Below are 288358 nucleotides of genomic sequence, written 5' to 3'. Positions count from 1 at the left end.
TTTAGATTTTGTCTTTTTTTTTTTTTTTTCCCCAGGACTGGGCCATAGGGAAGAGATATTTTTCTTTGATTTTCTTACCCTCATTTCCTGGGCAGAGCCCAGGCGTCTGCAGTCTTTCTGACTTTTTTTCTCTGTCGGGGACTCCCGCATCCTCACCTCTCCCCGCCTTCCTTCTCTCCCCAAGGGAGTACTGGCCTCTGCATTCGGGGACAAACGTCCTGTCGGGGCCCCTGCATGGCTTCGGTCTTCCTTGTCCCCGTGGAGCCCAAAGTCGTCCGGGTCTGGAGCCCGGCTTCCGCCCTGGGGCTGTGGTCTGTCTGTCCGGAGCCACCTTTACACGTTGGATGCTCCCAAGGAAATCTGTCATGTTTGGCCTTGGGTTAGGGACGTTTGCACAGTTTCCCCTTATCTTCTCTATGCCATAAACTCTTGAACCGCCGGGTCTACTATTGTTATTTGTACTGACCTCTGCAGCCCTGCGCAGAGCCCATGTTCAGTAGCGAGTCCTAGGCCCTGACAGAGGCTTTCGAGGGGCACAGGCGTGCACGGGAGAAGGATGGCCCCCGGCCCCCCGACCGGACTCGCCTAACTCCCCTTTCCAAAGGGAACAACGAGCAAGCCAATCACAAAACTAAGTGAGATATAAAAGTGGAGTGTTTTTTTTCTTTTCTTTTCTTTTTTTTTTTTTTTAATGCCATTTGCTCTTTTCTTGCCCCTGACCCAATTATAATTGTTCTTACTTAAGACATTATAATCTAAAGTATAGGTCTGGGCAGTCCCACAGCGATATATGGCTTTCCTGAAATTCTGTATAAACTTAGTTAAAACTGTCTCAGCATTCATCCGTCTACAAGGCAACGTGGTAGCATTCTTTATATTTTTTTATTTTTAAGTTTTACTAAACAAATAATAAGAGCATCCTTTATCCCAGCTCCACCTCTCACCAGTAATATGATCTTGGGCATACAGGATTTCCTTGTGCCTCGGTTTCCTTATCTTTAAAACAGGGATAATAGGTGCACTTGGCTGGCTCAGTCTATAGAGCATGTGTCTCCTGTTCTGAGAGTTGTCAGTCTGAGCCCCACGTCGGGTATTTGGCTACTCGAAAATAAAAAAATAAATTTATTACAAACACATGCATAATAATTTTCTCTTCTTAAAAGATCTTTTGCAACATACTTTATATGGCATAAGAAAGTGCCATATAAATATTTGCTGTATGTACAGCTATTATTTTCAAAAATCATGAACAACAGAGATGCAAAATCAAACATATAAAAGTCACTTATAATTCATTCCCATGTATTCAGATTTCTTTGGAGAAACATTTTTTTGAGTGGCTATAACTTTTTTTTCTTCTTTCAGGGAATACATCCGTGTCAGGGACTAAACCAAGAATATTGTGAGGATTCATAAAATGTCAAAAAGGAGAGCTGGACCGGTATTCCTACACAGGTTCTCCCATTGGACTTATCTGACTGGAAATTAAAGGACACCTGGATGGTGTCGGGTGTAAGAATCCCTATTGGGAACTGGGAACCATAGACAGGAGGGCTTCTGCTTATGTTAAAATCGAGCAAATAACATGAAAATCAGATGCAAAATAAAACCCAGATTAGCATATAATCACATTAGCGGACTAATTGAGTCAGGGGCTCAGCACTTTGGGTAATAAGTTTGCACCCTTCAAAGGGAGAATAAGACAAAGTCCAAATTGTTTATCCATCCTTCTATTTCAATGTGGAGCAGAGGGTCCTGGGACCAGATGTGGCCAGGGTCCCTTGCAGGCCGCCGCGCAGCGTCCCTTACTCTAGGGGACCTATAAGAGGGGATTAGAGGTCATAGACGGCGCGGCAACCCCCTAAGGCCTGAAGGATTAGCATCTAATGCAGCCAGCTTTGCAGAAAATCGGGCTCAGATGAGGATCTAACCTCTTTTATTTATCTTTGCTTTACAAAAACTCTAAGAGTGAGGGGATTTCTTTTTCTTTTCATACAGTGATGTTTTTCCCATCCTCAGAATTGGGGGGTGGGGACAGGGACGCTGGATCTATAGGTATTTGGCAGCTCTGAAATCTAACTGTGTTTTCCTTCTATCCACCTCTCCTCTGCCCCTTCTGGGCTTTTGTTCTTTCTGCCCAGTTTCCTTTTATCCATCCTCTCCTCCGGGATGCCGCACCCCAAATATCTGCATTGGAACCTCCTAAATTCTGAAAGGAAACTGCAAAATGTGCCCTACAGTGTGGGACCCTGCGCGGGTGCTGGTTTGGGGCCAAGGTCGGCGGGGCCTTGGGCAGCTGTGCGCCCCGCGCTCCCCGCATGGGCTCAGGCACTGGTGGCCCCGCCAGGTCGCTGCGTGTCCTGGGGAAGGGGGGCCCCCTGCGCCCTCCGCAACCCCCCTGCACCCCTGCACCCCAGCGCTGCCAGGTCGGGGGAAGCCGCGCCTACAGGGCCGCGAGGGCCCTGCCATCCAGGCAGGTCACGAAGGTCACGAAGCCGGGCACCGGGTCATGCACCCTGACCCTGCTCTTTCCTTAGGCTCCCTACGCACAACTGGCGCCTTTTTCAGTTTCCTGCTACTATGTTTTTTGTAAACATCTTGTGGAGGCTGAGAAAATGAAGGTTGTTCCACCTTAAGTTCAGCGTTAGCACAAGTCCAGCCATCCCAGGCCCCTGGGAATAAGAGCTGAGATTTACATTACTTCAGTTACAGGAAGAAAACAGCTTGCAGCTTGACGTCCTAGAAAGCCCCATATTAGAATAAGAACTGAGCCCAAGCCAGTGGCCAGAAGCCCCTATTAGAATGAGAACAGAGCTCAATGCCCTTAAAGGCCCCATATCAAAACATAAACGAAACTTGAGGAATTGCTCCCCCCTCCTGGAGGTCCCCGAGACCAGCCCTTAAAACTAAGCTGAAACCCACTTGGGGGTCCAAGTCCCTGCTCCGCTGTGTCAGGTGCACTTGGATGCAAGCTCGAGCTGGTAAATCAACCCTCGTGTGTTTGCATCGGTGTCGGCTCCTCGGTGGTTTCTCAGATTTGCAATCTTGGGCACAACAATCTCATAAAGTTGAGGCGTAAAATGCTTCCATCTTATCTGCAGAAAACGAGTTTCATCTGAAAGCGGAACATTTTGTCCCCGTTTATGTCCCCCTCAAATTTACATCACACACTCCTCAAGCGGCCCGAAAATTCCGCAAAATGCTCTTATTTCTGACTCTGTGTCACAGGCGCCGGGAAACGCCGCAGCAGAAAGTAAGCCCCAGTGTCTGGGTTATGGGAGGCGGGGGGGCGGGGGGCAGTGCGCAGCCGGCCTCGGGGTGACCCGGCCACGGGGTGATGGGGCCTCTGGGTGACCCGGCCTCGGGGTGATGGCCTTGGGGGGCCTCTGGGTGACGCGGCCTTGGGGTGACCCGGCCTCAGGGTGACCCAGCCTCGGGGTGACCAGGCCTCGGGGTGACGGGCCTCGGGCTGACGGGTCTCGGGGTGACCGGCCTCCGGGGGGCCTGTGGGCGACCCGCCCCGCCCTGAGCCCACCAGCCCCCTGTGACCCGGGGCAGGCGGCCCCCAGAGGCGGCTCTGGGAGGAAAGGTGTGAGGCGGCGGCGGGGCAGGTGCGGCGGGGCAGGTGCTGCGGGGCAGGTGCGGCGGGGCAGGTGCTGCGGGGCAGGTGCTGCGGGGCAGGTGCGGCGGGGCTGCAGGCAGGTGTCCCCGAGGGCGGGCTCGCTGGGACCCAGTGCGGAGGAGCAGGGATCTCGGAGGGGGACGCAACGCACGTCATGCCCGGGGCCTCTGGACTCGGAGAAACCGTCAAAAATCCGAAAGTTTAAGTCCGCGGGTGGAAGTGCCGTTTCCCATCCTCGTGTAAGGAGCGTGGACGCGGCCTCCGCCTCCCGACGCGCGGGACGCGGAGCCGCAAGACAGACAGGGCAGGCCCCAGGGAGGCGGGGACCTGGGGGCCGCGGGGTCAGGACCACAGCCGCCCTCGGGGCCAGTGCGGGGAGCCCGCTGTGCATAGTCCCCCCACCGGCCCCCCGGAGGGCTGCGGGTGCACAGGGGGTCTTCCTGCCAGCCCCTGGGGACCCCGAGGAGGGAGTAGCCCCTGAGGAGGAGCAGCCCCCGAGGAGGAAGCAGCCCCCGAGGAGGAAGCAGCCTCCAAGGAGGAGCAGCCCCCAAGGGGAAGCAGCTCCTGAGGAGGACCAGCCCCTGAGGAGGAGCAGCCCCCGAGGAGGAAGCAGCCTCTGAGGAGGAGCAGCACCCGAGGAGGAGCAGCTCCCAAGGAGGAGCAGCCCCCGAGGAAGAGCAGCCCCTGAGGAGGACCAGCCCCCGAGGAAGGAGTAGCCCCTGAGGAGGAAGCAGCCCCCCAAAGAAGAGCAGCCCCTGAAGATGTTCTCGCCAGGCCCCCCTCAAACTGGGACATGGAAGGCCCCAGGCCCCTGCCCAGCTGTGCACCAAGGGCTGCGGGAGGCCCCTTGCCCTTGTCTCCCCACCCCCCTGTCAGGCCGCCCCTCCCACCCCTCTTGCCCCCTCCAGCCCCCTCCTGCCCTTCACCCCTCCTGCCCCCTCCTGCCCCCATCCTGCCTGTCCACTGACCCACGGGAAAGTTCCTCCAGGTGCCCACCTGCCAGTGTCTGGGGGACAGGCCTGCCCCCACATCACCTCTCTCCCCCTCGGCCTCCACACAGTCCCCGAGGCCCTCAGTACCGCAGAGCCGGGGACGCACCAGGTCCCCGTGGCTGACCCTCCAGGTCCCCAGGGTGCTGGGCTCCCCGTGGCAGGGAGGGTGTGGGGAGGGCACGGAGGGCCTCAGGGCCAGGAGGCCGAGGGGCGGCCCCACCACACAGGCCACCATCATTGGGTGTGCGGGCCCCTCGGGGTCCCAGACCCCGACCCCAGCAGAGCCTGGTCACCCCGGGGCCCCACCAGCAAAGCACAGGCCCCGCACTTGCAGGCCGTCCGTCTGTCCTTGTTCTCCTGGATGGAGCCGCATGAAATAGTCTTTTCCTTTAAGCTGGTCACACAGTGATGTTCAAAGAGCCAGAATGTGTCATGCAGGGAAAATCTGCAGGTTTGATCACTGTTTTCAGGCTGCATCGATTTGTTTCCAATGATCCCACGTTACTTTCAAACCAAACTGAAATGACTTGGTGATTATCCACGTGTATCTTTATCTGTATTTTCTGGACATCTTGTTATAGTCTCAAAATTTTTCTGGTTGTGCCCTGTCATTAGCCCTCACTTTTCACTTCCTCATCCCAGATTTTTGCAAAGAAAGCAAACATGAATTACTGTGTGACCGTTGTTTCCTTTAAAGCCAAAATTGACGTATTTATTAGGGGAAAAATTGATAATACAAAATCAGGGACACTCCTGCTAATCTGAGATACTTGTGTAAATTTGAGAGCGTGACAGGCCCAGGGCCCAGGTGTTCTCACCAAGGGGTGATATGGGCGATGAGGGGGGTTGGGAGTTGGTCAGGGGGTGAGGCATGGACAGACCCAGACGGCTGAGGTTCTTATTTGATTTGATGATTTGATTTGATTTGAGGAGCTCGACTCCTAGACAAAGAATAACCCTGTAGCTCCTCGAGTTTGCCTGGTGTTTATTTTTTGACATCTTTTTACAAATTATAAGGGGTGGTATGAACTTTGGTAGCGTTATGCCTCCCAACCTTAGATCCCTAGTCACATGCCACCTTAAAGGGGTCTGATTCAAGGATCAATAACATGGATTGGTTGATGGGCAGGGTTACAGCTCGACAGTCCCTCCTACCTCCTTCGTGAAGGGCCTCATCTCTTCTTGCTGGAGGATGGGAACTAGCCTTAAACTGAGCGCTTTGCCCACAGAACCTAACCCGTAAATACCTGAGTCATAAACAAGTATCTAGACTGTTCTTCGCTTTGTGAAGTTTGCTCTTCCCCGCCCTGGCCCCTCTCCGGTTAGCACAGCTCCTGCTGCGGGTGCAGTGTCCCGCCCTGGGCCCGGGCCCGGCTTTGGGAGAGGCTGGCACCCGTGGGTGCTGACAGGGGGCTCAGCAGCAGCAGCCGTAGGGGGAGGGAGGTCCCGAGGCAGGAAAACAGACCCACGGGATGCATGAATGCCGGGCGTTGGGCCATTTGCAGTGGGACTCGGAAGGGCGTGCGAGCGGGGATGCTTCTTCCTCGGGGGGAGGCTTGTCCTCTGCTCTGCTGCCTCCCTCCAGGTCTCTGCACAGGTCCCGCTGGGAAGGGGTCAGGACCCCCCACAGCCCCAGGGCTCGGCCCCACCTGCTGTGGGTCTGCTGTGCTCGCCCCACGCCGGCCTGTGGGCGAGCGATGAGGGCCCAGGCCCTGGTCTGTTGGCTCACGTGAGCCCTGGGGCTGGCCCTCCGTCTGCGGCCGCTGACTCTGGAAGGGCCACCTTCGAGGCCAGCTCGGCGGGGTGAGGCCACTCGGCCCAGTCGGGGAAAGAACAGGAAAGCGGGGTGCAGAGACCTGTGACCCCGGTCACCTGGCCCCCCGACCGCTGTCTCATGACCCGCTTCAGTCAGGCAACCTCTCGAAGGGCCAGTCATGTCACCCCCGTGGAAGGCCAACCCTTCTGTCTCACTCAACCCTGTGGGGATTGGCTTTAGCGTTTTTCTCTGAAAGGGTAGTCGAGTCAGTGAAGTGTGTGCTCAAGAACTTGGCCTTGAGTGTGACTTGGGCAAGTCGCTTAATGTTTCGAGCCTGTTTCCAGGTCAGGAAGACGAAGATATGTTCGGTTTTCCCTAATGACTGTAATTGCTGCTGAGTGCTTTTCAGTTCGTGACGGTGTGGCATGAACCACAGCTTACCCACGCGCGGTGCTGCGCCCGTGCTCAAGGGACAGCGCCAATATGAAAATGTAAGTCACATCGATAGGAACATCCATGTAATGAAGCGTGTTGATCCTCACGCGACTCTGAGGGAGACTTAAGGGGCTTCCACCCACTTCCCAGCGGGGAAACCCGAGGTTCAGGATGACAGATGACCGCAGGACGACTCCAGGTCTAAATGAAATCCGTCTCGGCGTAACTTACACCTCCAGGAAGTTTCCAGTGGGTCACACCATTTTTCCATCATTCAAACCGACCCTCACTTATCAAGTGAGAGTGTAACGCTTGTGTCTTGAACCTGAGCCCGAAGTGAGATTTCAGTTATCCTGGGACCTCAGAGAGGTAAACAGGTTATTCCTTCTGACCTTTCCCGTGCCCTCCACCAAGGGTGTTGTGTGGTTTTTAAAAGACCAGCTGTGCTAAGTCCTGAGGGAGATGACGGGGACAGAGACGTCACCGCACGTTACCTTGTGCCGGTCGCTGAGACAGCTGTGCGGTTCTTAACACCTGTCATCAAAGTTTTAAGCCCAATGACAATTCTACGAGAGAATGTAATGATAGAAACCCAATTCTATGATGATGGGAGGAGCTTTCTGATGTGAATCGTGCTAAGTGGAACTTACATGAATTTTCTTCCCAAACATTCTAGAACTTTTTTTTAAAAAAAATATTTTATTTATTTATTCATGACCGACACACAGAGAGAGAGGGAGAGACACAGGCAGAGGGAGAAGTAAGCTCCATGCAGACAGCTGGACTCGATCCTGGGACCCGGGGTCACACTTTGGGCCCAAGGCAGATGCTCAACCGCTGAGACCCCAGCTGCCCCCCAACCATTGTAGATCTTTAAGAGACAAACAAAACATATTTAGTGATAATTAGTGCCAAATATTTTGCAGATCCACTTAAAGCTCCCAGTGTGTGATGTAATAGTTGTGGTTGCGTCTTTTCCCAGGGGCCAACCTGCTGGGTCCTAGACAGAGAAGCAGGAGCGTATCTCTGTGGTCCCTGTGGCTGGTCCCCTGCACCAGGGCTCTGAGGGCCGGGAGCCCAGGCCTGGGACCCTCTCTGTCTTCAGGGCGCCGCGCCCCTCTGCCCACGCAGTGGCTGAGGCTGACCTGGATGCACCTGGATCAGAACGCAGGGAAGGTCGGATTCAGTTCCTCGGTCCCGGAGGCCACGTTGCGAGTGTGGACAGGCACACGAGGGCCCCTCTGCTGGAGCAGATGCAGAACCGCAGCGGGGGCACGAGGCCGGGGGTTCAGGCTGCAGACCGGCCTGTCCCGCAGTTAGGGGGCTCCGCAGGGTCCCCCCCAGGGCTCGGGCCACTGGCTGGGGCACAGGGCGATGAAGGGCCCCAATAACGGGATTGCATGGAGTCGGCATGCGCTTGGCAAAAGCAGGCTGTTAGCACACGCAGTTTTAAGAAAACGACTAGGTTTTATTTGAAAAAAAGATAAAAATGGTGCATACAGTTTCGAGTTACCGGGGTTACAAGGTCCTCCAGCTTGGGTACCGACTGCCCTGGAGCAGAGGCGCTGAAGTGTTGTTGGGGATCTTGCTGGTGCATCGGGTGCACCCTGCACTCACCCCGGGATCCTGGCTGAGCTCCCGGAGTCTCCTACGGCCTCATGCACTGGGCTGCCTGAGGGAGGGACAGTGGGAGGGGGGACTGTGTGGGGCCCACTGTGTAGACGGCAGGAGAGAGGAGGGACCATGCAGACCCACTGTCTCTAGGCCATCGCACTGTCCCTCCTTCCACAAAGCTGAGTCCAGGTTGAGGAGCGAAGGATGGACTTTACTGGTTTTCCTGGCACAGGACTTGCCCCGTGTGGAAGTAAAGGCCCGAGTTCTGGGTCTTTCAGCCCCTCAGGAGGGCCGGTGGCCACTCTGTCTTTAGCTTGAAGGAGGGTCTGGCTGTAGGGCCAATGCCAGGGTCACCCAAGGTCCTGCTTCAACCCCAGGAATAAGCCTTCCTCCTGTCGCGGATGGGAGCCAGGTTCCAGCCACCTGGGGAGGCCTCACTGATTCCAAACTCCCTGCTGGCAGCAAGGTGGGGAGGGGGGGACGGCAGTGGGTCAGGAACTGGGTCTGGGAGGGGATGGAGGTGGGTCAGGAACTGGGCCTAGGGGTGGGGACGGAGGTGGATCAGGAGCTGGGCCTGGGGGGAATGGAGATGGGTCAGGAACTGGGCCTGGGGGGGATGGAGGTTGGTCAGGAGCTGGGCCTTGGGGGGGATGGAGGTGGGTGAGGAACTGGTCCTGCGGGGGATGGAGGTGGGTCAGGAGAGGGGCCTGGCGGGGATGGAGGTGGGTCAGGAACTGGGCCTGGGGGGGATGGAGGTGGGTCAGGGAATGGGTTCCAGGGGGTACAGTGGGTCAGGGGCGGCCGCCCCGCAGTCTCTGCCCCTCCGTCCACGCAGCCTGGGCTGCACAGCATCTAGGGCTCTGTGGCAGGAGAAGAAGGAGGAGGCACCGAAGGCTGGATGTGGCGCCCTGAGGCCACAGGGCCCGGGTTCGGATCCCAGCGCTGGGTGGGCCTGGGCTCCTTCCCTTTATATTTTTTTTTAAATTTTTTATAAATTTATATTTTATTGGAGTTCAATTTGCCAAATATAGAATAACACCCAGTGCTCATCCCATCAAGTGCCCCCTCAGTGCCCGTCACCCAGTCCCCCCTACACCCCGCCCAATTCCCCTTCCCCCACCCCTAGTTCGTTTCCCAGAGTTAGGAGTCTTCCATGTTCTATCTCCCTTTCTGGCTCTCCCTTTGGATGGACGCCGTCATGGTCCGGAAGGCGCTGTCCCCGTTGGAAGAGGACGGGGGAAGACGCGAGATGGACCGGCTGGCGCTGGGATCCGCGGCCTGGGGCTGGAGGCTCGGCGGCCCGGGGTTGGAGGCTCGGCGGCCTGGGGCTGGAGGCTCGGCGGCCTGGGGCTGGAGGCTGGGCGGCCTGGGGGCTAGAGGCTGGGCGGCCCCGTGGGTTGGAGGCTCGGCGGCCGGGGGCTGGAGGCTCGGCGGCACGAGCATCGCCCGGCGGGCGGGGGGCGGGGGGGGGGGGGGGCGGGGGCGGGCCGCGCAGGCGGGTTGCTGCTGCCCCCGGCTGGTGCTCCGCGGCGTCGCAGGCTCGGTCGCGCGGTCGGGCTGCGTGTTTCCCTCCAGGAACCGTTCGCTGGACGTGCAGGAGCTTCAGGCCTCCGGGTACTAGAGCTCCTTCTACTGGGTGGCCCCGTAAGCGAGCACACACCCCGTCTGCATACAATTTTTTTTTTTTAATTAACAAAGATGAATGTATTTCATGAACTTATAAGATTTAGAGCCTATTATTTCTTAAAAAAACATTTTATTTATTCATGAGACACACAGAAAGGGAGAGAGAGAGGCAGAGACACAGGTAGAGGGAGAAACAGGCTCCACGCAGGGAGCCCGACGCGGGACTCGAACCCAGGACCCCGGGGTCACGCCCTGGGCCCAGGGCAGGTGCTCCACCGCTGAGCCCCCAGGCGCCCCTGAAGCCTATTATTTCTTAAACAGTGACTGCAGAAGGTTTATGTCACATGCATAAACCATTGCCCCTGACTGGTTTTAGGAAATACATTGTTCAAAGCATGTAGACCCAGTCCGCTCCCCGTTTCTCCGCAGCCCGGCCTATATTGCTAGGAAGCAGTGGATCCGCACCCACTGCGGGAACAATAACGAACAGAACTCACCTGTGCTGAGCGCCTTTTACGTGATGGGCACTTATTTAGGTACAGAGCAAATATTACTGTAGAAATAGAGATAATGAAGTGTATGTCTAAGTCCTTTAGACGTGTATCTAGGGGTCTATTTGCTCATATCAGTTTTGTCCCATATCTCTCTTCTTCCCTTCTTCCAAGTCAAACAAAGCTGAAGTGGGGTCTGGAAAAGAAAGAACCGTGTAGCTGTCCCCCGCCCCCACCCCAGGCTTGGTCTTGGTCCTTGGAGCCCCAGTGACCTCGGTCAGAGGAAAAATATACTTGCCACTAGTTTGCTCTGTACGAAGCCACCGTGCCCTAAGAAGCCCTGCATCTCGGGCAAAACTGGCTGTTTTCCATCAGTAACAATCCAGTGATGTGTGTGGGGAGGTGTTTGGGTTTGCACGGCTGCTGCCCACCTGATGGCTCATCCGAGAATGTGGTCAATCACTCCAAACTGTGACACATAGGAGACGTAGATGGTGAGCTAGACTGTGGGATTAAGTCAGCGGGCAAAATTTGGGACGGGCTGGTGTGGCTTTATTGTGACTGGCAGGGCACACGAGACAGGTGGGTTTCTCGTGACATTCAAGGGCGGGGGAGTGAAGACAAAGACTAAGCCCATACCCATTAGTTTTTGCTAAGACAACTTCTTATCTTGCTTTTAATTCTTAAAATAAGAACACTTCAGCGCTATGGAAAGTACTGGAAAGAGTGAAACATGTGGCATCTATGAACTACCTCAATTCAACAGGTTTAACTTTTTCCATATTTGCTCCAAGCTCTCTCTTTTTAAAATTAAACAAGAAATTGATACTTTCATCACTAAAATCTTATGTCTCTATCATTTTATCCTCTCTTCCATGCATAGATTTTTACTTCTGCTACTTATATTTAGACACACAGATAATACATATATATTCAGTATATTAACAATTTATGAAAACTATGTCCTTCCATATATTTTATTTAATTTCTTTCCATCATTCATTATCATTGTTTGCAAGATGTACACATCCTAATATGCATAAATAGATGTATATGCACATGCATAAAAACTGTAACATTTAGATCAATACATTGCTTATTGAATATCACATTGGTTAGAATTTTGTTTTCATTTTTCTTGAAAAATACTTCCACATATATGTCTGTTGTGCACTTACCCGAGAGCTTGTTGGGGTATATGCCTGGAATTGGAATTGCTGGGTTATGCAATATACGTATTTTCTATTTTCTTAGGTATTCATCAGTGGCTTTCCAAGTGGGTTGTACCAATTTACAAATGAAATATAAGAACCTCCATTTTTCTTGATTCTCATGTGCCAGTTTGGCAGGTGTGAAAAAATAAGGATTCTAATGCCTACTTGATTGTTAGTGGTATTGAGTGCAATTTAAAATTCTTAAGTTTCCCCTTATATGAATTGCCTATTATCCTTAACCCACTGTCCATTAATTGTTTTTTTCTTAAAAATTTATTTGAAATAATTATGTATACTGGATATTAATCCTTTGATGTTGTGGTCACTGCATGCATTTTCTCTGAGCTTGTAGGTTATTTTAAAAATATTGTTTATGGTCTGTTTTGTCATACAGATGTTCAAAAAATTTAAAAGTAGTCAAATTTATTCACCTTTAAGTATGACCTTAAAGATAGAAACCTTATTCTGACTTTGAAAGCACATTTACTAGGTAAAGGAACTCATGGCTAGAGAGTTTCAAAGTAATAATCAAATTATTCTTTCTGGCTGGGCTTTAAGAAGATCCTTTTAATGTGTAGATATCTCCAGGACTTTGTTTGATTTTGTTTTGTTTTTTAACTAAGAAGAATTTGGCTATGGCTCAGCCAGCAGAAAAGAGAAAGAAAACATCTGCAGGCTTTCTTTGATGAAGTTAGAAAACCTTGGGAGCAACTTCTTGCTAGACAAGTCTCCAAAGACAAGGGAAACAGAAGCTTCGATGACTTCTAAGCAGTCTCATTTTTTTTGTTTTTAGATCACGTGTTCAAATCACTCTTTCCCATCTTTCTTTCCAGTCATATGTGCTGAATCAAATATGAGGCATTCGGCACCGAGTTAACTAAAGACTCACTGAAGGTAGCTGGAAGCTCATGGGGTCTATTCGTAGAACAAGGTTGCTGGAGATGCCTGGGTTCCAGGGTGGGTTCAGCCGCACAAGGACCACAACAGGGACACAGGTCTCTCCCTATCTTCAGTCCTGCCATCCTCCGCAGGTCAGCCACGACATTATTGGATGGCTGTGGTAGTACCAGGGACCAATGTATTATTTTATAATAAGTAAGAAGGAAGAAATTGATAATTATCTTGAAGGCCTTTAAAAAAACAGGTCCTTTTTAAAAAGGATTTTATTTATTTATTCATGAGAGACAGAGAGGCAGAGACCCAGGCAGAGGGAGAAGCAGGCTCCATGCAGGGAGCACAATGCAAGACTCGATCCCGGGACCCCAGGATCACGCCCTGGGCCGAAGGAAGGTGCCAAACTGCTGACCCACCCAGGAATTCCTGTGTGTCAGTTTTCTTTTAGAATCAAGAACAGTTGAGCACTTTTTTCCCACAATACTGATTGGTTGTAGAGATCAGGCTTATTTTTGTGTAAAATGATCCGTGTGAATTTGTCTTATTGTTTCATTGAGGTGATACTTAACTTTTTTTCTGCTTTTTGTATTTTTTGCAAACTGGAAATTAGACCTAAAGTCTCAATTCAATTTAAACTTTTTTGGCAGGAATACCTCAGACACATATTCTTGTTATATCATATTACAGATACATCATGTTAAGTTGTACCCCACTAGTGATGAAGAATTTTACCCCTGGATTAAGGTGATTTCAGCTGATCTTGTTGATTTAAAATTATGTGGAGAATTTTTTTCCCATTTACAATAGCAAATAATTTATGTGTGATTCTTTAATGCCATGTGAATACCTAATTCTATTTCATTCTTTCGGCTAATGGCCGAAAAAACTGTAAAAAACTGATGATTCTTGAGCAAGTTATTCCTTAATGGCCTCTACATTTATTGGCTGCCATTTTTTGATAGGACAGTTTTTTTTTTTTCCCGAAATAGAATTCCTATTCTATTTCCAAAAAAAAGGATAAATGTTTCAGAAAAGAGAGGATAAATGTTTAATGCTTTTTCCTTTAATTGTTAATTTTCAGCATAATAGTATGACATACACATATTTTTTGGGTGTAAGTGACAGATTCAGTGATAGTGTAATAAAATCCTCATGCATTTGTAATTTGCATAGAGGGATTATTTACCAAGGAATATTTTCTAGGGTTAATAGTTATGATCAAAGTAGGTAATTTTGACTTAGTAAATGCTAAATGACCATCTACTAGACATCCAATACTGAGTCCTATGAGATGGACTATTTAATAGCCCATTTTCGCTCACTATTCTTTATATAGATGAATTAATTTATTTTTCCTCCTCTTTCTTATCTTCACTCTAGCTGTTCTGGAGCCTGTTTCTATTCATCCCAAATTAGATGTTTAAAAATGCTGAAATGGTAAGGTGTTTGATCATGCTTTTTTTCTTGTTGTTGTTCAAAAATAATTTAATGCTAACGTATTAAAAGATTATTTCCAATGGCTTATGTGAACAATATATTGACAGAATAAAACGTCCTGTATATCTCATGGTTGGATAACTGGTTCTCTTTTTAAGTGACTGGTTTTATTCTGAAAGTTAATACAAAATAATAACATTGGTAGTGACAGAAAAAAATCACAAATCTGGATATGTTTACATGACAGTAAGACAAAAGGATTAAAAAAATTTACTTTAGAATTAATTAATTTAAATTTCATTAAAAAGTAATTACTAACCCCACATAACTTGGGTGTAATAAATCCCAATGGGAAGGCTCTTGGCTTGTTTGGTAGGGATGGTTTCATTGTGAATGCAGTGTGGATTACCTCTTTTCAACTTCTTAAACAGTGCTCTGATTTGTGGGCCATAATATTATATATATATTTTTTTCTTTAGTAATGAGTTTTCAGCTAAGATTTCTTTATGATCCATTCAACATATATAATAATCCCCAACTGAAAAAATGAAAAGAAGTTTTAGCTTTTGATATTTAAAAATCCATTAACTTCAGCTTCTAGTCAGGATAAGGTAACAAGAGCCTCTCACCTGAAACAGCCAAAGTACTCAGACAAAAGCTTTGAAACAATACTTTTTAATGTAAAAGGCAGGGAGCCCGACATGGCACTCCATCCCGGGTCCCCAGGATCACGCCCTGGGCCAAAGGCAGGTGCTAAACCACTGGGCCACCCAGGCTGCTCGTCTTTAAAGTTATTTATGAAAAACTCTTCTTCAATTATACGATGAAATATTATAGCTCAGAACTGGAACAGTACAAACAAAATACTCAATATCTTCATACCATGAATAACTGAAAAAGTGCTACCCATAAGTATGATACACAATTCTAGGTAGCATCTTGCCTACTTGTATTAAAAAAATTATGGGAGGAAAGAATAACATACTTATTAATTTATTGACTTGTAGGTCAGTGCAAAGAAGGACATTTTATTGAAAATGTAATGGTAGTCTTATCCATGCAGATTCCCCACTGTGCTGGAACTGTACAGACTCTAAAATCAAATACAATTCCAAGGTTGTGTAACAGAAGAAGAAAGACACAGAGGCAGAGAGACAGAAGGAAAGATAGATTTGCTAATTTGAAAGCAAATCAATGAGCTATAACTGAGGGAAGAGTGCAGTCAATCTTTGGCTCCTTTAACACATTGGTTACCAATCAATAGTACAGATACATCACAGTTTTATGAGGGAATCTTCAGTCTGTTAAGAAGGCTTCTTTTTTTTTTTTTTTTTTTTTTTTTTTTACTAATACAAAGATTTTATTTAAATTGTACTGAGTTTTTACAGCATATTGCATGTTTGTAACAATGCAACTGCACAATTTGGATTTTTGGCCACATCATGTAACTGACACAAGAGTTCTGAAAGGAGTATTTGATGAATTTATCTGAGCTGACAGCCCAGAGTCTCTCTCCAAGGCCATGCAATATGTTCACTGAAGGAACAGTCCCTCACACCGCCACTCAGAGTAACAGGTATAGTCTCCTCAAATGTCCAATCTTACTCCCCTTGAAAATGGACAGAGTGAAATGCAATGCAAGTAAATCAGAAAGCCACTCCAACTGGCAGTACATTTTATTTTTATTTTTTTAAGCATTTTACTTGTTTATTCACGAGAGACACACAGAGAGAGAGAGGCAGAGACACAGGCAGAGGGAGAAGCAGGCTCCATGCAGGGAGCCCGATGTGGGACTTGATTCCAGGTCTCCAGGATCGCGCCATGGGCCAAAGGCAGACGCTCAATTGCTGAGCCAACCAGGCATCCCTAGCAGTACATTTTAATGGTTGAGAAAATGCTCAGAAGAATTTTACATATCACAGGCAAGGAATAGTTTGTTACTTTTTCAATGATTTCAGGAATTTCCCAGACACAAAAATCTCCATTATTCAACTCCACTTAAACAAACAAATAAAAAGTTGAGCATTTCCTTCTTATTTCATTATGAATACATGCGTGTATGTTAATGCAACATTAGATGTATTGACTTTCTACCAATACATATATATGTACTATATACATATAAGTACTAACTTTTATTATTATTATTGTTTTCCAGTGTTGTTGTGATATGTCTGACATATAGCACTGAATACATTTAAGGTGTACAAAATGATTGTTTGATACTTGTATAGACTATGTAAAGATTACCACAATAAAGTTAAGTTAACACATCCGTTTCTTCACATAGATACTTAAATTTTGTGTGTGTGTGGTGAGGACATTTACGATCTATTCTATTAGCAATTTTCAGGTATATAGTACAATTAATTATAGGCAGCACACTGTACAGTAAGACCCTGGAACTTACTCGTAACTAGAAGTTTGTACCTTTGACTACCCTTGACCGTTTCCTTCACCTTTCAGCCTCTGGAAATCATCATTCTACTCTTTTTATGAGTTTGACTAAGTGAAATAAGTGAGACAGAGAAAGACAAGTACTGAATGATCTCACTTACGTGTGGAATTTTAAAAAGTCAAACTCCTAGAAACAGAGTATAATGATAGATAAATATCAAATCATTCTGAACACTCAGGAAATCGATCTGAGGAATGAGAGAACAAGTTGCACAATCTGAGGGAGGAAATAGGCCAGATTGGAATAGGTAGGAGATGAGGAGACAGTATTTGGGAGAGAAAAGAATCTCTGGTGCTCCTGAAGTGAAGGATCCCTGATCAGGGAGGGAGAAAAAAAAGAGAGTGGCAGGGAGAGAGAGAGAGAGAAAGAGAGAGAGAAGCACAGGGTATTGCATGAGGAAAACACTTCCTCAAAACCATTGACAAGGAAAATAAGAGGGCTTGATTATTGCAAGTTTTTACAAGTAGTAGAGCTCAAAGACTTAAGTTTTAGAAGTCTGTGCCATCATCAGGTGGATGCTGCAGTGCTCCTGTGGAGAAAGATGTCAGGGGTCTGGTGATGTGGGAAACAAAGGAAAAAGAGAAATTATTAAAATTCCTTACTACCTACAGCTCATTGACAAGTCCTTGACATTCCTCTAGGAACTCAGCTGCCTCGATGTTAATACTCTGCTAAGGGCAAAAGGCAATCCTAGCCTGACCTCCAGGATGCTCTAAGTCTACTTTAACATATATAAATTCCTCTAGAAATTTTCTTTATCTCTAAATCTCCCAAGATACATGTTGGCAGTCATCCCCCAAGCACATGCCCACCAATATACATCTGAAAGGTCTCATGACTCAAGTTTTATTAGATGGTAATAAATGAACTTTCCCAACAATAGCTAGCCTATTCAAGGTCCTGGAAACTACTTCAAAATTCTTTAGAGACTCATGATATCCCTAGCCCCCTTCCTACCTGAAAATATGTAATGGGCCACTTGTCATGACCCCAGTGCAGCTCTTTCTGCCCCGAGATTCTGTTCTTGTGCTTTAATAAAATCATCTTTTTGCATCAAAGACATCTCAAGAATTCTCTCTTGGCCATTGGCTTTGAACCCTAATGTCTTTCTTATATCACTGGGAGCAGACAGCAACATCTGAGGATCCCCCGGATCACAGTGGGAGATATAGCTTCCCTTCTTGGAGTGCATTTGGGAAAGGTGGCACTGCCTCTCTGGGGACAAACGAGCCTGCAGGTGCCAAAGAGCTTCCTTGTTCATTAGCATAGGAGCAGAGATGCTGAGAGCAGCTAACCTAGATGGACACTGGCTTTTTGCATGACACAATGGATCAGATGGACTTCACAGATATATTCAGAAGATTTCATCCTAAAGCAGAATATACATTCTTTCCAGTGTACATGGAACATTCTGCAGAAGAGATCACACAAATAAGGCTTCAACAAGCACAAAAAGACTGAGATCATACCATGCATGTTTTCAGGGCACATCACTATAAAACTTGAAGTCAAACACACACAAACATTTGGAAAGACCACAAAAAACATGGAGGTTAAAGAACATCCTACTAAAGAATGAAAAGGTTAACCAGGAAATCAAAGAAGAAATAGAAAAATGCATGGAAACAAATGAAAGCAGAAACACAACAGTTCAAAACCTTTGAGATGCATCTGGGTGGCTCCATTGGTTAAGGATATAACTGTTGATTTTGGCTCAGGTCTTGATCTCAAGAGTCGTGAGTTCAAGCCCTATACTGGGCTCCACACTGAGCATGGAGTCTATGTAAAAAACAAAAAAAAAGTAAAAAATAAACCCTACCCTAGGGTCCAGCGATTGCACTAATGGGTATTTACCAAAGGACACAAACACACTGATGTAAAGAGTTACATGCATGTTTATTAAAGCATGATCAACAGTCGCCAAAGTATGGAAGGAGCTAAAACGTCCATTGGCTTCTGAGTGGATAAAGAAGAGGTGGTGTATATACACAAAGGAATATTACTCAGCCATCAAAAAGAATGAAATCTTGCCAATTGCAATGTGACAGATAGAGGTAGAGTGTATTATGCTAAGCAAAACAAATCCATTAAAGAAAGACAAATACCATATAATTTCACTCATATGTGGAGTTTAAGAACAAAACAGATGAACGTAGGGAAACAGAAGAAAAAGAAAGAGAGGCAAATCATAACTCTGAGAACAAACTTGGGTTGATAGAAGGGAAGTGGGCAAGGGAATAGGCTAAATGGGTGATGGGTATGAAGGAGGGCACTTGTGATGTCACTGGGTGTTATATGTAGGAGAGGAATCACTAGATTCTATTCCTGAAACCCATATTACACTATATGTTAACTAACTAGACTTTAAATAAAACTTGAAAAAAAATAAAAGCATAAGGCAAAAATAAAGAATAGATTTGAATCTGATATAAACCTAGCTGGTTGGGCTAGTTAGATTTATAAGTCGTTTACAGCTCACATGTCCGTCAACTGATGAATGGATAAAGAGGATGTGGTGTATATATATTTATATACATATAGATGCATAAGTGTACATATATATAATGGAATATTAACTATAAAAATAATCAAATCTTGCCATTTGCAATGATGTGGATGGAGTCAGAGTATTCTGCTAAGCAAAAATAAATCAGTCTGAGAAAGACAAATACTGTCTGGTTTCACTCGTATGTGGATTTAAGAAATAGAACAGCTGAGCAAATTGGGAAAAAAACCCAGAGATATAGTGGCAAACCAAGAAAGAGTCTTTTAACTACAGAGAACAAATTGCTGGTTACTGCAGTGGAGGTGGGGGGATGCGTGAAATAAATGATGGGGATCCAGGGGGGGCGCTTGTGATGAGCAATGAGTGATGTATGGAAGTGTCGAATCACTGTAGTGCACACCTGACACTAGTATTACACTGTATGTTAACTAACCAATTTATTTTTTTTTTTTTAACTAACCAATTTAAATAAAGGTTTAAAAATCCCAGAAAAGATAAAAAAAGAAGAAAGGAGTGACATGATTAAAATAATATTTATTTTTAAATTTTTTTAGATTTTATCTATTTGAGAGAGGGAGAGAGTGAATGAGAGAGCACAAGACACAAACAGCGGGGTGTGGGGGGGTGACGCCAGGGGAGAAGCCGACTCCCTGCTCAGAGGCTCCATCCCAGAACCCCAGGATCACGACCTGAGCCAAAGGCAGATGCCTGACTCAGACACCCAGGTGCTCTTAAAATAACATTTTAGGAAGATAAATCTGGAAAGTTAAATAAGGAGAAGATGGTAATTATGTGGGTTTGTTTTTTGTTTTTTTGGGCCATATTCAAGCTGAGGTGAGGTGTTCCAAATTTGGATAATCACCGCAGCACTGCAAATTTTTAATAGAATGAACTTGGTGATTATTTTAAGTACTGAATTAAAAATATTTTCTTATATAATAGAAAATATTGTGTTATTACTTACAGTAACTTAATAACTAGGATAGAACTCATTAAAAGTTTTCACCACTAGCTAACGCAAGTGTGTGTAGCTGTGCGGGGGTGAGGGAGGCAGAGAATGGGGGCACAGGCCCGAGTGTTGGGTGGTTGAGAGTGTGAGCAAGAGAGTAACATATTTTTGTCTCTTGCACAGATTTACTACCTCATCTCTGATATTTCCATCAAGATCAGTTCTTAATTTTACTCTATACAACCTAAATTTTTTTCATGAGTTTCTCAATGGTCATCATGTCACTATGATGCCTTAAATGGATGAAAATCCATTAGTTGGGGGGAAGCAATTGTTCTTTTTCTTCCTCTCTTTCATATACATCTCAATGCCATGAAATCAAGATTAAAGGTGGGTTGTCACGATGTTGTTTGAAATGCTAATAGAACATCTAAATAGACCCCTGGGTTTGAAACTCTATGTAATGAAATTCACATTAAGGTGACTTTTGTTTTTTGCAACTAGAGTGTCCTTTTATTTTTTCAACTCTAATCTTTAAATCCAGATACAAAGCTTATTATCCTGTGTCAGTATTTTTAAAAATTTTTAAATATATTTTATTTCTTCTTGTATATTTTTTTATTGGAGTTCGATTTGCCAACATATAGAATAACACCGAGTGCTCATCCCGTCAAGTGCCCCCTCAGTGCCCGTCACCCAGTCACCCCAACCCCCCCCACCTCCCCTTCTACTACCCCCTGTTCGTTTCCCAGAGTTAGGAGTCTCTCATGTGCTGTTACCCTCTCTGATTTTTCTCATTCGTTTTCTCTCCTTTCCCCTTTAATCCCTTTCACTATTTTTTATATTCTTAAGGTGACATTTTAAGATATAGTGGTAAGTAAATACACGATGGTAAGAGTTTAGGGTTATCGATGATGATATTATTAAGGAATTCCAATACAGAAGTGAAAATAAAAAGGTAAGAAAGATATTCAGGTCAATAAAATAGGTATGAATAACAGTAGGGAGTCATGAAACTCTAAAATTTATTCAGGCAGTGGGAATAGTATAAATTGGAGATAAATTGAAAGAGTTGAAGGAGTAGGACTTGAAGCTGGAAATATCTGTTATGGAGCCAGATTACAAGAAGCTTATATTGGCCTAGATTACAAAGCTCATTGAATCCTCTGGATTCTCTGCTCTGTGAATTAGGAACACAAAATTTAGCTCACACACATGAGCAGTTTCTGAGATGACAATTTGGTCTATCCGTAGACAAAATAACTAATACGCAGAAAGTTATTTTACATATTAATTTTGTAGTTATGTATACATATCATAAGGGTTGATATATATTGGTTGGGTATTTCCCCTGATATCTTCTTAGATATTTTTAAAATTTTTATTTATTTATTTATTTATTTATTTATTTATTTATTTATTTATTATTTATTTGAGAGAGAGAGAGAGAGAGAGAAAGTGAGCAGGAGGGGGAGCAGAGGGACAGGGACAAGCAGACTCTGTGACTCTGTGCTGGGCGTGACTCCCTAAATGGGGCTCCATCCAGGACCCTGAGATCATGACCTGAGTCGAAATCAAGAGTCCAATGCTTAACCAACTGAGCCACCCAAGCACTGCTCTTCTTAGATTTTATAAAGTTGTTTGGTAAGTCCAGAATCAGGAAAAGTTGAACTGAAACCCTTTCCAGAATAAAGTAATTCCTGTAGTGGTATTCAGAAGACTGTCATATAATGTATCTTTATTTGAATGAGCTATTTTATTAGAGTCTTTGTGAAAAAGGCTGGGTTTATACTGATTTAGCAAGTATATATTTCTTTTTCTTTTCTTTCTTTTTTTTTTTTTTTTTTTTTTGATTTTATGTATTTTTTTGAGAGGGAGCTACCAGAAGCTGGGGTGAGGGGCAGAGGGACAGGGAAAAGCAGACTCCCCACTGAGCAGGGAGCTGGTTCCAGGGCTTGACCCCAGGACTCTGGGATCATGACCTAAACTGAAGGCAGATGCTTAACAGACTGAGCCACCCAGGCTCCTGCAAGTGTACGTTTCTTATACTGAATAACAAATCTTCATAAACCTGTAGGGAGGCTTTCTCAAGCAATTTTGAATTATTTCTGTCCCAAAACTAAGCCCATGAAGATTTAGTTTTGCTTCAGAAAGCTCAACTTTGGGTAGACGCTCTGAAAAGTAGGTAGAAATTACAAAGAAGAGAACAATCAGGTGCGTTGATGTTACAGAGAAGCAAACTGTAGCTTAATATAAGAAAAAAACTTTCTAACAAGGAGCCTTGTCCAAAATAACTTTGTAATTGTCCCGAGAGTGTTCAACAAGTGCTCCTCACACAGTTCCCAGGGGATGGCCCTGGAGTTTGCCCTTGTTACAAAATTATAATTGACTTATTTCAGTCCTCTCTCAGAGGGACTTCTCCCTCCAAAAACTTTATTCTACAAACTTTATGCTGCAATTCTCTGAAATAGTTTCATGGGTTTGGAAAAAAAAAACTTTAACTACCATGGTTTCTGGCTGCTGCTATTTTTGTAGGTCGTCAGAGAGTCGGGAGTCTGGTTATTGGTCTTAAATTTCCAGGTTGTGCCCATCTTCACTCTGAGGCTTGCAGAACATGTCAGCATGGAGGCAGACATCTTCATGCCACTTAATTTCACAGCTTCATTGACTCTTATTTCAATTTTGGTAGAGAAATACCCATAATTCATTAAGAAAAAGATTCCTAGTCCATCCTCTTCATCTGGTGTTCAGGAAGACAGATACAGCAGGTTTTTGAACAAAATCATATTAAAGAAAGAGCAAACTTTAATAATAGGTAATGGCAAGTTATGGACCTGGAGGCAATGCCCCTAACCAAGAGCACGGTCATGCCAGGCTTAAGGAGGCTCTTACTTTATTGGGGATTAAGCATTATTGGAGATGTTTAATTTTGGCAACCTCATTGATAGTTTTGCTTTTAAAATACATCTTTCCTAGGCTGAAAAGAAAAAAGGATTTGAGTCTCTGCAGTTTCACATGAACAAGTTCCCAAGATAGGAAAGAAATATAAGTTCAGGTAAGAATAATTGCAAAGCAATTGTATCTACTTTAGTCACTTACTAAGATAGCCATGGACATTTTCTGTGTGCTTAAAAGATGGTTTTTGAGTATCAGAATGTAGTATGCCATAAATATAAGGTTCTCAAGGTAGAAATAAATCTCAGTGATTTATATTCTATGGCTTGAAGAAAGATCATAACTAAATCAGACTGGGAGTATGATAACTGGTGTCTAAAACACAGTCTTAGTGACATATATCCTATCTCTCTGGTCCGTTGCTTTGAAGACTTCACAACCATAAAAATCCTCTATCATTGCTGTTTTGATTATTTCATACCTAATATTGACTATTTATCATTCATTTATGAATGGAAGTGACTCATCATCCATATTCTATAATTTTGTTTAAAAGTGATAAACAATATTACTTTACTATATTTTATTGCTCGAGGTTAGATCCACCATCTTCTCCTTTCAGGTACACTGACATTCTCTGAACCAAAACTTGTGACATAAGATGGTCAGAACATAAGATGAGACATTTGACATCAGGATTGCTCTCAAAGCCTGCCTATACTAAGGTTGCTGTGGTCATATAATTTCATGGCTAAAAGTTTTATTATCCACAGTTTAATATTTTAAAAGTATGTTCTTAAAAAACTAGTAGGGAATTTACTTGTTGATTACTAGACATATAGCGATGCCTTAAGTATATTTATAATATTGTAATAAATATTTCATATCCAGGATCATATCAAGCCATAAGCTTTTATAGTTTTCAGTTCTTTTTTGTCTTCGTATTCAGTGCCAAGCACAATGCTTGACATAGACTAGATACTCAAAAATACTGAATAAACACATTAATCGGTAATCAGATAGACAAAAATGTGTATCCTTGGAATAATAATGTGTTACTTTCATTGATATAGTGTCAAAAAAATAACATTTGGTTCGGTATAAGAACTTAAGATTTTTTTTCCTCCTCCTCCTTCTTTTTAAAAAAGACCAAAGGACAAGACCTCCTAAGCTTGTGCTCTTTGCAGAAAGAAGAGTTTTGAGTGAAAAAAAAAAATGTCAGCATGTCTTAAAAGGGCATCCTGTTTCCTTTAGCCACCCTCTTTTTTCCATCTCAAACCAGTAAATGATGGCTTTGGAAATGCTCTGTTCAGCTTTATGCCTAAAAAAAAAAAAAAAAAAAAAAAAAAAAAAGCTTCATTTTATCAGTTCTAGAATAAAATACCATCATCCTCATATATGTTAACCTGTAAACCTAATGCACCCTCCCTGCTCCTAATAAAACCAAATTCCTAAGCAATTGCTCGAATGGATTCCAAATATGTTGTGGAGCAGCGGGTTGAGGACTGAGGATGGTGATATATTTCATTCCCCCACCCCCTGGTTTGGTTCTATATGAACCCATTTCATGTCCTTCTTTGACAGAGTTTTGGAAGATCCAAAAAATGGAAGAGGCAAAGAAACTCACAAAGGTTTTAGAATCTGGGGGATTTTTGTAGACAGTCAAAAAACAAAAAACAAAAAAAACAAAAAAAAAAAAAGGTAAACTTCTTACAGTTGAGGGAGGAGAGAGTCAAGGAGAAACTCTGAATACTCCCTAATTTTGTTTGCTGCTATGTCACTCATTTCAAGTTTTGTAAAGACTTTTCTTGGATCACTTGCTTGTTTTTATTATTCATACCTCTCCTGGAAATCCTAAATGACACTTGGTTTAAATGCCACCAGTGATGAAAAAATGTGTGAGGTAAGCCTTAGCTGACAGTGAATGTGTTGTTTCATGAAAAAATAACAAAAATATTTCACATTTACTAACGTTGCTTTGGTTGCTTAGAAGGTGACCCCAAACCAAATAGGTTCATTTAGGTGCTTTTAGAAAATCAAAATTTATTTTTTTTAAACTACTGAGCTTTAACCATTAGGTTACAAGCTTAGTAAAACTTGCTCTTTAATCTAATATATTCATTTACACGGTCAGCATTTTGATTTGTTCCTCACTTTGAAGTTTCTAATTTTTTCTCAAGCTCAGAAGTTGGAGATGGCCTAGATTTCCTGATTTATATAGACAAAAACAGTGTCAACAAACTTTACAGGGTAAAAATTATAAAGGCATCAGTCACATTTTAGTTTTGAACTTAAATAAAATTATGCTTTTTCCAGAAGTTTGTCTGATTTTATTTTTAAAGATGTCAAAGACAGCTCTTTTTTTTTTTTTTTTTACTTGCTGTTGTAAGAGCTCTTTTTGGCAGGAAGCTCATATTATCTTGAAATGAACTTTAATCTTCCTTTCCTAGATTATTTTTATTACTGTGTTGAAGGAAAGCATTAATAAAAAAAATGAATACAAAATGATAAATGAAACTTAAAGAAGTGTCTTTGGTAGTATGAAGAGTTAGACTTTTGTTCTTGGAAATCACAAATGATGTCTCACAAACCATCCGTGTGACAAGTTACATATAAGGAAGCATCAACTTTTGTTGTGTTGAAATTAGCAATAAATTTGAGTACAAAATATTTCACCTTGAGTTCAAATTCTAGAGGGAACCTTAACTACTTGTGTTACCTTAACCAGTGGTGTTACCTTAGGCACATCAAGTATCTCTCACTTTTAATTTGCTCATGTGTGTGAACATCATGGGACTCAACTTGAAAGCATTCCATCAACTACAAGGTCTTTTTAAATGTGAAAAGTGTTATATGTGATAGTAGAGAAATAGTGGCAACTTTGCTGACCTTCTGTTATGCTTTTAAGCAGAAATTTGCCATGGGTGACAAGGGAGGAGACAACCACTCAGAAGTGACTGACTTCATTCTTGTAGGCATCAGGGTCCGTCCAGAGCTCCACAGTCTCCTCTTCCTACTATTCCTGGTTGTTTATGGGATGGTCCTCCTGGGGAACCTTAGCATGATTGGCATCATTGTGACCGACCCCCGGCTGAACACACCAATGTATTTCTTCCTAGGCAATCTTTCCATCATTGACCTCTCCTACTCCACTGTTATTGTACCCAAAGCCATGGTCAACATCCTGTCTCAGAAAAAGACCATCTCCTTTGCAGGCTGTGTGGCTCAGCTATTTCTTTACGCGCTTTTCATGGTCACAGAGGCCTTTGTCCTGGCAGCCATGGCCTATGACCGCTTCATCGCCATCTGCAACCCGCTCCTCTACACTATCCGCATGTCAAGAAGCCTCTGTATCCAGTTGGTGGCTGGCTCCTATCTCTGCGGCTGGGTCAGCTCCATCCTTCAAATCAGTGTAACCTTCTCAATGTCTTTCTGTGCTTCCCGAGTCATTGATCACTTCTACTGTGATTCAAACCCAATTGAGAAGATCTCCTGTTCCAATATCTTTATGAATAAGATGGTGTCATTTAGTCTGGCTGTCCTCATTATTTTGCCCACGATAGTTGTTATTGTGGTATCGTATATGTATATTGTGTCTGCAGTTTTAAAAATCCGCTCTAGTGAAGGGAGGAAGAAAGCCTTCTCCACCTGCAGCTCCCACCTGGGGGTTGTAAGTTTGCTCTATGGGACAGTCTCCTTTGTCTATCTCACACCCCCAAGTAACCCTGAACTTCGTAAAGTGGCTTCAGTATGTTACATTTTGTTCACACCTATGCTGAACCCTTTAATCTACTCTCTAAGAAATAAGGATGTTAAAGATGCCATGAAAAAAGTCCTATGGAAGAAAAAAGTTTTACTTTAAATCTGTTTTTACTTGTTTTACTGTTTCTTGTACCAATTTGTTTACCTGATCTTCTAGATTCAGGCATTCTAAAGCACAGGTTTATTTAAAAAATAATTCTGTTCCATTGATCTATTTGTCTGTTTTTCTGCCAGGATCATACTGTCTTGATGATCACAGTTTTGTAGTACAGTTTGAAATCCGGCATTGTGATGCCCCCCGCTCTGGTTTTCTTTTTCAATATTCTCCCTGGCTATTTGGGGTGTTTTCTGATTCCGCACAAATCTTAAGATGATTTGTTCCAACTCTCTGAAGAAAGTCCATGGTATTTTGATAGGGATTGCATTAAATATGTAAATTGCCCTGGGTAGCATTGACATTTTCACAATATTAATTCTTCCAATCTATGAGCATGGAATATTTTTCCATCTCTTTGTGTCTTCCTCAATTTCTTTCAGAAGTGTTCTGTAGTGTTTAGGGTATAGATCCTTTACCTCTTGGTTAGATTTACTCCTAGGTATCTGATACTTTTGGATGCAATTGTAAATGGGATTGACCCCTTAATTTCTCTTTCTTCAGTTTCATTGTTAGGGTATAGAAATGCCACTGATTTCTGGGCATTGATTTTGTATCCTGCCACACTGCCGGATTGCTGTATGAGTTGTAGCAATCTTGGGGTGGAGTCTTTTGGGTTCTCTATGTACAGTATCATGTCATCTGCAAAGAGGGAGAGTTTGACTTCTTCTTTGCCAATTTGAATGCCTTTTATTTCTTTTTGTTGCCTGATTGCTGAGGCTAGGACTCCTAGGACTATGTTGAATAGCAGTGGTGAGAGTGGACATCCCTGTCTTGTTCCTGATCTTAGGGGAAAGGCTCCCAGTGTTTCCCCATTGAGAATTATATTTGCTGTGGGCTTTTCATAGATGGCTTTTGAGGTGCTGGGGAATGTTCCCTCTATCCCTACACTCTGGAGAGTTTTGATCAGGAATGGATGCTGTATTTTGTCAAATTCTTTCTCTGCATCTATTGAGAAGATCTTATGGTTCTTGTTTTTTCTCTTGTTGATATGATCTATCACGTTGATTGCTTTACAAGTGTTGAACCAGCCTTGCATCCCAGGGATAAATCCCACTTGGTCATGGTGAATAATCTTCTTAATGTACTGTTGAATCCTATTGGCTAGTATCTTGTTGAGAATTTTTGCATCTGTGTTCATCATGGATATTGATGTATAATTCTCCTTTTTGGTGGGTTTTGGAATTAAGGTGATGCTGGCTTCATAAAATGAAACTTCATAAAACTCATAAAATGAGTTTAGAAGTATCCTGTCCCTTTGTATCTTTCTGAACAGCTTTAGTAGAATAGGTATTGTTTCTTTAAAAGTTTGATAGAATTCCCCTGGGAAGTCATCTGGCCCTGGAATTTGGTGTCTTGGGAGGTTTTTGATGACTGTTTAATTTCCTCCCTGGTTATTGGCCTGTTCAGGTTAGAGAACCCAGAAATGGGCCCTCAACTCTATGGTCAACTAATATTCGACAAAGCAGGAAAGACTATCCACTGGAAAAAGGACAATAAATGGTGCTGGGAAAATTGGACATCCATATGCAGAAGAATGAAACTAGACCATTCTCTTATGCCAGACACCAAGACAAACTCAAAATGGATGAACGATCTAAATATGAGACAAGATTCCATCAAATTCCTAGAGGAGAACACAGGCAACACCCTTTCTGAACTTGGCCACTGTAACTTCTTGCAAGATACATCCATGAAGGCAAGAGAAACAAAAGCAAAAATAAACTATTGAGACTTCATCAAGATAAGAAGCTTCTGCACAGCAAAAGAAACAGTCAACAGAACTAGAAGACAACCTACAAAATGGGAAAAGATATTTGCAAATGAGCTATCAGAAAAAGGGCTAGTATCCAAGATCTATAAAGAACTTATTAAACTCAATAGCAAAGAAACAAACAATCCAATCATGAAATGGGCAGAAGACATGAACAGAAATCTCACAGAGGAAGACGCAGACATGGCCAACAAGCACATGAGAAAATGCTCCGCGTTACGGGCCATCAGGGAAATACAAATCAAAACCACCATGAGATCCCACCTCACACCAGTGAGAATGGGGAAAATTAACAAGGCAGGAAACAGCAAATGTTGGAGAGGATGTGGAGAAAGGGGAACCCTCTTACACTGTTGGTGGGAATGTGAACTGGTGCAGCCACTCTGGAAAACTGTGGAGGTTCCTCAAAGAGTTAAAGTAGATCTGTGCTACAACCCAGCAATTGCACTGCTGGGGATTTACCCCAAAGATACAGATGCAGTGAAACGCCAGGACACCTGCACCCCGATGTTTCTAGCAGCAATGTCCACAATAGCTCAACTGTGGAAGGAGCCTCGGTGTCCATCGACAGATGATGGACAAAGAAGCTGTGGTCTATGTATTCAATGGAATATTCCTCAGCCATTAGAAACATTGAATACCCACCATTTGCTTTGAAGTGGACTGAACTGGAGGGTATTATGCTGAGTGAAGTGAGTAAATCAGAGAAGGACAAACATCATATGGTCTCATTCATTTGGGGAATATAAAAAATAGTGAAAGGGAATAAAGGGGAAAGGAGAGAAAATGAATGGGAAATATCAGTGAGGGTGACAGCACATGAGAGACTCCTAACTCTGGGAAATGAACAAGGGATAGTGGAAGGGGAGGTGGGCGGGGGGTTGGGGTGACTGGGTGATGGGCACTGACAGGGGCACTTGATGGGATGAGCACTGGGTGTTATGCTATATGTTGGCAAATCGAACTCCAATAATAATATACAGAAAAATCCCGCCCCCTCCCAAAGAAAAACCCACCTTAACTGTTTTATTCCACAGCATTATGAACATCATATAATGAAAGCTCCAAATAACATATTCACTTTTTCTCAAGGCAATGTTAAATCTGAAAGTTCTGAACACCATGAAAATTTGCTGCAATTCTACAAAGAGTTATGTTTTCTCACTCTCCAGGTAATAATATGTTATGCAAATGGAGAAGTACAGAATTTTATAGTTTTTCTTCCCGGCATGCCTAAGTGAAATAGAGGTACAGACAATACCTAGTATGATGATTAACTTAGAAACTGTGTGACCCAATGGTCTACACACCAATGATACTCCATATAAATGCTAGTGTTGTGTGCTTTGCTTTTGATGTCATGCAAAGGATAAGACAGCGTGTGCTTATAATGAGGAGGAAATGGAAAGATAGAATAACCAGGGATCTTTGTTGAATTAAAGTGGCCAAAGAAGCAGAAACATGGGAAGATTGCATTAGTTTTGAGAGTGAAATAGGAATCCCAATCAGCTTGGGAAAGTGATCATTGGCACTGATTATCATCAGCCTGGAAAACACTCTTTTTAGGGTTAGGTTTTACATCTGGATGTCTACCAGCATTAGAATGTCCCTCTGTTGTAGATCTAACAGGTGCGGGTTCCTAAGGACTGCTGGGAGGAGGTAATGGAATGCTGAATACAGCCTAAATTCCTTTGCTTTAGTTTTTAGTCTGGTTGACTTGTATTTCCTGTTTTGTAGCCAGAACAGAAAACAGTATTCCAGGGCATAACCTCGTAAGTGGCATTGCTGGAACCACTTGAAGCGTTTGTGGGAATCTAGGGAAGTTGAAAACCAAGGCAGAACACTTTCAGAGGTGCTAAATCAGGTCTATAATTCTCTTTTAATTGCCATAAACACTTTCCTTGGTGGTCTTCTATGAAAAGTAGTGACTGATTTATATCTTTCTTGTTCCTTGTGCCATTAAGATGCCAGCAGAACACCCCAGTGTCTTACCAACCTTATGTTGGTTCTCATTGACAAAGTCGTTTTTGTCTAATGACGTATGGATTGTTTATGAAACACTGCTATATCCAAGAGACGTTGGAGACTACATTCTGCGACATAGATATAATAAGTTGTTATTTACAGCTGACTTTAAAATTGTACACAAAAGTCCACATGGAGAAATCTTTTCATAGTGGTATCATCTTGAGAGGCTGAAGAGTGAATTCAATATCTCATACGCTATTAACTTATGTGTACGACATGATTCGTCTTTCTGGATTACAAGTCTTTGAACGTGTACATATATTCATTGTCCTGTAACGTCATGTATTGCATTTTGTCTTTGAATTTTATATAATGTTGACATTTACCTACTATTTAGTGTAACGATGCAGAACTTTGGTGAGGGCGTTTATAATAATATTTTTCATTTTCAGATGCTACCATTCTCTGACTTCGATAGTTGCAAATGGTAATCAAGCACTGATTCACTAACACAAGTTAAAATGACTGCATTAAGCATCTATGGACAAGCACCCAGAGCTTGCTTCATTGTCTTCCCTTAGGATAGTTTCGACTCCTTATTGTGTTATGTTCAGCCTGGAGAAGCTGAACCCATTAGATATTGTAAAATGTTGTAATGTTGAATTGATATTGGACTGTTATTCTTACTCTTGTATGTTGAATATGAGATGTCACTTTGCCCAATCCCTTGAAAGCAGCATAGGTCATAAATTTAATAAAATTTTGAATGTGGGTAAGCTATTATCTAGAGATCTTGGTGAGGACAAAGCTATTTACTTGTGAAGCCTGGTGAGGGAGGGGAAGAGGGAAGAGATAGGATAAGAAAAAACAAACAAACAAACAACTGTATCTTGGAGGTGAAAACATGAAAAAAGGAAGGAGTTTCAAAGTAATTTCTTAATTATTTCAATTTGGTATTTTTTGTATATTTTTATTGAAGTTCGATTTGCCAACATATAGCATAACACCCAGTGCTCATCCCATCAAGTGCCCCCCTCAGTGCCCGTCACCCAGTCCCCTACCCCCTGCCCTCCTCCCCTTCTACCACCCCTTGTTCATTTCCCAGAGTTAGGAGTCTTCATGTTCTGTCTCCCTCTCTGACATTTCCCACTCATTTTCTCTCCTTTTCCCCTTTATTCCCTTTCACTGTTTTTTTTTTATATTCCCAAAATGAATGAGACGATATAATGTTTGTCCTTCTCTGATTGACTTACTTCACTCAGCATAATACCCTCCAGTTCCATCCATGTTGAAGAAAATGGTGGGTATTCATCGTTTCTAATGGCTGAGGAATATTCCATTGTATGTATAGACCACAGCTTCTTTGTCCATCATCTGTCGATGGACACTGAGGCTCCTTCCACAGTGTGGCTATTGTGGACATCGCTGCTATAAACACTGGGGGACATGGGTCCCAGCTTTTCACTGCATCTGTATCTTTGGGGTAAATTTTCTAAACAAAAACAAGAACTTTTAAAAATATATTTTATTTATTTATTTGACAGAGGGAGAGCACTAGCAGGGCGAGTGGCAGGCAGATGGAGAAGGAGAAGTAGGCAGATCAGGGAGCCCGAAGGAAGTGAGACTCTATCCAAGGACACCGGGATCATGACCTGAGCTGAAGGCAGACACTTAACCGACAGCCACCCAGGCACCCCCCAAACAAGAATTTTAACCAAAGATGGATTTTCCTATTTGTTCCTTTTATGAAATATGGTTTCTAGACTTTAGAAATAGTCTTCTTCCCTTACTAATGTTTAATAATCGTCCATTTATTCACATTGTTTGGCATTGTGCTGAGTGGCATCAGTTTCTTCAGTTGAATATCTTGTACTTAGGTTTCTTGTGTGGCAACTTACATAAATTAACTTTGGATGACTTAGGTAAAAACTAAATAATTAGGCAGATAAATTTTGTTTGTATCTGGCCAAACTGTGGAAAGAGCTGAGATGTCCATCGACAGATGATGGACAAAGAAGCTGTGGTCTATGTATACAATGGAATATTACTCAGCCATCAGAAAGGATGAATACCCACCATTTACACTGATGTGGGTGGAACTGGAGGGGATTATGTTGAGTGAAGTAGGTCAGTCAGAGAAAGACATATATAGTTTCACTCATATATGGAATATAAGAAACAATATAGAGGATCACAGGGTAAGGGAAGGAAAACTGAACGGAAAGTCATAAGAGAGGAAGAAAAACCATGAGAGACTCTTACCTACAGGAAACAAATAGAAGGTTCCTGGAAGGGATGGAGGTGGGGGGTGGGGGTGGGTTAAGTGTGTGACGGGCATTAAAAAGGGCCACGTGATGTGATGAGAACTGGGTGTTAAAGGCAACTGATAAATTGATAAACACTTAATCTGAAACTAATGATGTACTAAATGTTGGCTAATTGAATTTAAATTAAAAAAAAGAAAGTAGAAAAGAGACAAAAATTTTCTAAACAGGATCCACACTTGTCTCATGCCACACTATTGGAAATATTTACTTCACAAGAATTCAGCTCTTTGTCTCTCTGTTGATTAATTTTGACACAGGATCTAAATATTTTTTAAAGTCCAAAAAATGTTGAGTATATACTTTTCTTCAGTGTTTGATCACCCAAGAATTAGTTACTGAACTATTTTATAACAGCTGATTAGGAGGATTTCAGTTCACATCTTTAGAGAATATCAAGGCTTTTCCGTGTTCTGGTGGCTCTGTGTAAAGCAACTCAGGTCTAGGAATTGGAGAACTGATGTGATCTGAGTCATGGTGGCTCAAGTCAGGTCTCTCTCTGTCTCCGTCTCTCAGAAGGGGGCCCACTGATCTTATTCCTAGACATCTCATGATTAACTAATCTTAGGTGGAGATTGCTGGACCACATCCATCTACTTTGACTAATAAGCCAGAGCTACTACTATCATGTTATCCAAACCTTCCTTTGCTCCCTCAGTCAAATGTCACAGTTTGAGCTTGGTCACTGCACTATTCCCATTGATATTGGGGGGCCATCTAACTTTAATGTCTCCCACCAACATCCTAAGAGAGAAACATTGCAGATGCTTTGGAAGTTGCTGCTTGCTCCCTCTGTTACTGTGAAGGGAAGATTTTCTAACATCTCAGGGGCACCTAACCAGGGCATATGAGACCAGAACATCTATGGTTAACCCTCCTCAGCATGACTGTCTCCTCCAAAGATTGAATTTAAGATTTCTCAAAGTGTTTCTAGTGTCTCAACTTCTTTAGACCCATCCATTATTAATTCATAGTTTGCACTAATCAATCCAGCAAACTATTAGACTATTTGCATGAACCAGCACATTAATTTTCAAGTCTCTGGTTAGTACAAATTCTACCCACTTTCTCCCTCACCTCCGGTGAAAGAGCCCTCAAAATTCATTCATACCAACATACTTTGCATTTTGCCAGTACATATCCAAAAAAATACTCAAATTTTTAAGTCAGTCTTCCATAAATTCTGCATCCACTTTGGAGCAGTATTTCTCTCTCAGCATGCTGGGTTCTGATTCTAGTAACTGCACTCATGAAAATTAGAAGCAGTATATAAAGGGAATTTAGCTTCCTCCTTCATGAAATGTCCTTAGGAGTCATGGTATTTTAAAACAAGTAGGAAAGAATTCTATCAGGGAAATGAGTGGATTTGTTTCCAATGCAAAGGTGTTTGGGGGAAAAGTGTCGAAAATATCAGGATATTGACATTGTTGTAAGTAACCTAACATGCCCAGATGCCCAGAGTTTATTTGTGTAAAAGATGTCAGAGGTATGAATTGACCGGTTTTGTAGTCAATGAACCAAAAAAGAAAAAAAAAATCATACTCTGAGGTTCAGTTTTCTGCAGCTTCATCTCTCAGCTATAAAATATAAGGAGTTATCTTGTATGGTGGCAGAAATTTCCTATATAGAGGTGCAAATTAAAAAATATGAGCTGAATTTTTGTTTTAAGTTATTAAAAACACTCATACAGTGTTGCAATGTTTTAACCAATCATGCCATAATTTTATCTCATGATGGTGCCTGTATAGTCTTATCACATTCTTGCTTTCACATGATTCCATTTAGCCATTGAATCAATGTCATAAGTTAACAGACAATTCACAAATGATATGGACATCTGGGTTTTATTCCCAAGATAAAATGGAGTTTCTTTTTTTAAAAAGAAATATTTTGGGCTAATTTTACCTGATGTGGTTATATTTGTACTCTGAAACCAATTTTAATTTGATGTTCTTGCCTGGGATTTGAATTGGAGAGAATAATGGTAAGAAACCTTAGCAGTTTAAAATGAACACTGTTGGTGACAATGACAGGATCTAATAAATGAAGACCTTTTTGTATCACTGCTTGTGGTGACATTTCACTGTCCTGAAATATTGGTGATGGTGATAAAAGTGTGGTTCCCAATACTGAATAGCCTGGTGGTGGCATTTCTGGCTGTGAGTCTGGATGTCCAGAATTAGATTCTACTCACTTTCTGAGTCACGTTTTCTACCTTTCTATAAATTTTGTGAATTTCCCCTTATGTATTTATTTTTTTAAACAGCTTTGTTGAGGTGTAGTTGACATAAACACTGGACATATTTAATATATGTAATTTAATGAATTTGGAAATATCCATACACCGGTGAAGCCATCACTATCATCAAAGTAGTAAACATACCCACCACCTCCAACAGTTTCCTCCTGCCCCATTGTTTTTCTGTTCGGTTTGGTTTTGCTTTGATTGCTTGGTTGTTGTTGCTTTTTAAGATTTTATTTATTTATTTGAGGCAGAGAACACAGAACCAGTAGGGAGAGGGGCAGAGGGAGTGGGAGAAGCAGACTCCCCACTGACCAGGAGCCTCCCTCTGTCCCAGGACTCTAAGATCATGACCTGAGACAAAGGTAGACACAACCAACTGAGCCACCCAGGCCCCTGTTGGTTGTCTTAATGGTACGAACAGTTAACATGGGATCTACCGTTTACAAATTTTAAGTGTACCCTAAGAGTCGTAAACTATGGGCACTTGCTCAGTGAAGTAAGCCAGCCACAGAACAAATAACGATTCCACTTGTCGAGGTATCTCAAGCAGTTAGGCTTGCAGAAATAGAGTCAACTGGTGGTTGTTAGAGGCTTGGAGAAAAGCAAATGGTGAGTTGTTCACCAGGTATCGAGCATCAGTTACCCCAGATGAGTCAGTTCTAGAGATCTATACAGCATAACGCCTATAGCCACCGATTCTGTACTGTACGCTTAAAAAATTTAGTACGTCTGATGTTATATGTTCTCCTTACTTCCTTAACCATTCTTTTATTGTTGAGTATTCACTTTATGTTTTTACTACTAATAAATGTCTTTTTGCACACATCCTTATGCACGACCAGATTATTTTTCTATATGAAATACACTCCCCAAAGCAAGATTTAGAACCAAAGTTTTCTGCATTTCGATTTTAGTAGATGTTTCTTAACTATTTTCCATAAATAAATATGTATCATATTGTCATTAGCAATGCACACATTTCTTTGTTTTACATCACCACCAGCACCGGGTGCCGGCAATCTTAATTTTGTCAATCAGATGGGTGAAGAATGCATCGCCCACTGTACTGTTGCACTAGGACACTTGTAATACTTTTGCTCTTATTGTTCTAATATTTGAATGTGTAAATGGGAATCAGAGCATAGATGTACTGTTTTGTTAATTCGGCCAGAAGATATTTGCCATTGCAACACTTGATGGCGAGTTAACCAAGTTAAATTTATTGTAACACTGATTTTTGGACTTCTTTCTTTGAGCAGATTTTATGATTTCTTTTTTTTTTAAGATTTTATTTATTTATTAATGAGAGACACAGAGAGAGAGAGGTAGAGACAGAGGCAGAGGGAGAAGCAGGCTCCTCATGGGGACCCCAGGATCACGCCCTGAGCCAAAGGCAGGTGCTCAATTGCTGAGCCACCCAGGCATCCCAATTTCATGATTTCTGTTTCTGTGTGTCTTCCTTTTTCTTTTCTTTTTTTTTTTGAATTGGTTATTTTTAACAGATTATTTTTAGTATTATTCCTAGAAATCTCCACAGGCTCTTTTAACCTACCAAGGGCCAATTACTGATGTTACATAATACTATTCATTCAAATTTATCAATCTATTTAATCCTTTCTTAACTCAGCATTCTTGAGCCATCATATATGCTTTTGGGGAGCATATTCCTGTTTCTGAAATATGCCTTTAATTTTTGTCATAAATATTTTTGAAATATTATACATATTCATTTAAATTTAAGCTTGAGTGAAAGGTAAACATATTCTAAAATTGTTATGCTATGTTAATTCGGGGAAGGAATGAGATGGTAGAGATAATTAATTGCTGTATTTTTTCAGCAAAAATAATACAAAATATAATATCATTTTATTATTTTAATAGAAAATGTGTTTGGCTTTAAACTATGGTTCTCTAAGTATAGTCTAGAAACTCCTGGGAGAACTGAAAAATCAAAACTATTTTATGTTAATAACAAGATATTATATCCCCTTTTACTTTCACTCTTGTACAATGTATAGTAGGTCTTCTTCAGGCAACATAGTGCTTGATATTGCAGCCAACCGAGCGAAGGAGCAGGTGAGAGAATCCAATCTATTATACAGCCCCCCCCCATCTCCTTTATCTATCCATCAGTCAATGGCCAGTTGGGCTGTTTCCATAGTTTGGCTATTGTATATAATGTTACATAATCATCAGGGTGCCTCTATCCCTTTTTATTAGTATTTTTGTATTCTTTGGGTAAATACTCAGTAGCGCAACTGCTGGATCCTAGGATAGTTCTATTTTTAACTTTTTGAGGGACCTCCATACTGTTTTCCAGAGTGGCTGCACCAGCTTACATTTCCACCAACAATGCAGGAAGTTTCCTCTTTCTTCACATTCTTGCCAACACGTATTGTTTCTTTTGTTGATTTTAGTTAATTTATTTGTTATGCTGGGCGCCATTTGACACTTTAAGATTAGAACCTTTGGCACTGAGCCTTGTATCATGCCTGGATACATGCAAAATTTTTTTTAATTAAAAACAATTCTGTGTGTGATTTTTTGACATCTTAAGTAACTCTGCTGGCTGGGGAGACATCGTTCCTCCTAGGGCTAGCCAATGTCAGAGACAACCAGCCAGGCACATGCCTTTGATAGGCAAACAACCGATCGAAGCCATATGTCCTCCATCAGGCCCTTATCTCCCAAAGAAAATATTCCTCTGCCTTAATCATTCCAGGGCCAGGTACTTGGCAAGTAGGGACCACCATTATAGTTTAGAGCCAGCAGAAATTATGCAAACTAGCCAATCCTAAACCATTTACCCTGCCCTATATGTCTTTCTTATGGAAATGCCAATAAAAACTATGGTCTAAGCTCTCCACTCCTAAACTGATTTGAGGAGAGAGGATCACTGAAGTGATCTAGCAATGAGCCATAGCTGATGGGGTTTCCTGAGTTCCATCTTGGTGTCTTTCCCTGTGACCTCCGAGGCATACGTTAATCCCTACCCCTAACCCCCTCTTCCTGGTATCTGTGAGCAAAATACATCTTCTTCTAAGCTTCTTTGTTTCCTTTTGTGGCTGCACCAACTTTACCATATCCTATCCAACAGGCACATTCTTAGAACAATGAATCTACACAGTCAGCAATCTACACAGTCAGCAAAATATTCCTGGAAATCATTCCACCTAGGATAGCTGGCATTACCACATACACATGTGGCTGAAACATAAAATACACATCACTAAGAATTTTTAAGTGTATCTCAACTGAAAGTCCTGTTACCTGGATCCAAAAATCAATCACCTCTTCATTATCACCTGACACAAAAGGAAATATCAGAGAATGGAGCCCAGCAGTTTCAATCAATTGCAGGTGATGTATTTTGCAAAATTTAAAACACATGACTAGATAAACACATTGGTAGGCCCTCCCACCCCTTAAGTGACTTCAAAGGGGATCATGCAAGTTGGAGGCATTGAATTTGAGCTTCTTCAGCTTCATGATGAATCTGCCTCTGATCATGATAGACCTTCCACCTCATTCATATCTTATTTTATATCTTCTAACAACTTTTTATAGTGTTCTTTAAAAAGTCTTACACATATTTTTATATTTATTTCTATGTATAACACAATATTTATTATAAAAGGGATGTTTTCTCTATTACATTTTCTAATTGATTATTGGTATAAAGAAACATTATATTGATCATGTTGACCGAGCTCAGAGTCCTCACAACTTCATGCAAGTTTTAATTTTATTTTATAGAATGTGATTGTGGGCAATTATGCCGTGTTAATGGTTTTTAACCTCCCTCCAATCCTTATCTATTTTCCTTATTGCATTAGCCGTAACCTGCAGTGAAATGTTGAAAGGTAGTGTTGGTCAGACATCCTTAAGTTGTCATGACTAAGGGAAATATTTATGAACTTTTACTATGATTTTAGTATAATATTTTTGGAGAAAACCAGAAATTAAAGAACATTCATTCTATTCCAGTGTAGTAATGAATCATATTTCTATATCATCGAGGATAACCATAAGTTCTTGTCCTTTATCAAGTGGATATATCTCATGCTGAATCATCATTACATCTTTACAAAAGGTATGTCTCTTTTGCATAATGTAAGTTTTATAATTAAATGTCTCATTTCTTTAGTACTTTTTCTTTCCAGGCTATTGGTATAATTGGGACTTATTTGTTTTGTCTTTTTTATTACTTAGGGGATATTTTATTTATGAAATGAGTTAAGTATCATTTACTTATTTTCTATTCTCTGCAACTGTTTCTGTGAGATAGGAATGCCTTTATGCTAGGCCACCCTGCAAAACTTTCTGGATGTGAAGGTAAAGTGAGATCTTTTTAACATTTAAATTTCATCTTTACTAAATTTTGGTATTTTTTGTAGGAAGTTATTCCTTCTTTCCATGTAATATATTGTTCAACATTTTGTATAATAATTAAAATTATCTATTGATTTTGTATTGTTAACAATTTACTTCTTTTCTGAATTCATACTGTGAGAGAGTTGTAATAACTGTTTATGATTCAGATGATTATTTTATTATTTAGTTTCATTTTAGTATCATTAATTTTCATCAGGTTATTTTTTTCTTGTTATTTTCATTCCTAAACACTTCACAAGTTATATTTTTTTCCATTTTAATGTATAAACTATTTGGAGCTTTATTATTAGAAGAGCTCTCCTGCCTACATGAACAAAACTGCCTATTATATGCTTTTATGATATTAATTATATCAATACATTTGTTGTACTAAATATGAGGTTTTAGCATAGGTTTGTAGTCCCATGACTTTGGCTACACTAAAGTGATATATCTGGTATATTTGTCCCAACTATTTATTTTTAATTTTCTATAGTATTTTCTTCATAGAAAAATCTCCTGTCAGTAACATATAGTTGGATTTTGTTTTACATTTTTAGGTACTTTAAATCCAAATCAAAGTGTTTTAAAAATAATTCATATTTTATTTTACGGTGGTTGAAATTTAGCTTTTTATTTATTTACATTCTATTCTAAAATTTTTAATTATTAAATAGGTAATACGTTTTCTTATGTGACAGATATTTAAATATGGTATTGGATTTCATTTTTGTTTGTTACACTGCTCCAGTTTGCCTTTTTGTTGTCAACCAAAGAAAGGGCATCACAGACATTCTTCTTTAAAGAGCCCAACTTAATGAATTGTGTTAGTGAACATAGTTTTCAGAAAATAATACAAACGGACTTGGGGGTTAGCATTCTTTCCTTGATAAGCTCTGCTGCAACCAACCAATCCTAAATGGGTACAACAAGAACTGTTACATATCAATTGTTGGCTTTACTTGTGAGTCTGTTTTTGCTTTTGCCTTTTTAAGTCTTGTCTTTGTTTTCTGTGAGAGAAATTTTAAACTGTTCTCCCTCGTGTATTTACAAAAGTATGAGTAGATTCTCAGTGCATTAACTTGCCTTGACACATTCTTTGACAGTTAATATGATCATTCCCTGAAACATGCCTATATTCGCTTCTAAATTTTCATTTTGCCAGCCTCACAACACAACTTGGTTTAACATCATTTCTGGGTTCCTAGAATCTTGGCTCCATTTCCTTTGGCTAATCTGATGGTTGACTAGTCTCACTGGGCATCAGTGACCAGGAGCTTTCGCTTTCTCAGAGAATCTCATCCTTAGCCACGTCTAATTCCATTTCTTCCATTAAGGACAGAGACATTAGGAATCCCTTTCGTTAATCATTTGGCCATCTTGTCCTTACTGCAAACTTCAGGAAGCGTGGTTTTCTGTTTTATTTCTGTTTTCCTCCTGATCTGAATTAATATATATTTTAAAACTCTTTGTTACTTTTGTTTTTATAGATATCTGGACTTTTCTACTCTTTTGAAAATGCTGAAAGATTGAAATCTGCCCTCGTTCAGATGTCAGTCTGCAAGCTTCTAAGAATCCTTCAGGGACTGGAATGTTCACCTTTTCACAACCTGGTCATGCAAACTATTTATGAAGATTGTAGCCTGGTTATAACCATATGGTTGAGAGACTTTCCCTTTGTCACATCCTACTCCTCTGCTACTATTTTAGTTTATTTGTAGACAGAGTCCTTGTAGTACCTTGTCTGGTCTGTCTTCCTTGACCTGTGCTTGAAGCTGTGAAACTCTTGCTAACAGTTATCTGAGTTAATCTAAGACCAGGTTCTTTCCTCTTTAAGGAGGAATTTAATTAGATTTTTATATAACAACAACAACAAAAAGATTTTTATACGACAGACTGTATATTTACAGCCCAATATATACATATGGTCACTTTTTGTGGGGGTCACTCTTGGAAGTTAATTTCTTTTTTTTTTTTTTTAAGATTTACTTATTTTTTCATGAAAGAAACACAGGGAGAGAGGCAGAAACATAGGCAGAGGGAGAAGCAGGCTCCCTCTGGGCAACCTGATGTGAGACTTGATCCCTGGACCCTGGGATCACGACCTGAGCTGAAAGTAGATGCTCAACCACTGAGCCACCTAGGCACCCCGGGAGTTACTTTCTTCTTTTTTAAAAAAGAGTTTATTTATTTATTCATGAGAGACTCAGAGAGAGAGAGAGAGAGAGAGGGGCACAGACACAGGCAGAGGGAGAAGCAGGGTCCATGCAGGGAGCCCGATGTGGGACTTGATCCTGGGACCCCGGGGTCACACCCTGAGCCGAAGGCAGATGTTCAACCGCTGAGCCACCCAGGTGTCCCCAGAATTTAGTTTCTTATAGGAATCTGCCATATTTATCTAATGTAAGAACATCTAATTCAAATAGACTGACCTACATCAAAGAAAATAAGTATTTGTAAATATTTAATGAATTAAAGTTAATTCACTATGCTTGGGAGGACAACGAGATCTCCCTTTTATTCAAACCACTATAATTTATTTTCATTTAAGTTATAAAACTGAATTAATTCCTAGAGAGAGAGGGATAGAAAAACTTGCAATGTTTGTGAGAATGGTCCTTCTCTCCTGGAAGCTGCTACAATAAAACCACAAAACAATGAATGAACCAAACAACAAAAGCAGCAACAACACGGACTATGGCAATTATCTACCCTCTGCTTCTGGTAACCACAAGTCTGATCTCTTTTTTCTACATGTTTCTTTTTCTTTTTTTTAATATTTCACAGAAAGTGACATTATATGGTATTTGTTTTCATTGATTTATATCACTTGGCATAATGTCTTCAAGGTCCATTTATGTTGTTGCAAATGGTAGGATTTCCTCATTATTTTAGATGAATAGTATTGTATATATTGCATGGCTTCTTTATCCACCCACTTATCAATAGACACTTAGGTCGTTTACAATCACTTTCATTGTTTGCAAACAACACTACTATGTGTATGGGGCTGTAGAAATCTTTTTGAGTTAATATTTTCATTTCCTTTGGTTGTACTCCCAATGGAATTTCTGGATAATATGATAGTTCTATTTTTAATTTTTTGAGGATTCTTTATACTATTTTCCATAGTGGTTGTGACAATTGACAATGTCACCAACAGTACACAAGGGTTCCCTTTACTCCACATTCCACATCTACACTAGCATTTGTTATTTCTCTCTCTCTCTCTCTCTTTTTTTTTTTTTTTTTTTTTGGATAATGGGCATATAACAGGTGTGTGGTGATATCTCCTTGTGGTTTTAATTTGCATCATCCTAATGATCAATGATGTTGTGCATCTTTTCATGTACCTGTTTCCCTTTTGTATATCTTTTTTTGGGGGGGAAATGTCTTTCATCTGTCATCTATTTTAAAATTGGGTTATTTATTTTTGCTAACAAGTTGTTTGATTTCTTGACACATTTTGGATATTAATCTCTTATCAGATATATGGTTTGCAAATAATTTTTTTCCACTCTATTGGTTATCACTTCACTTTTTTGATGTTTCCTTTCGCTATGTAAAAGCTCTTTAGGTTATGTAATCCCACTAGTTTATTTTTGATGTTGTTGCTTGTGCTTTAGAGGCCATATCCAAAAATTATTACAAAGACCCTCGTTTAGAAGTTTATTCCTATGTTCTTCTGTATGTTTCAAGTCTTAAATTTAAGTCTTTAACCCATTTCAAGTTAATTTTTATGAGTGGTGTAAGTTATGGGACCAATTTCGGGGATCCCTGGGTGGCTCAGCGGTTTGGCGCCTGCCTTTGGCCCAGGGCGTGATCCTGGAGTCCCGGGATCAAGTTCCATGTCGGGCTCCCTGCATGGAGCCTGCTTCTCCCTCTGCCTGTGTCTCTGCCTCTCTCTCTATGTCTATCATGAATAAATAAAAAATAAAATAAAATCTTTAAAGAAAAAAATGGATATGGGACCAATTTCATTCTTTTATGTGTAAATATCCAATTATCATTTTTCTTTCTTTCTTTCTTTCTTTCTTTCTTTCTTTCTTTCTTTCTTTCTTTCTTTCTTTTCTTTCTTTCTCTCTTTCTTCTTTCTTTTTTTCTTTCTTTTTCTTTCTTTCTTTTTCCTTTCTTTTCTTCTTTCTTTCTTTCTTTCTTTCTTTCTTTCTTTCTTTCTTTCTTTCTTTCTTTTCTTCTTCTTTCTTCAACATAGCACAACTTATTAAACAAAGCATCTTTCTCCATTGAGTATATCTGGCTCTTTGGTCAATTATTAGTTGATTTGGATTTAAATCTGGGTCTTCAATTCTCTTCCATTGTTTTTGTTGTTGGTGGTGGTTTTTACAACAGCACCATACTGTATTCATAACAATAGCTTCATAGTGTATCTTGAAATCAGGAACTGGATACCTCTTTCCCACCTCCTTCAGGATTTCTTTGTTTTTCATGGTTCCATGTAAATTTTAAGTGTTTTTTCTGTTTCTGTAAAGCATGTCACTGAATCTTGATAGGGATTGCATTGAATCTATATGGTTTTTGATAGTATCAGTACCTTAATAATATTAATTCTTCCAATCCCTGAACATGGGTTAGCTTTCCATTTATTTGTGTCTTCTTTAATTTTTGAAATATATATCTTGTGGTTTTCAGCAGAGATCTTTTACCTCCTTAAATTTATTTCTAAATATTTGATTGTTTTTGATGTGTCATAAATTATACCAATTCTTTATTTCTTTTTTAGAAAATTATTTGCTAACACATAGAAATGCTATTGATTTTTGCATGTTAATTTTGTATTCTGCAACTTTACTGAATTGTTTAGATATAACAGGCTTTTGGTTGAAGCTTTTGGATTTTCTAAATATAAAATCATGTTTCCTGCAAATAGAAAAAGTGTTATCTTTTCCTTTCCAATTCTGATACCTTTTATTTATTTTTCTTGCCTTATCACTCTAGTGAGTACCATATTGAATAAGAATAGTGAGAGAGGACACTCTTGTGTTGTTACCAATCTTAGAGGAAAAGTTTTCAACCTTTTATCATTGATGATGATGTGGGTTTGTCATATATGGACTTTATTTTGTTGACATATGTTCCTTTGTGACTAATAGGGCAACAGTTTGTATCATGAATAGATGTTGAGTTTTGTCAAATGATTTTTCTGTGTCTATTAATATGATTATAGGATTATTTCTTTTGGTTAATGTACTGTATCACTTTGGTTGATTTGCATATGTTGAACCACTCGTGCATAAACAAAGATAAATCACTTGATCCTGATGAACAATCCTTTTAAAGTGCTGATGAATTGTATTTGCTAGCATTTTATTGAGAAGTTTTGCATCTATATTTATCATGGATATTGACCTATAGTTTTCTACTAGTGTACTTCTGTGGTTTTGGCATCAGGATAATCTCATCATTGTAAATAAGTTTGAGAGTGTTATTCCTTTTTGATTTTAATATTATATTTTTATCATATGTATTATATATAGCATTATAGCCAATGAAATAAGAAAATAAATACATAAGGGGGAAGGATAATTATTATTTTAAGTTAAAACTATCTTCTCAATAAGAAAATTGTGTATGCATTAAGATGGCTGAATCTTAATTTGATATTAATATTTGAAATGAATACCAAATTGGGTTTAAACTTCTAGTTTTTTTTTTTTTAAACTTCTAGTTTTATGTGGTGTTGAGTTATCCCCTGCAACATGAAAATATTATTTTGCCATATATTTATTACTTGTCTTTTTACGTATGTAATAGTTTTATGAAAATTAATTAAAATCTTGCATCAATCTTTGTACATGACCATGTTTCTACTGATCATGAATGTTACACAATCAATGAAATATAATTACATTAAATATATTTACCTGTACATAATTTTAGGAAGATTGAGCTTTTCTTTTTGACTTGACAATTAACTATATTGTGGACTTACAAACGAGGGCACTGAAATAACTGTGGTAAACTAATTAAACAGAGGGAGCACGGCAATCATAAATAATTATTTGTAGCATAATTTCACACTCATTACTACCATGTTATCATGAATTACAAAGAAAGGAAGCAACCATATTAAAAACTCAAAAAAAATTTAGAGTACAAAATACCCTATTAAGGGTATGTTTTAAAAAATTTTTAAAAAGATTTTTATCTATTTATTTGAGATGGAGAGACAAAGATAGAGTATGAACAGGGAGGAGAAGGAGAAGCAGACTCCCAGCCAAGCAGGGAGCCTGATGCAGGGAGAAAAAATAAATTGAGCCAGATTTATAGGTTGTGCTTCATGTGACACAAGCACTGGCTGGAAATGGACTACTATGGCAGCATCCTAGTCCAACTCAAAGTTATTTCCTAATGACACTTGTAAGGAAGATATTATTAACAGACATACCATTTCCACCTGCATAGTTATTTTCTTGTCTGGAATATAGTGTGGGACACATATTTACTCTGATTTAGGGCCAGTGGACTAGTGGTTTACGTCGATAACCAGGAACTTGAATGCAGCAAGAGTGAAGGATTACTGACCCCGTGGTCTGTTAGTAGATGAAAGGACTTCCCTGAATGATAAAAGGAATTGAGAATATTAATTTCTCACAAGACTACTGAGTAATTCATATCAAATATGGATCAGGTTATCAGTAACCTGGTAAAGGCAATGACCCATTATCTTCCAGATTCTTTACCATCTACTTTATCACGGGTTCTCAGCAATAATATAGTCATGGTAGTAGAGCTAGGGTTCACAACATGGATTGCTTAATGTGGTTGCCCTGGTAATTACCTTCAGTAAGTGCACAATTTCCTGATGATGGTCATCAAAAATATACGGAGAAAAACAAAATGTTCATTGATGGATGGAAGGACCATGTGACATATACATCCAGTGGAACATTATTTGGCATAAAAAATGCAGGAAATTCTGCCACAGTGACAACGTGGATGAACCTGGAGACCATTACAGTAAGTGAAAAATGCCAATCACAGCAAATACTCTATAATTCCAATTCTAGAAGGTATCTCAAGAAACCAAGCTCAAAGAAAAGACAAGAGGCCAAGCTCATAGAAGCAGAGAGTAGAATGGTGATTGCTTGGGGCTGAGAAGAGAAGAAAATGAGGAATTGCTATTCAAAGGGATTCAACCTATTTAAATTACTCAAGTTGAACATACTCTAGAGATGCTGTATAACACTGTGCAGAGCTACCATGCCCTATTGCACACAAAAATTCCTTGAAAGGGTAGGTCTCATGGTAAGTATTCTTCCTACAACAAAAAATGTAAATATCATAACCTGGGGCTACCAGCCAGTCATCATGCTTCAGTTTGAACACTGGTTTTTCCATCAAGGATGGGTAGTCATTTGCCCAGGCTCTGTTCTAGTTGTTATTTTGTACTTTTTGCCCAATTGCTTCTATTAATACCACTGTATCAGGACTCAACAAATGCCTTATTCACTATTATACCACATTGTAGGACAGCTTTAGGGCAATGCACTCACTTTACAAGAACAGAAGTTAGGCAGGGCATTCATTCTTATGGAATTCAGTGGAATCATCATGTGCCTCATCAAGCAGAATCAAGTGAACTTATGGAATGGTGGAATCACTTATAGGGGATTCAGTTGTTGGACCAACTGGCTCTTAGCACTTTATATAGTTGGGTTGTTGTCTCCAGGATATGATCTGTACTCTGTGTTAGCAAACAATATATGAGGCCATTTATGCCATAATCAGACTATTGGCCCAAGTACCTTGGGTCAAAAAAGCAGTATCAGCTACCACACTAAAACCTGCTTACTCACCCTTTTCCCCCCTTGCTGTTTCTTTGACATTATGCTTTTCTGAATTAGTATACTTACTGCTCAACAGAGAGAACATTTTACTGGGAGACATAGCAATTGCTCCTGTCCCCTGGGTATTCATTTCACTGAACCAACAGGTAAACAAAATGCTTTGTATTCTTTTGGGTAACTCTTAGTGATTTAGCAAAAGATATTAATGGAAAGGAGGGGGGGGAGTGTGTAGCAGTAACCCAGGGAATTTTCCAGGATGCCTCCTAACACCATCGTGTTTGATGGTAAATATTAATGAACAAGTAGAGCGGTTCAACATGGCAAGACCACAACGGTCCCATCAGTGGACTTCATCAGTGGACTTTGAAGGACCCCATCAGTAAGTAGCTTATGGATTCTGAGTTTATTGTTGAGAACAAGGAGAATATGGAAAGAAAATATCAACTATTGTCTTTGATAGGATGCATATGTGAGGATTTAGAAGCTACCATTATTTCCTTCCTCTTTACCATTACTATAGTACATAAAATGTATTTATGACAGTTACTCAATGATGTAATTTTTATCATACACAAATTAAGATTTTTTTGGACTGATATAGAACAATTTAAAAAATTATTTGAAATTTATACAGTGACTGTTGAGATATTACTTAGTACCTGACACCTCAACAAACAACTTTCAGGTAATTAAGATTACAAGGTGAAGCTAATGTAGATTAAGTTAATCATTATTTAACCTCTACTTTAAGTAATTAGAGGGCATTTGCAGGGTTAATTTATCCCATACGATCCCCATACTATTGTACTTAAAAAAATATATTTATTTATTTGACAGAATGAGAGAGAAAGAACACATGCAGGGAGAGGGGTAGAGGGAGAGGGAGAACGAGACTCCCTGTGAATCAGGAGGCAGACCTGGGGCTCCATCCCAGGAACCTGGGATCCTGAGCTGAGCCAAAGGCAGATGCTTGAATGACTGAGTCACCCTGGGGCCCCTTTTATTGTACTTCTAATTATCAATTATCATTGAAAAAATATAGCTAAAGGATAAATATGGAGAGTTTTAAGTGAAAATGAATGAATTTTATGACTAGGAATAAAAATTTCTCTAAAAATATGTCTCATAACATAATATTTTCTTTCATATCTGTGTCAGTTAGCCTACCACATGGTTTGCTGTAATAATAAATGGAAATGTTTCTTTTTCAGTGGAGAAATTAAGACTAAAAGATCATTTTGGTCCCTCTCAAAGGACTCACACAACAAGAAAAGTAAAAAAATAAACTGTTGTATTTTGACTCCTAGTAAGTTTAAGCTCTTCATTTTCCTTTCTTTTTCTTTCTCTTTCTCTTTCCTTTTCCCTTTCCTTTTCCTTTTTCCTTCCTTCCTTCCTTCCTTCCTTCCTTCCTTCCTTCCTTCCTTCCTTCCTTCCTTCCTTCCTTCCCTCCTTCCTTCTTTTCTTCCTTCCTATCCCCCCCCAATACTAGAGCCTCTGTGATCCTCAGGAGCTTGGCTTAGAGCCTGGGTACCTTAGTAACTTACTGATGCTTCCTTCTCTCCCAGAGGACTATGTCCCAGAAGGTAAGAGAAACCTCAATGCTGTAATTATTTCAAAAAGTTACACCATTATGGCAAAACCAAAGCCAGTATGGATGACTGCTGCTGATATTCTGGTGGATTCTCTGAGATTCCAGATGGCTCAGGACCTCTATCTCCATATCCAAGACAATCCACTTTACCTCTTTAAAAGCATTCAGCATCCAAGAATGCAGGACAAAGAATATCCTGCCGGTTGATTCCTCACGTTCCCTTTGTATACAATTCCTGGAACTGTTTCAGTATTAGCAAAGCACATTGGAAAAATTCACCTTGTGCCTCTTCCACAAAGGACTATATATCATTTTTCAAGAAATCAATTACCTAAGGAAAGTGTAGTTGTCTAAATAGAGCAACAGGGGAAATTAGTCCAGTTTCTCTATGGGAAGAACTAAAACTGGAATGATAAACATGGATTTGGAGTTTTTTTGGGGGGGAGGGATTCATTTTATCTTGACATAAAAGTTGTTTAGTACTTGTAGCATGGTCATTGATTGACTTTATGTTTGCCATCTCTAGAATTAAAACAATAAGAACAGGAAAACATTGGGATTCTGCTGCTTCATTTTCAGAATCTGACAAAATATCAATATAAGGTAAGAGTAAATCTTGAAACGTGAGTTTTACAAATAATTATTCATCAACTGACTATTTGTTTATTGGCTGCTTGCTCTAGGAGAGACTCTTTTCTAGGTATAAATGTCTTTGGGCATAAACTTTTTAACATTAGAACAAGTTTGATAAGAATAAATCTGGATAGTTAAAATGTTCTACAATCTTATCCCTGGAGGAGATTAGAAGAAGACAAATAGAATATACTTAAGAAACATTTCATGACTACCTCAGGGTGTCTTTTCACCTTCTGAGTAAGTATTTTATGCCTCTTCAGATGTCAAGTATTATCTATTTAAAATTTTGCTCTTTTATGTTACAATGATTTGTATATTTAAGTTTTTTTTTCTATATTTAAGTTTTGATGGAACTGGTGATTAATGAAAGTATAACAGTAAGACACCCTGCCACTTCTCTGTCAGCCATCTCTTTCTTGGGCAAGATATTACACTTCTCTCAGATTTCCTTATTCTTTTTAATCTTTTAACAATTTCTCTGATTTCTTCTCTCAACTTAGAATGGTTTATCCAAAAAATAATATCCCAATACTCATATTATTAATTTTCAACCAAATTGGTGCTTACTATTTTGGTGTGCATCATAGAGTGAGCACAGAAAGTTAAGATAAAAATAATAACAGTTAATATCTGCCAAGTACTTATCCTGTCATAAATGGTACTAAGTTATTTACATGCATTGTCTAAATATTTACCTCCAAGAAAACTTTGGGAGGTATATTGTTTTCATGCCTGGTTTATGTGAGGATACAGTGGTATAGTACCTCGCCAGAAGTTCCATCGGTAACTTAAGTACTGTAAGTAGGTTATATAGAGGATATAGGCAAGTTACATAAGTCACTTAGTCCGGGATCCCAGTTAGTAAGTGTGAAAAGTAGCCCTGGATGTTCCTATACTTATACCTAAAGCTCTGCTAACCATCTGAGTGTTTCCAAGTCTTCAAGTTTTTCTGATTTTGGTTGTTCGATTATATTCACCATATATATCTGTGTAATAGATGTTGATTAATTGCCTTCTGCCAGACACAGAAGGTTGTTGTGCTGGCATATATGAAGACAAGTTGAAATTTTGATCTTAAGGAAGAACTCATTCATATTTATTAGGAATATGAAAATATGATGATAATAGCTACTATCATTGGGAACATGATTATGCAGAAGTGTTTTAATCTAGGTTGAGAGATTGGAGAATTTATTTTGGGGATAAGAAACTTTAATTGAACTCAAGTACAAAAAGAGGTAAATCAGGTAAAGGAATCAGAACAGATTATTATAAAAGGCGGTAATCTGCAGTGATTAAGAATGCATGGATACTGGAGCCAGGTTTTCTTTCTTTTTTTTTTTTTTTTTTTTGTCTACAAAGGCCAATTCTGACCTTGTAGGTAGCTAATGAACAGACTTCATTTCTTTGTATCTTAGTTTCCCCACATGTAAACTAGGAAACTGAATAGTACACACCTCAGAGTATGGTTGTATGGATTAAAAGAGCTACTATAAATGCATTTAGAAAAGTGGCTGGCATATAAAAAGTGCTTTATTATTATTATTATTATTATTATTATTATTATTATTATTATTATTGCAGAACCATGCATATAGAGCCTGAGAGGACAGAGTGACCCTATTTTAACACAATCAGTTCAAATCCTTCCTTGAGCTGTCTAGGAAATGAGGTATGAATGTGTGAAAATCATATTCTGGACAAATAAGAATGTAATCAACAATCCTTCATGTATATTTTGTGTTAGTATCTCTTTCTTTCTTTCTTTCCTTCTTTCTTTCTTTCTTTCTTTCTTTCTTTCTTTCTCTTTCTTTCTTTTTCTTTCTTTCTTCTTTCTTTCTTTCTTCTTTCTTCTTTCCTTTCTTTCTTTCTTCTTTCTTTTTTCTTTCTTTCTTTCTTTCTTTCTTTCTTTCTTTCTTTCTTTCTTTCTTCTTCTTTCTCTCTCTTTCTTTCTTTCTTTCTTTCTTTCTTTCTTTCTTTCTTCTTTTTTCTCTTTCTTTCTCTTTCTTTTTTTCTCTTTCTTTTTTCTTCTTTCTTCTTTTCTTTCTTTATCTTATTTTTTCTTTCTTCTTATTTTTTTCTTTCTTCTTTCTCTTTCTGCTTTTCTCAGTATCTTTTCTAAAGTAACTCCTCCATCCAGACTACTTATAGACCTTTTTAAAAAAAACTATGAGCTTCAGGCTGCGGAAATGCAGGGAAATGATCATTATAAAGGGGTTTTAGAGGCCTACCTAGGAGAGAAATCCCAGCATTTGAACTGTAATAATGTTTGTGTTTATTTGTGCACAACTTTGATCTTAGTGAGTAAATAAAGTTACATCAAAATTCAAAATTTCCATTACCTACAAAAAGTAAGTATGTTTCTCTTAGGTCATTTTAAAATTCAGTCACTTTCTTTATATATGTTGGTATGTAATGTAGCTTAATGATTCAAAGTTAGGTTATCCTAAAACAGGCTACTGAATTCCCTATCTTCAGACACAGGTATTGTAATTCCTTCCCAAATGTCATCTGCTAAATTGTTTGTGCTCCCTTCTGATCACTTCTTCATGACAATGAATATATTGCAGAAATCATGAGTCAGAAACATACACAGAAGTAATACCTGCAGATATGAAAGGCATTTGGGTGGAAAGGAGTTGCATTAGATTCAGAGAACAAAATCTGATTCTCCTACTTATAGAGAGAGGGACATAAAGCTAACCTTTTGATTCATCATCAGTAGCAATGGCTTAAGTTTAAGTCACAGTAGTTTTATGAAGTTACAATGAGTGATGACTAGAATACATTCATAAGTCATAATTCTGTAATGAGTATTTGTAGCTGGCTCAAAGCCCAGGTTCATTTGTGTATTTCTCCCCGTGCATCTCGCAGGTTTTTGCCATGGGTGACAGGGGAACAAGCAATGGCTCAGAAGTGACTGACTTCATTCTTGTAGGCTTCAGGGTCCGCCCCGAGCTCTACATTCTCCTCTTCCTGCTCTTCCTGCTTGTGTATGCCATGATCCTGCTGGGGAATGTTGGAATGGTGGCCGTTATCCTGACTGATCCCAGGCTGAACACACCGATGTATTTCTTTCTGGGCAACCTCTCCTTCATTGACCTCTTCTACTCCTCTGTAATTGCCCCCAAGGCTATGATCAACTTCTGGTCTGAGAGCAAGTCCATCTCCTTTGCAGGCTGTGCGACCCAGCTCTTTCTCTTTGCCCTCTTCATTGTGGCTGAGGGGTTTCTCCTGGCTGCCATGGCTTATGACCGCTTCATTGCCATCTGCAACCCACTCCTCTACTCCGTCCAGATGTCAACGCGTCTCTGCATTCAGTTGGTGGCTGGTTCCTATTTTTGTGGCTGCATCAGCTCGGTTCTTCAGACAAGCTTGACATTTACTTTGTCTTTTTGTGCTTCCCGGGCCATTGACCACTTTTACTGTGACACTCGTCCACTTCAGAGGATATCTTGTTCTGATCTGTTCATCAACAGGATAATTTCTTTCTCCTTATCTGCCATCATTATTTTGCCTACTATCATAGTTATTCTTATTTCTTACTTGTATATTGTGTCCACAGTTCTAAAGATAAGATCCACTGAGGGACGTAAGAAAGTTTTCTCCACTTGCAGCTCTCACCTAGGAGTCGTGAGTGTCCTGTATGGTGCTGTCTTTTTTATGTATCTCACTCCTGACAGATTTCCTGAGCTGAGTAAAGTGGCTTCTTTATGTTATACGTTAGTCACTCCCATGTTGAATCCTTTGATTTACTCCCTGAGAAACAAAGATGTTAAAGAAGCTCTAAAAAAACTTCTTGAGAAGAAAAATACAATTGTTTGATTTTTCTTTCCCACTGTTGATTTTATGTCTATTTACTGTCATACTTCTTGTGGCTATTTTTGAAACTTATTCTCCTGAATATCATAGCAATGTTATCAGAACTTTTTCCAGGTGAGGTACCTAGAATATTGTTTATTCTAGTCATCCTGGATATTGGAGATGTCCAGGATATTAGAGAATCATTTTTCAATATGAACTTACACTATATCAAATATGATTTTGTTTCACCATTGTTAATTCTGAATGTCCTGGATATTGGAGATATCCTGGATATTTGGGAAACATTTTTGAAGTTGAATCTTCACACTATCTCACATATGATTTTGTTTCACAGAATTGATTTCTATTTATTTTCATGGCTTACTGCTGAACCTGACTTTTATATGTTATTATGCTGCATAAACAATATTTTGTGTTGTATTTGTCTTAGAATCACTCTTGGCACTATACACAATCACTAATAATTGAAAATCATGCCCCATTTCTTTTTTTTTTTTCTTCTTTTTATTTGAGGGGGAGAGAAAGAGAAAAAGTGAGAGTATGTTGGGTGGGAGGAGGGAGAAAATTTCGATCAGACTCCTCGCTGAGCACAGTGTGACATGTGGTTCGGTCACATGATGCATAATTCATGAGATCATGACCTAATCCAAATCCAAGCATGATATGTTTAACTGACTGAGCCACTCAGAGGACCCAATGCCCAACTTATTTTTTTTAAACAGTGTTTTCCAATTTGCTAAGTTTTCAGCATGTTGAATTGAATTTTCATTTTGTTTTTTTTAATAATAAATTTATTTTTTTTGGTGTTCAATTTGCCAACATACAGATTAACACCCAGTGCTCATCCCGTCAAGTGCCCCCCTCAGTGCCCATCACCCATTCACCCCCACCCCCCACCATCCTCCCCTTCTACCACCCCTAGTTCGTTTCCCAGAGTTAGGAGTCTTCATGTTCTGTCTCCCTTTCTGATATTTCCTACCTATTTCTTCTCCCTTCCCTTCTATTCCTTTTCACTATTATTTATATTCCCCACAAGTAGGATTTATTCCCAGGACACAAGGCTGGTTCAACACTCGTAAAACAATCAATGTGATTCATCATATCAGCAAGAAAAAAACCAGGAACCATATGAACCATATGATCCTCTCATTAGATGCAGAGAAAGCATTTGACATAATACAGCATCCATTCCTGATCAAAACTCTCCAGAGTGTAGGGATAGAGGGAACATTCCTCAGCATCTTTAAAACCATCTACAAAAAGCCCACAGCAAATACAATTCTCAATGGGGAAGCACTGGGAGCCTTTCCCCTAAGATCAGGAACAAGACAGGGATGTCCACTCTCACCACTGCTTTTCAACATAGTACTAGAAGTCCTAGCCTCAGCAATCAGACATCAAAAAGACATTAAAGGCATTCAAATTGGCAAAGAAGAAGTCAAACTCTCCCTCTTTGCCGATGACATGATACTCTACATAGAAAACCCAAAAGCCTCCACCCCAAGATTGCTAGAACTCATACAGCTATTTGGTAGCATTGCAGGATACAAAATCAATGCCCAGAAGTCAGGGGCATTTCTACACACTGACAATGAGACTGAAGAAAGAGAAATTAAGGAGTCAATCTCATTTACAATTGCACCCAAAAGCATAAGATACCTAGGAATAAACCTAACCAAAAAAGTAAAGGATCTATACCCTAAAAACTACAGAACACTTCTGAAAGAAATTGAGGAAGACACAAAGAGATGGAAAAATATTCCATGCTCATGGATTGGCAGAATTAATATTGTGAAAATGTCAACGTTACCCAGGGCAATTTACATGTTTAATGCAATCCTTATCAAAACACCATGGACTTTCTTCAGAGAGTTAGAACAAATTATTTTAAGGTTTGTGTGGAATCAGAAAAGACCCCGAATAGCCAGGGGAATTTTAAAAAAGAAAACGATAGCTGGGGGGCATCACAATGCCAGAGTTGAGGTTGTACTACAAAGCTGTGGTCATCAAGACAATGTGGTACTGGCACAAAAACAGATACATAGGTCAATGGAACAGAATAGAGAATCCAGAAGTGGACCCTCAACTTTATGGTCAACTAATATTCGACAAAGCAGGAAAGACTATCCACTGGAAGAAAGACAGTCTCTTCAATCAATGGTGCTGGGAAAATTGGACATCCACCTGCAAAAGAATGAAACTAGACCACTCTCTTACACCATACACAAAGATAAACTCAAAATGGATGAAAGATCTAAATGTGAGACAAGATTCCATCAAAATCCTAGAGCAGAACACAGGCAACACCCTTTTTGAACTCGGCCACAGTAACTTCTTGAATTTTCGTTTTGAATCAAAAATGTTATGTGTGTTTTATTGAGAGGAAGTAATAATAAAAAGAAACAAACAATTTTATAGCAAATATATAAGGCGTTGTAGATTGCTTTGAGACATTGCTAGTTGCTAAATCCTAATATAAAAAACCAAAGTGGTATATAGAGACCTGAAAACATTTTTGGGCAATCATTCCCTCAACTGGATTTTCATGCACTTTTTTCCTGTGCTAATTACTGTGAAAAACATTGAATAAAGTATAGAAGAAGTTAATCATTAAAATAATGTGAGGTCCAAAATTTTCTCATCTATGCTTCTGAATATTCATTTTTTGATAAATTTTATTGACTGTGTAGTATGTTTTGTGGTAGGTTCAGGTATAAATAACCTTATTCATTTGGGAACTTACCATTAAGTGTGAGAATTAAATCCTTACACAGATAACTCAAATCCACAGATATTTATACCAAAGAGAAACACACAGATTTCAATGTGTGGTGCCTGAAAGCAGGTACTGGTGGTCAGGGAAAGTCTTTAGGCTAAGTGGAAGATGTATTGGGCACTGAGGGGGACACTTGGCGGGATGAGCACTGGGTGTTATTCTGTATGTTGGTAAATTGAACACCAATAAAAAATTAATTTATTAAAAAAAATAAGACTGGAGTCAGTATACTGCTCCATCAGTTCAAGTTATTGATATAACTTGAAGCATACCAATGTAACTGAAAAAAAAGGCTGATTTGTAGGTTAGATACACAGAACTGATTAGCTGATTTGTTTGAGGGGAGTACACCAAGTCTCACCATTTTTGAGCCTGTATCACATTTCTGTGATGGTACCCACACATTAAAAGGAAAGGAACTCTTAGCAAAGCAGGAATAGAGGGGAATTTCCTCAACTTGAAAAAGAATATCCACAAAACCCTACAGCTAAGATTATGTTTAACGGTGATGAAATAGAAGCTTTCTATCTAAGATAAGAATCAGGCAGTGGGTGTGCCCCCTCTCCATAGCTCTTCAGCATTTGTTTGGAAGTCCTAGATGATGCAATAGGCAAAAAAGGAAAGAAAGGTATTATGAGCTGAATTTTATCTCCTTAAACTCATATGTTGAGGCCCTAACCCCCAGTATCTCAGTGTGTACTATATGTGGAGATAGAGCCTTCAAAATAAGGCAGATACAGTGGGTTTTTAAACAGTCTGGGTGGTACCTTTATAAGAAGAGATTAGGGCACACAGAGAGACATTGGATGTACATGTGCACTGTGGGATGACCATGTGAAGAGGAAAGAAGAAGGCAGACATCTGCAAGCCAGAGAGAAAATCCTCAGAATATTTATTTATGGCACACTGATTATGGTTTTCGAGTCTCCAGAACTGGAGGGGAAAAAAAGGTGGTTAAGGCACCAGTCTGTGGTATTTTGTTGTGTCAGCTGTAGCCAATTACTATAAAAAATGTGCAGAATGAAAGGAAGAATAACTCTATCTTTGTTCACAGGTGACATGGTTGTCTATGTAGAAAATCTGGAAGAATTGACAAAAACACCTTCCTGAAACTAATAGGAGATATAGGGGTGTTGCAGGATACATGGTTAATATGCAAAAGTTAGTTGGTTTCCATATACCAGCAATGAGCAAGTAGAATTTAAATTAAAAAACACAATATGTGATGTGATGAGCTCTGGATGTTATATGCAACTGATGAATTATTGAACACTGCATCTGAAACTAATGATATACTACTTTTTGACTAATTGAACTTAAATAAAAAACAAAAACAAAAACACCATACAATTTATATTATCACTTCTCCCAATAAAACACTTAGAAATGAATTTCACAAATGAAATCTCTGTATGTATGAGATCTCTGGGAGGAAAGGTATAATATTCTAATGGAAGAAGTCAAAGAATACCTAAATAAATCAGGAACTATTGAATGCTCATAGAGAGGAAGACTAATACTGTCAAGATGTGATTTCTTCCCAACTTGAGATATTCGTTCAATGAAATCTCAATGAAAACTCCAGCAAGTTATTATTTTTTTTGACAAACTTCAGACATGAAAGTGAAGTTTATATGAAAAAGCAAAAGACTGGAAAAGCCAGCAGTATATTGAAGGAGAAGAACAAAATCAGAGGATAGACGCTACACAATTTCAACTTTCCACAACTATACAGCTAAGATAATCAATATGATTGGTGAAAGAATAAATTAATAGAATAATGGGACAGAATTTAGAAGGTGAAAATAGAGCCACATGAATAGAGTCAACTGATCTTTGACAAAGAAGCAAAGATAATACAATGGAGAAAAGGTAGGCTGTTCAATAAAGAGTACTGGGATAACTGGACATCCACATGCAAAAATGAGAATATAGACAAAAACTCTACAGCATTTACAAAAATTAACTCAAGTGGTAAAGCACAAAATTGTAAAATTTCTAGGAGATTATATAGGAGCAATCCAGATGCCTTTGGGTTTGCTGATGTAACACCAGGACATGATCCCTGAAAACTACAATTGATAAGTTGAACTTCACTAAAATTAAGAATTTCTGCTCTGTGAAAGATATTGTCAGTGATTGAGAAGGAAAGACATAGGCTAGAGGGAAATATTTAGAAAATATATGTGATAAAGGATATCCAAAGTGTGCAAAGAATACTTAATACTCAACAATAAGAAAAACAACCCTATTAAAAAATGGACCAAAGAGTCTAATAGATACCTCACTAAAGTTGAGGGATCCCTGGGTGGTTTGGCGCCTGCCTTGGGCCCAGGGCGCGATCCTGGAGACCCGGGATCAAATCCCATGTCGGGCTCCCGGTGCATGGAGCCTGCTTCTCTCTCTGCCTCTCTCTCTCTCTCTCTCTCTCTCTCTCTGTGACTATCATAAATAAATAAAAATTTATTTAAAAAAAAGTTGATATACAGATGGCAAATAAACACATGAATAGGTGTTCCACATCATACATAATCAGGGAATATAATACAAAACAATGATGGGGTACCACTATGCACCTGTCAGAATCACCTAAATGCAGAGTACTGACAACATCGAATAATTACATGTGGAGCAACAGGAGCTCTTACACATTCCTAGTGGGTTTCACAAAATCGTACAGCTACCTGGGAAGGCAATTGGGCAGCTTCTTAGAAAACTAAACACAGTCTTACTGATCTATGATCTAGGAATTATGCTGCTTGGTATTTACCCAAAAAAGCTAAAACTGATGTTCACACTAAAACTGGCACATGAATATTTATGGAAGGTTTATTTATAATTGCCCAAATTTGGAAGTAACCAAGATTTCCTTCAGTAAGTGAGTGGATAAATAAAACCATGGTATATGCAGGGAATAAAATGCTATTTAGTGCTAAAAATGAAGCATCTAGCTGTGAAAAGACAAGGATGGATCTTAATTACATACTGCAGAGTCAAAGAAGCCCATCTGAACAGAGTACCTATTATGTGATTACCAGCATATGACATTCTGTAAAAGGCAAAAGTATAGAGGAAAAAGATGGGTGGTTGATAGGGGTTGTGGATAGGAAGAGATGAGCAGGAAAAAGGAAAAGGTTTTTAGGATGGTGAGGACACTTTTTTATGATGCCATCATTATGGATACCTGTATTTGTCCAAATCATAAAATACACAATAGCGAGGGTGAGCTCTTAAGTGACCTGTGGATCTTGGATGATGATAGATATAACTGTAGGCTCATTAATTGTGATAGACATACCAATCTGGTGGAGGATGTTGGCAATGGACAAAGATATGTGTGTAGGCGGAGGGGGAAAAAGCATATGATAAATCTCTGTACCTTAAACTCTTCTAAAAATTAACGTCTTAATTTAAAAAGAATAAAAAAAATGTTATACTACTACACTCTTATTGGGATAGCCAAAATCCAGATCACTGACTGTACTAAGTGTTGTCAAGGATGTGGAGGGACAGCAATCCTCACTCATTGCTATTGTGAATGCAAAGTGGCACAGCCATTTGGGAAGATAGCTTGTTGGTTTCATACAAATCTACACATACTCTTACTGTGTAATCCACCAATTGTGCTCCTTGATATTTATCCAAACAAGTTGAAAACTCACGTCCACACAAGAACCTGCACGTAAACGGTGAATGAATAATGAACTGTTGTATATCCAGACAATGGAATAAGATTCAGCACTAAAAAGAAATGAGCTGAATCTTTCAAACAGTGAAAGGATATTAGGGGATTGTAAATGCACATTATTGAGTGAAAGAAGCTAATCTGAAAAGGGTATGTACTGTATGATTCGTATTATATAATATTTTTCAAGTTATTATATCTTCAGAATATGTTTTTAAAATAATTTCTATATTTGTTTTTTTTTTACTATATTATTGAAAGTTTGTTCTGAGAAGCACTTTATGTTACCTCAGAGGCACAGCTTTAGGCTTCTGCATACTCTTGAATGTCACTGGTTTTATTGGGCTGGCTTTGGCTGTGTCCTCCCCTGATCGTTCTGTTGAGTGATTGCATCTATAGGTTTTCCACTCAGCAAAGAGACTCCACTGATTCTTCTTGTTCCATTGTTTTGAAACACTGTGGGACGTGTGTTTCTCACTGTCAGATCCAATTGTTTTGTTTCTGTCTGCAAGGAGAGTCCTTAAGTCTGGTCTTTGAGATTCGCTCCAACACTCAGAGGGCCTTCTTCACTGTCTCCTTCCCTGGTTCTCTCTGGCAAACTTCTAGTTGGTCTACAGTCAGCTTTTTGCTCTCATTGAGCTTCCAAATTCTCTTAACTGCTTATCACCAAATGTGTTATGTTTGAGAGTCCCTTATACTTATACTTGAACTTCCCACACTTCATTCCAAATGAAGTCAGTTCACTCGAGGAGAGCTTTGGAGCCCTCTATTATTATGGCCTGCCTTTCACTCTATGTAAAACCTGTGTTCAACTGTTCTGGAACTGGAATAGGAGCAGTGGCCCAGTTCTCTCAGAGTGACACCCTGGCTTTATGATATGGTTTCTGGGTGAGGTCAGTAGCTTATGGTCTTCTAAGCTTACCTCTCTTGGCAAAAAAAACCTTTATCCTTTGAACGGCAGCAACAGCAAGGGAATTAGAGCCCTATAGTTCTTCACCTATCATGCCTGGGGTAGAGCTTCTACTCTATGCATGGGCCCTAAGTAGAGGAAGAGATTTCTAGATATTTTAGCCACTCTTTTTTTTTATTTTTTTATTTATTTTTATTTACTTATGATAGGCACACAGTGAGAGAGAGAGGCAGAGACACAGGCAGAGGGAAAAGCAGGCTCCATGCACCGGGAGCCCGACGTGGGACTCGATCCCGGGTCTCCAGGATCGTGCCCTGGGCCAAAGGCAGGCGCCAAACCGCTGCGCCACCCAGGGATCCCTATTTTAGCCACTCTTGACTTAAATGGAGTTTCTGCAACATGGAGCTGGAAGAAATAAATGTTTTTAGCCTGTGACTCTCCAGGTGATATGGTAGCCATGACCGAGACCTAGGGTAAGAGGAGACTCTATGTTCTTATGTACACTTGCCTGTGTACTTTCTATCACACTAGGTTGAAAGGGGGAGGGAGGCAGCGGTAGATGTCTACAATGGGAAATGAAATGCTACTGAGTAATAAAAAGAATGAATTACTTACACACAGGACAAATTTGTGAACAAATTACAAATTCATTTTATTCAGTTAAAGAAGCCTGCCAGAAAAGACTGCATATCATATGCAGATTTAATAGATAGGTAGATAGATGATAGATGATAGACAGAATATGCAAAAAAAAAAAAAGATCACTGATTATCTGGGAATGGGGTTGGAAGGAGGCATAATCTAAATAAGGGCATGATAAGTCTTTTGGAGGTGATGGAAAAGTACTTTATCTTGGGGTGCCTGGATGCCTCAGTCAGAAGAGTGGGTGACCCTTGATTTTGAGATTGTGAATTCAAGCACCATGTTGGGTGTAGGGATTACTTAAATGAATATATATATATATATATATATATATATATATATATATAAATCTTAACAAAAAAAGTTCTGTATCTAATTGTGGTGAGAGTTTCATTGATGTACAAAACTGCCAAAACTCAGAATTGTATCCCCTGAATGAATATAGTTTATTTTTTCATCAATTATTTCTCGATACACTGGTTGAAAAAAGAATTGGATAGATCTTCTTTTTTAGATTAATTTAAAAGCAATGATTCAGAAATGTCTTTTTTTTATTCAAGATTTAATTTTGGCCTAAAAACAGGAAACTATTGAAGACATAGAAGATATTTATCATATAAAAAAGCTCAATCATAAAAGTAGGCTATAGCTTTTAATATAGTTATTAGTGTAGCAGTAGTTGAGTGAGGATTCACCACCACTATCATTTATTTTTTGTTTTTAAAATACTTTCATTTAAGTTAAGAAAACTTTACTAGTTGTTGACACAAAAATTGGCGATAATTATAAAGTCAATGGAAAGTCATTAGATGAGTTTGAAGAAGTTCCTGATGGGCAAGGGTAGTATTAAAATCATGTAATTGCAAAATCAAAATGCTATCTATATATTATTAAAATAACTTTGTACATGACCTTACTACAACTTTGATTCACTTATAAGCAGTCCTATAATGCATTTATATAAATTCAGAGAATTATATGTACATGTGTATGTATTTATGCATTTCTGTATTGATTAATTTATATTAACATTTTTATTTATTTTATTTTTATATATTAACATTTTTATATGTTATTACTCCTCTTCAATATATCCCTGTTTCCAGAACTTACACTGTAAAGGTCATGCATCCACCTTGAATCAAAGGAAAATGAGAGAAGTGATTTCCAAACAGGAGTGAGAACAGAGTATACCTGAATGCAATTCCTGTAATAATATAGAAATTTCTTGATGCTGCGGAAAAAAAGAAAAAAACTCAGCATTGAGAAATTACGGTACACATCTTCTAATGGTGAGGTCTATATATGAGGCCTGTTAGCTTCTACTTCAGCCTGAGGATTCTCTTCTGTGTTAACTGGATGACACTGGACATATATTGTTCTAGGGAACGAGATATCCAGTGATGTTTCTTGGTGTTCCTCTCAAAGATATCCTGATGTGTGTGTGTCTGTGTGCACACGCGTGTCGGGAGTGAAAGCAAGAAAGAGAACATGCTAATGTTTGCTTTTATGCGTGTGTGTATGTCTGGTGATGGTTGTGGGGGATGCAGCACACGGTGCATGTAGAAGAGCACTGTTCTCCCTTGCAGTCAACAGTATTGTTACAGTCGTTTTTCTCAGTTTGATGAAGAATTACTCATATCCAATAGACAAAATTTAAAGTTAGGAACCATTTCGTACTTATTCCATTATAAGCCTCAGGGTGTTGCCTGAGGGTATCTGCATTTTATTTCCAAGGGAGGATTAGTAAACTATGCCCCTTTCAACCTGACAGGTTTCTGCTTCATCTCAGGAGACAGACAGGCACAACCTTAGCACAGTGAGCAGGTATTTGAAAATCTTCAGGAAGTTTTTCCATTTAGTGAGTCCCCTATTTCTCCCAGAAATCTGTATTTATAAAAGGTTAATTAAAGAGATGGCATTTGTTAAAGTATAAGAGAGGGTTCTTAAGAGAAAGACATAAGTAGAGAGATGAATAAGTATCACATTTGATGATAAGATACTATTTTGCATTTAATTGGAGGTTCTGTTGCCTTTTTTGGTCATTTTACAATCTTTTCCATTAGTTCTCAGCAGAGAGAAAGGTAAAATTGAAATGACAGCGTAGTAGGCAGTTTCTCAAACTCTGCCTATGGAAATGAAAACGGATATGCTAGGAGACTTTGGGGATACTTCATGGCAGATAGTGAAGGGAAAAGGGCAGAGAAAGTTATAGTTTTCCTCTCTCAGACTTAACATCAATAGTGTTGAAAGCAGGAGGAAAGGGCAAATCTGGCAATTGTTAAATGTGGATTTAACAAATTTATAAGAAATTTATGTAATTTAATCATTCCAGTAACTCTGAGATGTAGATACCCTATTTTACATGAGGAAATAACAATGTGGAGATAGTATGTAACTTGCCTAAATTTACATTGGCAAAAACAGAATTTGAATGCTCAGTCTGACACCTGAGCTTATTTTCTTAACTCTTAAGTTAACCATAAACTGTTATTACCCTTATACTTTCTTCGTCATTTATGAGGAAGCATTGAGTCAGAGATGCTCAGAGAGGTCATTATTTTTCTACCTCATTCTCATTTTATCAACCATTGGTCAATATTCAGCAGACTTTAGCTACCGTTCTAAAGATAGTCTCTTCTTGACTAATAAGACTGCCTTTGGTAAAGCCATCATAACCTATTACTTGGACGACCAAACATTTCCTGGGATTACAATCTTCTCCTTGTGAACATTTATCTTCCACAAAGCTACCAGTATGATTTTTGTAAAATGCCAATTTGAACACAGTACTATCTTCCTTAAAATCTCCAATGCCTATAGCCTGTCTACAGAATAAAAGTCAGCTTTCTTGGCTTGACTTACAGGTCTCCATGATTTTCATAAGTTTCCTTTTAAGGCTCATTCCTCACCCTTTGTCTCGTGCATTACAAATCACTTATAAACTTCATGAAGTTCACATATGGTTTTCTCCCTTTGCTCAAAAACCTAACTATTTCATGTTGCTTAAAGCTATTTATTTTTAAAATGTGCTTACGAAGTGTTCCTTGACCATTAGGGCCACTTAAGAGGTTGCACTTTTTTGTGCTTTTATAAATGTCTTTTTCACTGGGTTTCCATATAGCATTTTAGTTCTCTAGTACCTGATTTCATGGTGAGCTAAGTACTGAAATTATTTATATGTAGGGAAAGTCATAGGGCAAAGGGTGCATCAAAATTCAATAATTATCAGTATGATGAATTAATTATCACTAAGTCATACATAATAAAAGAAAGAATTATCATTATTTTTGGTTCATTTTCATTACAATTTTCTTATGAAAAGGGAGGATTTACAAGAATAATTGATCTAAGTCAGAGAAACCATTAAATAAGTTTGTCAATCATTCAACTTCTGGATCATTGAGTGGCTCACATGTCACCTTTAGGACTCTGTAAGCTCTAGAGTATCCATTTCTCTCATCCAGTACTCAAAAAGATTTCTTCAGTAAATCTGATATTTGTTCTGTCTTATTATATCAGATTTTGTTACAGCTACCAGATATAGACACTATATAATATTTGTTACTGACTCAAAATAAACACTACATCCCAACATCACCCTTAGATTGCCAGCAAAACTTGGAATATATTTTCCCTGAAATCAAATTACATGGCAATCATAATCCTTACCCAAATGACGATGAAGTATGGAGAAAGCCGTTCCACTACAAAATCTATAGGCAGGCAAAATATAGACCAAATGTATTCTTCAGATGTAAGGCTATGGGATTCAATAAATAAACTTTTTGAGATTAAATATTTCAAAATCATCGAGTGCATTCTTTGCATTGTCATAATATAAATTTTGCAAATTGTCATAATATCCAGATCTTTCAGTTATATCACTGTTAAGATGGAATTAAATAAAAATATCTTTTTCCCCAGGATCTTTCTCAGAGCCTCTTTGACATCTTTGTTTCTCAGGGAGTAAATCAAAGGATTCAACATGGGAGTGACTAACGTATAACATAAAGAAGCCACTTTACTCAGCTCAGGGAATCTGTCAGGGATGAAATACATAAAAATGATGGCACCGTACAGGACGCTCACGACTCCTAGGTGAGAGCTGCAAGTGGAGAAGGCTTTCTTACGTCCCTCAGTGGATCTTATCTTTAGAACTGTGGACACAATATACATATAGGACACGAGAATGACAATGATGGTGGGCAAAATAATAATGCTGCATAAGAAAAAAGAAACTATCTTATGAAAGTAGAGATCAGAGCAAGAAATCCTTTGAAGTGGACGGTAATCACAGTAAAAGTGGTCGATGGCTCGGGAAGCACAAAAGGACAAAGTAAATGTCACACTGGTCAAAAGAATAGAACTGAAGCAGCCACAAAAATAGGAACCAGCCACCAACTGGATGCAGAGGCGTGTTGACATCTGGACGGAGTAGAGGAGTGGGTTGCAGATGGCAATGAAGCGGTCATAAGCCATGGCAGCCAGGAGAAACCCCTCAGCCACAATGAAGAGGGCAAAGAGAAAGAGCTGGGTCACACAGCCTGCAAAGGAGATGGACTTGCTCTCAGACCAGAAGTTGATCATAGCCTTGGGGGCAATTACGGAGGAGTAGAAGAGGTCAATGAAGGAGAGGTTGCCCAGGAAGAAATACATCGGTGTGTTCAGCCTGGGATCAGTCAGGATAACGGCCACCATCCCAACATTCCCCAGCAGGATCATGGCATACACAAGGAGGAAGAGCAGGAAGAGGAGAATGTAGAGCTCGGGGCGGACCCTGAAACCTACAAGAATGAAGTCAGTCACTTCTGAGCGATTGCTGGTTCCCCTGTCACCCATGGCAGAAACCTGCGAGAGGCACAGGGATCAATAAACCAATGACCTCTAGACTTTGTTTCCAGTGACTTAAATACTCTCTTAAATGTAGAATAAATAATTTACATGTTAATTAAATATTGCTTATAAAACTATGTCAATGTCAGGAATAATCAGGAACTTAGATTAGATAATACTAGATCCATGAGACTGTTACTCAATGAAGTGATGAAGGAAACTAATGCGTTATTGTATTTAAATAATTTTACTGAGTATTTACCAAGAAAGTAATTAATATATTGTCTAATTTTAGTCACATTTTGAATTTCTATTCCGAATACATTTATAGTTAAATAATCATCTTTATCCAAAATAAGAGTGTTACATATAACCTAAAATATGAGGAGTACATATAATCTATATGATAATAATAATAATGCTATAGCCATTATGATTGTCTTCAGTATTTGAATCATTAAATGACAGTTAGAAATATATTTAGAAATACTTTTACCTTTTACCTCCATCTATTTGCTTTCCATTATTACAACGCCATCTTTGAAAATAGAATAAAAAATGAGGTTATTATTATATTAAAATGAATAACATCCAAACAGTCACTAAGCCTAGATAATATTTTCTAAAGCTCTTTCCTCATTTCCTAATTTTCTAAAGCTCATTTCGTAAATGCTCATTATCTCAGGTCAAGGCTATTCCCCCCAAATAAATGCATTTTTATCTTCTCATTATCATTATATATATATATATATATATATATATATATATATATATATTCCTTAAGTGTACTTCCCTTCTAAAAAATGCAAGCTCTCAAACTGATGCAGTATTGATAAAAAGTCATTCATTGTCATGTAAGGATTGAAATGTTCATCAGCTTCTTTCTCTGTTTCAAAGAAAAGGTTTAACCAAATATGGAATATATTAAGGAATATATTAATATAATATATTATGGAATATATAAAGAAATATATTCCTTTCATGTATTCTATTATGCCTTATACATCTTAAATTAACGATAATGGAATAACCATGGATATTTAAGAACCGTAACAATCTTGGGTCTCCAGGTCGTTATCAGCAATAATTGTGATGGTCTTACTCATTTTACTTCTGAGAACTTTCTTCAGGATTTTTCAACATTGAGGTTTTGCTCACCATCTGTTATGAATTCCTCTGGGAGAGGAGTAATGATAAAGTCAATTATGGAGATAGAAGTGCAGGCTCAAGGGCGGTTGTCCATGAAGACCGCAGAAACCTCAGAAATAAGCAAATAATCTAGTAGTCCCAATACAAGGAACTTTCCTTCTCTGGTTGTGTGTATCCTTTGGGAAATTTCTCTGGACTTTATTTTCTTCACCGATAAAGAAAAACTTTCTGGTAATTATCATAGCACACATATTGGTGGGCATAAGGAAACAGCTTTAAACATTTGTGCTATGTGAGATAAGCTTTAGATGAATAAATATATTAGATCATGTAATAAATTACATTTGCTATGCTTTAAGAAAAAGGATAGAAATTAACTCCAAGTTATGAGTTACTTGTATTTCCTGATGTAGATGTATTTCATGATAGGACAAATGCCCTCTAAATCACAAAGTCAGATAAAGTTTTGCTACTTCTATGATTTCTTATGTTTAAATACTAAATAGAAAATATAATGGAAGAAATGGTAATATTCAAAAAATCATTTTAAAAATTTTTAGTAAGTATATAAAAGATAATGATTTGTATTTAAAAATCCTCAATAGCTATGTGTGCCTAAAAGTCTAGAGTAAAACCAGAGACATATTACTCTATTTAATGAAAATAATATTATAAGGATACCATTTTCCCCTAAATATTTCCATAATTTAACTGTAATTATATTTCTAAAAAATCTCCTTTTTAACTAAAAATTATTTCTAGAATATATCTGGATTCTTTTTTTTAGTGAGTAAATGGCAAAATATATGGAGTCAGAGCTTTTCCTTATTATAATGCAATATTAGTAAAAGTTTGGTAGGTGTAGGAAGAGTAAACAGGCCTGTCAAATTTAGAAAAGCTGAAGGAAGTTCTGGGTGATACTCATAATGACCCTTCGAGCAATATAGTAAATTCACAAAGAGGCTACTATACTTTTAAAAATACTGCACCTTAACTGTGGTCCAGGGGTCAGATACATGGAAGCAAAAAGATGTCACTCCTTCCTCATCCATCAAAATAGTTTCTCTAGGAGGTTGGGAAATCAATGATGCTGCAGAAAATAACACACACACAAACTTTTTGGTTTTTTTTTTTTTTTAAGATTTTATTTACTTATTCATGAGAGACACACACAGAGAGAGGCAGAGACAGAGGCAGAGGGAGAAGCAGGCTCCATGCAGGGAGCCCGACGTGGGACTCGATCCCAGGACCCCAGGGTCATGCCCTGAGCTGAAGGCAGACACTCAACCACTGAGCCACCCAGGCTTCCCTACACAACCTTCTTAAGATGACATTTCCTTGGTAGAAAATGTTGAAAGGAACAGGAAAATGATCCCCAACTCACTGTAGCCTTTCAAATTCTGAATTTGTGTGGATCTCATTGATAGAGCAAAATCTGTGCCAAGAACCCTAGTAGCAGGAGACGTTTGAACTTTCCAACAACTCCAATTAGAAAGCACATGGGGAGAAAAGGAGTGGGAAAAATCAGAGAGAGAGACAGAACATGAGAGACTCCTAACTTGGGAAATGAACAAAGGGTAGTGGAAGAGGAGGTGAGCGGGGTGATGGGGTGACTGGGTGTCGGGCAGGGCACTGAGGGGGGCACTTGATGGGATGAGCACTTGATGGGGCTGTTATACTATATATTGGCAAATCGAACTCCAATAAAAAAAAGTACAAAAAAAAAAGTACATGGAGTAAAGCTTGGCTATCCAATCTGTAATTGGCTATCCAACATGTAAAAATACATGTACTAGAATCCAATGTATTTTTTCTTATAATTACACTTTCCAGAATGGTGTTAGCAATAAAAATATACTAGTGCTTAAAATACAGAAGAACACTTACTCCTACTCAAAATAGATGGGACATAAAGAAATCTTCAACAGAATCAGTGATTGAAATTATTCAGCACATGTTCTTTGATAATGGTCAGCTTAATATAGAAAATCAATAACAACTAGTTAATTAATTGAGAAGACTCTATGGTGTGGACATTAAAAATACTTCCTAAAACTCAAAGGATCAGAAATAAATCAAATTAAATTTTGACTTAGCTTGAACTAAATAATAAATTATATCTGAACCTCTGCAATACAGAAAAATAAGTACTAAAAGGGATATATATATATACAAAGCATTGTAGATAAATATTATAAACAAGTAAAACAGGGACATCTACACTATTCTTCTATTTTAATATAGTGACAGAGAAAACAGCAAGTTAAAACAAAAAATAAAAGACAGTAATTAATATATATAAAAATTCATGAAATAGAAAAATATGGACTGCATAGGATATTTAAATGGCTTAACATTTTTTTCTAGTAGGCTTTCTAGTATTTTTATGAAGTCTTAAATTTTAATTCCAGTATAGTTCACTTACAGGGTTATATTCGTTTCAGATTAGTACCTATTTTAGTACAATATAGTGATTCCTCAATTGTATACCTTACTCAAAGCTTATCATGGATAACTGCATTCTTTAATCCCTATCCTTTATCTCTCCCATCCCCCCAGCCACCTCCCCTCAGTAAACATCAGTTTGTTCTCCATAGTAAGAGACAGTTTCTTAGTTTCTCTCTTCTCTCTCTCTTTTCCTTTGCCCCTTAGTTTTGTTTCTTAAATTTTATATATGAGTGAAATCATAGGGTATTTGTCTTTCTCTGACTGACTTGCTTCACTTAGCATTATACTCTAGCTTTATCCACATCATTGCAAATGACAAGTTTTCATTCTTTTTAAAATGACTGAGTAATATCCCATTGTATATATAGACCGTATCTTCTTTATCCATTCATCTATGATGGACACGCGGGCTGCTTCCATAATTTGGCTATTATAAATAATGCTGCAATAAACATAGGGGTGAGTGTATCCCTTTGAATTAGTGTTTTTGTATTTTTGGGGTAAATACCCAGTACTGCAATTACTGGATCATAAGGTAGTTCTATTTTTGACTTTTTGAGGAACCTCCATACCATTTTCCACAGTGGTCGCACCAGTTTGCATTCCCCCAACAGTGCAAGGGCATTCCTTTTTCCCCACATTCTCATCAATACTTGTTGTTACTAACTTTTTATTTCATTCATTCTGACAGGTGTGAGGTGATCACATAGCTTAACATTGATTCTTGGAAAGACTAGTAAGATGTATAAAACCCTAGCCGATAATGACAGTGGAAGAACAGCAAAATTAAATAACAAGTATCAGGAATGTAAAGGGGATAGATACTCCTGATATTTAAAGATATATATGCAGTTGACCCTTGAACAACACAGTTTTGACCTGCATGAGTCCACTTCAATGCAGATCCTTTTCAATAAATGTGGTATAGTGCTATAACTGTACTTCCTTCTCCGTATGATTTTCTTAATAATGTTTTCTTTTCTCTAGCTAATTTTAGTAAGATAACAGTATATAACACAAAAATATATGTTAATAAAATGTTTGTATTATCAGTAAGGCTTATAGTCGACAGGAAGCTATTAGTAGTTACATTTTAGGGGAATCGAGAGTTATATACAGATTTTCGACTAAATGTGATTTCTATGCTCCTAACCCCTGCTCAGGGGTTCAATTTTTATAATAAACAATATTCTTACCAAAAAATTGATGATTTTTTAAAATAAAAATATTTTAAATATATCAAGATGATGTATAAAGGAGAAATATAAATTTTAAAATGTCTACTATAAAAATTAAATTCTAATAATAATCTTTTAATGAAGAAAGATTCTTTTCCAATTGGCTTTAGTAGTGTTTACTGCCAAAGAAAGAAGCAAGACTGGATAATCTGGATGGCTCAGTTGGTTAAGAGTCTCTTAATGTCACCTCAGGTCATGATCTCAGGGTCATGAGATTGAGCCCTATGTTGGGCTCTGTGCTAAATGGGGAGTCTGCTTGAGATTCTCTCTCACCTGCTCCCTCTGCCCCTCCCCCCACTTACATGCTCTCACTCTGTAAAATAAATAAATCTTAAAAAAGGAAAGAAGCAAGATCATTCTTACATAAACAAGAATCATCACAAAGGCAGTATTTCCTAGCTATATTTAAGAGTCTGTCACAAGTCTCATATACAAATTAAAATAAAAATTATAGCTAAATCTGTTTCATAAATTTAACTCCCAAAGCATTAAACAGGATATTAACAAAATATGTTAATATATAAAGAATAATAAAATCTCTGAAACATATGTTTACCTTAAAAATGTAAATGTCATTTAATATTTCAAAAATAATGAATTTAAGATGTGCCGATATCTACTTATGAAAGAACAATTCCTAGAAGGTTTGCCTTCTGTGACCAAAAAACTAAACTCTGGAGAAACGAACCAACTATTTTCAGAGATTGTACAATACACAGGGAATGACTGTAATTGCTGAGGAAGGGAAACACATCAGGAGGAAAATATTTTCAACTTGAATACATAGCAAGAGAAACAAACCAAACCTAAGACTGAGTTCACGAGGAAAAATAATGGACAGGCATTCAGTGACAACTGAGAAGATAGAACTCATGTAACTGGAAGAAGAGGGGCCAGAAAAGTAGTGTAAGTATAATGGGCAAAAAATGGTTCATATCTGATGACAAATCTAATCACACAGATGCAAGGACAGGGGCAAAATCCCAAGCAGGATAAACAGAAAGAAAACCAAGTAAAGCACTTCAGAATAAACTCTGAAGAGCAGTAGAAAAAGGGACATTGTCAAAGTAGTTGGAGGGGAGAAGAGCCATTACATAGAAGCAAATAAAAGTTAAACGAACAAGGGGTGGTGGAAAGGGAGGTGGGCGGGGGGTTGGGGTGACTGGGTGATGGGCACTGAGGGGGGCACTTGATGGGATGAGCACTGGGTGTTATGCTATATGTTGGCAAATTGAACTCCAATAAAAAAAAAATAAAAATAAAATAAAAAAAGTTAAACATACACTTGACAGAAACAATTTATAGACAATGGAACAACGTCTTTAAAGCCCTTAGAGAGAGAGGAGGGGAGACGGAGCCAAGGTGCAGGTGCAGGATAAACAGGCTTCAGAATTGAAGGGAAAATAAGGAACTTTGAGATGAAGGAAAGCTAAAGGGATGTGTTCACGCCAAAGTTGTGCCATAGGAAATACCCGAAAAAGTTGTCCTAGCTCAAGGGCAACATCACCAGGAGTCAGTAGGAGGATCCCTAGGAACCTGGAGGTACTGCTTTCCCACAAGGGAAGGACTGAGGGTGTGAGGACAGGGAATTCCTTTCTCTTCCAGTGTGCCCTTGGGGCTCCTCTCCCTGGGTCTAGCCCAGGTGCCTAACCCCACCGTGGGCTCACTCTTGAAGCAATCCCCACACTTCTGGGACCCTTGGTGCCACTTCTTCTGGGCCTTGATTCATAGACGGAGGTACAATCGCCTGCTCTGCCAAGCTCTGTGTGACTTCAAGTCTCCCTGTTCCCCCAAGTCTTCAACAGACTGTTTAGATTATCCTCTGGGTCACGTTTCATTCGACTACAGCAGGATGCATTAACTGTAGAGATAAGGAACGAGTTGCTCAGAGTGGGGGGTTGTTATCTGCCCAGATGAAAAATAGTGAATTTCCCTCTGTGTAGGTCATCAAGTTGAACAAGGAGTCAAGAACTTCTCATCCAGATGTGCTTAATTATCATTATTATTTTGTTCACTAATGGAAGAATAGTTCTCGTATCCCCCAGAGAGCCCTTCTACCCAAGGCCTGGTGAGTCTCCTAGAGCATCACCCCTTCTCTCATTTTGCTTCTGCATTCGGATACAAAGGACGTTACTGGCGAGAGAGACCTTCGTGCCTGGGGGACACCTTGCAGAGGGAATGGCCACCACTCGGCTTCCCTCCTCAGGAGAGAATTTCTCTTAGGACCTATCCCAGGTCTGTTGGTGGTTTTAATCAGTGAGAAAGCTTAATAAACTAGAGAGAGAGAGAGACAGAGGGAGAGAGGGAGAGACAGAGAGAGACAGAGAGAGAGAAAGACAGAGAGACAGAGACAGAGAGACAGAGACAGAGAGAGACAAAGACAGAGAGACAGAGAGACAGAGAAAGAGAGAGACAGAGACAGAGAGAGACAGAGAGACAGAGAGAGACAAAGACAGAGAGACAGAGAGACAGAGACAGAGAGACAGAGAGACAAAGACAGAGAGATACAGAGACAGACAGAGAGAGACAGAGAAAGAGAGACAGAGAGAGAGACAGAGAGAGGAAGAGAAACTACAACTGTTGCTGGGACTTGCTCATCTTAGCAGCTGGAGTCTGATCTGAACAGGGAGACAATGTGATCCACGTGGCGGGAAGACTTTCTGTGAAACCAGGAGCGCTTTTCATACTCTTGTTTCTTCACGACTTCACATGTAGTAGAGGGCATACAAGGTAAGAAATGGGTTCCTTCTTACAATATCTTTTGTATTTAATTTGTTTATTCTCAGCACATTCCTTTTGAGATTGCTTTAATTACATCTTTCCTTTTTTTTCCTCAGATTTTCTGTTGAAACCAGAAACATTTTTATATAAAATTTAAGGTTTCCTTAAATTCAGTTTTTTAGGTGATAGGCCCTACCAGGGGTTACTTTGATGATTCCTTTGCCTTCTAAAATGAATCAGCCCATATTTCTGTTAACTTTTAATTTTTTAAAGAAACTACGTATCATAAATACTGGGCCAAACTGACTCTGATGTCCTTGCATAGACCCAGTCTGTCTTCAAAAAATGTCACAATTAGTGAAACCATAGCAATAACAACAATAAAGGTGATTTTCATTTATTATAATTTAAAAGACATTTCCATAGGATGTGAATCTTTGTTTTTTTTTGGGGGGGATTGCTAAATTTTTATTTATTTATTTTTTGGAGAATTTTGGAGTCTTACTTTTGAATTTTGGGAGTTCTTTTTATTTATTTATTTTTTATTTTTTATAAATTTATTTTTATTGGTGTTCAATTTGCCAACATATAGAATAACATCCAGTGCTCATCCCATCAAATGCCCCCCTCAGTGTCCATCACCCAGGGATGTGAATTTTTGAATTGTTTGCCAATTTTCTTTTATAGTTTATGATTATTGAATAGTAAACCACTCTGCTGCTCAATCTCATGACTCTAAAGGAACTTTTTTCTTCTGTTTTTGTCTGAATTTCTCCATACCCAAACTAAAATAAAAATTACTTCCTTTCTGTACCACCGTGTTTTAAAGACACTTTATTACTGTAATAGTAGATGCCTAAACACATACAACACAAGCTTTTTAAATACGTATTTCTTCTTTTTTCCATTCATAGCTATCTTTAAATTGTCCTGTGTGCCTTCTATCCTCCGTATGCACAGATCTTTGTATTCTTTATCGGATTTGTCAGTTTCTGAAAGGACAGAAAAATCTCTATCCAAGATGCTGGAATTCCTCATCTGCTTTCAAACTGCAAATTCTAAAGGTTGAGAGAGGGAAAGAAGGAAAGGAAAAAGAAAGAGAAAAAATAACTTTGAGGAAAACATGTTTAGAAAATATATAAAAGAGGGGGTGTCTGGGTGTCTCAGTTGGTTAGTGGCTGCTTTTGGCTCAGGTCATGATCTCAGGGTCCAGGGCTCCCTGCTCAGTGGGGAGCCTGCTTCTTCCTCTCTCTCCTCTACCCACATCCCCCCAAATCTCATGCTTTCACTCTCCCAAATAAATAAATAAAATCTTAAAAAAAGAAAATATACACAAGAATCACTTTTGTATTTTACAGATGAATAGTGCCACTAAGAGTGTATGTCACTTTAGGGACAAAAATAATGGAATAAATAAGAATATGTGGTTAACGTATATAAAGGATCATGCCTTTGTCAGAATTTGAATTTCTTCTCTTAATATAAGCAAGATGGATATAATGTTTGTATGTTACTTTTCTATCATAGAAGGGAAAATAAATGATTATTTAAAAAATTAAATGAGGCCATCAATATAGTGGATTTTCACTCCAAATGAAATTTTAGGTGGATTATAATGCCTGTGAGAAATATCTTCCACTAGAGGAGGCAACTGTCAATGGCAGTAACTGATAATAAGTCAAGAAGGGAAAAACAAACAACAAACTCTTGTTTCTGGACACTCAGTCCCCTAGAATCTCCAATTCTCCAAAGCATGCTTAGAGGGCAAATCTGCATTATTTACAAAAGAAGTGTATCTCAACCTGAAATCTGGCATTGTGATGTCCCTAGTTATGGTTTTCTTTTTTAAAATTCCCTTGGCTATTCGGGGTCTTTTCTGATTCCACACAAACCTTAAAATAATTTGTTCTAACTCTCTGAAGAAAGTCCATGGTATTTTGATGGCGATTGCATTAAACGTGTACATTGCCCTGGGTAACGTTGACATTTTCACAATATTAATTCTGCCAATCCATGAGCATGGAATGTTTTTTCCATCTCTTTGTGTCTTTCTCAATTTCTTTCAGAAGTGTTCTGTAGTTTTTAGGGTATAGATCCTTTACCTCTTTGGTTAGGTTTATTCCTAGGTATCTTATGCTTTTGGGTGCAATTGTCAATGGGATTGACTCCTTAATTTCTCTTTCTTCAGTCTCATTGTTAGTGTATAGAAATGCCCCTGACTTCTGGGCATGGATTTTGTATCCTGCCACACTGCCAAATTGCTGTGTGAGTTCTAGCAATCTTGGGGTGGAGTCTTTTGGGTTTTCTATGTAGAGTATCATGTCATCGGCAGGAGGGAGAGTTTGACTTCTTCTTTGCCAATTTGAATGCCTTTAATGTCTTTTTGTTGTCTGATTGCTGAGGCTAGGACTTCCAGTACTATGTTGAATAGCAGTGAGAGTGGACATCCCTGTCTTGTTCCTGATCTTAGGGGAAAGGCTCCCAGTGCTTCCCCATTGAGAATTATATTTGCTGTGGGCTTTTTGTAGATGGCTTTTAAGATGTTGAGAAATGTTCCCTCTATCCCTACACTCTGAAGAGTTTTGATCAGGAATGGATGCTGTATTTTGTCAAAACAATGCCAGATTTCAGGTTGTACTACAAAGCTGTGGTCATCAAGACAGTGTGGTACTGGCACAAAAACAGACACATAGATCAATGGAACAGAATAGAGAATCCAGAAGTGGACCCTGAACTTTATGGTCAACTAATATTCGACAAAGGAGGAAAGACTATCCATTGGAAGAAAGACAGTCTCTTCAATAAATGGTGTTGGGGAAATTGGACATCCACATGCAGAAGAATGAAACTAGACCACTCTCTTTCACCAGACACAAAGATAAACTCAAAATGGATGAAAGATCTAAATGTGAGACAAGATTCCATCAAAATCCTAGAGAAGAACACAGGCAACACCCTTTTTGAACTCGGCCACAGTAACTTCTTGCAAGATTCATCCACGAAGGCAAAAGAAACAAAAGCAAGAATGAACTATTGGGACTTCATCAAGATAAGAAGCTTTTGCACAGCAAAGGATACAGTCAACAAAACTCAAAGACAACCTACAGGATGGGAGAAGATATTTGCAAATGACGTATCAGATCAAGGGCTAGTTTCCAAGATCTATAAAGAACTTAATAAACTCAACACCCAGGAAACAAACAATCCAATCATGAAATGGGCAAAAGACATGAAGAGAAATCTCACAGACGAAGACATAGACATGGCCAACATGAACATGAGAAAATGCTCTGCATCACTTGCCATCAGGGAAATACAAATCAAAACCACAATGAGATCCCACCTCACACCAGTGAGAATGGTGAAAATGAACAAGGCAGGAAACCACAAATGTTGGAGAGGATGTGGAGAAAGGGGAAGCCTCCTGCACTGTTGGTGGGAATGTGAACTGGTGCAGCCACTGTGGAAAACTGTGTGGAGGTTCCTCAAAGACTTAAAAATAGACCTGCCCTATGACCCAGCAATTGCACTGTTGGGGATTTACCCCAAAGATCCAGATGCAATGAAACGCCGGGACACCTGCACCCCGATGTTTCTAGCAGCAATGTCCACAATAGCCAAACTGTGGAAGGAGCCTCGGTGTCCATCGAAAGATGATGGATAAAGAAGATGTGGTCTATGTATACAATGGAATATTCCTCAGCCATTAGAAACGACAAATACCCACCATTTGCTTCAACGTGAATGGAACTGGAGGATATTATGCTGAGTGAAGTAAGTCAATCGGAGAAGGACAAACATTGTATGTTCTCATTCATTTGGGGAATATAAATAATAGTGAAAGGGAATAGAAGGGAAGGGAGAAGAAATGGATAGGAAATATCAGAAAGGCAGACAGAACATAAAGACTCCTAACTCTGGGAAACGAACTAGGGGTGGTGGAAGGGGAGGTGGGCGGGGGGTGGGGGTGAATGGGTGACGGGCACTGAGGGGGGCATTTGATGGGTTGAGCACTGGGTGTTATTCTATATGTTGGCAAATTGAACACCAATAAAAAATAAATTTATTATTTAAAAAAAGAAGTGTATCTCAAAAGGGTGAACAATCAGATTAAATTCTTTACTAGAAGCCTTTTTTTTTAATAAATTTGTTTTTTATTGGTGTTCAATTTGCCAACATATAGAATAACACCCAGTGCTCATCCCATCAAATGCCCCCCTCAGTGCCCGTCACCCATTCACCCCCACCCCCCGCCCACCTCCCCTTCCACCACCCCTAGTTCGTTTAGAAAAACTTCTTAAAAAACACCAGTCTGTTTTTAAAAAACAGATATCGCTTTTTGTCATTTATTGGGGACAACATGATGAAATTTTTCACGCTGGTTTTAGTTAACTTTTTTACTAAAACAAGTATTCTGATCACTCATTTCTTTCATGTTTACCACCTCTCCAGTTCCCCCTGCATCTCAGCCATGAAGAGCGAGCTGAGCAGGAATTCCTCAGGAGTGACTGAGTTCATTCTGCTGGGCTTCAGAACAGCTCCAGACATACAGATCCTCTTATTCCTATTCTTCTTGCTGGTCTACGTGGTCACTGTGGTGGGAAATGTCAGCATGATAATTGTCATCAGGATGGACTCGAGGCTTCACACGCCTATGTATTTCTTCCTTAGACACTTGTCCTATGTAGATCTCTGCTACTCCACAGTCATTGCTCCCAAAACTTTAGCCAACTTCCTGTCTCATGAAAAGAAGATTTCCTACAATGGCTGTGCAGCCCAATTTTTCTTCTTTGCTCTGTTTGTCACAACTGAAAGCATTCTTTTGGCCGTCATGGCCTTTGATCGATTCTCAGCCATTTGCTCCCCTCTCCTTTACCCTGTGCACATGTCCCAGAAAGTGTGCGCTCAGCTGGTGACTGGCTCCTACATCTGTGGAGGCCTTAACTCCATGGTCCACACAGGATTCACCTTCAGCTTGCGTTTCTGTGGAGAAAACCACCTGGATCACTTCTTCTGTGACGTCTCAGCCCTGATCAAGATCTCATGTGTAGACACGTCTGTGAACGAGATGGTGCTGTTCATCCTCTCCGCCCTCATCATTGTCACCACCACGACTGTCATCCTGGTTTCCTATGCTTACATACTCTCCACTGTCCTGAAGATCCCCTCCACCCACGGCAGGGGTAAGACCTTCTCCACCTGTGGCTCCCACATGGCCACGGTGACTTTGTTCTATGGGACCGTGTTCTTCATGTACGCCCAGCCCGGGGCCATCTCCTCCCCAGGGCAAAACAAGGTCGTGGCTGTGCTCTACACACTCATCATCCCAATGCTAAACCCTCTGATATACAGTCTGAGAAACAGAGACGTGAAAGATGCTGTGAGAAGAGTGCTGCACAGGAAGTGATCCCTTCCTGCCCTGGGTCAGACCGTGATGCAGTGGCACAGTCACTTCCCAAGCGTCCCAGTTATCCTTGTACTTGGAGAATTAGCTTATCAAGGATATTTTTATATATGGCAACAGATGTTTTTCTAAGTGTTAAAAAATGGTGTTTCTGTGCTTAGAATATATAAAAGCATTATCTGTTTTTAATTTCTGATGTGATGATATCTTCATTTCAATCTTTAAGAAGTAAATAGTAAAAAAAAGTAAACATTAAGAGTTGCTATTTAACATTATTATTTAATAATAATAATTTCTGTTGGTTTATGAAGTTTAGTATTGTGCTCATATAGTCCATTTGAGGCAATCTAGATCATAATTCAAGGTATTTTTGTTCCACGGATTTGCTTGTTGATTTTATGCTGTTACCACATGCTTGTTGCCCAATAAGCTTTAATGCCTTGTAGGGTGACATAGTTTTAAAAAATATCTCAGCTAGTAATACTTTATATCAGTGAATTTCAGAAATATTTTGCATTTGAAAAATATTTCCTATTTTAGCAGGATTGCATTTAGTAAATAATTGATCTATTTACGATATTCATTTGTAAGAACAAGTTTATTATTATTGCTGATGATATCAGACAGCACAGGCTAAGTCCATGTCCTGTGACTGAACACAGGTGTTTGAAGGCCTTGGGTGGTTTAAAGACTGAATGGGAGCCATCAATTTATCTCCACTCCACAGATGTAAGATCACATAAAATACTATGACTCAAGCTTTTAGCACAAGAAAGTATAAATTAGTGGTATTGTGCAGTAGTATTTTTATTACCATCATCATTATCATCTTTTTTATATGTTTTAGCAATGTAATGGAATTTATATATTTGAGATCCACACATTTCTTAGTAAACATATTTTATGTATTAGTTGCTGTTGTGACAAAAGTCTTTATTAGCTTGTATTTTCTAACAGATAATTCTAGGACTTGGAGAACTTTTAAAATTACAATGTTTTTATTTTATATGAGTTCAAATTACTAAAATTTTTCTCAATGCTTAGAGTTTTTCCAATTAAATATTAGATTTAAAGTCTTACTTAGCAGTCAATTTTTGAAGACTTTTAATTAGTACTTTCTTTAAGAGTTGGTATTAAGGAAAAATACTAATTATGTCAGATGCTGTATAAAATATACATATGTTTTCTTACTCCTCACATCAGACTTATGGTGAAGGTGACATTATATGTATCAACTGTATAATCTGTAGTAATTATTCTCCAAGAATAGGAATTGTATCTCAGAAGAATTAAGTACTGTGTTCAAGTTCACATTGTCAGTAGCTAGCAATCAAGGCCAGGGCTGAAACAGAACTTTTTTTTTTTTTTTGAAACAGAACTTTCTGATTCTGAAGCCCTTAGAGGTAAAACTTATGTGACATTGGTTCAGTGAAAGTTTTAACCTACATGTTTTTTTAATATCATAAAGGTATTTGTTAACTCAAATGTATTAATAATGATGTTCAGCTGTCTCTATTTTCATTGATTTTTGTTTATATATTACAAACTGAATGTATTTAAGTATCATTTGTGGTTTTGGTCATTTTCTCCATTACAATACTTTTTGCTTTATTGTGTTATATAAAACATGACAATTAATTACATATTGCATTAATATAGATTCATTTCTTATTATATATACAAGTGCTTTATGCAGAATTTTACCTTATTTAATATCAAGATCACATATGACTTTTTAAAAAAATTTTATCTAGTGTATCTTGTTAACTTTGATATTTCTCTTTTTTATATGGCATTTTATATAAATGTGACATTTTATAAGTCAAGTTTCTCCTACCCCAATAGAAATGCAATTTTCTTAAGTTGTGGGTAGTATATCTCATTTACATTCATTATTATAGTCTATTATTTTTCTTCCTTTTTTATTGTAATATTTTCTTGTTTTATGTATATTTCTCTTTTTTATGTCCTTTTGAGAAAATAATATTTCAGCTATTTTTGTCTTTAAGCCTATATCACATCACTTTTGTCTATGTTTAGCAAATAAGTGTCACATTTTTATCTTTCAACTCTTAAGATACAACTAATTATTATAACTCATCTTTTGTGAATAGTAGGTTTGCAGGCTTGTGAAATTATAATTGCCCTGTAGTTGTTCTTATATTAGAAATGAATGATCTGAAATACAATAATTTTTTTCCAGAAAACATTATTTTATCATTTAACGTATAAGAAATATGAGATCACTGTAATTTTACAGATATTTAAAATTCTGTGTCCTATATACTCATATGTGGAAAATAGTTTATTATTTTATTTCTTAAAACTCAACTCACATTTATGAGAATCATATATTCCTCTATGCTTTCTAATCTTTTCTATTGCCCTTTAAAATATATCAAAAAAAATAAAATGTATCAATTTTATTTTTGTTTCTGGGAATAGCTAGTGAACATCTCCATACGTAGCAAAGACCATATTTTCTCCAGTGAGTCTTTCTAAAGCTTTCTTAGCGTCTCTTTGACTTATTAAATTTCCTTTCCTGTAAACACATTACAATTACTAAGAAAAACAGTTCTAGAGGCTCTTGGGTTTCTCAGTCAGTTGAGTGTCTGACTCCTGGTTTCAGCTCAGGTCATGGTCTCCTGGGTCATGGGCTCTGTGCTCAGTGGGGAGCCTGCTTGGGGATTTGCTCCCTCTGCCACAACCCCACTCGCTCTTGCTCTCTCTCTGAAATAAATAAATATTTAAAAGCAAAGAAAAAGAGTTTATAAAACATGAGCAAACAGATTGCAAAATAAAAAGAATGTTATGATCCAGGCAAAGATGTACAGAACTGCTTAGGATTTCTGGAGAGTTCTGGCTCCAGAAGCAAACCCTGGCTACAACCGCAGTTTGCTGCCATCTCGTGGGCGCTTCAGTTAAATCTAAAGAATGTGGGTCCTGTGATAGCATGAAACTTCTAGAACAATGGGTAATTGAGCAAAGTATTTTTCAGTTGCAGATTTACCCTCCTATCCAAAAGCAGAGCATTCTTATAAAACCTCTCCTAAGCCCAAATGGCATAAATCAAAGAAGCAATTAACATCAATTGATATGTAACATATATATATAATTTTTTACCATTCTCAGACCCAAAAAATAACCTCTCAGATTTTTCTAATACCTTGTGATACTTTATTTTGTGCATCTTGCTAACAGATGCACAAAATAAACTCAGATGAAGCACAGATGCTCACAGACAAGTTAAAGTTATGGTGGCTTGATGCTGAGATGCCGAGTGTAGTTCCCCGGGAAGGAGCTTGGCTGTGCCTCTAGAATGGTTTGCTGCAAAAGAAACACTGAATGCTATTTTCAGTTTTCACCTTTTTTTCATTAAAGGAAAATTCTTTTTGGATATATTTTGTTTAGTGTAGTGAAAACATTTGCTAATTCAGTTCCTTCATAAAAGCAAATTGGCTTAACAAAAACTTTCAAAAAGCACCAAATGTCTGTATTGATTGTTCTGAGTAAGGGAGATTGGTTGGAAATAACTGGAAATGGGCAAGGTCACCCTATACCTTGGTTAGAGTAAGTCCAGTTCTGTCTGTTTTATTTTCCTAGTCAAATTAAATTTCTTTTCAAATCTGCTTAAAAAGCAGGAAAGCAGTTATTTTAGGGCAGGTTTTTTGTTTTTGTTTGTTTGTTTGTTTTGTTTTGTTTTTTAATTATCACTTTACCTAAGGGTCTCCCTAGGTATGGTCAATTTTGCATATGCATTGCTTTTCATCAAACATTGAAGAGTCACTAATGGCAACAAAACCTAAATTTCCTACAGATAAAAATGATGAAGTGCCTGCACCAGCTGTATGATGTTTAGGGAAGAAAGTTATCATTTTCATTCTTTTTTCTTTCTTTTTTCTTTTTTTTTTTTTTTTAGAATAGCTTCATTCTCTGAAGGCCATATTCTGTTAGCAGTTGCTTCTCTTGGTTCTCAGCATTTTCTATTTCATCCATGAGAAAAAAACTTGACATATATATGACCAGTTAAATTGTGGCAACAGAACCAAGGTAATACAATGGGGAAAGGGCAGTCCTTTCAATAAATGGTGTTCGGGAAACTGGACTTCCACATGCAGAAGATTGAAATTGTGCCATTATTTTACACAATACAGAAAAACTAACTTGAACATAAGACCAGAAATTCTAAAGCTCCGAGAAGAAAACACATGCAGTAAGTTCCTTCGCATTGATCTCAGTGTTGATTTTCTGCATTTGAAAGCAAAGACGTGAAAAGCAGAAATAAACAAGTGGAACTGCAACAATCTAAAAAGCTTCTGCACAGCAAAAGAAGTCATTAACAAAATGAAAAGGCAACTTACTGATTGGAACAAAATATTTGCAGATCATCTATAAGATGCTCATATCCAAAATATGTAAAAGTAAAAGAACATACAGTTCAATAGTAAAAGAATAATTCAATTTAAAAAAATAGGAAGAGGATCTGAATACATAATTTCCAAAGATGGAAATACAGATGACCTACAGGTGCATGAAAAGTTGCACAATATTGCTAATCATCAGGGAGATGTAAATCAAAACCACAACGAGGGCACCTAGGTGGCTCAGTCTATTAAGCATCTGTCTTTGACTCAGGTTGTGATCCGGGTCTTGGGATTGAGCCCTGTGTCAGGTTCCCTGCTTGATGGAGAGTCTGCTTCTCCATCTCCTTCCACCTGCCACTCCCCTTGCTTGTGTTCTCTCTCTCTCTCTCCCTCTGTCAAATAAATAAATTAAATCTTAAAAAAAAAAAGCCAACACAACAAGATATTACCTCATACCTGTTAGAATGTTAAAGTGTCAATTACCAAACAGACAATAAATAATGTGTTGGCAGGCATGTGGAGCAAGGGAACTCTTGAGCACTGATGGTGAGAATGTAAATTGGTGCAGCCAGTATGAAAAACAGTATGGAGGTTCTTCAAAAAATCAAAAGTAGATTTTTCATATGATCTAGTAATTCCACTTCTGAATATTTATTTGAAGAATACAAAAACACTAACTTGAAAAAATATATACATCATCACGTACATTGTAGCATTATTTCCTATAGCCAAGATGTGGAAACAACCTAAGTGTCTTTCAATGGATGAATGGATAAGGAAAATTTGTATAAACATATGAAAATTTTACATATGTATAAATATATAAAAATATGTAAATATATTATATATATAATGGAATACTACTCAGTCATTTAAAAAATGGAATTTTGCCATTTGCAGCAACATGGTTGGACCTTGAGGGTATTACGCTAAGTGAAATAAGTCAGAGAAAGATAAATACCATATAATATCAATTACATGTGGAATCTTTAAAAAACAACTCAAAAATACACAGAAAAGATTGATGGTTGATAGAGGTGGGGTACAAGTAGTTGGCAAGATGGATGAAAATGGCTTAAACCTACAGAATTCCAGTTATATAATAAATAATTCCTGGGGATATAAGGCACAGCATATTGACTATAGTTAATAATATCGTATATTTGAAAGTTACCAAGAGAATGATCTTAACATTTCTCATCGCAAAAGAAAAAAATTTGTAATCCTCTATGTTGATGGAATTGAACTAGAGTTACTGTGGTGATCACTTTCTAATACATACACATTAAATTATTACATTGTGCACCTACAACTAATATAATGTACATAAATTATATTATAGTTAAAAATGTGATTACAAGAAATTTAAAAAAATCTGCAGTGATCAAAATCTCTATAATAATTCTGTGATTGAACTAAATACGATTTGCTCTGGAAGTCTTCAAGGTGGGAAAGTCTCTTGCAATGTAAGTAAAATAAGATCCCCCGTGTTAGATGTTGAATTAATTGATAAAATTATAGACAACCTAATGTCATGTTTTGTTTTGTCATACATTGGCATCCACAGAGTCCTCATGCTTTTTGGAAGAAATTTGAAAAAGTCCAAGTCAAATTAATTCATATTTTCAGTTAAAAGAAAATATTCACTCAATTCTTAATTTCCTTTTAACAAAATTATAAATATATGCATCTCTGTCGTTCCTTGGAGCAGTCTGAATGAACAGCCCCTCTCCCAGGTTCTGGGATCAACTGTGCAACTCTTTTGAACAATAAGATGTTCTCCACAGAGAGAACCAGCAGAGAATTCTGGGTCAAATGATTATCTCCCCAGAGACAAAGAGGTCTTCAATGACCGTGGATGATTTGACTGGATCAAGATTATAAGACTCTCCAAGACAGTGTTTGACTTTATTCATTATCTTTTGTTTCTGACAATTAAACATCACAGAGTATTTGTAAATAGGTGACAGTAGGGTTCCTAATGGGTGTAGCCTTCCTGGGCATATGGAGGAGAGGTTCCTCAAAAAAAGGTATTTCAACACTCCCTAAAGAAAACACGCCTCCTTTTTTTTTTTTTTTTTTTTTTTTTTTTTTTTTTTTTTTTTTGGTGAGCCATCTCTTTCATCTAATGCATCTCAGCAGAAAAGTTTACTTCAATACAATTGTACCATGTAGATAATGTACATAATGCAGTGCTGACTTTTTAGAGAGGGAAGACCTTTATTTTTATTTTTATTTTTATTTTTTTTTGAGGGAAGACCTTTAAATCTTGGCAAGTAAAAATGGGACATATTTACTTATTTTTACTTTTTTTTTAATTTTAATTCCAGTGTAGTTAACATACAGTATATATTAGTTTCCGATGTCCCATACAGTTATTCAACAGTTCCATATACTACTTAGTGCTTGTCAAGAAGAATGTACTATTAGTTCCTTTCACCTATTTCACCCATCCCTCTACCCACCACCCCTCTGGTAACCACCTATTTGTTCTCTCTAGTTAACTGTGCTTTTTGGTTTGTCTTTTTCCTCCTCTTTGGTTTGTTTGTTTTGTTTCTTAAATTCCATGTGTAAGTTAAATCATGTTATTTGTCTTTCTCTGACTGGCTCATTTCACTTAGCATAATACTCCCTACATCTGTCCATGTTGTTGCAAGTGGCAAGACTTCATTCTTTTTTATGGCTGAATAATATTCCATGGTATATAAATACCACATCTTCTTTATCCATTCATCTGTTCATAGACACTTGGGCTACTACCGTAATTTGGCCATTATAAATAATGCTGCAATAAACTTGGGGTGCATGTATCCCTTTGAATTAGTGTTTTTGTATTTTTTTTGGTAAATACCCACTAGTGCAATTATTGGATCATAGAGTAGTTATATTTTTTGAGGAAGCTCCATACTATCTTCTACAGTGACTGTACCAGTTTGCATTCCTGCAACAGTACACAAGGATTTCTTTTTCTCCACATCCTTGCCAACACTTGCTATTTTTTGCGTTTTTTTATTTTAGCCATTCTGTCAAGAGTGAGGTGATTTCTCATTGTGGTTTTGATTTGCATTGCCCTGATGATGAGTGATGTTGAGCATCTTTTTATGTGTCTGTTGGCCATTTGTATGTTCTATTTGGAGAAATGTCTGTCCACATCTTCTGCCCATTTTTAAATTGAATTATTTGGGGTTAATTTTGTTTGTGTGTGTTGAGTTTCATAAGTTCTTTATACTTTGAATATAATCCTTGATTGAATACATCATTTGCAAATATTTTCTCCCATGCAATACCCACTTTTAGTTTTGGTGGTTGTTTCCTTCACTGTGCAGAAGGTTTTTATTTTGATGTATATGAATAGTTTTTTGTTTGTTTGTTTGTTTTTGTTTGCCTTGCCTCAGGAGACATGACTAGAAGGATTTTGCTGTGACCAATATCAGAGAAATAAATACCTGTGTTCTCTTCTAGATTTTATTGGTTTCAAGTCTCACACTTTGGTTCTTAGTCTAGAAAGTGGGAAATACTTAAAAAGTAAAGATTTAAGAAAGTCTTAAAAATCAGCTAATTAATAATCTTAATTTCCTATACAAACCTCTTTTGCTATGTAATATAACATAACCATGGATGTGGCACTAGAGAGCAAAGTTTTGGGGGCCAAAATGCTTACTACAGTTCAGTTCTTGTACCAGAGAAGACATCATGTTTGACAGGTTTCCACACAAGCTTCTAGGAAGAGCGGGTAGCAGTGGCAGCGTAGTTATTGGATCTCTCTAAATATCCACACGAAAACAGAGAGATATCTAGAGAGAAAAACCAAATCTCATGGACAGTTTTACCACAAATTTAGATGAAAATGCACTACTACAAATCTCCAAGTACAAGAAAGTGAGAACAAACCACCAACAGTCTCAAGACCTGGATGTTATTAGCCACTGTGGAGGACAAAGCAAATCAACAATGGGGTTTCTAAATATACAACAGCAGAGAAAAAAATAAAAATATCCAGCAGATATCCATTAGAAAGTGTGGCAGACCAGTTTGAGAACAGGAGCTGAAACAGGGCGAAGTTCTCCCCATTAGAATGGGTAGTGTATACCAGGGACCTAGACCTACTTATTAGTACTCTTGATTATTGATATTAATTATGAATACACTGGTAACATCATCTGTAATGTATTTTATTCAGTTGGGAGTCATTTAGCAGAGAGTAAGATCTGATGAGAAAATAGGGACAATGAACCCAGACAATACAATACTATGAGCTGTCACGTAAAAGCATCAGTGGATAAATTCTGTGTGACTGAAAAAGGCAAAAATTAAACTGAGGAACGGAAATTATGTAAAATATATTATCTTAATTTTAAAACAAGTTTTTTTTCTAATAAGAATATATGAAAAGAGATCTAGAGTTAAGTCAAGGTGAGTAATAAGAGTAAATATAATCTATTCTTTTTGTCTCTTCTATGTGGGCCTCATGGGATGGAAGTGCAGCCTGCCATTGTTATCATCCCATAATTGACTTATTCTTACTTCTTTCTGAGGGACTCCTTTCTACCCAATCCATGCTGTAATTACCTGAAATGCTTGCAGTAGAGCTAACTAAGGGCACCAGGACTCCTCTGCCACGTTCCCCAGGCCATCAGGGACTCCTTTATTCACTGGTGATTTTGTCTTTGCCTTGCTTAAATTCTCATTCGCTGTCATCTGCCTCAGTCCAAGGACTGTGAGAAACCCTAGTGCAGGAGAGGCATGCTCATGCGGGGTGGCTCTACAGCTTCAGGGGCATTTTCTCTTCAGTTTCTACAGAGAAACATTCACTGGGCTGGAGGAGACCTCATTAGATCCCTCTTCCATCCTCTTGTCTCTCCAAAGGTACAAAATTACAGGGGATATTCAGGCAGAAACACTACTAAGGAGACAAAAAGATACCCTGAAGTGAAGAAAAGGGTATTATTAATCCACAAGCAGAACCTAAAACAGATTAAAATTGTGTATTTCAAAGCAAGATTTTATGTCTTGTGTGAAATATCAATTTTAAAAAATGTTAAATTTTGGTGTCGTCTTTAATTTTCTTTGTATGATTTTATGAATTTTTTTGCATTTCTAGAATTAAGCACGATAACTTTGGTATCCTTGCATCTACCATTAGAGAATTATCCAAGAAAAGTAAAGAAAGGCATATTCAGGTAAGAGATAAGATAAATTAATGTTTATTTTAGTCAAATAATTAGCCATTCATGAGTATGTCTGTGTGCCTTCATGCATAAAAATTATTTTCTGATTGGTGAAATTTATTTGTTACAAATTATAACAAGAAGTGAGTATGCACCTCAAAAAAAATCATATCCTTTTTCCTGAAGGGCAAATCATGACACACTGGTTATTTCACAATAAAAAGGTAAGCAAAGAAGAAAATGCAATGCACTCATACTCTGGGAAGAAAGTCCTTTCTGACAGTTGCGTATTCCCATATATTGGCTGGCGTACCGTAGGTGATCCGTAGTGTTCAGTGGCTTAATGAATGATTGAATGAATACACATTATTCTCAAAAATGATAATGATCTGGGGTATCCCTGGGTGGTTCAGCGGCTTAGCGCCTGCCTTCAGCCCAGGGCGTGATCCTGGGGACCTGAGATCAAGTCCCACGTCCAGCTCCCTGCATGGAGCCTGCTTCTCCCTTTGCCTTTGTCTCTGCCTCTCTGTCTCTGTGTGTCTTTCATGAATAAATAAATAAAATCTTTAAAAAATTGATAATGATCTCAAAACAATAATTTCCTGTCATGCCAACCGGCTGATATAGTTTCAGACAATATAATTGGTTAATAGCAATGGGAACTGTAAATAAAGCAGAGGAGATTTTCTGCTAAAATACTGCCAGATATCCAGTTGTATGATGTGAATGTGGTAGCTTTGACAAGGCTTCTTACTTTCTCTAAAATCTCTTTTTGTCTCTTCCATTACTTACCTAATATCTGATGTCTGATGCCTGAAACCCTCCCCCCCCCGTTAAATCTTTATTCCTTTAAACCTAGTTTTACAACAATACTTATAACAATATCCTTACACAAGTTAACATGGACACTTAGTGCTCATCTCAAAAATAGATTTAATTAAGATTATATCAGCGGATTGCGGTTTGTCACGGGAGCAGTGGCGTGAAAAAGAGGTCTAAGGATCCTTTTACTGCACCGTTGCCAGTTTTTTCTTCTTGTGCACTAAAGTGCTAACATTTTTAGGAAAGTTAATATGTGGTGAGGAGGAGGAAGATGGGCTGAGAGCAGTAGGAGCTGAGGGACTAGGGCAGGGGATGAGGAAGAGAGACACATGCCTGAGGGACAATGAGAGCAGAATATGGTGACTCTGTCATACGTGCCAAACCCAAAAGGAGTACTTTTTAGGTCCTTTGGTGCTTTGAGAAACCACACTAGCTGTCCCCTCTGTTGGATGATTTAAATCACAAATGATTTTAAAATCTGAAATACAGAAATAGCTGTCACTGCATTGAAGAAAACAGTTTTGAAAGTTATAGAAAAAATCAGACTATAAAACTCTGTGACAGATTCAAAATAATTGTTTTGAAAATTTTAATGTTTATGGATATCTCTCAAAATACAGACATTATAAAATAACTTTTCCACATCTATGTCAATACATTGCTTTGAACTTTCTTTTTCCATTTGCACAGACGTTTAAAATCAAATTGTCCCTTTGACAGATTTGTACAGAGACATGTAGAATTCATGGTAGCCTGTCGGAACTTTCTTTGTTGGACAAGGTGATGATGCGTTCTGTTTTTCAAGGTTTTTACTTTGGATACCAAACCAAATCTCTAGGTAACCTAAACTCTGACAGACTATTTAAATATTACCGTCTTTTGGGGTCTAATGCCTATTCATGGCATTTTAAATCAGTCTTTAATTAGAATTGGAAGCATTATCAAGAATAAAATGAATTTGAAATTATAAATTGAAGATGAGATTGAGTACTATTCACCTCTAAAACCTTCAGACATATTAAACTTACCCTGAAAATTGAGTGAAGAGCTAAACAGGTATAAGGGAATGATGCTTTATGCGAAGCTGTCACATGTGCTATAATGGGAAGGGCACTGGATTTGGGGAGTCACATTAGAAAACTATGGGTTAGGTAACTTACAGGTTATGTGCTGATGGGCAATCACAACATGCCCTAGATTTAGCTTCTATAAAGGGTATTGCAAGTCATACCCAACACAGTTGGACAGCAAGGTGCCAATAACAAATTCCAACTTCCAAATTCCAAGAGAAAAAGGATATTTTATGACACCAGGAAGTAGGTGAAAAGTTCAAATTTTAACCTTGTCTTGTACCTCTTAGCAGGTTCTTGTCATGAGCGACAAGGGAGCGGGCAACTACTCAGATGTAACTGACTTCACTCTTGTAGGCTTCAGGGTCCGTCCAGAGCTCCACATTCTCCTCTTCCTCCTATTCCTGCTGGTCTATAGCATGGTCCTTTTGGGGAACTTTAGTATGATTGGCATCATTGTGACTGACTCCCAGCTGAACACACCAATGTATTTCTTTCTAGGCAATCTCTCCTTCATTGACCTCTCCTACTCCACTATTATTGCCCCGAAAGCCATGGTCAACTTCCTGTCTGAGAAAAATACTGTCTCCTTTTTGGGGTGTGCTACCCAGCTCTTCTTTTTTACCTTCTTTATTGTAACAGAAGGTTTCATCCTGGCAGTCATGGCCTATGACCGCTTCATCGCCATCTGCAATCCTCTTCTTTATAGTATCCACATGTCAAGACACCTTTGCGCTCAGCTGGTGACTGGCTCCTATCTCTGTGGCTGGGTCAGTTCCATCATCCAAGTCAGCACAACATTCTCAGTGTCTTTCTGTGCTTCCCGAGTCATTGATCACTTCTACTGTGATTCTTACCAAATTGAGAAGATCTCCTGTTCCAATCTCTCTGTAAACAAGATGATATCTCTTTGTTTGGCTGCCTTCATCATTTTGCCTACGATAGTTGTTATTGTCGTGTCTTACATGTACATTGTGACCACAGTCCTGAGGATTCCCTCCAGTGAAGGGAGAAAGAAAGCCTTCTCCACCTGCAGCTCCCATTTGGGAGTGGTAAGTTTGCTGTACGGGACAGTCTCCTTTGTGTATCTCACACCTCCAAGCAATCCTGAACTTCGTAAAGTGGCTTCGGTGTTTTACATATTGGTCACGCCCATGTTAAACCCTCTGATCTACTCTCTAAGAAACAAAGATGTCAAACAAGCATTGGGGAAAATCCTGTGGAAGAAAACCACTTTATATTAATTCCATTTTCTTATGACTTTCCCATTAATGGGCTCATTGATAATTTCATCCTGATGTGCTTTTACCATGGTGTCAAGTTTGAGTCAGTGAAGGATCCTTTAAGTTGCCCATCCCACAGATGACTGAATGGTTTTCATGGAAGGAGTAGTAGCAATCCTTCACTCTTTCCTAAGAGCAGTGTTAGACCTTCAGCATCAATGAAATTTGAAGCCTTTCTATTAACACATTATAGTCTCCACTCGTTGTAGGTAAACTTTTTGATAGTGAGGATAGTAGGGAAAGGAGGATTAAATTTTATTATTATTTTCCTTTGGACCTAATTAAATGTTGGACAGAAAAATTGCTTTGGTAGGATGTTAATCTTAGAATATATAATTTCTTATGATTACAGGAAGTGTCATCCCAAAGCAGGATGATTTCTGAGTTGTAATAAATTATTTTTTTTATAAATCTGTTCACAGGGACCTAATTTGGGGCCCATAATTCTTGATTAGAAATGATGGTGGAAGAGGTTGTTTGTTTTTTATGCTGTCATGAATTTAGCTGAACAAATCATTGTTGTTTATATCCGATTGTATTTATTTTTAATATTGTTCTTTATGATCATATCAAAAAGTTGGAGAAAGACATTTCATATCCAATGTTCTAAAAACTGGGCACCCTAATCTAAAAAGAGAACATCTTTAGTACTGATATTCTATCTTGAGGAGACAAATATTGCATTGAATGCTTCAAATCACATTTGCCAGTTTGTACTGGATAATTTTCTTCTTTGTTAATTGCTGTTCACATGTACGAAGGTTTTATTTAGTTTGTATTTGATATATAATTATATGTGATCATTTTGTTTTCATAATATTTGTTGAATTGGTGTTGTAATTATAATGAAGTTATTTACATTTGGAGAGTAATATCTTTGTTGTCATGTAGCTATCTATAATTTTTAAATTTAGGTTGTGCTTTCAAATGTAAATTGTAGGTAATTCTAATCTCCAAATATGAAAAATCAACAGAAAAGTTTTCTGAAAACAAATAAGGGTTCACTCCTATGGTGTACCTTTCGTTTGTGTATTATGAGGTAAAAGTGTAATGTTGATGGGAAGATGCAGAAGGCGGAAGTGAAGGTTCTTGTAAAAGATGTGCTGTTTAACGTGAGTTGCCTACTTCTACAATCTCAAAATATATCAATATAGCAATCAATTCTGAAAAATCCCAATGATCTAATAGAGCACACAATTTGTGAGGTTGGAAAAGGAGGGGAGCAAAATATGCAGCAGGATGGGGAATGGTAGTCAAGTACTCTGGTATATAACCTACTATTAATCAAAATAAGTTTCTCTTTTAACTTCTTACAGAATCAACTTAGAAAAACTCCTTTAGCAAAGACTATTTTGATATTTTTCTTACAGGACAAAGTGTTTTTTGTACCATTCCAAATGTGGTCTAGAATTAAAAAAAATAGATTTTCTTTCCTCAATACCGATGTCTCAAATAAATTATTTCCTATATTTCACCATTTTCTGCACTCCAGCTCCAATCATTCCTCTTAATTTGTTTGAGTGTATAGTAGTCCCCTCCTTATTCATGGTTTCACTTTCCATGGTTTTGGATACCTGTGGTCGATTGTGGTCCAGAAGCAGATGATCCTCCTCCTAACACAGCACCAGAAGATGAGTAATAGCCTAGCATTATATCCCAATGCCTATGTCATTCACCTCACTTCCTTTCATCCCATGGGCATTTTATCACCTCACATCATTGCAAGAAGAAGGGTGAGTACAGGATAATAAATGGTTAGAGAGAGAGAGAGCACATTCATAAAACTTTTATTACACTATAACCTTTTTTAACTACAAAAAATAACTCTGAGGAGGGGATTTGATAGGATGAGCACTGGGTGTTAATTTATATGCGGGCAAATAGTATTTAAATGTATATATTATATATATACATATATATATTACAAAAAATGGAATGTTCAAAATGGATTGGTACACCTATAAAATACCTTAAATCCAAAAACTTGATAATACTAAATATTGGTGAGATTGTAGAGCAATAGGAACTCTCATTTATCACTCATGAGGATGGAAAAGAGTATAGCAGACACCCTGGCAGCACCTTATTAATTAAAGTAGACAAATTGTATAAATCAGCATTTGTGCTCCTTGGTATCTACCCAGCTGATTTGAAAACTTGTGTTCACATGAAATTCAAGGGATATTTGGTGGTGGAACTAATCTTAATAGTATTACTGTGGTGGATCCTTGGCACTATGCATCTGTCAGAGCCCGTAGACCTTCAAGACACAAATAATGAATACTCACATATTCACATTTTTAAAACTTAGGAAGTCAGGGGATACATGGAAGAAATGGAGGCTGTGGTCACAGAATCACACTGCATTACAAATATACGACATAATTTTAATGAAGAGAATGAAGAGAAAGCTGCTGGCCTAAGTAACTTTAAAAAACAGCTTTCTGGCTGGAAAATAGAAAAATAAATACACAAGGAACAGCGCATAGACACTGCACTCTGGTTGGTAATGTCGTTTCTCAGCGAGAGATAGGGTTACAGTCATGAAGCTTGAGTGGGTACATCCTGGAAGGAACAAGAAAATGCATGGCCAGTGGTGGCCACCGTCACATTTCTCACTGTTGAAATAGGAGGTTACAAACCAGCAAAGGAGACCGCGAGGATGAATCATGTGATACAGGATTAGAGTTGGGGACATTGGTATGAACTCATCTTTAGCATTGATGCAGATGAGCAGATGCAGAGATAATGACAGATTTTATGTAAACACACGTGTGTGGGGGTCGTTTGTTGAGAGTCTAGAGGCAATGACACCTCAGTAGCAACCAATACACCTAGCAACGTGATTCTGGTTTCTGATCACATTCTCCAGCCAAAGGAAGCAGGTTGATTGCACAAATGGCTGATGCTAGGGTTGCGCAGGGGACATTCAAGATGATTGTGAAGAATCTTCCAGTGTCAGACAGTAGGGGAGTCCTTAAAACATAAAGAAAAACATTGAGCATTTTGAAAGGACACAGGCATCAAATTGAAAGAGGTCCAATAACCCAAGGTGGAAGCATTTGAGCATAAAATAAAGAACATGGTATTCTATGATAACTCAAAATGTAAGATACATATCAAGTCCACCATACATAATAATTTGAGAAATAAAGAAATCAGAGGAGACAAATTTTCTGTACAGAATAATTCCCAATAATCTATGTAGATACCTTCCAACCTCAAGAGAGTGGGCTTAGCCGCCCGAGTCTGAGATGCCCTAGGTGAAGTGCTGGCAGAGGGTTACGGAAGCTATGAAGATACTTTGATAATGAAGGAACCTGGAAAACACTACCTTGGCCCGATGACCACAGTTTATGTCATCCTGTTGCATCCTGTTGATAGTATGAATTTGCTGGTATGGGGTGACAAAAAGGCCCCTTTTTCTCTGTGATTTTTCTTCTCAGAACCCACACTCCATTTAAGGACTTTATCCCTTGAGTTTCTTTGGTTTCTACCCAATTATACAGCTGCTTCTCTAGTCTTTTGATCCACTCAGTTTAGGGGGATAAAAGCATCAAAGGAAGCCAAATGGAAGGACATTCTGTCAAATACTTGATCAGGGTTCCTCAAAACATAAGGTCATCCAAACAAGACCATTGTGAGGAAATTGTCTGAGTCAAGAGATGCCTGGGAGAGATGAGAATTAATGCTGTATCCTGGATAGAATCCTGGAAGAGCAGAAGGACATGTAGAGGAAAAAATGTCTGTGAAATCTGAATTAAGTGTGGAGTTTAGTTAGTGGTAATATCCCATCCTCGCTTCCTTGGTTGTGGCAAATATACCGTAGGGATGCAGGGTGCTAACAATGTAGGAAGCTTGACAACGGATATGTAGTAGTGCTCTGTACTCTCTTTGTTGTTTTTTTCTGTAAATATAGAACTACCATAAAAGAAAAAGTTTATTTCAATAATGAGGGGCTCCTGTCTGGCTAAGTCAGTAGGCATGCAACTTGTGATTTGGGGGTTGTGAGTTCAAGCCCCAAATTCAGAATAGAGCTTATGGATTAGATAGAGAGATGATAGATAGATAAATGTAATAAACATATCCTTAGGAAGGGGAAATTAACACCAGGCATATTAGATTAAAAAAATATCAGTACAGCCCTCTACTTTGAGAGCCAACCCCAACATACCTCTTCTGAAGCATGTATTTCTGCTTCTGACACCCAGCAATCAATCTCGGGACTGTCAAAATCAAAAACAAAATAAAAACCCTCCAACTCTATCTTAAAAAGAGAAAAATATTATGCACTTCCTGCATTCAGAACGAAGTCAGAATTTTTGGATGATATCTACATGTTTCTGTAATTGCATTAGGCTCCTACCTTGACATATTAGCGTCTGTGGAATAGATGGTAAATTTAACTGCCATTTACAGATACGGTGAATAGAAGGAAAAATGAAGAGGAAAGAAGATATATGGCACAACAAATAATGAAAATTAGTAATTTAAAAAAAGATTTTATGTAGCTGAGAGAGAGAGAGAGAGAGAGCGCATGAATGGGGGGAAGGGCAGAGGGAGAGGGAGAAGCAGACTCCCCGCTGAGCAGGAAGCCTGACCTGGAGCTGGATCCCAGGACCCTGGGTCATGACCTGAGCCTAAGGCAGATGCTTATAGTTTTCCAGAGTTGGAACGATAGATTCAGTTTTCTAAGGAAGACCTGAAATGGTGATATTTAAACTTTCTCCATTCCTCATTTTAATTTTCATAATTAAAATTTTTTATTGGGATCCCTGGGTGACTCAGCGGATTAGCACCTGCCTTCGGCCCAAGGCCTGATCCTGGAGACCCGGAACTGAGTCCCAGGTCGGGCTTCCTGCATGGAGCCTACTTCTCCCTCTGCCTACGTCTGTGCCCCTCTCTGTCTCTCTGTCTCTCATGAATAAATAAATAAAATCTTTAAAAAACTTTTTTATTACTTGAAAATTACTACAAGATTCATCCTTTTTCCCTATTTTTTTTTTTTTTACTACTACATACACTAGCTATGCAAGTTTGAAGGCTCTCTCCCCCAAGTTAAATCCCATACGAGGTGGAAGCTTCATATCTATGATTCTGAACCAAATGAGCAGATGAGGTCGTATCCTACTATAAAGCTGAAGAACTTAATCAATATTTGTGCTTTGGGAAAAGCTTATTATATGTCTTCATGGGAGTCTGACTTCAGATATTTTCAGGAAAAACAGGTAGAATTTTTTTATTACTTTTGAATCCGTTACAGTCGTGTCATAGAAAATGAATGATAAAAAATAGTGTAACTAAAAGATAAAATTAATAAATAGTTAATAATTAAATTTGAAACCTGTCTCTGGGGGCATATGGATGGCTCCATCAGTCAAGCAGCCGACTTTTGTTTTCTGCTCAGGTCACGGCCTTGGGGTCATAATATTGAGCCCCACATTGGGCTCTGCACTTGGCATGGGGTCTGCTTAGGGTCTTTCCCTCTTCCTCTCCTTCCCCCTCTGCTCCTCACCCCACTCATGTGTGCCGTCTCTATTAAATAAATAATTAAATAAATAATCTTTAAAAACCTGTCTCTGATTATGTTACATAACTTCACTTCAAAGAAAAAATATTTATACAGATATTCGGAAACATTGTTTTAATGCAGACTCAATCTATAGTAGACATCAAGCAATCCAAGTTTTTCTTATAATGTCGTGACTTCTCTCAGCTTCTTAGGAGCATTCCCAGCATCACCAGCAGCACTTAATGTGCATTCCATGCACATATTTATTCGGGGTTTATGGTACTGCACCAAAAACCTTGAGAACTACTCAAGAACTGCAAGATTTCACTTTTTTGGGTGATAAGCAATTTCCAGGATAGACGAACAACTCCCACTGAGATATTAGGGTCCCATGGCCTTTTAAGCAGTTACAACTGGAGCTCAACACAATAGCAACAGGAGGTGGCAAGGAACGTTATCAGAGCCCAGTATGACGTACAGTGATATAGAGTATGATCCACAGTTCATCTTACACAATTGGGATTTAATACTACATCATTACATCTGCTTACATTCCCCTCCATTTTAAGTGGTGCCACTATAGTCTGCAAGTGTTTGTGTAAGTTTTGGTAAATTTTAACATTTTTAAAATGTTCTTATATAAATTCCAAGTTAATATGTAGTGTAATATTAGTTCCAGGTGTACAGTATAGTGTTTCAACACTTCCATACCTCACCCGGTGCTCATCACAACAAATACACTCCTTCATCTCCTATTTAATCACTTATTTAATCCATTCTCTACCCATCTCCATTCTAACTCAGTCAGAGAAAGACAAATACCAAATGATTTCACTCCTGTGGACAAAACAAATGAGCAAAGGGAAAAATTTTAACTTTTTACAGTATATCTGTGTATCTTTAACAATAGTAAATGATAGAATAGTGTCTACATATATTATATGCATTCATGACGTACCTAATGTTTTCTTTTTTTATATATTTATAAGCTACAGTATTTCTACATTATTGCAAATTATTGCAATTCTCCAAAATAATTTTCAATGTGTTTTTTTAAAAAAATCTGCATGTAAATGGAATTGTTCAGTTGAAACCCATGCTATCAAGGGTCAGCTGTATTCGTTTGGGGTACTTTACTGGTTTGCATAGTGCCCATCAAAAATTCATGTCCATTGGAAACCGATAGATAAACCTCATGTAGAAATGGGATATTTGCAGGTGTTATTAAAGAGCAGAGTGCACTACCAATAAGCATCTTTGGCATAAGGATTATTTTGAGCTGGATACTTTAGAAATGGCAGAAAACTCAGTAGAGTTCATCTTTCGTAAGACATTGACATTTATAAGGGAAATCTAGATTAGCGATGGTGTCTCTGTACCTCTCTGTACCAGGAAGTGGAGGATGACCAGAGCTCTACAAAAATTTTATCAAAGGAGAAGGTAGCAACTTCAGTCTGCATCACAACCATACCCTCTGCACTGTGCTTCTCCTTATAACTTCCTATAACTGGGTCCTCCCCATCCCACATCTTCCTATGACAGTAGCTGAAGAAGTTTTCTAAGATAGTGAGGTAGTGGCCTTGGGCCATTTTGGGGAGTTCCTCAGACTTCCTGGATCTCTTCCATGTACACAGGAGGTATACATGTTATTAAACTTATTTTTCTTTTGAGGGCGCCTCTTGTGGCTCAGGAGGTTAAACATCCCACCCTTGATTTCACCTCAGGTCATGATCTCAGGGTCTTGAGATCCAGCCGCATGTGGGGCTATAGCTGCATGCTGGGCATGGAGCCAGCTTGAGGTTCTCTCTCTCTCCCTGTCTCTGTGACCCTCCCTTCTGATCCCCGCATGCGTGCACACGAGCTTTTTAAAAAGCAACAACAACATAAACCCAAAAAACTTGTTTGTTTTTCTCTTGTTAATCTGTCTTTTATTATAGAAGATGGTCTCACTCAAAAAACCCAGAAAAGTAGAGGGAAAATTTTCTTTCCTTCTCTACATAATCAAATTAGGATGATGTCGGATACATTAAACCAATTTTTCCTGCATCTATGTTAAATAACAGGTTCACTGTAATGTATTATTTTAACTAATATTTTGGCCTACACACAAACATCAGATAAATAGAATTGCAAAAATGTTTGTAATGAAACATGAATATGTTTATGGCACCTTATTCAAATTATAGAGTTTTATCAGGAATAGATTAATACACTGTTAATTTAAAATAGCTGCTCTGTTTTAACAGTCTCCCTCTGCGACTCTGCATTAGGTTGTCATGTACCTTGAGAAACTTCATGACTCCCCCCAAAAAAACAGTAAAAATATCTCAAAATCTTTGTTCAGATAGTATCTATCATTTTCAGGTCATTAAATAATCCTAAATTTCATTTAATCTAATGTATTTATATGTCTTATGTAATTCCCTGATTAAGTAGCAACTAAATATAAGTCTCAAATAATGAATGTAAAAGGGTATAATACGTGTCATTTCAGATCAATGCAGTGAGAAATAAGATGATACAGATGGGAAGGGTGGGATATTGCTTCAGTTGGACATGAAATAAAGAATCTGCAATTTCAAAAATAAATCTCACATTTTTCTGCAAGTGAAAATCATGCAAAAAAATTGTCTTTATCATCTCTGTATTCTCAGAACCTGAGTTTGAACCCAACACATAACACGCACCTAAAAAGTAGTTAATATGGGACACGTGGGTGGCTTAGTGATTGAGCATCTGCCCTCAACTCAGGTCATAATCCCAGGATCCTTGGGGACCTTGGGAGAACCTCCACACAGGAAGCCTGCTTCTCCCTCTGCCTCTGTCTCTGCCTCTCTTTGTGTCTCTCATGAATAAAAAATAAAATCTTTTTTTAAGAAATATAAAAAATAAAGTGTACTTATTGAAGAAAATAAAATTTTTAAAAAATAAAGTAATTATTTTATGAATAATGGTAATAATTCTAATCATGATCAAGATTACTATATCATCATTCAGTAGAAAAATGTGAAACCATAAAGACAAGCCTCACATCTCTTATGGTGTAGAATGATGGAGACCTCAGCCTCAGTCTATATCAACACGGTGAATTCTTAATATTTTCCCTAAGATTGGAGAAACACCCACTGATCACAACTTGGTCTGTTGCCCTCAGAAATTGCTAACCCCTATTACCCCGTTACTAAGTTTCTTCTTGTGAATTTACAAAATATTAGAAAAGTGTAAATGCTTCTAGGAGAACTTGGGTGGCCAGTAGTTGAGCGTCTGCCTTCAGCCCAGGTCATGACCCCGGGTCCTGGATCGAGTCCCACTGGGTCCCCACAGGGAGCCTGCTTCTCCCTCTGCCTGTATCTCTGCCTCTCTCTGTGTCTCCCATGAATGAATAAGTAAAATCCCAAAAGAAAAAGTTTAAATGATTCTATATATTTTTCTGTTCTAATTTCAGGCCAATCTCACCTAAGTATTCTATTCTAAACTGTGTACTACTTTGGGCCGTAGTTTAGTGCCCGTGTCCTGAGAACACCAGTCACCATAGTACCTTCTGTTTATTCATTCATCTAATCCCCCTGAGTCCATTGTGAATGGAGCAGATAAAATTAGGCCTAGCCTGAATAACAGCACTAAGATCACATCATTCTGTCCACTAAACTTGGAAAGACAATATGTTAGCCTTGTTTCAACTATAGCTTATTTCATTTTAAGTATCAATATAATACTTTTTATAAATGACGGCAGCTAGGTTATGCTAGACCTCAGATCCTTAGAGAAATTTGGGCTGATGGACAGTAATGGGCTAATACCCCTTTTATAAGCACAATAGAGGAGCTCTTGGAATTATTTTTTATGATCAATATTTTGGGTATTTGGTTAGAAACATAAAATGACAGAAGAGAAACAGATTGCAAAGGCTTTTGAAATATCCCAAGCGATAATGTTTAAATAAATCAAGGAAACAACATTGACTAAACCAGGCATATTTACCATAAAAGTAAGTATGTCCTTAACAGTATCTTAGAGCAATATATTTTTTTGCTTTTATACTATATGTTTATGCTTTATATAAATATACACAATTGTGCACAATGCTAAATATGAATAAAATTGAACCACACAATTTATATGGAATATACAAATGAAGAAAAGATTTAAACTACTTCAATCTTTTTGACATTTCTGTTTTTAGACACAGATATTTTGTGATTGATAGAACCACATATTCATGATGTTTTGTTTTCATCTAGATATGCTTAGATACCTTTTAATAGTCATGTAAATATCAATTTCAGGACACAAACTGTATTATTTTTGTGCAAGATTCCAAACAATTTAATTCATATATCTTAACACTGAATAGATATTCTTTATACTTTCGTTTGACATGGTGTGACTTTATACTTAGTAAAGGTTAGCTTCCATCATGTAAAGGCAGAAGCCAAAAAGATCCTTATCTGATAGCCACAAAGAGGTAGACACAGATGATGGAAAGTAAGAATCATTCCTGTGGCACTGAGGCAGGTGAAAGATTTTAGTAAGTTCATTAACATCTTAAATTAATTGGCTAATCCTCAGAAAATATTATTCCTTATGAAAGCTGTGAAACTGCTGAAGGATAGAGAAAACAACGGAGACATTTCAGCCTGTCCAGGCTTTCTGGATAAAGTATGTTTAAAATGAGTGAAATGAGTCAATGGGAGAAGGACAAACATTATATGTTCTCATTCATTTGGGGAATATAAATAATAGTGAAAGGGAATAGAAGGGAAGGGAGAAGAAATGGGTAGGAAATATCAGAAAGGGAGACAGAACATAAAGACTCCTAATGAACTAGGGGTGGTGGAAGGGGAGGAAGGCAGGGGGTGGGGGTGAATGGGTGACCGGCACTGAGGGGGGCACTGGACGGGATGAGCACTGGGTGTTATTCTGTATGTTGGCAAATTGAACACCAATAAAAAATAAATTTATTATTTAAAAAAAAGGGAAAAATGGTCTTAGATGAGAGCACATCTAAAGCTTTTATGGAAAGTAATAACATTGAACAGGAAAAACAAACAAATCCTGAACAACACCCAGGGTTTTGTTAAAGCCAAACAGAAAATAAAAAATAATAGTACCTTTGGCCTCCCAAAACGTAGCCTGAATGTTGAACTATTCCCTTTTATCATCCCTCAAGAAAGAAAGGACAATGTGCGAAGAAGTACCTGAGTTATTTGAGAAATAAGGAAGAACATTAAGAGTTTACAAAAACAAAATTAGGACTTCAAATAAAAATACTGCTTTATATAGGAGAATGTCATGATAGGTAAAGAGATAAGTAAAAAAATACATAAGAAAAACATATTAACATCTTAGAAGAGACTATTAGAACAGCTTAGTCATGAACACTAGAACGTCTTAGGGTAGAGCCATGGAATTAGATTAACTGTGTCCGTATACTGTTATCAGGGACACTTTACCGGGTGCGCAAGTGAGTGGTCTCTGTAGATTGCAGAAGTTTGAATAGGGAAATAGAAAGAAATTTTTAGCCAAAGGAGAAAAAAAAATAAAAATCTGAAGAGGAAAGCAACAACAAAAAGTACCTTCAAAGAGTATGATGGGATGCTGGGAGCAAGCTCATGGTTTTATTAAAGGAGGTTTGGGTCTCAGAGGTTTTAATCTCCTTTTTCATGCTTTCAGGAATATCCTGAAATATTCAGAAGATAGATTTATAAAGAGATATGTGAAAATAAAACTAAAGAAATATAGAAACAATGAACCAACATATGATACCATAAATAAATTTAGAAGTATTTTGTCTCTTTTTAGTACAAAACCATTTTCCCTTAATGCAAAAGACAGCAATGGTTTTTGAAATGTGTGTGTGCACGCTTGTGTGTGTGCCAGTTTCTTTTCTGTCTCATTTTTTTGCATCTATTTTCAGCTAAAACAGAGAATAGCATCAGAAAGAAGGAAAATCATGAGAAATCACACAAAGGTAACAGAGTTTATTCTTCTCGGGTTGACCGATGACCCAAAGTGGCAGGTTGTACTTTTCATATTTCTCCTGGTCACCTACATGTGCAGTGTGACTGGGAACCTGGTCATTATCTTCCTCACCCTTACGGATCCCCACCTGAAGACTCCAATGTATTTCTTCCTTCGAAACTTCTCATTCCTAGAAATGTCATTCACGTCTGCCACAATTCCCAGATTCCTTGTCACTGTTGTGACGGGAGACAGAACCATTTCCTACAATGACTGTCTGGCTCAGGTATTTTTCGTCATCTTATTGGGGGTGACAGAGTTTTACCTCCTGACCGCCATGTCCTATGACCGCTACGTGGCCATCTGCAAACCTCTGCATTACATGACCATCATGAGCACCAGAGTCTGCATCCTCCTTGTCTTTAGCTCATGGCTTGCAGGATTCCTGGTCATCTTTCCACCTGTAATTCTGATGCTGAAGTTGGATTTCTGTGCCTCCAATATAATCGATCATTTTGTCTGTGACTCTTCACCAATTCTACAGCTTTCTTGCACAAACACTCACTTTCTAGAACTCATGGCATTTGTTTTAGCGGTGGTAACGCTTATGGTCACCTTAACCCTAGTTATGCTCTCCTACACACACATCATCCGCACAATTCTGAGAATTCCTTCCACGAGTCAAAGGAAAAAAGCCTTTTCCACGTGTTCCTCCCACATGATAGTAGTCTCCCTCTCTTATGGCAGCTGCATCTTCATGTACATCAAGCCTTCTGCAAAGGAAAGGGTGAGTTTAAACAAAGGCGTAGCTGTGATCATTACCTCAGTGACTCCCCTCCTCAATCCTTTCATATATACCTTAAGAAACCAGCAGGTGAAGCAAGCCTTCAAGAACATGGTCCACAGAATAGTCTTTTCTTCATATAAATGAATGTCATTATGCAAAAATGTATAGATACCCCTGAAACCAGAGCGGAAGGGAAATCCTTGGATTTTACTACGTAAATTCTTGAAACCCTTCATTTCGTTCTTTCACTTAAACATTCTTCTATATCATTAATGTCTCTTTTTCTTATTAGCTGAAAGTCAGGTCTTATCTATTTTAACTTATATAGAAAATGGCCAGTCTTCACCTGTGTCACTGAAATTTAGATGTCAATAACCTTTATTGTTTCTCATATCAAAGCAAGGTAGCTTATATATTCATACAAATAATCCATATTGCTGTACTATAAGAAGCTTACTTGAAGCCACAGACAAATATAAATTTTATTTTATATGCACTAAGTAAAAATGTGTATTTTAACTAATATCTCTAAAATTTCTCCTTATCACTAAGAAAAGAAAGTCTTTTGCTGAAGATTTCCCTATTTTGCCAATCATGTTAAAAGGGAAACTGTAGACTATAAAGGAAAAATAAGCTATCCTGATAAAATTCATTTTTATAGTCAGATAATTTCCATTGTTAAAAACCGGTCTTTTCCACTGACATGAAGAAAAATGACAAACTTAGACTCCGGGATGCAATGAGATGTAGCCTTCAGAGAGTATCTTGGAAATGATGACATATGACTTATTAGCTTTCCTCATCAGAAAATATCCATACTGTCTTTATCCTTCCATTGCCCCTTTCACAGCAGGTCGTACCTCCCTCACTCTTACTCAGGAGAATGACTCTTGCAGGTAACGGTTAAAATGCGTCCAAGTCTGGTTCCTGTAGTCAGTGAGCCCCTCAGCAGCAATGAATCACTAAACCAAATTGTTTGTCTTGGGACAATAGTTAGGAGTCTTACTACACAGTAAGTGGACTTGGTTTTTCATCTTAATTTCCTACATGGTCTGATATAGATGTTAAAGTGAAGAGCTCACCATCCATAGTCTTTTCTGGTTGCTCATAGACAAGACTGTCTGAGCACTCACCTGTTTCTTATCATTTTACGTTAATGGAATAAGTTACATTTTTTCCAAAGAGATATAACACAATAAAACCAGAAAGTGAAAGTTAAATAATTTATTGGATTATAAATTCTTTAATGGAGCAATTTGTAAAGAAACAAAATAATACAAGCTTGATTTTCCAGGGCTATACCAAGGAAGCAGAAGTGCAAAATAAAAAATCAGGAATGTGGAAAAGAATATGCAAATGTCAACTAAATGAATATATACTATATGTGTGGTATATATGATAGCGATACAGGAAGACAGGATAGAGAAGGGGGAAAATAAGAAGGTAAAGGAAAGTTGATCTTCTTGATTGACAAAAACTTCCCTGAGGAAATTGATTCTAACATTCACATTGTCAGAAAAATCCCTATAAATCTTTCCAAAACAAATATTAAATGTTTAAATTGAAATATTATTTTACAGTGTTATGAAATCATGAATTTTTACTGCAAATGTAATTTTGGTGAGAAAAGTATCATATATGTTGGAGCTCATGGTATTAGAGGCTTTCAAAAAGTATTTCTGCTCATATTTCACACTCACACTAATATTTCAAAAATACATTTCCTTGTTTTAAAGTACTAAGCAGTTTATAAATAAGCATTAATAATATTTTCTTAAGGAATCCACTGATTACATAGCTATTGATTTGTAGCATTTTTTTTAATTTATTTTTTATTGGTGTTCAATCTACCAACATACAGAATAACATGCAGTGCCCGTCACCCATTCACTCCCACCCCCCGCCCTCCTCCCCTTCCACCACCCCTAGTTCGTTTCCCAGAGTTAGCAGTCTTTACGTTCTGTCTCCCTTTCTGATATTTCCCACACATTTCTTCTCCCTTCCCTTATATTCCCTTTCACTATTATTTATATTCCCCAAATGAATGAGAACATATAATGTTTGTCCTTCTCCGACTGACTAGCATTTTTAATGAGGGGCGAGTATTCCGAGTTGAGAGGAATATACAATATGAATGAGGCACAAGGTTATATCATTAACCATGTTACCAGAGTTCACAATCTAATGGGCTATGGCTTTAGCAAACAAATAAATGACTGAATGGATGAATAAGCAGTTGGCTCTGGCAATAATAAAAATAAACCATTTTTAGTACCATCTCTTTCTCTCCAGATTCCTAAGGTGTCAATCTCACTGCTATGTGCCTTGTTAGGTTCCGTTTTCCAGAAGATATGGATCCACAAAGTATTTATGTCTCCTGTGGTTTCACTGGCATTCCACGTCTACAGTCTTTAATATTGAAAAATAGGATGAAACCAACAGCAATTTACTTGGACAAATTTCAAAAAAGGACCAACGTTCTTATAACTCTATTATTTAAAAAAGGAAGAGAAAAAGGAAAAATCATTAAAACATCAGAACAATTCTCCAAAGGATCTTAGATATAGGCATAGCTAGCTATACACACACATATGTATATGCATCTTCTATGTATAGAAATATTATAAGTATCTATTTATTTAGGATTTCATTTATTTACTTGAGACTGGGGAGATGGGCAGAGAGAGAGAGGGAGAAGCAGACTCCCCACTCACCAAGGAGCCCAATGCAGGGCTTGATCCCAGGACCCCAGGACTATGACCTGAACCAAAGGCAGACGCTTAACCAACCGAGTCACACAGGCACCCTATACCTATTTGTAGTTAAGTGTATGCATATAACATATATGAATCCATAGACACACATATTTGTGTTTGTGTGTATAGAATCCCAAACATTTTAGAACTTGAATTAAATCTTTATATAATATTTGAGACAGTATGTGTACTTGCACACATGTGTTTCTGTCAGAGTACAGCATACTTTATTGATGGTACAAGTCACAATAGGGCTCCCTGAGCTCCACTCTGTCTTCAAGGGGTCTGGATAGAAACTGTTTAGAGATCAGGAGATTCTCAGTGTGTTAGGGGATGAGTTGGGGCAAGGACTCTCCAGCAGCTGAGGGCCTCTCACTTATTCTTATGCTGTCAGTGGGGCTGGTGGTCCAGGGGGTTCTTACTCTTTGCAGGCCACGTGGGCCATAATGTCCAATATCCTGTTGCTGTAGCCAATTCATTATGGCACCAGGAAATGAGCTTGGTAAAGTCACCATTGAGGGCAGTGCCAGTCCCAGCATCAGAAGTAGAAGAGTGGGTGTCACTGTTAAAGTCACAGGAGATAACCTGGTTCTCAGTGCAGCCTAGGATGTCCTTGAGGGTGCTCTATGTTGCCTACTTCACCACTTTCTTGATGTCATAATTTTTAGCAGCTTTCTCCAGGCAGCAAGATAGATGCATCACTGACCCGTTGAGCGTGGGGACATGAAAGACCATGCCAGCGAACTTCCCATTTGGCTAGGGATGACCCTGCCCACAGCTTTGACAGTGCCAGTAGAAGCAGGGATGATGTTTTGGGCAGCTCCTCAGCTACCACACCATGTCCTCCCAGGAGGGCCAGTTATGGTTTCTGGGTAACAATGATGACATGGACTGTGGTCATGAGTCCCTTCATGCTGCCAAAGTGGTCATAAATGACCTTACTCAGAGGAGACAAAAATTGGAGGTATTTCTGACAACCTGGAGGGAATTGTCATACTTCTCATGGTTCACACTCCTCACAAACATGGAGGCATCAGAAGAATGATGGGTATAGATGATGACTCTCTTGGTGCCATGCTTCACACGAGCCCCAGCCTTCTCCATGGTCATGAAATGAATTCAGCAGCAGTACCACCCCATTTGATGTTGGCGGGTTAGCTGGAGACAGGCTTTCCATTGATAACAATTTTCTTATTCCCAGTATTGACTGTGGCATTGCTATTGCTATGGGTGGACTCATACTGGGACATGTAGATCATGTGGTTGAGGTCAATGAAGGTGTCATTGATGGCAACAATATCCACTTGGCCATAGTTCAATTAGCCCTGGTGACCAGGTGCCCAATTATGTCTTAGTCGGGTTACTCCAACCTTCACCATGTCTCTGAGACCTGGCACCACACGAGAAGATGTGGCTTTCTGCCAGATGTGAAGGAACAGACACACAGTGCATGCACGTACTTTTGAGATGAATTAGAGATTTTAGTACAAGGGATGTTTCACTTCCAAATAAGGAGAGGAACTACTCATCTGCATATTCAATAAGTCAGACATTGGCATGACCATAGTAACCACATAAATACCCCCCTTTTCACCCCCTTGCTGAAGTCTAATATTAAAAATTACCATTCCCAATTTCAGAAACAACTCCTAAAAGTGTTTCCAAGCATCAGCCTCCATTGTCATCCAGTAACAAGTAGGCATAGAAGGCTTTTAGCATAGAGAAAAATAACTGTGAGTAAAACCATATGAAAATTATCTTTCTCTGATTGACTTATTTCACTCCTCATAATACCCTCCAGTTCCATCCATGTTGAAGTAAATATAGGTATTCATCCTTTCTGATGGCTGAGGATTATTCCATTGTATGTATATATACATATATATACATATATATTATGTTATTATATATAACACCAAATATTCCTTATCTTTTCCTCTGTCGAAGGACACCATAGCTCCTTCCACTGTTGGGCTAGTAATGAGTGCATATGATGAGATGAACACTGGGAGTTATACTACATGTTGGCAAATTGAATTTAATAAAAAAAAATAAAATAAAAAAAGAAAAATTCCTCTAGTTGCAATGCATACAATAGGTTGAAGGCAAATCAGGGTTTGCAAGGTTAAATCAAACAAACAAAAAATAACAAGATCCCTTTAGTAGATGTATGGATAAATAAACTTTGGTTTATTTGGTACATCTAGACAAGAAATAATTAGGAATATTAGAGCAAAGAAGAAATCATTTAAGGGGAAAATATAAAAACACTGGAAGTAAAAAAAGAAAATATCTGAAAAAACACTATCATCCAGCACATGTAAAAGTAAAAAAGAAAGGTCAAAGGAAAGAAGGAGAGAAAAGAAAGGAGAAAAAGGGAAAAGAAAATTTAAAAAGAAAGAAACAAGTAAAAGAGAATAAAAGGAAAACCAACTTCTGAAAAATCATGAATCTGGAACAAAGTATGAAAGACCACTTGGCAATTTCAGTTCTTAACACACACACACACACACACACACACACACACACACACGGTGTTTACTTAAATAATAAATATTAAGCCATGACACAAAGAATAATGTAATCATGAAAACAATACTAAAAAGTAAAAGGAAACAAGAATATAAGAAAAAATTGTAAAGACTAATAATACAAGAAAGTTGCACAAAGATATAAACTAAGATAGAAGAACAAGTCAAATGAATAAAAACTCCCAACATTCTGATGTTATGTCATTTCTAAGCTGTAATTAATGGAGCACACATAAAGGAGCTTCTTCAACATTCAGAATGATTTTAAATGTCAGGGAATGATTTAATAGATGTGGAAAACAAATAATAGAGAGTTTACAATGTTGGAGGTCAGTGTGCGGCAGTAGAGAAAGTAAGCAATGGAAAGGAGGAGAAGACACAGACACCTCCCAGGAGTAGGGGGAACAAGCACACTATAATTACAAAATAGATAGATCACAGATGATAGGCAGATGCTAGATAAATGATGGATGATAGAAAGGCAAAGAGATACACAGAAAAATCATATGTTAAACTATGATGAACAATGTGTAACAGTTATGGAAAAACAAAAACTAGAGATAAAAGTGATCAGATTGAATTGAGAAAAGCAATTAAAATGAATGATTGGTAACCTCAGTTTAATTTTAAAAAAACATTGGGGGCCTCTGGGTGGCTCAGTCGGTTAAGCATCGGCCTTAGGCTCAGGTCATGACCCAGGGTCCTGGGATCCAGCCCCAGGTCAGGCTTCCTGCTCAGTGGGGAGTCTGCTTCTCCCTCTCTCTCTGCCCTTCCCCCCATCATGCTCGCTCTCTCTCTCTCAGCTATATAAGATCTTTTTTAAAATTACTAATTTTCATTATTTGTTGTGCCATATATCTTCTTTCCTCTTCATTTTTCCTTCTAATCACGGTATGTGTAAGTGGCAGTTAAATTTACCATCTATTCCACAGACGCTAATATGTCAAGGTAGGAGTCTAATGCAATTAGAGAAATATGTAGATATCACCCAAAAATTCTGACTTCGTTCTGAATGCAGGAAGTGCATAATATTTTTCTCTTTTTAAGAAAGAGTTGGAGGGTTTTTATTTTGTTTTTGATTTTGACAGTCCCGAGATTGATTGCTGGGTGTCAGAAGCAGAAATACATGTTTCAGAAGAGGCATGTTGCGGTTGGCTCTCAAAGTAGTAGGCTGTATTGATTTTTTTTTAAATCTAATATGCCTGGTGTTAAATTCCCCTTCCTAACGAAATGTTTATTACATTTATCTATCTATCATCTATCTATCTATCTATCTATCTATCTATCTATCTATCATCTATCTATCTATCTATCTATCATCTATCATCTATCTATCTATCATCTATCCATCATCTATCTAATGCATAAGCTCTATTCTGAATTTGGGGCTTGAACTCACAACCCCCAAATCACAAGTTGCATGCCTACTGACTTAGCCAGACAGGAGCCCCTCATTATTGAAATAAACTTTTTCTTTTATGGTAGTTCTATATTTACAGAAAAAAACAACAAAGAGAGTACAGAGCACTACTACATATCCGTTGTCAAGCTTCCTACATTGTTAGCACCCTGCATCCCTATGGAATATTTGCCACAACCAAGGAAGCGAGGATGGGATATTACCACTAACTAAACTCCACACTTAATTCAGATTTCACAGACATTTTTTCCTCTACATGTCCTTCTGCTCTTCCAGGATTCTATCCAGGATACAGCATTAATTCTCATCTCTCCCAGGCATCTCTTGACTCAGACAATTTCCTCACAATGGTCTTGTTTGGATGACCTTATGTTTTGAGGAGCCCTGATCAAGTATTTGACAGAATGTCCTTCCATTTGGCTTCCTTTGATGCTTTTATCCCCCTAAACTGAGTGGATTGAAAGACTAGAGAAGTAGCTGTATAATTGGGTAGAAACCAAGGAAACGCGAGGGATGAAGTCCTTAAATGGAGTGTGGGTTCTGAGAAGAAAAACCACAGAGAAAAAGGGGCCTTTTTGTCACCTCATACCGGCAAATTCATACTATCAACAGGATGCAACAGGATGACATAAACTGTGGTCATCAGGCCAAGGTAGTGTTTTCCAGGTTCCTTCATTATCAAAGTATCTTCACAGCTTCCGTAACCCTCTGCCAGCACTTCACCTAGGGCATCTCAGACTCGGGCGGCTAAGCCCACTCTCTTGAGGTTGGAAGGTATCTACATAGGTTATTGGGAATTCTTCTGTACAAAAAATTTTTCTCCTCTGATTTCTTTTCAAATTATGATGTATCGTGGACTTGATATGTATGTTACACTTTGAGTTATCATACAATACCAGGTTCTTTATTTTATGTTCAAGTGTTTCCACCTTGGGTCATTGGACCTCTTTCAATTTGATGCCTGTGTCCTTTCAAAATGCCTCATGATTTTCTTTATGTTTTAAGGACTCTCCTACTGTCTGGCACTGGAAGATTCTTCAGGATCATCTTGAATGTCCCCTGTCCAACCCTAGCATCAGCCATTTGTGCAATCAATCTGTTTCCTTTGGCTGGAGAATGTGATCAGAAACCAGAATTACGTTACTAGGTGTACTGGTTGCTACTGAGGTGTCATTGCCTCTAGACTCTCAACAAACACCCCCACACATGTATGTTTACATAAAATCTGTCATTATCTCTGCATCTGCTCCTCTGCATCAATGCTAAAGATGAGTTCATACCAATGTCCCCAACTCTAATCCTGTATCACACGATTCATCCTCGCCGTCTCCTTTGCTGATCTGTAACCTCCTATTTCAACAGTGAGAAATGTGACGGTGGCCACCACTGGCCATGCATTTTCTTGTTCCTCCTGGGACGTACCCACTCAAGCTTCATGACTGTAACCCTATCTCGCTGAGAAACGACATTACCAACCAGAATGCAGTGTCTATGCGCTGTTCCTTGTGTATTTATTTTTCTATTTTCCAGCCAGAAAGCTGTTTTTTAAAGTTACTTAGGCCAGCAGCTTTCTCTTCAGAATCTTCCTTAAAATTATGTCGTGTATTTGTAATGCAGTGTGATTCTGTGACCACAGCCTCCATTTCTTCCACGGATCCCCTGAATTCTTAAGTTTTAAAAATTTCTGTATGCAAGTATTCATTATTTGTGTCTTGAAGGTCTACAGGCTCTGACAGATGCATAGTGCCAAGGATCCACCACAGTAGTACTGTTAAGATTAGTTCCACCACCAAATATCCCTTGGATTTCAGGTGAACACAAGTTTTCAAATCAGCTAGGTAGATACCAAGGAGCACAAATTCTGGTTTACCAAAAATGTCTATTTTTATTTTTTTTTTATTTTTTTTATTTTTTTTAATTTATTTTTTAAAAATGTCTATTTTTAAGTAATAAGGAGCTGCCGCACTGTCTGCTTTATTCTTTTCCACCCTCATGAGTGATAAATGAGAGTTCCTATTGCTCTACACCTCACCAATACTGAGTATTATCAAGTTTTGGATTGAAGCTATCTTATAGGTGTACCGTCCATTTTGAACATTCCATTTTTTTGTGGTATATTATATATAAATAATCTCTCCTCTCTCCTTCACTTGTCTCCATGACCAGGGCTCTCTACCTCCACACGATTGTGATCCACTTCTCTCCAAAATCATATCTCTGCACCTCCTACCTTACACAATGTGGCCTCTTCTCTCCCTCGAGTTGTGCAACTTTTCCGCGAGCTTTCAGATCGAGTGCTAGGGTATTCAGAATGACCTGATTTTACCTAGCTGTGCAGGGGGTGAGGCAAGCCTAGGCTCCTCCTCCTCCTCCATCTTTGCTCATTCCTTCCTATCACTATTGGTGACAACTTTTAATCAGCTCCATTTCTAGTTATCAAATCTCTGTAATAACTTTATTTTCCTTTATAAAAAATAATACTTCTAATCTAATACTTGAGATAATCCTCACATTCATCCTGTTTTTCTTTCTTTTCATGGCTACAGTGATCATTCGAATTTAGAGCCTATCATCTCAATGAATATAAATTTTTAAATCCTGTATGATTATCTTCTCAGCATTCATATTTTCAAGTTTCCAGATATCTGTTTTCTAAAACACTATTTTAATTGTGTCATTCTTTTCTTAAGAGAAAAGATTGTACTTATTTATTGTGAGACTCTGAGGCTCCTTCCACAGTTTGGCTATTGTGGACATTGCTGCTATAAACATCGGGGTGCAGGGACCCCGGCGTTTCACTGCATCTGTATCTTTGGGGTAAATCCCCAGCAGTGCAATTGCTGAGTCAGAGGTCAGTTCTATTTTTATCTCTTTGAGGAACCTCCACACAGCTTTCCAGAGTGGCTGCACCAGTTCACATTCCCATCAACAGTGCAGAGGGTTCCCCTTTCTCCACATCCTCTCCAGCATTTGTTGTCTCCAGTCTTGTTAATTATCCCCATTCTCACTGGTGGGATCTCATTGTGGTTTTGATTTGTATTTCCCTGATGGCAAGTGATGCAGAGCATTTTCTCATGTGCGTGTTGGCCATGTCTATGTCTTCCTCTGTGAGATTTCTGTTCATGTCTTTTGCCCATTTCATGATTGAATTGCTTGTTTCTTTGCTGTTGAGTTTAATAAGTTCTTTATAGATCCTGGATACCAGCCCTTTATCTGATACGTCATTTGCAAATATCTTCTCCCATCCTGTAGGTTGTCTTTGAGTTTTGTTGACTGTTTCTTTTGCTGTGCAGAAGCTTCTTATCTTGATGAAGTCCCAATAGTTCATTTTTGCTTTTGTTTTCTTGCCTTCATGGATGTATCTTGCAAGAAATTGCTGTGGCCAACTTCAAAAAGGGTGTTGCCTGTGTTCTCCTCTAGGATTTTGATGGAATCTTGTCTCACATTTAGATCTTTCATCCATTTTGAGTTTATCTTATCTTATCTGTATGGTGTAAGAGAATGGTCCAGTTTGATTCTTCCGCATGTGGATGTCCAATTTTCCCAGCACCATTGATTGAAGAGACTGTCTTTTCTCCAGGGGATAGTCTTTCCTGCTCTGTCAAACATTAGTTGACCATAGAGTTGAAGGTGCGTTTCTGGATTCTCTCTTCTCTTCCATTGATTTCTGTGTCTGTTTTTGTGCCAGGACCACACTGTCTTGATGACCATAGCTTTGCAGTACAACCTGAAATCTGGCATTGTGATGCCCCCCAGCTATGATTTTCTTTTTCAATATTCCCCTGGCTATTCGGGGTCTTTTCTGATTCCACACAAATCTTAAGATGATTTGTTCCAACTCTCTGAAGAATGGCCATGGTCTTTTGATAGGGATTGCATTAAATGTGTAAATTGCCCTGGCTCACATTGACATTTTCCCCAATATTAATTCTTCCAATCCATGAGCATGGACTGTTTTTCCATCTCTTTGTGTCTTCCTCAATTGCTTTCAGAAGTGTTCTGTAGTTTTTACTGTATAGGTCCTTTACCTCTTTCGTGAGGTTTATTCCTAGGTGTCTTATGCTTTTGGGTGCAATTGTCAATGGGATTGACTCCTTAATTTCTCTTTCTTCAGTCTTTTGTTAGTGTATAGAAATGCCATTGATTTCTGGGCATTGATTTTGTATCCTGCCACGCTACCAAATTGTTGTATGAGTTCTAGCAATCTTGGGGTGGAGTCTTTTGGGTTTTCTATGTAGAGTATCATGTCATCTGCGAAGAGGGAGAGTTTGACTTCCTCTTTGCCAGTTTGAATGTCTTTTATTTATTTTGTTGCCTGTTTGCTTAGGCTATGACTTCCAGTACTATGTTGAATAGCAGTGGTGAGAGTGGACATCCCTGTCTTATTCCTGATCTTAGGGGAAAGGCTCCCAGTGCTTCCCCATTGAGAATGATATTTGCTGTGGGCTTTTCGTAGATGGCTTTTAAGATGTTGAGCAATGTTCCCTCTATTCCTACACTCTGAAGAGTTTTGATCCGGAATGGAGGCTGTATTTGTCAAATGCTTTCTCTGCATCTCTTGAGAGGATCCTATAGTTCTTGTTTTTTCTCCTGCTGATATGATGAATCCCATGGATTGCTTTACGAGTGTTGAACCAGCCTTGTGTCCCGGGGACAAATCCCCCTTGGTCATGGTGAATAATCTTGTTAATGTATTGTTGGATCCTTTTGGCTAGTATCTTGTTGAGAATTTTTGCATCTATGTTCATCACGGATATTGGTCCATAATTCTCCTTTTTTGTGGGGTCTTTGTCTGGTTTTAGAATAAAGGTGATGTTGGCCTCATAGAACGAGTTTGGAAGTACTCCATCTCTTTCTATCTTTCTGAACAGTTTGAGTAGTATAGGTATGTTTCTTCTTTAAACGTTTGATAGAATTTCCCTGGGAAACCATCTGGCCCTGGACTTTTGTGTCTTGGGAGTTTTTTGATGACTGCTTCAATTTCCTCCCTGGTTATTGGCCTGTGAGAGTATAAGGCCTGGGGTATAAGCTGAGGAAGAGAGAACCTCAAGCCGACTCCATGGAGAGCTGAGCATGGAGCCTGACATGGGGCCTTATCCCATAATACTGAGATCATGACCCTAGCCAAATCAATGCCCAACCTGCTGAGCCACCCAGGCATTGCCATGTCATTCTTTTCTAAGAGATTTTGTAAGTTCTCAATTTATATTTAGCAAATTAGGCTTTCTACTACTCTCCAAACTATAACCTCATGAAATTGATGGGCTGCCTCACTCTGCATCCATTCACCTTGCTCTGTCTAGGGTTAGCACACTGATGTGAATTATCCTCAATTTTCTCTCCTTGAGTCTAGTTCTAAATCCTACCAACATCTAAGATTTAGTTCATATCTCTCCAAGTGATACAATTGTTTGCTATAGTAGCCAATTTTGGCACTATTTCTTCACATGCTTTTTCAATACAATTATAGTTATCCTCATATATTGTAGTATCTAAGCATATTTTCATTATCTCATGCATATCATTTGACATTCCCAGCTGGATTTTCTGCTGTCTTAAGATGGAATGAATATCTCTGTAAGGCCCTATAGCATTTATTCCAATTAGGGTGCATTATGGATGCTCATTCATTTATTGATTGAATAAATTTGTATCTCCTTATTCTAAAATAATACCAGTAACTTGCAACAAAAGTAGTGAAAGACATTTTGACAAAAGTAGTATCAAACATTTTTCTAAATATTTTTACACAGACTGCATTATTTGTTTTTCAAATCAATTTTACCAACTGAATATTTGTTTTCCACATCTATTAAATCATTCCCTGACATTTAAAATCATTCTGAATGTTGAAGAAGCTCCTTTATGTGTGCCCCATTAATTACAGCTTAGAAATGACATAACATCAGAATGTTGGGAGTTTTTATTCATTTGACTTGTTCTTCCATCTTAGTTTATATCTTTGTGTAACTTTCTTGTATTATTAGTCTTTACAATTTTTTCTTATATTCTTATTTCTTTTAACTTTTTAGTATTATTTTCATGATTACATTGTTCTTTGTGTCATGGCTTAATATTTATTATTTAAGTAAACACCGTGTGTGTGTGTGTGTGTGTATATGTGTGTGTGTGTGTGTGTGTGTGTGTGTGTTAAGAACTGAAATTGCCAAGTGGTCTTTCATACTTTGTTCCAGATTCATGATTTTTCAGAAGTTGGTTTTCCTTTTATTCTCTTTTACTTGTTTCTTTCTTTTTAAATTTTCTTTTCCCTTTTTCTCCTTTCTTTTCTCTCCTTTCCTTTGACCGTTCTTTTTTGCTTTTGCGTGTCCTGGATGATAGTTATTTTTCGGATATTTTCTTTTTTTCTTCCAGTGTTTTTATATTTTCCCTTAAATTATTTCTTCTTCACTCTAATATTCCTAATTATTTCTTGTCTAGATGTACCAAATAAACCAAAGTTTATTTATCCATACATCTACTGAAGGGATCTTGTTATTTTTTGTTTGTTTGATTCAACCTTGCCAACCGTGATTTGTCTTCAACCTATTGTATGCATTGCAACTAGAGGAATTTTTCTTTTTTTAATTTTTTTTTTATTAAATTCAATTTGCCAACATGTAGTATAACTCCCAATGCTCATCTCATCATATGCCCTCATTACTAGCCCAACAGTGGAAGGAGCTATGGTGTCCTTCGACAGAGGAAAAGATAAGGAATATTTGGTGTTATATATAATAACATAATATATATGTATATATATGTATATATACATGCAATGGAAAATTACTCAGCCATCAGAAAGGATGAATACCTACTATTTACTTCAACATGGATGGAACTGGAGGGTATTATGAGGAGTGAAATAAGTCAATCAGAGAAAGATAATTTTCATATGGTTTTACTCACATGCAGTTTTTTTTCTCTATGCTAAAAGCCTTCTATGACTACTTGTTACTGGATGACAATGGAGGCTGATGCTTGGAAACACTTTTAGGAGTTGTTTCTGAAATTGGGAATGGTAATTTTTAATATTAGACTTCAGCAAGGGGGTGAGGATTGTGGTTACTATGATCATGCCAGTGTCTGACTTATTGAATATGCAGATGAGTAGTTCCTCTCCTTATTTGGAAGTGAAACATCCCTTGTACTAAAATCTCTAATTCATTTCAAAAGTACGTGCATGCACTGTGTGTCTGTTCCTTTACATCTGACAGAAAGCCACATCTTCTCGTGTGGTGCCAGGTCTCAGAGACATGGTGAAGGTTGGAGTAACCCGACTAAGACATATTGGGCACCTGGTCACCAGGGCTACTTTGATCTACGGCCAAGTGGATATTGTTGCCATCAATGACACCTTCATTGACCTCAACCACATGATCTACATGTCCCAGTATGATTCCACCCATAGCAATAGCAATGCCACAGTCAGTCCTGGGAATGAGAAAATTGTTATCAATGGAAAGCCCATCTCCATCTAGGCCGCCAACATCAAATGGGGTGGTACTGCTGCTGAATTCACTTCATGACTGTGGAGAAGGCTGGGGCTAGTGTGAAGCATGGCACCAAGAGAGTCATCATCTATACCCATCATTCTTCTGATGCCTCCATGTTTGTGAGGAGTGTGAACCATGAGAAGTATGACAATTCCCTCCAGGTTGTCAGAAATACCTCCAATTACTTGGCTCCTCTGGGTAAGGTCTTTCATGACCACTTTAGCAACATGAAGGGACTAATGACGACAGTCCATGTCATCATTGCCACCCAGAAACCATAACTGGCCCTCCTGGGAGGACATGGTGTGGTAGCTGAGGAGCTGCCCAAAACATCATCCCTGTTTCTACTGGCACTGTCAAAGCTGTGGGCAGGGTCATCCCTAGCCAAATGGGAAGTTCGCTGGCATGGTCTTTCATGTCCCCACGCTCAATGGGTCAGTGATGCATCTATCTTGCTGCCTGGAGAAAACTGCCAAAAATTATGACATCAAGAAAGTGGTGAAGTAGGCAACACAGAGCACCCTCAAGGACATCCTAGGCCACACTGAGAACCAGGTTGTCTCCTGTGACTTTAACAGTGACACCCACTCTTCTATTTCTGATGCTGGGGCTGGCACTGCCCTCAATGGTGACTTTACCAAGCTCATTTCCTGGTGCCATAATGAATTGGTTACAGGAATAGGATATTGGACATTATGGCCCATGTGGCCTCCAAAGAGTAAGAACCCCCTGGACCACCAGCCCCACTGACAGCATAAGAATAAGTGAGAGGCCCTCAGCTGCTGGAGAGTCCTTGCTCCAACTCATCCCCCAACACACTGAGAATCTACTGACCTCTACATGGTTTCTATCCAGACCCTTTGAAGACAGAGTGGGGACCAGGGAGCCCTATCTTGTCTTGTACCATCAATAAAGTATGCTGTACTCTGACAGAAACACATGTGTGCAAGTACAGATACTGCTCTCAAATATTATATAAAGATTTAATTCAAGTTCTAAAATGTTTGGGATTCTATACACACAAACACAAATATGTGTGTCTATGGATTCATATATGTCATATGCATATACTTAACTACAAATATGTATAGAGTGCCTGTGTGGCTCAGGTGGATAAGTGTCTGCCTTTGGTTCAGCTTATTGTCCTGGGGTTCTGGGATCAAGCCCTGCATTGGGCTCCTTGGTGAGTGGGGAGTCTGCTTCTCCCTCTCTCTCTCTCTGCCCATCTCCCCAGTCTCAAGTAAATAAATGAAATCCTAAATAAATAGATACTTATAATATTTCTATACATAGAAGATGCATATACGTATGTGTGTGTATAGCTAGCTATGCCTATATCTAAGATCCTTTGGAGAATTGTTATGATGTTTTAGTGATTTTTCTTTTTTCTCTTCCTTTATTAAATAATAGAGTTATAAAACATTGGTCCTTTTTTGAAATTTGTCCAAGTAAATTGTTGTTGGTTTCATCCTATTTTTCAATATTAAAGACTGTAGATGTGGAATGCCAGTGAAACCACAGGAGACATAAATACTTTGTGGATCCATATCTTCTGGAAAACGGAACCTAACAAGGCACATAGCAGTGAGAATGATACCTTAGGAATCTGGAGAGAAAGAGATGGTACTAAAAATGGTTTATTTTTATTATTGCCAGAGCCAACTGCTTATTCATCCATTCAGTCATTTATTTGTTTGCTAAAGCCATAGCCCATTAGATTGTGGACTCTGGTAACATGGTTAATGATATAACCTTGTGCCTCATTCATATTGTATATTCCTCTCAACTCGGAATACTCGCCCCTCATTAAAAATGCTACAAATCAATAGCTATGTAATCAGTGGATTCCTTAAGAAAATATTATTAATGCTTATTTATAAACTGCTTAGTACTTTAAAACAAGGAAATGTATTTTTGAAATATTAGTGTGAGTGTGAAATATGAGCAGAAATAGTTTTTGAAAGCCTCTAATACCATGAGCTCCAACATATATACTTTTCTCACCAAAATTACATTTGCAGTAAAAATTCATGATTTCATAACACTGTAAAATAATATTTCAATTTAAACATTTAATATTTGTTTTGGAAAGATTTATAGGGATTTTCACATCTTACTGACAATGTGAATGTTAGAATCAATTTCCTCAGGGAAGTTTTTGTCAATCAAGAAGATCAACTTTCCTTTACCTTCTTATTTTCCCCCTTCTCTATCCTATCTTCCTGTATCGCTATCATATATACCACACATATAGTATATATTCATTTAGTTGACACTTGCATATTCTTTTCCACATTCCTGATTTTTTCTTTTGCACTTCTGCTTCCTTGGTATAGCCCTGGAAAATCAAGCTTGTATTATTTTGTTTCTTTACAAATTGCTCCATTAAAGAATTTATAATCCAATAAATTATTTAACTTTCACTTTCTGGTTTTATTGTGTTATATCTCTTTGGAAAAAATGTAACTTATTCCATTAACGTAAAATGATAAGAAACAGGTGAGTGCTCAGACAGTCTTGTCTATGAGCAACCAGAAAAGTCTCCACTTAGAGACTATGGATGGTGAGCTCTTCACTTTAACATCTATATCAGCCATGCAGGAAATTAAGATGAAAAACCAAGTCCACTTACTGTGTAGTAAGACTCCTAACTATTGTCCCAAGACAAACAATTTGGTTTAGTGATTCATTGCTGCTGAGGGGCTCACTGACTACAGGAACAAGACTTGGATGCGTTTTAACCATTACCTGCAAGAGTCATTCTCCTGAGTAAGAGTGAGGGAGGTACGACCTGCTGTGAAAGGGGCAATGGAAGGATAAAGACAGTATGGAGATTTTCTGATGAGGAAAGCTAATAAGTCATATGTCATCATTTCCAAGATACTCTCTGAAGGCTACATCTCATTGCATCCCAGAGTCTAAGTGTGTCATTTTTCTTCATGTCAGTAGAAAAGACTGTTTTTTTAACAATGGAAATTATTTAATTATAAAAATGAATTTTATCAGGATAGCTTATTTTGCCTTTATAGTCTACAGTTTCCCTTTTAACATGATTGGTAAAATAGGGAAATCTTGAGCAAAAGACTTTCTTTCCTTAGTATTAAGGAGAAATTTTAGAGATATTAGTTAAAATACACATTTTTACTTAGTGCATATAAAATAAAATTTATATTTGTCTCTGGCTTCAAGTAAGCTTCTTATAGTACAGCAATATGGATTTTTTGTATGAATATATAAGCTTTCTTGCTTTGATATGAGAAACAATAAAGGTTATTGACATCTAAAATTTAGTTACCAACAATGTAAGAGGGTTCCCTTTTCTCCACATCCTCTCCAAAATTTGTGGTTTCCTGTCTTGTTAATTTTCCCCATTCTCACTGGTGTGAGGTGGTATCTCATTGTAGTTTTGATTTGTATTTCCCTGATGGCCAGTGATGTGGAGCATTTTCACATGTGCGTGTTGGCCATGTCTATGTCTTCCTCTGTGAGATTTCTGTTCATGTCTTTGCCCATTTCATGATTGGATTGTTTGTTTCTTTGCTGTTGAGTTGAATAGGTTCTTTATAGAACTTGGATACTAGCCCTTTATCTGATACGTCATTTGCAAATCTCTTCTCCCATTCTGTAGGTTGTCTTTGAGTTTTGTTGACTGTAACCTTTGCTGTGCAAAAGCTTCTTATCTTTATGAGGTCCCAATAGTTCATTCTTGCTTTTGTTTCTTTTGCCCTCATGAATATATCTTGCAAGAAGTTACTGTGGCCGAGTTCAAAAAGGGTGTTGCCTGTGTTCTCCTCTAGGATTTTGATGGAATCTTATCTCACACTTAGATCTTTCATCCATTTTGAGTTTATCTTTGTGTATGGTGCAAGAGAGTGGTCTAGTTTCATTCTTCTGCATGTGAATGTCCAATTTTCCCAGCACCATTTATTGAAGAGACTGTCTTTCTTCCAGTGGATAGTCTTTCCTCCTTTATTGAATATTTGTTGGCCATAAAGTTCAGGGTCCACTTCTGGATTCTCTATTCTGTTCCATTGATCTATGTGTCTGTTTTTGTGCCAGGACCACACTGTCTTGATGACCACAGCTTTGTAGTACAACCTGAAATCTGACATTGTGATGCCCCCAGATATAGTTTTCTTTTTTAAAATTCCCCTGGCTTTTCGGGGTCTTTTCTGATTCCACACGAATCTTAAAATAATTTGTTCTAACTCTCTGAAGAAAGTCCATGGCATTTCGATAGGGATTGCATTAAACGTGTAAATTCATTCATTTGGGGAACATAAATAATAGTGAAAGGGAATAGAAGGGAAGGGAGAATAAATGGGTAAGAAATATCAGAAAGGGAGACAGAACATGAAGACTACTAACTCTGGGAAATGAACTAGGGGTGGTGGAAAGGGAGGAGGGTGGGGGGTGGGGGTGACTGGGTGACGGGCACTGAGGGGGGCACTTGATGGGATGAGCACTGAGTGTTATTCTGTATGTTGGCAAATTGAACACCAATAAAAAATAAATTTATTATAAAAAAAGTAAAATTTAGTTACACAGGTGAAGACTGGTCATTTTATATATAAGTGTAAATAGATAAGACCTGACTTTCAGCTAATAAGAAAAAGAGACATTAATGATATAGAAGAATGTTTAAGTGAAAGAACGAAATGAAGGGTTTCAAGAATTTACGTAGTAAAATCCAAGGATTTCCATTCTGCTCTGGTTTCAGGGGTATGTATACATTTTTGCATAATGACATTCATTTATATGAAGAAAAGACCATTCTGTGGACCATGTTTTTGAAGGCTTGTTTCACCTGCTGGTTTCTTAAGGTATATATGAAAGGATTGAGAAGAGGAGTCACTGAGGTAATGATCACAGCTACGCCTTTGTTTAAACTCACCCTTTCCTTTGCAGAAGGCTTGATGTACATGAAGATGCAGCTGCCATAAGACAGAGAGACCACTATCATGTGGGAGGAACACGTGGAAAAGGCTTTTTTCCTTTGACTCGTGGAAGGAATTCTCAGAATTGTGCGGATGATGTGTGTGTAGGAGAGCATAACTAGGGTTAAGGTGACCATAAGCGTTACCACCGCTAAAACAAATGCCATGAGTTCTAGAAAGTGAGTGTTTGTGCAAGAAAGCTGTAGAATTGGTGAAGAGTCACAGACAAAATGATCGATTATATTGGAGGCACAGAAATCCAACTTCAGCACCAGAATTACAGGTGGAAAGATGACCAGGAATCCTGCAAGCCATGAGCTAAAGACAAGGAGGATGCAGACTCTGGTGCTCATGATGGTCATGTAATGCAGAGGTTTGCAGATGGCCACGTAGCGGTCATAGGACATGGCGGTCAGGAGGTAAAACTCTGTCACCCCCAATAAGATGACGAAAAATACCTGAGCCAGACAGTCATTGTAGGAAATGGTTCTGTCTCCCGTCACAACAGTGACAAGGAATCTGGGAATTGCGGCAGATGTGAATGACATTTCTAGGAATGAGAAGTTTCGAAGGAAGAAATACATTGGAGTCTTCAGGTGGGGATCCGTAAGGGTGAGGAAGATAATGACCAGGTTCCCAGTCACACTGCACATGTAGGTGACCAGGAGAAATATGAAAAGTACAACCTGCCACTTTGGGTCATCGGTCAACCCGAGAAGAATAAACTCTGTTACCTTTGTGTGATTTCTCATGATTTTCCTTCTCTCTGCTGCTATTCTCTGTTTTAGCTGAAAATAGATGCAAAAAATGAGACAGAAAAGAAACTGGCACACACACAAGCGTGCACACACACATTTCAAAAACCATTGCTGTCTTTTGCATTAAGGGAAAATGGTTTTGTACTAAAAAGAGACAAAATACTTCTAAATTTATTTATGGTATCATATGTTGGTTTATTGTTTCTATATTTCTTTAGTTTTATTTTCACATATCTCTTTATAAATCTATCTTCTGAATATTTCAGGATATTCCTGAAAGCATGAAAAAGGAGATTAAAACCTCTGAGACCCAAACCTCCTTTAATAAAACCATGAGCTTGCTCCCAGCATCCCATCATACTCTTTGAAGGTACTTTTTGTTGTTGCTTTCCTCTTCAGATTTTTATTTATTTTTCTCCTTTGGCTAAAAATTTCTTTCTATTTCCCTATTCAAACTTCTGCAATCTACAGAGACCACTCACTTGCGCACCCGGTAAAGTGTCCTTGATAACAGTATATGGACACAGTTAATCTAATTCCATGGCTCTGCCCTAAGACGTTCTAGTGTTCATGACTAAGCTGTTCTAATAGTCTCTTCTAAGATTGTTAATATGTTTTTCTTATGTATTTTTTTACTTATCTCTTTACCTCTCATGACATTCTCCTATATAAAGCAGTATTTTTATTTGAAGTCCTAATTTTGTTTTTGTAAACTCTTAATGTTCTTCCTTATTTCTCAAATAACTCAGGTACTTCTTTGCACATTGTCCTTTCTTTCTTGAGGGATGATAAAAGGGAATAGTTCAACATTCAGGCTACGTTTTGGGAGGCCAAAGGTACTATTATTTTTTATTTTCTGTTTGGCTCTAACAAAACCCTGGGTGTTGTTCCGGATTTGTTTGTTTTCCCTGTTCAATGTTATTACTTTCCATAAAAGCTTTAGATGTGCTCTCATCTAAGACCATTTTTCCCTTTTTTTTAAATAATAAATTTATTTTTTATTGGTGTTCAATTTACCAACATACAGAATAACACCCAGTGCTCATCCCGTCAAGTGCCCCCCTCAGTGCCCGTCACCCAGTCACCCCCATCCCCCACCCTCCTCCCCTTCCACCACCCCTAGTTCGTTTCCCAGAGTCAGGAGTCTTTATGTTCTGTCTCCCTTTCTGATATTTCCTACCCATTTCTTCTCCCTTCCCTTCTATTCCCTTTCACTATTATTTATATTCCCCAAATGAATGAGAACATATAATGTTTGTCCTTCTCCCATTGACTCATTTCACTCATTTTAAACATACTTTATCCAGAAAGCCTGGACAGGCTGAAATGTCTCCGTTGTTTTCTCTATCCTTCAGCAGTTTCACAGCTTTCATAAGGAATGATATTTTCTGAGGATTAGCCAATTAATTTAAGATGTTAATGAACTTACTAAAATATTTTACCTGCCTCAGTGCCGCATAGAATGATTCTTACTTTCCATCATCTGTGTCTACCTGTTTGTGGTTATCAGATAAGGATCTTTTTGGCTTCTGCCTTTACATGATGGAAGCTAACCTTTACTAAGTATAAAGTCACACCGTGTCAAACGAAAGCATAAAGAATATCTGTTCAGTGTTAAGATATATGAATTAAATTGTTAGGAATCTTGCACAAAAATAATACAGTTTGTGTCCTGAAATTGATATTTACATGATTATTAAAAGGTATCTAAGCATATCTAGATGAACACAAAACATCATGAATATGTGGTTCTATCAATCACAAAATATCTGTGTTCTACAAAACAAAGATGTCAAAAATATTGAAGTAGTTTAATTTTTTTCATTTATATATTCCATATAAATTGTGTGGTTCAATTTTATTCATATATAGCATTGTGCATAATTGAGAATATTTATATAAAGCATAAACATATAGTATAAAAGCAAAAATATATTGCTCTAAGAAACTGTTAAGGACATACTTACTTTTATGTTAAATATGCCTGGTTTTGTCAATGCTGTTTCCTTGATTTATTTAAACATAAATGCTTGGGATTTTTCAAAAGCCTTTGTAATCTGTTTCTCCTCTGTCATTTTATGTTTCTAACCAAATACCCAAAATATTGGTCATAAAAAATAATTCCAAGAGCTCCTCTATTGTGCTTATAAAAGGGGTATTAGCCCATTACTGTCCATCAGCCCAAATTTCTCTAAGGATCTGAGGTCTAGCAGGCCCTAACTATTGTCATTTTAAAAAGTATTATATTGATACTTTAAATGAAATAAGCTATAGTTGAAACAAGGCTAACATATTGTCTTTCCAAGCTTAGTGGACAGAATGATGTGATCTTAGTGATGTTATTCAGGCTAGGCCTAATTTTATCTGCTCCATTCACAATGGACTCAGGGGGATTAGATGAATGAATAAACAGTAGGTACTATGGTGACTGGCGTTCTCAGGACACGGGCATTAAACTACAGCCCAAAGTAGTACACAATTTAGAATAGAATACTTAGGTGAGATTGGCCTGAAATTAGAACAGAAAAATATATAGAATCAGTTAAACTTTTTCCTTTGGGATTTTACTTATTCATTCATGAGAGACACTGAGCGAGGCAGAGACACAGGCAGAGGGAGAAGCAGGCTCCCTGCGGGGACCCGATGTGGGACTCGATCCAGGACCCAGGGTCATGACCTGGGCTGAAGGCAGATGCTCAACTACTGGCCACCCAAGTGCTCCTAGAATCATTTACACTTTTCTAATATTTTGTAAATTCACAAGAAGAAACTTAGTAATGGGGTAATAGAGGTTAGCAATTTCTGAAGGGCAACAGACCAAGTTGTGATCAGTGGGTGTTTCTCCAATCTTAGGGAAAATATTAAGAATTGACCGTGATGATATAGACTGAGGCTGAGGTCTCCATCATTCTACACCATAAGAGATGTGAGGCTTGTCTTTATGGTTTCACATTTTTCTACTGAATGATGATATAGTAATCTTGATCATGATTAGAATTATTACCATTTCTCATAAAATAATTACTTTAATTTTAAATTATATTTTTCAATAAGTACACTTTTTTATATTTTTAAAAAAGATTTTATTTATTTATTCATGAGAGACACAAAGAGAGGCAGAGACACTTGCAGAGGGAGAAGCAGGCTCCCTATGGGTGGCTCCCCCAGGTCCCCAAGTACCTTGCGATTATGACCTGAGCTGAAAGCAGATGCTCAAACACCCAGGTGCCCCACAATAACTACTTTTTAGGTGCTTATTATGTGTTGGGCTCAAACTTAGGTTCTGAGAAAACAGAGATGATAAATCAACTTTTTGCATGATTTTCACTTGCAGAAAAATGTGAGATTTATTTTTGAAATTGCAGATTCTGTATTTCATGTCCTACTGAAGCAATATCCCACTCTCCCACCTGTATCATCTTATTTCTCATTGCATTGATCTGAAATCATGTGCACAATATCTGTTTCATATAATTATTTGAGACTTATATTTAGTTGCTATTTAATCAAGGAATTACATAAGATATATAAATAGATTAAGTTAAATGAAATTTGGGATTATTTAATGACCTTAAAATGATAGATCCTATCTGAACAAAGATTTTAAGATATTTTTACTGTTTCTTTGGGTGACATGAAGTTACTCAAGGTACATGACTACATAATGCAGAGTGCACTGAGGGATATTTTTAAGGCAGAGCAGCTATTTTGAACTAACAGTGTATTAGTCTATTAATGATAAAAGTCAATAATTTGAATAATGTGCCATAAACATACTCATATTTCATTACAAACATAGTTGCAATTCTATTTTAATGATGTTTGGATGTAGGCCAAAATAACATATTATTATACGTTAAACTAATACATTATGTGAACCTGTTATTTAACAAATATGCATGAAAAATTGTTTTAATGTATACAACATCATTCTAACTTGATTATGTAGGAGAGGAAAGAAAATTTCCCCTCTATTCTTCAGGGTTCTTTTTTTTTTTTTTTTTTAATGATAGGCACGCAGTGAGAGAGAGAGAGAGAGAGGCAGAGACACAGGCAGAGGGAGAAGCAGGCTCCATGCACCGGGAGCCCTACGTGGGATTCGATCCTGGGTCTCCAGGATCGCGCCCTGGGCCAGAGGCAGGCGCCAAACCGCTGTGCCACCCAGGGATCCCTATTCTTCAGGGTTCTTGACTGAAATCATCGTCTATAATAAAGGATAGATTAACAAGAGAAAAAGAAAACAAGTTTTTTGGGATTTTGTTGTTGGTTTTTAGAAAGTGCATGTGCATGTATGCGGGGATCAGAAGGGAGGGTCAGAGAGACAGGGAAGAGAGAGAGCCAACAATCAGGCTCCATGCCCAACATGCAGTTACAGCCCCACATATAACTGGATCTTGAGACCCTGAGATCATGACTTGAGGTGAAATCAAGGGTGGGATGCTTAACAAATTGAACCACAGTAGGCTTCCCAAACTCTGTAGCATAGAAATATCAGAAAGAAGAAAACATTAGGTACATCATGAATGCATAAAATATATGTAGACACCTCTATTCTATCATTTGCTATTGTTAAAGATACACAAATATACTGTAAAAAGTTAAATTTTTTTCTTTGCTCATTTGTTTTGTCCACAGGAGTGAAATCATTTGGTATTTGTCTTTCTCTGACTGAGTTAGAATGGAGATGGGTAGAGAATGGATTAAATAAGTGATTAAATAGGAGATTAAGGAGTGTATTTGTTGTGATGAGCACTGGGTGAGGTATGGAAGTGTTGAACACTATATTGTACACCTGGAACTAATATTACACTGCATATTAACCCGGAATTTATATGATAACATTTTTAAAATGTTAAAATTTATCAAAACTTACACAAACACTTGCAGACTATAGTGGCACCACTTAAAATGGAGGGGAATGTAAGCAGATGCAATGATTCAGTATTAAATCCCAACTGTGTAACATTAACTGTGGATCATACTCTATATCACTGTATGTCATACTGTGCACTGATAACGTTTCTTGCCACCTCTTGTTGCTATTGTGTTGAGCTCGAGTTTTATCAGCTTAAAAGGCCATGTGACCCTATTATCTCAGTGGGAGCCATTCAACTATCCTGGAAATTGCTTATCACCCAAAAAAGTGAAATCTCGCAGTTCTTGAGTAGTTCTCATCGTTTTTGGTGCAGTACCATAAACCCCGAATAAATATGTGCATGGAATGCACATTAAGCGCTGCTGGTGATGTTGGGAATGCTCCTAAGAAGCTGAGAGAAGTCACGACATTATAAGAAAAACTTGGATTGTTTGATGTCTACTATAGATTGAGTCTGCATTAAAAGAATGTTTCCGAATATCTGTATAAATATTTTTTCTTTGAAGTGAAGTTATGTAACATAATCAGAGACAGGTTTTTAAAGATTATTTATTTAATTATTTATTTAATAGAGACGGCACACATGAGTGGAGTGAGGAGCAGAGGGGGAAGGAGAGGAAGAGGGAAAGACCCTAAGCAGACCCCATGCCAAGTGCAGAGCCCAATGCGGGGCTCAATATTATGACCCCAAGGCCGTGACCTGAGCAGAAAACAAAAGTCGGCTGCTTGACTGATGGAGCCATCCATGTGCCCCCAGAGACAGGTTTCAAATTTAATTATTAACTATTTATTAATTTTATCTTTTAGTTACACTATTTTTTATCTTTCATTTTCTATGACACGACTATAACGGATTCAAAAGTAATAAAAAATTCTACCTGTTTTTCCTGAAAATATCTGAAGTCAGACTCCCATGAAGACATATAATAAGCTTTTCCCAAAGCACAAATTTTGATTAAGTTCTTCAGCTATATAGTAGGACACGACCTCATCTGCTCATTTGGTTTCAGAAACATCGATACTATGCTTTCACCTCTGTATGGGATTTAGTTTGGGGAAGAGAGCCTTCAAACTTGCATAGCTAGTGTAGTAGTAAAAAAATGGGAAAAAGGATGAATGTTTGAGTGATTTTTAAGTAATAAAAAATTTTTAATTGATGAAATTTAAAATAAGTAAGGGAGAAAGTTTAAATATCACCAATTCAGGTCTTCTTTAGAAAACAGAATCTAGGGATGCCTGGGTGGCTCAGTGGTTTGGAGTCTGCCTTCTGCCCAGGACATGATCCTGGAGACGTGGGATCGAGTCCGACGATGGGTTCCCTGCATGGAGCTGCTTCTGCCTCTGCCTGTGTCTCTGCCTCTCTCTGTGTGTCTCTCATGAATAAATAAATAAAATCCTAAAAAAAGAAAACAGAATCTATCTTTCCAGCTCTGAAAAACTTAACTCTTAGAAATAAATAGTGTGTAAACTATTAACACCACTGTAGTTAATACAAATTGTATATACAGATCAAGTTAAACCCTAGGAGTATACTAAATGACCAAATTGACTTAATCTTCTGCAAATCTCTTAGTGCAAGTTCCTTAGCTTTTATGGAAAGTTACTACCACATGTCAGTATATTAAATCTTCCCTTGCACATAGCATAAACATATTATTCTGCCCATGATAATAAGCCCTACACATGAAGTTATCTTTAGAATTTAATGCTAAGAAAACTTTGCTTTTCTTGATGTGTTGGTATAACATTTTTTCTCCAAGAATACAAAAAAAAAATAAAATCATGCAAAGACTACTTTCCTGTTCAACCTTGATTGTCATACCTTCAAGGAGCGTATTTGAAACTAAACCATAGAAAAGATTCTAAGTAACCTATATAAAGTTTATACTTTCATTAGTTTTGTAAAATATTGTCATTTTTATTTTGCTGATTATAAACATGAATAGTTGTTTATTGGTTAAAACGGTTCTTTGAAGCCACAATTCCTGGATTAGAATTTTGGCTCCTCTGCTTTATATTAAATTGCTCCATTTTATCAACTCTACAATGATACAAATGGTACATAAGCGGTAGAGGTCAGTTGGTAAAATTGATTTGAGAAACAAATAATGCAGTCTGTGTAAAAATATTTAGAGAAATGTTTGACACAAATTGAGTTTTCAATACTTTTGATAAATTATTTTTCACTACTTTTGTTGCAAGTTACTCCATATTATTTTAGAATAAGGAGATACAAATTCATTCAATCAATAAACAATGAATGAGCATCCATAATGTACATTAATTGCAGAAAATGCTAGAGGGCCTTATAGAGAAATTCATTCCATCTTAAAACAACAGAAAATCCAGCTGGGAATGTCAAATGATATGCATGAGATAATCAAATTATAATTAGATACTACAGTATATGGGGATAACCATAATTATATTGAAAAAGCATGTGAAGAAATAGTGCCAAAATTGGCTACTATAGCAAACAATTGTATAACTTGGAGAGATATGAACTAAATCTTAGATGTTGGTAGGATTTAGAACTAGACTCAAGGAGAGAAAATTGAGGATAATTCACATCAGTGTGCTAACCCTAGACAGAGCAAGATGAATGCATGCAAAGTGAGGCAGCCCATAAATTTCATGAGGTTATAGTTTGGAGAGTAGTAGAAAACCTAATTTGCTAAGTATAAATTGAGAACTTACAAAATCTCTTAGAAAAGAATGACATGGCAATGCCTGGGTGGCTCAGCAGGTTGGGCATTCAACTCTTGATTTTGGCTAAGGTCATGATCTCAGTATTATGGGATAAGGCCCCATGTCAGGCTCCATGCTCAGCTCTCTATGGAGTCTGCTTGAGGTTCTCTCTTCCTCACCCTGCACCCCCACTCACACTGTCTCTCAAAATATATAAGTACAATCGTTTTTCTTAAGAAAAGAATGACACGATTAAAATAGTGTTTTAGAAAACAGAAATCTGGAAACTTGAAAATATGAACGCTGAGAAGATAATCATATAGGATTTAAAAATTGATACTCATTGAGATGAGAGGCTTTAAATTTGATCACTGTAGCCATGAAAAGAAAGAAAAACAGGATGAATGTGAGGATTATTTCAAGTACTAGATTAAAAATATTATCTTATATAAAGGAAAACAAGGTTATTAGAGAAATTTGATAACTAGAAATGGCGCTCATTAAAAGTTGTCACCATTAGTGATAGGAGGGAATGAGCTATGATGAAGGAGTAGGAGGAGGAGTCTAGGCTTGCCTTATCCCCTGCACAGCTATGAAAATATCAGGTCATTCTGAATACCCTAGCACTCGATCTAATAGCTCATTGAACAAGTTGCACAACTCAAGGAAGAGAAGAGGCCACATTGTGTAAGGTAGGAGGTGCAGAGATATGATTTTGGGGAGAAGTGGATCACAATCGTATGGAGGTAGAGAGCCCTGGTCATGGAGATAAGTGAAGAAGAGAGAGAGAGAGAGAGAGAGAGATTGGGAGACAGAGATGGAGAGGGAGATTGGTTGAGATTATGAGATTGCATAAGCATAAACAGAACACTTCCCCAAAGCCATTGACTGGGAAAACAGGAGGAGCTGACTTTTGTGAGTTTTGTTACCAGTAGAGCTCAAAGACTGGAGTTTAGAGTTCCATAGTGTGTATAGTATAGAGCCCTGAGGGCACTGCAGTGCTCCTGTAGAGAAGGTGGGCAGATAGCAGGGAGGCAAAGTCATGATCTGAGGATCATCTGGGACATACCAGGAACAACCTTTCCCCCTTTTGGAGTGCACTGAGGGGAGGTGGCATTGCCTACCTGGGGGGACAAAGGAGCTGGCAAGCTCCACTGCCCCTCAGCATAAACTTCAGTAAGCAGGACAACATCAATAATGGCAGCCTAAACTGCTCACACCAAACCCCCTTCCTGGTGCTTTGCAGGTGTTGCTTTTCCCACACAAGTCTGCCTGAGAACCAGTTCAGTGGCCCCCTCACCCAGAAGACCGGCACAAACTCCCATATACACCATGTCTACTGACCATCGAGTACTATAAAGCTTCAGTTCTAGTGGAAATAGCATGAGGTCTCTCTTAACAAGCAGGCTAGAGCATATCTAGTTAAAATTCACCGCACTCTTGCCAAGGTCCAAACACTCCTCATTGCGGGCAAGGACACACTCTGCATAAGACTGATCTGAGGGAGAGAGCAGCCAAAACACAGTAGCAATGTGCATGTAGCATACACCAGAAACATTTCCGAAAGCACCAGGTCCCAGACATCATATGATGACCTCATCTTCAGAAAGCCATTGCTCTCAGGAGTAGGAAACATAGCAGGTTTTCCTAACACAGAAAAGAATACAGAGACCTAGACAAAATGCCAATATGGAGGAATTCATCCCAGAAGAAAGAACAAGAAAAGGTCACAGAGTTTAAAACAGATACAAGAATAGGCCTCATCCAGAATTTAAAGCTACAATCATAAGGATACTACCTGGGCACAAGAAAAGCTTAGAAGATACCTGGGAATCCCTTACCATAGAGTTAAAACCAAATTAGACTGAAATGAAAAATGCAATAACTGACATTCAACACCAACTGGATGTAATGATAACAAGTATGGAGAATCAGAAGAATGAATAAGTGAAATAGAAGATTAAATTATGGAAAATAATGAAGCTGCATGAAAGGGGAAAAGAAAAATCTAGGATCACAAAAGTAGACTTAGGGAAGTCAGTGACTCCATAAAACATAACTTTGGTATCATAGACTGTAAGAGAAGAGAGGTAAAAGGGGGCAGAAGGCTTACTGGAGAAAATTATAGCTAGAAAATTCCCTAATCTGTGGAAAGAACTACATCCAAGTCCAACAAAAGCAGGCCAACACCAAGAATTATCATAGTAAAATTTGCAAAATACAGAGATAAGGAAAGAATCTTGAAAGAACAAGGGAAAAGAAGTCCCTAACAGACAAGGGAAGACAAAGAAGGTTAGCAGCAGATCTCTCCACAGAAACTTGGCAGGCCAGAAGAAGGTAGCATGAAATATTCCATGTGCTGCATGGGGAAAATATGCAGCCAAGAGTACTCTACCCAGTAAGACTGTCATTCAGAATAGAGGGAGACATAAAGATTTCCCCAGACAGACAAAGACTAAAGGAGTTCATGACCACTAAACCAGACCTGAAATATATGAAAAGGAATTCTTTGAGTGATGGCTCAGTCAATTAAGTGTCTACTTTTGGCTCTGATCCTGGTCTCAGGATCCTGGGATCAAGCCTTCCATTGGCTCCCTACTTAGCAGGAAGCCTGCTTCTCCAGCTCCCTCTGCCCTTCCCTCCCTGCTCATGCCCTCTTTCTCACAAATAAATATATAAAATCTTTTTTTAAAAAGAAAGAAGCAAATGATATAGAAACAAAAAGAATCCCTAGTACAACAGATCAATGAAAACAAGAGCTGGTTCTTTGAAACAATAAATAAAATTGATAAACCCCTAGCCAGAGTTATCAAGAATAAAAAGACTCAAATAAATAAAATCACAACAAACAGCTCAGACATGCAAATAATTATAAGAGAATATTATGAAAAATTATATGCAAACAAGTTGGACAATCTGGAAGCAATGGATAAATTCCTAGAAACATACAAACTACCAAAACTGAAAGAGAAAGAAATATGAAACTTGAACAGACCCATAACCAGCAAAGAAATTGAATCAGTGATCAAAACTCTGCCAACAAAAAAAAGTCCAGGGACAGATGGCTTCAAAGGGAAATTCTCCCAAACATCTAAAGAAGTCCTCATACCTATTCTTCTTAAACTGTTCCATAAAATAGAAATGGAAGGAAAATGTCCAAACTCATTCTAGGAAGCAAGCATTACTGTGATTCCAAAATAAGACAAAGACTTCACTAAAAAGGAAAATTACTGGCCAATTTCCCTGATGAACATGAATGCAGAAATTCTCAACAAAATACTAGCAAATCAAATCCAATAGTACATTGAAAGAATTATACACCACAATCAAGTGCAATGGGTTGCAATAGTGTTTCAATATTTGCAAATTAATCAGTGTACTACATCATATTAATAAAAGAAAGGATAAAAACCATATGATCCTCTCAATAGATGCAGAAAAACATTTGACAAATACAGCATGATATCGATAAAAACTCTCAACCAAGTAGGGATAGAGGGATATCCTCTATCAACATCCTAAAGGCCATATGTGAAAGGCCCACAGCTAATATCATCTTCAATGGAGAAAAACTGAGAGCTTTGCTTCTACAGTTAGGAACAAGACAGGGATGCCCACTCTCATCATTGTTATTTAACATAGCACAGAAAGTGCAACCTCAGCAATCAGACAACAAAAAGAAATAAAAGGCATCTAAATTGGCATGGAAGAAGCAAAACCTTCACTATTTACAGACAATATGATATTCTATGTAGAAAACCCAAAGGATTTTACCAAAAAAATTGCTAGAACTGATACATGAACTCAGCAAAGTCACAGGATACAAATCAATGTACAGAAATCTGTTGAATCTCTATATAACAGTAACAAGCAGTGGAAACAAAAATCTGGGAATTGATCACATTTACAATTGCACCAAAAACCAAGAGACACCTAGGAATAAACTTAACCAAAGAAGTAAAGGATCTGTAATATGAAAACTATAAAACTCTTATGAAAGAAACAAAAGATGACACAAAGAAATGGAAATGCATTCCATCCTCGTGGATTGGAAGAACAAATACTGTTAAAATGTCCATATTACCAGAGCAATCTACACATTTAATGCAATCCCTGTCAAAATACCACCAGTATTTTTCACAGAGCTAGAAAAACAATCCTAAAATTTGTATGGAACAAGAAAAGACCTCGAATAGCCAAAGTAATGTTGAAGAAAATAAAAGTTGAAGGCATCACAATTCCAGATTTCAAGTTTTATTACAAAGCTGTAGTGATGAATATAGCATTTGGTACTGGAACAGCAACAAATACATCAATGGAGCAGAATAGAAAATCCAGACATAGACCCACAACTATGTGGTCAACTAATCTTAGACAAAGTAGGAAAGAATATCTAATGGAAAAAAGACAGTTCTTCAACAAATGGTATTTAAAAAACCAGAAAGCGACATGCAGACATATGAAATCACTTTCTTACATCATACACAAAAATAAATCCAAAATAGATGAAAGACCTAAATGTAAGGCAGGAATCCACCAAAATCCTAGAGGAAAATGCAGGCAGCCATCTCTTTGACTTCAGTTGCAGCAACTTCTTACTAGTCATGTTTCCAGAGGGAAGGGGAACAAAAGCAAAAATGAACCATTGGGACTTCATCAAAATAAACAATCAATGAAACTAAAAGGCAACCTAGGGAATGAGAAAATATATTTGCAAACGACATCTCTGATAAAGGGTTAGTATCCAAAGTCTGTAGAATTCATCAAACTGAAGACCCAGAAAATAAATATCCCAGTTTAAAATGGGCAGAAGATATGAATAGACATTTTTCCAAAGAAGACATATGATTTCGCTCATGTGGAATTTAAGAAACAAAACAAATGAACATGAGGGACAGAAAAGAGAAAGGCAAATCATAAAACAGACTTAACTATAGAGCACAAACTGAGGATTGCTGTAGGGGAGGTCAGTGGGATGATGGGCTAATGGGTGATGAGCATTAAATTAAGCAGGGCACTTGTGATGAGCACTGGGTGTTGAATGTAACAGAAATCACTAAACTCTACAACTGAAACTAATATTACCCTCTGTGTTAACTAATTAGAATTTAAATAAAAGGTTGAATATATAAAAAATTAAAAATAGAACACAGGCAAAAGAGAACCAATATATGAATCTCTGCAAAAGCAAAGCAAAATAAGTGAACACAAAAAAATAAACACTGGGAAAAAAAGGAAATGCAGATAGCAGATGTGTGTGCATGCGCACAGGAGCCTGCACATAAGTTTTTGTTGGATAAGAAGCAGGCGGCTAGACCTCTGTGTTTAATAATTGGGATAGTAAGCATCTAAGAGTCACATATTTTCATCTTTTGTACAAGTAGGTGTTTGACTCATCACTAATGTTTCCGTCAATATGATTTGTTGATTTTACTCTGCAATCGAAATTGTTTTCATGATTTTTCTCATCCATCATGCCATCATGTCAATGCTATGGCTTACATTGATAAAAAAAAAAACTCATTACTTTGGGGGTTAGTAATTAACCTTGTGTTTCCTTTTGACTTTAATAACCATTTGTATGCCATTAAGTTAGGGTTGAAGGAGGAGTTGGCATGAATTTGTTTGACATCCTTTGGATGTGCAAATAGTCAATTATATATACAATGTTCATATTAAAGATGACATTTTTCCATAACGGTGGTAAATGAACACATGACGGGAAGAGTTATAAGGTATTCAGGATGAAGTTAACAAATAATTTCAGAATAGGGGTGAAAATAAAGAGATAAAACAGATATCCAGGTAAAAGAATAAAAAAAATGATGAGTGACAGTAAGGAGTCCTGAAACTCCAAGGTCTATTCAATCATATTGAAGGTGAGTATAAGTTGAAGGAGATGAGGGGGTAGGACCTGAGGCTGGAAATACACATTAGGAAGCCAGATTATAAAAAGCTTATCAGTGAAGCTAGATTGTGAAAAATTTTAGTTTTCTGGGTTCTCTGCTTTTAAGTAGAATTATAATATTCAACTTACACATATGAACAGTTGTTGAGATGACAATTGAGCCGATCCACAGATATACTGACTGTAACAGACAGGGCTATTTTATCATCAGCTTTGTAGTTACGTATCCGTATGACAAGGTTTGGAATATATCTGATCATCTGTCCTGATATCTTCTTAGATTTCACAAAGTAATATGGTGATTCCAGAATCAGGAAAAGTCAAGTGAAACTCTTTTCTGATTAAGGTAATATTAATTCAGAAGATTATTATATACTGTGTTTTTATTTTAGTGAGATTTAAAAAAAGGTTTTATTTACTTATTTATGAAGGACAGAGAGAGAGAGAGAGAGAGGCAGAGACCCAGGCAGAGGGAGAAGCAGGCTCCCTGTAGGGATCCCGACGTGGGACTCAATCCTGGACCCCGGGGTCATGTCCTGGGCCGAACGCAGATGCTCAACCACTGAGTCACCCAGGGATCCAGCCACCCAAGGCGTCTCTCAATGAGATTTTTTAAAAGTCTTTGTGAAAATCGTCCGGATTTACAGTGATTTAACAAGTGCACATTTTTAAAATAAATTAATGGAGTATTACAGGTATTTTTACACCAAAATTAGAATAAGTGACTATGGATCTATGAAATCAAACTACATGAAAATTTCTGCCTCCATGCTGACAAAGTTTGCAAACATTTGAATGAAAATCAGAGCAAAATGCAAATTTAAAATGATTAAGAAGACCTTCCAGTCCCTGATGATCTACAGAAATAGCAACAGCCAGAATCCATGAGTCATAGTTTTTTTTTTTTTTTCTAATCCTACAAAACTATTTCAGAGAATTGCAGCATGAAATTTTTCAGAAGTTTGGAGGGAGAAGTCCCTCTGAGGACTGAAAATAAGTCAATTATACTTTCATAACAAGGGCCAGCGCCAGGGTCATCCCACGAGGACTACACCACAAGCAAACACTCCCTCTTATTTCTTCCCTCGTCAATACTCTAAGGACAATTACAAACTTATTTTGCGTAAGACTTTTTGTTAGAAGGTATAATTTTGCTGAGGAACACAGCATTTACTCCAACTTCCTAGATATTCATTTAAATGAACAAACAGGTAAACAAAATGCTTACTATACTTGAAGCAGCCTCAGCCCCTCCCTTTCACATAATAGTCTTTACATTTTATATGTTTAGATCACGCATTCTTTCCTAGAAAGAACAGAGCACTTCTGCACATTATGAAACAGGAATCAAGTCCATTTGCACAACCTCCAAACACTGAGATAATGTCTATGGCTGACACCATTGAGTCTGCATGTAATCGAGAAATGTTATGGACCCGCATTCCTTTAACTGCCTTAAACCCCTATAAAAATGCCTGTGCCAGGCAGACACTTTGGGTTTGGCCTTTTGACAAGAGTCTACCCTCCCCCGAGGTGGCTGGTCTCCGGAATAAAGCTCATGTTCTTTTCCAGTCAATGCTCATCTCTTGAGTATTGGCCTTTCATGTGATGAAAAGAACTTGGATTTCTGTAACATTCTTTTGGGTAAGTGGTAGTGACTAGCAAAAGATCTTAATAGAAATGAGAAGGAGAAAGGTAGGGCAGTAACCCAGGGAATTTTCCAGGATGCCTCCTAATACTACTATGACTGATGGCAAATATTCATGAACAAGTAGAGCAGTTCAACACGGCAGGACAACGTGAGCTTAGATCCTTCAACAATGAAGGTTTATGTCATCCCACCCGGTGAATAGCTTCTGGACACTGAGGTTATTGTTGAGACCAAGATACGCATGGAATGGAAATATCAACTATTGCCTTTGACCAGTTGCGTATGTGAGGACTTTATGAGCTACCATTATTTTCTTCCTTTTTATCCATTCTTCTTTCCTTACTATTTTACATAAGGTATATTTATGGCAGTTAGCTTAATAATTTAATTTTTTTCAGGATGCCTGGGTGGCTCAGCGGTTGAGCATCTGCCTTTGGCTAGGGGCATGACCTCGGAGTCCGGGGATCGAGTCCCACATCGGGTTCCCAGCAGGGAGCCTGCTTCTTCCTCTGCCTGTGTCTCTGCCTCTCACTGTGTCTCTCATTAATAAAAAAATAAAATCTTTAAAAAATACTTTAATTTCTTCATGTAAAAATTGAGATTTTTTGAAACAGAACTATTTTTAAATTATCTAAAGTGTGTACAGTGATTGTGACTGTGGGGAAATACATTTTTTAAAGATTTTATTTATCTATTTGAGAAAGCAGGTGCAGAGTGGAGGGAGAGACAAGCACACTGCATGCTGAGCATGGAGCACAGCAAAGGGCTTGTTCCCAAGACCCTGAGATAATGACCTGAGCCAAAATCAAAAGTCAGATGTCCAACTGACTGAGACACTCCGTCATGCCAGAGAAATTGTTTACTTAATGTAGAGCCCCTGAGTAAACAACTTTCAAGCAAGTAAAGTTACTAAGTAAAACTAACTTTAGATCTGGTTGATCATCATTTAACCTTTACTTAAAGAATTAGAGGATATTCGTTGGACTTTACCCCACACCATTGTCATGTTATTGTACTTATTATTATCATTGACAATATACAGTTAAAGAGTAAATGCAGACAGTTTGGGGTGAGAATTAAACTAACTTTATTTCCCCATAAAATATGTTTCATAACATAGTATTTCCTTTCATATGTATTTCTGGTTGCCTATCCAAAACTTTGCTGCAAGGATAAATTGAAATACTTCTTTCCTGCTGAAGAAATTAAGATCAGAAAATTTTAGTCTCTCCTAAAGGAGTCACAAAACAAGAAAAGAAAGAAAATGAAAAAACGCATTCAACGCATATTGAATCCTTTGATTTACTCCCTGAGAAACAAAGATGTCAAAGAGGCTCTAAGAAAACTTCTAGAGATGAAAAATACTATTCTTTGATTATTATTTCTCATCCATCAAAGGTGTTGTGGCTATTTCTTTCATATTCCTTATGACCATTAATGAAAGTTATTCTCCTGAACATCCTAAAAATATTAACAGATGCTTTTTCAAGGTGTCACATGTCCCACATATTACTATTTTTCCTCAGTGGCATTGTTAATCCAAAACAGCCTCGATTTAGAGATGCCATGGATATTAAGGAAACATCCTTCAAACTGAACGCTGCCACTGGTCTAAAATAACATTTTATATTATTGAACTGACCTCTATATCTTGATGGCTTGTTGCTAGACATGATTTTTATCTAACTATAGTGTATAAACAGTGCATATTAAACAGTTGTTGAATTTTCACTTTCAATCAAGTATTTATTTTTCATATATTGAGAAGTATAATAAGAAGAAACAAAGAATAAGCAATCTTAATATACATTAACTTGAAAAGTTGTTTATTATATGAGTGCTCTGATGCTCTCCAGTTGCTAGATCCTAGCTAATATGAGGAGCCAAGTGGGAGATAGAGAACTGCAAACATTTTTGAGCAACCATTCCCTCAATTTCCATCTTCATAATTTTTATCTTTGTTTATTATCCTAAAGAATGTTTTTAAATGTATAGCAGAGAGCTACCTCTCTCATCAAATAGTGTGTGACCCAAAATTTACTCTTTCATGCTTTTGAATATTCATTTATTTGATCAATTTTACTGACTACCTGTGTAATATATTCTGGTCCTGGGATAAGCTAGGGTATAAATAAGGTCATTCTTTAGGGAGCTTACAACTTAGTGTGAGTAACATCCTTGCACAGACAATTATAATCCAGGTATATGTTTGCCAAAAATACACAGAGATGATAAAGTAGGGTACCTGAAGGTGATGGTTGGTAATAAGGGCAAATCTTCAGGGCTGTGTGGAGGATATATTTAAAGAGAAGATTGGAGCCAAGGAAACTGCTGTATCAGTTCATATTATTGATGAGGCTTGAAGTATGACAATGTAAAATTTAAAAGTCTTGATTTCAAAAATTGCACATAAAATACACAGTACTGATTAACTGACTAGTATGAATAGAGTACACCAAAGGAGGTGTGTTTCACACCTTTGAACTCACATGATGTGTCTGGTGATGGTAAAAAGTAAAAGAGCTCATATCAAACTGGAAGGGAATTTCCTAAACTTGAAAATGAACATTTAAAAGTTCTATAGTTAAGAGAGTATATGTAATGGTGCAAAGTAGAACTTTCCTGCTAAAACAGGAACAAGGCAAGGATTTCTCCCCTCACCTCACCTTTCCAACATCCTTTTGAAAGTCTTAGGTAATGCAAAAGACAAAAAAGCAAATAAAAGTGTTACAGGCTGAATTATGTCTTCTCAAATGTTATTTTGAAGCCCTAATTCCTATTGCCAAATATATGACTATATTTGGAGATAGAGCTTTCAAATATATAATTAAAATAAGGCTCTTATGGTGGATTTAATTTAATTGGACTGGTGTCTATAAGAAGAAATTTGGGGAATGTAAAAAATAGTGAAAGGGAATAAAGGGAAAGGAAAGAAAATGAGTGGGGAATATCAGACAGCACATGATAGACTCCTAACTCTGGGAAACAAACGAGGGGTGGTGGAAAGGGAGGTGGGTGGGGGGTTGGGGTGACTGGGTGATGGGCACTGAGGGGGGCACTTGATGGGACGAGCACTGGGTGATATGCTATATGTTGGCAAATTTAACTCCAAAGAAAAAGAAAAGAAGAAAGAAAAGAAAAGAAAAAAAAAGAAGAAAAGAAAAGAAAAGGAAAAGAAAAGAGAATACACAGAGACATCAAGGCACCCATGCACTAGGGGTAGCTATGTGAAGAGAGAGCAAGGGGCAGACAGCTGCCGGCCAAGGAGAGAGATCTCAGAGGAAACCAAATCTTCTGGCATCTTGTTCCTGGATGGTCAGTCTCCATAATTGTAAGAAAATAAATTTGTTGTTTAAGCCATTCAGTCTATGGTATTTTTGCTTTGGGAGCCTTGGAAGACTAGTCCAAAAATGTACACAGAATGGAAAAAAAGGAAAGCAATAGAGGTTTTTTTCACATGATATCTATGCTGAAAATCTGAAATAATTGACAAAAAAATGTCTTGAAACTGAGAGATAATAGAAAGGCTGCTGGATACATGGTTAATATACAAAAGTTAATTGTTTTCCATAAGTAGCAATGAGCAATATAAATGATATTATACCATATATATTATCACCCTCTGAAATACAATACTCACGTATAAGTCTCACAAAATACGTACAAGAATAATAGGGGAAAATTATAAACCCCTAATGGGAAAATACTTTAAAAGAACTAAGTGAATGGAGAGACATTCTATATTTCTGGAAAGGAAGACTCAATTTTTTCAAGATGTGGGTTTTCCCCAACTTGTCAACACATTCAATGCAGTCCCAATCAGAATTCCAACAAATAATATGGATATTGACAAACCTTAGAAATTGAATCTAAAGTTTATATAGAGAGCCAAAAGACCAGAATAGCCAACACAGTATTGAAGGAGAATAGAATCAGAAACTGACACCATACAACTTCAACTATACACAACTGTACAACTAAAATAATCAAGACAGTTTGGTATTGGTGAAAGAATAAAAAAGATCAGTGGAAGCAAATGGTGGGTATTCATCATTTCTAATGGTTGAGTAATATTCCATTGTATACATAGACCACAGCTTCTTTATCCATTCATCTTTCCATGGACACCGAGGCTCCTTCCACAGTTGGGCTATTGTGGACATTGCTGCTATAAACATCGGGGTGCAGGTGTCCCGGCATTTCACTGCATCTGGATCTTTGGGGTAAATCCCCAACAGTGCAATTGCTGGGTCGTAGGGCAGGTCTATTTTTAACTCTTTGAGGAACCTCCACACAGTTTTCCAGAATGGCTGCACCAGGTCACATTCCCACTAACAGTGCAGGAGGCTTCCCCTTTCTCCACATCCTCTCCAACATTTGTTGTTTCCTGCCTTGTTAATTTTCCTCATTCTCACTGGTGTGAGGTGGGATCTCATTGTGGTTTTGATCTGTATTTCCCTGATGGCAAGTGATGCAGAGCATTTCCTCATGTGCATGTTGGCCATGTCTAGGTCTTCCTCTGTGAGATTTCTCTTCATGTCTTTTGCCCTTTTCATGATTGGATTGTTTGTTTCTTTGCTGTTGAGTTTAATAAGTTCTTTATAGATCTTGGGAACTAGCCCTTTATTTGATACATCATTTGCAAATATCTTTTCCCAATCTGTAGGTTGTCTCTTAGTTTTGTTGACTGTTTCTTTCATTGCATGCAGTTTCTGACAAGCTTCTAACATAAGAGAGTTAGAATCTATGTCAAGAGTTGGTGTGGTGGCCAATGGGAATGCACTATACATAACTTCAAGGAACAAGGGTTCCTTGAAGGCAACTTTCAACTTGCCTCTAAGAAAAAGAAGCCTGGGGATGTCTGGGTGGCTCAGCGGTTGGGTGGCTAATTTCAGCTCAGGTTGTGATCCAGGGATCTGGGATTGAGTCCCACATCCTGTTCTTGTGAAAAACCTGCTTCTCCCTCTGCATAAGTCTCTGCCTATCTCTCTCTCTGTGTCTCTCATGAATATAAAAACAAATCTTTAAAAAATGTATAAAACAAACAAACAAGAAAATAAAAAGAAGCCTGATTCTATCTCGAGAGTAGGAGGTGCAGGAGCACTAGAAGTGAGCTGTACTTAAGTCTGAGAAAGAAGCATTCTCTGAATGCAGCTTTCAATTAGCTTTTCACATAAGGGAATTAGGAAGTATCTTAACAAGGGGCGCAATGGAAAGACCCTGCTTTAGCTCAGAGAATCGGTCGTTCTTGTAGGCGATGTCCCCCTAGACTCATACATACTGCTTAAGACTCCTAACTGTGGGAAACGAACAAGGGGTGGTAGAAAGGGAGGTGGGCGGGGGGTGGGGTGACTGGGTGATGGGCATTGAGGAGAGCACTTGATGGGATGAGCACTGGGTGTTATTCTATATGTTGGCAAATTGAACACCAATAAAAAAATAAAAAATAAAAATAAAAAAAGATCAGTGGAATAGAATAGAGAGACTAGAAATGGAGTGAAATTAATAGAGTCAACTGTTCTTTGACAAAGGAACAAAAATAATAAGTCGGTAAAAAACAGACTTTTTAACAAAGAGTGCTGGAACACCTGGACATCCATGCAAAAATGTGAATGTAGATATAAACCTAACACTATTCACAAAAATTAACTCAAATGGATGATAGACCTAAATGTAAAATAGAAAACTATAACTTTTCCTAGAAGATAACATAAGGGTGACTTAGATGATGTTGGGTATGGTGATGCCTTTTTAGATACAACACCAAGTCATGATCCATGGCTAAATTGATTAGCTGGACTTCACTAAAATGAAAAAAAAAAATTTCTGCCCTACGAAAGACGTTATCAAAAAAATAACTTTGAAGAAATGAAATAGGTTGGGGGAACATATTTGCAAAAAGACATATCCGATAAAGGATATCCAAAATATGAGAAGCATTCTTAATATTCAACTATAAACAGCAACAATAACAACAATATGATTGGTCCACAGATACCTCACCAAAGAAGATGTACAGATGACAAATAAATATATGAAGAGATGTTCCACAACATATGCCATCAGAGAATACAAATTAGAACAAAATACACAGCAGTCCTATCAAAGTCACCCAAATCCAGAACGCTGACAACATCAAACACTAGTGAGCATGTGGAGTGACAAGAACTCTGTACGTTTCTGGTGGAAAGACAAAATATTACAAGTACTTTGAAAGGCAATTTGGCAATTTCTTACAGAACCAAGATGCTCTAACTGACCTGCAGTGCAGAAATTATGCTGCTTTTTATTTATTCCACAGAGTTGAAAATTTATGTCCACACAAAAACCTATAGCAGTTTTATTCAGAATTGCCAAAATTAGAAAAGAATCAATATTTTCTTCAGTACGTGAATGAATAAATAAAGTATGGTACATCCAGAGAATGGAACATTATTCAATATTAAAAAAGAAATGAGCTAACAGCTGTGAAGAGACAATGAAGAAGTTTTATTGGATACTACTAAGTGCAAGAAGCCCACCTGAAAAGGCCACCTATGCATGATTCCCACTACATGACATTCTGGTGACAGAAGAAAGATTGGCCATTGCCAGGGCTCGTGGTATAAAAGAGAGGATGAAAAGATGGAGCAGAGAGTGTTTAGGGCAGTGAAAATACTCCACATGGTATCAAAATCATAGATACATGTCATCATGTTTTACTTAAACCCATAGAATATATAGTATTAAGAATGTATCCTAAAGCAGACTACGGATTTTTGGATGATTAAATAAATCAATGTAGGTTAATCAATTGTAATAAATATGCCGAGCCGGTGAGAGATGTTGATAATGGGCTATTAAGCTGTGGAAGGACATGAAGGAATCATAAGTGCACATACTCTGGAAAGAAGCCAGTCCAGAAAGGGTATATACTGTGTGGTTGTCACTATCTAACATTTTAAGTTATTGTATTTTTAACAGCAGAATATATGTTTGAAATAATTTCTATATATTTGTTGTTGTTGTTTTTAATAAGTTTATTTTTTATTGGTGTTCAATTTGTCAACATACAGAATAACCCCCAGTGCTCATCCCGTCAAGTGCCACCCTCAGTGCCCGCCACCCAGTCACCCCCACACCCCGCCCTGTTTATTTTTCTTGGCTATTTTATTGGATTCTGTTTGTTCTGAGAAGCCTTTCATGTGACTTCTCAGAGGTACAGCCTTCGGCTTGTGCATACTCATAGATGACAGTGGCTTTATCAGGCTGGCTTTGGCTGCGTCTTCCGCTGATCGTTTTATTGGGTGTGCCTCTGTAGATTTTTCATCCAGTAGGGAGGTTCCATTAATTCTTCTTTTGTTCTATCACTTTGAAGATGTTGTGGGACATATATTTCTCAACAGTCTGATCGACTTTTTTGGTCTCCTCTGCAAGGATAGTGTATTTTTTTTCTAAAGATTTTATTTATTCATGAGAGACACAGAGAGAGAGGCAGAGACACAGGCAAAGGGAGAAGTAAGCTCCCTGCAGGGAGCCCCATGAGGACTCGATCCCGAGACCCATGGATCACAACCTGAGCCAAAGGCAAATACTCAACCACTGAGCCATCCAGGGGCCCAGCAAGAAGACTCTTTCAGGCCAGTCTGAGGTTTGCTCCAACACTTGGAGGCCTTCCTTCACTGTCTCCTTCCGTCCCTGGTTCTCTCTGGTAGACTTCTAGTTGGTCTATAGTTAGCTTTTTATTCTCATGGAGTTTCTGGCCTCTCTAACTGCTTATCACCAAATGTGTGTTAAGCTTGAGAGTCCCTTATGCTTATACTTGAACTTCCCAAACTTCATTCCAAATAAAGTCAGTTCACTTGAGGACAGCTTTGGAGCCCTCTATTATTATGGCCTGCCTTTCACTCTACGTAAAGCCTGTGTTCCACTGTTCTTGAACAGGAGCAGTGGCCCAGTTCTCTGAGTGACACCCTGACTTTATGAGCAGGTTACTGGGTGACGTCAGTAGCCTATAGTCTTCTAAGCTCGTCTCTCTTGGCAAAAAAACTCTATATTTTGGACTGGGGTAACTGAAAGTGGGGATCCATTATTCTTGACCTATCATGTCTAAGCTAGAGCTTCTACCTTATGAACGGTCCTTGGGTAGAGGGCAAGATCTCCAGACATTATAACCACTCTTGCCTTAAATAGAGCTTCTGCAACATGGAGCTCTCATGGAAAGAAGAAATGTTTTCAGCCTGCCACTCTCAAGGGGATATGGTAGCCCATGATTGGGATCTAGAGGAAGAGGATCCCCTAGGTTCTCGTCTGCATTTGCCTATGTGCTTCCCGTCATGCTGAGCTGGGACAAGAGAGGGAGGGAGTAGCCCTGGTTCAAAAACATGCATTTGAATGTTCCCATTGGCTTTATTCACAATATTTAAAAGGGGGAAAACACCTCAATTGCCCATCGGTTTAAGAATGCACAAACAAAATTTGGCCATATGTGTATAATGGAAAATGGAATATGACTGAGCAATAAAAAGAATGAATTACTTAAAGAGATAACAAAATAAATAAATGTCTAATTCAATACAATTCAAATACAATAAAGAAACCTACCAAAAAGAGCACATACTGTATGCAGATTATATAGGGGGATATGCAAAACAAATCAGATCACTGATGATGGGGAAATGGAGTTGGACGGAGGCCTGGACTAACCAGAGGCATGATAAATCTTTCAGAAGTGTTGGAAGTGTTCTGTATCTTATTGTGGTGATGGTTTCATTGATGAAAAGTTTATAAACTTTTGAGACTCACAGAATTGTACACTGTGAATAAACAGAGTTCATTTCACACAATCATCTCTCAATAAAATATGTGAGAAAAAAATAATGGCCAGACTTGTTTTTTGTTTTGTTTTCTGTTTGTTTTTAGGAACCAATGACTTCATTTTACAGTGATGGTGCAGAAATGTCTTTCTTTCTTTCTTTCTTTCTTTCTTTCTTTCTTTCTTTCTTCTTTCTTTTTTTTTTTTTTTTTTTTTTTTTTCTTTCTTTCTTTCTTTCTTTCTTTTTCTTTCTTTCTTTCTTTCTTCTTTCTTCTTTCTTTCTTTCTTTCTTTCTTTCTTTCTTTCTTTCTTTCTTTATTTCTTTCTTCTTTCTTTTTTCTTTCTTCTTTCATTTATTTGACAGGAGATTTAATTTGGGCCTAAAACACAGTAATCTATTCAAAGCAATAGAAGATATTAACTATATTACAAAAATCTCAATGCATAAAATTGGCTAAAACCTTTTAACATAATTGTTAGCGTAGCAGTTGAACAATGATTTACCACCATTAACATTATCATTTAAATTAAGAAAACTTTCTAGTTATTGACCCTACAGCTAGCTATAATTATACATTTTTTGAGAAGTCATTAGATGAACTTGAGGAAGTTCCTTATGTGCATAATATTTTAGAGAAAGGGTGTTTTTTAGGTACTAACAATGATGTTCTTCAAAAGCCTAGCAATTCCCAAATCAAAATATTAGCTATACAGTAATAAAATGACTTTTTACATGACTTCCCTTACAACTTTGATTATTTTATGAGCAGCCTTATGATGTATAGATCATATTTAGAGAATTACCTATATATACATTATTGTGTATGTATGCATTTATGCATATATTTTCTGTTAATCTATATTAACAGGCTATTTATTATTTTTTCCATCAAATCAAAGTTTTCAGCACTACTGAACAGCACATGAATCTTACTGGAATCTAAAAGTAAAATGAGAAGAAAGAATTCCAAACAGGAGTGAGAACAGAATAACCTGAATGTAACTCTTGTAGCAATGACAAAAATTACTTGACATCAATAAAATAAGGGAAAAAGGTCAACACTGAAAAATTACTGTGCATATCTTCTCATGGTGAGGTCTGTTCGCTTCTACCTTAGCCTGACAATGCTTTTCTGAGTCAGCTGGATGTCACCTGGACATGTATTGCCCTGGGGAGTGAAATAACCAGTGATCATTCTTGATGTTCTTCTCAAAGGTATCCTGGGGTGTGCGTGCATGTGTGTGTTTGTGTGTCTGTGTGTGTGTCGTGAGAGAGAGACAGATACAGAGAGATGGAGACCATGATTATGTTTTTATTTACATGTATATGTGTGTCTGATGGTGGTTGTTGGGAGGTGGGGTACGTGGTACATATACAGACACATTGTTATCCTAACAGTCAACACTATTGTGAGGGTCTTTTTCTTCAGTTTGATAAAGGATTACTAATATTCAGTGGATGATGATTTAAAGGATGAGGGGCTTCTTTCGTTGCAGGCTCATTCCATTATAGGACTCAAGAAGGGTTCTGCATTTTACTCATGTGGGAGTGTTTGTAAAATATGCTTCTTTCAACCTAAAACCTTTCTGCTTGATCTGAGGAGAGAGACAAGATACAACCTTAGCATAGTTAGCATTTACATAAAAATTCTCCTGAAGTTTTCCTACTTAGTGAGTCCCCTGTTTCCCCCAGTAATCTATGCTTTAAAAAATGTGGGTGAAAGAGGTATAATTTGTTGAATTATAAGAGAGTATTCTTAGAGAAAGACATGAGTAGAGATGAACTGATACCACATTTGATGATGTGCATTAATTGGGGGCCCTCTTCTTTTTGTTTTGAATATTTTTTAGTAGTTTTCAGCAAAAAAGAAAAAAAGACTGAAATAGCAAAGTAAGGTAACTCAAGCTCTATGGAAATGAAAACATAGGTACTCTTGGAGGCTTGGGAATGCTTCATAGCTGAGACTGAAGGGAAAGAGTCAGAGAAAGTCACTGTTTTCCTCTTTAAGACTTAAAATGAATAGTATTAAAGGCATGAAGAAATAACAAACCTGGAAGCCAATAAATATATAGATTTAACAACTTTGTATGAAATTTATGTAATTTAATCATTCAAGTAACTCTGAGATTTAGATACTGTTATGCACCCTATTTAACAGGAGGACATTACAATGCAGAGATACTATGTAATTTGCCCAAAGCTACATTGGCAAACATAGAATATGAAAGTTCAGTTTGACATCTGGGCTCATTTTTTAAACTCTTAAGTTAACAATGAACTCTTATTACTCATATTTTCTTCCTTGTTTTATGAGGTGGCATTTCTCCAGCAGAGATGCTCAAAACTAAAGTCATTATTCACTTCTATCTTATTCTCATTTTATCAATCATCTGTCAGTATTTAGCTAACTTTACCTGCCATTCTAAAGATAGTCTGTCTTCACTGTTTATAAGAAGACAGTCTTTGATAAAGCCATCATAACCTCTTACTTGGATGATCACACACTTTCTAAGACTACTATTTCCTCCTTGTGAATATTTATCTTTCATAAAGCTGTCGGTATGATTTTTGTGAAACGCCAAGTGGAACAGAATACTGTCTTTCTTAAAAACCCCCAATGAATACCGTACCTCTTGTCTCCAGAATAAAGGTCTTCCTTGGCTTGACATAGAGGTCGGCATGATTCCCATGAATTTCCTTTAAAGGCTGATCACTAATTCCTTGTCTTGTGCATTACAAATAACTTATCAAACGTCATGTACTTCACCATACAGCGCACAGTAACTTGTCTATGTCATCTTGCTAAATTTACCTATCTTTAAAAATGTACAGAATATTTTCCTGATCATCAGGATCATTCATCTCAACACAAAAGTTCAGGACCAGGTGGCTTCTCAGGGGAATTCTATCAAACTTTTAAAGAAGAAATATCCATTCTACTAAAGCTGTTTTGAAGGATAGAAAGGGATGGAATGCTTCCAAACTTGCTTTATGAGGCAGCATCACCTTGATTCCAAAACCAGACAATGATCCCACTAAAAAGAATTATAGACCAATATCCCTGATGAACACAGATGCAAAAATTCTCAAAAGATACTAACCAATAGGATCCAGCAATACATTAAGAAGATTATTCACCATGACCAAGTGGGATTCATCCCTGGATGCAAGGCTGGTTCAACCCTCATAAAATAATCAACGTGATAGATCACATTAACAAGAGAAAAAACAAGAACCACAGGATCCTCTCAATAGATGCAGAGAAAGCATGTGACAAAACACAGCATCCATTCCTGATCAAAACCCTTCAGACTGTAGAGAGAAAGGGAACATTCCTCAGCACCTCAAAAGCCATTTAGAAAAGCCCACACAAATCTCATTCTCAATGGGGAAACACTGGGACCCTTTCTCCTAAGATCAGGAATGCGACAGGGATGTCCACTCTCACCACTGCTATTCAACATAGGACTAGAAGTCCTAGCCTCAGCAATCAGGCAACAAAAAGAAATAAAAGGCATTCAAACCCAGAAGACTCCACCCCAAGACTGCTAGAACTCATACAGCAATTCGGCAGTGCGGCAGGATATAAAATCAATGCCCAGAAATCAGTGGCATTTCTAGACACTAACAATGAGACTGCAGAAAGAGAAATTAAGGAGTCAATCCCATTGACAATTGTACCCAAAAGCATGAGATACCTAGGAATAAACATAACCAAAGAGGTAAAGGATCTATACCCTAAAAACTACGGAACACTTCTGAAAGAAATTGATAAAGACACAAAGAGTGGAAAAAATATTCCATGCTCATGGATTGGAAGAATTAATATTGTGAAAATATCAATGGTACCCAGGGCAATTTATACGTTCAATGCAGTCCCTATCAAAATACCGTGGACTTATTTCAGAGAGTTGAACAAATCATCTTAAGATTTGTGTGGAATCAGAAAAAAACCTGAATAGCCAGGGGAATATTGAAAAAGAAAACCATCGGCAGCTCGGGTGGCTCAGAGGTTTAGGGCTGCCTTCACCCCAGGGCGTGATCTTGGAGATCCAGGATCAAGTCCCACGTCGGGCTCCCTGCGAGGAGCCTGCTTCTCGCACTGCCTGTGTCTCTGCCTCTGTGTGTGTCTCTCATGAATAAACAAATAGAATCTCAAAAAGAAGAAAGAAAGAAAGAAAGAAAGAAAGAAAGAAAGAAAGAAAGAGAAGAAAGAAAGAAAGAAAGAAAGAAAGAAAGAAAGAAAGAAAGAAAGAAAAAGAAAGAAAGAAAGAAAGAAAGAAAGAAAAAGAAAGAAAGAAGAAAGAAAGAAAGAAAGAAAGAAAGAAAGAAAGAAAGAAAAGAAAGAAAGGAAAGAAAGAAAGAAAGAAAGAAAGAAAGAAAGAAAGAAAGAAAGAAAGAAAGAAAGAAAGAAAACCAGAGCTGGAGGCACCACAATGCCAGATTTCAGGTTGTACTACAAAGTTGTGGTCATCAAGACAGTGTGGTGCTGGCACAAAAACAGACACATAGATCAATGGAACAGAATAGAGAACCCAGAAGTAGACCTTCAACTCTATGGTCAACTAATATTCGACAAAGCAGGAAAGACTAGCCACTGGAAGAAAGACAGTCTCTTCAATAAATGGTGCTGGGAAAATTGGACATCCACATGCAGAAGAATGAAACTAGACCATTCTCTTTCACCATACACAAAGATAAACTCATAATGGATGACAGATATAACTGTGAGATGAGAATCCATCAAAATCCTAGAGGAGAACACAGGCAACACGCTTTTTGAACATGGCCACAGTAACTTCTTACAAGATACATCCATGAAGGCAAAAGAAACAAAAGCAAAAATGAACTATTGGGACTTCATCAAGATGAGAAACTTTTGCACAGAGAATGAAACAGACCACAACACTAAAAGACAACCTACAGGATGGGAGAAGATATTTGCAAATGACACATCAGATCAAGGGCTAGTATCCAAGATCTATAAAGAACTTATTAAACTCAACAGCAAAGAAACAAACCATCCAATCGTGAAATGGGCAAAAGACATGAACAGAAATCTCACAGAGGAAGACATAGACATGGCCAACAAGCACATGAGACAATGCTCTGCATCACTGGCCATCAGGGAAATACAAATCAAAACCACAATGATATTCCACCTCACACCAGTGAGAATGGGGAAAATTAACAAGGCAGGAAACAACAAATGTTGGAGAGGATGTGGAGAAAGGGGAAGCCTCCTGCACTGTTGGTGGGAATGTGAACTGGTGCAGCCACTCTGGAAAACTGTGTGGAGGTTCCTCAAAGAGTTAAAAATAGAACTTTCCTATGACCCAGCAACTGCACTGTTGGGGATTTACCCCAAAGATACAGATGCAGTGAAATGGCAGGACACCTGCACCCCTGCCAGGTGTTTATAGCAGCAATGTCCACAATAGCCAAACCGTGGAAGGAGCCTCGGTGTCCATCAAAAGATGATGCATAAATAAGCTGTGGTCTATGTATAGAGTGGAATATTCCTCAGCCATTAGAAACGACAAATACCCACCATTTGCTTCAATGTGGATCGAACTGGAGGGTATATTGCTGAGTGAAATAAGTCAATCAGAGAAGGAAAAACATTATATGGTCTCACTCATACAGGGAACATATAAAATAGTGAAAGGGATTTTAAGGGAAAGGAGGGGAACTGAGTGGGAAAAATTAGAGATGGAGACAAACATGAGGGACTCCTAACTCTGGGAAATGAACAAGGGATAGTGGAAGGGGAGGTGGGCAGTGGGTTGGGGTGACTTGGTGCCAGGCACTGAGGTGAGCACTTAATGGGATGAGCACTGGGTGTTATACTATATGTTGGCAAATTGAACTTCAATAAAAAACAAATGAAAAGAAAAAAAAAGACTATTCACCTCCAAAGACTGCACTCTTTTCATATATTCTATAAATGTCTCTTTTTACTGGGTTTCCCTGTAGCATTTTTAGTTCTCTAGCCAGCTATAGTCTCCATATCTGATTGTGTGAGCTTAACTACAGAAATTAATTATACCTAGGGATCTTCATAAAGCAAAATGTACATCAAAATTCAATAAATATCATTTGATGAATTAATTTTAAGACATAAACCATAGAAATGAATTATCCTTATTTTTGTTTCATTTTCATTATAGTTTTCTTTTCAAAAAGAATTTTCAGGAATTATTTAAGCCATGGAAAACTGTGAAATATGTGTGTCATTCATTGAGTCTCTAGATAATTAAGAGTGACTCGAATGTCACCCTTAGGACTGTGTGCACTGCCAAGTACCTGATTCTCTCACACAGGACTCAATGAGATTTCTTCAGTAAATCTGATATTTTATTCTTTCTTCTTATCGTATCAGACTTTGTTACTTCTACCAATTATATACATATTATATAACACTGGTCACTGGCTCAAGATAAACAATACAAACCAAACATCATCCTCAGGGTACCAGCAACAAACCTGGAATATATTTTCCCTAAACTTGAAATGCACAGAAACCATGATCATTACCCAATGAAGATGAAGTACAGAGAAAGCCATTTCACTTCAAAATCCACAGGCAGGCGAATATCATCCAAATGTATTCTTCAGCTGTAAGGCTATGGGATTCAATAAATAAACTTTTTGAGATTGAATATTTCAAACTCATTGGGTGCATTCTTTGGATTGATGCCTTCCCAAATTGTCATAATATCCAGATCTTTCAGTTATATCACTGTTAAGATAGAATTAAATAAAAATATTTTTTTCCCCAGGATCTTTCTCAGAGCCTCTTTGACATCTTTGTTTCTCAGGGAGTAAATCAAAGGATTCAACATGGGAGTGACTAACGTATAACATAAGGAAGCCACTTTACTCAGCTCAGGGAATCTGTCAGGGATGAAATACATAAAAATGATGGCACCGTACAGGACGCTCACGACCCCTAGGTGAGAGCTGCAAGTGGAGAAGGCTTTCTTACGTCCCTCAGTGGATCTTATCTTTAGAACTGTGGACACAATATACATATAGGACACGAGAATGACAATGATGGTGGGCAAAATAATAATGCTGCATAAGAGAAAGGAAACTATCTTATGAAAGTAGAGATCAGAGCAAGAAATCCTTTGAAGTGGACGGTCATCACAGTAAAAGTGGTCAATGGCCCGGGAAGCACAAAAGGACATACTAAATGTCATACTCGTCTGAAGAACCGAGCTGATGCAGCCACAAAAATAAGAACCAGCCACCAACTGGATGCAGAGGCGTGTTGACATCTGGACGGAGTAGAGGAGTGGGTTGCAGATGGCAATGAAGCGGTCATAAGCCATGGCAGCCAGGAGAAACCCCTCAGCCACAATGAAGAGGGCAAAGAGAAAGAGCTGGGTCACACAGCCTGCAAAGGAGATGGACTTGCTCTCAGACCAGAAGTTGATCATAGCCTTGGGGGCAATTACAGAGGAGTAGAAGAGGTCAATGAAGGAGAGGTTGCCCAGGAGGAAGTACATCGGTGTGTTCAGCCTGGGATCAGTCAGGATAACGGCCACCATCCCAACATTCCCCAGCAGGATCATGGCATACACAAGCAGGAAGAGCAGGAAGAGGAGAATGTAGAGCTCGGGGCGGACCCTGAAGCCTACAAGAATGAAGTCAGTCACTTCTGAGCGATTGCTGGTTCCCCTGTCACCCATGGCAGAAACCTGAGAGAGGCACAGGGATCAATAAACCAATGCAATCCTGGCTTTTTTTCTTGTGACATAACTATTTTCTTAAATATGGAATAAGTTAATTGCATCTTAATTAAATATTGCATATAAAACAATTTTAATGTCACGAAGGTTCAAGAATTTGCACTAGATACTCCGAGGCTTGTGAAACTATTATTCAGTTAGTAAGCAGTGAAAGAAATTTAAATCATATTTAAATTTAAATTTAAATCATAATTTCGCTGAGAATTAGGCCAATAAGTAGCATATGATATAGTCTAATTTGGATCACATATGAAATTTCTTTCCCTAACATTTTTGTAACTAAATAATTTTCGTTATAAAACAGGAGTGTTGCTAGAATCTAAAATAGAGATATTACATGAATTCTCTAGACATTGTTTGTAGCCTTTGACAGCTGAGTACTTGAATCATTACATGACATTAAAAGTATATTTTAAAATATTATTACCTTATTTACCTCAATTTCTTTAGTTTTCATTACTACTTTATCCATCTTTGAAAGTAGATTAAATATAAGTAAGTTATTTGTATGTTAAATTAATGAAATTTAAAACCCTCTAATTTTAGATTAAATATAATGCTCTACAGGGCTTTCTTAATAAATGGTCGTTTCCTCAGATCAAGTCCTCCATGTTTATTGCCTTATTATAAATATTTTACTTCTTCTAGTAGTTGTTTAATTAAAATCTGCCATACTCAGTTAGCTCTTTTCCTGAAGGAGGGAGACACTGATGAACATTCCGGTCCTCACACTGCAATGATGTCTTGCTACTAAAGCTACACGAATTCATGGGATCTTGCTCTTTAAGCAGGGCAAGCGCATTTAAGGAATATATATAAAGGAAAGTTCCTTTCATAAATTCTAGTAGGCTTTAAGCATCTTAAGGCTAATGAGATAATCATGAGTATTAAGGGACCATACAGCTCTGTGTCATCCAGGGTCCATCATCATTTGTTGGAGTATCAACAGCGGTTGCTTATGATGGTCTTACTTATTTTCAGTCTTGCAAAAACTTTCTTCAGGATATTTCAACATTAGGGCTTTGCTCATCTTCTGATGGATTCCCCTGGGAGAGGAGTAATCATGCGGACAATTACGGAGACGTAAGTGTAGGCTCCAGGGCGGTTGTCCATGAGGACTACAGTAACAAACAAATAAGTAATAATAGTCCAAAAACAAGGAACTTTTGCTTTCTGGTTGTACGTATCCTTTGGGAAATTTCTTTGGACTTAGTTTTCTTCATTGACAAAGCAAAACTTTCCGGTAATTGTCACAGCGTACCTATTGACAGACACAAGAGAAACAGGTTTAAAAGTTTATACTGTATGAGAAAAGTGTTAGATAAGTGAATATTTTAAATTATGTTGTAAATTACACTCATCATGTTTCAAAAAAGACAAAAATTCACTCCAAATTATATCTTACCTGTATTTCTTAATGTAGACATATTTCATGATATGAAATATACCCTGAAAATCACAAACTTACAGTCAGATAATGTCTTGTGATTTCTATGCTTTCCTATGTTCAAATACTAAGCAATTAGAAAAAAATAAAATAAATAATAGCATCCAATAATATTATTTTAAAATTCCTTATTGTATGGGCAACCCGGGTGGCTCAGTGGTTTAGCGTGACCTTCAGCCAAGGGCCTGATACTGAAGACCTGGGATCAAGTCCCTGCATCGGGCTCCCTGCATGGAGCCTGCTTGTCCCTCTGCCTGTCTCTGCTTCTATCTCTCTGTGTCTCTCATGAATAAATAAATAAAATATTTTAAAATAAATAAGTTAAATTAAAAATTCCTCAGTGAAACATTTTAAAAGACCTTAATGACTATTTTGTGCCTAAAGGCTACATTAAAACCATAGACATAACACTCTACTTAATGTGCTTAATATTTTGAAGATGCCATTTTTGTCCCAAATATTTCCATAAATTAATTGTAATCCTACATTTTAAATCCCCTTTTAACTAAGAATTATTTCTAGAATTTATCTAGAATTTTTCAGAGTACAGAATACAAAATGATATAGGGCAAGAGCTTCCCATTATCATACTGGATTAGCGGAAGTTTGATCAGTGTAGTAAAAATAAACAGGTTAGGTACTTAAAATAGGAAGATATTAAGGTGAATTGAGGCCTACAGATTTGGAAAGGCTGGAGAAACTTCAGGGTGACACTCTTCTTTTTAAAGATTTATTTATTTATTTTAGAGAAAGAGAGCTTGCACATGTGTGCACAGGCATGTGTGAGCAGGGGGCAGGACAAAGGGAGATGGAGAGAACCTCAAGGGGATACCTCCTACCGAATCCTTCACAGGGCTTGATCTCACCACCCTGAGATCATGACCTGAGCCAAAAATCAAGACTCTGATGCTTAATGGACTGAGCCACCCAAGTGCCCCTGAGTGACACACTTATTATGACCCTTGGGGCAATTTAGGATTAACTCACAGAGAGAAGCCACCATTGGAGGTACAATTAAAAAAAAAAAGGAATAGATCTTAAAAGTTCTCACCACACACACACACACACACAAATTGCAATTGCAACTGTATGTGCTGAAGGATGTAAAGACTCATTGTGATCATCTTACTATTTTTTTACCATTTATTTTTTTATAAATTTATTTTTTATTGCTGTTCAATTTGCCAACATATAGAATAACACCCAGGGCTCGTCCCGTCAAGTGCTCCCCTCAGTGCCCATCACCCAGTCACCCCCACCCCCTGCCCTCCACCCCTTACCCCACCCCCAGTTCGTTCCCCAGAGTTAGGAGTCTCTCATGTTCTGTCTCCCTCTCTGATATTTCCCACTCATTTTTTCTCCTTTCCCCTTTATTCCCTTTCACTACTTTTTATATTCCCCAAATGAATGAGACCATAAAATGTTTGTCTTTCTCCAATTGACTTACTTCACTCAGCATCATACCCTCCAGTTCCATCCATGTCGAAGCAAATGGTGGGTATTTGTCATTTCTAATGGCTGAGGAATATTCCATTGAATACATAGACTACAGCTTCTTTATCCATCATCTGTCAATGAACACCAAGGCTCCTTCCACAGTGTGGCTATTGTGGACATTGCTGCTAGAAACATCGGGGTGCAGGTGTCCCGGGGTTTCACTGCATCTGGATCTTTGGGTAAATCCCCAGCAGTGCAATTGCTGGGTCGTAGGGCAGGTCTATTCTTAACTCTTTGAGGAACCTCCACACAGTTTTCCAGAGTGGCTGCACCAGGTCACATTCCCACCAACAGTGCAGGAGGGTTCCCTTTTCTCCGCATCCTCTCCAACATTTGTGGTTTCCTGCCTTGTTAACTTTCCCCATTCTCACTGGTGTGAGGTGGGATCTCATTGTGGTTTTGATTTGTATTTCCCTGATGGCAAGTGATGCAGAGCATTTCCTCATGTGCGTGTTTGCCATGTCTATGTCTTCCTCTGTGAGATTTCTCTTCATGTCTTTTGTCCATTTCATGATTGGATTGTTTTTTGCTGTTGAGTTTAATAAGTTCTTTATAGATCTTGGATACTAGCCCTTTATCTGATACGTGTTTTGCAAATATCTTCTCCCATCCTGTAGGTTGTCTTTGAGTTTTGTTGACGGTATTTTTTGCTGTGCAAAAGCTTCTTATCTTGATGAAGTCTCAGTAGTTCATTCTTGCTTTTGTTTCTTTTGCCTTCGTGGATGTATCTTGCAAGAAGTTACTGTGGCCAAGTTCAAAAAGGGTGTTGCCTGTGTTCTCCTCTAGGATTTTGATGGAATCTTGTCTCACATTTAGATCTTTCATCCATTTTGAGTTTATCTTTGTGTCTGGTGCAAGAGAGTGGTCTAGTTTCATTCTTCTGCATGTGGATGTCCAATTTTCCCAGCACCATTTATTGAAGAGACTGTCTTTTCTCCAGTGGATAGTCTTTCCTCCTTTGTTGAATATTAGTTGACCATAAAGTTGACAGTCCACTTCTGGATTCTCTATTCTGTTCCATTGATCTATGTGTCTGTTTTTATGCCAGGACCACACTGTCTTGATGACCACAGCTTTGTAGTACAACCTGAAATCTAGCATTGTGATGCCCCCAGCTGTGGTTTTCTTTTCAATATTCCCCTGGCTTTTCTGATTCCACACAAACCTTAAGATAATTTGTTCTAACTCTCTGAAAAAAGTCCATGATCTTTGATAGGGATTGCATTGAATGTGTAAGATGCCCTGCATAACATTGACAGTTTTACATTATTAATTCTTCCAATCCATGAGCATGGAGTGTTTTTCCATCTTTTTGTGCCTTCCTCAATTTCTTTCAGAAGTGTTCTGTAGTTTTTAGAGTATAGATCCTTTACCTCCTTGGTTAGGTTTATTCCTAGGTATCTTATGATTTTGGGTGCAATTGTAAATTCGATTGACTCTTTAATTTCTCTTTCTACAGTCTCATTGTTATTGTCTAGAAATGCCACTGATTTCTGGGCATTGATTTTGTATCCTGCCACACTGCCGAATTGCTGTGTGAGTTCTAGCAATCTTGGGGTGGAGTCTTTTGGGTTTTCTATGTAGAGTATCATGTCATTAGCAAAAAGAAAAGTTTGACTTCTTTACCAATTTGAATGCCTTTTATTTCTTTTTGTTGCCTGATTGCTGAGGCTAGGACTTTTAGTACTATGTTGAATAGCAGTGGTGAGAGTGGACATCCCTGTCGTGTTCCTGATCTTAGGGGAAAGGCTCCCAGTGCTTCCCCATTGAGAATGATTTTGCTGTGGGCTTTTCATAGATGGCTTTGAAGATGCTGAGGAATGTTCCCTCTATCTCTACACTCTGAAGAGTTTTGATCAGGAATGGAGGCTGTATTTTGTCAAATTCTTTCTCTGCATCTATTGAGAGGATCCTATGGTTCTTGTTTTTTCTCTTCCTGATATAATCTATCACGCTGATTGTTTTATGAGTGTTGAACCAGCCTTGCATCCCAGGGATAAATCCCACTTGGTCATGGTGAATAATCTCCTTAATGTCCTGTTGTATCCTATTGACTAGTATCTTGTTAATTTTTACATCTGTGTCCATCAGGGATATTGGTCCATAATTTTTTTTTTTGTGGAGTCTTTGTCTGGTTTTGGAATTAAGGTGATGCTGGCCTCATAAAACAAATTTGGAAGTATTCCATCTCTTTCTATCTTTTGGAACAGCTTCAATTGAATAGGTATTGTTTCTTCTTTAAAAGTTTGATAGAATTCCCCTGGGAAGCCCTCTGGCCCTGGACTTTTGTGTCTTGGGAGGGTTTTGATGACTGTTTCAATTTCCTCCGTGGTTATTGACCTATTTAGGTTTTCTGTTCCAGTTTTTGTATTTTGTGGTTTTCCAGAAATGCATCCATTTCTTCTAGATTGCCTAATTTATTGTCATATAGCTGCTCATAATTCTTTTTAAAAATCATTTGAATTTCCTTGTTATTGGTTGTGATCTCTTCTCTTTAATTTATGGTTTTATTAATTTGAGTCCTTTTTTCTTTTCAATAAGGCTGGCTAATGGTTTATCTATCTTATTAATTCTTTCAAAGAACCAACTCCTGGTTTTGTTCATCTGGATGAGATACTACCTCACACCAGTGAGAATGGTGAAAATCAACAAGATAGGAAACAACAAATGTTGGAGAGGATGTGGAGAAGGGGGAACCATTCCCAACCACTCTTGTTGGGAATGTGAACTGGTACAGCCACTCTGGAAAACTGTGTGGAGGTTCCTCAAAGAGGTAAAAATAGACCTGCCCTACAACCCAGCAATTTCACTGCTGGGGATTTACCCCAGAGATACAGAGGCAGTGAATCAGCAGGACACCTGCACCCCAATGTTCACAGCATCAATGTCCACAACAGCCAAACTGTGGAAGGAGCCTCGGTGTCCATCACAAGATGAAGGATAAGGAAGCTGTGGTCTATGTATTCAATGGAATATTCCTCAGCCATTAGAAATGACAAATACCCACCATTTGCTTCGACATGGATGGAACTGGAGGGTATGATGCTGAGTGAAGTAAGTCAATTGGAGAAAGACAAACATTATATGGTCTCATTCATTTGGGGAATATAAAAAATAGTGAAAGGGAATAAAGGGGAAAGGAGAAAAAATGAGTGGGAAATATCAGAGAGGGAGACAGAACATGAGAGACTCCTAACTCTGGGAAACGAACTAGGGGTGGAAAGGGAGGTGGGTGGGGGGTGGGGGTGATTGGGTGACAGGCACTAGGGGGGCACTTGGCGGGATGAGCACTGGGTGATATGCTATATGTTGGCAAATCAAACTCCAATAAGAAAAAAAACTCCAATAAGAAATATACAAAAATAAATGAAATAGTTAAATAATAAAAAAATTAATAAATTAGGAATTATCTTCTCATTTTAAATTCCCTGGGAAAGTTTGCATAGAATTGTTACTAAGTTTTTACTTAAATGTTTGGTAGAATTCACCAATGAGCTAACCCAGAGTTTTTCTTTGTGGGATCATTTTTAAGTACACTATTAATTTTTTGAAGTGCTCTCAGTGAAATAAACTGGGGTGATCACTGGGCTTACCACATTTCTTTCCCACTTTTCAGGAATCACTGTTCCTCGTTGCCTCCAGTGCCATGAATGTGTATGTACATATTTGTATGTATATGTGTGTCTGTGTGTGTGTGTGTGTATCTCTGTGGACAGAGAAAGTGAGAGCCAGAGTGAGAGGGAGCGAGAGATGTTCTCTTCTTGTTGACTTAATAAGAGAGTGAATCTGGCTCCTCCAACTTCTTCTTGACCAGAATCAGAGGTCTAGGCATTTCTCTTTTATTTTCCAAGTAGGTTAAACTTCTTTGTCAACCGTCAACGTGAGTAGCAGGAATACTGTAGTTTTCGTTAGTATTTTTTTTTTAATCATCAGTTTAACCAGGGGCTCCCAAAGGTATGGGCAATGTACCCATTGCTTCTCATTGAACATTGAAGAGTCCTGTGGATTAAAATCAAATTTCCTGTGGATAAAACTATTCTACTCTTGATGAAGCTGCCTGCACAGGCTGCATGATGTTCAGGGAAGAAAGTTCTATAATTCTGTTCTTTTTTAAAAAGTATAGTCTCAAAAAAATAAAAAATAAGTAAAATAAATAAAAATAAAAGAATAGTCTCCCTTTCTGAAGGCCACACTCTTTTGGAGATGGCACTTTGAATTCTTAAGACCACTTCTCTTAGTTCTCAAAATTTTGTATTCCAAACTCAAGAATTCTCTTTGATTCTATGTCACAAATGATTTGGGTGTCCATCATTCATAGACCAGGAATGATTCCTTGTTTCCTTTCAAGGAACCACTGCAGCAGGAGTCAGTCACGTGCTTTAAAAAAAAAAAAACGTAAATCTCCATGTTCGAGTTCATGCATTGCAACTTTTTACCCCATCAGTGCTGTTATCCTGTTTTCTGGACAGTAAAACTACATTTACTATCCCACTCTGCCACTCCTATACTTTAGGAAGACAGACATCTTCAGGCCTCAATAATAGTTTAGTTTCTTCAAACCAACAGAGTTTCTTTTAAAATTTGTTTTGCTGCAAAGGATTACAGCTTTCCTCTTTCATGGGCAGGCTCTTTTATGTTCTTTATTTTTTTCTTGCTACTGAATATTCTTAGTGTAATATCATGTTGCTGTTGCTATTGAAATTTTACCTTAACATTTTATAGTATATGTGAGATCTAATAATAATGATACCTTGCATATATATATGGCTGTGTTTTACATATTTTAATTTATTTAATCCACACAGCAACTCTATGAGAAGATACTATTGTTATTTCTAGTTTCCAAATGAGGAACATATGTGATTGGAAAAAATTTTTAAACGTGGAGATTGTGAACAGTATATGCAAATATAAGAAATTTAAATATATTTGATACCTGGCATTGAGGAGAGATTATGAGTACTAGTAGAGTTGACTATACGAGCACTGCAAAAGTAATAGATTTAAGTAAAAAGTCAAAATGAGAACAGTTTGAGATAATGAATATATTATGCAAGAATACTCAAGTATAACTACATCAGTATAGTAGGAGTGTTATAGAATTTTAAAATAGTTAGTAGCTATTACAAGGTATTTTATAAAATATGATTTTATATACACAACAAAAGTATAAAAAGGAAAAATAAATTTAATATGACATTTGCCATGTATTGATATTAATTAACTGAATAATGCATATTAAAAGTTAATTTGCAACTATGTAGAGTAAAAAAAGTTACATGTGTTCTTTGCTTTCATTGTCCTATTATTCTTGACCTGTAGGTGTACCACTTGTAACATTTATTTATTTATTTATTTATTTATTTATTTATTTATTTGACTTTATTTATTCATGAGAGACACCAAGAGAGGCAGAGACACAGGCAGAGGAAGAAGCAGGCTCCCTCTGGGGAGCCTGATGTGGGACTCCATCCCAGGAATCCAGGATCAGGACCTGAGCCAAAGGCAAGCACTCAACCACTGAGCCACCCAGGTGCCCCTCACTTGTAACTTTTATTGTTAATAATTTTAGATTTGGAGTTGTTTTTAGAATTTGATATAAATCATTAAACTTATGTCATTTAAATTGTAGAGTCTTATTTAAAATTATTGAAGTTTCATAAAATCTCAGAGCTTCTTCAAATATTCCAGACCAAGACATTTTACTATATATAAAATATACTTTCCACTTTATGGCATTATTTAAATGGTCTTTTAGAACCCAAAATAAAAGTAGATGTATATATAGAGTAGAAATGTAAAGAAAGTAAAGGAATACCTTCGAAGTGAACTTGGTTTAAATAAACCTATAGTAATCTACTTTAAATATCCATTGCATCAGAAAAGCAAGAAATGGGTTGTATTTATTACATATTTGTTTTGGTTAAAGATAGAAGTTCTTGGGGGTAGTATTTGTAAAACAATGCAAGGAAGGGTCAAAAGTGTACTTTTAGAAGAAACATTATAATTAATCATAATTTCGATTGACTTTGATGGAGAAAATCACTATTCTTCCAGGAAGTAAGAAGAAGACCAAATTCACTGATTCTCAAACTTCTACATGGGGACTGATTCTTTTTTTTAGTCAGATGGAAATCTTAAAATATAAACAACTGTTTCTCCACACTCATCTCACTACTAGATAATTTTCAATATTCAGCTGAATTAAGAATGAGATGTGGTCCAAGAGTCAGCATTAAAAGCAGAGCAAAACAAAGCCTCCCCAGCTGACTCTGAGGTAGGGGGAAGTTTGGCAAAACCTGACCTAATTGACCTCCTGGGCCTTCTTACTTTTCATAAACATTATGCATTTACATATATGTATTTCTAATCTCCCATCTTGGGTTTAAGAATAAACTATATGGCTGGATGAAACTTATGGCAGAAAACGTTTTTTGTTTTCTGTTTTGTTTTGTTTTTGTATTCAGTCTTTGCAGACCATAAAGAGTAAGATATTTCTTGAGTTTCCAACTGAAGACCCAAACTAAGATTCTCTTTTGGTTCAAATAAGTAAAAATGAGGTACATGAGACTTAGAAATAAAAAAGTCTACTGATTGAGTGTACTCAGTAGAACAAGTCTAACATAGACTATGAAGCGTTTTTATAATTAACTACACTTTCCTCCAAGCTTCCTTTAAAGGAACAATCGGCTTTTTTTTTTTTTTGGAACAATCAGCTATTAACATTCTTCAGTGATGCTTTGGAATCTGCTGGATCTCAAGTAAGGTACATGGTTTTTGAAAATCAACTTTTTTTGAAGACCATTTTTCTCAATTTAGCAAACATTCTTTTTTCTGTTCAATCTTTCATAGATCCATTGGTTATTGAGCACTTTTTTCTTCTCAGATGTTACATATTTCATTTAATTTATACATGTCATTTAATTTAATCCTTATAACAACAATCCAGTGGGGGTAAATGTCCTAAGACACAGTTTGCTAATGAGAAACCTGAGGATTGTGGAATTTGAGCAATTTACCCAAGATTAGTCAGTCAGTGAGTGGCAGGACATGAATAAAACTCAGATTTATATGAATTGAAATGTCACACTTTTAACTAAAAAAACATTTTGACTTCACATACACAAAAAAGACAGAAGCTGAATCAGTTTCACCTCTGACTCTAATTTTATGAAAATTTCTAAATAAAAATGTGACTTCAATAAGTTCCTTGAAAGGAAAACAAAATTTTGTCAGTTCAGAAATTAAGTAAAGTAATGGAACTACATAATTTTAACATGAAATTTCTTTTATGGATTTAATTTTTCTGATAATAAATATTATTTATACTTAGAATTATTAATATTTTATCCATGTGCTCCTTTGTCTTTTTGTTGTTATTAAGATGGATAGTCATTTAAGAAAGGAAAAAAGCCAAACCTATGTAATATTGATATTTTTTGCTCTATTTGTAACATCTTCTATTTAATTAGCAATATATGTAGGAAGAGAAACCACTTCTTTGTTGTTAGAGAAGTTAATCCTGTACTTCAACCATTATATGTCTCTCTATGCAAACAGAATAATTTCCATAACTAAGATCTTAGTTAGCATTTGACAGGAAAAGAAAAAAAAGACTTGCTGGAGTTTGGCTGCAGCAAGGGCTTGGAGGTACCAGAATCAGAAAGCAGAGATTCAAAGTAGATGAAGTAGGAAGTAGAGTTTGAACAGAGCATGTTCATGTAGGAGTCTGATTGATCATTTCACATGACTTTGATGCTTCATTCTCCTTCATGAAGCAGTGACCTCATGTTTCTTAATGCCTTTTATTATTATTTTTATGTTTTATGTTTTAAATTTATTATATTTATTCATGAGAGACACACAGAGAGAGGCAGAGACACAGGCAGAGGGAGAAGCAGGCTCCATGCAGGGAGCCCAACGTGGGACTCGATCCCAGGTCCCAGGATCATGACCCAAGCCAAAGGCAAATGCTCAACCACGGAGCCACCCAGGCATCCCTCTTAATGTCTTTTAAATAGTGAAATGTTTTGAGAACCAAATTAACTGCCTTTGTGGTGGGGAAGGAAATGACCTGTGTTTTCATCCAGGTTTCCATTCCGAATGCAAACATAATTTTTAGGTGCCTATTTGCTGATTTATTTATTTGGCTAATATTTATTATGCTTTTAAGGTGTGCTAGTAACTGAAATGTTTCTTTTTCTACTCTCTCATGTTATCCTCACAGTGGTCCTCTAATGTAGGTATTATCAGTATCTTCCCTCTGAGAGAAGATTTCAAGGCATTGGAAGTGCAGGTAGTTATCTTAGATTTATTGGATTGAAAGAAGTAAAGTTTAGACTCAGTGCACCTGACTCCATAGCTTGGAGCAAAGGGCATAGGGTGGCTGATGTCATCACTGTCCCAGACATCCCTGCCTGTCTACATTCCCCACAGCATGAGGACACTAAATATATTAGAAAAATAAGGTTCTTCTGTCAGATACGTTGCCAAGGACACCTCTTAGCACTTTTTCTCTCACTGAAAACTTCAGCAGTCGAAAGTTAACAAGGCATTCCACAGGCTTCATGGTCATCCCCTCATCTTCTCAGATAGATCTCAGCCATGAAGAGCGAGCTGAGCCGGAATTCCTCAGGAGTGACTGAGTTCATTCTCCTGGGCTTCAGAACAGCTCCAGACATACAGATCCTCTTATTCCTATTCTTCTTGCTGGTCTACGTGGTCATCGTGGTGGGAAATAGCAGCATGATAATTGTCATCAGGATGGACTCGAGGCTTCACACACCTATGTATTTCTTCCTTAGAAACTTGTCCTATTTAGATCTCTGCTACTCCACAGTCATTGCTCCCAAAGCTCTGGCTACTTTCTTGTCCAAGGACAAGAAAATTTCCTACAATGGCTGCGCAGCACAGTTCTTTTTCTTTGCTCTCTGTGTTGGGACTGAGGGCTTTCTTCTGGCCGTGATGGCCTATGATCGTTTCTCAGCCATTTGCTCGCCATTCCTCTATCCTGTCCGTATGTCTCAACAGGTTTGTGTTCACTTAGTAATTGGCTCCTACATCTGTGGAGGCCTCAACTCCATGGTCCAGACAGGATTCACCTTCAGCTTGCGTTTCTGTGGAGAAAACCGCCTGGACCACTTCTTCTGTGACGTCCCAGCCCTGATCAAGATCTCATGTGTTGACACGTCTGTGAACGAGATGGTGCTGTTCATCCTCTCCTCCCTCATCATTGTCACCACCACGACTGTCATCCTGGTTTCCTATGCTTACATACTCTCCACTGTCCTGAAGATCCCCTCCACCCACGGCAGGGGTAAGACCTTCTCCACCTGTAGCTCTCACATCACTGTGGTGAGTTTGTTCTATGGGACCGTGTTCTTCATGTACGCCCAGCCCGGGGCCATCTCCTCCCCAGAGAAAAGCAAGATTATAGCTGTGTTCTACACTCTTATCATCCCTATGTTGAATCCACTGATTTATAGTCTAAGGAATAAGGAGGTGAAAAATGCTGTAAAAAGGGTATTGTTGAGAAGATTATCTTTCCATTGATGCCAGCCATGTATAAAACTATGTTCAACTAAAAGCAATATTTTCAATAATTTGTTATAGTTTCAAGTAAAGCCATCTAAAAGTTTTGAAGATCAAAGTTTATTTTATCTTTATAACATCAATAGATTCTTTAGGAATGAATTTAAAAATCAACAGATTTTTCATAATCCTACATAATTATTTCATGGTGTGATATCTAGCTACCATGTAGGTTTGCTGTTTATGTTTTATTTTTCTTAGGTGTATGCAAAGTTGCAACTTACAAATACAGTATACTAAATTAATACACACCTGCAGTTTATTATATCTATAAATTGTTTATATTTACAAATGTATATATGTAAATATTTACATATCCATCTATATGTCTGGGGAGGGAGAAACGTGAGAGAGACATTACTGAATGTTCTATGCTCTTTGTTTTCTCCAAATCATAATCCAATCTGTCACAAATGCGTACTCACAGTGATATGGCAATGTCAATTATTGGCATTGTCTAAATTATACAAATTGATACAAAGTATTACTCCAATAATATCCTTAATAATATCCTTCTATCATCCAAAAACTAATGATTCCTAAATAAAAAACAAATAAATGTGATGTGGTTGCTGTAAAACTATCTTGTCATGGGGGTCTTAGTTACAAATGTTTGGTAATCTTTCCAGTATCACTCATGCTTACTTGCTTGTTGGTCTCATTACTGTCTACTTATATTCTGGGGTCATTTTCCCAACCTGTATACTGATTGAAAAATCCTTATTCTTCTCTAGATTTGAAAAATTATTGCTGTAGAGTGACACAAAATCACATCTTACAATAATTTAATTCTTTCAGTGTCTGTGGTTAGCTATGCTTTGTATTATTAATCTTTAGAACTTTATCCTATTTATATTCTTTAATTAAATTTGCCATGTGTTTGACTACATGCCATTAGAATTTTGAATTTCTGGTTGTTATTTTTAAGATAGTTTATAGTGTGGGATCCCTGGGTGGCGCAGCGGTTTAGCGCCTGCCTTTGGCCCAGAGCGCAATCCTGGAGACCTGGGATCAAATCCCACATCGGGCTCCCGGTGCATGGAGCCTGCTTCTCTCTCTGCCTCCCTTTCTCTCTCTCTCTCTCTCTGTGACTATCATAAATAAAAAAAAAAAAAAAAAAAAAAAAAACTTTAAAAAAAAAAGATAGTTTATAGTGTGATATCTAATTGTTGCATAGGTTTATTTTCCTAGTTTTATTTTGCTTAGATGTATCTAAAATTGCAACTCATAAATTTGATACATACTCATTAATTAGATTCATTAATATAACATCTGTATATACGTTTGCATGTATGCATAATTATTTTAACTCATTTACTTAAGATCTTCTGGTTGTATTACATTTTTGTTTCTGATCTCATATGTTGAATGTTTGATTAAATAATTTTTTGTTTTTACTTTAATGACATATTTAAAACTTTTACACAGTTTTCCATGTGATTTGTGTTTTCATTATTATAAAAATAATTTTTCTGTTTACTTTAATGTTAAGGATTCTTCAGATGATTTTTCTTATTCCAGTATACTTGACTTACTTAGATGATAACTTTTTATTGTTGATTAAATATAAAAACAATATTGTCTCATAGGTAAAAGAATATTTGATAGTTTTTACTCTATTTTATGATTTTAAAAACAGTGAAATCAGAAAACTTCATCAATCTGTCAAATTACAGTTATAAAAACTGAATGAACACACATTCTAAAGTGGAATATGTAGACGTATTTTCTTTAAAATTAGGAAAAATACTAAAATAAAATAAAATAAAATTAGGAAAAAGACAAAATGTCCATTATCCCCAATGCAGTTCACCATTTTATTATACCTAGTAAGAGCAACGTGATAATAAATTTAAAGTTAAGGGATTAAGTGTAGGATTAAACTGTTTATTAAACATGATTATTTCCAAAGAAAAAATGAAAGAAGTGTTTATATAGATGTCTGGACTAACATAAAAAATCAATTTCATATCTCTAGACCAGTCATGAACAACTAAAATATTTAATTAAAAGCCTGCACCATTATATGTGTATCCAAGATTCTCAAGGGTTTAGCTAATTCAGCAAAAGATGTATAAGATCTCAATGTGGAAAATTATAAAATTCTTTGGATTATGCAATAGAAAAGCATCATTCAAAAATTACGAAGAAGAAAGAAAGGAAGAGTGATGTCAGAAGATGATGAAATAAGCCATCCCCTTTCCATATTCCTGAATGATAATTTGGCATCCATCCGTAGACAAAACTGCCTCCCTCATGGGAGGTTGGGATCCAGGTAGGAGACTGTGCAACCCTGGTGCAGCAGCCCAAGACCACAGAGAACTGTTTTGAGATCACAGGCCTATACCCAAGCAGCTTGACTTGACGAAGGGGTCCCAGCTACAGTGCTGGAATCAGATCCATACCCCTGAGGACTCAAATACAGCCCCTTTGACTTGGCCCTGTGACCAGTACCATATGGCAGGGCACTCAGAGGGAATCATGTCCATCCACGGGTTGATTAAGAGGCATGCAGACCGCCACTTGGCTGTGGACCCAAAGGAGCTGCCAAACCAGCTCAAGTCCCTCCCTGCCAGAGTCTGAGAGCCCCTGGAGATGAGCCCACCAAACTGGGTCAGACTGTAGATTCTGAGTAGTTCTGCAATAGGGTTCCAGCCTGCCCCAGGAGCAGTTCATCAATTGTCTTGCTGACACAGGGACTAAGCAGGAAACACTCCGTCTGCACCCTCAAAGATCCTGAAAGGGCCATATACTTGACTTAGCCCCTACAGCCACAGTGGCCAGCAGTCCTGCGGGTCCAGAAGACACTCCCCATTTAATCAGAAAGAAATGAAAACGTTAACCTTTGTCACCTGGCTAAGGTAGTGCTTATCAGGGTTTTCCTCTCTAGAGTGACTTTTTCTCTCTTTTCATACTGTTCTCTTGGAAAGCAAATCACTAAGTGTAGCTTCCTCTTAAGGAATGAGGAGTTAAGCTTTACCTCCTTGTGGGGGTGTGGACATAAATTATTTGGATTCTATATGTGATCCTCTTTGATAAAGTAAAGGCAACTGAAATAAAAATAATTATGAAGACCTTGGGATGGGAGGACACAGCTATGAGAGTTGATGTGATTCTAAGGCCACCTTAGGTTCAAAATAGGGAGACGTGACCTTCAGCTCTTTGTAGGAAGGAGCTGGAAAATATCACAGTGTTATTTGTCATTAACTACAAAGTGGAAGGTGGAGAGCAACGAGTTACAGCAAATCCCCCTGATGCATGTCCAAGTTATACGCAATTCCTGCGTTGTTTATCTCAGGACATGGCTTCTTGAAAGAGAAATTAATTTATAGTTTATTTAAGCCACATTAATTTTGTGATTAATGAGCTAACAACTTCCAAGAATTGCTTGCAAAGAAGCAATTTCAGCCTGGAACCTTCTGTAGGGAAGTCAAAGCTTTACTTCCCCCCATCTCTGGTTTTCATCTGGGACTCAAACAAAAAGACAGATTTACCAGAGAAAAAAAAAACATTTTATTAATGTGTGCAGTGCGCAACACATGGAAGAAACCTAAAATAAAAGAAACTTGAAAAAGCCGTTTGGAATTCCAGCTTATATAGCATCCTCAGAAACAACAGTAAATTTACAGAGAAATGGGCAGACAGAGGAAAGCAGTTTTGGGCTCCCACATGGCAAACTGAGAGAAGGTAAATATATGTCGTGAAACACTAATGGAGTAAGCTGTATTTGCAGATTTTTCTAGTGCCATCCCTGGGCTAATAAGAATCTATCTCCAGGGGGATCCCTGGGTGGCCCAGCAGTTCAGCGACGCCTTTGGCCCAGGGCATGACCCCGGGGTCCCGGGATCGAGTCCCACGTCGGGCTCCCTGCAGGGAGCCTGCTTCTCCCTCTGCCTGGGTCTCGGCCTCTCTCTGTGTGTCTCTCATGAATAAATAAATAAAATCTTAAAAAAAAATCTGTCTCCAGGAAAAGAATTAATTTCTTTAGGCAAAAAGAGAGAGCTTTTGCTGTGTTTGTTATTTCTTAATTGCCTTTACCTCAAAATACTTTTTGTGTGAAGGAGGCATATTTTGGGATGACATTCTGCTTCCCTTCCTTCCCCCACATGGTAATGCTTGACGATTGCTTCTCCCACACCACAGATTTGAAATTTATTTCCCAGGAAGTGTAAAGCAAAGGACTTCTAGATTTGAAGACAGCACAGAAAATGAGTGGGCTTCATACTCAAAGATCAAGCAATTTAAACTATATTCTAAACAAATGTGAGGTGTTTCAGGATTCCTCCCTCACTCGCATACCAGAATACTGGCCATCACACTGCTATCCATCCCTCAGCAATTCATATTTCCCAAAAGAGGGACTCAAATATACTGAAACCGAGAATTCACCAATAAATGATCTAGCCAGATTACAGTAAATTCTCAAAGCGATAAAAGAATCATGTTATCTAAAGAAAGGAAATGTGCATTTTAGACATTTTGCCTTTATCAAAGGTCTTCAATAAGCAATGTGCTGAATAAATGTGGAAAGATAAAGACACAAATGTATCAGATAAAAATATATGGAGGAAATGTACATGTAGCAGGGTCTCTTTTGCAACTTCTTTTTTTAAAGATTTATTTATTTATTCACGAGAGACAGAGACACAGGCAGAGGGAGAAGCAGGCTTCATGCAGGGATCCCGACATGGGACTCAAACCCGGGACCCCAGGGTCACACCCTGGGCCGAAGGCAGACGCTCAACCGCAGAGCCCCCAGGTGTCCCTCTTTTGCAACTTCTGAACTCTGTAACAAGAAAACAACCATAGATAAACGTGAATGAATCAGCTTGGCAGAGTTCCCACAAAACTTTATTGACACTGAAATGTGAGACATATGATTTTCTTATGTCGTAAAATATTCTTCTTTTGATTTTCTCCAATCATTCAAAATTATATATTTAAAAGTGAAAAATGTTGTTAGCTCACAGACATATAAAAACTTGTGGCTGGTCAGATTTGACCCAAGAGCTGTGTAGTCTGCTAAACAGTTATCTTTAGGGAAATTTAAAATGAGAAAATCAGATTTTATCGTACCTTCGCTTAGTACATTTTGAAACTTTTTCCAATTTAAATTCAACTTTCCAAAATGTAGTATAACACCCAGTGCTCATCCCATCCATGCCCTCAATGCCTGTCACCCAGTTACCCATCCTCCTGTTTTGAAACTTTTAATTTCTTTCTGTAGATTCAAGTTTTGGGTCTGTGTTATATTACCTCCATATGAAATACTTCCTTACACAATTTTTTAAAACTGGGAAATGGATTTTTAAGTTTTTATCTTAAACAGTCTTTCCCTTTATATCTGAAGGATGTTCTCATTGGATATAGAATTCTAAGTCTCTAGTTTCTTTTTCTTTTTTTTTTCCTCAGCAAATTAAAGATATTATTCTATTATTTCCTTGCTTGCATGGTTTCTTATGAGCACTTTTCTGTTTTCCTATTCTTCTTATCCTTATTTCTTTTATAGGTGCCCTCCCTTCACTTTTCTGGCTGCCTTCAAGCTTTTCTCTTTGTCTTTGGTCTTAAGTACTTTGAATATGGTATGTCCATGTGCAGTATTTTTTGGTATTTGTCCTGGTTGGTGTTCTCAAAACTTAGTGGATCTCTGGTTTGGTGTTTGTCACTTATTTTGGAAAACTTTTTGTGACCCAGGAGCCTTATTTATCAAAGTTACCTGCAAACCTATCTGTAACTCATCTGAGACTTCAATTACACGTGTGTTGTACTGTTTGATATTGTCCCACAGTTCTTGGATGTTCTGCTCTCTCTCTTTTAAAAATGTCTCTTTGCACTTCATTTTCAATAGTTTATATTGATTTATCTTCATGTTCATTCATGCCTGTAGTTTCGGGGAGATGTGTGAAGTATGCTAATGAGAATATCAAAGGCATTCTTCATCTAGGCTACTGTATTGAATTCTAGCATTTCCATTTTTTTTCTTAGAGTTCCCATTTTACCCCTAAAATTAAATTTGTGATCTTCCATGTTGTTTTTTTTTTAATTTCCATTACAGCCATTGACATATTATTCAAAGTTACTTTAAAGTCCCTGCCAAAGAGGGGTGCCTGGGAGCACAGTTGGTTAGGCCTCCAACTCTTAGTTTCAGATCAGGTCCTGATATCAGGGTTGGGAGATGGAGCCTTGTGTCAGGCTCAGAGTGGAGCCTGCTTAAGATGCTCTCTTTCCTTTTGCCTTTCCCCTGCTATGTGCTTTCTCTAAAATAAGTAAAATCTTTTAAATAAATAAACAACAAATAAATGCTCTGCTAGAAAGTTACAGATAAGTTGAAAAAATAGTAAAAAAAAGAGTTTCCTTAAAAATCCCTGCTTTCCATAATGTTAATGTTTTACATAATCATGGAACAATTATCAAGAATAGAAAATTAAATAGTATCTTGACTAACCCCTATGACTAAAAACAAAAGGTCATAAAAAGTGTTGTAATCCAGTAGGGAAAAGTGTTCTTCACAATTTCGTTTTTAATTCAAAAATATTTGACTCATACTATTTTCATTATTGTGGAGCTCTAAACACGTTTAATAGTTTTTGACCAGTGGTTTACTTGGTAACAGATAAAACATTTTATAAGTACGAAGGAACTGTTGTCCATGGCTTAGAAGCTCAAGGGGACGCTATCCATCACCAACAGTGATGAACAGTAGACTCCTGAGAAGCCAGATTTCATGCTGCACTTAAGCTGTACCTGGTACTTGGTCTCAATGCTCTGCTACAGTGAGACCTTTGCCAAGTTGCTGCAGTCTGAAGACCTGAGTGAGCATAAGCTCAATCAAGGTTGATGGCATTAGTATGTCCTTCTAGAATCTTCTTGCAAAGGTCTGTTTTCATCTCCATTTTTTTGTGGTGGAGTAGATTTCTGCATCTGCATGTACAGCTGCTCCACCCAGGGCCACCGTGCCTGCCTCCTGGTGAAGGGGAGAAGCCCCTATCTGTTGATGGGAATGCAGTGACCAGACATGGCTAAGAAACTTTCTGGAGGAGATGAAAGCAAGGCTGGCCAAGTGCTGAGCCTGGCCTACAACCTCTTGGGGACAGGGCGCATGACCTGGGCCCACCATGGCCCACCATTCAGAAGGCAAAGTGAAACTTTGCATTGGTTTTTCTTTTCATTTTTACTTTTTTTTTATAAATTTATTTTTTATTGGTGTTCAATTTGTCAACATATAGAATAACACCCTGTGCTCATCCCATCAAGTGCCCACCTTAAAACTAAAAGACAACCTACAGGATGGGAGAAGATATTTGCAAATGACATATCTGATAAAGGGCTAGTTTCCAAGATCTATAAAGAACTTATTAAACTCAACAGCAAAGAGACAAACACTCCAATCATGAAATGGGCAAAAGACATGAACAGAAATCTCACAGAGGAAGACACAGACATGGCCAACAAGCACAGGAGAAAATGCTCCACATCACTGGCCATCAGGGAAATACAAATCAAAACCACAATGAGAGCCCACCTCACACCAGTGAGAATGGGGAAAATTAACAAGACAGGAAACCACAAATGTTGGGGAGGATGTGGAGAAAGGGGAACTGTCTTGCACTGTTGGTGGGAATGTGACCTGGTGCAGCCACTCCTGGAAAACTGTGTGGAGGTTCCTCAAAGAGTTAAAAATAGATCTGCCCTACGACCCAGAAATTGCACTGCTAGGGATTCACCCCAAAGATACAGATGCAGTGAAATGCCGGGACACTGCACCCAGATGTTCATTTTTTTAAAATTTTTATTTATTTATGATAGTTACAGAGAGAGAGAGAGAGAGAGGCAGAGACATAGGCAGAGGGAGAAGCAGGCTCCATGCATCGGGAGCCCGACGTGGGATTCGATCCCGGGTCTCCAGGATCGCGCCCTGGGCCAAAGGCAGGCGCCAAACCGCTGCACCACCCAGGGATCCCCAGATGTTCATTTTTACTTTGACTCTTTCCACCTGCTTTGGCAAGAAGCCCTGATGCAGCCCCCAACCAGCAGGGGCTCTGGTACTAGGCCGGCTGCCTGAGGAGCAAGCATAACCAGTGTCCAGGCTGAGGGCACTTAGTGGACAGCACAGGGTGGTGTGTCCATCTTCTGTAAGGCCACCCGAGTCCCACAGGTACCCCAGATACCCTGTCTGTGGGGACCTGCTCATCGCAGAGACACTCCCCTTTACTCTCACAGCCGTGGGTCAGGACACCTGATGGCCAAAGGGTAATGCAGGATGCTGTCCATTATGTTCCCTGCATCCCACCTGTGTGTTCATGCGCTGGGTGAAGGCTGCCACCCAGGGTGGGGGTCCAGTCAGGATCCCTAATGGAGCAGGACCTGGGCCTTATTGGTTTACATTTTCTCTCCTATTCAGTGAAATGGGTCTTGATTAGCATTGTTTGGTGAGTGGTGAGACTGTTTGGGATTCCAGGTCCCTCTTATGGCTGATTGCTCCATGGGGTTTGTCCCACGCTGCGCCCACAGCTGCCAGGTAGGCCCAGCCCAGGGGTGACCCTCGACCCTGGAAGGCACCTCACGTGCTGGGCAAGGGGACTCCAGACCATTCCCATAAGATGCTCTTCCTCAGAGATGATGGTCCTCAATAACGCGGTAATTTCTTTTTGATGAACCCTGTCTCTTTAGCATGTAATCTATTAGAGAATCCTGTGCTTGACAGGATGAGCACTGGGTGTTATTCTGTATGTTGGCAAATTGAACACCAATAAAAAATAAATTTATTATTAAAATGAAGAAGAAAGAAGAAAGAGAAAAGAAAGAAAGAAGAAAGAAAGAAAAGAAAGAAAGAAAGAAAGAAAGAAAGAAAAGAAAGAAAGAAGAAAGAGAGAAATAAAGAAAGAAAGAAAGAAAAAAAGAAAGAAGAAAGAAAGAAAGAAAGAAAGAAGAAAGAAAGAGAAAGAAGAAAGAAGAAAGAAAGAAAGAGAAAGAAAGAAGAAAGAAAGAAAGGAAAGGAAGAAAGGAAGAAAGAAAAGAAAGAAAGAAGAAAGAAAGAAAGAAAGAAAGAAAGAAAGAAAGAAAGAAAGAAAGAAAGAAAGAAAGAAAGAATCCTGTGCAGTGATTCCAGAACCTCAAAAATGTACGATGTTATATAAGGATTGATTTGCTATCGACAATTCTGGATAAAAGAGAGAGAGAGACATGTTACACTGTTCTAATGATTTTATGTCAAGATGCTTGTAATAAGCTTGTAAAACAAACAAATATGAGGGAACTGTCAAGGAGCTTTTCTAGTTTTTGGCTATTTTCAGAGAATGTTATCTGCATGATATGTATTTCTAATTGTGATGAATCTAACTTGATTGCCTAATTTATGTTTGTTTGTTTTGTAATCATTCCTCATGTGCTGAAGAAGAAACTATTCTTTTTGTTTTGGGGATACACACACATTATACATGTGCTATTTATATATGTCTAATTATATATCTTGTTACTTGCACTTTTTACATTTTTTCTCATTTCTTGTCTGCTTTATTTTTTTTAATATTTAGTGAGATATGTGATCATCTATTATGATAGTGAACTTGGCAATTTGTTCCTGTAATATGTTTTCTATATAGAAGCTATTTTATTAATTAATTACAGTTTAAGAATAGTTTCATTTAGTTCTAAATTTCATTTTTATCAAGATAAGAATATTTCTATCTAATAATGTTCTTATTACACTGGCATCTTTATGCATTTTATTTTTTATTTAATTTTTAGATTAAAAAATTAGTTATTTAAGAGAGAGAAAATGCACTGGCAGGAGTGAGGGGAGGGGCAGAGGGAGAAGCAGAATCCCTGCTGAACAGGGAGCCCCATATGGTGCTCAATCCCAGGGCCTCTGAGATCGTGACACCAGCCGAAGGCAGACGCTTCACCAACTGAGCCACCCAGGTGCCCCCTTATCTATGCATTTTAAATAAATCTGAAGTTGACAAAATGTTTTATACAGACCCCAGAAAGGTCGGAGAGTTCCATAGCTCTTCATCTTTGCCAATGCTTATTTATCTTCTTGCTATTAGCCAGTCTACTCTGTGGAAAGTGAGATTACAGAATGATTTTAACTTTAATTTCCATACTAATAATGTCAAATTAATGTGTTTCCACGAACTCATTGGCCATTAGTAGTCAAATAAATGCATGTTCTTTCGTTCATTTTTATGGTGATATGTTTGTCTTTTAATTTTTAAGTTATAGTCAGGATAAAAGTCTCGTGTCAAGATGCATGAATCATAGACATTTTCTCTTAACCCATATTTTGCCTTTTCATATCAAACATGATGTCCTTTAAAGGACACATATTTTAGATTTTGATGAAGTCAAATTTATCATTTAAAAAAATAATTAGTGTTTCTTTTGTCCTTTCCCAGGGATCCTTAACTTCTCCATGTTTTCAAAGATATGCTGTATTTTCTTCTATAAGTTTAATAGTTTTGGTTTTATGGTTAGGTCTGTGATCCTCTTGAAGTCAATTAGGGTGCATAGCATATGGTGGGATCCAGGACATTTTATTTGTTTTTTTTTATGGCTAATTGTTCCTGCACCAGTTGTTAAAAAGAATTCTCTTTGTCCAGTGAATTCTTCCTTGTCAAAAATCAATAAATCATACATGTACAGTCTTTCTGAACTCTCTTTTCTGCTGTTCTTATATACTCTTATGCCAATACAACAGTTTTCTGATTGCTATAGTGTTATACTAAGTCTTGAAACCAGTGTAATTCCTCCAACTTTTTCTTTAAAATAATTATTTTGACTATTCTGTATTCTTTGGCTTTTCATGAAAATAATAGAATCAGCTTTTCAACTTTTACAAGATATGACTGGAATTTTAATTCAAATGGTATTAACTTTATAGTTCATTTTGGGGGAACTCAATATCTTAATAATCTTAATTCATTAGCATAGTAAATCTATTTATTATTATTATTATAATAATTTAATAATAATTTATTATTATTATAATTTCAAAAAGGAGATTTCAGTGCATGTTTCGGTAAATTTACTGTAGGCTTTTAAAAAAGATAAATAAATCTTTCAATGCTCTCTACTAGATAGTGTTTTTAGTGCTGTTATTCAGTTGTTCATTGCTTATAGTAAAAATGCATGCTCTAAAAAAATTAAATGAGTGTCTTGCAATCTTGGTAACTTAGAAATTTTCTTTTTTGTATACACCTTGAAATTCTAAAACATTTTGTGTTGAGATAGAATATACATATAATAAAATTCACCAATTTTAAGCATACAATTTAATGGGTTATATATATGTATACATTCATTAAACCATCATTAAATCAATGTGGGGGGCACCTGGGTGGCTCGGTCAGTTGAGCGTCGGACCCTTGGTTTCAGCTGAGGTTATGTCTCAGGATGCTGGGATCAAACCCCATGTTGGGCTCTGCACTCAGTGGGGAGTCTGCTTAAGGGTCTGCCCCTGTCCCTCTGTCCCTACCTCCCTCTCAAACAAATAAATAAATCATTAAATCATGACATAAGAGTGCCTGGGTGGCTCAGTTAAGCATCCACCTTTGACTCGGGTCATAATCTTTGGATCCCTGCTTAGAGGGAGGGGGGATCTCCTTCTCCCTCTCCCTCTACCCTCCTCCCTGCTCATGCTCCCTCTCCCTCTTTCTCTCTCTCTCCCAAATAAAAATCTTAAAAAAAATAAAAAACCAAATCATGATAGAGAATACTTCCATATTCCAAAAAAATTTTCATACACCTTCACAATCAATCCCCTTATTTCATCCTTCGCCTCTACAAACCACTGACAGCTCTGTCATTATATTTATACATTTTCTAGAACTGCATACAAATGGAATCATGTGATACTTTTTGTAATAACATCTTTCTCTTAGCATAATGCTTTGGAGATTTTTGTATGTTAATAAAATGTTAATATCAGCAGCTTGCTTTTTTCATTGCTAAGTAGTATTTTATTACATAGATGTACTGTGATTTGTTTACCCACTTACTGAATTATTGAATCTGAATTTGATTTACTTTCTTTAGCATTTATGGAAAAAGCTGCTATGAACAATTGTATGCATAACTTTGCGGTGGCATATATTTTCATTTCCCTTAATAAAATATTTGGGATGAGATTACTGATTTAGTATGTTTTTTTAATGATACTCCACACTGGCTATATATTTGCATTACCACCAGCAATATGTGAAAATTCAAGTGGCTCCAAATCCTTAACAACACTTGGTATTCTCAGTGTTTTTAACTTTAGTCATTCTAGTGGATATGTATGGACTTAACTAACATTACCCTGGTGATTCGTGATATTAGGGATCTTTTCATTTGATTGCTTAACATTCATATATCTTGTCTGGCAATGTTTCTGTTAAAGTTTTTGTCTATGGGGTTCTTTGTTTTTTTGGTTTCGGTTTTGGTTTTGATTTTGGTTTTTTGTTTTGTTTTGCTTTGCTTTGTCTTTTTTTTTTTTTTTGCCTTTATTCGTTGAATTGTAAAAGTTCTTTTTAATATGTTGTAGATCACTTTTAATAGATAAATGTTTTTCAAGTATTTTCTCCCAACCCATAGCTAGCCTTCTTCTCCTACCCCCCAGCTTTTGGCCTTTACCAAAAGATACTTTCTATCTCTATGGTTTTAGTTTTTTAGTTTTTTTTTTAAAGATTTTATTTATTTACTCATGATAGATGCAGAGAGAAGTAGAGACACAGGCAGAGGGAGAAGCAGGCTCCATGCAGGGAACCAGATGTGGGACTCGGTCTGAGACTCTGGGATCACGCCCTGGGCCTAAGGCAGATGCTCAACTGCTGAGCCACCCGGGCGTCCCTATATTTATGGTTGTGACAATTTTAACTACTTAATGTGAGTGGAATCATACAGGATTTGTCTTTTTGTCTGGTGACTGCTTATGTCACTTAGCAAAATGCCTTCCAAGTTAATGTATGTTGTAACATGTCAAAATTTCCTTCCTTTGTGGGACTGAATAATATTCCTCTGTATGTATGTATCATATCTTGCTTATCCATTCCTCCAGTGATATGCACTTTGATAGCTTCCATGTTTTAACTATTGTGAATTATGTTGCTAAGAACGTAGATGTACAAATATCACCTTGAGATCCTGCTTTTAATTCTTTTGAGGATATACCTAGAAGTGAAATTGCTGGATCATATGGTAGTTCTATTTTTGATTTTTTTTTAAGAACCCACTATGCAGATCTTCCTCCACTATGTTGGGGTTACATTCTGATAAACCCGTCATAACTTGAAAATAATAGAAGTTGAAAATGCATTTAATATACTTAATCTACTGAACATCATAGCTTAGCCCAGCCTACCTTAAGTGTGCTCAAAAGACTTAGCCTCTGATTGGTCATAATAATAGAACACAGAGCCTATTTTATAATAAAGTGTTGAATATCTCATGTAATTTATTGAATATTGTACTGAAAGTGAAAAACAGAATGTTTGTCTGGGTGCAGCACTTATTGATGGATTACCTTCAGGATCATGTGGCTGACTGGGGGCAGCAGCTCCCTGCTGTTGCCCAGCGTCAGGAGAGAGGATCATACCACGTCACCCTCACCTGGGAAAAGATGAACATTTAGAGTGCAGTTTTTACTGAATGCATATTGTTGTTGCATGATGGCAAACTCAAAACATAGTAAGTTGAACCATCATAAATTGGGGAACATCTGTGTATACTGTTTTCACAGCTGTACCGCCTTACATTCCCATCAAAAGTGTACAAGGTTCCAATTTCTCCACATCCTCAACCAACACTTCCTTTCTTCTAAAATAATAACCATCATAATGGCTGTGATGGGATATCTCAGTAGGGTTGATATATTTTTCCCTAAAGATTAGTGCTACTAGGGGCAAGATGGCTGAAGAGTAGGGTCCCCAAATCACCTGTCTCCACCAAATTACCTAGAAAACCTTCAAATCATCCTGAAAATCTATGAATTCGGCCTGAGAATTAAAGAGAGAACACCTGGAATGCTACAGTGAGACGAGTTCACGCTTCTATCAAGGTAGGAAGACGGGGAAAAAGAAATAAAGAAACAAAAGGCCTCCAAGGGGGAGGGGCCCCTCGAGGAGCCGGGCTGAGGTCGGAGCTAGTGTCCCCAGGACAGGAGAGCCCCGTCCCGGAGGAGCAGGAGCTGCACCAACCTTCCCAGCGGAAAGAGGCTCACAGGGAGTTGGAGCAGGACCCAGGAGGGCGGGGATGGCCTCGGGCTCCCGGGGACACTAACAGGCACCTGCGCCCTGGGAGAGTGCGCCGAGCTCCCTAAGGGCTGCAGCGCGCACGGCGGGACCTGGAGCAGCTCGGGTGGGGCTCAGGGGCGGCTCCGCGGAGGGGGCTGCGGGGCGGGAGCAGCTCGGAGGGCTCGGGGGAGGCTCCGTGGAGGGGGCTGCAGGGCGGGAGCGTGAATCCAACAGCGCAGGCCCCGGAGCACAGGGCGCCGGGACACAGCCCTGGATCTGGCCTCCCCCGGGACAGGCAGAGGCCGGGAGGGCCCAGGACAGCAAGGACGCTCCTGCCCCGAGCTGAGCAGATCAGCGGCCCCGCCCCGGAGCCTCCAGGCCCTGCAGACCGAGAGCTCTGGAGCTACTGCGGGAGCTGACTCCAGGGCTGCAGAGCTGGCCACCACCACTGCGGTTGTTCCTCCTGGGGCCTCACGGGGTAAACAACCCCCACTGAGCCCTGCACCAGGCAGGGGCAGAGCAGCTCCCCCAAGTGGTAACACCTGAAAATCAGCACAACAAGCCCCTCCCCCAGAAGACCAGCTAGACGGACCAGTTCCAGGGGAAGTCAAGGGACTTCAAGTATACAGAATCAGAAGATACTCCGCAGTGTTTTTTTCTTCTTCTTCTTCTTTTTTTTTTTCTCTTTCTTTTTGATTTCTGATTGCTTCCCCCACCCTTTTTTTCACCTTTCATTCTTTTTCTTTCTCTTTTTCTTCACTTTTTCCCTTTTTTCTTTTTTCTTTTTCTCTTTACTTTCCTTCTCTCTCTCTCTTTTTCTCCTTTTCCCAATACAACTTGTTTTTGGCCACTCTGCACTGAGCAAAATGACTAGAAGGAAAACCTCACCTCAAAAGAAAGAATCAGAAACAGTCCACCCTCCCACAGAATTACAAAATCTGGATTACAATTCAATGTCAGAAAGCCAGTTCAGAAGCACTATTATACAGCTACTGGTGGCTCTAGAAAAAAGCATAAAGGACTCAAGAGACTTCATGACTGCAGAATTTAGATCCAATCAGGCAGAAATTAAAAATCAATTGAATGAGATGCAATCCAAACTAGAAGTCCTAACGACGAGGGTTAACAAGGTGGAAGAATGAGTGAGTGACATAGAAGACAAGTTGATGCCAAAGAGGGAAACTGAGGAAAAAAAGAGACAGACAATTAAAAGACCATGAAGACAGATTAAGGGAAATAAACGACGGCCTGAGGAAGAAAAACCTACGTTTAATTGGGGTTCCCAAGGGCGCCGAAAGAGACAGAGGGCCAGAATACATATTTGAACAAATCCTAGCTAAAAACTTTCCTAATCTGGGAAGGGAAACAGGCATTCAGATCCAGGAAATAGAGAGATCCCCCCCTAAAATCAATAAAAACCCTTCAACACCTCCACATTTAATAGTGAAACTTGCAAATTCCAAAGATAAAGAGAAGATCCTTAAAGCAGCAAGAGATAAGATATCACTAACATTTATGGAGAGAAGTATTAGGGTAACAGCAGACCTCTCCACAGAGACCTGGCAGGCCAGAAAGGGCTGGCAGGATATATTCAGGGTCCTAAATGAGAAGAACATGCAACCAAGAATACTTTATCCAGCAAGGCTCTCATTCAAAATGGAAGGAGAGATAAAGAGCTTCCAAGACAGGCAGGAACTGAAAGAATATGTGACCTCCAAACCAGCTCTGCAAGAAATTTTAAGGGGGACTCTTAAAATTCCCCTTTAAGAAGAAGTTCAGTGGAACAATCCACAAAAAGAAGGACTGAATAGATATCATGATGACACTAAACTCATATCTCATAATAGTAACTCTGATCGTGAACGGGCTTAATGACCCCATCAAAAGGCGCAGGGTTTCAGACTGGATAAAAAAGCAGGACCCATCTATTTGCTGTCTACAAGAGACGCATTTTAGACAGAAGGACACCTACAGCCTGAAAATGAAAGGTTGTAGAACCATTTACCATTCAAATGGTCCTCAAAAGAAAGCAAGGGTAGCCATACTTATATCAGATAAACTAAAATTTACCCCGAAAACTGTAGTGAGAGATGAAGAGGGACACTATATCATACTTAAAGGATCTATCCAGCAAGAGGACTTAACAATCCTCAATATATACGCCCCGAATGTGGGAGTTGCCAAATATATAAATCAATTAATAACCAAAGTGAAGAAATACTTAGATAATAATACACTTATACTTGGTGACTTCAATCTAGCTCTTTCTATACTCGATAGGTCTTCTAAGCACAACATCTCCAAAGAAACGAGAGCTTTAAATGATACACTGGACCAGATGGATTTCACAGATATCTATAGAACTTTACATCCAAACTCTACTGTATACATATTCTTCTCAAATGCACATGGAACTTTCTCCAGAATAGACCACATACTGGGTAACAAATCGGGTCTGAACTGATACCAAAAGATTGGGATCGTCCCCTGCATATTCTCAGACCATAATGCCTTGAAATTAGAACTAAATCACAACAAGAAGTTTGGAAGGACCTCAAACATGTGGAGGTTAAGGACCATCCTGCTAAAAGATGAAAGGGTCAACCAGGAAATTAAGGAAGAATTAAAGAGATTCATGGAAACTAATGAGAATGAAGATACAAACGTTCAAAATCTTTGGCATGCAGCAAAAGCAGTCCTAAGGGGGAAATACATCGCAATACATGCATCCATTCAAAAACTGGAAAGAACTCAAATACAAAAGCTAACCTTACACATAAAGGAGCTAGAGAAAAAACAGCAAATAGATCCTACACCCAGGAGAAGAAGAGAGTTAATAAAGATTCGAGCAGAACTCAATGAAATCGAGACCAGAAGAACTGTGGAACAGATCAACAGAACCAGGAGTTGGTTCTTACAAAGAATTAATAAGATAGATAAACCATTAGCCAGCCTTATTAAAAAGAAGAGAGAGAAGACTCAAATTAATAAAATCATGAATGAGAAAGGAGAGCTCACTACCAACAACAAGGAAATACAAACGATTTTAAAAACATGTTATGAACAGCTATACGCCAATAAATTAGGCAATCTAGAAGAAATGGACGCATTCCTGGAAAGCCACAAACTACCAAAACTGGAACTAGAAAAGAAATAGAAAAGAAAGAAATAGAAAACCTGAACAGGCCAATAACCAGGGAGGAAATTGAAGCAGTCACCAAAAACCTCTCAAGACACAAGAGTCCAGGGCCAGATGGCTTCCCAGAGGAATTCTATCAAACGTTTAAAGAGGAAACCATACCTATTCTCCTAAAGCTGTTTGGAAAGATAGAAAGAGATGGAGTACTTCCAAATTCGTTCTATGAGGCCAGCATTACCTTAATTACAAAACCAGACAAAGACCCAACTAAAAAGGAGAATTACAGGCCAATATCCCTGATGAACATGGATGCAAAAATTCTCAACAAGATACTGGCCAATAGGATCCAACAATACATTAAGAAAATTATTCACCATGACCAAGTAGGATTTATCCCCGGGACACAAGGCTGGTTCAACACCCATAAAACAATCAATGTGATTCATCATATCAGCAAGAGAAAAACCAAGAACCATATGATCCTCTCATTAGATGCAGAGAAAGCATTTGACAAAATACAGCATCCATTTCTGATCAAAACTCTTCAGAGTATAAGGATAGAGGGAACATTCCTCAACATCTTAAAAGCCATTTACGAAAAGCCCACAGCAAATATCATTCTCAATGGGGAAGCACTGGGAGCCTTTCCCCTAAGATCAGGAACACGACAGGGATGTCCACTCTCACCACTGCTGTTCAACATAGTACTGGAAGTCCTAGCCTCAGCAATCAGACAACAAAAAGACATTAAAGGCATTCAAATTGGCAAAGAAGAAGTCAAACTCTCCCTCTTCGCCGATGACATGATACTCTACATATTAAACCCAAAAGTCTCCTCCCCAAGATTGCTAGAACTCATACGGCAATTTGGTAGCATGGCAGGATATAAAATCAATGCCCAGAAATCAGTGGCATTTCTATACACTAACAATGAGACTGAAGAAAGAGAAATTAAGGAGTCAATCCCATTTACAATTGCACCCAAAAGCATAAGATACCTAGGAATAAACCTAACCAAGGAGGTAAAGGATCTATACTCTAAAAACTACAGAACACTTCTGAAAGAAATTGAGGAAGACACAAAGAGATGGAAAAATATTCCATGCTCATGGATTGGCAGAATTAATATTGTGAAAATGTCAATGTTACCCAGGGCAATATACACGTTTAATGCAATCCCTATCAAAATACCATGGACTTTCTTCAGAGAGTTAGAACAAATTATTTTAAGATTTGTGTGGAATCAGAAAAGACCCTGAATAGCCAGGGGAATTTTAAAAAAGAAAACCATATCTGGGGGCATCACAATGCCAGATTTCAGGATGTACTACAAAGCTGTGGTCATCAAGACAGTGTGGTACTGGCACAAAAACAGACACATAGATCAGTGGAACAGAATAGAGAATCCAGAAGTGGACCCTCAACTTTATGGTCAACTAATATTTGACAAAGGAGGAAAGACTATCCACTGGAAAAAAGTCTCTTCAATAAATGGTGCTGGGAAAATTGGACATCCACATGCAGAAGAACGAAACTAGACCACTGCCTTGCACCATACACAAAGATAAACTCAAAATGGATGAAAGATCTAAATGTGAGACAAGAGTCCTTCAAAATCCTACAGAAGAACACAGGCAACACCCTTTTTGAACTCGGCCACAGTAACTTCTTGCAAGATACATCCATGAAGGCAAAAGAAACAAAAGCAAAAATGAACTATTGGGACTTCATCAAGATAAGAAGCTTTTGCACAGCAAAGGATACAGTCTACAAAACTAAAAGACAACCTACAGAATGGGAGAGGATATTGGCAAATGACGTATCAGATAAAGGGCTAGTTCCCAAGATCTATAAAGAACTTCTTAAACTCAACAGCAAGGAAACAAACAATCCAATCATGAAATGGGCAAAAGACATGAAGAGAAATCTCACAGAGGAAGACATAGACATGGCCAACAAGCACATGAGAAAATGCTCCACATCACTTGCCATCAGGGAAATACAAATCAAAACCACGATGAGATCCCACCTCACACCAGTGAGAATGGGGAAAATTAACAAGGCAGGAAACCACAAATGTTGGAGAGGATGTGGAGAAAGGGGAACCCTCTTAAACTGGTGGTGGGAATGTGAACTGGTGCAGCCACTCTGGAAAACTGTGTGGAGGTTCCTCAAAGAGTTAAAAATAGACCTGCCCTACGACCCAGCAATTGCACTGTTGGGGATTTACCCCAAAGATACAGATGCAGTGAAACGCAAGGACACCTGCATCCTGAAGTTTCTAGCAGCAATGTCCACAATAGCCAAACTGTGGAAGGAGCCTCAGTGTCCATCGAAAGATGAATGGATAAAGAAGATGTGGTCTACGTATACAATGGAATATTCCTCAGCCATTAGAAACGACAAATACCCACCATTTGCTTCAACGTGGATGGAATTGGAGGGTATTATGCTGAGTGAAGTATGTCAATCGGAGAAGGAAACATTATATGTTCTCATTCATTTGGGGAATATAAATAATAGTGAAAGGGAATATAAGGGAAGGGAGAAGAAATGTGTGGGAAATATCAGAAAGGGAGACAGAACATAATGACTCCTAACTCTGGGAAACGAACTAGGGGTGGTAGAAGGGGAGGAGGGCGGGGGGTGGGAGTGAATGGGTGATGGGCACTGGGGGTTATTTTGTATGTTGTTAAATTGAACACCAGTAAAAAATAAATTTTAAAAAAATAGAAAAAAAATGTTAAAAGTGGCAAAAAAAAAAGATTAGCGCTACTGAGCATCTATTCATGTGATTCTCATTTGCATATTATCATTTGTATATGTCTTTGAACTCTTTGCCCATTTTTGAGGCATGTTTTTTGCTTTTGTTGTTGAATTTTAGGAGTTCTCTTTATAATCTGAGTACTAATCACTTATCAGATATGTAATTGGGTTTTTTTAATATTTTATTTATTTCTTCATGAGAGACACACAGAGAGAGACAGAGGCAGAGACATAGGCTGAGGGAGAAGCAGGCTCCATGCAGGGAGCCCGATGCGGGACTTGATCCCGGGACCCCAGGATCAGGCCCTGCGCTGAAGGCAGCGCTAAACCACTGAGCCACCGGGCTGCCCTGTAATTTGAAAATTTATTCAGCCACTTGGGGAACTGCCTTTTTATTCTGCTGATAATGTTTTTTGAAGCAAAAGATTTAAAAATTTTTATAAAGGTCATTTTGCCTATATTTACTTTTGCTCTCTATGCTTTTGGTATCATATCAATAAATATCAATAAATCATTGACAAATTCAATATACCTTTAGCTTCATCTCTGTTATCTTGAAGTTTTTTTCCCCAGTATCATTTAGTGTAAAAACATTCAGTTAATTTTTTTCTTTTTTTAAATTCTCACATTGATTCATGGATTTTTAGATGTTATTAACTCCGACTATTTGGAGATTTTCTAGATGTATTATTGTTGTGGATTTCTAACTGAATTACTACTTTCCTATTGTGAATTGAATCAAGAAATAGTGTGAAGAAGTAAACTATGGCAATTATTGAAGATTCACTTAAAATAATATGCCTTAGCATTATGCAGTAATGCTAACTTAGAAAATAGGATTGTGAAATTAAAATGAATAATTTAAAAGAATTAATGAATCTCTTATTTTAGATGTTTGTTTTATTTCCTCTAAAATATGATAGGTATCTGATGTTTTAAGTTGAATATAGTTCATCCTGGTAACAGGAAATGATGTATGCATTGTTTGCCTGAAGTTTTTAAATCAGTCTTCAAAAGAATCTGTGACAAAAAAAATAAATAAAATATAAAATAAAATAAAATAAATAAAATAAATAAAATAAAATAAAATTAGTCTGTGACATAACGCTGGAATTCTTATGGATTTTAACTAAGAAATATCCACAATGTAAAATGATAAGCCCATGTGCACACTTCTTTTTTGTCCCAATTACTACTAGAATCCAATTCTGTTTATTCCAAATTCTCAATTTTTTCCACAATACTTTACCTACATTTAGATTAGCTATTAGATAAGAGAAAAATAATTCTGGATACTAGATTCCCATCCTCCTGAGGGGGGAATTTCCTCGGGAAATTGGGGAATTGATGGGGAAATTTCCTGTTTGTTTGTTTATTTATTGCCCCATCTTAATTATGAGAGAAGACAAAATCCCTTTAAGGTACCCTTTTCACCTGAAGTGTTGAATGCACCTTCTGGGGTTTATAGTCAAAAGAAATTTACATCTTTGGAGCAGCAAACCCCAGAGACCAATCAGAAACTCACATAGCACTCCTCTATTGTTGCCATTAATCATCTTTGTCCTTGGTGAATATTTACGTAAATATTTTAAATTCAAGATGAAGTCATCCTCAGGATAGCGTGTTTGAAGCCAGCTCTGACGGTTTCTGAACAGCGTGATTCCCACTGGATGTCTAAAATAATACTCCATTTTCACAGTTAAGTGTACCAGTTAGAGGGATACCTATGAGAGGAAGATTGATGCCTTTAAGTTTAATGAGAAGATGGGACCCCACTGGTCTCAAGATACAATCGCGGTGTAGAGTAGATAATTCCTCAAACTTCCTCATACAAACTGATCTTGTTTTGGCATAATTAGCTATAGGTTACACCAGGGCAACCAGATGATTCCCACTGGTGGAATGAAGCTTTTATATCCTGCTATGAATTATTTTAACTAAAGTCCAGGCAAAATAACTCTTGATTTTAATCAGTCTCATTGGGCCCCATTAAAAAGTGCACTTAGTCAAAGAGCTAAATTAGAAAGAACCTTAGGAAATCCCTGAGTAGGTGATTACAGAGTAAGTCAAGCTTGAAATAGTTTTAAGTGATACATTAAATGTCAAAAAAATAGAGCCAGAGACAAGTGTTTCCTTAAATGTTCATACTTGTCACACACACAGACACGACACACACAGGCATCGCAAGAATCTCTTGAGGAGATGCTGATGTTATTAGAGTAGTTCCCAAATAGTCTACATGTTAAAAATGACATATATATGTAAGCACTATCTTCTGACTCTTTCCATGAAAAATTACCTCTGCCCTTGACCACATATCTTTTTTTAAAGAAATCTATTTGAAGATTCAATTTATAGCGTTCGGTTTAAAATTATTTTACATTCTAAAAAAAAATTATTTTACATTCTTTAATCCCTGGAAGTCAGTTTAGAATTTTATATTTATTATCCCTTCAGTGGAACTATTGATCTTACGTTATTCATAATGTTTAATAAACATAACCTAGATAAATGTGAAAAAAACAAAATCTTTTTCTAAAACTGTTTCCTTTATGTGTACACAAATTTGAACGTATTTCTCTCACTTCTAGTACACACATGTAAAATGATATTTTATTTAATTTTCCAAGAGTTAAAATATATTTTTCTTCTTTTAAGATCTGTTTGAATGACAAGATACAATTAAACAATTTCTCTTTAGATGCTGCAAAATTTTATGGGAGAGTTCAAAGAAGATATTTCTATTAGTCAAACATGTTACAATCTTTACTTTCCTTAATTAATATACTATTATTATTTGTAATTCCTCTAAGCTTTTATATACATATATCATATATATAACCTTTATATAATGTATAGATTCTTTATCTACATATTGCATATATATGATATATACTATATATATAACACCTCAGGGCTGTTGTTTGATTGATTAGATTGAATAGTTGTTTTGACCTACATTAGAAACTATGTGAGAATGATGCATTATTTTAACCTAACCCCTTTAACCAGAGCAGCCACAAAACAGAATGATGTTGAATTGATTTCCACATTAATGCTCCTAAGACTTGATATTACTTAAATATCAAAACCACATCACAAACAACCTGTAATAACATGTATACACGGAATTTTGAGGAATGGTATCAAAAACATCCTTATTCAAGTCTTCTCAAAGAGGTCTTATTATACTTGGTCATCTTAAAAGAGTTTTCCATCTGCCCCCGACCAGGAGTCGGGGATAACGCTGGGAAGATAATTATATGGAGGAATTCCATGACGGTAGTGACTGAAATTGGTAGATATGAAAGAAGAGAATGAAATGATGAGAATGATGAGTCTGTAATTTACCTAAAACAATGCAAAATGGACTGTCTCCAAAAATACAAAATTATCATTTGTTGAAACCGATCAAGTGTATCCTAACTGGCTATTGATTTAGGAAGTAACAACACACTCTGTTAACTGGTGGTGAAAAACAAAATATTTTATACCTTCTTTTTTAAAAAATTTATTATTTTTTTATTTTATACCTTCTGATTGACGCTAATCCCAGACACTAAATAATTAAGCTATAATTTAAATGTTTCTTTTACATTTCCTAGAATGTTCTATTACGTAGAGACAGGAGATTTCTTATTCTACATAAGAGATATAGTTTCTAAAGCCTTAAAAACTTAGAGCTTTTGGGGCAGCTGGGTGGCACAGTCAGTTAGTGTGGGACTCTTGGATTCAGCGTGGCTCATGATCTCAGGGTCCTGAGATCGAGCCCTGCCACCAGCTTGTGGTGGATGCCCAGGCATCCCTTTAAAAAAAAAAATTAAAGCTTTTCTCTAAAAGTGGATAGATATTCTTGTTATTGTTTTTAGTTAAATAAGAATTTGATGATAAGTTATCAGATGATTGTAGAACAAGAATTATTCTTAAAGAAACGTTTAATTTTAGGGACACCTGGGTGGCTCAGTGGTTGAGCATCTGCTTTCTGCTCAGGTGGTGACCCCAGGGTCCTTGGATCGAGACCCACATCGGGCTCCCCCGCAGTGAGCCTACTTCTCCCTCTGCTTGGGTCTCTGGCTCTCTGTGTCTCTCATGAATAAATAAAATCTTTTAAAAAAAGTAATTTTTAATTTTACTTGTCTATCTTATAGTATTCATGCATATAAATAATTCTTCAAAAGATTAGAAACCATCTTCTACCTAAAGATAGAGGATAGAGGTCAGGAAGGAGGAAGACAATGGAGATTTAAATTTTAGGCACCCTCTTTTAGTATTTAATACTTTTAAATGCAAAATGTGTTATGCTTTGTTATGTCATAGTAGTGCCTTAAATAATTTAAACAGAATTCAAAGCAATTTTTTTCTATGCACTTCCTAAACCAATTACAAATTAAGATACACTTGAATATTTTTGTCGAGAATTTCACATTTTTGAAGGCAATCAATTTCATGTTCAAAAAGCTCTGCTTCTTGGAAAGATTTTCTTTATACTGAGCAGAAAGGTGCTTTCCTACAACTTCTTCCTATTGTTTTAAATTCTATGTTTTCTATCTTTAAGAATAAATCAAACCTCTTGTAAAAGTCCTTTAAATGTGTAGCAATGACTTTGTCTTGTTTAATATTCAGCTTCCCTAACGACTTCCAAAAGACCTTGTCATGGCGAAATGTGACATTTCTGTCCACCCCTAGGAACTTGCTCTATTACTTCATCTGGGTCTTTCAAATATGAGAACACTTAGAATTGAATAAAACACTCAATCATTTATTTATTTAAAATATTTATTTAGTGCTTTCCAGGTCCTCCTTGAAGGATGGAGATATAATCTTTGAACTTCTTGGATTGAAAATTATGAAAATAATTGCCATGACAATAGTCATCTCTCCTCTCAAGCAGCTTATAAGTTACTGTGGAGAGAGATGCCAGGGAAACATAAATGCTTTTGAGAATAATAAGATTAGGTAACAAAAAAAATGAGTCATTTGTGACAGGTTCTTTGGTATATACAAAAAACAGAGTGAAGGAACAAAAGATCAATGATCATATTTCTGTGGGTAAATTTTAAATAATTGTAACCAACCTAATAATTTTAATAAAATTGCATATATCTTGAGCTAAAATGTCACAAAGTATCAGATTTTTTTAAGTGTAAAAATGTTCAGGCAGGACATACATTCAGACACAATCAGTACAAATTATGGCCATCAGATGGCACTACTTGGGAGCTTTTCAAATGGCAGTCACTGTCCAAGTCCTACACCGGAAGGTAAACTGCCTCTGAGTGGATTCCTTTAACTTGTAGAGTGTGATAAAGTTATATGTAATTTCTTTTTGAATAGGAATTTATTCAACCGTTGTACCTTGAATTGATTGTATTGTTTATACTGAAGATGTATAACTTGATGAAAATTTATAAGTATATAAAATCGTATTCTGGGTTATTATTCTTGTTATCAGATTAATCAATGTTGTCAAATCAATCAATAATTATTAACAAATACTTGGCATCTGCTTCTCCCTAGTGGCAACCGTATATAGAAATTGAGAAGACATTTTTTTGTCTTACTCAAGCGTTATTTTTAAAAATTCAAAAATTAAAACATAATCACAATGGTGTGTATTTTTATTTTTGGAAAAAGCCAAAATTCTCTTGAGTCAGTTGATTTGGTCACAAAGATTACGTGTGCATTATCTAATTTGTTCAGCCCTTTCCTTTGAGGAAAATTGAAAAACCTCATAAAATTAAAATCCTCAGGATTCCTGCCAAACAAATGGCTAACTCTGAATTATTTATTCCATAATATTTGAATGATATTTATTGAATAAAATTGTACCATTCTGGAATTACTCAAAGGATATGTGAGTGCTAGATTTGTTTGAATAAATAATGGAATTATTAAAGGTATTTTAATTCATGAAATTTGTAGGGAAAACCATTGGACATTTTAACCACATAAAGAAATGCCAACCTAGAATGGATAGCAATAACTAATCTTTTCTAGAAGAGTGAAAAGATGGATTTAAAAAAATGGCTGTGTCTTAAGTTTCTAGAACATGAGTTAAAAGGATTTTTGACTTGTTGAGGATTTTTCAGTTGCTAGTAAGGAAATACCTGATCTCAGAATAATGTAAGAAATGATTTTTTAAAAAGGAGGAGGGCATTATTGTCTCATGCAACAGAAAAGTGCATTATTAAAACTGGCCTTGTAAGTGGTCCTGACTCAAGATTTATGCAGCTCTAGGCAGTGCTTTCCTTTCATTGACATTACAATCAAGTTCTCTTTCCTTGTGCTACAATCCCCAGAAATCCCAGAGGTTTGTATTTCCAAGCTCAAGTCCAATAGGAAAGATAGCACTTTCTTGTTTGCTTAAGTAAAACCTCAAAAGTCGGTTTGGATGGACCTTCCTGAGACCTCAGACTTGGAGCCACCATCTTCCGTGAGGCTTGGGTCACAGGCCCACCCTTGTTCTGTGGTGCTGACGTGTAGTTTGAGAGTTGGGAAGACACGTTTCTGCAAAGAGAAACAAGGCAAAGGGACAATGGTTGCTAAGGAGGTGAAAAATTTAAAAAACATCACCTACGCATTAGGATTAATAAAAGATGTAAGAACAAAAACATAAGGAAATGTATTTAGAATAGATTCCTTTCCTCCCACCACATTTTCGCAGAGTGTGCCCGCCTGTTTTGCCTTTCTACCCATTTTCCATTGCTTTGAAATGGCAGATTCTTCCAACAGAGATGTTTCCTGACCCATGCTCCCAGCGTGACAAACACCTCCTTCTAAAAAGTGACGTTCGGGTTTAATATTTCTTTTTTTGGGGGGGGGGTTAATATTTCTTGTATGCATTTGAGACTTTCCTACTAAAAGACTTTCTTACAAAAATTGTAAAAGAGTAGTGAAAGAGGAAGAACTCAAAGTGAATAAGTTCTATGTACCTTTTATTTGATTACTTTGTAGATCAGCATATTAGCTACCAAAGAGATGATCAATTTAATATTCACAAGGCGTTCATTGCTTTTGGTAAGTTCTCCCACTTGGGAAATGGTGGGAGGATGGATGGTTCCAGTCATTCCACTCCACTTAGGCCGGAGCACCACATGCCTACCATGTGCCACTGACCTTCAGGCGATGAAATAAAACATCCGCAGCAGAAAGCTCGAGTCTCTAGGGACACCACTGGCCGTACCTTTGCCCAATGGCTCTTTGATCTTGCTGTTTTGACTTCCTCTTTTGTGTTCCTGAAGTATCTCTGTCAGTATCTACAACTTTCAGAGGTTGCCTTTCTTGTTATCAACGTTCAGTTAATTGGAATTCTCAATCTTTCATCTCCTGTCATTCCAAATCCAGCCAAAGCCTAACAGCGTGGAGACCCTGGGTTGACAAGACCCTGGGAGGAGAGAGAAGAAAAGGGCAGACGCCGTCACTGGGTGAGGCCCACTCAGGGATCCGAGGCAGTTGACAAGGTGGTTCTGTTGCTGATGCATACAAGGCAATTATCTTTCCATTTTTTTTTTTTAGTTCTTCTTTGATTTCTTCCATCAGGGTCTCGTCGTTGTCTTCACACAGACCTTACACACTTTCTGTTAGGTTGGTACCTGAGCTCTTTATTTTTTTTTCCAACAAACTTCGTTCCTGTCGAACCCTGCCTTGAAAGATTCCTATGGTGAACCTGCAAATTACACTATTGATTGGACACGAATGGTTCTCACCTTTATGAGCCCACCACCCCCCAAACTCCAGCAAATATAAACAGAATTTATGCATTTAGTCTGAAACATTTCATCAATTGAGGCTTCACTCGGATGCACAGGTGCCGCATTTCAGCAAGCGTCCAAACAGGGAACTATAGTCCGATTTCACCTTTTAAGAGGCATGCTGTTTTCTACAAATAATTCTCTATGAGGCCTCCAAATATAATTAGGGATACTTGCTGTTCCCCACGTCCCATGTGATATGTAGAGTAGAAGAAAAATCTCATGAACCTGACAGTTTTGCAAGTATAATAGTTCCAACTGCCTCATGTCCTCCTCTGCCTTCCTTATACACAGGGAGGTGGCTGGGGTGACTTTCTACCTTTTTATTAAACCCAATTATTATTGTTTCATTGGTACTTTATTTTTTTTTCTCATTAAACTTTGTTTTAATGGGTCTCAACATTCTGTGACAGATTTTTGGTCAAGTTGTTTCCATTAAAAAGTGCTGATTTTAAAAACTCATAACTTAAAACTTTAGAATTTAAAGTTCCTCTTGCCTTCAGTTTTGTCTCCATCTGAAATTGCTAAACAGATGGAAAAATCTCCGCTCATGTCAATCACATATTGAAAACAATAGTTCCAGTGAATATAATATGAAGTCTCTCACATGGTTTTAAAAATGCTTTAATATCTTAAAGACACAGAATAATAATTGTAGTGTCAGCTTTTATCATTTTGGACATCTCTTTACTACTGACTAAAGATCTTTGGTACTTAAAATCAGTTTGGGCTGCGGAAGCGACATCAGGCTGTCTTTACATGGGGGAGCTGAGTGTTGGGCAAGTCTCGGTGAAGAAGGCATGTGTGGGAAAGCATCGCTTTAATGTCCATAGCTTTTTATTACCTAAATTCAGAATCTATACATTTTACAATATGGTAATTTGTGAGGTTGTTTTTAGAATGTCTCCTCATTTTTCTTTCTTTTTTTTAAAATTTATTTATTCATGAGAGACAGAGAGAGGCAGAGACCCAGGCAGAGGGAGAAGCAGGCTCCCTGCAGGGAGCCTGATGCAGGACTCGATCCCAGGACACCGGGGTCACGCCCTGGACCCAAGGCACATGCTCAACCGCTGAGCCACCCGGGCGCCCCTCATTTTTTCTAGACCAACAGTCAGTATTGATTTATCTTTCGTGGTATGCATGAAATACATTCTTTAAACTTTCAACTTGAGGATAAGCTGCTTTGCATTCAAGAAATAGAATGCCGCACAAGTTTACTAAAGAAATTTCTTTCACCTCTTTTTTTTCTGCAAGTTCAGCATCATTCTGAAATTCTAGGAAACTGGAGGTTGGGATATATCACTTCCAGGGCAAACACGGGTGGATTTCCTAATAGTTTGGGAATCGGCAGCAAGAGCAATGCCTCTGTAAGTGGCCCTGCAGGGCAGGGAGTATTTGAAAATGAGAGATCAGAGCCGGGGCTGGGGGATGCACCTGTCAGGTACAGGTGAGCACCTTGGGCACAACTAGGAGGCTGCTGGGAAGGGGGAGGCTCTGCTGCTGCGAGTCCGCTCGGCCTCCAGGCTCACCCCCCTTCTGACCCTTCCCTCCGGCTCACCACGGCATCCCTTGCACAACCACGACCACCCGCCACAGGGCAGAGCACACGTTCACGCTGTTCACACACGGGCCACACGTAGGTCTGGTCAGCTTCTACTTGCAGTCATGTCTCATTTCTGGCTGAAAATACCCCGCCGAATCCTTTCCAGTTGTAATTCGATTGATAAACCTCCAGGCTCTGATCATCATTATTCTAAAACTTAGGACCTGGGTGATAAAGTGACCACGGTGACAAGTCTGAGCAAGAGTGTATTGTGTGTTCAGTACAAAGGAAGACAGGAAAATGGGGGAGAAAGACGTTCACAATTTTAAAAAAAGTAGGAAACAGCTGGCCTGACAGTGCCACATTTTTATCATCCGCCCAACAAACACACACACGCACACACGCATTATATAATCTTTTTTTCCCAAAATAGTGAATGGAAGGTAACTGGGAGGACCAGTGACTGATGATGTAAGTGTCAGTTTTTCTCACATCCTGCAACGTGAAGTGAATTCTTGGTGGTTAAATATAGCGGCTTCGCTTTCTGTCCCCTCAACGTATTTCCTTACTTCTTGGCCTTTCTTGAAATCTTAATGGTAAGAGTAACGGAGAATTGCTCTTAAAAAAGAGTAGGATTGAATAATCAAAATAACTATTAAAACAAGAAAACACCATTGCTCAGTATGTGAAAGCCGAAACTAAGTATTTATGTCCACAGGACCTAACTTACTTCACAATGTTATTTTAATTAATTGATTTACCGGAGCTTGAGAAGCCAGAGCATGTGGAACAGTAAACGACGCCTGGAAGTAGACTCACAAACACAGTAAAATGTCTTGCAGAAAAATCAATTTCCGGGTGCAGAAGAATGTCTTAAAATAATTTACAATACAGTGATTTTCATAAAAGCTTATCAATTATTAATAAAGTTAACAGGAAGTATTAACAAAATGCCATATTATTGTATGGCTACTCAGTGTCGGGACATGAGCTAGGTGATTTTTTTTTTTTTAAGATTTTACCCATTTAACCACCACAAACTATAAACACTACCAAAAAGGAGATAATTTGTTCTTTTGTTATTGCATTATGATAAACATATTAACAGGTGCAGTGTATTCACACGGAGTTCCATAGGCAAAAATCTCAATCCTATTTATGTTTATCATAAGGGGATGTTTTGTCCTGGGAGACACAGGAAGGAGTATTCGCGTCCCTCTAGCCAATGAGCCTGCGACCTAAAACAGTAGTGGAAGGGTCCACGAGGGGCCTGAGAGTATCCTTCAGCCTGCTAAAAAGGTGGATTTTGTTTTTATTTTTAACATAACTGGAGTATTTAAACCTAAATACAAACCAAGTGGTGTCACATTACCTTGTATAAAACATTATAAAATATTAAAAAAAAACATTATAAAATATTTATAATGGTGGATGCTCTGATGAACAAACTTAAATAATGGCTTCTTGCCTGTTTTGTTTTCCACTCATAGCACTAAGTGGATGCACATACAGAAAGAAATAGTAAAAATGACTAATTATATTCAGTTTAAGTAACGACCCTTGGAAATGTTTCTTTGGGTGATCGTGTGTTTGGGTCGCCTCACTCCTCCAAAGTTGCTATAAGAAACCAGCATGTGTTTAAAGGTTATTTAATCTCTTAAGGAAGTCTTATTCTTCATTATTTGGGGGCCAAAAATATAACAGTTAATTAGAATAAAGTGCAGTCCCTAAAAGAAGTTATATTCAAACCCATACATTCAGACAAGGTTTGCAGGGGGAGAAGCGAGGGTGAATGTCATGTAGGAAAAGCTTTCTCTAAAACGTCATTCATATGAAAAACCAAAAACTAAGTAAATAAGAGCAAAGGAAGAGTGTAGTTTTGGGTAAAGAATCAGGGTTCCACGGGATTTCCAAGTTAGACGCACCTCAGCTCTTAGGTGGTTTCAGCCCTAAGGCTGCCTTAGGTGTGCACCACGCAGCAGTGCGTGTTGACAGTGGGTTCTTCCAGACGCGTGGTTCTGCAGTGTAGACAGCTAAGGCACCAAGGGAGCACCCGCGCTTACATTCCAACAGCCTGTATTTGACACCAAAAAGTGTACTGATTACTTCCCATTCATTTTCAACATTTTCCCACAAGAATCTTTCATGTTCCTCAGAAAAAATGGTGTAAGGGATACCAACCTTCGCCCGAGCGCCCATGAGGAGTGTCCAGGACACAACAAACGCTTCGGAATTCATTGATTGAACAAAAGACAAATAGTTTAAAGATCGTACTGCACAGTTGCTTTTTGCTTAAACACCTTGAAAAATGTGCATTTGCAAGTGTTTCCCAGCCGGACGCTGTAAATGCTTTAAAGGCAATGAATAGGGGCGCCCCGGGGGGCTCGGTGGTGGAGCACCTGCCCCTGACCCAGGGCGTCACCCCAGGGTCCTGGGTTCCAGTCCTGCTGCATGGAGCCTGCTTCTCCCTCTGCCTGGGTCTCGGCCTCTCTCTGTGTCTCATGAATAAATAAATAAAATCTTAAAAAAAAAAAAAGACAATGTGTATCGGAGGAGGGATCATAAAACCTTGGCCAACTTTTCTGTATGAACAGGGGGATCCCCCCGGGGACCCGTCTGTCTGGGAGCTCCGACCCGCTGCCCTCCGACGGGCTCCCCTCACGCCCTCGATCCTCCGGTATAGACAACAGGATTCGGAGCCAGGGCGGTCGCTGTGACCTGGGCGCCCTGCGTGTCCGTGGAGTGCGGTCCGTGTTGGGGTGAGGATCCGGGAGGGGCAGCCGGGGACAGCCGCCGAGGGGCTTCGCACCTGCCAGCTGCTGGGGGGCCCGGGGGTTAGGGTAGGGGCCCAGGTGAGCTATCAGGAGTCCTAGGGCACCTGCCAGCTGCTGGGGGACCCCTGGATGTGGGGGGGGTTCTCGGCTGGGGGCCCAGGTGAGCTAACGGGAGTCCTAAGGCACCTGCCAGCTGCTGGAGGACCCCTGGGTGTGGGGGGTTCTCGGCTGGGGACACAGGTGAGCTAACGGGAGTCCTAAGGCACCTGCCAGCTGCTGGGGGCCCCGGGGGGTTAAGGTAGGGGCCCAGGTGAGCTAACGGGAGTCCTAAGGCGGCGCCCAGAGACGCGAGCATCCCAGTCTCCGCGTGGGAAGGATCAGCCCCGGTGGTCGGGGACCTGCAGCAGCGCCGGGCCCAGGAGAGCAGAGCGCGGGGCGGCCCAGCATCGCAGGCAGAGGCAGCCCGGCAGACAGGTGCGCAGGTGCGCGGCAGGCCCCGAGGCTCCTGACAGGTGTGCAGGTGCGCGGCACGGCCCGGTGGTTACCGACAGGTGGACAGGTGCGCGGCACAGCCCGGTGGTGGACAGGTGCGCAGGTGCGTGGCAGGCCCCGAGGCTCCTGACAGGTGCACAGGTGCGCCGCCCGGCCCGCCGCCTCGAGCCACCCCACCCCCCCGCAGGTGCGCCAGCTTCCGAGGCACCGCACAGGTACCAGCGCTTCTCCAGGACGGAGCGGTGAGTCGGGGGTAGGGGGGTGACCAGGTGGGGACGGGATCAGGGAAGCTCCGAAGGCGAGGCTGCCGCGGGCTGGTTTCCACCTCCTGGGGCTCGTCTGCGGAGGCGGCAGGAGGACAGAGAACGCTGAAAGGCAGCCCAGGCCTTCCTGGGGTCCCTGCCCTATATGTGAACCAGACATGTGGGTTCCTTCTGCTAAATCTCTTTCTTTTTGCATATTTTCATTGCAGTTGGACTTGCGCACACAGAGTAGGACGCCCAGCGCTCATCCCACCTCAAGCCCCCCTCCCGCCCCTTTATTCCTCCTGACTTGGGGTGCTGGGTCTTAGGCATATTCAGGGAAATTTAAAGAAAACAACGGCATCAAGTTGCACAGGGATTCTGTTGTCGCCTTGCTGACACTAATGGTGCACACAGGGTGGGCTGTCAGTTCTGCAGGAGGCCCTCCAGTGTAAAGGGGTATGGAAAAAAGGGGGTAAACTCTTGGAAAACGTGAGTGTGTAGAGTGGAACATAAAGGAGCTATATTCAGGTTCTGGGTTTTGCACACTTTTTCTTAAAGCCACACTTAAGGGTTTGAAAGGGACTCTGTGTCCAGACATTCATCTATTTTCCAACCTATTTACTCATTTAGATTTGAAAAGAATAAGCCAAGGATTAGCAGCTAAAATCCATGGAAACCAAAACCAACAGAATATCCTTTCCGCACCCGCAGTGTGATTTTTACAGGAAATTAGGAAGAGGAGAGCATGCACATTCATCAGGTGAATTTTCTTTTCCTTGGGCTTCTAGACCTTCTAGGATTCCAAGCTGGTAATGGAATAGGCAGCATTTTTATTCTGACTGCAGACCAGAGGGCTTGCATTTGCTTACAGCTTAGTTAGATTTTTCTCAAGAGGAATTTCTTCAGAAATAACAACAACAAACATTCAATATAAATTTGCTTTTCGTTTTTTGAACACATTTTCCACAGACGATCTACTGCTGCTAGTTACATCACTTTAAGTTTCAATGCATGAAACAAGAAGCCTCCAGTGGATTTGCATCATGAAACGGAAATAATTATTGGATTTACGAATATTTGCTGGAGTAATCCTCTTTAAGCTCAAACAGACTCTTCAGGTCTTTGTGACAAAGGAGGCTCCATAAACACCACAGAGGGTTTTCACTTCATCTATTATTGATGTTTAAATTAACATAAATAAATAGGCTCAATCAGGAAATTCCAAATTTTTAATGTTTTGTTACTGGCTTATTTCACTTAGCATAATGCCCTCCAGGCCCACCCATGTTTCCTTCTTTTTTATGGCTAAATAATATCTCTTTGACGTTGGTCTTCATGATGATTCTTTGGATATGACACTGAAAGCACAGGCAAGAAAAGCAACAATAAACAAGTGGGACTACATCAGGTAAAAAAGTTTCTGCACAGGGACGCCTGGGTGGTTGGGACGCCTGGGTGGCTCAGCGGTTGAGCATCTGCCTTCAGCCCAGGGCGTGATCCTGGAGACGCAGGACCGAGTCCCACATCGGGCTTCCTGCATGGAGCCTGCTTCTCCCTCTGCCTCTGCCTCTCTTTCTGTGTGTCTCTCATGAGTAAATAAATAAATAAAATCTTTAAAAAATAAATAAAAAATAAAAAGTTTCTGCACAACAAAGCAAAGACAGCTAAGAGCATGAACCAGACCGAAGTTGTTTATAAGTAAATAGAAATGAAGAGGTGAGAAAACCCAGTGGGAACAACATGTTCCAGAAGTTTGGCCATGAAACGGAAGAGAAAGATAGGGGGATACCTAGAGAAAAACAAAGAGCAGGTAAGATTGTTTATTATTGCTATTCATTGTATTTTTAAGATGGAAAATCATGAGCCTCTTTGTGATGTAAAGGAACCATCTGAAATAAAGCTCTTCCGCCCTCATTTTGGAAATAAAATGGTATAACTTTTAATTTTTGAATTGAAGTATTAACTTAGAAAACTATGAACATCTCAAGGTAGAATAGTTGCAAACACATTTATCATAGTGAGATCTAAACCTCTAGTGCTTACAATGTTTGATTCGAGATAAAGATTAACGTACCAAAAAAAAAAAAAAAAAAAGATTAACGTACCACTTCCAACAAGATTAAGATGAAGCCGAGTGCAGGGGAATGAAAGTGACCACTTTCTTATGCCATACAAGTAAATAAATTTAAAAATGCATGAAAGACCTAAATGTGAGACAGGAACCATCAAAATCTTAGAGGAGAACACAGGCAGCCACCTCTGGGGCCTCGGCTGCAGCAATCCTGAGGGAAGGGAAGCCAAAAGGAAAAAAAGCTATTGGGACTTCATCAAAATAAAAAGTTTCTGCACAGCAAAAGAAACAAACAACTAAAAGGCAAACTTTGGAATGGGAGAAGATATTTGCAAATGACGTATCAGATAAAGGGTTTGTGTCCAAGATCTAGAAGGAACTTATCAAACTTGACACCCCGAAAATGAATAACCCAGTTAAGATAATATTATAATAATAATAATCTTTTAATTTTTTCTTTCTTTTAATAATAATAATAATAATAATGACGATGATGATAATTGGCCATAATTGTAGCTAATATTTTGTGTTTACCATTGGTAGATAGGTCTGACGGTTCATATATATTGCCTCACTTAATTTTTATGACCCCTCTCTAAAAGAGTTAGTATTGGAATCCCTATTACAGACTTCTTGGAAACTCAAAAACAGACATATTAAATAATTCCCCGAGGTATTATGGGTACAAAGGTATGGAGTTGGGCTTTGAGGTCAGACTGCCCCACTTAATACCAACATATATAATATTTTTCCTTTCCTTTAATTGCCCTCTGCCCTCTTCTATAAATTGTGCTGAAATAGATGGTAGAAATTGTGCAAATAAACATTGTTTGGTTGGGAGAAAAGGAAATTAAATATCTAGAGATCTTTCTTTAAAGAGTGTCTTCGCTCATTCTGGTTATTCTTTTCATCTTCAAAGAACTATTTGAATGACTAAAATTTAAAAAATACAACAAATCAAATGGTGCTGAGAATGTAAAAAAAAAATTGAATTCTTACAAATTTATAACCGTTGCAGAATAATTTGATAGTTTTTGGTAAGTTTAAACATACTTGTGACCCTTTTATACAGAAATTCTACTTTTAGATGTTTACCCAAGAAGAATGAAAATAAACAAAATACACAGCACACAACAAGAAATGTACGTGGATGTGTATAGAAGCTGTGGTCATCACGGTCTAACCTAGAAACGCGCCCGAAGCTCTTTAACATGCAAATAAACAGATTTTGGTTACTCATATGAGACGACTAAAAACAGAAGGAGCGACCGACTCCGCTGTGACAGACACCCAGCTGAGAGCAAGCACACCGACTCCAAGTCCCAGGCACCACCCGACTCCATCTACTGGGACTTTTATTTATTTTATTATTTTTTTTATATAAATTTATTTTTTATTGGTGTTCAATTTGCCAACATACAGAATAACACCCAGTGCTGGGACTTTTAGAGCAGGGAGCGAACATCTATGGGGACAGAAATCAGAGAGTGGTCACCTTCGGGGAGGGAAGCGGACTATGAAAGCCATGAAGAAACTGGAAGAATTCAGTGTTTGTGTGTGTGTGTGTGTGTGTGTGAGTAATTTTACATAAGATTGTTAAAAAATCACTGAACTGAAAACCTGAGTTCTGTACCTTATATTCTTTGCTGACCTGTGTGCACCATGAGGCACAGCTACGGCTGCAGGCGACCCGCGGAGACGTGGTGGCCTTGGCTCCAGGCCCCTGCAGGGAGGTGGATGCTGCAACAGAGTGAGGCCCACGAATCTTTGGTGTCCCAGTGCTTACAAAAGTTCTGATTACACTATATTGTAGTCCACGAGGTGTGCAATAACATTATTTCTAAAAACAATGTCCGCCTCTTAATCAAAAAATACTTTGCTGCTAAAATATATTAACCATAATCCGAACTTTCAGCAAGTGGTAATCACTGGTCACAGATCACCATAGCAGTAATGATGAAAAAAATGTAAAATATTTTAAGAATCACTAAAAATGTGGTACAGAGAAATAAAGGAGCAAATGCTGTTGGAAAAATGACGCTGACAGACTTGCTCAAGGCAGGGTTACCACAACCTTCAATTTGTAAACAAAAAACAAAAAGCCCGGAGATGCTCAGGTGGCTCAGAGGTTGAGCGTCTGCCTTGGGCAACCCCAGGGTCCCGGGATCGAGTCCCACATCGGGCTTCCTGCATGGAGCCTGCTTCTCCCTCTGCCTGTGTCTCTGCCTCTCTCTGTGTGTCTCATGAATAAGAAAATAAATAAATAATAAAATGTTTTCTAAAAAATGCAAGGGCACTTGAGTGGCTCAGTCGGTTAAGCATCTGACTCTTGATTTTGGCTCCGATCATGATCTCAGGGTTGTGGGGCTGAGCCCCGCATCAGGCTGCATGCTGCGTATGAAGCCTGTTTAACGTTTTCTCTCTCCCTCTCCCTGCTTCCTGCTCACTCGCTCTAAAAAAAAAAAATAAAAATAATGCAGTATCTGCAAAGTGCAGTAGAGCAAAGTACAGTGATCAATGGAGAGATAAATAATGAAAAACAAAGTAGCTAGAATTATACTATTTTCTGCAGATATAGTATCCATTTTTCATTCTTTCTAGCCTTCTTAGCTTTTGGTGTTTTTAAACTTACATTGTTGCATCACACAGAAAAAAATTCCAGAGTTTCCCTTAAAGCCTATGATTGCTTTAGTTTAGTTTAGTTTTTTTTGTTTTTTAAAGTTTTTTTTTTTTAATTTTTTTTTTATTTATTTATGATAGTCACACAGAGAGAGAGAGAGAGGCAGAGACACAGGCAGAGGGAGAAGCAGGCTCCATGCAGCGGGAGCCCGATGTGGGATTCGATCCCTGGTCTCCAGGATCGCGCCCTGGGCCAAAGGCAGGCGCCAAACTGCTGCGCCACCCAGGGATCCCAGTTTTGTTTTTTTTAATGTAGATACACTTTCTTGGATTTAGAAAGATGCCTTTTGTAGTAATCCACCTCCAAAATAGCCCCCAATAATTCTCATCTCATGCTGTTCAGTCATCACGTAGCACCTTCTTTTTTTTTTTTTATTTTTTTTTCACGTAGCTCCTTCTTACAAGGCAGAAATGGCATGATCTACAAGTTTGCAATAAAAAAAGGGATGGATATGTTAATTAGTTTGAATATGGTAATTATTTCACAATGTATATGCATATCAAATCGTACACCTTAAACATATACAATTCTTTTTTTTTTTTTTTTACATATACAATTCTTAATTGTCAAATATACCTCCATAAAAAAGCTCTTTTTAAAAAATACAAAAATTAAAAAGAAGATATTGGGTCCTGTTCCTTGTTCTTTTTTTTTTTTAGATTTTATTTATTTATTCATGAGATACAGAGAGAGGCAGAGACACAGGCTGAGGGAGAAGGGGGCTCCATGCAGGGAGCCCGATGTGGGACTCGACCCTGGGACCCCGGGATCAGGGCCTGAGCCAAAGGCAGATGCTCAACCGCTGAGCCCCCAGGAGCCCTGCACCGTGCTCTTTAGAATCACTGTTCCCACAGCCAACGTGCCCCGAGAACTCCAAGCAGCCCCATGGGGAGATTCACATGGCGAAGCTGCCAACAGTGGGACCAACAGGGCGGCGATGTGTGTCAGCATCAGGAGGCATCAGACTAGGACCAACCCCAGCCTAGTCTTCAGAGGGCTGCAGTCTTCGCCTGTAACTTTTTTCCAGCTTTCCTGACACATAACGGACATACATCGTACAAATAAAGGGTGTGCAGTGTGATGACTTGATACACGCGTAGCTTGTGAGATGATGACTACAGGGTCAGTGAACACCTCCGTCACACACTCCGTTACCATTTTTGTGTGCATGAGGCGAAAACATTTAAGATCTACTCTCAGCAACTTGTTGAGAATGTTTGCATCCATGTTCCTCAGGGATATTGGTCTGTAATTCTCCTTTTTGGCAGAGTCTTTGTCTGGTTTTGGAATTAAGGTGACGCTGGCCTCATAGAACGAGTTGGCAAGTATTCCATCTCTTTCTCTCTTTCCGAACAGCTTTAGTAGAATATGGTTTCTTCTTTAAACGTTTGATAGAATTCCCCAAGGAAGCCATCTGGCCCTGGACTTTGGTGTCTTGGGAGGTTTTTGATGACTGCTTCCATTTCCTCCCTGGTTATTGGCCTGGTCAGGTTGGCAAATTGAACTCCAATAAATAATAAATAAATAAATAAATAAATAAATAAATAAATAAATAAATAAATATCTACTCTCAGCAACTTTCTACTTATTGTTAGCTATAGTCGCCTTTAGGTCTCCAGAACTTATTCACCTTATACCTGGAAGCTCACACCCTTTGACTAACGCCTTCCCTCCCCACCCAGCTCTGCCTCTGCCCCTGGCAACCACCAGGCTACTCTGTTTCCTTGAGCTCAGTTTCCTGAGATCCCACATACCAGCGAGGTATCTAAGTGCATATCTGAGTGCAACCTAATGAATGGCTCTGAGCCAAAAGCTCTCAGATAAACTGAAATTCAAAAACCATGGGAACTGTGAAGTAATCAATGTTTATTATTGTTGTAAATATTGAGTTAATTTGCGACATGGTAATAGAGAATTATAATCAATAGATTGCTGAGAGTTTTTATAAAGAATGACTGTGAAATAGTCAAACTCTTTGTATTCACCTAACAAAAAGATCACGTGATTTTCTGTTTTTATCTCTTAAAATGGTAAATTATATTGACTGGTTTTCTAATGTCAAATTTGATCACTATATGTCATCATTTTCATGCATTACTGAATTATTTCTCCTGACACCTAATTTGGGGTTTTTACACTGATGTTCAATAATAAAATTGGTAATATCCCTTCCTACTAGAGAATTTATTGCAATTAGGTGTCAATAGTGATTCGATTATACAATAATTTTGGAATATTAACATCTCTTCTGTTATTTACACACAAAAACAGTTTGTGAAAGACTTGATTGTGTGTATGTATTTGTTTTCAATTGTTTGGTAGAATTTTCTGGTGAAGACATCTGGTTCTATAATTTGAAGGGGAAGTCTTTAGACTACTGATTCATTTTTTTTTCTTGAAGATTTATTATTTGTTTGTTTGTTTATTTATTTATTTATTTATTTATTTATTTATTTATTTAAAGAGAGACAGAGAGAGAGAGACCGAGCACTGGAAGGGAGGAGCAGAAGGAGAGGGAGAAACACCTCCCTACCGAGCCAGGAGCCCAGCACCGGGCTTGATTCCAGGACCCCGGGGTCATGACTCAAGCCGAAGGCAAATGCTTAACTGACTGAACCACCTGATTCATTCTTTAAAAACTGTTTGTCTGGACCAGTTATCTATTTCTTCTGGAATCAGCCTCAGAAAATTATATTTTTTTCCTTAGGGTTTTAAAATTTTATTCATCTACATTGTTATGTTTATTTGATGTTTATTCTTCTTTTACTGGATTACCTGAAGGGAGATACCACTTATTTATTATTTATTTTTGTAATGTATTATTCATTATTTATTTTTGTAATGTATTATTCATTATGCTTTTTAGAATATTATTCAGTTTATTTTCTGAGTATATCTTGGCAGAGTACTACCAAATTTTAATTCTTTTCCAAGAATCGCTGTTGGCTCCACTAATACGCTCCTCTGTACATATATTTTGTTTCATTAATCTCTGATGTTTTCTTTGTAGGTTATTTCCTTCTGTTTTCATTTGATTTAATTTGCTAGTTTTCTTTTTAATTCTAGGGATGAATAGTTAAGTCATTATTTTTTGATGTTATTAAAAATAATTCTCAATGCACTTTAATTAGAAATTTTATGAATTCTGGATTACTTTTTGACAAATCAATATGTCAGGAAGAATAATGGCTCCCCAAAGATGTCCATACTCTAATACTCAAAATCTGTGAATATGTCACCTTATATGGAAAAAAGTCATTTTGTAGGTATAAAAATGCTAGGGACTTTAAGATGGAGAGATTATTCCGAGCAATCTGAGTTAGCTCAATCTAATCATGCGAATCCTTAGAAATGACTCTTGGAATGCTACTCTTACTACTCGTGACAGGTTCATGAGTTCAAATCCCAGGTTGGGAGGAGTTTACTTAAAAAAATAAAGCTTGTATGTCAACTATACTCAAATTTAAAAAAAAAAAGTAAAAGATATATTCCTCAGTTTAAAGGACACAAATAGTATTTTACACACCTTTAGTGTTTACATAAGTTTCAAATTTACACAGCACTTTTAGATGAGTTTGTGTTTGTCGTCTTCTAAGAGCTTGATATTCTCTGAATTGAGTCATACATTAAAATCTGAAATCAAAATCTTTTTTTAAAGGTTTTATTTATTTATTTATTTATTTATTTATTTATTTATTTATTTATGAGAGACACACAGAGAGAGGCAGAGACACAGGCAGAGGGAGAAGCAGGCTCCATGCAGGGAGCCTGATGTGGGACTCGATCCCGTGTCTCCAGAATCACACCCTGAGCCAAAGGCAGTCAACCGCTGAGCCACCCAAGCGTCCTTGAAATTGAAATCTATGTATCAAATCCTAGACAAAAGTAAGGTCATATTTTAACTTTATTTAAGAGGTACTAGACACTCTTTCTTGTTCACATATCTTCATTCTTCACACTTTCAAAATGAATTTCATCAAATGAGAATTACTATGTAATTTTTTGAAATGGGAATCTCTGTTTAACTTTCAAACTGTTACTTAGCACAGTGCCTGCCGCTTCATAGGTGAACAAAAAAATCTATAGGAAAAAAAACATTGATTTGTTTTCAGGCAAATTACTGGAAAAATTTTGGTCAAAATAGTATGATGAACTATCCACAAGATGGCAGTAGTATATACTCAGGGAATGCAGTGTACAATGTGACTTTAAAAAATTGGTAAGAAGTTAAACTATTGTAGAGTGGCATTTGGACACATACGATGAGCCTACATAGTGTATTTTACCTGAATTTTGTTTGCGTTGAGACAGTGTTACTCATTTAGGAACAGATAATTTAGAAAGAATTCCATTGAAATTCACCATATGGTTGGACAAGCTGATTTTCAGTTTTCTTATTGAGATCTTATAAAATATTTATTTATTTATTTATTTATTTATTTATTTATTTATTTATTTTTAAAGAGGGGCTCCTGGCGGCTCAAGCCCAGGATTCAAACATAGAACTAGGGCATGTTACTCATTCTCTCTGTCTCTGTCTCCCCATCTACTAAGGTAGGCAAATACCTGTTACGTTTGTCTTGATAATTATGTTAATGTGTGTGAAATGCCAAAAACCATGCTTAGCATAGAGTAGGCACTCAGACGTCAGCATTTATTTCATAGTTCTTCCCAGTTACGAAAGCTATGGTAATTTAGTATGGTTTCAACAAATATATCTTGAACATAAAATTGAGAATGGTGATAAATAGAGTATTGGAAGTATGGTGAGTATGTTTGGGAGGAGTGAGAGCAAGTGGAGAGCAATCTACCCAGACTAATAAAGAGTATAATGGCAAAAAAATAAAAAATAAAAAATAAAGTGAGTTAAGTGGGTTAAGTGGGTTAAGCATCCAATTCTTGACTTTGGCTCAGGTCATGATCTCAGGGTCATGCTCAGCATGATGCCCCTCCCTTTTTCTCTCCCTCTCTGTCTCTCAAATAAATAAATAAATCATTAAATATAATAAGATGTGGTCTATTTATACAATGGAATATTATTCACCCATCAGAAAGAATGAATACCTACCATTTACATTGATGTGGATGGAACTGGAGGGTATTATGCTGAGTGAAGTAAGTCAATCATAGAAAGACAACAATCAGATATGGTTTCACTTGTATGTGGAATATAAGAAATAGTGAAAGGGATGATAAAAGAAGGGGGAAACTAAGTGGGAAAAATTAGAGAGGAAGACAAACCATGAGAGACTCCTAACTCTGGGAAACAAAGGGTTGCAGAAGGGGAGGTAGGTGGGAGGATAGGGTAACTGAGTAATGGGCATTAAGGAGGGCATGTGATGAGATGAGCACTGGGTGTTATACTATATTTGGCAAATTGAATTTAAATAAAATTAAATTTAAAACTAAATAAATAAATAACATTAAAAAAAAACCAACAAAAGCCTGATGCATAAATTTAGTAATGCACCATTTTCCACTGATTTTCTTAGCCAACTTCTAACTATATCCTTTATATGATGCATGGTTACTTATTTGGTACAGGTATGAATTAAGATAGATCAAATATAAGACAAATATCATATGATTTCAGTCATATGTGGAATTTAAGAAAAAAAAAAACAAATGAACATAGGAGAAGGGAAAGAAAAATAAAATAAGACAAAATCAGAGAGGGAGAGAGACCATAATAGATTCTTCCCTATAGGAAACAAACTGTAGGTTGTTGGAGGGGAGGTGGATGGAGGACGGGGTGACTGGGTGATGGGCTTTAAGGAAGTACTTGATGTAATGAGCACTGGGTGTTATATGCAACTGATGAATCACTAAATTCTATCCCTGAAACTAAAAAAAAATGTTTAATAAATATTTCATATTGATAATGAAGTCTTAGAAATTCTAAGGATAAAACATTCCTGGTATTGAAAAAAAAGAAGAAGACTTACTTACTTCCTTATGGCATTAACCATGTTAGAGACTACAAGCTACTGCTTCCATGGAACAGTATGTGAATCTTGGTACTGTTTACAATGTTCTTCTATTAAAATAAACCAACAGCCAAACTATGTTTTTAACAGCTAAGCTATTTAGAATTTAAGACAATAAAATACATGCTGATTATTAGCTTCACTTGATGTGTTTAATCATTTGAAAAAGATTATTAGGAAAATTTATGATTAAAATAAGATTTAAAAATGAAATAAAAATTGAAATTTAAAAAGTATGCAAGTTTTAAGGACATGGTATAAATATCTTTTATCAGTATTGGACCAAAATCTATTCCACAAAAAATACAAAAATCTTATGGGGAAAATTAAAATCCTGTTCCTCACATAGTCTTGGCATATTAATAATTATAATCCTGAGGGATTTGACCAGTGTGCTCAACAGACCCACCACAAATTTTCTATTATTGAGAAATACATATTGAATTGCAGTCATTATAACATAAGGAAAATATAAACAGTTCCATGAAAATTCTGTATTCTCCCCTATGAGATAAAAGGATTGTTTAATTAACAGTAGTTCCTTCAAATGTCCCTGGGATCATTTCCCCAAGGCCAGTCACATTTTAAATATTACCACTAAAATATATCAACCATTTAGTGCCAATGCAAAGTAGGTTAGTCTGCCTAAGGTAATTGCTTAATTTTCTTAAAGATTTTATTTATTTACGAGAGAGAGAGAGAGAGAGAGAAGCAGACTCCCTTTTGAACAGATCCCTACATGGGGCTCAATCCCAGGACCCCGAGATCGTGACCTAAGCTGAAGGCAGATACTTAACTGACTGAGCCACCCTGGCACTCTCGTATTTGCTGAATTCTGAAGATTTGAACTAGTCAACAGAATTACTTATCTTTAAAAATATCATTGTTTCTAGTTAAAGAAGAAATATGGGGTTTTATTTGGTAAGATAGATCACAATATTCTTTATGGCTTATTTCATTCCCAATTTTTAAGAAAAAAAGCTAGTTTTTCTGGATATCTGTGTGTAATAAAAACATTTTAAGAAAAGTAAATATGGGACTTTATTTTTGGAAAAAGGAGTGAGTTTATGCTTTATTAAAGTAAAGAAAACAAAAAGTAATCGGGCCTTTGTTTTCTCTCGGCTATAGAATGCTAAAGAAAAGAGTATTTTTTTTTTTTACAGTTTTTATTTATTTATTCATGAAAGACAGAGAGAGAGGCAGAGACCCAGGCAGAGGGAGAAGCAGGCTCCATGCAGAGAGCCCGACGTGGGACTTGATCCTGGGACCCTGGGGTCACGCCCTGGGCTGAAGGCAGCGCTAAATCACCGAGCCCCCCGGGCTGCCCAAGAAAAGAGTATTAAGGGAAAAATGAGAGTTGTGTACTGAAGGAATGCTGTGGATTAGAACCATATAAAGTATTTCAATACTGATACTGGGTTCATTTGTTCTCCAGTTTACAGATTTATTTTGTGTTGCCCTGTTCCAGTTAGAGAAATTTAATAACGATAAGAGTGTTGGCTTGTATTCCAAATACTGATGATGTAATTGCATTGAATCGTAATTAACTTTTTTTTAAAAAAGAAAACATGTATTTGTGAGAAAGCTGGCCAGAAGGAAAGGTAAAGACTATTTCTTCAGAAACACTTAAGGTTGACCTGCTTAGTAAGTGAAGCAGCTCTTTAGCCTCATTAGACAGAGCCAACTACATTAGTAGACATAAGGAAATGGCATTAAATTATCAAAATGCCATGCAACAAGTAAAATAGTATATTCTCTAGAGCTACATAGTAATAATGGCAACTCAGTCACTGTTTGCAAATTAAAGAAAACAGATATTCATATAAATCGGGGGTAGTGACTGAAATCATTGCTGATGGATCTTTTTTTTTAAGAGGATATATGCAATGTAATGTGCTCAGGCAAGGTGAAAAGGGTACATTAATTATCAAGAAATCAAGAAACTGACAATTTTCTTGGACAGCCTTGTTCATATTTTATATTAGAGACCATGAATGGTACACTGTAGACCCTGACCTCTCAAAGTTTAGCCAATCTAGCCTTGCTCTCTGCCGTATCCGTATTAGAATTCTGAGAGACAGTGATGGTGTGGGCCCTTTAGGCTTACACTAAATATCGTAACATAATAAATATAAATGAATGAATATCATGAAATAGTGATACCTTCATCAACTCATATTCTTTTTTTTTTTCAAGACAAAAAAGTGGAGTATTTTTAGAGCCATAACAAGTTTAGAGTTGTTGCAAAATACTGGTAAGCATGGTAATACAAGTTTTTTTTAGTTTTGCTAAATGTGCCAGCAATAATGTTGTTGCTATTACTGAGGATGAGCATGGTATTGAAGTAGGTTTTGCAATTATGGTGAGAGAGTAATGGGCACAGTCACTGTAACATCTGTTACCTATTGTCCTGGGACTTCTAGAGGAATGGATAGCTGTCGGGTCACCAGAGCTCCTTTCCTTATGCTATTGAGGAATTGGCCCAGAACTTACAGAAAGCAAAAAACGCAGGTGAGATACTATCAAAGGTACATATGTTTGGGGTGGAATTAAAACCGAATTCTTTGATTGAGCTACTTGTTTCAGAATGGACAAATAGGCTCTGAGTTCCCCACACCTTACTCAGGGAGGGGAAACCCATTTTAAAGACAATTTTACTCTAAAGTGAAGTAGTTAAACTTTCTTCTACATTAAACTTGAAATATGTATTGTGAACTAATAGGTCCAATATTCACCTAACTCCAATATTTGGAAAAAAAAAAGAAACATTGCTCATCTCAGCTTCCATGTAGCATCATGAATAACTGTTTTTGGGGATGACTAATGTTTGATATGCTATTGCCAAGTAAAATTTTTACAGAAAGTATTTTTATAATTCTTCTTTCAGCCAAAATATTTTACTCTAAATAAGATATAACGCTTGAGTTCAAAATAATTGAGTCGGTACTTTGACAACTAGATTTTTAGTGGACATACAATAGTGACTGAGTCTCACTTCTGACCATGCAGTTTTGGAAGTGATTGACCACTGTTGAGAGTTCGGCTAAACCACTTCATAAAGCTGCTGACTTGGCATCCATCTGGGGTCGCCACGATGCCTGAGGGACCTTGAGCCGACATTAACCCTTCCTTCAAGTGTACATCCTGGACAACAGCCCACAGAGTCATAAGTAAATGTAAGTTCTGGCTACAAACACCACCCCCCATGGGCCTTGTAATGAATAATAAGCTCCCTTATCTTCCAGGTCCTTCTTCTACACCCTTAGCTAAAACTACTGGGAAGCATATAGAAATCCTGTTCTTTTTGGCTTAAATTGACCAATCTGGCATCAGCCAGGGAACTCTGAAGTACTCCACCCTTGAGCCCTAATAAAAGCATGTGCCGTCAGCACCTGTTCCAGTCCCTCTGCCTGCCCTGAGTGTTGACTTCCCCATGTGGTCTTGAGCGGGCTGTGTTCTCCTCCACATCCAGCGAGTAATAAACTCTATTTTGCTTTCCCTTGTGGTCTTTTGCTGAACCATGTCCAACATCCTGCACTCCATCATTACTTGGTAAATGATGATTGATCAAAGTCACAGCTCAGCGGGAGGCAGGACTGTTTTGACGGATGAGGACTGAAATGAGTGTTGGAAGGAGGACTTCTCTATTGAATACCATATTCAGTCAGAATACGGTGTTTTTTTACTACTCAGTGATTATGACGTTCAATACAGAAGTCTTCCTTCCAACACTCATTTCCATTCCCATCCATCAAAATAATTCTGCTTCCCACAACTCGAATAATATGACTCTACTATGTGCATAATAAGAAATAGGGGCCCAGTGAAGTCAAATTATGATTCAAGAGACAATATAAAAAATCACATACAACTGATGAATCACTCTACCTCTGAAACTAATAATACATTAAATGTTAATTGATTTTAAATAAAATAAAAAAATTTTAAATCACATAAATTACCAGTCCCATGAAGATTACAGAAAAGCAGCAAAATCAAAAGTATATGTTATATTTATTTTTTACTTCTGTTTATTTACTGATCTCATATATGTATATGCAGGTGTATGTGTATGTACATAGTGAATGATGATGTGGAACACACTCCATTCAGGAGAAATGTGTCATTAATATTATAAAAGATTAGAAAAATAAAACTAGCCCATAATTTATCTTTTTGTACCCTGGACTTACTTTATATTTTTTAAAAAGTGGTAGATGATTCTATCATAATGATGACCTATCTAAGCTACTTCTACTTAATGATAATAGCATGTCTCTGATGAAAAATATGAGCTGCACGCTATGACCACTGACCAGACAAAAACCGCACCTAGGTGATAAGCATTAGTAAGATTCATGCAAAATATTTTTTCCTTAATTGTATCTTATTTTACACATTCTTTCTGTTTCAGAGAAATAGAATGGTGAGACACATGAGCACAGAGACACACTTAATGGCCTTTATTGATATTTTTTAAGTTGTTTCTATATTTAAATGGTATCTTTTGATGCACATACTTTTATTCTTACAGGGAAACGATTCTAAAATATGATTTGTGAAAATCACACCAGAGTCACTGAATTTGTTCTTCTCGGTTTTACAAATAACCCTGAGATGCAAGTTTCCCTCTTTATTTTGTTCCTCATCATCTATACAGTCACTTTGTTGGGCAATTTCCTTATTATCACAGTTACCAGTGTGGATCCTGCTCTTCAAACACCCATGTACTTCTTTCTCCGAAACCTATCACTTCTTGAAGTCTGTTTTACCTTGGTCATGGTGCCGAAGATGCTGGTGGATCTAGTGTCCCTAAGGAAGATCATCTCTTTTGTGGGCTGTGGTATCCAGATGTACTTTTTCTTTTTCTTCGGCAGCTCCGAATGTTTTCTCCTGTCTATGATGGCATATGATCGCTTTGTGGCCATTGGTAACCCTCTCCGTTATTCAGTCATAATGAATAGGTCCCTATGTTTATGGATGGCTGTCGGCTCTTGGATGTCTGGGGTTCCTGTCTCTATGCTACAAACAGCTTGGTTGATGGCCCTTCCTTTCTGTGGACCAAATACCATAGACCACTTTTTTTGTGATGGTCCCCCAGTGCTGAAACTAGTCACTCAAGATACAACCATGTATGAAATGCAAGCACTTGCTTCCACACTACTGTTTATCATGTTTCCCTTTTCCCTCATTTTGGTCTCCTACACCCGCATTATCATAACCATCCTGAAGATGCCCTCTGCTACCGGTCGTCAGAAGGCATTCTCCACTTGTTCATCACACCTCATTGTGGTATCCCTTTTCTATGGAACAGCCAGCTTGACCTACCTGCGACCCAAATCCAACCAGTCCCCAGAGAGCAAGAAGCTAGTGTCATTGTCCTACACTGTCATCACTCCTATGTTAAACCCCATCATCTACAGCCTAAGGAACAATGAAGTGAAGGGGGCAGTCAAGAGGACAGTTACCCGAAAAGTCTTGAAGTTAGATGCGTTTTGACTTCTATTGCATAGAATGTTTCTAAACAAAGTAGGGACAACAGAACCCACAGACAAAAGCTTAAAAGGAGTGCAAGATTCGCTCTGAGTTTTTTAGTGGCACTTACTGTGAGGGGTGGGTCTCAGGGTATCAGTCAGAGTCCCAGCAAAAGACAGATCGTATTCTTAGGATAATTGAGACAATCTTTATGAGGGGGGTATTTATGAATTGGGGAGTTGGGGGGGCAAATATAGTTAATTGTCCCACAGCTCATATGATGGAAATTCCACATGTCTTGATCTGAAGAGGCAAGGGGAAGAAGTAAGACCTGGAACTTGGACGATGCTACAACTATAAGTAAAAGCCAGCCAAGAGAGGCTCTGTTCTTTAGTAGAAGAAGGCAGCCACCCCAGCCTTAATTTATTCTGACTCGCTCAAATCTGCTGATGCCTGTCCTTCATCAAACCAAATCTGAGAGAGATGGCAAGAATTGCTGTCAAAGCAGTAGATGAAGGTCAGCTTTGTGGGGCACAGATAAGAATAGAAAAGTTATGAAGCATAAATGAAAATATTCACCCACAAGCCCCTATATATTCTGCAATATGATGCAAATATAATCTTGTAATGTGTATTAACTTTTTATTTATTTTTTATTTTTTTAAAGATTTATTTATTTATTTATTTATTTATTTATTCATGGTAGGCACACACACACACACAGAGAGAGAGAGAGAGAGAGAGAGGCAGAGACACAGGCAGAGGGAGAAGCAGGCTCCCTGCAAGGAGCCCGATGTGGGACTCGATCCCGGGACCCCAGGATCGCGCCCTGGGCCAAAGGCAGGCACCAAACCACTGAGCCACCCAGGGATCCCTTAAGTAACTTTTTAAAAGATGTATTGAAAAGTGGAAACTTGTAGTTGCCAAGAATTCATGGTTCAGATTCTTTATATGGGTTGCTGTTTTAAATGAGGTTATATAATAAGATTACCTTCGTATTAACTATTTGATGACATGGTTCTGGACTGCTTTGGTTATTGGCTTAATCATCTATTAATTTTTATTTTATTTTTTTAGGATTATTTGAGAGAGAGAATGGGAGAAGGGTGAGGGAGAGCGAATCTCAAACAGACTCCACGTTGAGCACAGAGCCCAACACAGGGCTCAATCTCATGACCCTGAGATCATGACTTGAGCAAAAACCAAGAGTCCTACACTCAACTGACTGAGCCACTCAGGCTCCTATATTAATTTTTATTAATTAGCTATTACTTCTTAGAATTTAAACAAGAGATACTTGCTTGCCACTATAATGAAAGCAAGAGTAGTGATAATAATAACCAATGTGATCTATCAAGGCACAGTCTTTCATAAATGGCCTTGCAACAACCCAAAAGGTAGATCCTATTATACATTATTTCTCATAGAAGATGAATTAGGACCAGAAAGTTTAAGTATCTTTACAGGGCAAAGAGTTTTGAGAGGTAACCACAAAAATTCAAATTCAGACCTTTCTGCATTTGAAATTCAATATGTTGACTTCTTAAAAATATCAGGATATTTTCATCCTGATAAAACACCACTTATATGTGGTGATTTTGCCTTTAAGGCCATAAATATCTTAAATTAATATCTTAATTCTTAATTCAACTAAGAAGACAAAAGGAAACCGAGTCAAATGTAATTTGGGAAAATTTCATATTTCCACACTCATAAAGATATATTGGCTTTGAATATGCAATTTATGCCTGATACTATCTGTTGCTCTAAGTCTTCATTAGCCAATGCTTTTCTTAATCATACAGATTTTTCTTTAAGCAGAAACTACCCTCTATCATTCTTGTTCAGTATCCCAGAAAAATTTAAAATCATCACAAATTTGCAACTTGTGATGACTTTTAATTTAATTGTAATTTCCTGAGGTATGTATCCATTGAGTATAATGGGAGTTTGGGATAGGGAATGTCGGTTCCTTTAAATCTTTCTCCTTCAGTGGCTTTTTAATTGTTTAAACCTAACTCACATACTCCAAATTAATGTTGCTAAGTTCAGTGATCATCTGGTAAGACTGTTACAATAGTTTTCTTTTTTAAAAAAATATTCATTTATTTGAGAGCAATATAGTGCAGTGGGAGGGGTAAAGGGAGAGGGAGAGAATCTCAAGAAGACTCCCCACTAAGAGTGGAGCCCAACATCGGCCTTGATCCCACAACACTCAGATCATGACCTGAGCCAAAATCAAGGGTAGACACTTGACTGACTGAGCCACTCAAGTACCCTTGGTTTCCTACTATTTGAATGTGACTCATGAGTAGACTGTGAGATTATAAAATCAGTTTAGTAGTGTATATGTATGTGTTTAATAAGCTAGCATAATAAAATCAAGAATAGATTAACATAACAACTTATGAAAAGAGTTTATGGGAGCATCTGATTCATAGTAAACCCTATCTGAGTGTCTCATAGTATTATTGTTAGAATAAGAGAAAATATAGGGACATCTGGGGGCTCAGCAGTTGAGTGTCTGCCTTTGACTCAGGCTGTGATCTTGGGGTCTGGGATCGAGTCCCATATCAGGCCGCTGCATGGAGCCTGCTTCTCCCTCTGTGTGTGTCTCTCTCTCTCCTTCTGTCTCTCTCTCTCTCTGTCTTTCATGAATAAATAAATAAAACCATTAAAAAGAGAGAGAAAATATAAATTGGATCCCACATATGAAAAAGTATGTTTTAGCTATGCATGTATTATGTTTTGAGTGAAATGTAAAATTAATTTCTTCTTGTAAGATGTAAGCAAAAATTTTTATAAGGCATTCACTTATTGCATATTTTGTGTGATTTATATCCCATGGCTTTTTGCAGGGAATTTAAAATACAATTATGATGTTTCATATAGTTTTATTTAAATTAATATAAGCCACAGAGCCACAAAACCCTTGAGGAGACTTTTTAAGCCTGTCATCCTTAATTTACAAATTGATTTTTTTGTTAGAGTTCCAAAAGCTAATTAATGGAGTCATCATTATATCTGGAGAGATGATTAAAAGGACACATTGGATGAGTTGTTCACACACAAAAATGCTAAGATTTTTCATCACTTAACAGCAATTCCAGAATTTTCTATGGACAAATATTTTCATCACTTTTTTAATGATGATATGATTGATTTTTTTCAGTTATCGTGCAAAAAACATTCTGTAAGGAGTTTTTCTTAAGTTTACAATTCCACAAATCACTGCCCTATATGTGCCTCTACTGTTATTTAGAAACATTTCAGGTTGTATGTCCTCCAAATATCTGTAAGTTTAAGTGTCAGAGGATATCCTCAACGGCCAACCCCGGTATCCCTAAGATAAGAATTGGTTAGATCAGTTACTTTACATATTATCCAATCCTGTCACATGTATGAGAGCTGAGGTAAGAAGAGCAGTCAACATGGTTGACATTTCAATGTAGCTTAAAAAGCCTATCTTTGCTCTATTTCAATGGCAGTCAAGTCAAATTAGTGAATCCAATCCAATGTGTAACATTGGTTTATATTTATATTTAACATCAGGAAATAACCCTGCCCCAAGAGACTTTTATTTTGGTTAGGAGACAAAACTTAAGAGCAATTAGTAAAAATACAATTATATAATGAGTTGACAAAGCAAAATTCTCAATTGTTAAAATCAATGCTATAAAATGACCATACATTCACATTTATAAACTCTTATAAAATAATATTGATAGTGAGTGCGTGATATTTAGGTTGTAGAGAGGATAAAATATACTTAAAATGCTGATTCATTATGGAATGAAACTTACATACTTGGTAGTCAGATAATCACAATTTTGAATTCCAGATCCAATAATCAGTAACTATTTATTCCCCATGAACCATCATCTATGCCACAGGCTTGTGGCAAAGTCATGTGAGTTTTCATTGTGCTACTACAATTCAGTATATTTGGAAAGGAGGGAGCAGTGATGATTTACTGACCACTTAGCCTCTGGACTCCTCATTTTGAGTCTTAGGGAAGGCAAAAACCATTTCCCATGGAGAAGTGAAGTCCGGATATATATTTTACCAGACTCCCTTAGAGCTCGTTTGCAAATTTGTAAGCTAAGCTCAACTAATCAGATTTTAAATACTGATTTAAGGATGCAAAGAAATGGGGACAGTGGGGCTCACAGAAGCCAGTGGTTCCCGGTGTCCAAGGGCAGAGGAGACTGCAGTGGCGATGGCCGTCCCCAGAGTCTAGTACTGGTAGTGCAAAATTAAACTGTGGCATCCACGTTTTCACTGTGGTCACACCAATGTGTCTACACAACTAAATCTGGAGTATTAATTTAGATTTTCACTGTGGCCCTGACTGCTGCTTATCTTTGTGTTTCCTTTCCATTTTATACGTGGTATACTTCTCAACATCTTTTCAATATTTTTCCTGTGTAAATCATGAAAAATCAATTTCAGTTTTTTTGGTTTTCTGTTTTTGTTTCTTTTTTATTTTATTTTTTAATTTTTTTTTCAATGAACAAGTCTACTGGATAAAAAAAATAAATCAGAAAAGAAATAAACAAATGTCATTTGACTGAATTAATTTGTAAGTTCCAGCAAAATGGCTCACACAGACACATTATGAAAGGAACATTCTAAATCTAGAAGAAACAAATTACACATGCATATGTATATATGGGATATATTGATATATAGAGACAGAAATCCCTCTTCATCATAAATTAGTTGGTAATGACCTTATGTGTGTTTCAAGGTCATCTGGAGATGGTGCAGAAATAATTTTAAATGGGCCTTTGAGGATACCTTGGTGACTTAGTTGGTTAAACATCTGCCTTCAGCTCAGGTCATGGTCCCAGGGTCTGGGATCAAGCTCTGCACCGGACACCCTGCTCAGTGTGGAGTCTCCCTCTCTCTTTCCCTCTCTCTCCCTCTGTCCCCACCCTTCAGGCTCTCTATCATGCTCTCTCTCTCAAATAAATAAAATCTTTAAAAAACAAAACAAGTCCTTGGATATAGCCTTAAAAGTTATAATATTAATTTTCAGATTTGTTGGATGTATTTTCTCTATCTACAACCATTGATAAATTTGGGTAGAAATATTTGATAGAAAAAATTGATAATTTGTTTAATCAATTTTTAAAATTTTAATTGAACAAAAACCATACATGAGGAAAACAAAAGCAAACATGTGGTAGAAAAAACAGTAATCTTACTTTTTGAAACCTAGATGCATATACATCAAGTAATACTTGAGAAGGGAGAAAAGACGGTCATTTCAATAAATTGTGCTAGGAAAATTGGATATTCACACATAAAAGAATGAAACTAGGCCCTTATCTTATGCCACTCACAAAAATTAACTCAAATTAAACACTTAACTGTTAGACCTGAAACCATAAAACTCTCAGAAGAAAACAGGGAAAATAATTCTTGACATGGGTCTTAGCAATGATTTTGGATGTAATACCTTAAGCAAAAGTAATAAAATAAATAATAAACAAGTGAGACTGCATCAACCTGAAAAGCTTCTGCACAGCAAAAGAAACAACCAGCAAAATGCAAAACAATCTATGGAATGGGAGACTATATTTGCAAATTATATACCTGACAAGGGATTAATAACCAAAATATATAAAGAACTCATACAACTCAATAGCCTAAACCCCCAAATAATCTAGTTTAAAAATAGGCAGATGATCTGAATAGATTTTTCCAAAAAAGATATTCAAATGCCCAAGAGGTATGAGAAAGGGTGCTCAAAGCCACTAATCATCAGGAAAACGCAAATTAAAGCCACAGTGAAATATCCCCTTGGACTTCTTGAAGTGACTGGCATCAAAAAAGACAAGAGATAACAGTGGAAAAGATGTAGAAAAAAAGGAACTGTTGTGCACTGTTTGTGGAAATGTAAATTGGAAAACCCACTAAGGAACATAGTATGAAGTACTCTTAAAAAAAAATAAAGGGGAAGGAGGGGCAAGATGGCAGAAGAGTAGGGTCCCCAAATCACCTGTCTCCACCAAATTACCTAGATAACCTTCAAATCATCCTGAAAATCTACGAATTCGGCCTGAGATTTAGAGACCAGCTGGAACACTACAGTGAGAAGAGTTCGCGCTTCTATCAAGTACAACTTGTTTTTGGCCATTCTGCACTGAGCAAAATGACTAGAAGGAAAACCTCACCTCAAAAGAAAGAATCAGAAACAGTCCTCTCTCCCATACAGTTACAAAATCTGGATTACAATTCAATGTCAGAAAGCCAATTCAGAAGCACTATCATACAGCTACTGGTGGCTCTAGAAAAAAGCATAAAGGACTCAAGAGACTTCATGCCTGCAGAATTTAGATCCAATCAAGCAGAAATTAAAAATCAATTGAATGAGATGCAATCCAAACTAAGTCCTAATGACGAGGGTTAACGAGGTGGAAGAACGAGTGAGTGACATAGAAGACAAGTTGATAGCAAAGAAGGAAATGGAGGAAAAAAGAGACAATTAAAAGACCATGAGGTTAGATTAAGGGAAATTAACGACAGCCTGAGGAAGAAAAACCTACGTTTAATTGGGGTTCCCGAGGGCGCCGAAAGGGACAGAGGGCCAGAATATGTATTTGAACAAATCCTAGCTGAAAACTTTCCTAATCTGGGAAGGGAAACAGGCATTCAGATCCAGGAAATAGAGAGATTCCCCCCCTAAAATCAATAAAAACCCTTCAACACCTCGACATTTAATAGTGAAGCTTGCAAATTCCAAAGAGAGAAGATCCTTAAAGCAGCAAGAGACAAGAAATCCCTGACTTTTATGGGGAGGAGTATTAGGGTAACAGTAGACGTCTCCACAGAGACCTGGCAGGCCAGAAAGGGCTGGCAGGATATATTCAGGGTCCTAAATGAGAAGAACATGCAACCAAGAATACTTTATCCAGCAAGGCTCTCATTCAAAATGGAAGGAGAGATAAAGAGCTTCCAAGACAGGCAGGAACTGAAAGAATATGTGACCTCCAAACCAGCTCTGCAAGAAATTTTAAGGGGGACTCTTAAAATTCCCCTTTAAGAAGAAGTTCAGTGGAACAATCCACAAAAAGAAGGACTGAATAGATATCATGATGACACTAAACTCATATCTCATAATAGTAACTCTGAACGTGAACGGGCTTAATGACCCCATCAAAAGGCGCAGGGTTTCAGACTGGATAAAAAAGCAGGACCCATCTATTTGCTGTCTACAAGAGACTCATTTTAGACAGAAGGACACCTACAGCCTGAAAATAAAAGGTTGTAGAACCATTTACCATTCAAATGGTCCTCAAAAGAAAGCAGGGGTAGCCATCCTTATATCAGATAAACTAAAATTTACCCTGAGGACTGTAGTGAGAGATGAAGAGGGACACTATCTCATACTTAAAGGATCTATCCAACAAGAGGAATTAACAATCCTGAATATATATGCCCCGAATATGGGAGCTGCCAAATATTTAAACCAATTAACAACCATAGTGAAGAAATACTTAGGTAATAACACACTTATACTTGGTGACTTCAATCTAGCTCTTTCTACCCTCGATAGGTCTTCTAAGCACAACATCTTCAAAGAAACGAGAGCTTTAAATGATACACTGGACCAGTTGGATTTCACAGATATCTACAGATGTTACATCCAAACTCAACTGAATACACATTCTTCTCAAGTGCACATGGAACTTTCTCCAGAATAAATCACATACTGGGTCACAAATCGGGTCTGAACCGATACCAAAAGTTTGGGATCGTCCCCTGCATATTCTCAAACTATAATGCCTTGAAATTAGAACTAAATCACAACAAGAAGCTTGGAAGGACCTCAAACACGTGGAGGTTAAGGACCATCCTGCTAAAAGATGAAAGGGTCAACCAGGAAATTAAGGAAGAATTAAAAAGATTCATGGAAACTAATGAGAATGAAGATACAACAGTTCAAAATCTTTGGGATGCAGCAAAAGCAGTCCTAAGGGGGAAATACATCGCAATACAAGCATCCATTCAAAAACTGCAAAGAACTCAAATACAAAAGCTAACCTTACACATAAAGGAGCTAGAGAAAAAACAGCAGATGGACCCCACGCCCAGCAGAAGAAGAGAGTTAATTAAAATTCAAGCAGAACTCAATGAAATTGAGACCAGAAGAACTGTGGAACAGATCAACAGAACCAGGAGTTGGTTCTTTGAAAGAATTAATAAGATAGATAAACCATTAGCCAACCTTATTAAAAAGAAGAGAGAGGAGACTCAAATTAATAAAATCATGAGTGAGAAAGGAGAGACCATTACCAACACCAAGGAAATACAAACGATTTAAAAAACATATTATGAACAACTATACGCCAATAAATTAGGCAATCTAGAAGAAATGGACGCATTCCTGGAAAGCCACAAACTACCAAAACTGGAACAGGAAGAAATAGAAAACCTGAACAGGCCAATAACCAGGGAGGAAATTGAAGCAGTCACCAAAAACCTCTCAAGACACAAGAGTCCAGGGCCAGATGGCTTCCCAGGGGAATTCTATCAAATGTTTAAAGAAGAAACCACACCTATTCTCCTAAATATGTTTGGAAAGATAGAAAGAGATGGAGTACTTCCAAATTCGTTCTATGAGGCCAGCATCACCTTAATTCCAAAACCAGACAAAGACCCCACCAAAAAGAATTACAGACCAATATCCCTGATGAACATGGATGCAAAAATTCTCAACAAGATACTAGCCAATAGGATCCAACAGCACATTAAGAAAATTATTCACCACGACCAAGTAGGATTTATTCCTGGGACACAAGGCTGGTTCAACACCCGTAAAACAATCAATGTGATCATCATATCAACAAGAGAAAAAACAAGAACCATATGATCCTCTCATTAGATGCAGAGAAAGCATTTGACAAAATACAGCATCCATTTCTTATCAAAACTCTTCAGAGTGTAGGGATAGAGGGAACATTCCTCGACATCTTAAAAGCCATCTACGAAAAGCCAAGAGCAAATATCATTCTCAATGGGGAAGCACTTGGAGCCTTTCCCCTAAGATCAGGAACAAGACAGGGATGTCCACTCTCACCACTGCTGTTCAACATAGTACTGGAAGTCCTAGCCTCAGCAATCAGGCAACAAAAAGACATTAAAGGCATTCAAATTGGCAAAGAAGAAGTCAAACTCTCCCTCTTCGCAGATGACATGATACTCTACATAGAAAATCCAAAAGACTCCACCCCAAGATTGCTAGAACTCATACAGCAATTTGGTAGCATGGCAGGATATAAAATCAATGCCCAGAAATCAATGGCATTTCTATACACTAACAATGAGACTGAAGAAAGAGAAATTAAGGAGTCAATCCCATTTACAATTGCACCCAAAAGCATAAGATACCTAGGAATAAACCTCACCAAAGAGGTAAAGGATCTATACCCTAAAAACTATAGAACACTTCTGAAAGAAATTGAGGAAGACACAAAGAGATGGAAAAATATTCCATGCTCATGGATTGGCAGAATTAATATTGTGAAAATGTCAATGTTACCCAGGGCAATGTACACGTTTAATGCAATCCCTATCAAAATACCATGGACTTTCTTCAGAGAGTTAGAACAAATTATTTTAAGATTTGTGTGGAATCAGAAAAGACCCTGAATAGCCAAGGGAATTTTAAAAAAGAAAACCATAGCTGGGGGCATCACAATGCCAGATTTCAGGTTGTACTACAAAGCTGTGTTCATCAAGACAGTGTGGTACTGGCACAAAAACAGACACATAGATCAATGGAACAGAATAGAGAACCCAGAAGTGGACCCTGAACTTTATGGCCAACTAATATTCGATAAAGGAGGAAAGACTATCCATTGGAAGAAAGACAGTCTCTTCAATAAATGGTGCTGGGAAAATTGGGCAGCCACATGCAGAAGAATGAAACTAAACCACTCTCTTTCACCAGACAGAAAGATAAACTCAAAATGGATGAAAGATCTAAATGTGAGACAAGATTCCATCAAAATCCTAGAGGAGAACACAGGCAACACCCTTTCTGAACTCGGGCACAGTAACCTTGCAAGATACATCCACGAAGGCAAAAGAAACAAAAGCAAAAATTACTATTGGGACTTCATCAAGATAAGAAGCTTTTGCACAGCAAAGGATACAGTCAACAAAACTAAAAGACAACCTACAGAATGGGAGAAGATATTTGCAAATGACGTATCAGATAAAGGGCTAGTTTCCAAGATCTATAAAGAACTTATTAAAATCAACACCAAAGAAAAAAACAATCCAATCATGAAATGGGCAAAAGACATGAAGAGAAATATCACAGAGGAAGACATAGACATGGCCAACATGCACATGAGAAAATGCTCTGCATCACTTGCCATCAGGGAAATACAAATCAAAACCACGATGAGATACCACCTCACACCAGTGAGAATGGGGAAAATTTACAAGGCAGGAAACCACAAATGTTGGAGAGGATGTGGAGAAAAGGGAACCCTCCTGCACTGTTGGTGGGAATGTGAACTGGTGCAGCCACTCTGGAAAACTGTGTGGAGGTTCCTCAAAGACGTAAAAATAGACCTGCCCTACCACCCAGCAATTGCACTGTTGGGGATTTACCCCAAAGGTACAGATGCAATGAAACGCCGGGACACCTGCACCCCGATGTTTCTAGCAGCAATGTCCACAGTAGCCAAACTGTGGAAGGAGCCTCGGTGTCCATCGAAAGATGATGGATAAAGAAGATGTGGTCTATGTATACAATGGAATATTCCTCAGCCATTAGAAACGACAAATACCCACCATTTGCTTCAACGTGGATGGAACTGGAGGGTATTATGCTGAGTGAAGTAAGTCAATCGGAGAAGGACAAACAATGTATGTTCTCATTCATTTGGGGAATATAAATAATAGTGAAAGGGAATATAAGGGAAGGGAGAAGAAATGTGTGGGAAATATCAGAAAGGGAGACAGAACATAAAGACTCCTAACTCTGGGAAACGAACTAGGGGTGGTGGAAGGGGAGGAGGGCAGGGGGTGGTAGTGAGTGGGTGACGGGCACTGAGTGGGACACTGATGGGATGAGCACTGGGTGTTATTCTGTATGTTGGTAAATTGAATACCAATAAAAATTATTTTATTAAAAAAATAAAAATAAATTAAAAAAATAAAGGGAGGGGCACCTGGGTGGCTCAGTTGGTTAAGCATCTGCTTTCAGCTTGGGTCGTGATCCCAGGGCCCTGAGATCGAGCCCCACATCAGGCTCCCTGCTCATGGGAAGCCTGCTTCTCTCTATCCTCCTTGCTCAAGCTCTCTCTCTCTCTCGGTCTCATTAATTAATTAATTAATTAATTAATTAAAAATAAAGGGAGAACTATATGACCTAACAATTCCACTTCTGGGTATATATACACAGGAAATGAAATCACAATGTTATATATATATATATATATATATATATATATATATATATATACACACTCTCATGTTCACTGCAGCATTATTTACAATTATATTAACAACACATATATATGCAATGGAATACTATTGAGCCCTAAAAAAGAAGCAAATCCTGCCATTTGTGACAACATGGATGGACCTGAGGACATCATGCGAAGTAAAATAAGTTAGGCAGATAAAGCCATGTACTGTATGATCTCACTTATATATGGAATCTAAAAAACACTCATAGAAAAAAAAAAAGATCAGATTTGTGGTTACCAGAGGCAAGGCATATGGGTAGAGAATACGTGAAGTTGGTTAAAAGGTACAAACTTCCAGTTATAAGATAAATAAGTACTGGGGATGCAATATACAACAGCACGACTCCAGTAAATGCCGCTGTATGGTAAATTTGAGAGTTGCTAAGAGAGTATATCCTAAAAGTTATCACAAGGAAAAAAAATTGTAATTATGTGAGGTTGTGGATGTTAACTGAACTTACTGTTGTGATCATTTTGTAATATACATATGTCAAGACATTATACCCTACGCCTTAAGCTTATATGGTGTTATACGTCAATTTTATCGCAATAAAATGGAAAAAAATAAAATTAGTGAAATCTGAAAATAAAATAAATAAAAACCAAGATGCTATTTCTGGATCTTTCATTAACTATCGTGTTGACCTTGATCAAGATAGAAAGTTTTGAGACTCACTTTGATCATCTATAAAGGAGCAAGTTCTAAAATTCTATAAAACAAAAATTTGAAACAATAAATAATAATGTTTGGATTATAAATGGCAAAGAGGTTGATAGACGGCGTAGGAATTGTCATGGACAAATTTGCAAAAATAACTTTAAGTTGAAAAAGAAGAATGCCTTGTGTTTGCAAGGGAACACAGGCAGTGAAGGGCAAAAAGAAATGAAGGAAGCTGTTTGCATGTTAATTGGCATTTTCTCTTTTTTAATACACTTGTTTATAGGTTGGGTATTTATTTATTTATTTTACAGGCTTATGTTTTTAATGATAATCAGGATATTTGTATTCCATACAACATCTGTGATCACTGTTGTCAATTGAGTTGTGTCCTCCCAGATAAGCTGAAGTCCAAATAGTGGATATGTGTGAATGTGACTTTATTTAGAAATAGGACATTTACACGTGTAATCAGTGAAGATAAGGATATACTAGATTTGGCCCTAATCAACCCATTGGCCTCCAGATACCAGTACTCTCAGAATAGTCCTAATAAATTACCTTTTATTTTTTATTTTATTTTTTTACCTTTTATTTTTAATTTATTTATTTATTATTTATTTATTTATTTATATTTTTAATTTTTTATTTTTCATAAAATAAAACATGCATTTGCTCACTGGGGTTTATGACAAAAAGATGATTAGAAATAGCTATTTAAAAAAGAGTAGAAAAAATAAAAATAAAAAAAGAATAGCTATAAATAACATTTGCTATTTACTGTATCATCTACAGAAAAGATGATAATGACATGATGTTGAATATTTGTGGAAAATATGCAAAGGAAACAATATCTGAATATATTTATGCTTATAATGCTTAATTAGAGAAATTAGAGTGGCAGTTGGTAAAAATAAGCTCTTTATTTTTTCATCTTTGGAATAACACCCACGCAGTTGCAAAGTTAATAAAGCCTTTCCCAGCGAATTTGTCTACTGTGTGAGAACATAGAGTGGGTTACAAGGCATGAGAAAATTTTAGGGTTGGATGGGTATATTTATTTTCTTGATTGTGGTGAAGTTTTCATACATTTGTGACATATCTCAAAACTTATCTAACTATATATTTTAAACATGTAAAATTCATTATATATTTATAATGAATTTATACCTCAATAAAACAGAGTATCTGTTTTAGACATCTAATTTGGCTTAAATAAATCCTCAACAAATATTTACTCAGCAAAGGTATAATGCTGTTTTTCCCTCTTGTAGGACAAGAAATTATATATATATATATACATATATACATTTTTGATATATATATATATTTGTATATATCTTATACCAAATCTGTACAATTTTCTGGTCTCTGTATAAAATATATATACTTATGTATATATTTATACACATATATAATACCCTGCTGTATCATAAAGAATCTAGTAGTTGCCCAAAACTTCTACAGGCATACAGAGAAGCTAGTACATGGAGTCCTTCACTTAGTGGAGATGCTAGACAATAAACACACAGCAAATAAAGAACTAATAGAATTCAAGAGAGGTGTGAACAACAAAAAAACATACTCTTCATAAAATATCGAGCCAGTTAAGGTGTTCGACAGGGATTGAGCAGTGGCTGTCTTGGGTAGTATGATCGGGAAGCCTCCCCGGAGGCCTGTCCCATTCTGAGTTCTCAGTGACATGAGAGAGCTAAACATGCGACGCCTGGAGAAAAAAACATCACAGAAAGAGGGAAAAGCCATTGCAAAGGCTTTGAGCTGACAATGGGCTTGGCTGGCAGAGAAATAGCAAGATATCGATTCACATAAACCAGAATGAATAAGAAAACTACTGATAGATCAATCCTACCAGTGGAACGGCCAGGGAGGCTTGGCCGAGGATTTCAATCTGCTTATATGCGCTCTGTTTCTTCTTTTTACCTGTTAACTTGACTTATCTTTGTTGGGACAGAAAGCCAGGTATTCCTGAGCATTTATTTTTTAAAGATTTTATTTATTTATGCATGAGAGACACACACGGGGTGGGGGGTGGGGGCAGAGACCCAGGCAGAGGGAGAAGCAGGCTCCATGCAGGGAGTCCAAAGTGGGACTCGATCCCGGGTCTCCAGGATCAGGCCCTGGGCTGAACCGCTGAGCCACCCGGGCTGCCCTCCTGAGCATTTTGAAGCTGACAAATTCTAATGACTCAGGGACCATTTCCCAGTGGGTCCTAGACCTTTATATTCTCTTTTTTTTAGCCATGGAAGGAGCTCATTTGAAACTGAGGCAGAACTGACTCACTTGGAGGTAGGAGAGGATTGTTGGTGGCTGTATTGAATTAGAGGTGTAAAGTCTCTTTACTGTTTTGTCCACCTTTCACGTTTGCTTGTTGACACAACTGTGTACTCATTCTAAATAAAATTTTGATCGATCTAAGCAAATACAGGTAAAAAATTCAAAATACGATAGTTTAGCATATATACATATTTTCAGGCAGAAAATGTTACACCACACTCACAGAATAGAGCTTAAAGTCAAATTACACTTTCTTCTGTTTTACCACGATGCCCATTTCTACTTCTCATGGATTCAATATTCTTCACATTCCTCCTAAATGCTTCTTAAACTAGCAAAGAGGTCTGCCACAGAAGGAGACAAAGGCTAAATATGAAAGTTATATACAATTCATCATAGAGATGATTTTACTTTAGGTGGAGATAACTGAAGCTATCCAGAAAAGATTGGGAAAGCTCTTCCACATTCTTTTTTCTTTTTAAGATTTTATTTATTTATTCATGATAGAGACAGGGAGAGAAGCAGAGACACAGGCAGAGGGAGAAGCAGGGTCCATGCAAGGAGCCTGATGTGGGACTCGATCCCAGGACCCGGGGATCACGCCCTGGGCCAAAGGCAGTTTTTAAACCACTGAGCCACCCAGGGATCCCTCTTCCACATTCTTTTAATTAAAAATAAACTTTCTTCTTTTTTAGAAAAAAAAAAAGCAGTGTTCTAGTAGTAAATCTTTTAAGTAAATATATTTTTGCCAAGTAAATCTTGTTTGGGTCATATGTTTATTATTTGATCATATATACATACATATGACTATGTGTATATCACATATAGCATATATATTATTTTTCTAGGAATATTTATTATAAAGGATTATCATCTTTTATTTTGATGAAAGAAATTTGATTGATATAAGTTTTTCTTCAAATATAAAAATTTTCATTTTGTTCTTTTATTCAGTAGATGGTGATGTCACTTACTAATATATAAATGTTTTTGCTCTCATTCTTGGACACTTATTTACTCAGTAAAGTGTTTCTATGATGTGAGAATCATTTACAAAGTTTTAACTGTGTCAAAAATGATTATTTAAACAATAGAAATTTTGAGATATTAATGTTCTTTAGTGAATGCAATTGCAAGAGTACTTTCTAAGTTAGAATTTTCAGTCTTCATTAATAGTTAAAATCTCAAATGAGAAGATTAACATCAATATATCCAAATTATCTGACACTAGTTATTTTCGTGTAGAGACAGAACGTCATTACCAATTGTTCAAATCCCCAAGATTTATTGCAACTAGCTTTGGCAATATTACAATTTAATGAGCTATTTTGTGAAAGAGGTGAAAGTGAAAGAGGTGTGCCCTAATATTTTTCTGCATATAAAATATTGCTGTAAAGCTCATTGTGCATGATTTTTTAATTTCCTACGTTTATTTATCTGTACTCATTACAAAGTAGTAAAGATAATACATTCAGACATAGGTAAGCCATTATTTCTACTAATATTTAAATTTACATTTTTGATATGTTAATCTAATTATCATTAACAAAACAGAATTTTTAATAACCCTGATAAGCGCATAGCATATTATACTTTTAAAATATGTTGATATAGAGGTATTTAACAAAAGAGACAATTATCTACAAGAGTACAAATTGATTGAAATTATGTTAGGAACTCTGAAATTTTCCAGATATAATTCTTCTAGACAATTGGCCTTTCTAAGTTGGCAAAATTGCTGTTTTGTATTTATTAAATACTTCTGGAGTTTTCACCTTGATAAGAATATATTATGTGTAGCTATTACTAACTTATTACATAGTGTAATATGAAAACATGTCAGTTGTTAAAATGAAAAGAATTTTATAGTTTTTTTGAGTAGAGAAAAGCCAGATAAAGAGATATCCTTAATATCTCTTTGTGTCTGATGTTGAAAAATATTAAAAGAAAATTTTAAGGGGCTTATGCATACCCTTAATTGGAAGTTTTACTTGCATAAAAACCACAGCATTTAATAAAATAGGGGTATGAATCTAAAAAAAGTCAAAAAAATATTTCACATTAAATTTTTACCAAATCTGTACAATTTTCTGGCCTCTGTATAAAATATATAGAGAAATAAGACCTTATTCTAAGGGGTAACTCATTTATGTTAAAGTTGACAGGTAAAATGTACATACTTGATATAACTGGAAAATAATTTGACTTTATTTTTTTTTTATTTTTTTTTTAAATTTTATTTATTTATGATAGTCACACAGAGAGAGAGAGAGAGAGGGGCAGAGACACAGGCAGAGGGAGAAGCAGGCTCCATGCACCGGGAGCCTGACATGGGATTCGATCCTGGGTCTCCAGGATCGCGCCCTGGGCCAAAGGCAGGCGCCAAACCGCTGCGCCACCCAGGGATCCTTAATTTGACTTTATTACCAAGTGTTATGCTGTGGTCAAGTTTAATAAAGGAGAGGAGACAAAATTATTGTTGATTGTGATTATTAGATAAAATTTATGAAAAGCTGAGATTGAGCTGACATTTAAGGAACTATAATTTGCTGATGGGACCTGCGTTCAGCCAGAAAGCACCATCAGTGAGATTATTTTGAGTTTTGCCAAGTACTGACCAATCCACCCATGTATCTATATTAAATGGTGATAGTGTTTATGGAGCCTTTGCCATGAGCCAGGAAAGGTAAGTAGTATGATTCCTAACATTTTATTAACAATTTCGGGGCTGAAGGGCGGGGGCTGGGGGGCTGTAGTGAACACCACAGCCCATGCAGTCTCCAGCCCCAAGGCCCGGCCACAGGTGCAGCACTGAGCCCCCAGGTCTGGCCACAGGTGCAGCCCCCAGCTCCCAGGCCCAGGCACAGGTGCAGCCCCCAGCCCAAGGCCCGGCCACAGGTGCAGCCCACAGCCTGAGGCCCGGCCACAGGTGCAGCCCACAGCCCCGAAGCCCAGGCACAGGTGCAGGCCCCAGCCCTGAGGCCTGGCCACAGGTGCAGCCCCCAGCATGAGGCCCAGGCACAGGTGCAGCCCCCAGCCCGAGGCCCAAGCACAGGTGCAGCCTGTAGCCCGCACCACCTCCTCCACGACCATGCTGTATTTCTCAGACTCATCCTCTAGGAGGGTCTGGTATTTGTGCTGTGTGGGCGCCTATGTTCTTGTCACTTGAGATGCCTGTGGCCGTTTCCTTGAGGACGAGCCTGCCTTCCGCACTCCGAGCTCAGCTGTGAGGGGGCTGCTTTCACCCTCGGCCTGGCTCCCGGGAGCTGCCTGCACCTGCACCTGCACCTGCACACCTGCCCCCCCTCCCCCCGCGGAGGGCTGCAGGGATGGGGGCCGAGGGGCCGGGCCCTTCCAGCCCCAGGGTGGAGAACTCGGTCCAAAGGCTCTCGCCAGAGGAGGAAACGAGCTGCAGTTGAAGTGGGCATCAGACGGTGCCCTCCTCAGCGTCCTTTTAAAAACCATATACTGTAGTCCAATAAGATAGCAACTGTATAGATTTGCTAAAATAGATTTTAGAATCATAAAAAAAAAGAATTAGGGAAAAAATCGATCCAAATGTAGAGCTTTAATAAGTGCACAGAATTATTTTTCAAAATGAGAAAATTGAAATAAAAAATACAAAACAGCAAAAAGAAGAAAATAACCAAGTTCATTTTTTTTATTCGCAAGTTCAGTTTTATTCCTGTAGTTCATACCTTGATTTATTTTTACTCCATTGGCCAGAAACTGAGAATTACGAGGTTGATTTAAGAAATCTATTTAATCAAATAAAACCTAGTCTCTAAAGTTGTTTTAGGTTTGTCTACATACATATGACAGCATCCAATGCCTTTTTTTAAAAAAGATTTTATTTATTCATGAGAGACAGAGAGAGAGGCAGAGACACAGGCAGAGGGAGAAGCAGACTCCACGTGGGGAGCCCAGTGCGGGACTCGGGGTCACGCCCTGGGCCCAAGGCACCCGCTCAACCGCTGAGCCACCCAGGCGTCCCAACAACATCCAATAACTTAAAGAAAAATCAAAATACAAAGATTAAGAAGAAAAACATAAATGAACGAAAAAAATGGTGAGAATAATTGAAAATGTTCGTAAGAAGCAAGACCTCTGATAATTATAAAGTAAAATAAGAAAACGAGGATGGAACTAGAGGGTATTTTTTTTAAATTTTTATTTATTTATGATAGTCACAGAGAGAGAGAGAGAGAGAGAGGCAGAGACACAGGCAGAGGGAGAAGCAGGCTCCATGCACCGGGATCCCGACGTGGGACTCGATCCCGGGTCTCCAGGATCGCGCCCTGGGCCAAAGGCAGGCGCCAAACCGCTGCGCCACCCAGGGATCCCCGGAACTAGAGGGTATTATGCTGAACAGAATAAGTCAATCAGAGAAAGACACCATGTGGTATCCCTTATAGGTGGAATATAAGAAATAGCACAGAGGACCATGGAGTAAGGGAGGGAAAACTGAATGGGAAGTCATCAAAGAGGGAGGAAAACCATGAGACTCTTAACTATAGGAAACAAACAGCATTGCTGAAGGGAAGAAGGGTGGGGGGAATAGGGTACCTGGGTGACGGGCATTAAGGAGGACACATGATGGGATGAGCACTGGGTGTCATACACAACTGATGGATTACTGAATATTACATCAGAAACGGAGTATGTACTATGTGTTGGCTAATTGAATTTAGAAAAATAAGAAAATATGTTGATCGCTTCATGTTATTATCATTTTCTGTCTTCTTTGTCTGAAGTTAATGATGGGAAACCAGACATCGGTGATAGAATTCATTCTTCTTGGACTGACGAATGACGCTGAGCTTCAAGCTGTGCTTTTCCCTTTTCTGCTGCTAACTTACGTCTTGAGCATCATGGGAAACTTGACCATCATCATTCTGACCCTGTTGGATTATCGCCTGCAGACTCCTATGTATTTCTTTCTCCGGAATTTTTCTGTTTTGGAAATATCTTTTACTTCTGTCTTTGTTCCCAAAATGCTAGTCAACATTGCAACTGGAGACAAGACTATCTCCTTCGCTGGTTGTTTCACTCAGTATTTTTTTGCCATCCTTCTGGGGGCAACTGAATTTTATCTTTTAGCTGCCATGTCCTACGATCGCTATGTTGCCATTTGTAAACCCCTGCACTATACAACTGTAATGAGCAGGAAACTCTGCATTCAGCTTGTTCTGTGTTCCTGGTTCTCTGGTTTTTTGGTTGTCGTTGTGCCACATGCAATGACTCTCCAGCTGCCTTTCTGTGCCTCCAATGTCATCAACCATTATTGCTGTGACTATACCGTTCTGCTGCATCTGTCCTGTTCAGACACACAGTTCATAGAAGTGATGGAGTTTATCTTTGCAGCAGTTACCCTCATCTTGACTTTGGTGCCGGTGACTCTTTCCTACACGTACATCATCAGGACAATTCTGAGAATCCCCTCTGTTCAACAAAGAAAAAAAGCCTTTTCTACATGCTCCTCTCATATGATTGTGGTCTCACTTTCTTATGGAAGTTGTATCTTTATGTACATAAATCCTTCTGTTAAGGATGCAGAAACGTTTAATAAGAGAGTGGCTGTTTTAAATACCTCAGTTGCCCCTCTGTTGAACCCTTTCATCTATACCCTAAGGAACAAGCAGGTGAAAATAGCCTTCAAAGACATGGTCAGCAAGATAACGATGTTTTCAGGAAAACGAAAGTGAGGTTCATAATAATAAAAAAATAATAAATAAATGGAAAACTATAGATGTACATTATTATAACATTGAAGTGTTTGCTATTATTTATCATCAATATTCCTAACTGGACACCAAAACAGTAAAGCTACTTATTTAATGAAGCTTATTTTGCAATCACTTTATTTATTTTCTTTTTTTTTTTTTTGCCATCACTTTCTTTCTTTTTATTGCCATCACTTTATTTCTTTTTTTTTGCCATCACGTTATTTCTTTTTTTTTTTTGCCATCACTTTATTCATTAAAATTTTACAGACCTGTGTGTATATCTGTGTGTATCTTCAAACATTTTCATGCTACTTTTCCTTATCTTACCTCACTTTTAAGGAAAAGATTTGGGAGAAAGGCAGATTGAGAATATGACTTCCAATAGTTTACTTATTTACTACTGAGTTTTGCTTACTCACTGCTGTATGGTGTTCAATTGCTGCAGTTGATAACTAAATAATCAAATATACACCCAGAAGAAATCTACTTTGGTTTGTTAATAATAGCTCAAATAATATATTTTTTTTGTGATTTTTTTAAATTTATTTTTTATTGGTGTTCAATTTACTAACATACAGAATAACCAATATATTAGGGAGTTAATAGAAAGTTGGTTATTTTCGAATTATATTATTCATATTTAAATTTAGTGTTTCACTTACTGAGAACTTAATCTATTAAATATTTGAGATAAAGCTCTGAAGAAGGGAAAATCAATACGTTTGTTTTTTTTTAATAATAAATTTATTTTTATTTTTATTTTTTTAATTTTTTTTATTTATTTATGACAGTCACACACACAGAGAGAGAGAGAGAGAGGCAGAGACAGAAGCAGGCTCCATGCACCGGGAGCCTGATGCGGGATTCGGTCCCGGGTCTCCAGGATCACGCCCTGGGCCAAAGGCAGGCGCCAAACCGCTGCGCCACCCAGGGATCCCAATAAATTTATTTTTAATTGGTGTTCAATTTGCCAACATACAAAATAACACCCAGTGCTCATCCCGTCAAGTGCCCCCCTCAGTGCCGGTCACCCAGTCACCCCCACCCCCCACCCTCCTCCCCTTCCACCACCCCTAGTTCCTTTCCCAGAGTTAGGAGTCTTTATGTTCTGTCTCTCTTTCTGATATTTCCTACCCATTTCTTCTCCCTTCCCTTCTATTCCCTTTCACTATTATTTATATTCCCCAAATGAATGAGAACATATAATGTTTGTCCTTCTCCCATTGACTCATTTCACACAGCATAATACCCTCCAGTTCCATCCACATTGAAGAAAATGGTGGGTATTTGTCATTTCTATTGGCTGAGTAATATTCCTTTGTATACATAAACCACATCTTCTTTATCCATTCATCTTTCGATGGACACCGAGGCTCCTTCCACAGTTTGGCTACTGTGGACATTGCTGCTAGAAACATCGGGGTGCAGGTGTCCCGGCGTTTCACTGCATCTGTGTCTTTGGGGTAAATCCCTAGCGGTGCAAATGCTGGGTGGTAGGGCAGGTCTATTTTTAAGTCTTTGAGGAACCTCCACACAGTTTTCCAGAGTGGCTGCACCAGTTCACATTCCCACCAACAGTGCAAGAGGGTTCCCCTTTCTCCACATCCTCTCCAACATTTGTGGTTTCCTGTCTTGTTAATTTTTCCCATTCTCACTGGTGTGAGGTGGGATCTCATTGTGGTTTTGATTTGTATTTCCCTGATGGCAAGTGATGCAGAGCATTTTCTCATGTGCATGTTGGCCATGTCTATGTCTTCCTCTGTGAGATTTCTGTTCATGTCTTTTGCCTATTTCATGATTGGATTGTTTATTTCCTGTTGAGTTTAATAAGTTCTTTATAGATCTTGGAAACTAGCCCTTTATCTGATACGTCATTTGCAAATATCTTCTCCCATTTTGTAGGTTGTCTTTGAGTTTTGTTGACTGTATCCTTTGCTGTGCAAAAGCTTCTTATCTTGATGAAGTCCCAATAGTTCATTTTTGCTTTTGTTTCTTTTGCCTTCATGGATGTATCTTGCAAGAAGTTACTGTGGCCGAGTTCAGAAAGGGTGTTGCCTGTGTTCTCCTCTAGGATTTTGATGGAATCTTGTCTCACATTTAGATCTCTCATCCATTTTGAGTTTATCTTTGTGTCTGGTGAAAGAGAGTGGTCTAGTTTCATTCTTCTGCATGTGGATGTCCAATTTTCCCAACACCATTTATTGAAGAGACTGTCTTTCTTCCAGTGGATAGTCTTTCTTCCTTTGTTGAATATTAGTTGACCATAAAGTTCAGGGTCCACTTCTGGATTCTCTATTCTGTTCCATTGATCTATGTGTCTGTTTTTGTGCCAGTACCACACTGTCTTGATGACCACAGCTTTGTAGCACAACCTGAAATCTGGCATTGTGATGCCCCCAGCTATGGTTTTCTTTTTTAAAATTCCCCTGGCTATTCGGTGTCTTTTCTGATTCCACACGAATCTTAAAATAATTTGCTCTAACTCTCTGAAAAAAGTCCATGGTATTTTGATAGGGATTGCATTAAATGTGAAAATTGCCTTGGGTAACATTGACATTTTTCACAATATTAATTCTGCCAATGCATGAGTATGGAATATTTTTCCACTCTTTCTTTCTCAATTTCTTTCAGAAGTATTCTATAGTTTTTAGGGTATAGATCCTTTACCTGTTTGGTTAGGTTTATTCCTAGGTATCTTATGCTTTTGGGTGCAATTGTAAATGGGATTGACTCCTTAATTTCTCTTTCTTCAGTCTCAATGTTAGTGTATAGAAATGCCACTGATTTCTGGGCATGGATTTTGTATCCTGCCACACTGCCAAATTGCTGTGTGAGTTCTAGCAATCTTGGGGTGGAGTCTTTTGGGTTTTCTATGTAGAGTATCATGTCATCGGCAAGAGGGAGAGTTTGACTTCTTCTTTGCCAATTCAAATGCCTTTAATGTCTTTTTGTTGTCTGATTGCTGAGGCTAGGACTTCCAGTACTATGTTGAACAGCAGTGGTGAGAGTGGACATCCCTGTCTTGTTCCTGATCTTAGGGGAAAGGCTCCCAGTGCTTCCCCATTGAGAATTATACCTGTTTGTTTTCAAACTGACAGGAAATTGATTAATAATGATTTATACACACATTAAACTCTGAGTGAATCCAGAAAAGAGGTAAAGGGATGATTCAAATTCAGGTTAATTAGCAACATATCATTATGGCAAATTCTTACAATTTTGTGATGTACCTAATCATTGTTCTGGTTCTCTTTAACAAGCGTATGAAAAAAAAACTATATTAACAGTATCTATGGTGTTAATAATCTTGTAAGCTTAAATCATATTCTTTCTAAATTTCATGCTAAACTTTACATTTTTGTAATCTGTACTCCTCAGGCAGAATGCCCATCAGAAGCTGATTTTTCTGAACATTGTTTGTTCATATTTAAAGAAGCCAAATAATGAATTAAAGAAGCTATAAATGTTTCTACTTTAATCCTTTCAATGTACAGATGAAGAAAATTGAATCCTACATATATTAACAAACTTTTATTAAAGCATATAGTTAAATTTGTACTCTTGAATTCTTTACTCACCCATCATTAGATGCAGATTCTATTAAGTAGCAGAAATACTAAAACAGTGCCCTGCGAAGCCATGGGGAAAGACGATTGAAAATGTAGAACTTGTTAGTTTTTATACACCTGCCATAATTTCATCGATCAGAAAAAAAAACACCTAAGTACCTGACACATGGCTGATGTTAACAGGTGAGTAAGTTACATACTGTGTTAGTTATTTAGATTGACAGGTAACTGACTCATTAGTTCACTTGATTATTTGTTTTCCACATCATCAGTACATCAATCGTAGTTATCCAAAACATTATGTCACATTATGGTGGCTGCTCAATTTCAGAAGACAGATCACGTAATGATACGTAGCTGAACACTGTTGACATAGGCGACTGCTTTTCAAACAGACAAAATTCTGTTAATCACTGATTAAATTAAAACACAAAAGTAAATCAATCAACCAACCAACCAATCAAAAATCCAGGAACATTATGTTGAAGTAGTTGAAAATCTGCAGAAGATAGGGGGAAAAAATTAGTCAGGATGGAGGAACCCTAGGACCTCCAGGAGAATAATAAGAGGGAATAATAACTGTGTCTCTTAATTCAATTAGAATCTGAGTTAAGTTCAGGCTGGGTTGCAGGTTTTGTTGCTGTTGTTTTATTTTCCCTTGTTTAATTATTTTTACAATTTTATGGAGTTACAATTTGTGCAAAATAAAATGCATCCAATAAAGTTTATAACTTGAGATTTGATACCTATATATACCTGTGAAACCATTGCTGAAATCAAGATAATGAACTTCAAAAGTTTCCTTAGGCACTCTGGCAATATATCTCTGAAGGCGTTGTAATGTTTCAATGTGGCTAGGCTGAACTATTTCTCTAGAATGTCCCTTCCCTGTTTGTTTCCTGTTACGGTGAACCACCAGAGAGATTATTTGGGATATTTGGAGAACAGAATAAAGCAGAAGCCATTTGGTAGCTCACACAGGTTGTGTTTATCTGCTGGTTTACCTTGTTGGTGGGAGATGGTTGGGTTTATTTTGTTGGTAATTGTTCCATTTTCACCTAGATCTTTTTTCATCTTCTCCAACTCCAAATCCGGTTATCAATGTTTAGCTCTGTGGCAAAATGTCCAAGCTTTTATAGGACACCAGTAAACCTGAGCTCAGAAGTGACAACAGCTAACACATTTCAATTCTTCCTCATGCCATGTTAGACACAGGCTTTACATTCATCACTTAAATGAACTCAAAATTGAGAGTGGACCTATATGCACAAGGCAAAACTTTAAAACTCCGAATGTAACATAGAGAAAATCTAGATGACTTTGGGTTTAGTAATGATCTTTTAGATACAACATCAAAGGCACACTCCATGAAAGAAATAACGGATAAGCTGGACTTCATTAAAATTAAAAACCTCTGCTCTCCAAAAGATAATGTCAAGGAAATGAGAAGACAAGGCACATACAGGGAGACAAGATTTGAGAAAACACATCTAAATAGGATTGTCAACTCAAATACACAAAAATTTAGAATTCAACAATCTGAAAAAGAACAATATTAAAAAATGGGCCAAAGATCTTGACAGACACCTCACCCAAGATACTACAGAGATGGCAAATAAGCACGCAAAAAGATGATCCACATCATGTGTAATCAGGAAAATGTAAATCAAAACAATAAGGAGATACCACCACTACACACAATCCTGGAACATGACAACACCCAACGCTGATGAGGATGTGCAGCAAAATGAACTCTCATCTGTTGCTGGTAGAATGCTAGATGGTATAGCAACTTTGGAAGACAGTTTGGCGGTTTCTTGCAAAATTAAACACATTCTTACTATACGATCCAGCAATCACTCATCTTGGTATTTACCCAAATGAGATGAAAACATGTCCACGCAAAAACTTGCACACGGATCTTTATAGCAACTTTATTCATAATTGCCCAAACTTAGAAGCCGCTTAGATACCCGTTAGTAGGTAAATGGATAATCTATGATACTTCTAGAAAATAGAATATTATTCAGTGCTAAAAATAAATGAGCTATCAAGCCATGAAAATACACAGAGGAAACTTGGATGCACGTCACTAAGTGAAAAAAACAATCTGAAATTTTACCATTCCAACTACATGGCATTCTGGAAAAGGAAAACAATGAAGACAGTAAAATCCATGGTTTTCAGAGGCTGAGGGATAGGGAGTGATGAGAAGGCAGGCCACAGAGGATTTATGTCTACATATCATCAATATCTGTATTATTATCAACCATCTATATCATCTACGTAGCTATATATTTATATGTCTATCAATCATTATACATTTTTTCCAAATCTATAGAATGAACACTCACTGAGAGTGAACCATAATGCAAAATATGGATTTGGGGTAATTATGATGTGTCAATATAGGTTCATCAGTTGTAACAAACATACCACTCTGCTGGAGGAGGTTGTAAATAGGGAAGGCTGTGTGTGTACGAGGTCCATGGGTTTATAGGAAATCTCTGTACCTTCCTTTCAATTTTGTTGTATACCTAAAAGTGCTCAATTTTGTTGTATACCTAACACCTTAAATATTGTCCCTTTCTGAAACAGATTTCTAGGACTATCTGGCCTGATGGTATTTGCATAAACATTAAGTAAAATGTAGTAGACAAAAAAAATAGGGAGTAAAAGTTTTCTTAGTTTTCATTTTCTCTTGCTTTCTACCTGAGGACAAAGCCACCAAGGGCCAACGGGTAGAGAGAACATTTAGTAGATAAGACAATTAGATAGATTCGCCTTGGTTATGAGTATAGAGAGTCCCACCTGAAATTCCAAGGGATGAGCTTTCATATTATTGGTTACGGAGAATCAAATTAAGTTATTGGCATTCATATTCTTTCAGTTTATTTCTTGGCTCTGCTTTTCTTTACCCTAGTTTCATAGTGAAGTAAACATGCTCTATTTAATGAACTCCTGAAAGTTCTGGGTTTATTTTTATAGCTGTAATTATAACAGAAAAGAATATTCTAACATTTACAAATTTTTTTATCACATCGAGTTTTACTGAACTGACTAGTTTCATGCCCAACACTAATTGAGTTCTTATTTGTAGAGAGAATATGATCATTTGTAAAGCACAGGGTAGAAGTGTAGTCTTGATCTAATCAGGGAGTCCAAAGCCTTGATTAGCTAACTATGGTTTATAGATCCGCATATGACTTACAGAAGTCATTCTACCAAAAGAAGATAATGAAAAAAAGAAAAAAAAGAAAAGAGAAGAAATGGAAGAAGAAAGAAAAATTTATTGAAATAGAGAAAGGTGTGTATGTGTGGATGTGAGAGAGAGGGAGAAAGAGAGAAAAAGAAAAGACAGTGAGAGAGAGGGAGATTATTTGGGGTATACAAAAGCAATTATCTACTTCAAGACAATTTGACTGTATACCAGGCCATATGGTAAAACTGTAGGAAGCATCCTCTAAGTACAGAACTGCTATATTACAGAGTCTTCCAGATTTTTAAGTAGCATATCACATATATAAAATGACAAAGCACTACAATAAACTACATTAGCAGGCAATGGAATCAGCGTGAGAATCTCTTATTGCATCTCTACACCCAACCCCAAAACTGAATCCATCATCATTTCAGAATACATGTAGACGAGTCTTTGCTACAAACTGGGGATTGCTGGTACTGGATAGACATAGCCTCTGGAATCAAGCAGAAATGAATTTGAATTCTGTTTCTCTGACTAGCTATGTGACGAGAGTAACTTATCATACCTCTCTAAAGTGCATTTTTTTTTTACAAGATAAAATCAGGATAATTTATTCTACAAGTTTTCATTTTATTTTGTTTTTTTAGTCTGGAGAATACTGATTTTACACTTTCAAAGTAGCCTAAAAATATCTCAAAATTTAAAAAAAAACTGGTTATTGCTATATTATAGATGTATAATCTAAGAAACACAGTCAGTTCCAAGAAGAATAAGGAATAGCTGATAAAGCATCAAATGTGATCTCTCTCTCTCCAGGATGCATTTTATTCTTATTCAAAGTTACTTGATTTAGTACACATACATGAGTCAGTATTTATTTACTTATTTATATGGCATAAAATGTAAAATAAAAATTATATACCATATGATATTTTATTACACTAGCATAGTGGGGTTTTTTTCAATTCTCAAGACAAAGGATGATATTGATATTTTAATCTCAACTTCCCACTTTTAAATATCTTTATTTAAAAACTATAGAGAATGTGTATCAGGACACAAAAGCCAAGGAAAGGTAAAATCCCAAGGAAGATATCATATAATTGTTTTGAACTTAACAAGATTTTGTAGAAAATCAAATATAAGAACACAATATACCGCATAGATATAAATATAATTAAGTCTCCATGAACTAATATATAAAGTTGACTAAAATAATCTTTGAAGTGTTTGCTACATTTAAATGGAAGAAGCAGAGAGAAGAAATGAGTCAAATTTGAGGATGTTGGGACACCTGGGTGTCTCAGTGGTTGGGTGTCTGCTTTCAGCTCAGAGGGTGATCCTGGGGTCCTGGGATCCAGTCCCGAATCAGACTCCCGAAGGGGAGCCTGCTTCTCCCTCTGCCTGTGTCTTTGCCCTCTCTCTGTGTCTCTCATGAATAAATAAGAAAAATCTTTTTTAAAAATGTTTTTAAAAAATTGACAATGCTTACAATGGAACAGAAAAATAAAGTTTTAGTATTTTGAAATGGAAGCCATTATTGAGAAACAGGAGCTAATGTAAACATCATGACACTTCAGAAAGAAGTGAAAGGAAAAATATGATTATATTTTGGATGGTGCAATAGTAAAATTGGGACCCAATCTAACCACATCCTTTGCAATTTTCCCTATTAACCTTCCTTATATATCTCATTATGATTCTATTTGAATAAAGACAGAACTCTTTGTAGCAAGTTCTTAAATGCTTGCTTCACCTGCTGGTTCCTTAGAGTATAGATAAAGGGATTCAAAAGTGGAGCAACAGAAGTATTGAGAACTGCCACCCCCTTCATCAAGGATATCCTCTGTTTGACCGAGGGTTTAATGTACATAAAGATGCAGCTGCCGTATGAGAGGGAGATGACAATCATGTGAGAAGAACAGGTGGAGAAAGCCTTTTTTCTCTGGTTGGCAGAAGGAATTTTTAAAATTGTCAGGGCGATATATGTGTACGATAGAATCACTAAGGCCAAAGTGACCAGCAGAGTCACCAAAGCTAAGATGAAACTCATCATTTCCAACACGTGTGTGTCTGTGCAGGAGATCTGCAGGAGGGGAGCCGTGTCACAGTAGAAATGATCAATGACATTGGAATCACAGAAGTCCAGGCTTAAGCCTAAAATGAGTCCTGGAAAGATGATGAGGAAACCAGTGATCCAAGAGCTAAGGACTAGCTGGATACAGATTTTGCTGCTCATAATGGTTGTGTAATGCAGGGGCTTGCAGATGGCGACATAACGATCATAGGACATGACAGCCAGGAGGTAAAATTCAGATGCTCCAAGAAGGAAGGCAAAAAATAACTGAGTTGCACAACAGTTATAGGAAATGGTTTTGTCACCGGTTGCCATGCTTACAAGCAATTTGGGGATGCAGACTGTCGTATAAGAAATTTCTAAGAAAGAAAAATTTCGAAGAAAGAAATACATAGGGGTCTTGAGATGGGAGTCCAGCAAAGTGAGGGTAATAATGACTAAGTTGCCTGAGATGCTTAGCAAATAGGTGAGGAGCAGGAAGACAAATAGCACAATCTTCAGTTTTGGGTCCTCCGTCAATCCTGCTAAGATAAATACTGTCACAGTTGTATGGTTTTCCATCTTGACCTCTTGATACGCTTCTGCTCTGGTAAAAATATTGAGAAAACAATATGCACAGGAACCAATGGTAAATTATGAAGATAATGATGTCAGAATATTAGTAGTTGCTATTGATTATACATACTAATAGGGCACATTTTTGAAATGATTAATGTAAGATAAACTAACAAAAACTAGTACTTATATTTTTTATTATTTTGTTATTACTTTATTTTTGAGGAAAGACAAATATTTTCTACAAATCTGATGAATAAAAAACTACCTTATACATCATCTTTGTAGTCTGGCTTAGATTTATGGTAATGAGGTAAAGAAATGAACAGGCATGTGAAAAAATTATTTTTCTTTCTTTTTTTAATATAAATTTATTTTTTTATTGGTGTTCAGTTTGCCAACATACAGAATAACACCCAGTGCTCATCCCATCAAGTGCCCACCTCAGTGCCCGTCACCCAGTCACCCCCACCCCCCCCGCCCACCTCCCCTTCCACCATCCCTTGTTATTTCCCAGAGTTAGGAGTCTCTCATGTTCTGTCTCCCTTTCTGATATTTCCATTCATTTTTCCTCCTTTCCCTTTTATTCCCTTTCACTAGAAAAAATTATTTCTACTTTTCTCAGTATGTAAGCGCTAAGATGTCACAGTACTACTCAGCCTGATGACTGTCATTGCCTCAAGGAACTGACCAGGAGTGTAACAGAGAAACAAGGTGATACTTACGATGGTTGAAAGTAGAAATCAAGCTTAGATTTAAGTTTAATTCCAGAAGTAATTACGGGTAACAACTGTAGCTCTTCCCTGGTTTGACCTGCGCTGCCTCTACTTAGATAATGAACACTCTTTCTTGGTCCTGATTTTTTTATTCTATAAATCAGTGCAGTGTGTTTTGTCCCTATTCCATCTCTTTATTTCTTCACTTTTACCGCCTCCTATGCCAATATTAAACTTATCTGATCACATAGAAAAACTGACTTGAACAGAATCAAACAAATTCAGTGTTTCTTCTGGTTATAGTTCTGAAAACAGGAAGAGAATAAGAATAATTAAGTGAAATGCAAAATAAAGTGAATAAGGGTTCAAAGAGAAAGGAAATAGAGAAGAAAAAGAAAAACAAAGAGAAGGAAGACAAAAGAAGTAGAAAAGAGGTAAGACAGTAAGGGAAGACCATAAAGAGAAAAACTTACCATTAAGATTGGATTTTTCTTCAGATGTGACAGTGACTGGTATTTAGCTCTGGGCCTTTTACCTGATAGATAGAAATGAGTTCCAGCAAAGCTGTCATTTACCTCCACCAAGGGGAATACAGAGAAGAAACTCTGGCAAATTTTACTCAGATGATCAGTCACTTGGCAAGTGTTTTTCGACACTTGCAAGTAATGCTGACCGCCCCCAAATAATGTGGTAAGTCCACAGCTAAGCCCGTGCAAATGGAGTTGACTGTGTGGTTGAAAATTACATAAGCTCTCATTAAGCTAAATGTCATGAAAACTCCTAGGTATAAACATTGCATCCCTTCAGGGCAAGTTTCTTGTTTGATGACTTCATCATCAGTTATGCTTCTCTAAGGAGTTCATCATCAATATGAAACACTTATTAAACATTTTTTTTAGTTTCAGTGGTAGAATTTAGTGTATTCATGTGTTGCATACAGCACCTGATGCTCATTAACATCAAGTGCCCTCTTGGTACCCATCAGCCAATTACCCCATCCCCCCACCCATCTTCCCTCCAGAAATCCTGTTTGCTCCCTGTATTTAAAAGTTTCTTATGGTTTGCCTCTCTCTAAGTTTTTATCTTATTTTATTTTTCCCTCTACTCCCCTATGTTCATTTGTTTTGTTTCTTAAATTCCACATGAGTGAAATCATATGATAAATGTCTTTCTCTGACGGACTTATTGTGCTTAGCATAATACCCTCTAGTTCCATCCACATCATTGCAAATGGCAAGATTTCATTATATTTGATGGCTAGGTAATATTCCATTGTATATAGATACCAGGTATGTTTTATCCTTTCATCCCTCGATGGACATCTGGGCTCTACAGTTTGGCTATTATGGATATTGCTGCTATAAACATATAAACATTGGGGGGCAAGTGTTTGCATCCTTTGGATAAATACCTAGTAGTGCAATTGCTGGGTCATAGAGTAGTTCTATTCTTAACTTTTGAGACACCTCCATGCTGTTTTCCAAAATGGCTGTACCAGTTTGCATTCCCAGTTGTTTTATAGGTCCAAGGAGACCGCGTTGCTATACACCAAGGAGTCAAGGAAGTATATGTCAATGTCCCTGCCTATTGTGGCTTACCAACGTATTGAGGAGACAAAATCTGTGCATGAATACAGCAATGTACAATGTGCCATAAACTTAATGGTAAATGAGATTCACTCTTACTATGGGGCTTATGGATGGAAGATTAATAAGAATGGATGTTTTTTGTTTTTGTTTTTGTTTTCGTTTTTTAAACAAAAGATGGATCCAAAGCTAAGCATTGAAAATAGCTTAGGAAACAGAGGAAGGCATTTTAGGTAGGATAAACACTATGAAAAAGGTGTTTAAGAATGAAAACTCATAAATTAACAAAAATTTATCAGAGAGAATATAATAACAGTTTTCTCCAGGGAATACTGAAGGTTCTAGAGATCCTGGCTATTAGTGCCAAAGTATAATAGCATCTTCCTAGTAGTAATACACATTCTCCCAAACCTAAGGAACAATTCCTGAGGCAACTAATTGTATTACAATGGCTACAGTCATTTGAGTCAAAAACAGATCCATCACCCCCACAAGTAAGAATTTTATCGAACCAGACCTATTTTTACACGTGCTCCCCAATTCCCTAGATATACTGGGACAGTGTGCTATAATGTTTAGCAAGTCTATTACTTTTATTTATGTTTACATTAAAAACTGCAAGAAAATTTTCCCTGACTTCAAAATCATGAACACTTTTAGTCAAAAATGGTGTCATTTAACAAATCAATTTCAGATCCTCTACAATTAAAATGAATCAGAATAACAAATTTATTAATATAAATTAAGTACTCAGAGTTTGATTTGTTTTCAGTATGTGAACTATAAATCAGTCTACAAAACACTAAAACTTACAAACTGTTATTCTTAAAGCCATAGAAACAGAATTATTCAGGCAAAGGATTTTGCTTGTTGATGTTCACACTTTTTATATTCCCATTGCAGGATAAGGCACTTAGGTTTACTTTTTTTCCTTCTTCCCAGACATCACACTGAAATGTGTAATTCTTAAAATAAGTTTTAACACTTATAGACATCTCATGATTACCTATTAAGTTAATACAATACGGTACTAAAATTAAACAGTTATTTATCCTATCAAAGGATTATGGTTTATTCCCAGGGAATGCTGTAAACTGTGTGCATATTTCTCCAAGGAATTCAGATTCAGAAGCAATATTTCCCTGAGGATCTTTGGCTTGTTTACTATACAAGAGATGCCAAAATATACAGACTCCTTCCTATGTCCTTCAACTGTGTTCTCAGGAGATGCTGTACAAAATATACTATAGTAAAGCACCATGTACCCCCTTTACCTTCATTAATTTATTAATTCATCTATTCCTTCCTAAAATACCTATTTATTTTGTGTTTGAAATGTAACAAGCACTTCTGTGTATCTAGGGCATATGTCCTGAGAGCTCCCCTACCCCTTCTGCCCTGTGAGAACCTGGCCACAAGTCTATGAAATCTATGAAGGGAGCTTTTACAGATACCTCATCTTTCAGCATGATAAAATGCCCATACACATAATCATCAAACTGCTAAACACCAAAGAAATGAGAAACTCTTAAGTGTGGCTGGAGAAAGAGGCTACATTACATACCACGAATATTAGAGAACAATGGCTCAAACAATTTCTAACTTCTTTTCAGAAGTTATGGAGGCCAGAAAACAGGGGAATCTTTAGAATGCTGGGAAAAAAAAAAAAAAGCTAAGTTAGAATTCTATACAGTGAAACTATCCTTCAAACATGAAAGGGAAATAAAGACATTTTCAGATAAAAATCAAACTAAGAGCATTTTTCAGTAACACATTTGTACTACAGGAAATGCTGCAGGAAGTTCTTTAGCTCAGGAAAACAGAATCCAGCTGGAAAACTGGAATTTCAGGGAGCAATTAAAAATATCAAACATTGTAAATATGGAGGTAAATATCAGAGACTAAGTTTTTTCAATGAAAAAAAATTTTTTCAATGAAAATTGAAATAAATAAGAATTCTTTACAAAAATTTAAATATATGTACATTAAATAATTTTTTAAATACTATAACAAAAATGCTATGTAGAGTAAAAGAAAAGTGGATGGGCTGAACAGCAGAAAGGTGATTATGAAACAAAAGAGTCAGTGAACCTAATGATTAATAGAGACCACTCATTTTGAAAAACAAAAAAAAGTAAATTATATATATTTAATGAACAGAGTCTTTGTGACCTAGGAACAATATCAAAGGCTCTAACATATATATTAGACCTTTAACATGCATATAGATACATAATGTGAATTTTAAAAAGCAGAGGATATTATAAATCAGCATTGTCCAATAGAAATATAATGCAAAATACAAACGTAAGATGCTTTTGTAACTTCAAATTTTCTAGTAGCCTTATTTTTTAAAAGTGAAAGAAAACATATGAAATTAATTTTAATAAGATATTTTAACTCAATTATTCTCCAAATTATTCTCATCCAAATTATTCTCATTTCAACATCTAATACATATTTAAAAATTAATGAGATCTATTATTATTTTGTACTAAGTCTTTGAGATATGATGTATGTTTATATTTACAGCACATCTCAGTTTCAACTAGCCACATTTCAATTTTTAGTGGCTACCAAATTGAATAATGTAAACATAGTTAGACAATATAAACTATTTGTGGTTTATTTCTTCATTTTGCCTTCTCAGTGGCTTTGGACCAAATTCATTGTTGTATGAAAAAACTTGTGGTAATAAACAACTAATGGGTCAAAGAATAAATCACAAAGAAAATTAGAAAACACTGGGAACAAATGAAAACAGACACATAAGATACCAAAACCTATGAAATACAGTGAAAGCAGTGTTCAAAAGGAAATTTATAGCTTTAAATATCTGCTTTAACAAAAGAGATAGATCTCATATGAATAATATAACTTCAGACTTACAGATACAGAGAAAAAGAGCAAAAGAAACCCAAAGCCAGCAGAAAGAAAGTAAATAATAAATACTAGTAAAGATAAATGAAATAGAGGAGAAGGGAAAAAATAGAGAAAATCAATAAAACCCAAAGTTGGTTCTTTTGAAAGGTCAACAAAAGTTGACAAACCCTTAGCTAGATTAACCAAGAAAAAAAGAGAGAAGGCTCAAATTGCAAAATTCGGGAATCAAAATTGGTTCATGACTATTGACCTTGTAGAAGTAGAAGTGGATACCAAAATAAATTATGAGTAATTGTGTATCAACAAATTAGATGACCACAAATTACCACTTACTCAGGTGAAATAGAATATCTAATAGACCTATGGTTTTTAAAGAAATTGAATCAGTAATCCAAAATCTATGAATAAGACTATCTAAGGCCAGATGAATTTTCCCAAAGCTTTAAAGAGTTAAGACCAATCTCTTTCAAACTCTTCTAAACACGGAAATTATGATACCCTTCCTATTTGATTTATGAGGACAGCATTACTCTGATACTAAAACTAGATAAACACATCACAAAAAAAATAATACAGATCTATATCCCTTATAAATATAGATTCAAAAATCCTCAAAAAATACTAGGAAAGCAAATTTAGCTGCATTTAAAAGTAAGATTCCATGATCAAGTGGGATAGAATGTAAGGTGATTCAACATAAAAAAAAAGTCAATTTATATAATACATCAATGATGGAAGATGAAATATAAGGGGGAAAAACTTGAATATTGCAATTGATGCAGGAAAAGTCAACCTTTGACAAAATTCAAAACCCTTTCATGATAAAAATACAGTAAACTCAGAGTAGAAAGGAACTTCCTAACTGCTAACAAATGTTCATGAGAACCCCACAGCTAATGTCACTCTCCCCTAAACATCAGGAACATGACAAGGATGTCCAGTTTCCCAACTGCTATTCTTCATTGTTCTTGAAGTTCTAGCCAGAAAGGTTAGACAAAAATAAATAAATAAATAAAAGACACTTGAATTGAAAAGAACTCTCAGTTCTTTATGGGAAAAAATGCATGGAATTGTTAAGTCTAGAATAATCCCATACATACTATAGAGAAAATATGGAAAAAATATTTTCAAATCACATATCTGATAAGATTCTAGTATCCAGACTATATAAAGACTGTTAAAAATCAGCCACAACAAAAACATGAAAACAATCACAAATAACCCAATTTTAAAATGTGCAAAAGATTTGAACAGACATTTCTCCAAATGGCCAACTAGGACATTCAATGATGTTCCACATCATTAGTTATCATAAAAATGCATATTAAAACCATAGTGAATTACACTTCAATTATGGCAGATGTGGCTATAGAGAAATTGGAAACCCAGTACATTGTTAGGGGGAATGTAAAATGACCTAGCCACAGTGGAAAGTTCCAGAGATCCATTAAAAAAAAGTTAAACAAAACAAAACAAAACAAAACAAAACAAAACAAAAAACAAAAAACAAACAAACAAAAAGTTAAACATAAAATTGCCATGATTCAATAACACCATTTCTAGGTATTGACCTAAATAACTGAAAGGAGGTTTGCAAATGCTTGTATACTATTGTTTATAGCAGCATTATTTGCAATAGCCAAAAAATAAAGTGGGACACCTCAAATATCCATTGACGGATGGATACAGAAAATGTGGTATATATGCATAATGGAATATTATCCAACCAATGAAGTATTAATACATGCTTCAATGTGGATGAACCCTGATATCACCATCCTAAGGAAAGAAGCCAGACATAAGAGGTCACACATGGTATGATTTCACTTACATGAAATTTCTAAAATTGGTAAATCCACAGGGATAGAAAACAGATTAGTATTTGTCAGGGTCTCAGGAAAGAAGAGATGGGAAATGACTGCTAAATGGGTAGAGTTTTCTTTTGAGTGAGCAATGTTTGGAACTTAATATGAGTGGTGGTTGTAGAACAGTGTGGATGGACTAAACACCGCTAAACTGTACACTTTAAAATGGTCTACTAAAAAAAACCTATGGAAACATCATCAAAAATACAATTAAAAATTTTAAGGAAGGAGAGTATTAGAGAATTATATCACATAGTTAATGCAAATTTTATTTTCTGGACTTTATGATTTTAATAGCTTAATTAAATGTGTGACTGGTTATCATTGTCTTCATCCTAAATAAATCTCATGTTTGTTCCTAATTCTATGTTTATACATGTGCATTCATAATTTGGGGATTGTTTTCTTAAAAAAGAGCACTGCAATGTGAAGAAACTTAAATATCCTCAAACTATCCACACTTGGGAATAGGAGAAAGGTAAAATGAATCTCCATGTTGCCATCTTGGAAACAAGCATTTCAATACAAGGTAAGTTGTGCATCAGGCCTTGAAAGCAATGAATTCCGATAAGGCTGGAAGGAAAAAAAAATCAGAAACTGTTAGAGCTGAGAAAAAAGAAAACAAAAAAGGGAGAGTTTGCCAAACGTATTTGAGTCTACTGCATTTTGGGAGGTTACCTGAACAAAGAATACTGAATTTTTACATTATGCAATTTTTAACAATTGAGGTATAGTTGACATATAGTATTATATTAGTTTTAGGTGCCCAACATAGTAATGTGACACTTAGATACATTACTAAATGCTTGCAACAATACGTGTAGTTACCATCTGCAATGCAATTATTTTAATGAGAAATGAAACCCAGTGGAAACAGAACATTGTTTAAAAAAAGACAGAGTACAGACCAACATGTGGCTCAGACGGAAGAAAAATTCCACTGTCAAGATAATGTAAATTAGGATAAAAATCCAACTGATAATTACAGTAACAATTATTTTCAAAATCATAAAAAAAGCTAAAAAAGAGATGTGTATAGGAGGGATGGGAAATATAAGAATTTCAAATGCTTATCTTCCATATTTAAGCCAGTAAGTAATTTCTAACTCAACATATTAAGAAGTAGTAATGTATATAATAGAGGAAGCAAAATGTTAACAGCTGAGGGCTGTGGAGAAAAGAAGTTGGGGTGGATGAGGGCTGGAGCAGGAGGCTACTAATTTCCATTAATAGGATTCTTAGATTCTTGAATTTTTTCTAGAAGCGCAAACTCTTCTCACTGTAGCATTCCAGCTGTTCTCTCTTTAAATCTCAGACCGAATTTGTCGGTTTTCAGGATGATTTGAAAATTATCTAGGTAAGTTGGTGGGGACAGGTGACTTGGGGACCCTACTCTTCCGCCATCTTGCCCTGCCTCGATTCTTGACTTTTTGTACTTTGAAGATGTATACCTTTAATAAAAAACAGAATCATAAATTTACTGAATTAATATTCTGAGAAAGAGGAATAACAACACAATAATGAAGTCATTTGGTACACTCACAATTCCTTAGAGTCATAATGAGCAGTTTTGGGGGGTAATTTGTATTGGCTTCTTTAAGATAAGACAAGGAACTAAAAAAGAATTGAAGATCATTTTATTCAATTGGTAGTGACCTTTGTTTTGTGATATAAAACTTACATTTTTTCTCTCATTTTTCTTTCTTTTTTTATGTTGAGACTTTTACTATTATTATTAATATTATTTTAGGGCAGATTTAGGTTCACAGCAAACTTGAAAGTCCAGGGATTTTCCATACCCTTTTACCCACAAGTGATATTGGAGCCTCCTCCAATATCAACAGCCCCCGCCAGAGTGATACATTTGTTACAACTGATGAACTTTAACTGATTCATCATAATCACCCAGAGTCCATAGTTTACAGTACAGTTCACCCCCCACGTAGAGTCTTTGGGTTTGGACAAATATATGACACGTATCCATCATTATGTTATCACATAGAGAATTTTCATTGCCCCCCAAATCCTGTCTATATCTACTCATCTCTAACCCCTTTTCCCAGCCCATGGCAACTACTGACCTTTCTCTATTTCCATAATTTTGCCTATTTAAAATACCATAGAGTTACATTCATATGGTATGTATGTTTCAGATTGGCTTCTTTCTCTAAGTAATATGCATTTTAAATCCCCCCATGTCTTTTCATGGCTTGATAACATTGTTTTTTAACAGATATTTTTCTCATTTTAAAATATTTTGTCTTAAAGTTATTTTCAAATGCTTCCAGAATTGCATGGGTTTGAATTATTATTTTTCAGAGCTGCTTATTTTATTTACCTTCAAAGTCAATTTCTGAATCACTGGATAGAGTAGGGTAGGCACATCCCACCCTACAAACAGAATCTCTGCCATCCATGCTGCATGTTTCACTTTAAATTTTCAGGAAATAGTTTTCCATTGTACTAAATCTTTTCGAAACATGAACTGATTCCTTGAAAGTAAGAACAGTGGCTAAGCCTTGAGAGGGATAATGACCAGAAGAGATAAAAGGGAGGATTCCGTAGTATTGGTAACATTCTGTTTATCTGAGGGCTACATATGTGGGTATGTTAAATTTGTGAAAAGTGACCAAGTTATATAGTATAATAGTACATTCTGTAAATACATTTTTACTTCTTTGAAATATCTTTAAATATCTAATATGTAGCATTGCGATGATTTTAAAGTTTATTTGTTACAATAGTAGTATTTGTTTTAGGTACTTAGCAGTAGAAATAAAGAAGGTAAAATGAATTGAAATAAAATTTTCTGTAGAATCAACCAAATTTCCTACAGATTGGATGTAGACAGATAATAGCTGCAAACATTAGACTCCTAAACTCCTCTCCATTCAATCTAGATCTCTGTGAGTTTGACCCTTCCATGGTATGTCACACATTTAATTATTTCCTTTGTCAATGATGACATGTCTTGGTTTTCAAATCCTGAAATGAATTAAGTCCCTAAAACTGCCACTCTTGAGGATGCCTTGAGAGCTTTAATTTAGGTAAGTATAATATAAGCCCCTTATTGAATCAGGATTCAAACTTTTAGCAATAATGCCCTTAAAGTCTTTCACAATATGGGTTGAGAGATTTCATATTTCCCGTGTGAAATGTATACTCGTCATGGATATGTAAGCTGTAACCTCCAAAAACTCCTTCTGGCTTACAACATAAAGCTGCTTTAAAAAGAAGATTTTGTCTTGGTTTTAAACTTGAGTTTAGAGATTTTAGAGTTTTCCTCAATAAATAATTCACATATTTTTAACATATTTGTACAATGATCTCCAGGGAAATGTTTCCTTCTTTTAAAAATTGTTTCATCAGTTAATCCTCTTGAGATCAGTGGGAGAGTGTGCAAGAATGATTATAGTTCTTGCAATCTGAAAAACTACAAAAGAAGCAATTGTGCTTCTCACATAGGCTAGAAACATCACAAAATAAACAATAAGACTGAAATCTTTTTTTACCACTCCTTCTAAATTTTTTTAAAATAAATATATTTATTTTATATGTGATGCAAAAAATGTTCTCCAAATTTAATACAATCTAAATTGGAGATATGGCTTTAAAAAATAAGAAATGAAATTAGGTTTCTAGTCCTGATAAAATCTTTAAGTTAACACATCTTGAGTGTAAGATGCTGGGGTTAATGTATTTTGGATGAGAATGCAAGATAAAAGTAGGTTAAAGGAATATATAAAAAATATATATATATAAAATATATAAAAAATATGCAGCATTCAGAAACTGCCTCTGTTTTATGACTCGAATCAAAAGAAGACAGTTGGGAATGAAATTGCTACTGAGGACAAATAACAAGGTTTGGGAAAATTTTTATTTTAGTCATACTAACCTAATTGCATGAAGCTGGACAAAAATGTTGATTCCTTTGTAAGCCATTGAGATATATGACATGAAGTTAGAACTATCTTTTTTACTCAATTGAGTTATCTTATAAAGAAATCTCTGAAACTTCATTTTGTAGGAATCAAGCTTTGAATAGATATCCTTCACAGCATTCAACAGAATCTCAGAAATGTATTTTATTAAATGAATATGCTGTTTTCCTGAGATAATTATAATTATATATGCCTTTAATATACAGGGTAAATGTGAATATTATAAAATATGACACTGGAATATAAAATATGACATATTAGGAAAAATTAATTAGTCCTAAACTTGAGAAATTTCCTTATTGAATTCAATAGAATTTAAACATTTCATGAAATATCCAGTTTTCATATCCCAAAGGAATCATTTCTGTCTTACCTATAAATTGCAAAAGTAATTACAGAAGTCCCTGCGATTATAAAAATGTCAGAAACAATGACTATTTTATCAACATTAACCAAGTATTTTATTTGGAATTCAAGCAAAATAATGATGTCAGTTTACAATAGTTTTTTGTTTTGGTTTGGTTTGTTTTGTTTGGATGGTTTTTTTGTTTTGTTTTGTTTTGGTTTTGTTTGCAATTTTGTAATTTAAATTTAGCCTGGGAGTATTCATGTATGAATTCTCACTTCTAACTTTATAATTTGGCACCCTATAAAATCCATCCTTTGCTGATTGACACTTCCCTATGCTTTTGACCTTAAAAAATAGACCAACCTTGAAAAAAGAAAATAGACCAAATTTGGATTTCAAAAACCTGATTACTGAGTATAAATCTTGCTTTAATGGCCAGAATGTAGACATTTTCAGAAAAAGATAATACACTGAAGGGTCTGGGGGAAAGAAAGGAAAATAGGTAAGTAAAGAATGAAATAAAGGGAGAAAGAGAGGGGAAATCTTAGTTGTATTGTAATTACTTATAACCACTGGAGATATCTGTATATTTTTAACAGCTGAACTGGACTATATGAAATGTAATGTTTAAAATGCAATGTAAGATATGACATGATATTCTTCTTAAGGAAAATATGGTCGTGATATCATCACACTTTAGAAAAAATTGGTGATAGACTTTTAAACTGATACACATGAGGATGTAGGCATGGTATGGAAAAAGATGGAAAATAAGAAAAAAATGAAAAGCTTAACATAATTCTGAATTTTAAGAGGTTAAGCAAAACACAAGAGAATAAGAGAAAAGAGGGAGGACATGACTAAGAGAGAAGAGGCCACCATGGCAACAGAGCAGAACAATGACACGGAAACAAATTACCAGGTATGAGTAGGTAATATTTTTTTAATGCCTTGTTTTCTATAACTTTCCTGCAAAAACTAAATAAAGCATGCTATATAATATAGTCATCATGCATGAGGATATACTTCCTATCTGCTTGGGTCCATAGCAGTGAAAAGAGAATAACACGTGAGTGAGACAAAAGTAAACACAAGTCTTCAAGAAAAAGGGAACAGCAGACCTACAGGTGGTCATGAGGATTTCAATCTTGAAGAGTTTTCAGAATTTTGGTGAAAGCACCGAATTCCTACTTGTATGGGCGTCAGATGTTTAGGTCAAGTTCATGTTTTTTAAAAGGCCAAGAGTCCTCAGCTGAAATCTGACTTGCAGAATACTACCGTAAGGAGCAATCAACAGAAAGGAGATGCATTTAACAAGAAGAATGAGTCACTTGATGGTGTAAGATAATTTAATGTAAACTAACCTGACTGGAAAAAGTTGCAACTATTGAAGATGTAAGTCAAAATATTATGACAATTTTTCTATTTCTTTGTTTCTATTTTTATATGACTTTCTCAATGCCACATATTATTGGTTTGGAATACCTGAATTTATGACACTTGAGAAAAGAAACTCAGAGGCTTGCATTAAGTTAGTGAAATCTTGAGTAAAAATTACACGAGTGAAACTTTAAAGGCTGTTACTGTTGACCAGCAGAATACTGAAGGAGGTTGGGTGTCAGGAGCAACAAATATATGGATGATCTCAAGCTAATAAGCATCTCCCACAGACTTACCCCTTCACTTCTCATTTTTTTCTTAATCTTTATTTTATTATTATTTTGGTAGAAGTCAGCCATGAGAAACCACACCACAGTAACAACTTTTATTCTTCTTGGACTGACTGATAATCCACAATTGCAAGTGGTCATTTTCCTTCTCCTGTTTTTCACATACATGTTGAGTGTCACTATGAATCTAACCATAATCATCCTCACCCTACTGGATTCTCATCTAAAAACACCCATGTATTTCTTCCTCCGAAGTTTCTCATTTTTAGAGGTCTCATTCACAACTGTCTGCATCCCCAAATTTCTTGTCAGCATGGCAACGGGTGATAGGACCATTTCTTACAACAGTTGTGCGACACAGCTGTTTTTTACTATTGTCTTGGGTGCAATTGAATTTTTTCTTCTGGCTGCCATGTCTTATGACCGCTATGTTGCCATTTGCAAACCCCTGCATTACACCACCATCATGAATGACAGAGTCTGCAACTTGTTGGTCTTTGCTTCATGGTTAGCTGGTTTTATAGTAGTCGTTCCACCACTCCTTGTGGGTCTCCAGCTAGATTTCTGTGCCGCCAACACTATAGATCATTTCTTCTGTGATTTTTCTCCTATATTACAGCTCTCTTGCACAGATACAGATGTAATAGAATTAATGGCGCTTCTCTCAGCCATTTTGACCCTCCTGGTTACACTGGTATTAGTGATCCTCTCCTATGCAAACATCATCAGGACTATTCTGAAGATACCTTCTTCTCAACAAAGGAAGAAAGCCTTTTCTACATGTTCTTCTCACATGGTGGTTGTATCCATTTCATATGGCAGCTGCATCTTCATGTATGTGAAACCCTCTGCAAAGGATAGAGTATCTTTAAATAAAGGGATAGCCCTGCTCAGTACCTCTGTTGCCCCCATGTTGAATCCCTTCATTTATACACTGAGAAACAAACAAGTGAAAGATGCTTTTATGCACATGACCAAAAAGATGGAGATTTTCTCAGTGAAGTGAACCATTTTAGTGATATCACTGAGATCATGAGTAAAAGACAGCAAGAAAGGTGGGGTGCTTCAATGCTTGTATCCAAAATAATATTGACTATTTTTCCTGACATAATTTTCATGTGGCCTGACTAATCTCCAAAGCCTAATTCTCTCCCCTATCTGCCCCTTATTTGAGCCAAAATCATTTGTGTCTTTATTTGGTGTTTTATCTATTTCCTCTTAAAATTCTCTCAGAGGAAGACAACGTTATTTTTTTTAATTTATTTTTTATTGGTGTTCAATTTACTAACATACAGAATAACCCCCAGTGCCCGTCACCCATTCACTCCCACCCCCCGCCCTCCTCCCCTTCCACCACCCCTAGTTCGTTTCCCAGAGTTAGCAGTCTTTACGTTCTGTCTCCCTTTCTGATATTTCCCACACATTTCTTCCCCCAGAAGACAACGTTAGACTTTAATTTTTCCATGTTCCTTTCCACTGTTGTGGAATTCAGAGATTCAATTTTACACATATTCTATATAGAGTTAATGCACCACCTACATTTTTAAAACTTAGCTGAAAAGCACATATTTCTAGGAACACACAAACTGTCACTGACTCAAGGCAAAAAAAAAAAAAAATAGGAATAGACCTATAACTATGAGGGAAATTGAATCACTAATCACTATGTCTTTAAATAATATGGACTTTTTGTTTCTGTAAATAGGGATCATGGCAATCATTTCAAACAGTTTCTAAATTTCTTTACCTTGTTATTATTATTCTTTATAGCACACTCTACCAGTAAAAAAACAAAACTCAAAACAAAACACTTGAATTTCATAGTATATGTATATTTGCTCATAAATTATATATTTACTATAGTACAGAATATTTAAACATATTAATAGAAAAATAGAAATTAAGCAAGGAAATTAGGCAAAAGAATCAATATATTTTATAGTATAACTGTAATATAAATTAATTTTAATGTTAACGGTACAACTATTAGATTCAAGTTGTTAAAACACATATTATTATATTTGCAAATATCAGCTTAATTTTGTGATAAATTATGTGAAAGTCTTATTCTAAGCCTATTTGATCTTTATACTTGCTAGGGCCTTCATAGCTCAAAATGGACACTTCACAATGCATGCCACTCACATCAGAAGAAATGAAAATGACAATAATTTTTCTTCTGTCCTATTTGAATTTTTTTGATATTAAATTACTACATTTCTGTCTTCTCTAATGTAAATCTGCTGCCTAAACTTTTATTTCTATATAAATAGTTTCAAAGTGGACAGAAAGTCTTTATTTGGAATATTTTAATAGAGATTAAAATATTTCCAAGTTTTCCAAATGGGTGGATGAGCGTTTTCATACTCAATGAACTTATATAATCTTCAGTAACAATAACCATGGCAATAATTTCAAGCAAACAATTTTTAAATTTCTTCAGCTTAATACATTTCTTTTTGAAAACCTGTTACTTTTTATATACTATTAAAATTCCATGCATTTTGGGATAGAATGGTGGGGAAACGTCTTGATGAAAGCATACTATTATTGATAGGTATTTGTTATCATAGAAAAGAGAAATTTGGAATATGTCTACTTGTAATGTATATTTAATGTGTATTTAAAGATGTGTATTTAAAAAATACTTTGTGTGAGAAATTCTGATTCTCTGATACATTTTTTGAAAATATACCATTAAATGCTTCCTCCATTGCCCTATCCTCCCTACTTCCTCTTCTGACCCTTTGAATGGAAAAACCATCCCTAGAGAGAAGGTTGTACAAAAACAGCCTGTGGGCTTGTCCTGGAGTTTGTGGTTTGCTTGTCAATGGTCTAAATTACATCAAGAAGCCAGAGATGGCCCTAAAGCCAGGATGAAGGTCTGCTATCTTGTCTACTTTACTATATCAAGGTGATGCAATCTACCTGTTATGTTCTATTAGTCCATAAAAATAGGTTCAAAATTCAATAACTCAGTATTTAGTCCCAAGACTGTTTTGGATTTAAACTAACAAATGGAACATAATTTAAAACACATTTGCAATTGGTGTTACCAACTAATTCAGTATATGAATCTACTGTCATGCTTTAAGATTCATCTGGCGTAGGGCAGGTAAATATTTTAATTAAATGGCTATGTGGGATGGATCACCATTCCTACATCATTTTTAGAAGTATTTGGTAGTAGTACCAAATACTGCAATTTTGCCAAGGAAAGATGCTTTGATGTATTATTTGTTAATGAGGGTGAACTCCATGGTTTTCTACTTGGCTCTGAGCATATCTGTGTTAACAATATATTTAGGATGATTTTTCACATGCAGTAGAAACACTATAAATATCCCACTTTCATTTCAGACCAGCAATTACGATTCCTTTCAATGCTGTTCATACCTCCTTGTGAATCAATACCTTGTACAAATGATTTTGTTCTGGATCTTCACCAGTTACACAGTTAAGGGATATATAAATGGATTGCATATTATAAAACTGTTCCAAGTTTTGTCATTTTACATCTTTGGATTTATTTTTCTAATATTTCAAATTTAATCAGGATAAATCATTCACAAATCCAAGTTGCTATCTAATTGAACAAAAAATTATAGCCATCATCAGAAGTTTGAACTCCATTAAATCCACAACCACTACTCAGGCCTCACTCTGACCTGTGATGTGCTGGTAAACTAGCTTTCTGAAAGTAACAGCCTAATTTTTAACAAAAAAAGAAAGAAAGAAAGAAAGAAAGAAAGAAAGGAAAGAAAGAAAGAAAGAAAGAAAGAAAGAAAGAAAGAAAGAGAAAGAAAGAAAGAAAGAAGAAAGAAAGAAAGAAAGAAAGAAAGAAAGAAAGAAAGAGAAAAAAAAAGAGAAAGAAGAAAGAAAGAAAGAAAGAAAGAAAGAAAGAAAGAAAGAAAGAAAGAAAGAAAAAAAGAAAGAAAGAAAGAAAGAAAGGAAGAAAGGAAAAGAAAATCACAATCATTGAAAATATATCAATAAATTCAGCCTTATGTAGAATTATATTTACTTTCCCCTGGTATATCAGCCTTAGAATATACTTTCACATATATTCCCCCAAGCTTTTGTCAATTTTAGTTGATAAATTATTGCTATGTTCTTAATATGTACCCCCAAATTATATGTTGAAATCCTAACCTCCAAAGATGATGCTATTAGGAGATAGGGCTGTTCTAGAACAGGCAAATTTATAGGGAAAATAAACATGTTAGAGATTGCCAGGACTTGGGAGCTGGAGAGTTGAACAGTTGAAGCACAGTTTTTTATTAGAGTAGGAAAGCGATTGCATATGACACTACAGTTGTCATGGGTATATCACACTACAGTTGCCAAAACAAGTAGAAAGAACATTACAACACAAAGTATAACTCTAATGTGTGCAAATTAAAAAAAAAATAGATCCAGGATCTTAAAATATAATGCAGAAAGATTTAATTGTATTATGAATGTATGAAACAACCTCACTGAATAGAGAAGGGGAAGAAAAGATGCTAACTTATGTGTAGAAATGAGTGAATTAGTAAGACTCAAGTCAAAAGTCCCGTATTCTGGTTGATGAAGTTGCTTCCTATAATACATTTCTATTGTAATGGAATAATTGAGTCATTGGCAGATGGTAGGAGCCATTGTTTCACTGTTGGAGTGATACATATGAGCAAGAGGACAAATGTAGAATGATTCATGTGATATTGGGTTAAAGTGGAAGATATTAGTATGAATTCATGAGTAGCTTAACGTAGATACAGAGGGAAACATATGCAAACACATATTTGTGTGTATAGATCTGGTTAGGTATAAACATATATTCCCTTGTTTGTCACCTGAGGGTATCCAGAACAGACAAATTCCAATAAAGTGCGTTTCTAGAAGTTGCTTGACAAGTACTTCTCAAAACTGTCTTGGTTATCAAAATAAGAAATGTCTAAGAAACTGTCACAGTCTACAGGAACCTAAGGGTACAAGTCTAATAAATTTAATGATATCACCCAAAACGTTGTTATCTTTTAAGAACTGTTCCCAGAGTTAGGAGTCTCCCATGTTCTGTCTCCCTTACTGAGGTGGGCACTTGATGGGATGAGCACTGGGTGTCATTCTATATGTTGGCAAATTGAACACCAATAAAAATTAAATTTAGAAAACAAAAAAAAAAGAAAAGAAAATTAAGAACTGTTCCTAGAGCCTACCTGCAGAAGACAAATACTCCAGTGCAAAGGCCTTAAAAATACTTGCCTGTAAGGTAAGCCATCCTCCACCAGATGGTTCTGTGAAGGCAACAGAGACAATAGGGGACCATTCTAGCACTCCCTTGTCACTTCTCTCACCTTCTTTCACCCTCAGGCAAAATACTTCTTTTTAAAATTCATTTTAATTCCAATAAAATTAACATTTCAATATTCACTTCAGATGTACAATATAGTGAACAACAATTGTATACATTACTCAGTCATCATCACATTAGGTGTGTTATTAATCCCCTTCATCTATTTTACCCATCACTCCACCTGCCTTCCCTCTAGTAACCATTTGTTTGTTCTCAATAGTTAAGAATCTACTCTTTGGTTTGTCTTTTTTTCTTTGTTTTGTTTCTTAAATTCCACATATGATTGAAATCCTATGGTATTTGTCTTTCTCTGACTTATTTCACTTAGTATTATATCCTTTAGATTCATCCATGTTGTTGCAAATGACAAGATTTCATTCTTTTTTATGTCTGAGTATTATTCAATTGTATATATATATAATATACATAATATGTATAATATTATGTATTACATACAATATTACTTATTATATACATATAATAATAATATACATAAAATATTACATATATTACACATTAATACATATCACATAATATTAATATACATAATATGCATATTATATATCTTTTACATTATATTTATATTTTTATATTTTATATAAATGTAATATTATAATTGAAGATAGATATATTTTTATCCATTCATCTGTCAATAGTTGCTTCAAAAATTTGACTATTGTAAAAAGTCACATAGGGCAGTAAACATAGGGGTTCAAATATCCTTTCAAATTAGTGTTTTCATATTCTTTGGGTAAGTACCCAGTAGTGGAATTACTGGATCATATGGTAGTTCTATTTTTAATTTTTTGAAGAACCTCCTGTGTTTTCCACAGTGGCTGCACCAGTTTGCATTCCCACCAAGAGTGTACAAGGTTTCCTTTGTCTCCACATCCTCACCAATATGTGTTCTTTCTTAGGTTTTTTACTTTAGTCAGGCAAAACACTTCCAAATATCTTCCTCACTTCTATTTTAAGTCATATACTGGAGCAGACAAATGTCACGTGGCTGATGGCTTGAACAAAAAGGACAGACTGGATTAAATATACTTAAGCAGTCCCTCCAAAAACAAGTTATTGAATCAGGAGGCCACAGTCTTACTAACCAGCTGAAAGCTGTGTTGGAGGCACTGCTAACCTGTAATATAAATGGTGCGTGTTTAATTTGGCTGCCAACCTCCAAAATTGTAAATTCTTTCTAAAAGAATTCGGGCACTCTTGGGTTTCTACTTATATGAGGCTGGTCATTGGTTTGCATCGTTTTGGAGAACACTATCAGTGCATCTTGGGAGTGATCAAAGAGATCAGCAGGTTAATCAGAGAGGTCAACAGAGGTCACCAATACCTTGGTGAATTTGCAGCAGAAGCTGAGGTTTAGAAATGAGGGGTGGATTTTGGTGGGAGGACATTCTGAAACATTTCCACATATTTTGATATCAGCACATGGGATGGCAAGCCATTTGGAGCCATGAGCATGGGTAACCATACTAGGAATACACTGACTACTCAACAAGAGAGAGCACACCCAGGTTCCTGACACAATTGCAGGTCCTACCCACTTAGAAACACAGTGACTTCACGGAGGAGTTTCAACATACCAGCCTTAACATTTAAACAAGATAAAAATAAAGTCACTATTGTTTAAAGTGCTGTGATATTTGTCTTTCTCATACTCTACCAAATCCATAGTATTAATCAAAACCTGAGTAGGGTCTGAACTTTTACCTTGAGTCTCACAGGTTGACCTGCCATCATTTCATAGATACTGACAGATATATCCTACTGAGTCAATGACAGAAAACTTTATTATTTATTATATAGCAGGAAGCGGGAGCTTCATGTTCTCATCAGCTCCCTTTACCCCTAAATTCTCTGCAGGGAAGGACCCTAATGGATATTGTGGTTTACACAAGGCTCCTACATCTAAGCCTGAGGATCCTCTAAGCTAGCAATTATCAGTCTTTTAAAGACAAAAATCTGCCTAATTTTGCCCTACTAGAAGACAGTATCTTTAATATTCTGCTAACGGGAAACAATCTCCTAAATCTATTATAAAACATTCTTGAATAGAGAGTCCAGAACAAAAACTATCAAAATATGTGGAAATGTTTCAGAATGTCCTCCCACCAAAATCCACCCCTCATTTCTAAACCTCAGCTTCTGCTGCAAATTCACCAAGGTATTGGTGACCTCTGTTGACCTCTCTGATTAACCTGCTGATCTCTTTGATCACTCCCAAGATGCACTGACAGTGTTCTCCAAAACGATGCAAACCAATGACCAGCCTCATACAAGTAGAAACCCAAGAGTGCCCGAATTCTTTTAGAAAGAATTTACAATTTTGGAGGTTAGCAGCCAAGTTAAACATGCACCATTTATATTACAGGTTAGCAGTGCCTCCAACACAGCTTTCAGCTGGTTAGTAAGACTGTGGCCTCCTGATTCAATAACTTGTTTTTGGAGGGACTGCAGGTATATTTAATCCAGTCTGTCCTTTTTGTTCGAGCCATCAGCCACGTGACATTTGTCTGCTCCAGTATATGACTTAAAATAGAAGTGAGGAAGATATTTGGAAGTGTTTTGCCTGACTAAAGTAAAAAACCTAAGAAAGAACACATATTGGTGAGGATGTGGAGACAAAGGAAACCTTGTACACTCTTGGTGGGAATGCAAACTGGTGCAGCCACTGTGGAAAACACTGAATTCATGTGCTGATATCATCACAACGAGAGAAGGTAGCGAGGAAGAAGAGGGCAAACCCCTTTTATCAAAGGATAATACTTGGAAATTGCACAACATCTCCTCTTATATCCTTTGCTCATAATTTAGTCACATGGTCACAACAAGTTGCAAGGAAGGTTAGCTTACATAGATAAATATTCCATTAATACAGAGGAAGTGGAGAATGCTTGAGTGTCATGAAATATCAGTTTAAGTTCTACTAGACCATTTTGTAAAGATTATTTGGAGGAAAGACTGAATTCAGAATTGAAAAAAAAATAGTACATAGGACATAAAATGTCAGGTATTTCAGGTACAATTGACAGGCCATGACAGGCTAATAAATTCTCCAACTAATATTGTTACTTGTTATTACCAATTAAAATAATCTTTTCTTTTTCAACTTCCAATTTCTTGTATTTCTCTGTACTTGGGTTATCAAAATACATCTGTGTGGAAAGCCAAACACAGATTAAGTAAATCTATACTGAAAGCTTTGGAGACATAATTAAAAGTAGTTTTGAAAAAAAATATATATATATAAATTTCTTCTTTTAAGTATTTAGTGCCTGGGGAAAACTCACGTATAATGCATAAATTTGTGACCCTTTGGGAATTGTGTTCTTGGATCTCATATCCTCTGGGAACTCTTCCTAATCTTTAAATATTTTCCTTCAGGGCACAGAAAGCATAAATATTCAATGGGATTAAGTGTTGATGAATTTTATACAGCACTGTGAATAATACTAAGAAAAGCATTCAATACATAAAAAAAGTAAATTGTAGTAATGGGGAAATTTAATATACTAGTCTAAAAATCTGGGGAAAAAAAGCCCTAAAACTATTTACAAAGTTGCTGTGAGTAGATAAGAAAAACGATCATAGATTGTGGGGTAGAGGGATTTATTCAATGTTAGTGTTGTCTGTTTAGCATGATAATAAAAGAGTTAAAAATTGAAACAGAGCTACTTTGAATAAATTTGTTTAACAACTTCAAGAAAAAAGTGTGCTGTTTAAGTGTTTGGTAGACTGAATTAGGACTCAAAACGATGAAAGTAATTGGTATGTCTAAAATTTAAAGGCCATATTTTCATTAGATATATTTTAACCCATTTTCTCCTATTTTTACAATTATGGTATTAATCTTATTTTTTAACCTTTAAATTTTGATTTAAGGGAAATCAAGAAAAAAGAATACAATGAAAATTTAGTATTGAAAAATTACCTTTTAAAAGCTTCACTAGTATTCACAAGCTCTAACCTAGGCCTAACTTCTAATGGTTTTGTAACATGACCGTGCTAATGTTTGCACAATGCATGTTGGGGGAATGGTTAGTGTGTGCATCTGTGGAAGGTGGACAAAGAAATAACCTGACATAGTAAAAGCATGATTTAGATGTTTTAGATATAAGCATTCCTACAGTTGTTGCCATTGGAGTAATTTTTGTAAATGAATAAAAATGTATGACCCATCGTTTCACAATGACGTGAATGTAAAAAAAATGAGGAGAAACAGCAGTCCTCTCTTTTATTCACTCAATTAGCAACATGACTTTGACAACAGATTTTATTTTTTATCTTAGAATCCTCCTATAAATGCCTCTAGGTATGACTAGTAACAAATTTTATTTGTACTTGTATGTTTATTTTTACTTCTATGTCTTTGAAATAATAATGTATGTTTTTGAGATTGGAAATAATTATATTGATATTCTCAGAACAGAAAACATAGTCTTATCTGGGTCCCATTATTAAATTTTAATCATTTTATGTATTTGATATGAAGATACTGAGGAAAGAAATCTTCCTTGGAATCTATTTTTTTAAAAGCACTATAAACTGACCTATAATCATTGGTAGAAATTGTACTTTTCAGAGGACAACTTAGAAAACAACACTCTTTCAAACTGATCTCTAATTTGATAGCTGTGCAAACCAAAATAATCTGATTATCTTGTTTCATGTATGCCATGTATTGTAATAACTATGCTTATTTATAGTTAGTATTTATTTATGTGTTAGCTTGGGCAGCCCGGGTGGCTCAGTGGTTTAGCACCGCTTTCTGCCCAGGGCCTGATCCTGGGGTCCCAGGATCGAGTCCCATGTCAGGCTCCCTGCATGGAGCCTGCTTCTCCCTCTGCCTATGTCTCTGCCTCTCTCTCTGTGTCTCTCATGAATAAATTAAATATTTTAAAAATAATAATTATGTGTTAGCCAAATATTTGAATATTCTTATGATAGGGAAAATACATGTCTTCTAAACTTTTGTCTGTGACTCACTCTGTTTGAAATTTACCACATACCTCTTCATCTCTTTTAGGTCATGCTGATCACAAATTGTTCATCTTTTCTATTTTAGACAAAGAATAAAATAGTAAGTGTAAATCATAGAAGCAGATGGAGAGAAATTTTATGGTAAACATTTTCTTATAGTTTTTATTTACTATACTGACTAATTTACATACTTTAATTTTAAGATTATTACTATTTTAATGCTTTAATCTTCTTTTAATCCTTACTTAATAATTTGCTTCTTTCAATTTTTTCCCTAAGCTTACTATCCTCTTTTTTTTTTAAATCTATTTATTTATTTGAGAGAGAGAAAGAGACAGAGAGCAGAGGGAAGGGAAGAGGGAGAGGGAGAGAAGCAGACTCCATGCTGAGCACAGAGTCAGACTCGGGACTTGATACCAGGGTCCTGAGATCATGACCTGAGCCAAAATCAATAGACCACCACTTATTTGGCTTGGCCACTCAGGCACCCTTCACTCTCCTATTTCTAAAAACCCCTTCATGCTTCTCTAGGTTTCCATAAAGCTTTGTCTATATCTTCTTTCCCCCACTCATATGATTCCGTGAACCAATATTTATATATTTCTATCTCCTTCTGTATTCATTACTCTCATTTACTTTTTTTTTTTCCAGAATCATAACCTTTAAAGTAAAACTGCACTTTCTTTTTATACACACCAACATGCTGATTTTGTTTGGGAATACACTGTGTAAGAGTGGAGATGATAACAACATTGATGGCATGGAAATACTACTAAGGCCAGAAAACAAAATTAGTCATGATAATTCCTATTCACTTCTCTGAAACTGTATCTCATTAGCCATGAAAGAAATGACAGAAGAAAAAAAAAAAAAAAGAAATGACAGAAGAATCAAGCATTTGAATATAATTAGTTTAGTAAAATGATAAAGTTGTCTTAATCCTATTTATTGATGATTGGGAGGTATGTGTGTGTATATTTTATGAAAATCATTTCCTGATATACCTTAATGACAATAATCATTTTGGTTCTAGAATGCAAACCTCTTAATTGAATACGAAATGATATCCATCTCAACTCCTGCATAAAATCAAGATAGAAGAAGAATTTTTCCATGCTTTGAAAGTCTCTCTAATTTCCCTCTGATATTTCCTCTTATATAAAAACAATCAACAATTGCTATCATCACATAGATTATTCTCTGGTAGAACTGCAAATTAAAGATGAAATTCTCTGTCCAGATACTCTGGAAATGCAAACTATTGTTTGTCCCGGCATATCCATCTTTCAAAACATGAATGAACATTATGTTATTCTATTTGAAACATCATTTTGCTAACTTTACCTTAAACACTTAAATCACTGTCATTTTTCCATTGGGATCATCAATTTCTCTCTTTCTTTTTTCTTTCCTATTTAGACGTGGGAAATTAGAGGACAGTAGTGGGAAACCACATGCAAGGGATAGTGTTTATCCTGGCAGGTCTGACTGATGATCCACAATTGAAAGTTGTGTTATTTGTCTTCCTGCTTCTCACCTACTTGCTGAGCATCTTTGGCAACTTAACCATCATCACACTCACCCTGGTGGATACTCATCTCAAGACCCCCATGTATTTTTTCCTTCTCAAAAATTTCCTATACTACTACATGCATCCCTAAATTGTAGATCATTTCTACTGTGACACAACCCCCTTGCTGCAGATTCATGAAAGACACACAAAGAGAGAGAGAGATGCAGAGACACAGGCAGAGGGAGAAGCAGGCTCCAAGCAGGGAGCCCCACATGGGACTCAATCCCGGGTCTCCAGGATCACGCCCTGGGCCGAAGGTGGTGCTAAACTGCTGAGCCACCCAGGCTGCCCAAAAACCATTTCCTTTAATTGCTTGCAGCTCAACTGTTTTTTACCTTCCTTCTTGGTGCATCTGAATTTTGCTTGCTGCCAGCTATGTCCTATGACCGCTATGTTGCCATTTGTAAGCCCCTGCATTACACAACCATCATGAGCAGTAAGATCTGCATGCAACTTGTCTTCTGTTGTTGGCTTGCTGGGTCTTTTGTCATCTTTCCACCTCTCCTCTTAGGCTTAAATTTTGACTTCTCTGCTTTCAATATTGTTGATCATTTCTACTGTGCCACAACCTCCCTGCTGCAGATCTCCTGCTCAGACACACAGCTCTTAGTGACAATGGGATCCATCTCTGCTTTGGTGACACTCATAGTCACATTGGTAATGGTGATAATATCATATACCTATATTGCATTAAGAATTCTAAAAATCCTTTCAGTCAATCAGAGGAAAAAGGCTTTTTCAACATGTTCTTCTCACATGATTATGATATCCCTTTCTTACGGCAGCTGCATCTTCATGTATGTTAAGCCATTAGTCAAACAAAGAACATCTTTTTCCAAGGGAATTGCAGTGCTCAACACCTCCGTGGCTCCACTTTTGAATCCTTTCATCTACATTTTGTGGAACCAGCAAGTAAAAACGGCCTTCATGAACATGGTACACAAAATTGTTTCTTTCCCAAACAAATGAGTATCCTATTATATAATATATATTGGAAATAGGCAAAGAAGTTTCAAATAATACCAGCATATTCAATAGCAGCTTTCAATACACAGATTCCTCTTTTTTTCCCTTTATCCCTATAATATCTTAATCTCTTTCAAATTTTATTCACAAAAACTGTTCCACAGAAGTTAATGTTCCCTATATTCTTTATTAGATATATAATTTTTTTCATCTTATTTCCTTTTCCCTCTAGATAAAGGAACGAAACTGAACTACATTTTTCTTAAAATTTTAAAAGACTTTATTTATTTGTTTGACAGAGAGAGAGAGTCAGAGAACACAAGAAGGGGGAATGGCAGAACCAGAGGAAGAAACAAGGTTCCCGCTGAGCTTGGAGCCCAATGCAGGGCTGGATCCCAGGACCCTGGGATCATGACCTGAACTGAAGGCAGACGCTTAACCAACTGAGCCACCCAGGCTCCAGAGCTACATTTTTCAACATGTCTCCTTTGTCTTTAATTTGTAATTAGTCAAGACTATAAAATGTTGTTTAATTTGAATTATACTTAATACTTAATAGTAACTTAATAGTAACACACTATTCCAAGGTTATTACCATTGTTATTTGTAATCAAGTTTATTTTTTTGAATACTGAGTTTATTTACTTTCTCATTTTATTTACTTAAAATTAATTTTCATTTATATTTCTATAATATAGTTTAGTAATAATGATTGTGTTTAAAGTAATTAATTTACAATTTTAACAGACATTGCTGCTATAAACATCGGGGTGCAGGTGTTCCGGTGTTTCACTGCATCTGTATCTTTGGGGTAAATCCCCAGCAGTGCAATTGCTGGGTTGTAGGGCAGGTCTATTTTTAACTCTTTGAGGAACCTCCACTCAGTTTTCCAGAGCGGCTGCACCAGTTCACATTCCCACCAACAGTGCAAGAGGGTTCCCCTTTCTCCACATCTTCTCCAACATGTGTGGTTTCCTGCCTTGTTAATTTTCCCCATTCTCACTGGTGTGAGGTGGGATCTCACTGCGGTTTTGATTTGTATTTCCCTGATGGCCAGTGATGCAGAGCATGTTCTCATGTGCTTGTTGGCCATGTCTGTGTCTTCCTCTGTGAGATTTCTGTTCATGTCTTTTGCCCATTTCATGATTGGATTGTCTGTTTCTTTGCCGTTGAGGTTAATAAGTTCTTTATAGATCTTGGAAACTAGCCCTTTATCTGATGTGTCATTTGCAAATATCTTCTCCCATCCTGTAGGTTGATTGTTGACTGTTTCTTTTGCCGTGCAGAGGCTTCTTATCTTGATGAAGTCCCAATAATTCATTTTTGCTTTTTTTTCCCTTGCCTTAATAGATGTATCTTGGAAGAAGTTGCTGTGGCCAAGTTCAAAAAGGGTGTTTCCTATGTTCTCCTCTAGGATTTTGATGGATTCTTGTCTCACATTTAGATCTTTCATCCATTTTGAGTTATCTTGGTGTCTGGTGTAAGAGAATGGTCTAGTTTTATTCTTCTGCATGTGGCTGTCCAATTTTCCAGCACCATTTATTGAAGAGACTGTCCTTTTTCCAGGGGATAGTCTTTGCTGCTTTGGGGAACATTATGACCATAAAGTTGAGGGTCCACTTCTGGATTCTCTATTCTGTTCCATTGATCTATGTGTCTGTTTTTGTGCCAGCACCACACTGTCTTGATGACCACAGCTTTGTAGTACAACCTGAAATCTGGTATTGTGATGCCCCCGGATCTGGTTTTCTTTTTTAATATTCCCCTGGCTATTTGGGGTCTTTTCTGATTCTACACAAATCTTAAGATTATTTGTTTCAACTCTCTGAAGAAAGTCCATGGTATTTTGATAGGGATTGCACTGAATGTGAAAATTGCCCTGGGTAGCATTGACATTTTCACAATATTAATTCTTCCAATCCATGAGCATGGAATATTTTTCCATCTCTTTGTTTTTTCCTCAAATTCTTTCAGAAGTCCTCTGTAGTTTTTAGGGTATAGATCCTTTACCTCTTTGGTTAGGTTTATTCCTAGGTATCTTATGCTTTTGGGTGCAATTGTAAATGGGATTGACTCTTAATTTCTCTTTCTTCAGTCTCATTGTTAGTGTATAGAAATGCCACTGATTTCTGGGCATTGATTTTGTATCCTGCCCCACTGCAAATTGCTGTATGAGTTCTTGCAATCTTGGGGTGGAGTCTTTTGGGTTTTCTATGTAGAGTATCATGTCATCAGCGAAGAGGGAGAGTTTGACTTCTTTGCCACTTTGAATGCCTTTTATTTCTTTTTGTTTTCTGATTCCTGACACTAGGACGTCTACTACTATGTTGAATAGCAGTGGTGAGAGTGGACATCCGTGTTTTATTCCTGATCTTAGGTGAAAGGCTCCCAGTGTTTCCCCATGGAAATGCTATTTGCTGTGGGCTTTTCATAGATAGCTTTTTAGATGCTGAGGAGTGTTCCCTCTATCCCTACACTCTGAAGAGTTTTGATCAGGAATGAATGCTGTGTTTTGTCAAATACTTTCTCTGCATATATTGAGAGGATCCTATGGTTCTTGTTTTTTCTCTTGCTGATATGATCAATCACATTGATTGCTTTATGAGTGTTGAACCAGCCTTACATCCTGGGGATAAATCCTACTTGGTCATGGTGAATAATCTTCTTAATGTACTGTTGGATCCTATTGGCTAGTATCTTGTTGAGAATTTTTGCATCCATATTCATCAGGGATATTGGTTTATAATTCTCCTTTTTGTCGGGGTCTTTGTTTGGTTTTGGAATTAAGGTGATGCTGGCCTCATAAAACGAGTTTGGAAGTATTCCATCCCTTTGTACCTTTCGGAGCAGTTAGTAGAGTGGGTATTGTTTCTTCTTGAAAAGTTTGATAGAATTCCCCAGGGAAGCCATCTGTCCCTGGACTTTTGTGTCTTGGGAGGTTTTTGAAGATGACTGCGTCAATCTCCTCCCTGGTTATTTGCCTGGTCAGGTTTTCTATTTCTTCCGGTTCCAGTTTTGTTGATTTGTGGTTTTCCAGAAATGCATCAATTTCCTCTAAATTCCCTAATTTATTGGCATATAGCCGCTCATATTATGTTTTTAAAATCCTTTGTATTTCCTTGGTATTGGTTGTGATCTCTCTTTTTTCATTCCCTATTTTATTAATTTGAGTCTTTTCTATTCTGTTTTTAATAAGGCTGGCTAATGGTTTATCTGTCTTATTAATTCTTTCAAAGAATCAACTCCTGGTTTCGTTAATCTGTTCCACAGTTCTTCTGGTCTCTATTTCATTGAGTTCTGCTCGAATCTTTATTAATCTCTTCTTCTGCTGAGCATAGGTTTTATTTGCTGTTCTTTCTCCAGTTCCTTTAGGTACAAGGTTAGCTTGTGTATTTGAGTTTTTTCCAATTTTTTGAGGGATGCTTGTATTGTGATATTGTTCCCTCTCAGGACTGCTTTTGCTGTATTCCAAAGATTTTGAACAGTTGTATCTTCATTCTCATTAGTTTCCATGAATCTTTTAAATTCTTCTCTAATTTCCTGGTTGACCCTTTCATCTTTTAGCAGGAGGGTCTTAACCTCCACGTGTTTTAGTTTCTTCAAAATTTCTTCTTGTGATTGAGTTCTAGTTTCACAGCATTATGGTCTGAAAATATGCAGGGGATGATCCCAATCTTTTGGTATCAGTTAAGACCTGATTTGTGACCTAGTATGTGGTCTATTCTTGAGAAAGTTCCAGGTGCACTTGAGAAGAATGTGTATTCAGTTGCGTTTGCATGTAAAGTTCTGTAAAAATCTGTGAAATCCATCTGGTCCAGTGTATCATTTAAAGCTCTTGTTTCTTGGGTTATGTTATGCTTAGAATATCTGTCATTTGCAGAAAGTGCCGTGTTGAAGTCTCCCAGTATTAGTGTATTATTATCTAAGTATGCCTTTACTTTGATTATTAACTGATTGATATACTTGGTAGCTCCCACATTAGAGGCATAAATATTCATGATTGTTAGGTCATCTTGTTGGACAGACCCTTTAAGTATGATATAGTGTCCCTCTTCATCTCTTACTACAGTCTTTGGGGTAAACTTTAATTTATCTGATATGAGCTTTACTACCCCTGCTTTCTTTTGGGGACCATTTGAATGGTAAATGGTTCTCCAACCTTTCATTTTCAGGCTTTAGGTGTCCTTAGGTCTAAAATGAGTCTCTTGTAGACAGCAGATAGATTGGCCTTGCTTTTTTATCCAGTCTGAAACCCTGCACCTTTTGATGGGAATATTAAGCCCATTCATGTTCAGAGTTACTGTTGAAATATATGAATTTAGTGTCATCATAATACCTATTCAGTCCTTATCTTTGTGGATTGTTTCTTGGGCTTCCTCTTTCTTTTACAGAGTCCCCCTTAATATTTCTTGCAGAGCCAGTTTGGTGATCACATATTCTTTCAGTTTCTGCCTATCTTGGAAGCTCTTTATCTCTCCTTCTATTCTGAATGAGAGCCTTGCTGGATAGAGTATTCTTGGCTGCATGTTCTTCTCATTTAGGACCCTGAATATATCCTGCCAGCCCTTTCTGGCCTGCCAGGTCTCTGTGGGGAGTCTGCTACTATTCTATCTTCCCATAAAGTTTAGGGATCTCTTGTCTCTTGCTGCTTTAAGGATTTTCTTTTTATCTTTGGAATTTGCAAGTTTCACCATTAAATGTTGAGGTGTTGACTGGTTTTTATTGATTTTAGGGGGGGACCTCTCTATCTCCTGGATCTGAATGCCTGTTTCCCTCTCTAAATTAGGGAAGTTCTCAGCTATGATTTGTTCAAATACACTTTCTGGTCCTCTGTCCTTCTCGGCGCCCTCTGGAACCCCAATTAAACATATACTTTTCCTTCTGAGGCTGTCATTTATTTCCCTTAACCTTTCCTCATGGCCTTTTCATTGTTTTTCTCTTTTTTCCTCAGCTTCCTTCCTTGTCATCAAGTTGTCTTCTATGTCACTCACTCTTTCTTCTACCTCATTAGCCCTTGTCCTTTTGCTCAGTGCAGAGTGGCTGTATGAGTGGGCTGCATCAAGAATATCAACTATGACCTAAGTCAATTTCACCCTAGAGGATTCCTGTCATTCTATATACCGTAAATCCCTCTACTGACCCCTCTGTCCCTTGGTGGTCCCACTGCATCCCAGGCGCAGGATGACACAAGGAGAAACAACAACAGTAGCAGCAGCCAGCTCTCCAGCTCTGGAGTCAGCTCCAGTAACCACCTGTAGTTCCCAGTCCACACTGGCCTAGGTGCTCTGGGGTGGGAGGTACTGACCTGCACAGCTCGGGGGCTCCCAGTGGCAGGAGAGTCCCCCCTGTCCTATGCCCTCATCCCCTCCACCTGTGCTGGGGGGAGCCCAGGATGGGGGCTGTGTGCCCTGGCACCCAGGGATCCAGGGCCTGCACTGCTGGAATCCCCCTCCTGAGTCACAGCTTCCAAAGGCAGCAGGCGCAGGCCTGTCCCCCCGGCCCCCCTGACCCTGGCTTCTCCTCCAGGCCCTGCGGGGCACTCCAGCCCTTTATGGAGATGGGCCCGTGGAGTGGGTGCACTCTCCCTGGGGTGCCCCTGTCCTAGTGACCCCGGGCGCCTGGAGGCCCCACTGCCCCCCTGCAGCACACCCCCCAGTACCCTGCTGAGCACCTTTCCATCCGGGAAGAATCCAGTGCAGACTTTTAAAGTTCCCGCGTTTCCAGGGCTGGGCTTTCCTGTCCCCGAGGCTCCCGCCCCCTTAGCCCAGTGGCTCCTCGGGGGGGCCCCTTCCCCACTGGATTCTTGTTTATTTTTTTCCCCACCTTCTTACCTTGTTAGAAGCGCAAACCCTTCTCTCTGTAGTTCCAGCTGTTCTCTCTTTAAGTCTTGGGTCGAATTCATAAGTTTTCAGGATGGTTTGAAAGTTATCTAGGTGAGTTGGTGGGGACAGGTGACTTGGGGACCCTGCTCCTCCACCATCTTGAAAACAACCAAGACTTGATGCAGGACTAATAACTATAGCTCTGAATTTATTTATATTTCATTAGTTTTCTCATTAATTTCTTTTTCCTATTATAGGTTCTAATCCAGGATACTACGTTGCATTCACTCACTCAATCTTATCTGGCCTTTGGATACTTCTTTGTCTTGCTGTTTATGTTCCTGTTGGTTTGAATGAGTACTTGTGAAGCAATTTTAAAAGAGTTTCTCAATTTGGATTTGTCTCTTTCTTTTCCCAAGGACTAAATTAGGATTATGTATTTAGGGGAAGAATATAAGAATGATGAAGCAAGCACCTTTTCATCACATCATATCTAGGGCATATATCAACATTTCTCAGAACTGTTAATATTTTCCTTGACAACTTGTTTAAGGTAAAGTTTTGCAGTGGAAAAAAGAAGCTTTATTTTCCAGTAATTTCTTCTTGGATGCAAGTCACTAAAATAGCCCACATCTAAGAAAATGAGAAGGTTAATAATCTCTACTCCTTGGAAAAATCAATACCTCTCTATATTTTTTTAATTCTTCCATAAAGAAGAGTTGTTCCTTCTCCTACATTTATTTATGTCAGTAAGGACTCATGTCCATAAGTTTTAAGTTTAGCTTTATGACTCGCAGCCTAATCATATATTAAGAGTATTTTTTATTTGCAAGTATTTCAATAATTTAAACTCTTTTTCATTTGTCCAGTGGTTTACAACATATAATTCAAAATATTCTGTATTGACTTAAAAAATTTATAACACCTAGAAATTTAAGCATGTTATCCTATATTCCTAATCCATCCCTCTTCCCTTATGCATTTTACATACATTTCATTTTGCTATTAACACCCAATACATAATTACCATCATTATTCAGTCACTTATTATCTTTGAGTAGTTAAAGTGAGAACACAGATTACATTTTATCCTCCTTTGTTCTATTTTTGAAAAGCTGTGTTCCTTGAGATATTTAAAGTTTTTAACTTATATCATTTTGTTTTTGCTGGAAGAAAGTCCTTTAAGATTTCTTGTGGGTTAGGTCTATTGGCAATATATTCTCTCACTTTTAGTTTTCCTGAGAAAGTTTTTATTTCACTTCCATTTTTGTATGTGGAATTCTAGACTGTCACCCAATTGTCTTTCTGCTTGCATGACTTCTGATGAGATCAGGCCCAATTATTGTCTTGCTTATATGTAAGTGATATAATTTTTTCCCTTAGTTGCCTAAGATTATCTTTTTGCTTTGGCTTTTCATCAATTTAGAAATATATATGCCTGCTTTGGAGTTTCTTTCCTGTTTGTGTTTCCTGAACTTCTTCAATCTGTATTTTGGCATTTGTCAACAATTGGAACATTTGTAGCTATTCTACACACATACACACACTCACAAACACAATTTGAAATTAGGTGTGATGCATCATTAAGGAAAGTGAGCAGAGTGCAAAGACAACATAAAGAAAGGGTTCAGATAGAGTTTGGAGCATTGGGGCTTCTAATATTTAGGGATCAATCACAGGAGACACCAGAAAAAAAAAAGATAAAGGACTGCCAATAGGGCCAGAGAAACCCACAAAATAATGTTTCATTTAACCCCGGCAAATAAATTATATCAAATAGAAAGCAGCAATCAAATGTGCTAAATATTGGGGAGATATATTAAAATGGCAATAAAAAGATGGCTCATGACTCTGGAAGGTGGAGTTTGAAACAGCAGAGTAAGAGAATGGATGGATTATGGACCAGTGAGAAGGTTGAGGAGAAAACATGAAGTGAAAAAGTAATGATGGCAATAATAGCTAATTGTAGGCAAAGGTTGATGCTTTCTAAATTCAGACTGGAAAACAATGAGATATTTAGGAAGACAATATTTCAAGTATTCTGACACAATAGGAAACCTAGTTTAGCTTTTAGTAAATAGTATCATAAGAAAATATAAAAATGATCTAAGTAAATAAAATTTTAAAAGATGGCATCTATAACCAAAAATTTCAAATTATGACAAACCAATGAAAAAAATGAATAGAACTTTGTTAGACAATCTGAATATCTCAATAATGCTATCTTTGGACAGAGGGAAAACTGAGAAATAAACCTAACTGAAGAGGTAAAGGATCTATACCCTAGAAACTACAGAACACTTCTGAAAGAAATTGAGGAAGACACAAAGAGATGGAAAAATATTCCATGCTGATGGATTGGAAGAATTAATATTGTGAAAATGTCTATGCTACCCAGGGCAATGTACACATTCAATGCAATCCCTATCAAAACACAATGGACTTTCTTCAGAGAGTTGGAACAAATAATCTTAAGATTTGTGTGGAATCGGGCTCCCTGGGTGGCGCAGCGGTTTGGCGCCTGCCTTTGGCCGGGGATGTGATCCTAGTGACCCGGGATCGAGTCCTGCAACGGGCTCCCTGCATGGAGCCTGCTTCTCCCTCTGCCTGTGTCTCTGACTCTCTGTCTCTGTGTGTGTGTGACTATCATGAATAAATAAATAAAATCTTTAAAAAAAAAAAAAGATTTGTGTGGAATCAGAAAAGACCCGGAATAGTCAGGGGAATACTGAAAAAGAACACCAGAACTTGGGGCATCATAATGCTGGATGGTGCTGGGAAAATTGGACAGCCACGTGAAGAAAAATGAAACTAGACCTTTCTCTTAACCAGACACTAAGATAAACTCAAAATGGATGAAAGATCTAAATGTGAGACAAGAATCCATCAAAATCCTAGAGGAGAAGATAAGAAACACCCTTTTTGAACTTGGCCACAGCAACTTCTTGCAAGATACATCTATGAAGGCATGGAAAACAAAGCAAAAATGAATTATTGGGACTTAATCAGGACAAAAAACTTCTGCGCAGCAAAGGAAACAGTCAACAAAACTAAAAGACAACCTACAGAATGGGAGAAGATATTTGCAAATGACACATCAGATAAAGGGCTAGTATCCAAGATCTATAAAGAACCTATTCAACTCAACAGCAAAGAAACAGACAATCCAATCATGAAATGGGCAAAAGACATGAACAGACATTTCACTGAGGAAGACACAGACATGGCCAACACGCACATGAGAAAATGCTCCACATCACGTACCATCAGGGAAATACAAGTCCAAACCACAATGAGATCCCACCTCACACCAGTGAGAATGGGGAAAATGAACAAGGCAGGAAACAACAAATGCTGGAGAGGATGTGGAGAAAGGGGAAGCCTCCTGCACTGTTGGTGGGAATGTGAACTGGTGCAGCCACTCTGGAAAACTGTGTGGAGGTTCCTCAAAGAGTTAAAAATAGACCTGCCCTACGACCCAGCAATTGCGCTGCTGGGGATTCACCCCAAAGAAACAGATGCAGTGAAACGGCAGGACACCTGCACCCCGAAGTTTCTAGCAGCAATGTCCACAATAACCAAACTGTGGAAGGAGCCTCGATGTCCATCGACAGATGATGGATAAAGAAGCTGTGGTCTATGTATACAATGGAATATTCCTCAGCCATTAGAAACGACAAATACCCACCATTTGCTTCGATGTGGATGGAGCTGGAGGGTATTATGCTGAGTGAAGTATGTCAATTGGAGAAGGACAAACATTATATGGTCTCATTCATTTGAGGAATATAAAAAACAGTGAAAGGGAATAAAGAAGAAAGGAGAGAAAATGAGTGGGAAATATCAGTGAGGGAGACAGAGCATGAGAGACTCCTAACTTTGGGAAATGAACAAGGGGTAGTGGAAGGGGAGGTGGGGGGGGTTGACTGGGTGACGGGCACTGAGGGGGGCACTTGACGGGATGAGCACTGGGTGTTATGCTATATGTTGGCAAATTGAACTCCAATAAAAAATATACCAAAAAAAAAAAAGACTTGGTTGTTTTTTTATTTTAACAATAGTATACAGATGGGAGGTTGGAGTGAGGGGTAAAAAGATGAGAAGGTGATTAACAGGTACACACTTCCACTTATAAAATAAGTGAGTCACAGAAATTAAAAGTACAGCATAAGGAATATAGTCAATAATATTGTAATAACATTGTATGTTGATAGATTGTGACTACACTTAATCATGGTGAGCTTTGAGTATTGTATAGAATTGTCAAATCGTTATGTCATATACATGAAAGTACCATAATGTCACATGTCAACATACTTCAATAATAAAAATTAAAAGAAAATAAATACATTTTTAAAAAATAATACACTGATAATATGAGATATTTACATTAGCAAATACTGGGTAAAGTTTCACCAAGTAAAAGAGTTTATTGAAAAACAATCTGCCCCTTAAGACATTAAAAAATATATATATTTGCATCATTAGAGAGCAAAAATAGCTAGGATTTGAGAAGATGTGGTCTTTGAGAAAATTATGTTGACTGAGAGGATCCCATATATTCCATATTTTTTCTATTAGCAATATTAGAAATATTGCTCTTTCTCATACAACAAATGGTAAACATCTCAACAGAAAATGGGAGGCATTTGCTCTCTTCTCTCATATGAGACTGGAGAGAAATAGTATCCACATCTATCAATGCTAACCAGGGCTTATCTTGGATAGAAAAGATGCTGTATAAAAGGAAATTGAAGATTAATGAGCTTGATATTTTGTTTTTTTTTCCTCTAAACATATTTGATAAATCCTAAATGGCAAGCAATGGAAACCTGAGAACACAAGTACAAAGCTGTAGATAACTGATGACCAATCCAAGAAGAAATTCCTGCTGTCTCCTAGTCTCTTTAGACAAATATTTGACATTTATGATTTGCCAGAGTGAAGTAGTCTGAGTAAATACCTAGGCTTTTACTTGATAACACTGAAATCTTACATCTAAGAATAAGCACAATGAACTTATTATCATTTCTCAAAAAGCATGGAACATAGAGTTGAAAAATCTCATTCCTTGTTTTGGTCAAGGTTGTCTGCTTTAAATGTGTGTCAGAATAAATGAAATCCTACTTGTAAGAATAAATCATCATCCATGCTATTAACATTTGAATATGGTTTTAAATACACAATAAAAAATTCAGAAGCATAACAAACGGAGGTTCAAATGACCAAAACCATGGACATAACAGAAATAGAAAGAGATCTGAGGGGTACCTGGGGGACTCAGTGTTTGAGCGTCTACCTTCAGCTCAGGGCAGATCCCAGGTCCTGGGATCGAGTCCCACATCAGTCTCCCTGCATGGAGCCTGCTTCTCCCTCTGCCCGTGTCTCTGCCTCTCTTTGTGTGTCTCATGAATAAATAAATAAAATCTTTTTAAAAATAAAGAGAGGGATCCCTGGGTGGCGCAGCGGTTTGGCGCCTGCCTTTGGCCCAGGGCGCGACCCTGGAGACCCGGGATCCAATCCCACGTCGGGCTCCCGGTGCATGGAGCCTGCCTCTCCCTCTGCCTGTGTCTCTGCCTCTCTCTCTCTCTCTCTCTCTCTCTCTGTGACTATCATAAATAAATAAAGAAAAAAAATAAAAATAATAAAAATAAAGAGATATGAGAAGATCTACATATTTAGCATACAGCTTGTAAAATAACTAGAACTAATATTTTTGTTAAACAGCAAATAAATTAACAACTTAATAATTGGTATTGGGGGTTCAAGAAATACATACCACTTATATCAACAAAGAAGGCAAGAGTATACAATGGGGAAAGACAATCTTTTCAGTAAATGGTGTTGACTAAACTGAACAGCTACATGACAAAGAATGAAGCTGGACAGCTTACACTATACACAAAAATAATTTCAAAAAGAGAGAGGGAAGGAGGAGGGGGAAAAAATCTCAAAATGGATTTAAGATCTAACATGAGACCTAAAACCATAAAACTCCTAAAAAATTTTTTAAAAACCCATAAAACTTCTGAAAGAAAAGAGAAGCAGTAATCTCTTGGGCATTGGCTTTTGCAACATATTTATGGATTTATCTCATTAGGCCAGGGAAACAAAAGCAAAAATAAATGATTTGGACTGCACCAAAATAAAAACCTTTGCACAGTAAAAAAAAGCCATCAGCAAAACAAAAGGACAACCTATGAATGGAAGGAGATATTTGCAAATGATATATCCAATAAAGTCTTAATAACTCCAATATGTACAAAATTTATACAACTTAACACCAAAAAGATAAATCATTTGACTTAAAAATGGGCAGAGAATCTGAATAGATATGTTCCCAAAGAAGACACATAGACGGCCAACGGACACATGAAAATATACTCAACATCATGAATCATAGGGAAATGCAAATCTAACCCACAATGAGCCATCACCTTATACCAGAGTGCCTAGGAACAAAACGACAAGAAATAACAAATGTTGGCAAGAATGTGTAGAAAAGGGAACCTTCATGTACTATTCAATGCTGGGAATGTAAACTAGTGAAGCCACTGTGCAAAACAGTATGAAGATTCCTCAAAAATTAAAATAGAAATACCATACTATCCAGTAATCCTGCTACTAAATATTTACCCAAAGAAAATAACACTGATTTTAAAAGATATATGCACCTATATTTGTTACAGCTCTATTTACAATAGCCAAGATATGGAAGCAACCAAGCGTCCATTTATAGATGAGTGGATAGAGAAGATGTTACTTATATTATAAAATATTATTCAGCCATAAAAAATAATGAAATCCTGCCATTTGTGGATAGAACATGGATAGAATTAGGGGATATCATGCTAAGTAAAATAAGTCAGGCAGAGAAAGACAAATAGCATACAGTTTCATTTATGTGTGGGGCCAGAAAACAAAACAAACAACAAATGAAAAAAGAGTCATAGATACAGAGAAAAACTGGTAGTTGCCAGAAGGGAGGTGGGTGGGGCAATGGAGAAAGTAAAGGACATTAAGAAGCATAAACTTTCAGTTACAAAATAAATAAATCATGGAGATAAAAAATACACCATCAGGAATATACTCACTACATTCAATAATATTGTAATATGATTATATGGTGATAGGTGGTGACAACACTTATCATGGTGAGCATTCAGTAATGTACAGAATTGTCAAATCACTGTATTGAACATATGAAACTAATTTAATTTTGTGTGTGAAGTATAATTTGATAATATTATTATAACTTTTTTAATTTTTAAAAAAAGTTTTAAAAGAATACTTATACAATAATTGGAAGCAGAAGCACAGGGGATCATGGACTCCAAAATTGGTCAGGAAAATATCCAAAATTATTTTACAAAAAGTGCATGGAACAACATTCTTTACTACGGAACATAGTAAATAAATTAAACATACATGAACTATCAGGCCTAAGAAACAATTTTATTAATAAATACTTGAGAAAGACAAATATTACAATGATTTAAACAAAAATATTTTGTTTTTATCTTATTGAAATGTTCAGGCTGGTATGTTGAAACTCTTCTGTGAAGTCACTGTTTCTAAGCTGGTAGGACCAGCAATGGTGTCAGGAACCTGGACGTGCTCTCTCTTGTCGAGTAGCCAGCGTATTCCTAGAGTGATTACTCATACTCATGGCTCTACATGGCTTGTATCCCATGTGCCTCACAACAAGATGGGTAGAGAGGAAGAGGACAAACCCCTTTTATCAAAGAACAGTCAAAGGAAATTGCACATCTGTGTGTGTCTCATGAATAAATAAATAAAATCTTTGAAAAAAATAAAGAGATCTGAGAAGATCTATATATATATATATATTTAGCATACAGTCTGTAAAATAACTAGAACTAATATTTTTGTTAAAAAGCAAATAAATAATTGGACATAATATAGTCACATGGTCACAACAAGTCGCAAGGAAGATTAGCTATGGTGTATCTATGGGATTAATGGTGATGTATATAACTTGGGGCACAATGTTTTCTATGACAGGTTAATAAATTCTCCAACTAATATTGTCACTTTTTCATTACCAACAAAAGGAAAAATACCTACGCCTCCTTTTTTAAATTCTTATCTATATATTGGAATTCAAAACCTGACTATGCAGAAGAGCAATCACACATTAGGGAAATCTATACTGAATTCTCAGGACACATAGTTAAAAGTAGTTTTTTAGGGGTGCTTGGGTGGCTCACTCAGTTGAGCAGCCAACTCTTGATTTCAGCTCATGTCATGATCTTGGGGTCCTGGGATCTAGCCCTGCATCGGGCTCTCACTGCAGTCTGCGTGTCCCTCTCCACCTGCTCCTCTCCCTTCCTCCTGCTCTCTTTCTCTCTCTCTCCCCCTTCTCCCTTTCTCTCTAATAAATAAATAATTTATTTTAAAATATTTAAAATATTTAAAATGAAATAAATTTTATTTGAAATATTATTATAATATAATGTACAATATGTAATATAATATATTTTAATATAAAAACTTTTATTTAAAATAAAATTATACTTAAAATTTTATTTTACTACTTAAAATAAAGTCGTTTTTTAAACTATTTTTTATTTTAAAAATATTTGCAACTGGGGAAAACTTTGTAATAACATATAAATTTGTGATCCTTTGAGAATAGTGTTCTTGGATCTCATATCCTTCTGAGAATTCTTCAGTAATCATTAGATATTTTCCTTCAGGGCCAGAAAGCATAAATCTTCCATGGGACCAACTGTTCATTAATTTTATATGGCATTGAAGATAATACGTAAATAAGTAGTCAACACAAACATAAGTAAATTTTAGCAATGAGGAAATTTAATATACTACTATAAAAATCTGCAAAGTAAAAAACCCCACAGCTAATCATGCCACTTACAAAGGTGTGTTAAATAGATGAGAAAAAAAACAATCATGGATCCTGGGGTAGAGGGAGATCCATTCAGAGAGGATGGGAATGCCAGCGTGGTCTTTTCGACATGATGATAAAAGATTCAAATTTTGAAGCAGAGGTAGTTTTATCTGAATAAATCTGTGTATGTATCTTTAAAAAATGTGCTTGAAGTTTTGTTGTTTTTTTTTTTTTTACATATTTTTTTTAATTGGAGTTCAATTTGCCAACATATAGCATAACACCCAGGGCACTTGATGGGATGAGCACCGTGTTTGAAGTTTTAAGTCTTTGGCAGAATGACTCAAAAAAGTGAAAAGAATAGGTATGTCTAAAATTTAAAAACCATATTTTCTGTTAGATATGTTTAATTCATGTTGTTGTTTTTACCATTTAAGTATTTAATTTAATTTTTCTAACTTTTAAATTTTGATTGTAGGGAATATGATGAAAGAAGACAAATGGCATACCAGGAAAATTAAGTACTTAAAAATGTTTTAAAATTTCACCTATATTCACAATATCTAACACAACTAAACGTCATTGTACTCATAAGCTTGACTTCTAATGGTTTTGTAATATGAACTTTGCTAATTTTTGCACAATGTGTGTTGGGAATAGGTGTGTGTAAAGGTTAAAGTCGGACAAAGAAATAATTTGACATATTAAAATTCTGATTTAGGTGTTTTGGATATATGCATACCTATAGTTGTTGCCATTGGGGTATTTGCATAAATGAAGAAAAATTTATAATAGATTGCTTCATAATTATGTGACTATAAAAAGAATGTGCAGGAAA

At 37.6% G+C, this 288358-nt stretch overlaps 15 protein-coding genes, 1 long non-coding RNA gene and 2 pseudogenes across 19 annotated transcripts; 12 read left to right on the top strand and 6 right to left on the bottom strand.

Moving 5' to 3' along the window:
* Nucleotides 1-3205: 3205 nt before the first annotated feature.
* On the bottom strand, nucleotides 3206-3778 carry LOC112667266 (proline-rich proteoglycan 2-like). Its single transcript, XM_025458868.1, has one exon. It carries the CDS (start codon nucleotides 3776-3778, stop codon nucleotides 3206-3208), a length of 573 nt encoding a protein of 190 aa, XP_025314653.1.
* A 22031-nt stretch (nucleotides 3779-25809) lies between these two features.
* Nucleotides 25810-26751, top strand: LOC112667289 (olfactory receptor 9K2-like). The gene has a single exon (XM_025458890.2). The coding sequence runs from the start codon at nucleotides 25810-25812 to the stop codon at nucleotides 26749-26751; it is 942 nt and encodes a 313-aa protein (XP_025314675.1).
* Nucleotides 26752-47274: 20523 nt separating this feature from the next.
* LOC112667136 (uncharacterized) lies at nucleotides 47275-51198 on the top strand. The gene is made up of 5 exons (XR_003141064.1): nucleotides 47275-47444; nucleotides 47554-47677; nucleotides 48788-48881; nucleotides 49416-49492; nucleotides 51110-51198. It is a non-coding gene; the product is annotated as an uncharacterized LOC112667136 (long non-coding RNA).
* A 1139-nt stretch (nucleotides 51199-52337) lies between these two features.
* LOC112667135 (olfactory receptor 9K2) lies at nucleotides 52338-53721 on the top strand. Its single transcript, XM_025458651.2, has one exon. It carries the CDS (start codon nucleotides 52409-52411, stop codon nucleotides 53348-53350), a length of 942 nt encoding a protein of 313 aa, XP_025314436.1. The 5' UTR covers nucleotides 52338-52408; the 3' UTR covers nucleotides 53351-53721.
* An 11521-nt stretch (nucleotides 53722-65242) lies between these two features.
* Nucleotides 65243-66220, bottom strand: LOC112667265 (olfactory receptor 9K2-like). The gene has a single exon (XM_025458867.2). It carries the CDS (start codon nucleotides 66203-66205, stop codon nucleotides 65243-65245), a length of 963 nt encoding a protein of 320 aa, XP_025314652.1. The 5' UTR covers nucleotides 66206-66220.
* An 11875-nt stretch (nucleotides 66221-78095) lies between these two features.
* LOC112667134 (olfactory receptor 1009-like) lies at nucleotides 78096-79324 on the top strand. The gene has a single exon (XM_025458649.3). The coding sequence runs from the start codon at nucleotides 78116-78118 to the stop codon at nucleotides 79160-79162; it is 1047 nt and encodes a 348-aa protein (XP_025314434.3). The 5' UTR covers nucleotides 78096-78115; the 3' UTR covers nucleotides 79163-79324.
* LOC112667130 (olfactory receptor 6C4-like) lies at nucleotides 78854-237534 on the top strand. Of its 4 annotated transcripts, XM_025458644.2 has the most exons (4): nucleotides 167864-167994; nucleotides 214089-214146; nucleotides 214902-215068; nucleotides 236570-237534. In XM_025458644.2, exon 4 carries the CDS (start codon nucleotides 236573-236575, stop codon nucleotides 237518-237520), a length of 948 nt encoding a protein of 315 aa, XP_025314429.1. In that variant the 5' UTR covers nucleotides 167864-167994; nucleotides 214089-214146; nucleotides 214902-215068; nucleotides 236570-236572; the 3' UTR covers nucleotides 237521-237534. The 4 variants fall into 4 exon arrangements, with proteins under 4 accessions (XP_048958563.1, XP_025314431.1, XP_025314429.1 ...); XM_049102606.1 differs by lacking the exons at nucleotides 167864-167994; nucleotides 214089-214146 and adding an exon at nucleotides 78854-78938; XM_025458646.2 differs by lacking the exon at nucleotides 214089-214146 and having other exon boundaries at nucleotides 167823-167956.
* LOC112667288 (olfactory receptor 9K2-like) lies at nucleotides 90886-92529 on the top strand. Its single transcript, XM_025458889.2, has one exon. It carries the CDS (start codon nucleotides 90886-90888, stop codon nucleotides 91825-91827), a length of 942 nt encoding a protein of 313 aa, XP_025314674.1. The 3' UTR covers nucleotides 91828-92529.
* LOC112667287 (olfactory receptor 6C75-like) lies at nucleotides 103332-104270 on the top strand. The gene has a single exon (XM_025458888.2). The coding sequence runs from the start codon at nucleotides 103332-103334 to the stop codon at nucleotides 104268-104270; it is 939 nt and encodes a 312-aa protein (XP_025314673.1).
* Nucleotides 107301-108201, bottom strand: LOC112667264 (glyceraldehyde-3-phosphate dehydrogenase-like; annotated as a pseudogene).
* LOC112667263 (glyceraldehyde-3-phosphate dehydrogenase-like) lies at nucleotides 118087-119048 on the top strand (annotated as a pseudogene).
* LOC112667286 (olfactory receptor 6C75-like) lies at nucleotides 123077-124015 on the bottom strand. The gene has a single exon (XM_025458887.2). It carries the CDS (start codon nucleotides 124013-124015, stop codon nucleotides 123077-123079), a length of 939 nt encoding a protein of 312 aa, XP_025314672.1.
* LOC112667262 (olfactory receptor 9K2-like) lies at nucleotides 154674-155651 on the bottom strand. The gene has a single exon (XM_025458866.1). It carries the CDS (start codon nucleotides 155634-155636, stop codon nucleotides 154674-154676), a length of 963 nt encoding a protein of 320 aa, XP_025314651.1. The 5' UTR covers nucleotides 155637-155651.
* LOC112667132 (olfactory receptor 12-like) lies at nucleotides 166780-168909 on the top strand. Its single transcript, XM_025458647.3, has one exon. It carries the CDS (start codon nucleotides 167245-167247, stop codon nucleotides 168190-168192), a length of 948 nt encoding a protein of 315 aa, XP_025314432.1. The 5' UTR covers nucleotides 166780-167244; the 3' UTR covers nucleotides 168193-168909.
* Nucleotides 216444-217391, top strand: LOC112667133 (olfactory receptor 10A7). The gene has a single exon (XM_025458648.2). The coding sequence runs from the start codon at nucleotides 216444-216446 to the stop codon at nucleotides 217389-217391; it is 948 nt and encodes a 315-aa protein (XP_025314433.1).
* An 8483-nt stretch (nucleotides 237535-246017) lies between the features above and the next one.
* On the bottom strand, nucleotides 246018-246958 carry LOC112667284 (olfactory receptor 6C74-like). Its single transcript, XM_025458885.3, has one exon. The coding sequence runs from the start codon at nucleotides 246951-246953 to the stop codon at nucleotides 246018-246020; it is 936 nt and encodes a 311-aa protein (XP_025314670.1). The 5' UTR covers nucleotides 246954-246958.
* A 13069-nt stretch (nucleotides 246959-260027) lies between these two features.
* Nucleotides 260028-261104, top strand: LOC112667283 (olfactory receptor 6C74). Its single transcript, XM_025458884.2, has one exon. It carries the CDS (start codon nucleotides 260028-260030, stop codon nucleotides 260964-260966), a length of 939 nt encoding a protein of 312 aa, XP_025314669.1. The 3' UTR covers nucleotides 260967-261104.
* An 11045-nt stretch (nucleotides 261105-272149) lies between these two features.
* Nucleotides 272150-272829, top strand: LOC112667129 (olfactory receptor 6C3-like). The gene has a single exon (XM_049102811.1). The coding sequence runs from the start codon at nucleotides 272236-272238 to the stop codon at nucleotides 272827-272829; it is 594 nt and encodes a 197-aa protein (XP_048958768.1). The 5' UTR covers nucleotides 272150-272235.
* Nucleotides 272830-288358: the final 15529 nt, after the last annotated feature.

Source organism: Canis lupus, chromosome 27 (genome assembly GCF_003254725.2).
Source record: "Canis lupus dingo isolate Sandy chromosome 27, ASM325472v2, whole genome shotgun sequence".
NCBI classification, from domain to species: Eukaryota; Metazoa; Chordata; class Mammalia; order Carnivora; family Canidae; genus Canis; species Canis lupus.
The sequence above is the reverse complement of the archived record's forward strand: the minus strand, read 5'-3'. Positions and strand labels throughout refer to the sequence as shown.

Excerpts from the sequence above, each read along its gene's own strand:
- LOC112667287 (XM_025458888.2), top strand. The coding sequence starts at position 103,332 with ATGAGAAATCACACAAAGGTAACAGAGTTTATTCTTCTCGGGTTGACC.
- LOC112667288 (XM_025458889.2), top strand. The coding sequence starts at position 90,886 with ATGAGCGACAAGGGAGCGGGCAACTACTCAGATGTAACTGACTTCACT.
- LOC112667134 (XM_025458649.3), top strand. The coding sequence starts at position 78,116 with ATGATGAAATTTTTCACGCTGGTTTTAGTTAACTTTTTTACTAAAACA.
- LOC112667265 (XM_025458867.2), bottom strand. The coding sequence starts at position 66,205 with ATGGGTGACAGGGGAACCAGCAATCGCTCAGAAGTGACTGACTTCATT.
- LOC112667289 (XM_025458890.2), top strand. The coding sequence starts at position 25,810 with ATGGGTGACAAGGGAGGAGACAACCACTCAGAAGTGACTGACTTCATT.
- LOC112667133 (XM_025458648.2), top strand. The coding sequence starts at position 216,444 with ATGATTTGTGAAAATCACACCAGAGTCACTGAATTTGTTCTTCTCGGT.
- LOC112667135 (XM_025458651.2), top strand. The coding sequence starts at position 52,409 with ATGGGTGACAGGGGAACAAGCAATGGCTCAGAAGTGACTGACTTCATT.
- LOC112667262 (XM_025458866.1), bottom strand. The coding sequence starts at position 155,636 with ATGGGTGACAGGGGAACCAGCAATCGCTCAGAAGTGACTGACTTCATT.
- LOC112667130 (XM_049102606.1), top strand. The coding sequence starts at position 236,573 with ATGATGGGAAACCAGACATCGGTGATAGAATTCATTCTTCTTGGACTG.
- LOC112667266 (XM_025458868.1), bottom strand. The coding sequence starts at position 3,778 with ATGACGTGCGTTGCGTCCCCCTCCGAGATCCCTGCTCCTCCGCACTGG.
- LOC112667283 (XM_025458884.2), top strand. The coding sequence starts at position 260,028 with ATGAGAAACCACACCACAGTAACAACTTTTATTCTTCTTGGACTGACT.
- LOC112667284 (XM_025458885.3), bottom strand. The coding sequence starts at position 246,953 with ATGGAAAACCATACAACTGTGACAGTATTTATCTTAGCAGGATTGACG.
- LOC112667286 (XM_025458887.2), bottom strand. The coding sequence starts at position 124,015 with ATGAGAAATCACACAAAGGTAACAGAGTTTATTCTTCTCGGGTTGACC.
- LOC112667129 (XM_049102811.1), top strand. The coding sequence starts at position 272,236 with ATGTCCTATGACCGCTATGTTGCCATTTGTAAGCCCCTGCATTACACA.
- LOC112667132 (XM_025458647.3), top strand. The coding sequence starts at position 167,245 with ATGAAGAGCGAGCTGAGCCGGAATTCCTCAGGAGTGACTGAGTTCATT.